At 59.1% G+C, this 213,356-nt stretch overlaps 3 protein-coding genes, 2 long non-coding RNA genes and 1 other non-coding gene across 10 annotated transcripts; 2 read left to right on the forward strand and 4 right to left on the reverse strand.

The window, feature by feature from the left end:
* Positions 1 to 2,111: 2,111 nt before the first annotated feature.
* SSTR5 (somatostatin receptor 5) lies at positions 2,112 to 3,274 on the reverse strand. Its single transcript, XM_047779177.1, has one exon. The coding sequence runs from the start codon at positions 3,238 to 3,240 to the stop codon at positions 2,113 to 2,115; it is 1,128 nt and encodes a 375-aa protein (XP_047635133.1). The 5' UTR covers positions 3,241 to 3,274; the 3' UTR covers position 2,112.
* Positions 3,275 to 71,365: 68,091 nt separating this feature from the next.
* SOX8 (SRY-box transcription factor 8) lies at positions 71,366 to 75,627 on the reverse strand. The gene is made up of 3 exons (XM_047779178.1): positions 74,950 to 75,627; positions 73,477 to 73,706; positions 71,366 to 72,825 (listed from the first exon to the last, which is right to left on the reverse strand). Exons 1-3 carry the CDS (start codon positions 75,369 to 75,371, stop codon positions 72,086 to 72,088), a joined length of 1,392 nt encoding a protein of 463 aa, XP_047635134.1. The 5' UTR covers positions 75,372 to 75,627; the 3' UTR covers positions 71,366 to 72,085.
* Positions 75,628 to 86,735: 11,108 nt separating this feature from the next.
* LMF1 (lipase maturation factor 1) lies at positions 86,736 to 175,538 on the forward strand. Of its 4 annotated transcripts, none has more exons than XM_047781029.1 (12): positions 86,737 to 86,923; positions 102,927 to 103,233; positions 119,161 to 119,171; positions 127,539 to 127,619; positions 146,671 to 146,819; positions 158,326 to 158,391; positions 162,802 to 162,969; positions 173,547 to 173,730; positions 174,121 to 174,274; positions 174,389 to 174,572; positions 174,942 to 175,054; positions 175,315 to 175,538. In XM_047781029.1, the coding sequence occupies exons 1-12, from the start codon at positions 86,737 to 86,739 to the stop codon at positions 175,487 to 175,489; spliced, it is 1,779 nt and encodes a 592-aa protein (XP_047636985.1). In that variant the 3' UTR covers positions 175,490 to 175,538. The 4 variants fall into 4 exon arrangements, with proteins under 4 accessions (XP_047636986.1, XP_047636985.1, XP_047636987.1 ...); XM_047781031.1 differs by lacking the exon at positions 86,737 to 86,923 and adding an exon at positions 100,503 to 100,517; XM_047781030.1 differs by lacking the exon at positions 127,539 to 127,619 and having other exon boundaries at positions 86,736 to 86,923.
* Positions 174,794 to 194,451, reverse strand: LOC125127657 (uncharacterized). 2 transcript variants are annotated; one of them, XR_007135018.1, is made up of 5 exons: positions 194,275 to 194,451; positions 192,933 to 193,060; positions 178,443 to 178,504; positions 177,102 to 177,258; positions 174,794 to 174,943 (listed from the first exon to the last, which is right to left on the reverse strand). It is a non-coding gene; the product is annotated as an uncharacterized LOC125127657 (long non-coding RNA). The 2 variants fall into 2 exon arrangements; XR_007135017.1 differs by lacking the exon at positions 194,275 to 194,451 and having other exon boundaries at positions 192,933 to 194,105.
* Positions 194,452 to 196,677: 2,226 nt separating this feature from the next.
* Positions 196,678 to 196,784, forward strand: LOC125128600 (U6 spliceosomal RNA). The gene has a single exon (XR_007135295.1). It is a non-coding gene; the product is annotated as a U6 spliceosomal RNA (small nuclear RNA).
* A 369-nt stretch (positions 196,785 to 197,153) lies between these two features.
* On the reverse strand, positions 197,154 to 200,594 carry LOC125127659 (uncharacterized). The gene is made up of 3 exons (XR_007135019.1): positions 200,396 to 200,594; positions 198,116 to 198,209; positions 197,154 to 197,580 (listed from the first exon to the last, which is right to left on the reverse strand). It is a non-coding gene; the product is annotated as an uncharacterized LOC125127659 (long non-coding RNA).
* Between the last annotated feature and the right edge of the window lie 12,762 nt (positions 200,595 to 213,356).

The raw sequence follows: 213,356 nt of genomic DNA on the forward strand, positions 1-213,356 counted from the left end.
CCAATCAGTTTCCTGATACCCCAACAGGCGTCCCAGCTCTCAGCCCCCGGTTCTCGTGCAGCTCTTCTGGGGTCTGCCCTTGCTTTATCCCCCTCCCACCCCAGGACACCCTAGGACACCCGCGACAGTGGCCTTTCCTGACCCCTCCTGGGGCCCCACCCAGAGCACCCCTCGCTGGCTCAGGCCCCACGTGCGCCAGCCTCAGTTTCCCTCAGGAGGCTGCGACACCTGCTGCCCTTCCCCCCTGCACCCCACCCAGCCCGACAGACCACCCCTCATCCCCACCCATCCCAGAGGTGGCCTCACCCTGCCCAGCAGGCCGGATTTCCTGAGCAAGGTCACTCTGGGAGCCGCTGGAGCCCAGAGGCCAATAAAACCCATCCATGCGGAGAGACAGCCAATAAAACAGGTCAGCCCCGAGGGTGAGTGCTCTGTGCCCCCCCCCCCACTATTCAGGGCCTGCAGAATGTGGTTTCTCTGTGGCCCCCGCAGCTGTCGCCAGCCTGTGCTGGGTGCAGAGGGCAGTGGCCAGGCCAGGCTACGCCCCGGGTCCACCGTCCCGCGCCCACGGCTCCCAGACACTCCTGACCCTGCTTCCCAGCAGGACCCTCGCTTCCTCCCACTTTGTGTCCCACCCCCGCCCAGGGCTTTGGGGACCGTCTACACGGGTCCCCGGTTCCCACCCAGACCAGGGTCCAGGGGCTGCCTGGAACCTCCGGAAACATCCACCAGCCCCTCCGCCCACTGGGTGCACCCAGCCCCAGACGCGCACGCTCACACAGGTACACCCACACGTTCCCACGCACGTGCACCCAGGCTCACACACACACACACACGCTCTCACACCCTCGCAGGCAGGCCCGGTCAGGGTGCTGCTGGCGCCTGCCATCCGCACACGGGCGCTTTCAGCTGGCACCACCCGGGGAGAGAGCTCGCCATTTCAAATCAATTGGGAGAAATTGACCTGGGCAGATATTTCCGAGCCATCTGCTCGCTCCCCAAAGTCACTCTGAGCGGATGCACTTTGCATCCGAACCCAGGGGTGGCCTGACCGTGTGGTGGGAGTGGCTGGTTGGACGGGCTTCAGCTTTTCCCAGGGTGCCCACTGCTCCCTGGGATGCTGGTCCCCAGGGCCAGGAAGGGGTAGGCTTGGTCACCAGCCCCCGGGGACTCCGACATCAGGCTTGGTGGCCCCCACCCCCCAGACTGGAGCCCAGGAGTGGTGGAGACTCAGCTGGGGGCATCAGGGTTCCTACGTGCCCAGGAGGGGGGCACGGACCCCAAAGAGTCGCCCACTCCCTGCACCCACTGACCAGGGAAGGACCAGACGCCCCTGTGTCCTCCAAGGCCCAACCAGGTCCCACCTCCTGGGCAGCCCCAGCAGCGCGGCTCCCTTCAGCCAGGCTGTGCTCACTCCCCCGCGCTGCCATCCTCCATCCCGCCGCGCCTTTGCCTGCTTCCATGCCGGCGTTTGCGACCCACACGCCCTGATTTGCACCGGCTTCGATCCGCTCCGGGGACAATATTTGCTCTGGGAGAGAGTCAGACATTTATTCTCTCGTTTATTCAGGGAGCGGCTGTCAAACACAAGCGCCCTCATTACGCGACCTCGTTTCCAGGCTCGGGCTCTGTCCAGGGTCGGGGCCGGGGCCCAGGCGGGGGGAGCAGCCTTCCCCCTGCCTGCGCCCCGCCCCCTCGTGGGGTCGGCACCCCGGAAGCCCAAGTGGGGGCGGCCCCGGGGGCAGGGCCCTCTCGGATGGGGGGGGCCCTGCGGGCGAGCGACCCCCACGCCCTGGTCCTTCTCCTCCCAGCCTCGCAGAGGGGCCCGGGCACCTGGGACCCCACAGGCTTCTCCCAGCAAGGCTGGCAGGAGCCTCGCCAGGGCCGGTCCAGGCCTGGGGCGGGGGCGGGAGGAGCCGGCGATGGGTGTGGGGGGGGGGCTGGATAGGCCGCTCCAGCTGCAGCCGGGAGGCAGCATAATGCCTCGGGGGCCTGGCATTTGCATACATCCCCGAGCGCCAGCCCTAGGCTGGGGCTGTCTGGCCGCTTCTCCGCGGCGGCTCCAGGCCCCCCTCCCCCGGGGCTGCGCGCGGCCCCTCGCGGGCCGCGGCCTCACAGCCTGCTGGTCTGCATGAGACCGTTGGCCTCGCGGCCGCGCGGGGCCACCGGCGCCTCCGGCGGCCGGCCGCTCTGGCCCGCTCGCAGCTCCGTGGCGTCGGCATCCTCCGCGCCGGAGCTCTTGCGGAGGCACAGAACCTTCCGGAAGCTCTGGCGGAAGTTGTCGGAGAGGAAGCCGTAGAGCAGCGGGTTGGCGCAGCTGTTGGCGTAGGACAGCACGACCACGAAGAAGTAGGCGCCGGTGGAGGCGGGCTCCTCGGGCAGCACGAAGGCCAGGTTGACGAGGTTGGCGATGAAGAAGGGCAGCCAGCAGCCCACGAACACCAGCACCACCACCACCACCATGCGGGTCACCTTGCGCTCCGAGCGGCGCCGCGTGGAGCCCACGCGCACGCCCGACGCCTTCAGCTTGACCACGATGAGCAGGTAGCAGAGGCAGATGACCAGCAGCGGCCCAAAGAAGCCCAGCACTGACGTGTAGATGATGAACACGGCGCCCCACAGCCCCACGGGCTCGGGCCAGCTGAGGTTGCAGGTGTTCCAGCCCTCCTGGACGTCGGCGAACACCACCAGCGGCAGCGACATGACCAACGAGAAGGCCCAGACGGCGGCGCTGGCCAGCCTGGCCACCCGGGGCCGGCGCCAGCGGGCGGAGCGAAGGGGGTGCACCACGGCCAGGTAGCGGTCCACGCTCATGACCGTGAGGCAGAAGATGCTGGTGAACTGGTTGATGCCGTCCAGCGTCATGACTAGCCGGCACAGCACGGGGCCGAAGGGCCAGTAGGAGAGGGCGTTCTGCGTGGCCACGAAGGGCAGGCCCAGCATGAGCAGCACGTCGGCCACGGCCAGGTTGAGGATGTAGATGTTGGTGACCGTCTTCATCTTGGCGTGGCGCAGCACCACGTAGATGACCAGCGCGTTGCCGCCCAGCCCCAGCGCGCACACCAGCAGGTAGAGCACGGGCACCGCCACCGCCCGAGCGCCCGGCGAGGGCACCGGCTCCGCCAGCGTCCCGTTCTCCCTGCTGCCGCCGCCACCGCCACCACGGCTGGTGGCTGCCCAGGAGGCGTTCCAGCTGTTCGGCGGGGCGGCTGGGAACAGAGGCTCCATCGCGGCTGCCATGGGCAGGGCAGGGCAGGGCAGGGCGAGCGGGCGCACCGGGCGCGGCCACTGCAAGAGAGTGAAGGACACGGAGCGACTGACCGGGAGGGCGTCTCCCCTGCGCCTGCCCCCCTGCCCGGAGGCACAGGGTTACCCCGCGGCGGCAGGGAAACACATTACTCATGTTCAGCTGGGCCGGGAGTCACATTAAGCAAATTGTTTGGAAAACAAGCCCGGAGAGGAAGGAGCAGCGGGACAGCAGCCGTCCGAGCAGCGGGCAGGTGGCCCCGGGAGCCCAGGTGATGTCTGCGGTAACCTCCGTGGCTCCCAGAGACCCGCCGGCCCCACACCCCCTCCCCCTGCGACGCCCCTCCCGGCTCAGCCCCGGCACCCTCCAGTCTCGCTAAGCCTTCTGGTCCTGGAGGGGGACACCGATGCCCCCAACTTGCAGGTAAGGGACAAGGACAGTGGGAGTCCCCTCTCCGGGGGCCACGGGACGGGTGGGGAGGGACGGAGACGTAATAAGGGGACCCAGACCTTGGCCAGGCACCATGCCAGCCAGAAAGAAGTGCGGCGACACCTCCTGGGCCCACTCTTCTGTGGGACCCCAAGGCCAGATTCTGGGGGGCATCCTGGAACCCTCAGGAGGGGGCCGGGCCTTCCACATGGCTGAAAAGCCAGACTCAGGCTGCGGGAGCCCTACCAGCGTCCACCTGGCTCTCAGGAACACAGGCCTGGTGAGCGGTGCCCATGTCAGCCCAGCAGGGTCCTGGCTGTGGCCAAGAGGAGCTAGTTTTCCTGCCCCCCCACAGTGCCTCCCCCAGCACAGGTGTCGTGGGCCAAGGAGGTGACTGGGGATGTGGTTGATGAGGGCACGGGTTCTGGGGGACCAGCAGGGGGGGACAGCATGTCGGACGCCCCAGGCAGAGGGCATGGAGTGGGCCCGGCAGGGGAGGACCCCAACACACTGTGAACACACTGCAGGTACAGACGGAGGACAGCCTGAGCCACAGGCGGGCGGCGGGGGGGGGGGGTGCACGTGGGGGACAATGGGCCAGGGGGTGTGAAAGGTCCATCTGGGGAAGGGGGGGCGGAGGGACAGACCCCGGGGCGAGGGGGTTTTGTAGAGGAAGAGCCCCGCAAAGGTGGGGAAGCCGTGTCTGCCAGTGCAAGGTGATGGGCACACGCGTCTCCATGAGTGTTTCAGGTTTCTTTGTACTTTTCTGTAGGTTGAAATATTCACAAGAGTGAAGATGCTGCAGAGGAAACCAAGGCCTCGATGGCTGAGAAGGAGAGAGGAAGGACGGCGGGGCTGACACCCGGTGGGGCTGGGGGCCAGACAAGAGCCAGGGCCGGCTGGAAAAGGCTATGACGACCAGCCAGGGCCAGCTGATCCCCAGCGCCCCAGTCACCTCAGCTCAGAGGGATCCCCAGCAGCTACCAGGCCCGAATGGGGGGGACCCCAGAGTTGGGGGGGGCAACTGAAATCTGGTAGGCGGGGGAGGGGCCAGGGTAAAGCACACAATGATGACAACAGCGAGGAAGCGTCTGCTCCCGCTGGGCGGCCTGCCTGGGCAGGGACTGATGCTGGGGAACAGGACCCAGAGAATCAGGCAGAAGGGGGGGTCGGTGGACCCATTTCAGGTGAAGTAAAAGTCAGGGACTGAACGGGTGGGCTTGAGATAGGCTTGCAAATGTTTAGGATTCTCAGTAGGTACGGGCAAAGATACTATGAAAGGAATTTGGCTTCTAAGAAATAAAGCGAACAGGCATCTCATTTTGAAAATTACAACTCTTGGGTGTGAAAAAATCATCATTTGGACAAAAAAAAGAAAACACCCCACCTCCACAAAAGTCAGGATCAATTCCTGTCTGGATACGGCTGAAGAGAGAATCGGGGAATTGGAAGAGGGGCTGAGAGACTCCTTCGGAGCAGGTGCAGAGGTGGGTGCCCACGGCACCCACAGACCTGACCCCAGAAGGGAACCCTTGTCTGGAGAAGGATCAGAAAAAAAACAAAAAACAAAACGACACCCCCCCCCAAAAAAAAAACCCAACAAAACCAGCATCAGAGTTGATGTACAGAGCATGGGGGATGGGAAAGCCCTAAAAGAGTGAGGGCGCTGAGGCCGGATGGGAACCTGGAGCACAGTGGGTTAGGGCAACAGGCCCTGTCAGATGGGCCCCTTCAGCTGCACCCTGGGTGCTCAGGAAGCGGGGTGTTGGGGGGGCAGGGGCGGGGGGGGGGCTGGCTCCCAGCAAGGAGGAGCACCTCCCCAGACCCCGGGATAGGAAGCCTGCAGCCTTGCTCTGATGGGCGGAGTCGGCCTGCTGATCTCTGTTCCCCAGGGCTGGCACCAGGGCCCCCAGCTCACGTTTTAAAACAGAAATTAAATGCAAGATGACGTGTAAAGCTCCCTGGAGTTGCTAAGAAGGAACAAAGTTTAGAAGGATGGCGGTCTGGAGAAGCTGGGTGGGTTGTCAGCATGGAGCTGGAGAGTCCTGGGGGCTCCGCCCTCCCCCCAAATACCCAAGGAGGGCTTTTCGGGGGCAGGGTGCAGAAGGGGCACGGACGGGCCTGAGGGAGAGGTTGAATCAGACGAGCACCTTGTCTCCCGCAAGCTGCTGGGTGCCCCCACCACCCAGACCCCAGAGGGGGCCAAGCAGACTGCCAGCCCCCGTCCCCCCCAAACACGCAACTCCTGAGCTCAACCTCAAAGCAGCAAAGAACAAAATCAGGTGGACACTGCCACGCTTGCCTCTTGGACCATAATTCTGCACAAGACTTTGCCCAGAGGACACAGAAATCACACCTTCAGGGACATTCGCCTCTCAGGCCCTTTCCTCTGCGGGTACGGGGGCGGGGGCGGGGGGGTCCTGGAGAATGACCACAGGCCAGCGTTGGGGCTTTCTGACCCAGAGGCCCCCACTGGGAACGGACCACTGCTGGGGCGCAGAGAACGGAACCCAGTTCCCCTCCTCCCCAGACACACACAGCCAAGCGGACTTGGGTAAGTCATGCCACTTCTCTGAGCCCTGGTTCCTGCTAAGAGGCACCTCCTACAGTCACCAAGTAGAGAAATGGCTCGCAAGACACTGCTGCAACACCCAATACCCAGTGGGCACTGAATAGCTGCTCCTACCCACCAGCCCCAAACAGCCCAGCATCTCCTCCTGGGCTCTGCCGGGAGGGGCCTCAGAGTTCAGGCACTCCCTGCCCCAGGGTGGCGGGGGAGGACCAGCACTGTGCCACCCCTTCCAGTCTAGCCCTCTGTGAGGTCTGTAGGAGGGAGCCTGCCCCTCCACCCAGGGGCAGCTGTGGAAGCCACTATCCTGGTGCTCCTGAGACCCATGCCTCCCTGGGCAGGGCAGGGGACGCTGATGGCATGGCTAAAAGGACAGGCCCCATCACCATCTGAGAGCCCCCATGCAGGCCTGCCGCCCATCCTGGCTCATGGTGCATCCAACGGCAAGCCCCCCAAACCCGCTCCATCTGTCCATAAGGCAGCCTCCGTCTGGGTGTGTCCCTTCCCTAGGAGGGGGAGACCGAGCTGGGTGTGGGGCTCAGTGCGGCAACAGGGAGACAGGTCAGCAGAGCCCCCTCCGCAGGGTCTCAGTGGGTCTGCCCGCCCTGTAGGACGTGTCCGGGGCCACGCTCTGCCCAGCACACTTTCTCAGATCTCCAGTCACTAGTTGCGTGGGAACCAATGGAGAGCTACTGTCACTGGTGCCATCAACCGTCTCTGCCTGGGAGCCTCCCTTCCCCGCCTCCCCCAGAGGAGTGGCCGCTGTCCCCAGGAACCTGTCCTCTTCAGAAGAGGCTCCGTAGCAGGACTGCCTCAAACTTTGAGCAGCAGGGGCTCCCCATCCCCGCCCTCTCCCTGACCCCAGGCTTGTGGGAGGATGGGGCAGTGGGCCAGGCGGGTGGCCAGGTGAGTGCCCCGCTTGAGCCCTGGGTGGGGCAATGGCATGGAGGTGAACTCCCAGGCTGTGTGCTCCCTTCTAGGGAGGGGGCAGGTGGGCTCCAGAGCACAGGAGCCAAGCTGTGAGAAAGTGGGGTTCGGTTCCCAGCTGTCAGGGCAGCACCCTCTCTCCTCAGTCCAGGGTGAAGCACCCCGGATCCCCAGGACCAGGCACCCTGTGGCGGTAGGCAGGGCCCTGCAGGGGCCGCTCTGCTGGCAGTCTTCCCACAGCTCCCCCACCACCACCTCCCTCCCGCCCAAGGGCAGACCCACCCGCCCAGCGCGCCCACGAGACTCAGCGCCCTCGCGATCTGCTTTTTCCGCACCCACCCCAGCCACAGCCTCCCAGCAAACCCTCCAGACTGCGCCACCCTGCCCTGCCACCCCCGGGTGAGCCTCGCAGCAGCGCCCATCGCGGGGAGGTCCACCCGGAGAGGTGCGGTGGGCCGAGCGGGTCGACCCCATCTCCCTGAGGCTCTGCCCCGACTCTGGCGCACCGGGTTCAGAGAGGGCGGAGGATGGCGAGGCTGGGGGAACGTGGGAGTGGGAGGGAATGGTGCGGGTGAGACTGGGAGGCAGGTGGAAAGGGAAGGGAGAGACCCAGGGCAGCGGCAGGCGAACTTCAAGGGTGCCCTGGGGGCGTGCGGGGGACAGGGCGGCTGCAGGTGGGGGACGCGCGCGGCTGGACCCAAGGCCAAGGCGGCGCAGGGCTGCGTTGCAGCGTGGTGAGACCCGCAGAGAGGATAACAGAGATGCGCGCGGGACCCAGGTGAGAGCAGAGGGAAGGGGCGCGGGAGGGGAGGCAGGGAACAGGGGTGCGCGGCACTCACCGGGGCGGGGCAGCGCCCTCAGGCCCTGGGGAGCCGAGTGCCCTCGTGGTGCTAGCTGGGGACTCAGGGCTCCGATCTGGGGCTCCGGGCGCCGGCGGGGAGGCGGGGCCGGGCAGGCTTCAGAGGGAGGGAGGGCGCGGGGCGGGGCGCAGGCGGGGCGGGCACTCGGCTCCCACGGGCCCCACTCCGGTTCTGCCTGTGGCTGGTTTTTCCCTGGCGTCCGGGCACAGTCTCCTGCAGCCCTTGGCAGCATGACAGCGCCCCCACTTCACTCTCTTGTGTCAGCTCTGGCTGCAGACCTGAGCTTGGGGGACCCTGCCCGGAAAAGGGGCTGGAGGGGACCCAAGTCTGAGGCCGGGTCTTCACAGGGGTGAGGGCTGGAGGCTGATGTCTCCAATGAAGTGGGGTGGTGGGGAGGCGTGGGAGGCAGGACAACGCAGAGGGGCAGCAGGTGGTCATGGCTGGCTGGGGGGTTCGCTCTGTGGGGTCTCCCCTTAGCAAGCATCAGAGTCACCGGAACGGAGGTATCTAACACAGGTATAGGGCTCCCAGGCCCAGGGACCCATCTCCACAGGTGGGCAGGCCTGAGAATATGCATTTCTGCCAAGTTTCCAGGGGCTGCTGCTGCTTCAGGGGCCCCACCCGGACAGCCGCTGATTTGAACCCGTGGTGTTGAGTGCCCATGTGCCATCAGGCAGGGAGAGCTGGGTGGGTGGGTGGACATCCCTCGCCAGGACGCAGCCCAGGTGCCCCGCCCCTGCCCCCATCTGGGGGAGCGCGGCCACTGGCTGAACGAAATGAGGGGCCCCATGTGATGGCTTGACCTCCCAGATGCCAGGACCTTCGCCTCAGGGGATGTGGGCGCCCACAGGCTGCATGTGGACAGGTCCCACTGACCCTGCACATGGACGTACGGGCAGGTCCCTCAGTGGGGCCGGGTGCCTGGCAGCTGCCAGCCTAGCCTGCAGACAGAGGCCGGCCGCACACAAGGAGGCCGCCGTCTCTCTCAATGTCCTGCCAGGAAGAGGGGCCACCGCCAGGCAGCCGGCGCTGAGGCCCAGATGTCCCAGGGGGCTGGTGCAGGAGGCCTTCTGGGCTCGGTGGACGGGACAAGGTGGCGAGCCAGGGCGAGGCTGTGTGTCCCACTGGGCTGGCCAGCTGGGACATGTGGCCCGTCACACACTCAGCAGATTCACATACCCCTCTGGGTGCCTTTGGGGGGACATGCAGTATTCCCAATGTCCCCGGGGGCCACAGCTGCCCTGGGAGACACAGCTGCCGCTGCAGACCAAACTGGCAAGGCCACATTCTGTGAGCTCCGAGACTGGCAGGGAGAGGGTGACAGACCACAGACCAGCTAGCAGAGCCCCTCCGAGGAGGGGCCTGACCCCAGCATGAGGCCCCAGCGGAGGCGGCAGCTGGGGCAGAAGGAACGGCAGAGACCCAGGTTCTGTGGTGGGAATGAACTTGGTGTGACCTGACCCTGAGGCTGACCTGGGGAGGGCACAGTGGGGACACTGGGTTTGTATCCTGGGAGTGCACGCAGATCACGGTGGCCTGGATGGTCAGCTCTGTTCTCCATGTGCGGAGCTCAGGGTGTCTCTGGTCAGAGCCTGGGGAGGGCTACGGCAGTGCCCCGGGTCAGGTCGCATCCCCGTGGTGCCCCCCCCGCCAACCCCGTGAGTGGGGTCTGTGATCTCTGGCCCCTCATGGAGGTCAACTGGCCCCAGGCGGGGGTCTGTCCCTGGAATGTTTTCCCCGGGGGAGCCTCGGCAGGGGAAGCTCCTTTGCCCCAGGAGGCTGATCCCCCAGGGGGTCCTGGCCACCAGGGGACAGCAGCCAGGATCAACGTCCCAGCCGTGTTATCCTGGGGAGCAGTTCCAGGAGGCAGCCTGCCCTGGCGGGCTGAATCCACTCTGTATACACACACTGTCTGGTATCCTGTGCCCTGTTTCCTGGGGTCAGCCCTGGATCTGCCCCTGGGGCACCCTCAGGGGGGAGGGGAGCAGTAAGCCAGCAGCCTGGCATGCGCACCTGAGCCAGGTGGCTCTCACCCAGGTGGGTGGCCCATCTACCACTCATCCCCTCAGGTCTCAGGCTCCTCCCAGCAGCTGGTCCCCTCCGTCCACCTGCTCGTACTCCCCTCAGTACAGCCTTGCCCCTGCTTGCAGCCTGATCTCTGGCCTGGATCAGGTTTCTGTGCTCAGAGCCTGAGGGTGGCCAGCCTGTGTCTGGGACACCCACGGCCTGGCCGGGCATGTGCTGCTGGCTGCAATTTGGAGCGCCACCTGGCCCGCGCCCTGGGCCCCCAGGGCTGCAGGCGCAGAGCAGCCTGGAGCCTCCTACCCACCTCAGCTGCGCCCGCCCACCCCTCACACCTGGGTCCCTCGGAACCTCCCAGACGAGAGCCAGGTGCTGGGGGGCCAGGATGCTGGGCCCCCCACGTGGGCCTTTTGCCTCTCTCCCTTCCGGAGAGACCTGGGCCCCATCCAGCCCACACGCAGCAGCTTCTCCAGGCAGATCCTCCGAGAACCCCGTGTAGCCTCCAAACTGCTCCCTGTCCACCCAGCTGCTGGGCCCCTTGCCCCCCTTCTCCGCTGTCCTCGGGGTTCACGCTTAGGGGTGGGCTCTGCTGGCCCAGCTCCTGCCAGTCAGACCCAGAGGCCCCATCATGCTCCTCGATCCCACCATCCTGGGTGCAGGGTCGCATGTGGAGGTTGGTGCCCCGCGTACAGCAAGGATGTGACCCTCTGAGTGGGCAGGTGCTTGATCAGTTACAGCCCAGCATCAGGCTGGGATGCCCCCGATACCTTAACACCTGGGGGGGCTCGCCGAGACTGCCTTCCCCTCCCCTTTGCCCCTGGCTCCTGGCAGATGTCCCCCAGCCTCTGAGACCCAGTCCTGAATGCCAGGAGGATTAAGTGGGGTGAAGCCTGGGGATGTTCTGCAGAGGTCACGCCAGCACCAGCAAGGAGGGCGAGGATTAGCGGCAGTCGGGAGCCATGGCAACGGGTCAGTGCCCAAGGGGGGCCTCCCCAAGGGTGACCCCCGGACCCTCCCATGGGGACCCACCCTGGATGTAGCCTTGGCCTGCGATCCCCTTTCCAGAGGCTGAGGCCAGGGGCTGTGGGACACAACGTCCCCCCCTCCCCCATCACTCTGCCCCACCCGGGCTCAGGCACCAGGACTGCGGCTCCATGATTATTGCAAAGCAGCAGTGGCTGACTCCAGTTCACCCAGAGTCACCCCGCGCCGGGGCGGGCCCCAGGGCTGTGAGGCACCCTCTGTCCTCTGGCCGAGCTGGCCCTCCCCCTGCTCCACGGATGGCCCATGCCGCCTCCTGCATCCCCTGGCCTCCCTTTCCCACCTACCAGCTCCGATCCCCCCTCCTCCTGGAAGCCCCCTGGCTGCCTCACCCTGGTTGTTTGTCCCTCAGCCACAAGCAATGCCCACCACATCCCCTTGGCAACATCCGCCCTGGTTGCAGAAGGTGTGAACATTGGTGAGTGAGTGTCTGCCACCCACCAGCCTGCAGACGCCACTATGGTCTCGGGAAGGCACGAGGCCTCGGGGCGGGGGCACAGAGCCCCTGGGAGCCTGGGGGCGGCTGGGCTGAACCCTCTGGCTGTGGTCTCAGGCTTCAGTGGCTGCCCATCCCTCAGGATGGGAGGTGGGGTGTGGGGGGGTGTTACCCCAGGGCTTAGAGGCCTCATGCCGTGCTGGGCACCGTGGAGGCGCAGGGAACATGGGGACCAGGGACCCAGCCCCTGGTAAAGGGGAGGCAGGAGGAGGAACGGGGGTGGACTGCATGCCAGGAGACTGGGCATCCACACTAGTGAGAAAACCCGCACCCCAGGATAGCGGGCACCCCCGGCTCCACCCCGTCCAAGGCTCTTGGCTCACCTATGGGCTGCAGCCCCTGGTGAGGCCGTAGGCCCGCCCTCAGCACTCTGGCTGGCCCAGCTGAGTGAAGGACAGAAACTTGGCAGGGGGCTGGCCCTACCCAGGCCTAGCGAAAGGGGTGGCTCCCCCAGGGCAGTAAGTCCAGCGGGTCAAGGTGGCTGAGCACCATGGCTGGTCCCCCTGGAGGGGACCTGCCGCCAGATGAGGAGGAGCTGCCCTGTGGCCAAGGCGCTGCGGTCCCGGCTCCGCATCTGAGAGCGAGAGCAAGGCTGGGCTTGGAGCCCAGTGGCTGGACACGCACCTGGGGCCTGCTCAGGACACCCTGCTGTCCCTCCAACAGAGGGGCTCTGGCAAGGAGAGGCCACCTTGCCAAAGACCCCCCCCCCGCAAATGAGACGGTCCTCCCTGCCCCCCCACCTCCCAGGGGCCGTGGGCAGGGGCAGGGAAAGCAGCCCAGGCCGGTCCACACAGGCTGCCTGCCCATCTCCAGGGCCACCCTGCCCCTGAGGCAAAGGGTCCCGCTGTGGGCTCTGACTCAGCGGCGGGTGTCAAGGGAGAGAGGAGGGAGGCGCCAGCCTCCAAAACGAGCCATGTGAAGTGGGGGCTGCTGGTCCCCATGTACACACAGTGCCGCTGATCAGCAGGGACCCTGAGCACTGGTCCTGAACCCAGTGCTATTTTGGGGGCTGGGACTTTGCGAGCAAATGAGCAAGCACTGAGCTCCTGGACGCAGGGAACAGAGGGCGTCGCTTTTCCTGAGGTCACCAGAGAAGTTGGCAGATGGGCATTCGACCCTGCCCACTGCCACTGCGTCCCCTGCTGCCTGGCCAAGGGGGTGGATGGCGGTGCCAGGGGTGACCTGAGGTGTGGAGCCCAGGGAGGCGAGGGCAGTGCTGGGACGCGAGAGGGATGACACCCCCGGGGCGGGGGATCTGTGCCCCAGGGGCCCAGAGCAGTGAGATGACCAGGCACAGCCCCAGTGCCCCTGCCTCTGTTGGAACCAGGACGTGAGCAGAACACAGGATGAAGACAGTGGTGGCCTCGTGACAGCACAGGACCCTAGGGGGCCTTCCCAGAAAAGACCCCTCCATGTGTTTGTTTGGGTTTTTTTTTCTGCCTTTTCTAGGGCCCATCCTGCAGCATATGGAGGTTCCCAGGCTAGGGGTCGAATCAGAGCCGTAGCTACTGGCCTGCGCCACAGCCACCCCAGATTTGAGGCGCATCTGCGACCTACACCTCAGCTCACAGCAACGTTGGATCCTAAACCCATGGAGTGAGGCCAGGGATCGAACCTGCGTCCTCATGGATGCCAGTCAGGTTCATTAACCACTGAGCCATGATGGGAACTCCACAACTGTCCTATCTTAATATATCTCTTTCTTGGCCATCACTTTGTCTCTGAGTTCCCTCTGCACAGAGGCATGAAGAAGCTGAACCTCAGCGGGTCCAGACCCCCGGGAGGAGGAGGACCCCGGGAAGGAGGACCCCAGGAAGGAGGAGGAGCCCGGGAAGAAGGAGCACCACCAGAACCAGTCCTGGGGCCGGTCCACGCCAGCTCTGAGAACAATGCAAGCTTGCTTCCACCCCAATCCTTGTTCCACTCCCCAAACTAAAAAACCACCTCCTAACCCCTTCCAAAGAGGGCGCAGGCTTTAAGGCATTAGCCTGCTGAGACCCCCCCGTTGCCTGGCAAAGCAATAAATCTATCTTTTCTCCTTTAGCCAAAACCAAAACCAACCAACAAAAAATCAGAAAACTATCCGTGAGCTGATCACGTGCCCCACAGCCCCTCCCTCACCCCGCCTTTAAAAATCTTTCCCTGAAAGCCTTGGGCAGGGCGGGGGCTCAGGCCTTTGAGCGCCAGCCGCCTGGACTCCTGGGCTGGCGCCTGCCATAAACGCTGCCCTCTCCTTCCTCACCACCCCGGGTCAGATGAGTGGCTTTGCTGCTGGCGGCAGGGCAGACCCAGGATTGGTCTGATGACATCCTGAGAACACACGCAGGCAGGGACCCTCTCCTGTCCTTGCTCTTGGTGGCGCAGGGCCGGGGGTGGGGGCACCACTGCCCCTCCTTCTGCCCACCCTCCAAGGGGCCGGGCCAGGAGTAGAACCAGAAGCGCTGCGGGCACTTTGGGCGGCGTTTCTGCAGATCAGGTGACAACAGAACGCAGGCGTGCAGACTCCCCGTGAAGTGGGGCTTGGGCAGCAGGGGGGGCTCCCTGCAGACGGAACCGTCTCAGCTGCATCAACACCGACACCACCCAACACAGAGACAAACGGAAAACTCACGTTAAACAATTTAAATTTGAAATCTTTCCTCACTTAGAACATCAGACAACCAAACAAAAACACGAGGATAGGCGTTCCCTTCGTGGCGCGGTGGAGACACATCCAAAGTAACCACGAGGACACAGGTTCGATCCCTGGCCTCGCTCAGTGGGCTAAGGATCCAGCATTGCCGTGAGCCGTGGTGCAGGTCGCAGACGCGGCTCGGATCCCGCTTTGCTGTGGCTGTGGTGCAGGCTGGCGGCTACAGCTCCGATTCCACCCCTAGCCTGGGAACCTCCATATGCAGCAGGTATGGCCCTAAAAAGACACCAAACAAAAAAAAACCCCCAGGACAAATTTGCAGAAGCTGCAAAAGGAAACCCTGTCCTGCGGTCCCGGATTTGTGCACACCGGCTCTGTGTTCCCATCCCAAACCCGCCCCACAGACCCTGCAGCCAGTTCAGCTCCTCCAGGGGACACAGTAGGGATGGACCAGGATGGCTCGGATGTGGCCCCCATGGCCACTGCCCGGGGCCACACAGGCCCTCAGCACACAGAGGGGTGTTTAGCGAGAGTGAGCCTGCAAACCCGCCCCAGCAGACGGGCCAAGGCTGCAGCCCCGGAGCAGGCTGGACCCCACCCCGTCCACACGTTCCCTGCATCTGCCCTGAAACCCAGCTGGCAGACCCCATCCAGGGTGGGCCTGCGCCAGGGGACGCCCGCCCCTGCTCTCAACACCCAGTGACTCTCTGTGAGGTCATGGCCTTGCCCGGAGCCTGGGTTTGGCTGGAAGGAGACGCCAGGCCAGGAGTGACCACCCCTCCAGGGCAAGACAGCAGCCTCGGACCCTGGAGCTGAGGGGAGGCAGGTCCAGCACATATGATAACCGGAATGGGCGGAGCTGAAGCGACCCCCCAGCGCCCCCCATGCCCCATCCTACCTGCCTGTGCTACTGGCCCGGAGGTGCTGCAATCGAGTGTGACTGAATTCCGATGGCTACGATGCAGTCCAACAGCAGATGCCACGGTGACGTGGGGATTGGGGCATCCATGGGCTGCGGGTTCTGGGTCCAATAAACAAGCAGGATGGACACGCAGCCTGGCCCTTAGGAGGGGTCTCAGGGAAGCTGGGGTCTGGGTGGCTGGAGGGCCAGACAGAGCCGCGGGGACCAGCTCCCATCAACACCTCCATAGCCAGCCCGCCCATGGCCTGGCCACAGCCTGAAACGCAGGAGCAGCCTCTGCGTCTTTGTTCACGGCCACACCCGCAGCCTATGGAAGTTCCCCGCCAGCAATTACATCCGAGCAGCAGCTGTGGAAACCCTGGATCCTTTTTTTGTTTGTTTTTTGTGGGTTTTTTTTTTTTTTTTGGCTTTTTAGGGCCGCACCTGAGGCATATGGAGGTTCCCAGGTTCCCAGCGAATCAGAGCTACAGCTGCCACAGCCACAGCCACAGCCACGCCGGATCCTTCACCCACTAAGCGAGGCCAGGGATCAAACCCGCAGCCTCATGGTTCCTAGTCGGGTTCGTTAACCACTGTGCCACAATGAGAACTCCTGGCTTTTCTCTCTTAATACGCTTTTGCGGTTCCTCGGTGTCTTTTTGTGGCTCTGGAGCTCATTTCTTTTTGGCGCTGAATCGTAATCCACTGTGTGGATGGTCTGGCTTATTCATCCACCCACCTGCTGGAGGACCTCCTGGTTGGGCTAAGCCCCCTGCCCTTTTAGAGACAAAATGGGTAGCATTTAAATTCCCTGGAAGTTCCCATTGTGGCTCAGTGGTAAAGACCCAACTAATATCCATGAGGATGAGGGTTCAATCCCGGGCCTTGCTCAGTGGGTTAAAGATCTGGCGTCGCCATGAACTGTGGTATAGGTCACAGATGCGGCTCGGATCCTGAATTGCTGTGGTGCAGGCCGGCAGCTGCAGCTGATTTGACGCTAGCCTGGGAAATTCTATAAGCTGCAGGTGTGGCCCTAAAAACTAAAAAAATAAATTCATTCCCGGAGTTCCCCTTGTGGTACAGTGAAAATGAATCTGGCTAGGAACCACAAGGTTGCCAGTTTGATCCCTGGCCTCGCTCAGTAGGTTAAGGATCTGGCGTGGCCATGAGCTGTGGTATAGACTGCAGACGTGGCTGGATCCCACATGGCTATGGCTGTGGTGTAGGCCAGTGGCTACAGCTCCGATTTGACCCCTAGCCTCGGAACTTCTATATGCCGCAGGTGCAGCCTTAAAAAGCAAAACAAAACAAAGCAAGCAAACAAACAAAAATCCCAAACGGTGCCCACCGAGCCCAGGTGGTCTGCCCCATCTCCTGGCACAGGCCTGGCAGGGGGCTGTTTAGTAGCGTCCCCATGGCAACACTGCTGTCTGGAAGTTGTCCTGGGCCCATCCTACCCTGGCACCTGGCCTGGTATGGAGCCGGGCAGACACCAAGGTCCTAGCTAGTGTCAGATGGTTCTCCCCAAATAATGCTGGTCCCCGAACCCAAGAAAGATGTCCATCAGCTGCCTTAAAAAAAGAACAAAAAACAAGGAGTTCCCATCATAGCTCAGAGGAAACAAGTCTGACTAGCATTCATGAGGAGGCGGGTTCGATCCCTGGCCTCACTCAATGGGCTAAGGATCCAGCGTTGCCGTGAGCTCTGGTGTAGGTCATAGACGTGGCTCAGATCCTGCGTTGCTGACCCTGTGGTGGAGGCCAGCAGCTACAGCTCTGATTCAACCCCTGGCCTGGGAACCTCCATTTGCCACAGGTGCAGCCCTAAAAAATACAAAGGAAAATTAAAAACCCACACAAATCAATGCACATTATATTTATAGTCGCACAGACACCATCACAGCCTAATTGTACGCCATGTCCCTCCCAACCCCCACGTCAGCCATCTTGGCAGCAGAGCCCTGCCACCTCCTCCCGGAAGCCCCACTCCTCGGAGCTCTGGGGTCACGGTGGGGGTCTCTCCAAAATTCACATCCACCCAGAACCCCAGAATGTGACCTTATTTGAAATATGATCTCTGCAGATGGAATTAAGCGACGGGTCTTGAGAGGACGTCATTCTGGAAGAAAGTGGCCCTAATTCCAATGAGGGTGTCCTTACAAAAGACAGAAGGAGAAACACAAAGGAGAAGCCACGTGAAGACGGAGGCAGAGATGGGAGTGACGTGGCCGAAGTCCAGGGCCGCCCGGAGCCCCTGGAGCCGGAAGAGGCAGGAACGACCCTCCTTGGAGCCTCAGAGGGGAGCGTGGCCCTGGCCTTGGACTTGTGGCCCCAGACTGGGGAGAACGGACTCCTGTTGCTCTAAGTCACCACGTTTGGGGTCACCTGTCCTGGTGGCCCCAGGTCGCTGGACAAGCTCCACTCTTGCAGGTTCTCTGTCCCTTTCTCCCTCATGACCCCCCACCTGGGGCGCCCCTGGTCCTGGGGTAACCCCTGTACCTCCTTGGCCTCTGGTCCCCCGCAGAGACCCTAGCTCCCCCCCGGGGGGAGGAAGGGCTGCGACCCCAGATCAGGGAGAGGGGCGCCTTCCCCACTCCCCCCACCCGAGCCCTGCAGGACGTCACCTTTGTGCTGCCGCGTGCGCGGTGGGTGCCGGGGTCGGTGCCTTCCGAGTTCGCTGGAGTCAATTTCCCACTGGGAGGCGCAGCATCCACCGACTTTCACCTCAATTAAAAAGCCCATTTCGCTCACCGGGTGTTCGAATGCAGTGATTCACCAGCTTATTTCGTTCCATTTCCACCTGAGGGTCTAACGGCATTTGGAGGCAGAAACCTCCGTTAGAGAAAAAGCCATTAATAGGTCGGCAGGAAAACGCACAGCGGGCGCCATCTTAGTGGGATCGCGGGGGGAGGGGAGGGGTGCCCCGCCGAGGGGTGCCCCGCCCACCTCATCACAGCATCCAGCCCCCTCCTCAAACGCCTCCCGCCGCCCAGTCTAAGCCAGGGGAGGGGGTCTCGCTGCTTTCCGAGAACACCTGCCCCGCATCATCAGAACTTGTGGGTGTTTTTCAAGAGAAAAGTCCTCCTGTGCGTTGCCCCAACTCACAGGTGCCGTCAGCAAACCCCACCATCCCCACCCATCCCCGCCAGGCCTCCCAGTGTGTCCCCCAACACCGGATCCCGAAGCCTGAGTGGGGGTACGGCAGGGCCCTGGCTCTGCCCCCACTAGCGGTGGATCCAGGCCACTGGTCACCTTGGCGGCCTGCTTCCTCGTCTGTGGAAGGGAACAGGAAGGACAATGAAAATGAACCCTACTGGGACGACATGGGTGAGACGCAGGCATAAGATGCCCGACCCAGCAAGGCCCCCTGATGGGGACCCCCTCCCAGGACCATGCGACCCCGGCCTCAGTAGGAAATGTTCAATGGGCGGAGGCCCTCCCTGTGCTTCCACGTGGATCCGGGGAGCATCAAAAATGGACCCTGTGAAAATTGGATGAAAAGACCAATTAAGGCATTAGGCGAGGACAAATTAGGGGCTCTCAACACAGCCAGGAGGAAATGGGGTGGGGGAGGGGCCTGGTCGGAGCTGAAGTGGCGCAGAGAAGGGGGAGGGGAGGGGGTTGAACAGAGGGGTCGAAGACCCCCGCATCCCCTCCCTCGCAGCCCTCAACTGTTCCCAGGACCGCCGCAGTGCCTTCTCCTCCGCCACTGCTCCCCCAGAGGGGACCTTCCTGGGACCTCCAGGTCTCCTGCTGTGTCCCCTCCATCTGTGCTGGACCCCGCCCCACTCTCCCCTTCCTCCCCCCTTCCTGGACTCCCCCCCACCCCACCACCCACCGACCCTCCGCAGGGTCAGGGGAAGGGGCAGGAAGGGGAGCGGCGGGCAGAGCGGCCAGGACGCCAGGCCCACCTCTCCTCCCGCAGCGGTTCCTGGAAAAAGGCAGTCCCGACTCGACAGTCCTAAGCCAGGACGGCGTCCCTGCGCCACGGGGTCCTCAGGCAGAGGCTGCCCCTCCCCGGCCGGGCTTGGACCCAGGAAGCGCGGCTCAGTGGGTCGAGGTCGGGCGCCGGTTTGGCGCATCGGCCGGACTCTGGCGCCATCTGGTGGGCACCTCCGTCCCTGCAGGCGGGGCGGGCTCCGTGGGGGCGTGGCCTGAGCTGCCGCGGGGGGGGGGCGGAGAGGGAGGGGCGGCTGCGACGTTTCCCGAGGCTGGGGGGCAGGGGGCGCGGTGACCAGAGCCGGAATTCCCGAAGTCCTTTCCTCCACCCCACACCCTGCCCGTGCCCAATCGTCCCCACCTTCGGGTCCCCCAAGGCCCCTGCCCCCCCAGCACCTCCCCCGACCATGCCCTAGTGCCATCCAGGCCCGGCCTGGTTCCTCGCAGGTCAGCTGTGTGGCCTCAGCTGGTCACTCAACCTCTCTGAGCCTCAACATCTTCAACAACACGGGGGTCATAATTGCTGTCCTTCTTGTCCGCGTCACCAGAAGTTTCCAGGAGAGCCCTGCCCTGAGCCTCTCCGGGGTCTGCTCCCCACCGCCAGCAGCCTGTGCTGGGTCCCTGGCCCTGGGTTGGTTACTCCCTCCCCGTGCTTCCCTGCCAGACAGCCTGCAGGCGGAGCCCTCCTCCCAGGGATCAGTGCCCCAGGCCTCAGGGTGCTGTGGGTGACACGGACAGAACAGGACAGGGAGCAGGGACTCCTCCAGCAGGTCACACCTCTGCCCAGTCCTGAGGCACCTGCCTGGGGGCTGTGCCCCCCGGGTCCATGGCCAGGCTGCGGCCCCTCATGCAGGTGCTGGCCATTTCTGTTTGCGGCAGGCTGGTGCCCAGTCACCCGGCACAGCTGCCCCAAGGCCCAAGGGTGCCCCTGGGACTCACTCCTAAGCCCCCACCCTTCTCAGGCTTCCTGCTGGCACGGAGGCCCTTGTCTGATTTGAGGATCGCAACCCGAGGCAGCCCTTGCTCGGTCCCCTCCTCTACCCCAGCCCCCTAAAGTTGCAGACCAAGAGATCCTGTGCCGTCGGTGAACCACAACACAGCGCCACCCGGTGGCTCCCGATCAGCTTCTGTGCATCACCCAGAACAAAGCTGGCACCCGCCACTGGGGGGCGCGAGCAGCTCGCGAACACTGCAGACAAAAAGCCATGGGGGCCATCCTGCCGAGGCTGAGACAGGACTGGGGGTGTCCTTGCTGAGCCTCTGCCCTGATTGATGGCGAGGATTTCCCACGTTGGACCGAGAACTCGGGGTTTCAGGCCAAGACCCGGGGCTGGCCAACCGCCGTGGCTGGCCGTAGGGCCCAGAGGAGCTGGGCTGTGGTCTCCCCTCTGGCGGGGGCAGTGGTGAAGCACGTGGGGTGCAGGGTCCCCCTGCCACCGCCAGCCCCGGCCACCCTCTGCTGGCTTTGCTGTTCAGGCAAGGGGCCAGCCCGGCCGCCCCACACCCTCCAGCAGCTGGCTGGCAACCCTCCCGGCGGCTGGTGGACTCGGCTCAGCCTGGCCGGCCACACCTGCCACAGCAGCTGGTTCAAAATCCCCAAATCCCAAAACCGGTCCCACTTGGCCAGGCCAGGGAGTCCTTGGCCCCGCTGGTTGGCCTGTCCTTTGCTGAACTGGCTGTCAGGGACCTCGGCCAGGCGGGCCGGCAGACAGCCCCAACGTCCCCGAGATGCCCAGAGCTCCCGGCAGGCCAGGCCATGCAGACCCTGGGCCTTGCAGGGGGTGGACGTGTCCCCCCTGGAGTGAACCTCGAGGGGTCTGCAGACTTAGGTGTCAGCAGAAAGAGTAACGGAGACTTCGCAGCAAGAGCCTGAGCACAGCCACTGCCTCCGACCAGAAGGAGGGGGCCGGAGGGGGCCTGGCTCATGGGACCTCAGGGCCCGTGTGGCCAGCAAAGGAGGGGCCAGCCCAGTGGAGCCCCTTGGCCAGTGTGTGAAGTCTGGAGTGACACCAGGCCTGGGGTGAGGCTGCTGCTCCCTGCTCTGGGCGCAGTGCTGTCCTGACCCCCAAACCTCAGGGGTGAGAAGTGAGACAGGCACCCCAGGGAGTGACTCGCGGTCACTGCTTCACAGCATTGGCACCCCTGACGCCCAGGGCACTGACGAGCCCCCACTGTGTGTGGGGGGTGAGGGGGAGCCCCCTCGGCCCCTAGCCCCGGCCCCCACCATGTCCCTCAGCCAGGCTGCACAGTCTCCATCTTGCCCCCAGGATGCTAGCTGGTGGCCGTTAGCTTTGGGAAGGGGTGGGGGCAGCTCCTGGGGGTGCTCTGTGCTGGCCAGAGGGTCAATGGGAGGGGTTGTCCTGCATCTGGCTGGGGGGGACGGCCACTGGGCAGAGGTTCAGGCCCAGACCAGAGGAGGCCAAGGGACAGTTTCCAGTGAGTGGCAGGACCCCTGGGCTTGGGGCGGGGGGGACAGCCCTGTCCCTGTGGCCTCCTACCCAGGAGTGGGGGGGATGGGCAGGCTCAGCCCCGGGCTCTCTCCGCCCCTCCTGTCGGCCCTGGGCACTGTCAGCCTCTGTAACCGATCCCCAGGCGGGGGCAGCCTGGGCTCGGCTCTCCTGGCTCTCGAGCCCCCGGCCCAGCTGTTGCTGGGGAGGCCGTGCCTGTCCAGGGGATGAACAGCTGCAGGCCCGGAAGCCCCCCAGCCTCCCCAGAGCAGGTGTGCCCCCCGGAGCCCAGCCTCGCCTGCCAAGGCTGGTCCCAGTGGTACAGGGGGCCTCACCCTCATTTGCTTGGCCTTGCGGGGGCTCTGGGCCGAGACTGGCATTGAGGGTGCTCAGCCCTGTGGCAGCAGAAGCGAGGCTCCCTGTGGCCAGCCTGCGGGCTGTGGCCGGTGCCAAGAATGGGCCCTGGTGGTCATGCTCACCAGCGTGGCAGGGCCGCCGTGTGAACCCACAGGGTTGCTTGGTCCGACGAGGTCCCCAGGGAGGAGGGCAGGTCAGCTTCCCCAAGGAGCACAGGCAGTCCTCACCCCTGGCCCCCCCAGCAGGCAGCCCCCACCCCTGCCCAAGTCGTGTTGCTCCCTCCCCTCAGGAGCCCTGTACCCACGGTGTCCTCGCTGATCTGTGAGCCTGTCACCACTGTCCACCCCAATCCCAGGAGAGGGGCCCCAAGCCACAGAGGCCACTTGTCAACTTTGTCCACAGCTCCCCCGCCAGGGTGCCTCAGGCACGTGCCTGCCCTGCTCGTCGGCGTGGCTGCCTCGTTCCTGGGCCGTCCTCGGCCACAGCGGGAGCCTAAAGCTTCCAACCGGGGGCCAGCCTGGGCCCTGTCCCCCACCCCCTGCCTGGCATCAGCTCTGGGCCCTGCCCCCACCCAGCACCCCGCCTCTGCCCAGCGCTGTCTCTGCCCTTGGAACCCATCCCCCATGCACTGTCCCAGGGTGCAGGATGTGGGAGGCCAAGGCAGGAAGCCCCACCTTACAAGGAGAGGCTGGGGCCCCAAGAGGGGTCTGCCCCCGCGGATGGGCGCAAGCCACGCCGGGCCGCCCCGTCGTGCACTTGCTGCCTGTCCTGGGTTGGACAGGGGCCCCCAAGTTCACGTCCACCGCGACCCTCAGCCACGGTCCTCTTTGCAGGTCTGATCAGGTCACGATGAGGTCTGGCTGGGCAGGGTAAGCATCAATGTCGTGGCTGGGGTCCTTGGAGAGGGCAGAGGAAAAGGCCGAGTGACAACCAGGTGGAGGCTGGAGGGACGTGGCCTCAAGCCAAGGGACACCTGGGGCCGGAGAGGCAGGAAGGAGCCTCCCCTGGAGCCTCGGGGTGGGGCCTGCCCATACCCCGACTTCCACCTCTGGGCTGCCGCCTGAGAGGGCACCTTGCCGCTGTTTTATCCCCCCCTCTGGGGACAGCGGCCCTGGGACCCCGGCTAGCACAGGCCTCAGCATTGGACGCTACAGGGGCCTGCGAGGTGGGAACTTGCTCATGGCTTCCTGGCCGGGCTGCACTTTGGGGCCCAGTGTGCAGGGCACCCAGCAGCCCTCCTGCCTCTGCCAGCAGCCACCCCTGCTCCAGGGCACGGTCCGCGCTGTGGCTCCCAACGCCGGGGCCGGGCCCACAGCCCTTGTTCATGGGGAGCGTCCCTGGGCTTGTGCACTGGGTTTAAAACTTCATCGTCAACTAAACCGCTCATGGGAGCGGGGGGCAGAGACCTGGCTCAGGGGCGCCTGCCGTAGAAGGTGGCCCACGGCACGGCTCCGAGGTCAGATGCTCACCTGTGCGGCCTCCATCCCGACCGGTGGGGCTGCCACCTGCGCCGGGAGGGACGTGCTCCTGCGCAGCCCGCCTCCCCAGAGGCCTCTGTGGCACGTGGGTAAGTGTTGGTCTCCACCAAACCCCAGGGTGGTGGCCCTTGGGGACATGGGGGGGACAGCATGAGGTGCACACAGGGGACCTGAGGACGATGAACAGGCCAGGGAACCAGGGCGATGGCTCTCTGGGCGGCCTGGCCCCAGGTGCCAAGCCCTGGTCGTGTTCCCTCACCCTCACCCCACAGTGGGAGAGGCTGTGGCTGCCCTGATATCACCTCCACGGGACGGTCCCTCCCCAAGACAGACCCCAGGGCACAGAGCAGGAGCCTCCCCTGCCTGGGAGGGGTCACACAGTGGGCTCAGGGGTACCAGGCCTTCCAGGGTCCAGGAGGGCCGTGTCAGCCCTGAGACGGAGGCAAGACGAGGGCTGGGACCTCTGGGCAGGAGGGAGAAGCCTTGCTCCTCCTGTTGTGGGGGCTGCCTGAAGGCCAGAGCTACCAGATCCCCCTCAACTGCCTGGATGGATGTGCTGCAAAGGCCAGGAAGCCGATCTTTAAACAATTTTTTTTTTTTAGGCGCACAAGTGCAGCATCTGGGGGTTCCCAGGCTAGGGGTCAAATTGGAGCTGCAGCCGCCAGCCTACGCCACAGCCACAGCAACGCGGGATCCTTTAGCCGCTGGGTGAGGCCAGGGATCGAACCCACATCCTCATGGATACTGGTTGGATGCGTTACCACTGAGCCACCGCGGGAACTCCCAGGAAGCCATTTCTGCAGGCGTGCCTGCTGAGGGGCTTGGTTAGTGACGTCTGCCCTGGCACCGCACTGGGCAGCGGGGCTATGCATGCCAGTGTTTGCCACCTGGCCGGGAGGGAGTGGGAGGAACCAGGCAATCTCAAAGATCCTCCCCAGCAGCCCCCAGCCTAGGGTTGCTCGGGGCCCTGGGACAGCTCCAGGCCGCTCCTGGGAGCAGCCTCTTCCAGGCTGGCTTCCGACATCCAGACTGGGGTGGGCTGTCCAGGGCCTCGGGTCTCCAGGCGACTCCCTGGGCTGCCCGACCATATGGAGAGGGAGTGGGCACCCCAGCTGCCCTGGGCCAGACCTCTCCTGACCCCCCAGGAAAGGAGGCCTGGGCCCGACATGATGAGTCAGGCAGACACGGTCCCTGTGCCCCTCCCAAGCCCCCACATCTCCAGCGTCGATTCCCTTGGCCTCTGCTTCTCGGCACCCCATCCATCAGCGCCCCGCCAGGCACAGCCCCCCGCCCCGAGCCGGCCCCGCGGCGAGGCAGCTAGTGGGCTTGACGCAGGTGGTGTATCAGGCTCACTCCCCTGGCACCTCCAGACCAACAGCTGATGGCTTTATTTCGATGGAGCGGCTCTCGGCCTGGTGTGGATAACCCATCTCCGGCAATCCTTCCCTTCTGACAGAGACCGCAGCGGTGGATGCTTATTTCATCGCTTCTCCCCACGCAGGAGTTTAATAATTTAGCAGCAGGTCCGAGGCCCATCCATGTAGATCGCTCTTCTTTTCCAGACCCCCACATGCAGGTGCCGGCTGGCCACGTATCACGTTTGCTCTCAAAAGGGGTGGTTTTGCTATTAACGTCTTTATTTCGGCGAGACTCTTCTTCCAGCCCTCATCCTGGGCTCAGCTTCCCAGGCCGGTGGTGGCTCCACAGAGCCTGAGCGGCAGCCCCGGCAGATCAGCCCCCAAACGCCTGCCTGGGCCTCAGCCCCGACACTTGGTGGTCGCTCTGGACCCCTCCCTTGGGTATTCAGCGCCCCAGAGGGCAGACCCCAGGGCCGCAGCCACCTCTCAGGGACTCTTGGCTCTGGCCTGGGCCAGCGTCCACCAGGGAGACTCCAAAGAAGAACGAGCACTCATGAAGCACCTACTGTGTGCCACTGGCCTGACTCGCCCTATCTCTAAACTTGGCGTGGGCAGCCTTTCCCTTGCGGAGAGGGTGAGGCTCTGAGAGGCAGTGGTTATTCGCACACTCTTGGGGTGTTGCTGGGCACCGGGCCCCGTCAGAAGGGACAAACTCATGCTTGGGTCTCTGTACCACAGCCCAACACATGTACACCTATCAGCCCATTCCCCAGGTGGGAAAGTAGAGGCCCAGAGGGGCCGAGCCCGAGTCCGTTGGGCCAGGGCTGGAGGGTGGGGGTGGGCACCGATGCATGCTGGCTGCCCTGCTCCGTGGCTGGGCTGCTGTGTGCAGGAGGGTTCGGGGTCGCTTGCAGAAGGCCTGTCAACTGAGGAGGGCGGGCCTGGCCTGTGCAGCCTCGGTGGGACAGAGGGACTGAGGGGACTGTCCCCCTTGGGGGTCCCCCACCTGCAAGCCCCTCTCCCTATGTGACCGACTTGGCTAATAGCCATCAAGATCCGCTCCTAAACTCAGAGCGGCCAGCTCTGTGCTCCCGGGAGAACAGGGGGCTCCTCAACCAAAACGACCTGCTCCCCGACTGCCACAGACAGACCAGTGACCCTGGGACCAGACCTGGCCTCCCTCCCACCCAAGTCCTGAGACCGGCAGGGTGACCGGCTGGCCTGGTAGGATCCAGTTCTTCCTGAGGGCCCACCCTGGACGCACGGGCCAGGTAAGGGCCCTAAGCCGCCGGGGTGACCCACGTGCTGCCATGGGGATGCCCCCCCCCCAGCCCCATTGAGACAGCAGCTGCTGCCACCTGACTTGGCGCCAGTGGCACTGCCGCAGCATGAGGGTCCCAGGGAGGAGGCTGGGGGCAGTGTGGCCACACCAGGACCCTGTGCCAGCAGTGAGAGCACCTTGTGCGCCTGCCCCCCCATATCCAGATGGAACGCAGATCTGGGGAGCCCAGTGCAAACTGAAACGTGCACAGATGCTGAGGAACCTCAGGGGCGGTGGGGGAGTGGCACCAGCACAGGGCCCTCTGCTGGCGGGGTCCCCAGGTGGCGCGGGCCAGGCTTCAGCCTCAGAGGCAGGTGCGGCAGTCCCCCAGCCCACGGATGCAGGCCCTCAGGCTGCAGGGCTCTGGGACCCGTGTCCCCCCAGCCTGCCTCCCCCCAGCCCAGGCCCCACTGCAGCCCGGCTCGTCCTCAGCTCCTCCCACACGTGTGAGCACAGCTGCGGGCCGGGGCGGGGGGAGGAAACCGTCAGCTTTGCCCAGGCCCCGGGAAGCGCGCGTCTGGAACAGCTGGGTGGGGGCTGGGCTGCTCTCGCACTGCTGGGGGGCTGGGCTGGGGGGCACCGTTTCTGAAGAGGGGGGCAGGGCGGGGGCTGCCCTCGGAGGACCTGCTGCTGGGGACCCACCCCCACCCACGGAGGAGACCTGGTCCCCTGCTCTGAGTTGGCATCCCCGGCTGGGGGCCGCCTGCGTGGGGTCCCGCAGGTGAGAAGTCGGAGCCGCAGGCCACCCTTGCTCCTGGGCACGGACCATCCCCCGCCTCGGAATGGCTCTGACTGTCCCTGGAGTAGCACCCAGCCCCCCAACCTTCCCTTGCTAGGAAATAACCCTAGAAATTCTTGTCACTGAGTTACTTCTGAGACCCCCAGGTTCGCGGGCATAGCCTGAGGGAGGAACGGTGGGACCTGAGGGGCATCTGTGGGATCCCCTCTCAGCCGCCCTTGCAGAAGTTCCGGAGGCAACGAGGCTGTGGCTGAAGTCACCAGGAGACACAGGATGAGTCCCCAGGGTCAGATGGCCTTGGGTCAGGTACAGGAGTCAGTGACTGTGAGGGGCTGGCGGCAGAGCTCACCACTGCTCAGAGACCCCCAAAAGGCCTGGCGGAGTGGAAGCACCATCACAGAGCCCCTTCCAGATGTGGCACCCCTGCCCCCACCTAGCATTGCGGCCCTAAGAGGCAGGCACCTTGTCCCCAAACTCCAAGAAGAAGGGGGCTGCTTGGTGGCCCCATGGTGGAGTGGGCAGGCCGTGTCCGCCAGTCCAGAGAGGGATAGCGATGCTCCTCAGGGCTGCACAGGGGTGTGGGCACAGGCAGCTGGGGCTAGACATGGACCACTGAAGCCTTGATCCCCAAGAGAAGGGAAGCAAGTGGAGCTCACTTGTCACAGGTCCTGAGCTCGTCCTAGTGTCCCTCCCCTGACCCAGGATTCATCCAATACACTGATGGCCTCTGAAGCAAATCATGGAAACATCAGTCTCCCTGACTTAAGTGAAAAGTGCAAGTTTCTGAATCACGAAGTTAGAGGTACAGCTTCAGGCATGGCTGGATCCAGGTGCTCAGCTCTCCTTCCTGTTCCCCTGCTCAGCTCAGCTTCTCTTTGCCTTCACTCGCCCTAGGAAGACAGCCTTCTCCATGTATTGAGCTCCTGGGTATGAGAGGCCCTCTATCCTTTGTCCAGCTCAAGGGCAGCTCAGGTTGGCCCCGTGGCCACACGTTACACCCATGGTGGGGCAGGGGGCTCTGTAATCAAGCCCTTTGCCAATCCACAGAGTCTGGATGGCCAGGGGAAGAGGAGCCCCTGTCCTTGTCTGGCCTGGGGACTGGGCATCTCTGTGACCAGCAGAGACACCTGGCCATTTGGGTGTTTAACAGGACCCCAGGACAAGCTCCCTACAGCCCTAGCAGCTGCAACAAAAAACAACTCAGCTCTGAACCCCTGTGCCCAGAGCTCCCAACGGCCCCAGGCAGCCCTCCCCTGTCTGGTGGCCACCCCCAACAGGCTTTTGGGGGGCCCCTCCCCCCCAGGACATGTCCATGGGCCACCCCAGGCCCCTGGGAGCAGCAAGACCACATCTGGGGCAGCTTTACCATCTCTTTTCTTGCCACCTCCAGGAAGCCGCCTCCTGCCCTGCCCAAGCCTTGAGGAGGTGCGGTCTGGGGGCCGAGGGGCAGCCAGGACTGGACGGCGGCACATAGTCGGTGCTCAGCTCCAGGCCACCCAGACACCTGGGAATGGGCCTGGCTCGGAGTCTGGACAAGCCCACCTCCAGCCAGCAGCCCACCTCTCCCCAGCAGGGCTGCTGCCGGCATCTCTGCAGCCCAGGGTGGGTGGGGCTCACCCGCCCGACTCCGTGCTGCCCAGCCGGGCAGCCGCCCCACACAACAGGGTTCTGAGTCTGGGGTGGGCCGGGAGGCACTGCCCGCCAGCCGCCGGCCACAGGCTCACAAGGGCCCCATTGTGCGGCTGCGGCTGTGGGCAGCAGGTGGCTGCCCGGTCCCACACGGGGAGGCCCCTGTCGCCAGCAGCGCGAGCGGAGGAGGGCACCGCGGGCACCAGCGGGGTGGGGGGCACGGGCGGGCCTGGCTGGGCCAGGGCACAGCACACACAGGGCCGGCCTGCAGCATGAAGGCGCCCATTCTCCCAGCCCTGGCCCTGCCCGCTCAGCCTGGACCACATGTGGTGTGGCGGTCCCCACCCCACACAGGCCCCGGGCCAGTGCCCGGCCGCCCCCAGGACGTGGATGCCGGCTCCGTGGCCTGGGCGGTTGCCGAGGCTGGGAACTCAGGACCAGTTCTGAGCAGAGCAATCCAGGCGGCTTCTTGGAGGTGGCAAGAAAAGAGAGGGGAAGGAAGTGGGCAGCGGGAGGGCCCAGCCTGAGAGGGAGGCCCCCAGGGGTCAGGGCAGCCCCCTCAGAGAGAGCTGAGCACAGACACGCCCCTCCTGGTCACCCATGACTTCTCTGAGCCCCCGCACACGATGCCAGGCTGCTGGACCGAGTCCAGCGCTTGGGGAAGCCAGTCCTGGAAGGCAGGGCACCCAGAACCACCCTGGAGGTGGCAGAGAGGGTGACGTGACCAACCTGCAGACAGGCCAGGCACGGAGAAGCACCACGCCGGGGCTGGTCACCCCCCTCTCAGAGCCAACACACCAGCCAAAAGACCTCCCCTCCGTAGCCTCCCTGGGAGCCCCCTCCCCACCTCTCTGGGCTGCCTTCCGGCCATGGGCAGGGAGACCACGAGGAGGGCGTGGCCTGCCAACCGCCCGCCCTTGGCCCCCCGATCCCTCCCAGCCCTGCCCCCTGGGGCAGGCCGCTCCAGCGAAGGCGGGAGGCTGGGGCTTGGCTCCCACCCGGCCCCCGGCCCCGCACCGCCGGGAACACATGTGGGGGCAGCCGGCCGCCTCCCACCCCGCAGCGCCCTTAGGAAAGGCCAGCCGGAACCAGGCGGGGAGGTTCACGCACGTGGGTCGGGCAGGCCTCTGGCGACTGGACACTGGACGGTTCAGCGCAGCCCCAGCCGGCCCGCGGCTCTGGTTCCGGCCGCCCGCGCCCCCCGCTGCCCCGGTGGCCAGAGGGGGCTGCCGGGGGCCCAGAAGAGCCAGCCGGTGGTGCTCCCCCGGTGCCACCAGGGGCCTCGCGGCTGCTGTTGGCGCAGTGGTTTCTCAAAGCAGGAAGGTCAAGCGAAGGCGGTTGTCAGGGACAGGACCTGACAGAAATGAGAGCCGGTAATAGCTGGCCCCAGCGGCAGGATCGGAGTACGAATCACATGGGCCCTGGGCCTGGCTTCCCCGCTGACCGGCGCCTCGGGGCAGCCCAGCCCCCGCCCTGGACACAGAGTCCGAGGGAGACCTTGGAAGGGCCGCTGGGACTTGTGGGCTCCACGCAGCGGCCTGGGTAGCTGAGCGAACCCGCCAGGCCCCAGTTCCCCCATAGGAAACCAATGCCCAGAGCCCACGGACGGCTCAGGGCTGGCGTGGGCAGGGTCCGCGTAGGACAGCCCGCCCCAGACCAGCTCTGCTTGGGCCTCCTTCCGAGGAGAAACTGTCCCTTCAGAGGCTCCTCTGCTTGCCACCTGCCTCTGCTCGCCTCCTGCCTCTGCTCGGATCCGCAGAGCCCCCGCCCCAACGCCCCCATCCACTCCTCCAGCCCCTTGGCTCTGAAGGTCAGACCCTCCCGCCACCTCCCCGCCGGCGGCCCCCTGCCTGACTCTTCCGGCCCCTGGCCGGCTGGCAGAGGAGGCCCCGGGGCTGGCCGTCCGGAAGGGGCTCCGCACACAGTGCCAGGCTGCTGGGCCGAGTCCAGCGCTCGGGGAAGCCAGGGTGTCGGGGAGAGGCGTTCCAGGCGATTGAGAGCCCTCAGCCGGGCGTGGGACGGTGTGGTCACCCCAGGGCCCGTGGCAGGAGCACGTTTGCGCCGCCCAAGGCAGAGCCGGGCAGACACACAGCCTGGCCAGGGCCACGGGGCTCACCTCCTGTTGCTGCCCAGCCAGGCCCTGCCTGTGCCCCTCCCCCTGCGCCAGCTCAGGGCTGCCTCCTCTAGGAAGCCTGCCCAGGGCCGCCCTCTCCTCCCTGCAGCACATAGTGGGTGGTAAAAGCGCCAGAGAAAGAGAACCAGCCTACCTCCACACCCCCATTTGTCCCCCACTTTGGCTGCCCATGCCTGGGAGCCACAGCCCCGCCCCCGCCCCAAACCTTTGAAAATCCCCATCGGCAAGGCCCAGTCCTTGGAGGACTCAGGCCAGGGCGTGCCCATGGCCCCCAGGGTCCTGTGCCTGGCCCGGTGCTGGCTGGCAGAGCAAGCCCCCAGCACAGCCTGCTGGGCTCCTGCCTCTGCAGGGTACAGCCCCCCGCCCCAGCCCACACCATGAGCAGGCCTGGCCCACTGTTCCTGGCTCCGCCTTTCCCGGTGGCGCCAGCAGGCTGGCCAGGGGTGTTGGGGGGGGGCAGGGGGCTCGCTGCCCATGGTTGCTGGATGTGGCACAAATCAATTCTCCCCCAATTTCTTCCTGGGCCAATCTGGAGCTGGATCAGACGAGGAATTCCACAGCCGGCGGAGCGGAGCCAGGCTTAATGCTGAACAAACTGGCCCCCCTGCCCCCCAGCCCGAACCGCAGCCAGAGCCCAGTTGCCGGCTCCTCCCTGCTGCTCCGGGCAGGGGGCAGCCTGGCGTCCCCAGAGGCCCCCCGGGTGCCCCTCCCCGCCAGACTGCATCTCGGTTTGCCCCCTGCCCCCCGCCCCCCTACCAGGGCCAAGGGAGGCCGGAGCCAGACCCCAGGTGGGGCCCTCGCTGTCCCCTGAGGACGGGCCCGGCCCCCTCTTCCTGCTGCCCAGCCCATCAGCTCTGGGTGGACCGTGCGTCTGTCCAGACACTGTAAGTGTCCCCAGACCGTGGGCTTCGTGGCTGCAGAGTGATACCACGTGTCCTGTCCCCGTTCTTCTCAAGTTTTAAAATACTCTCTGGGGTTTGGCTTTCCAACAAGTGGGCCGGGCGGACGTCCCTGGTTGGGGGGGGTAGCCTCGGAAAACCATCAGCTGGTGGTGGGCAGAGTGCAATGGCTGGCCTGGGGTCTGACCCAGGGGCCCGAGGAGCTGGCTCAGGTGTTTGGGCTTCACAGGGCCACTGAGGGATGGCGCTGGAGGCTCTGTGCTAGGGAGTGGTCCCCAGATGTGGCCTGCTCAGCCTCGTGCCACCTGGGCACTGGCAGTGAGTCACCGCGGACACACAGGAAGGACCTGGTGGACAGGGTAGCTCAGAGCCCCGCAGTTCTCCCATGGCCCATGGGTCTCCTGCCTCCTGCATCAACCCCTCGTGCTCCTCTGACAGCCTCTCCCTTCTCTCTCCCTGCCTGGGGCACTGGCCACAGGGTGTGAGGCCCCGGGGCCTTTGCACTTGCTTTTCCTGAAATGTCTCGGCCCCAGAGCCTTGTACACAGGCTCCGGCTTGTCCATCAGAACCAGGCAGAGGGGCCGCATCCTGTGTCTTAATCCACCCAGTCTGGACCCCCTGCCCCAGACTGGGCACCTTAAACAGCAAACCTGGTATTGCACCGTCCCGGAGGCTGGAAGTCCCACATCGAGGTGCTGGCAGATTCCCTGTCTGGTGAGGACCTGCTCCCTTGTTCACAGACAGCTGACCTTGTGCTGCGTGGTCCTCGAAGGAGGGGCAGGGAGTCCTTGGGGTCGCTTTCAGAAGGGCACTAGTGGAGTTCCTGTTGTGGCTCAGTGGTTAACAAACCCAACTAGTGTCCATGAGGACGTGGGTTTGATGCCTGGCCTCGCTCAGTGGGTCAGGGATCCAGCGTTGCTGTGAGGGGTGGTGTAGGTTGCAGACGAAGCTTGGATCCTGCGTGACTGTTTCTGCGGCGCAGGCCGGCAGCTACAGCCCCGATTCGACCCCTAGCCTGGGAACCTCAATATGCTGCAGGTGTGGCCCTAAAAAAAAAGAGCACTCGTCCCATTTAAGAGGCTCACAGCCTACTCACCACCTGGGCCGCACCTCCAGACCTTGCGGTCAGGATTCAACAGCAGTTTTGGGGGACACAAATATGTGGTCTAAGTGTCCCCTGAGAAGCCCTTCCTGACCAGCCCCTGTGCCCACGCCGTGCCCATGCCGTGCCCATGCCTCCCTCAGCACTGATACCCTGTGACCCCGTGTGTGTGGCTCTCCCAGTCATCCGTCTCCACCCTCTAAGATTGCCTGAATCTGAGCTCCACTCTCCGCTGTGGCCCCACCGCCCAGCCCACCTGGCCTCGGGCGCGTTCAGCACGTAATGCCGCAGGAATCGTGAACGGGCAGCCATCCTCCCCGGCTAAACTGAAAATAGCGACCCAGCCATTTGGCTACACGATCCGCCTACACCTGGCATGTGATTCTCTTCTCCGAATTAACCAGCTGTTTCCGAGTCACGCGTAACCAGGCTGGTCTAATTCATTTTTGCAGGTTGATTTGAGCTGATGGATTGGAACAGAGACTTTGGCCATGGAGCTTGCATGCGGGGAACTGAGCGGGTCAGGATCCGGGAGGAAAGTAGGCTTTACAGCGACTGGTGTGGGGACCTCCCCCCCCAACCCGCCCCCATAAGTCCGTAGAGAACCGGCCAGATCCCTACCTCACGCCGCAAGGAGTGAGGACAAGACAGCTAACACCCAGTAAAGGGCTGGCCGGAACTCATGTGAGCCTGACACCAAGGCCAGAACTCAGCGAGGAGAGCCACCTGGGTTCTTCATGGATGCATTAAACACCTTGGGAGTGATGCTGCACCCTGCACAAGACAAGGCTGAAAACCAGCGGCAGGTGGAGGCAGGGCGCCACTGGGAGAGAGGATGGGTCTGGCCCGCCAGGCACGAGGGCGGGGTCCTCGGAGGCAGCCCCAGTGGGACATGAGAGGGTGAGGGTCTCTTATCCTTGGGCACACAGGCTCAGGAAGCCCCTCTGGCCGCACGTGGCAGCTGCTGGCAGTCACAGGCTCAGGACCCCACAGAGCACGCGTGACCTCGCCGTGGCCAGGCGGCCGTGTGCGGCAGAGCCCGGCCCATGTCCGGCCAAGGCCTGTGAGCTTCACACCATGTCCAGCTCAGGGACCATCTAGGCACGGGGCGCCCACACGAGGCCGAGCGACTTCGTGGGAAGGAATCGGAAGCTTTGGGTAGGAAGACAGCAGCCACACACTGTGAAGAGGAGGGGAGGCACTTCAGGGCTGCCAACCTGGGTGGGGTGACAGGTCCTGTCTGATTACGGGCGGGGCCCCCATCCGGCGCTGTGACGGCGGGGCAGTGAGCTCGCCGCCAGCCCCTCAGTTCCCACGACTTACAGAGAGAAGGGGGGATGGAGACAGAGGTGGGGGATGGGTCCTCAGGGGAAGGCAGGGGAGGGGGTCCTCAGGGGGAGGTGGGGTGGGGTCCCCAGGACTGAGAAGGCTGCCCGGCCGAGCTCAGGCAGGAGGCTCTGGCTGTCACAGGCTGTGGCCGTCGGGAGCCTGGTCCTCAGGCCCCCTGGCTCATGTGCAGCCCGCACACCCCCTCGCAGCCCAGGGTGTCGGGTGGAAACACCCTCTGGGCTTGGCAGGGGCTGCTGACTCGGCTGGGGCTTCTGGGCGGCTGGTCTAAGCAGGACTCTGCGCTCCCGCGGGAAGCCCACTTCCCTAATTACACACTGGGGCCGCGGTAGGCCAACCCGGCGACAGGCAGTCCCCGATGGACGTCTCAGCCTCTGGGCCCCAGGGGAACCTGGACCTGGCACGCTCCCGGCAGCCCCTGTGCCCGGCTCGTCCTCGGCCCTAGGGAGTGGGGCCCAGCGGAACCCCATGGTCCCGCCCGGCCTCCCGCGGCCAGGCTGGGCCTCCTCTCCTGAGAACCGCTTCCTTCCAGCCCAGAGTCAGGCTCCGTCTGGGGTCGAGGTCCAGGGTAGCCACCAGCTGTGTGCCTTTAGCCAGGTCACTTCACCTCTCTGAGCCCCATCGCTGCCTGTGAGTCAAGAATTATCACGCTGGCATTTCCTGGGGACTGAGGGCGAGTCAGACCCCCTTCCCAGGGCTCAGCCACCTGAGAAGGCAAGAGACCGCCGAGCCCACGCGCAGAGGCTCTGCTCCCGGCTGGCCGTCGCTGAGGTTGGCATGAGTCTACTTCCCACGTCTTTGAAGGAAGCCGGCTGTGTTTCTCCCGGGGCTTCTGCTGTCGCCTGGGCTGGGTCTGCACACAGAGCCCCCACAGCACTGGAAGGGGTCTGGAGCTAGATGCTCACCCAGGGAACGCCCACCGCCACCCTGCAGCCCAGAGCAACCTGGGGCTACAGCGGAGTCCCACTGAGAGCGTCCAGGCAGGGTCACAGGGGCTGGTGACCATGACAGCAGCCCCCGAAAGAGGGCTGGGCACGGGGTACAGTGGGCGCCCAGGGCTCATTTCCAAGGGATTAGTGCCCACGCTCCCAGGTACCCTGAACCCCAACACGGGGCCGTGGTATGACACATGTCACTACTGCAGCTGTCCCGGCAGCTCCCAGGACCTCCTCCGGCCGCTGGCTGTGCGTGGAGGACATGGGACCCAGGGGGGGTGGAGGGGCACGTGGGGTCTCCCCGCCCGCCACCGAGACAGAGGACGCCCTGGGCCCAGCCCCCCTCTCGAAGCAGAAACCTCCCGCGGGGGCTGGGGGCTGGGGCTGCACTGGGACGCTCCTGGCACCACCGGCCAGGTGCCTCGGTCCCTTTTAGTCACGGTCGAGGGCCGTAACCAGCAATTACAGAAGAAAACCACAAACAACGGTGCGTAATTGTCCTGAATCCCCAGAGCAGCGAGTGCTCCCACCCCCTGGGGACAAGAGGGCGTCTCCAGGCAGATCCCGTCTCAGCCCCTCGCGGGCCCCCCAAGATGGGCCACAGCAGCCCCTCCCGAGGCGGCCTCCGGTCAGCGCCCCCCTCCTCTCGGCGCCTCCAGGATTCCGGGCTCTCCCGCAGGAAGCCGCATTCCCGCAGACGGGCGGGCTTCCTTCGGAAGTAGCTTGGCTGGAGCCTGAGGTTGGCTCCGGAGGGGAACGAGCCCTCCTAATTATAAGTGTGCAGCAATCCCCAGCCGTTGGAAACGGGACGATGACATGCTCGGGGCCGACAGCACTGCAGACGGCGATCTGAAATGAATTACAGCCGCTGGGTGATCCACCGGGGGTTCCCTCTGCGGGGGCGGCTGCTGGACACAGAGCCCCCCCCCCCCCCCCCCGCTGCCAGGACCGCTTCCCTCGGCTTTGAGGTTCCTGGGGTGGGGGGACACCCTGGAGGAGCCCTGGGTCCAAGCCCATCTGACCACCGGCTTGCTCGGGGCTGCCTCTCATGTCTTCCCTGACCTCGTGGATGGACCCACGGGCAGGAGAGGAAGAAAGCGAAGCTCCCCAGCCCCCTTCCACTCTGGAACCCTGTGCAAAGCAGCCCCGTGTGGGGCAGTGGGGAGTCCAGATCAGCCTGTGAGCCCCCGGCGATGCGGCCCCGAGGGAGGCCATCACGCACTGGAGTCAGACCCCAGCACCGGAGCTTGTTTGCAGGCGGTGAGGAGAGGGCACGACCACCAGCGAGGGGGCTTTTGGCTCCAACCCAGGCAGGACCCCGCCGGTTACGTGCCACCTCCTGGGGCCTTGTCCAGAGGGTGCCTGGGCTGGCTGGCTGCAGCAGGAATGGAGGGAAATCACTGCTGGGCCTGGCTGTGTGCCCTCTGGGGTCCCTGGGCAGGGCAGAGAACAGGACTACTAGACAATTCCTGAGCTTCCAGGCGTACAGTTGGTGCTTAATAAATGCAGGTGTCCTCCCGGGAGGAGATGCAGGTGAATGTGGGGGCCTTGCACGGCATCCACTGCACGCAGTAGGTGCTGAGCTAAGATCTGCCTCCTGGGAACTGCCATGCACCTAACAGCTAGCCCACCCTTCTTGCATCCCAGCCAGGCCTTAAGAGGTTAATTCCCCCTCAGGCTGCCCCTCCCCCTACCGGCTCTTTGGGCTCATCCCTCCCCCCTGTGCCCACTCTTCCAGCTCCAAACAGGGCTCCATTGTCCACCACGGCCCACGCCAGGAGGTGGGGGGGACGTCAGGCCACTGCCCCGAGTGCACGTGGGCTTGGCAGGACCACAGGAGCGGCCGCTGCCTGGCTCGCTTGAACCCCCAGAGCTGGTGGCCGGCTTGAGGGCCTCCAGGGTGGGGCTCTGGACAACCCGAGAGCTCCTGGCCTTTGCTGGCTCTGTCCACAGCAGCAGCACAGGCCGACCTAGAGCGCTGACCCCACCCCTTGCCCTTTCGTGGAAATAAGCCTCAGTTTCCCCGCTGAGCATCCCAGGGAGGTCGGGCGCATGAGGAGGTGATGTGGGCGGCAACCGTCCTCTCCTCTTCCTGTCCCTCCGGAAACCGGGGTCTTGTCAGGGGTCCGGGGCCCCTGACCCTTTGATGCTGCCTGCGGCCAGCCCTTCCCCCACAGTTCCAGACTGGCCCCATTGGCTACCCCCAAGTTCACCTCCAAGGCCGGCAGCCTCGGGCCACTGCTGCTGGCTTCGGGAGCCTGGCGGAGACACCAAGTCAGCGTCAGAGAGTGTCGGTCGCTGCACCCCAGGCGGCAGCCACAGCCTCTGTTCAGATGCCCTGGTGATGCCCCACACCACGAGGCCAGCCCTGCACTGGGCCCAGCACCCCCCACTGCACGGGGCTCCCAGGGCCCTGGCAGCCCGGCCAGCAGCACCCCCTCTTCAGCCAAGCCCACTCCTCCAGGCTGGCCCTGTGCCCTCAGGCCCCAGCACAGTCTGGACTGATGGACGCAGGGAGCCCACGGGAGTCCCTCCTGCTGGGAACCCCCTGCCCTTCCACGGCCACCTCCTCAAGCCCTTCCTCTCCCACCCGAACCACCCTCGGCCAGCCCCCCGTCCTCTCCCTGCTCTGAATCAGCCTAGACCAGTAGACAGCCTCCCTTCCTGAGTTTTCCCCCGTCCAAAGGAGGGTGAGTAATTATGCTGCCAGAAACTGGAAACACTTCTCGGCTGCAGTGACAGGAGCCAGCAGGTCCAGACTCCCACCCGGAGCCCACAGCTGCGGGCTGGGCTGCCTGCCTGGCGGCGGCGGGAAGACCAAGGCCCTGGGGAGGAGGGTGGACTCCGAGGCCTGTCTGGGGCTCCCTTCCATGCATCAGTCATCCAAGGTCAGACACACAGAGGGATGGACAGATAGATGGACAGACGGAAAAACAGATGATTGGATGGATTTAGAGATGGGCGGATGGGTGGATGGATGGGTGGACGAATGAACAGAATGAGCAGGATCCAGGGAGTTCCCGTCATGGCTCAGGAGGTTAAGAACCCAAATAGTATCTATGACGATGCAGGTTTGATCCCTGCCCTTGCTCAGTGGGTTAAGGATCCGGCATTGCTGTGAGCTGTGGTGTGGGTCGCAGATGTGACTCAGATCTGGCGTTGCTGTGGCTCTGGTGTAGGCCAGCAGCTGCAGCTCCCATTCGACCCTTAGCCTGGGAACCTCCATAGGCCTCGGGTGTGGCCCTAAAAAGCGGGGCGGGGGGGGGGGCTTAACAGGATCTGGGAGGCAGTGGGCTGGGGGGGAAACAGATTTAGCCCCTTTCTCAGGGGCTCACGGGGGCAGAACCACCAGTCTGGGGGCTGAGCTCAGCCTTGGCCCTCACCCAAGGGCCTCACACAAACCCCAACCCCTGCCCCGGCACCTTCAAATCTGGCAGATGGCTGGGTGGATTTGAATCCCCATCACCTATCAACTCGAGGTGTCTTGGGCTGGAGGGTGCCCCCGAATTGATGTCCACCTGAACCTGTGAGGGTGACTATATGTATATATACACATATATATTTGTCTTTTTAGGGCCGCACTCTTGACCCATGGAGGTTCCCAGGCTAGGGGTTGAATCGGAGCTGTAGCCGCCAACCTACGCCACAGCCACAGCCACGTCAGATCCAAGCTGTGTCTGTGACACCACAGCTCACAGCAACACTGGATCCTTAACCCACTGAGCGAGGCCTGGGGTTGAACCTGCGTCCTCATGGATACGAGTCAGATTCATTTTCTACGGAGCCACGACAGGAACTCCCCAAATGTGACCGTATCTGAAGAGGTCTTTGCAGGTGCAGTGAGGCTAAGGGTCTCTAGACAAGGCACCCTGGTGACCCAGGCTGGCCCCAAACCCAGGGCTGAGTCTTTATAAGTCACCAAAGAGACATACAGAGAAAGAGCACAGCCTGGAGGGATGTGGCCACTGGCCAAGGACACTGAGGACTGCCAGACACCACCCCAGGGAGCCACCATCCTCCACCTGGGTAGGCTGTCAACCCCTGCCCCCCAAACCGGGCACCTGTGGTCACCTGCCTTGGGCATCCCCCTGGACCCCCTGAGCCCCAGGCCCACAGTGTGAAGCTCCCCTCCCTGCCCCAGCTTGGCCCCCAGCCTCTGGGGAGGTGGGCCTGGAGTGACACTGTGGGCCCCTCCCCACCCTCTCTGCCCACGGGGTTTCAGCAGCATCACGCCCAGGCCTGGGCTTCCCCAGCACCCCCATGCCTCGGCCCTTCTCCACCCAACCCCCCATCGAGAGTCTCTCAGCTCCCTCTGCTATAAACGCCTGGGAGGGAGGTCTCTTTCCTGGGGGCCCCCAAACGAGGGCCCCTCTTATCAACATCAGCCCCCTGCCATGGCGCCCCAAGCTCCCACCCACGGCCCAGAGCTGCAGCTTCTGACCCCTCTCCACTTAAGGGGCCACAAACAGCCCTGCTGAGGCTGTGGACACGGACGTGTGCTCATGCACAGCCGGCTGGGTCCCCCTGCTCCGCGTGTCTTGTGTCAAGGTCGTGGGAGGGCCACCTCCCAGAAGCCCCCCATCAGCCAGGCCCAGGGTCCAGGGTCACGGGAGCTGGGCTGAGCAGCAGGGGGTTGTCTCTGGGGCAGCAAATGCGAGGGCCCCACTTCACTGCAGAGCCCCGGGGCTGGGGCTCGGTGTTGGGGGCAGGGCTCCTGCCTCGGACCCCCGGCCAGCCCGCGGGGTGCCCACTCAGCCCACACCCGCTGGAAAAAGAGATCAGGACATCTCATTGCCAAGCCAGGGGGGCCATGGGGGGGCGGGGGGGAGCAGCGAGAACCCGACCAGGCGGCAATTTAAACCAGGAGGCGCAGCCTGCCAGCTGCCCGGGGAGGGGCTGTCGGGGCCAGGCGGGGCGCCCCAGAGGAGAGGCCTCAGACAGCACCGATGCGGGGCGACCCCGCGCCCTCACCCCCAGCCCCACCCCGGCTCAGAGATGCTCACGGAGCCTGCGCAGCGTGGCCACCCTCAAACCCCGTGGCCCAGATCTGGGCTGGGTCTGGGAGCCCTGCCAGCTGTGTGGACAGAACAGAGTAGACAGGGCAGCTGCTTAGTCCCAGGGCCACAGGCCAGACGGCCTTACACGGCGGGGGACTCTCTCCATGTCTGGGGCCACGGGTCCGAGTCAGGGCGTGGCAGGCGGCCTCCCTCTGAGGCTCCAGGGGAGGCTCCTTCCCCGATTGTCTAGCTTCCGTGGCGCCGGATGCCCTGGGATTGTGGCCACCTCCCCCCCCTCGTCGTCACACGGCCGTCTTCCACCTCGTCTGTGTCTCGGGGTCCTCTTCTCACAAGGACACCCATCTCTCGATGAGCCCCCAACCCCAGTCTGACCTCATCATGGCACAATGCGATTATTCTGCAAAGACGCTGCCTCCAGACGAGGTCGCTTTCTGAGGTTCCGGGTGGACATGAATTTTGAGGGAACCTGTACAGCATCCCAGGGTGTGAGCAGAGGCCTCCCCTCACAAAATGAGTCCGACGCATGAGGAGCCGCCTACACAGCTTGAGCGCCTGCAGCCCCAGGGGAGTGGCGCTGGGGTCCCATGGCCGGGCGGCAGAGGAGCCGCTGGAGCCTTGCGGGCAAGGCTGGCTGGGGCAGGCCAGGGGGACGGGATGGGAGACGGGTGGGACCCCTGGGCTGGGGCCCACGGTGCAGGCCAGCACGTACAGTGGCCCATTGACGCACATGGAGTGATCCGGAGGGGGGCGGCCTCACGTCGGAAAAAATGGGCAGCAGGACCCGGGCAGGCTGGGGGGCGTGTGCAGCCCTGGGGGAGAGGGTACAGAGACTGGGGTCAGACAGCCCTCCTCGGGGGGCAGATGCACGTCCAGGGGACTCGGTGACCAGCTGACCTTCCCTGGTGACAAATGTCCACAGTGCTGAGTGGAGACAGGGCCCGTCCACCTCCCGGCAGCCAGCAGGGCTGGGTGAGGGGCCGAGGCCTCTGGGGACCTTCAGGAAGGGGGTCCAGAGAGGTTCAGCTGAGAAGGCAGCTGTGGTCAGGGTAGGGTGGCTGCCCACGTGGCGGGAAGGCGGGAAGTGTGAAGGGGGGCACAACACACAGACTTCCTTCCTGGGGCCGAGTTGTGGCCTTGGCCCTGATGAGGAGCAGTTGTGCGTCTCTGAACACAGAGCGAGGGTCCCGGCCTCCCCCGCTGAGCCTTCCCTGGACTCCCCGTCTGAGGGCTCCGGGGGAAGAAGGGTCATCTGTTTTGTGTCTGATTGACAGTCTGGGGCTGCTCCTCTTTAGCCTGGGGTTCGCCCTCCCCTGAGTCGGCTCGTCCTAGGTTGGGGTCCAGCACTTGTGGCCTGGGGTCTCTCAGGGAGAGGAGGCCCCACAGGGCCTGAGAGGCTAGGCTCTGTGCTGCACACAGGGGCCCCGGCCCCCACGACAGGGAGCCCCTGGCCACGGCCCGTGGAAGGGCAGGACCCCTCAGCACCTGCGTGTGAACCGGGAAAGGAGGGTGGCGTGGCTGGATTTTCTCTCTTTCTTTTCTTTTTTCTTTCTTTTTTTTTGTCTTTTTTTTTTTTTTGGTCTTTTTTAGGGCCACACCCATGGCATCTGGAGGTCCCCAGGCTAGGGGTCTAATCAGAGCTACAACTGCTGGCCTACACCTCAGCCACAGCAACGCCAGATACTTAACCCACTGCGCGAGGCCAGGGATGGAACCCACGACCTTATGGTTCCGAGTGGAATTTGTTTCCACTGTGCCACGGCCGGAACTCCTGTTTTCCTTTTTTAAAGATTTTTATTTTTTCCACTGTAGCTGGTTTACAGTGTTCCGTCAGTTTTCTGCTGGACAGCAGGTGACCCAGGCACATGCACACATACACCTTTTTCCCGCGTTATCCCGCGTCGTGCTCAGCATCCTATTCTCAAGGCTCCCCTGTGTTGAGCTTCATGTGTGTTCAGCGTGCGAGTCTGTGCTTCGCTCCCTTTTGCGGCTGTGTAAAATCCCATTACATGGATCTGCACATTACATGCTTATTTCGGGTCTTGGAAATCTGGCGGCCGTTTTACACCCATGGTCCATCTCGACCTGGACCGGCCACATTTAGGTCAGCAGCCCCAAGTGGCCCATTCCAGCCCCGGGCTTCCCGCGGCAGACCCCCCAGGAAGCAGGGACCAGCACTCGGGCCTGGCATATCCTGACACCCTTGCCACCGGCTCTGCGTCCCCGCTGCCCGCCCCGGGGAGGGCGAGCTGCTCCACCGCGTTGGGAGCCAGGTACCCCTGAGTCACCCCAGGGAATTCCGCCCACATGTCCAGCAGGGTGGGGCCTCCGGGCCCAGTTGCTCTCACTGGAAGCGGAAGAAACACCACGCAGAGGTGCCCGGGCCGCTGGCCAAGTGGACATCCAGGGTGTTTCCCAGGCAGATCAGGAAGTGAAATCGCTGCTCATCCAGCCCCTGCTGGGGGCACTGCTGGCCCCAGAGGGGGAGAGCAGGCTCCTCTTGGTTGGTGTGGCTTCACCGGGGCCCTGCTGGCTGCGTCCCAGGACTCCATCCCCGGCGTCCCACTGCCAGGCAGCTGGTACCAGGCAGTCAGGAAGCCTGAACGCCAGCTCCAAGGGGGGGAGAAAGGACGCCTTCAAGGGCCTGGCCAGTCCCCAGGGAGCCGAGCGTAGGCTGGAGCCACGTGGGGCAGGGGCGGGGCAGGGGCGGGGCCACTCCCAGATCACATGCACAGACCCCACTGGGGGACAGGAATCAGAGCAAGCATGTGCTGGCAGGGAGGACCACGCTGCGGTTTGAGCCCCCAGCCGGACTCCTGGGCTGGATGCAGCTGACTCAACGCCCACTGCCCCTTCCCCTTGGCAGCTGGTCTGCCACTCCGGGTGGCCTCTGCCAGCAGCACAGCATTCGGCCACCAGATTCCCCACCCTGCTCTGACCCATGCATTCCAGCCAGGAAAACCCCCGCTTCCCTCACTCTGTAGGGGATTTGCCCAGAAGCAGAAGTATATTCAAATCACCTGAAACCCGGTGAGGGTCACGGTGGGGTGAGGGTCACGCAGCCTCCATGCCACACCCCTCGACGCCCCTGGGTGCCGAAGCCCACATCACCCCAGCTCAGAAGCAAAACATGGGGCTCTCGATGGCATAGCCCAGTTTTCCTCCTGGGTGGGGGGACACCAAGTCACAGAGGGCCTGTCCAGCCGGTGATCTGTGATTGAGCCCCGCCCCGAACCCCCCGTGCCCCGGTTTGCATATCCGACTGGCTGCAAACCCCAGCTAACTGGGTCCCTCTCACAACTGGGGGCAGCGTCTGCTGGGCCCCCCTCCCCCTCCTGGCGCCGGGACGCTGGGGAGGGGCGGCCGCAGCGTTAATCTATCAGTTCCTGGTGTGCCCTGGCTCCAAACAGCAGAGGGACCAGTGCACGCTGGCTGGGATCCCCCGGGTGAGCTGATAATGCAACCCCTCCCAGGACGACCCCTCCTGCAGGCTGAGTCGGGGCCAGAGTTCAGACTCATTAGCACCCGTAAAACGCAAAGCGGACTCTGAGGATGTCCTCCCACCATGACCCCCCGACCTCCCCGCTCTCAGAGCCGGGCTGCGGTGACATCGCCAGGCCCTGGTCCCCTGACCCTGCGAGCAGCATCCCGCTGTGGCCCCTGGAGGTGAGGCAAGAGCCCGGCACCGCGGGGCTCCCCTCGCAGCCCCCACCCCCCAGGCCGCTGAGACGGAAGGGAGACTCTGTGTGCAAATCCTCAGCCCGCTGGCCTCTGACACGGCTGCTCCCGCATTCACGAGCTCACACATGCACGCACGCACCCTGCTCTAACGTGGGGCGAGCGCGGGGCTACACATCCCTCAGGAGCCTGCCTGTGCTCTCCGCTTCACCCATCCTCGTGCAAAGGCCCTTTTCCTGGCCTGCTCGGTTCCCAGGACAGGGAAGAGCCTGAGGGAACAGAGACGCATGGGCAGGCAGGCAATTTCCTGGGAAGAGGGCTGCACATTCTAAGGGTCTCTGCCCCAGATGGGACCCCCTCGGCAGGGCGGGCTCACAGTTGCCCGGGGCTCTCACACACAAAGAGAGACGAGCCCCACACCCCCAGCCCAGACCCGTGATCAACCAACCACAGTGTAGAGCATGTGCTGGCCACACGCTGGAGATGCCGCTGCCCTCAGACTTTCAGGGCGGGGTAGCAGCGGCCACCACCCCCAGAGGCCGCCAGGAGGGCTCGTTCAGGACAGCTGCTCTGTGTGGCCGGCCCGACCTCACACACCTGGACGGCAGGTGATCTGAGGACCCGTGCCCACGCCCACGGGGGTCGCTGGGCTCGGCTGTGTCTCAGACAGACCCTGGCCCCTCCAGACACCCACCAAACAACCCTGAGCTTTTCAGTGGCCCAACAAAGAATGACAGGGTCCCCCCAAGTCCTAAAAACGCAGTTAAAGAGAAAGCAAGAGGCCAGCCTATGCACCATGTGCTCCGGCAAAGCACGGCTGTGGGAACGAGACCCAGCGCCAGGCGGGCTGCAGTGACCTCAGCCCCTCCTGCGCCTTCCGCTGGGACTCGGACGGCTCTGCCGTCCGTTCACACGGGTGCAAATGGCCAAGGGTTGTGGGCTGGATGCGGGAGGAATGAGGGGCCAGGCAGTGCTGGTGGGCGCAGCGTCCCCGTGGCCAGGGGCCGGAGACGCCAGGCTGGCCGGGCCGTTGCTGTGTCTGTCGCTGGCCCTGCTCGGCGTGCTTCACTGGGGTTCAGCTGCCCCCCGAGAGCCGTCCCCTGCTTGCTGGTTTGTGGCCGACTTAATCCTGCACTAATTAGATTTCTGCGTTGGTGGTGAAAGGGGCCCGTGCGTGCCAGCCCCCTGACAGCCCCAGCCTGTGGCTTGTTTTGCACAGAATTTTAATTGTTTCCAAATTAATCCTCGGACAGGAGTGAGCTCAGTGCAGATAAGCCGGTCGCAGGGAGGGGAGCAGCCGTGTTCCCAAATCCCTGGCCCCGGGCTGGCCGCCCCTCTGGTGGGGTGGCCTGGGGAGGCCGGGCCTTGGACATGACGCTATCGCTCAGAAATGTCCAGGCCGCCTCCGGCCTCCGGCCTCCCGCCTCCAGCCTCCCGCCTCGAGAGCGAACACTGCGGAGCTGCCCGGCCCGAAGTTTTCCTTCTGTTTGCTCTTGGCTCAGCTTCTCTCCTAATCCTATTTTCGCCAGTTTCTATCCAATTTAATACAGCTTCTGTAAGTCAAAATTAATTACCCCGTGTGCTTCCAGCCCCGCATCTCCCACTCACAGTTCCGGGCTGGGCTCAGGAAGGTGGGGCTGGGAGGGCAGGCAGGTGGAAGAGAGGACGACAGCCCCCCCATGTGGAGGAGGTTTTGGGGTCCCACCTGCGCACCCTGGAGCCCCACAAGTCTGAAGGGACAAGGTCTCAAGCCTGCAGCGTGAAGGAGCAGCCTCCTCCACCAGGAAGTCTTCCCTGATTGCCTTGGCCTCCCCGAGCTCCGCCGCGTACAGCGCGCGCCCACCGCTGAGCCCGCCCTCCGGGAAGGACCCAGGAAGGACTCAGGCACCTTGCAAAATGTGTCCACAGAGTTGGATAAAGAATGAATAAAGACACCAAGAGCATAGGTGACAGAAGAAAAAGCAAATGACTTCTCCCCGCTCAAAACTCGCGTGCTTGAGAGACATCATCAGGAAAGTGAACAAGACAAACTGCAGATCAGAAGCAAATCATGTATCTGATAAAGGAGTGGTGTCTAGACCATGCAGAAAACTGGCAACTCGACAAGAAGAAGACAGACCACCCACTTGAAAAAAAAAACAAAAAACGGAGTTCCTGCTGTGACGCAGCGGGATCAGTGGTGTCTTTGCAGCGCCGGGATGCAGGTTGCATCCCCGGCTCGGCACAGTGGGTTACGGATCCAGTGTTGCCACAGCTGCAGCGTAGGTTGCAACGGCAGGTCAGGTCTGATCCCTGGAACGCCGTGTGTCGCAGGGCAACCGAAAAAGGGGGGGAAAAATGAGTGGAAGAATTCAGACGTTTCTCCAAAGGAGACACACAAATGGCCAGTTAGCACACAACGTCATCACTCATCAGGGAAACGCAAACGAAAACCACCGTGAGACACCCCCTCACACCCACTAGGACAGCTAGAATCAAAAAACAAAGCAAACACACAAACGCCAGAAAATGACGCGCGACGTGGAGGATGTGGTCGTGGCAGCTTTGGCTCGGCTGGTGGGAATGGAAACAGCTTGGCCACCAGGGAAGACAGGACGGCAGTGAGTCCAGAGGTTAAGCGCAGACTTACTGTGAGATCCAGCAATTCCAGTCCCGGGGGGACACCCCACACATCTGAAAACACACATCCATGCAAACACCTGATTCACAGCAACCAAAAGTGCAAACTCGGAGCTCCCTGGTGGCTCAGCCGTTAAGGATCAGGTGTGGGTCTCTGCTGTGATGCCACTTCAATCCCTGGCCCAGGAATTTCCACATGCCTTGGGTGCAGCCAAAAATAAAAAACGGGGGGAGTTCCCGTTCACAAATCCGACCAGGATCCATGAGGACGTGGGTTTGATCCCTGGCCTCACTCAGTGAGTTAAGGATCTGGCGTTGCCTCGAGCTGGGGTGCAGGTCACAGGCGCGGCTCAGATCTTGCGTGGCTGTGGCTGTGGTGTAGGCTGGAAGCTATAGCTCCAATTCGACTCCTAGCTGGGGAACTTCCATATGCCGTGGGTGCAGCCCTAGAAAGCAAACAAAAAAAAATTTTTTTAAGTGGAAACAACCTGCACGTCCATCAGAGGAGGAATGGATGAACGCACTGTGGGCCCTACCCAATGGAATATTGTTCGGCCATAAAAAGGGAGCAGAGCCATGTTACAACACGGATGAAGCTCAGAAACAACACGCTTAAGGAAGCCAGGTACCAAAAGACACACACTGTATGGTGACCCCATTAAGAAAGGCCCAGAACAGGCAAATCCACTGGATCGGAAAGTGGATTTGTGCTTGTCTAGGGCTGGGAGGTTCAGGAGCCGTGGCCAAGGGGTATGGGTTTCTTTCAGAGGATGAAAAATGTTCAACCCTGATTGTGACTGAGACACACACTTAAAAATGGAAATTTTACTGTAGGCGAAATAGATAGAAGAAACGTGATTATTAAAAAATGAATAACAAATGAAGAAAGAAAGAAACACCAAAAGTCATCAAGAAGTTCAGAGAGTGCCCAAAGCCCCCGAGGAGGGTCAGCTGTCAAGCCCTGCTTGGAGTTTCCCAGTAGGCAGAGCAAAGAAGGAAACACACCACAGTGGTCATTGCTTCTGTGATCACATGCCAGGCACTGCTCATGTGTCAGCCAAGCTCATCCACAGCAGATGTGGGCAGGAGGCTGGCTGTGCAGAAAACACCGAGGAGTTCCCCCCCCCCTGTGGCACGGCGGGTTAAGAATCAGCCTGCAGTAGCTTGGGTCACCGCAGAGATGCAAGTTCAATCCCCAGCCAGGTGCAGTGGGTTAAAGGATCTGGGGTAGCCGCAGCTGTGGCTCAGATTTAACCTCTGGCCAGGGAACTTCCATCTGCTACAGGTGTGGCCATAAAAAGAGAGAGAGAGAGACCGAGGGAAACCAAGGTGGCCAGCTAGCAAGTGGCCGAACATGGGCCCCCGGGGTTCCTCGCACTCCGCCACCTCTCCTCTGCCCGTCTGTGTCCGCAGAGATGTGAGCAGCCCCCGCCAGCAGGAGCGGCCACGCGTGGCCCTTCCAAAGGAGGTTCTGTGACCTGTTCTTGGAGCCGGGGGCAGGGGATGCCCCCACAGGGTGGCTCACACCAGGACCAGCCAGGTGTCCCCTGCAGACAGGGGGCAGGACTGGGGCATGTCCAGGGCTCACGCCAGAAGCGTGCTGGCCAGAGAGGCTGCTTCTGGCCGGCTCCACGACTGACATTTAATGGATGTTTGAAGCAGTGAGGATTTAATGGAAGAAGGGCCCATTGGGAGGGGACCCTGGCTGCTAAGGTCATTGGCCTGGGGCTCTCAGACCCGTGCTCGGAGGTCGGCACGCCGTGGATTGCAGCAACTGTCCCTTGGAGGCCCCGGCCCTGGGGTTCTGGGCTTGTGGCCTCCGCGGTGTTCTCTTTACCACTTCTCCCCGGGGGGGGAGGCCGGGGGGAGGCGGGCGCCATGAGACCACAGTTCCCACGGCTGCGGCCCCTTGGAGGCCGGCTCAGAAGCCCTGGCTGGGGCCCCCTCAGAGGGGCAGCGTGGGGGGGGGGGGTCCCTCCAGTGTGCACCTGGCTTGCTCCCTCTCCTGGGAACCTCTGCATTGGGCTCTGCCTGGTTCCCAAATGCTGCGTCGCGGTCTTGCCCGCGAAGTGCCCGCCTCAGGTCCCCTGTGGAGCTCAGCTGGGGGACTCGGCATCTCAACCCCACACACCCTGGGATTCCCTTTGCAAACAGAACTGCCTGCGCCTCACTTCCGTCTATGGGTCAGGCGAAGGGGGCGCCCGGCCCCGCAGGGACCTGGCTTGGAATTGAGACCAGTGCTCAGGCCCTGGCTCCTGTGCCAGAGCTCCCGATGGGCCTGCCCTGGAAAGGGGCCCCCATGGGGCTCCACAGAGGCCTCCCTCGGGCTGCTGGCTCCTGGGCTCCCAGCAGCAAGTTGTCAGGCTTCCCAGGTGCTCTCCCGTCGTTCCACGGGCACAACCATATCCTAACTTCCCTAATTACAGCTGCAATGACCCCATTTCTGAATGAGGTTCCATTTGCAGGGGGTGAGCACCTCAACCCCAGGGGTTTAGGGGGACTCAGTTCAGCCCTTAACGCCCTTAGCCAGAGTCCCACCCTCAACCCACTCTGGGTAAGGCTGAAATATCCGCTGGGGCGTGGACGGCACCCGACGCCACTGTTGGCCCGGGGGCAGGTTCTGGGCATGAGGGCGGCTCTCCAGGGCACGGCTGGGGCGGGGGGGCGGTGGTTTCTAGGGTGCCGAGGCCTGGTGGGCTGTCCCAGGAAAAAAGAGCCCAGAGGATGGCGTCTCTGGAGTCCTGCCACATGGGACCTGGGCTGTAGCCGGCTACACAGCAAAGGGGATTAAGTTGTGGGTGGAACAGGGTCTGCCAATCAGCGGACCTCAGATGGGGCTCCCTGGGTTACCAGGTGGCCCAGAGTCATCTCAGAGGTGGAAGAGGGGGCCAGGGAGGCGGGATGACGTGACAAGGACCCCACTGGTGGTTTCTGGAAGAGAACATTGAGGAGGGGCCGAGGGCCAAGGGTATGGCACCTCCGGAAGCTGGAAACAGGAGGAAACGGACCCACCCCCAAAGCCGCTGAAGGAGCCAGCCCCTGACCTTGGTTGGCCCTGGGAGGCCTGTGTGGGACCCCTGCTGGCCAGACCGCGAGGGATAAAGTGTCGCTGGCACTGAGTTCGTGGCGCTTTGTTGCAGCAGCCACAGGGCATTGATACCCCCCCTGCCCCCATCCCAGGGACAGGGGGCCTGGGAACGGGGCCCAGGACCCCGTGCCACCGCGCGGATCAGCAAACCAGCCACAGAGGCTTTTGCCCACAAGCTGGTCTAGCGCCGTCAAGGGCTCCACGGAGGACGTGAACGAGCAGACGGCCACAGCCGCCAGCCGCTGCACACCCGGTGCCACGAAAGGCCATGGCCCGTGTCTCTGGCTCTGCGAAGAACAGCTCCCTTTGGTGGGTGGCCAGAGCCCGAATGTGCCTGTTCTCGTGGCCCAGGGCCTGGGCCAACCTTGGGGTGTCTGGAGATCGTGGGAGCCGTGGGACTTCCACACACCTGCTGGCCCTACCCGGGGCCCTGGAGGCCTCTGTCCTCCGCCGACCCGGGCCCGAGAGGCCGGCCTGCCCAGCTGCTCCAAGCAGACGCAGCCACAGAGAGTGGGCTCGGCCCCAACACACGTAGCCCAAAGCTCTGGCCAAGAGCAGTGTCCCAGAGGGAGCGGCCACCAGCCGTCCAGGGTGCCAGCGCTGTCCCTGAGACTGGTAGGGTCATGCCACCCCCACACCCTGCCCTACCCTTGGACAGCGAATGCTGTGCTCCATGCCACCCCACTGCTCAGACAGGGAGACGGCTCAGAGGGCCAGCAACCATCAGCTCTAAAACCTCTGCCAGGGCCCCCGACCCCGCAGGTACAGCTAACACATCCTATTCTGAAGACAGAGGCGGTGGGGGGCGGGGAGGCAGCCAGGAGGGACTAGACACCCGCCAGGCTCAGGTTGCCCCTGGGATGGGGTGTGGGACCTTGACCCCCAGGCCCCAGAGCTGGGAACAGCTGCCTGTGAAAACCACCAGGCCTGGAGGAACCCCAGTTCCAGGCCTTTCTCCACCTTCAGGCTGCTGCATCCCCCTCCAGGGAGCCTGCACTTCACCAAGGGGGAACCAGGTCCCCCCGTCTCATCCGCCTCAGAGTCCGCCCGGGTCTTGGCACCCAGGGCCCCACAGCTGCTCAGAGAGAGAGCCTGACCCCGGACCAGGGCCCCGCCTCCTGGCACAGCGGCCTCAGAGCCCAGCACACAGTCGGGTCTCCCCAAACACCTGCCCCATGCAGGTGGAGTGAGGGGCTCCTGGCTGGCTGCGCTCCCCGACCCACCAGCCACAAGGACCCCAGTTAGAGCTGAACCCAAGGATGGGCTGGGCTTGGCCCCATCAGCCTCCACCCCCCAAGTACCTGGCCGGCTCCTCCTGAAACTCCGTGTTTCCAGCTGTGCTGGAGCCGCTGGGGGTCGGAACAGCTCAGGAGGAGCCACGAGGTCGAGACGCTGAGTGGGTCCAGGGGAGCTGGGGCATTCAGGCCGGAAGAGCCTGGTACCTGCTTCACAGGCAGAGAGCACACGTGTGAACCGGGCAGGCTGGGCTCGCAACCCACAGGCTCGTGTGAGCTCCACGTGTGTCCGCATGCACACACAAAGCTATGTGTGTATGTGCGTGCAAGCGTGGCAGCGTACACACGCGTGTGTGTGTGTGTGTGTGTGTGTGTGTGTGTGTGTTTGCATCTAACTGGGGGGTGCTGCGAGCTTCAGGAGCCCTGTCTGCCCCAGCGTCCCCATGGGCCGCAGCCACCTGTCCTCCCTGGGACACTGCTGGCACCTGGCTCTGGGCCCCGGGTGGGGGGTATGAGCAGACCCCTCAGCACCCCCCACCTCATATGCCCCCCACCCCCAGGTCTGTGACTGTAGGGAGGGCCCGTCAGGCAGGGCAACAGCAGGGAGGTGCCAGCATAGCCTGTCCCCAGGACGGGGCGTCATTGGCCGGATGACCCAAGGCCAAACAGCCGTAACCAGGATGGCGCCCTGAGCTCCTGCATCCCAGGACCCAGGGCAGCCCCCTCCCAGTCCTATGCGGCAACCCCGGGCTGCCTTCGCCAGAGTGTGGATTCCAGAGCAGCTGGTCGACTATTGAATCACCTTGGGAAACGCATGCAGACGCTGCCTGGCAGTGCAGGGTAATCCACGCCTTCCTGGGAACACGGTGGCCACTGGGGAGTTCCAAAGACTGATTTTCCACCCGATTTAACCAGCTCCCCCACCTGTCTGGCGGGGCTCCCGCTGTGCTCCGGGCAGGCATCACTCTGGGCCTCCCCCTCCCCCAGCCTCGGCCCCCCTGCTTGCGGGGCTCCTGGGTGTCAGTAAGCGAGGGGCAAAGTGCAGCTCCCACCTACCCCATGGTGTGCCCCCATCCTGAGGACGCAGGTACCTGGGGTGAGAGCCCTTCTGGCTGGCGGGTCTGTGCTGCTTCCACTGAGTGCGGACTGGGAGAGAACTCCGCCAGCACTGCAAACCCGCCTCCGATGTCTCCTTTCAAACAGGCGTGCGGCTCTGAGTGGGTTTATTTTGAAGGAAAGTGGGTCCCTAGCGGCACAGGTGGCCAAGGGGCCCCCAAGGCAAACTGTTGACGGGTTCACCTTGAGTGCAGGCACCGCCAAACAGGTGTCGGGGAGGTAAATTAGGTTAATAGGCATTTTTCAGCACCTACTATGGGCCCAGCTCTACGCTGCCAGCTGGGCAGCTCCAAGCAAAGAGAAGCACGCCATCCCTGTGGCCCAGGAGCTGTGACCCCCTCTGAGAGGGGCCCTGGATGCGGGACAAGCTCCAGTTTCCTGACTCAAGAGGAGAGGGGGGCTAGGTCACCAGCTGAGCAGGAAGGAGCTGTGTCTCCTGGACGCCCAGCCTTAGGGCCTGGAGAACATTTCCTTGGCTCCCTTGGACCTATGCCGAGCTCCCGCTTGAGAGTCAGGCCCCAGGCGGCCACCTGGGACGGGCAGGGAGCCAGCAATGGACAGGGAAGCCGGAGGGATGCGGCCACTAGCCGGGAGAACCATGGATTGCCAGCAACCAGGCCGCTGCAGGAAACCAGTGGAGGACAGGGCTTGGGAACCCAGGACCGCAAACGGGGCTGAAACCACAGGAGCGTCACCTCGTGGTTCCCGAGGCCAGAAGTCAGGACTCAACGCGTCAACAGGGCTGAATTCATCCCAAGGCCCCAGGAAGGGTCCTTCCCGCCCTGTCCTGCTCCTGCTGGCCCTGACGGTCCCAGGCTTGTGCCTCGCGGCACCAGCCTCTGCCCCCGTCCTGACATGGTTGTCCTCTTCCTGTGTCATCTCATCACCTCCCTGGGGCCAGGCGGCTCCAGGCTGTGCCCACTCCTGCCCGAGGCACAGAGCCCAGCGCCCATGGCTCCATCTGGTTTGCCATGTCCCGCCTGGGCACTGCTGCCAAAGGCCGTCCGGTTTCAGTGCCACAGCTCAGGTGGGTTCCACGGGCTGCCCTGCTTGTTATCCGGCAGTGTTTTGTCTCTTTTTTTTTTCTTTTTAGAGCTGCCCCTGCAGCATATGGAGGTTCCCAGGCCAGGGGTCGAATCGGAGCTGTAGCCACTGGCCTACACCAGAGCCACAGCAACGCCAGATCCAAGCCTCATCTGCAACCTACACCTACCTCAACTCATGGCAACGCCAGATCCTTAACCCACTGAGCGAGGCCAGGGATCGAACCTGCATCCTCATGGATGCTAGTCAGACTTGTTTGCACTGAGCCGCGATGGGAACTCCCCGGCAGCATTTCAGGGTTAATGCCATGGTCTGGCACCCAGCACCTCGAATTTACGGCAGGAGGTTCTCCAACGTCCCTCTGAGACACCTTTTAACAGCCTCACACTAGAGATGCTGGACGCCCCAGGGAGGCTCGGGGGAGAACATGCTGGACCTGGGGCGGTGCCCGGCGGAAGCGTGATGGCAGCCAGGCCTTGCTGGCCAGCAGCTGTGCCTGAAGCAGCTGCTGGCAAAGGCAGCCCAGCCCCGACAGGCCTGGAACAGACAGGCCAGCCCGGTGCAGGCAGCCAGGCTGGGCCCCACCTGCCCAGTCCCGCCCTCCTCCCCCATAGCTGCCCACCTTCACAGCAGGTGGCGTCTCCTGATGCACCAGGAGACTGGCCTGGGGGACGCTGTGCCTGCCCGCCCCTGCAAGGGGTCCCACAGGCCTGCCCTCGTGTCCCCATAGTGGGCACGTGACCTGCGGGGCATTCTAAGGGGACTGGGGCCTCGTGTCACCCTCTGCCAACGTCGAGATGGCACTTCTCTCCTGTTCCGCAAAGCCCTCCTGGTGGACATGCCCGAACACCTATGGTGCGTTCAGCCAGCAGACAGACATGCGCATACCACCCGCCCGCCGCCCCTCCCCAGGAGGACTTTGACCTCCCGCCCTCGACCCCAGAGACTCTGCCCGCACCCATCCCTTCTTCAATAAAACCACAGTCCAGGAGTTCCCGCTGTGGCACAACTGGATTGGCGGAACCAGGCTCGATGCCCGGGCTGGAGCAGCGGGTTGGGGATCCTGTGTTGCCGCAGCTGCAGCTCGGCTCAGCTCTGATCTCTGGCCCAGGAACTCCACATGCTGCAGGGCATCCACGGGGACCCCCCTCCACCCCGCTTCCCAGACCCCCTGCCCCCCAGCGCAGCACCTGCCCTGGGAGTCAGCCTGGGTCTGGGGTCTCCCCACCCTTCCAGGCCTCAACTGGCCTGAGTGGGCACTGCCCTGGCTGGGACGTCCCCAGATTCATGGCCATCAGAACCTCAGAATGAGATCTTACTTGGAAATGGGGTCTTCAAAGATGTAATTCAGTCAGAAGAGGGCGTCCTGGATGAGGGGGGACCTTAACAGAGACGAGCAGGGGGAGGGGGGCGGGCGGGGGAGGGGCCTCTGGAACCAGGAGCCAGGAGATGGCTGCTCTTCTTGGTTGGTTTTGGTTTTCGCTTTTGTTTTTTTTTTCTTTTTGGATTTTTAGGGCCATACCTGCGGCATGTGGAGGTTTCCAGGGGTTGAATCAGAGCTGTAGCCGCCGGCCTCCACCACAGCCACAGCAACACAGGATCCAAGCCCCATCTGTGACCTACCCCACAGCTCACAGCAACACCGGATCCCTAACCCACTGAGTGAGGCCAGGGATCGAACTCACGTCCTCATGGATATTAGCGGGGTTTGTAACCCGCTGAGACACAACAGGATCTCTCTACGGCTGCTCTTCTAAGCTGCCCCCCCAGTGTATAGGGGTGGTGCCCGCGCCCAGGACCCTGACACGGGCACCTCATCCCTGCCCTGTGCCCTGCGTGGATCAGGAGTCCACTGGCACCGCAGTCCCTGAGGGATGGTCCATGAGCAATGGCTGGCCAGGGATGGGGGCAGGGGACACCAGCCAGGATGTCCCAGCCGTGGATAGACGAGGGAGCCCTGGGTGACACGTTCCGGGGAGGCCCGGCGGGAGGTCCCTGCCAAGAGTCTGCAGGCCCAGGTGGAGGGCTCAGACGACTCGGGGCTTTGGGGACCGGCAGAGCCTCATGGATCCCAGGAGACCCTCCCCCCAGGGCCCCAGGGAAGGAGGCAGTAGGGAGTCCCTGGCGGTACGGCCGAGGCTGGCCCGGGTCCCTGTCGGGCCTGGCAGAGCCCGCAGGGGTGGGGAAGACATAGCGTCAAGGGGTGGAGAGGGACAGCCAGCTGTGCCAGAGGAGTGTCCCCAGGCCAGGCTCTGGTTACCTGGCCTGGCAGAGCTGCCCGAGGCTCTGGGCTGGCCCGTCCTCCTGGGTATCCACACACTCCTCCCTGCTCTGGACGCCTCTGGAGCTATTTCGGGCGCCTGGTGGAGACACGACCTGTCTGGCCAGATGGGAGCATGGCCCCCACCACCGAGCCCTTCCTTCCCCGGGCGCCCTGGCCCTGCGTGCCCTGTTGACTCACACCTGCCGTTTCAGGGCAGGGTGGCCCCCAAGGATTCTGCTCCCTAGTCCCCATGGCGGGGAGGGTCCCTGCATCAGGGACCACCGTTCCAGGGCACCTGGGCCTCTCCTTCCAGGGCCCCAAGCCTAGGCTTTTGCCCCCGGGCACCAAGCCGCATCCCTACCCAGAAGAGAGAATACAGACAAGCACTTCAACCCTCTGCCCCTGGCGGGCCCACACCCCCTCCCCCCAGCCTGCCACCTGCTCTGGGCCAGGTCTCAAAGCCCTCGTGTTGCCAGGCACTTAAACCAATACCCCACAGCCAAGGTCTGTGACATTGGGACAACTGCGGGGCATGGGTGAGCAGGAGCGACCGGCTCCAGAGCCAGGGCCGCGGGGGGAGGGTCAAACACGGATGGTGCCCCCAGCGGGCCACCGTGCCGCAGGGGACGAGACCGAGGACTGTCCAAGGGAGCGACTTCACCTGAGTGGCCTGGGACCCCAGCCTCCACAGGCACCCGCTGAGTGGTGGGCGCAGGGAGGGGGACTCAGCTCTTGAATCCCACACGCTACCTGCGTGCCAAGCCCCTCCACCCCACGTGTCTGCTCTCCTCAGGGACCCAAGCCCAGTGGAAGTCGCATCTGTCACAGGGGCCGCAAGCACCAGCTCTCTGGTTCCCAATAATGGGCATCCGCCCACGGGGCAGAGCTGAGCACAGACCCCCTAGGGCCGCGCCCCCTCCTCACCCCTTTTTCCAAAAACTCGAATCCCCAGCAAATGGAGACAATGAAATTGCTCTTGCCCATTTCAAGCCACCATTCCCGTTCCACGCCCGATGTGCCGGTTACTGGAAAGCAAGTTTCACAAACGGCTTTCTGTAAAGGACTTGTTTTTGGCGAGTTTATACAGCTACCTTTGTTCGTATAAAAATCTGGAAGCCGCGGTCTGCAAGCTGCCCCCGGCCCCCCCCGCCTTGGACACCTCGGGAGGTATTTCTGCATGAAATACGTTCCCTGCTCGCAGGCAAAAAGGAGCGGGCGCAGTAAATTCTGAGGTGGAATTTGTTTAACCTATCACCCCACGGCCTGGCGCACTGATGTATTTTTATAACACTTGGCAAGACCGCTTGGGAGACTGGAGCAAACCCGCCAACTGGAGCTGTTGCAGGGGTGGGAGCGGCTGCAGGGGTGGGAGCGGCTGCAGGGGTGGGTGCCCCCCCCAACCCCCCCCCGGCCACCTCCTCTCAGAAAAAGTTCTGAGGCCTCACGATCCCTGCAGCAGGGCTGGTCCTAATTCACCCCCCCACTTCCAGCAGACTTCCCGCTCTAGCCGAGCCGGCCACCTCGACGTGGGGGGACACATGGGGTGAGTGGCGAGCTTTGCAGTATGTCCAGGAGGAGCAGAATCCGAAAAGCTTTGCTGGCCTTCAAGCCATCCTCCCAAAGGCAGGGTGCCTTCACAGAGTGAGCCCCCATCTCTGGTCGTAAGCAGGGAGAAGCTGGGGAGGTGAACCTGGGGTCTCTCCTGGAACACCCCGATTCCTGCTTGGAGCACGGATGCCAGGGTGTGGGTCTGGGGGAGGGCCAGGGCAAGGCCAGGCTCCACGCGTCCCCACTGTGTTCCTCCCAAGGTGGGGGGTGGTCTCTGCACAGGTAGCGTGAAACCCTGACAGGTAGACGTTAAGATCACGGAAACTCTGGAGCTTCTCCCAGCCGGTGGACACGGCTGCCTGTCATGGCGCCCTGGGCCCCCACGTATTTCAGCAGATGCTCTCCGCTCAGAAAAACACCCAACCGGGCGGCTCCACCGCAGAAATTGTCTCCTTGTCGCAAGGCTGGACGTCGAGGTCAGGGTGTGAGCAGGACTCTTTTCTCCCGAGGCCTCCATCCTGGGCGAGCAGATGGCTGCCTTCTCCCCGTGTCCTCCATCCTCTCCCCGTGCGTGTCCCCATCTGATCTCCTAGGGACCCCGGGGGTGCTGACTAGGGCCCATCCCAAAGTCCACCAGTCACCTCTCTAAAGACCCCCGTTCCGAGCACAGTCATACCCAGGGGAGCCTGGGCTGGGGCTTCCGTCTGGAATCCGGGGGCCCACCCTGCGGGTGACAAGGGCCCCAGAGTGGTGAAAAGAAGAGTCACCAGCCGGACGACTGGAGCTTTGCAGGTGCACCATTGCCCTTCGGTCCCACAGACAAGGGCACCGACAATTCCCCATCCCCAGGTCCGGGGACATGGCATGGAAATGGGGACATTCTCACGGTCCAGGGGTCCTGGGCCTCTTCCACGGGGACCCAGGGGCGTGCGGGACTGCAGGGTGGGGAAGAGGCTGGAGATGACTTTTAGCTCACTCTGCACCCAGAGGAGTCCTGGGGCCACATCTGTACCAGGTGCATCACTTCCCTGAGCCTCCGTATCCCCATCTGGAAAGGGGGTGCAAGCAGAACCCCCATCCAGAGGTCACATGTGTAAGCGCTTTGGCCATTGCTGGAGGGGGTCTCCTCCCCAAGCGGCTATCTTTTCTGCCAGTGCCGTCAAGGACTGAGACGTGCATCCGAGCACAGAGGCAGGCAGAGGGTGCCCGGTTCCTGCCAAAGGCCGCGCCCTGGACCCGGAAAGCTTCTTCCCCTTCCCCCCTCGCCCCCCTCCCCCCAGGAAGGCCGCTCCTTCTGCCCACCCGGGCAGAGCTGGGACCCCGCCATGGGGGATCACTGCTGCCTGAGACGCCACGGCCTCTGGGGCACAGATGCCGCTGCCCAGAGCCAGCGCTCCTGGGGGACAAAGGCCCTCCCACTGCCCATGGAGATGCCCCAGTCTTCCGCCTGACGTTAATGGGGCCTGACAGCCAACAGTGGTGAGAGGGGTCATGACGCAGGGATTTCAAGGGGGTGGTTGCCTCGTGCTACTGTCTGGGGAGCAGGGTGAGTGGGACAGTGACCAGCAGCCACTCCAGCCCCTCCTGGGGCTGCGTCTGGGCTTCCAGCCCAGCTGGGCTGTGTGAGGGGCCCACCCTGGGCTCCAGGCATGGGTCGCACTTTCCATGAAGCCTGGAAAATCCTTGGGGCCTGCCCCTTCCTCTGAGAGTGGTGTGTGACTTGGGGAGGGGGACGGCCCCCTAGGTCCCCTGGGACTGCAGGGATGTGTGGGGTGTGTGCCTGCAGCCTGTGACCCTGGCTATGGAGAAATGAGCAGGGGGCTCTGGACCCAGCAGCAGCTCCTCAATCTAGGCTGCAGTCCTTCTAACTGGGCAGGGTCCCCAGGGCACTCTCCAGGCTCTGTCCATGCCCCCAGGGGTGCCACGTGCCCTCCTGCACCCCTGCAGCATTTCTCCATGCCAGCCTCTCCCAGGAGGGCCACAGGCTATCCCGGCTCCTGGGACCGCACCCCCCGCCTGGCTCAGGCCCCTGGCCCCTCCAACTGGTCCCAGCCCTAACGGGCAGTTTCATCTCTGCAAATTCAACACCAATCCCTGACCTGGGTGGGCTAAGCCTGTGTCCTCTGCTTGTGGGACAGGACGCCAAAGCTTCGGTTGCCTCCTGCCTTAGAGGGACTGTAGCCGCAGCCACTGGGCTGGGCCCTGTGCCCCAGGGCACCTCCCCTGCCCCAGAGACCTCACTTGGGTCTTTCAGTTTTACTTTTTTTTTTTTTTTTTTTTTTTTTTTGCTTTTTAGGGCCGCCCCCATGGTGTATGGAGGTTCCCAGGCTAGGGGCTGAATCGGAGCTGCAGCCACTGGCCTACACCACCGTCACAGCAATGCAGGATTCTTAACACACTGAGCGAGGCCAGGGATCAAGCCCGCATCCTCATGGATGCTAGTCGGGTTCATTAACCGCTGCTCCACAACGGGAACTCCCGGTCTTTCAGTTTTTGGAAAAGGCCAGATTTTTCTTTAAGTGACCACAATGCAAATGGTGCGGACGCATCACCCCCAAACCTCAGTCATCCCGGCTGCTGTGAGTCTTTCAGGTTTAATGCACTGAGGCGAGGGTCACAGAACCCAGAACGAACCATGATAAACGCACATTCACAATTTGCAACTTGGTGCCACCACTACTTCTATCGAGGTCCGGAATTTTCCGACACCTCCCTGCCCCCCGCCAAGGAGACCCAGTGTCATGCCTCTCCCCCCGCTCCAGTGACCCCTGCTCCCCTCTCTGTCTCTGTGGAGTTGCCCGTTCTGACTGTTTCACCTGCATGGAATCACACGCGTGGCCTTCCGTGTGGCTTCTCCCACCAAGCGTCACGTTTTTGAGGCGTCTATGTTGTCGCCGTGTCAGTGCTTCATTCCCATTCGGGGCCGAGTGACACTGTGGGTGTGAATGGACCACTCCTGGCCTGACCCTTGTCACCTGCGAGTGAGCTCTGAGCCTCTGTGCTTGGTCCTGGCCCACAGTCCAGCCGCCACACCCCTGGTGTCAGCTTTGCTTTATTCTGGGGACAGTATGCATTTCACTCCTTTTAAGCAGCCCTGGTGTGTCCTGCCAGGGTGTAGAGGCGGTGCCCGCTGCCCCCAGTGGAGACACTTATTCCCTGTTCACAAGGCCACGCCATGGCTCCTGTCCCCACTGAGGGGCAGCCCCCATCCTTCCAGAAGCAGGCTCGGAGCCGGTAGAGGGGCCCCTGTGTCCGTCTCCTGATCCCCAAGGAGACCCGTGGGCAGGTGAGCAGCAGAGCCCAGACAGGCTGCAAGGCCAGGTGAGTCCGAGGCTGCAGGCAGAGCCGGGGATCAGAGCCTCCAGCCCACCCAGGGCCCGGACCGTCCCTCCGCGCTACCCTGAGCGCAGCTCCTGCGGGCTGATGGTCCTGCTGGCGAGCCGAGGAAAAGCACTTCCTCCCGGGAGAAACATGTCTGTCCAGATGAGTTTTCCGAGTCTGGTTTAAAACGCTCAGGGAGAGAAAAATGTGGTTTTGATTTTCTGGGGCAGCCAGACCCCCGAACTCAGCCCACGTGGCCTGAGAGCCAGCCTCCCCGGTTCTCGGCCAGACACAGTGCGACCCCGAGTGGGAGCTCACTGACAGGTGGCCTCTCTCCAGGGCCTGAGGCTCCTGGTGTGTGTGGGGGGGACCTAATCGTCCAGCCTCACCCCAGATGGAGCCTGCGTCTGAGCTCGGACCATACCCTTATCAAGCTCACTAAGCAACGTAGGCAGGGAAATAATTGACCCACGGGGCTTTCAGGAGTCTCAGCCCAGTTTGGGGTCACAGCTGTCCCCCCTCCCTCGCCTGCCTGGCTGGGTAGTGACCTCTGCTGCACAGGAAGGATTCGGGGGCAGTGGGCGTGTGCACAGAGGTGAGGCCCTCTCGGGCACCTGTCTCCGAGTCTTGTCTGAGGTCAGAGGTGTCGGCCACGCCCACCTCTGGCTGTGGGGCCCCAAATCTCATAGGCAGCATGGAAGCCCCAGCCACACAGAGTCCATGGCCAGGGTCCCTGGCGCGGGGGGTAGGGGGCAGGCTCTCCTGCTCCCGGGGTCCCTGGAGAGCTATGCACTCATTTGCAGCTCACATCCACGGGAGACCCACCCAGGAGTCTCTGACACCTCGTAACCCGGAGACCCCAGGTCCCCGCCGGTAGAGTGGGGAGACCCCCACCTGGGCAGGGGCGGACATGTGCTGGAGCTCTGCCTGGGGTGGGGGTGGGGGGCTTGGGCTCCTCCCCCCACCCAGACTCTGCCCTGGGGCCCCTGTCCATCCATCACAGGCAGTTCATGTTCCCCCGGCATGAGGTGCAGGGGTCGGCAGCGACCATAGCTGGCCGCTGCTGCCCTCTCGGGGCTCACGGTGTGTGGGCAGGGGTCCCACCTGTTGGGAGGACTGCGGACGGTGACCTGGGCTGCAGGGGGAGGGGTCAGACTGGCTCGTTGTTTGTGCAGCGCCCGGAGTCTTCTCGGAGGAGGAGGCACGTGAGCCTCAGGAGAGAGGGGCGGGCAGGTCTGGGGCTGGGGATGCCGCTCCTGCTTCTCCCCCAAGGGGAGGGGTCCTGCTGTGGCAGCATCTGTAGGACAGTGTGGCTGATGAGCCTTTCTTCCTCCCCGACACAAAAAAAACAGGTGACTTTCCACTTAGTCTCTGTCGGTCTCCTGAGAAACAGCAGTGCTTCTTCCCAGCTGGCTTCCTTCTTCCTCGTCTGTCCGTCCGCCCTGGGGACAGGCCATCCTGGGTAGGGTTCTCCTCCTTAGAGTCTCCCTTCCTGCCCATCCCCTCCGCCGCCCCCACCGGCCCCACCAACCCCACCCAAGGGCAGCTCCGTGGAGACCCCACCAAGCAAGCCCCCTGGATGGAACAGGAGCCAGTCCCCAGGCCTAGCGAATCGTTTCCGGCCACATGAGGAGCCCCCTGGGCACCCCCCAGCTGGCTCCAGGGTTCCTCCAGGGAGCCACTGGGCTCACGTGTCTGTGTTTCCAGGGCATCCTCCCCTGGGGGCCACCCAGCCCCAGCACCCTGGCCCTGGCTTCTCCACCCCGTGGCTGCATAGGAATCTCCCGTTTGAGTGCCGTTGCCCAGGCTCCCCGGAGCCCAAGCCTCTGCCCACTCGAGCTGACTGCCTGGCGTGTCTCTCCTTCCCCGTGGCTTCCTTGAGCTATGAAGTGCCCAGGCGGCCCCGGGCACCCATCTCCCACAGAGGGAGACCGCGTCGGAGCCCTCCCTGATGTGCCCACCCAGGGACCGTGGAGGCAGGGGCCGGGGTCCGAGCGCCCAGCCACGTTGGGGGCTCAACATCAAGGGCCTGGGTGGGGGCTCTCTGGGGCTTCGTGCACAGGAGTCTCCCCTGGGGCTGCTTTGTAACAGCAGCAGGGAGCTGCCGCGCCCACACTCCGGATCTGCTGCGCCCGCCGCCGCCCACGGAGCCTGCGGAATTAGCTCGCAAATGGGAGGAACAGGTGACAGAGTGAGTGAGGGGAGACAGCCCCGCCGAGCTCACACCGGGTGTGTGTGTGCGCGCGGAGCGGCGGGCGGGGGCGGGGGTGGCGCCCCCCCCCCCACAACCCCATCAAGTCACAGGCAGTTCGTCTCCCTTCACAAGGCACCGAGCTGGCTATGTCCCTGCTTTGCAAGAAAACGACGGTGCTGCCAGATGGGGCGGGACGCCCACCTCCCCAGGGCTCTGCTCCGCTCTCCTCCTCCTCCGCGACAGCGCCTGCCCAGTCCACGCTCAGGCATTCCCCATGCCGTGAAACCCCCCTGCTCAGCCCGGCCTGGGACAGCCATCTGCCCGGGGCGGGAGGGGCCTGGCTGGTGTTTCATGGAAGGAAGTCCTCCAGCCAGCGCTTCCTGCTCAGGTTGCCTGGCGTCCCCTCAGCTCCCCCGCTCTCCCCCCCACTTGCCCGCTCCCCAGGGCCTGGCAGTCCCGGTGGCAGGGCGGGGCCAGGGGCTGGGTCCAGCAGCCCCCAGTGTTACCCCCGACACCACCAGGGCCAGCTCCCCAGGGTCCCTGCGGGGCCTCCCTAGCCTCAGGGCCAGCCCAAGCATCCACGTGTGCCCACTGCCTTCCCTGGGGCATCCAGAGGGGCCAGAAATGCCTCAGCCTCAGGGTTGCCCTCTGTGGGGACACCAGTGCATTCGGGTGTCCCAGCCAGCCAGCTAGGGACGGCTAACGAGGGGTGACCAGGAGAGGCAGAGCTTGGGAGGAGCGACTGGGTCCCAAAGTCCCTTCTGTACAGGGACGTGGCAAAGGCCCCTTCCCTGCAGTGGACAGACAGGCATGGGTCCCTTTTTAAAGCAGCAGATGTGGCCTGTCCTGCCAAGGTGGCCCTACCCCACTTTGCTGCTCTGCCCGGGGCTTGACCTGGGGTCCTGGCCAGCACACCCTGCATTGTGGTCATTGTCCTGCAGCGCCCCACCTTCTGCACCCCTGCCCCTTATTGAATGGACATCTCCCCAGGTCCTGAACCTCGCTTCCAGGAGACTGGGCAGCTGTGAGGGAGCCCCCACCATCCCTACCCCGCCCCCGGAGGAAAGATGCTCCAGACGACAAAGAGCTGACAAAAGGCTCTCTTACGCTCTCTTGCCATCTCACTCCATCACCAGTGCTTGCTGACCTGTTCTGGGATATTTTCTTTCCATTTGCTGAATAGAGAGGAAGATTCCAGAATGAGGAGACTTGGGGAGAGGGGCTGCAGAGTCTGCGGAGATCCCGCCACCCATGCAGGCACCAGCAGAACTTGGACAGACCTAGTGGATTTTGTTTTGTTTTTAGAGCTGCACCTGTGGCATATGGAGGTTCCCAGGCTAGGGGTCAAATCAGAGCTGCAGCCGCCAGCCTCATCCACAGCCACAGCAGCACGGGATCTGAGCTGCATCTGCAACCTACACCACAGCTCACGGCAACGCCAGATCCTTGACCCACTGAGTGAGGCCAGGGATCGAATCTGCATCCTCATGGTTCCTAGTTGGATGAAGCCACGAAGGGAACTCCTGGACTGACTTTGGAAGAAATCCCCGACGTGTTTTTCTCACTGCTTTGCCTTCAAAACCAAAACCAACACCCCAAATCCCTTACCCTGGATTTGAGCAGGATCTTGCGGCGACCTTGGCCTCTCGGAGGCACCGCATGGCCCGGCTCCATCTCCAGGCTTTTGGACTCTGTGCCAAGATCGTTATTCATTGACTTACTCCGAGGGCAGTGGGGAGGCTCCCAGTGTGCGGCCTGCAGAGAACCTTCTGGTCTTGTGAACACGAGTGCATTTCAGCTGGGCATGCATACCTGGAGCAGGACTGCAGGGGGCCAGGGCACCTGCATGCCAACTGCAGGTGGGACCCTACCATTCCGAAGGGTGAGGCCCTTGATCCCCGGCACTTGATGTTTGCCTCCTTTTAATTTTGGCCTTTCTGGCAGCGGCCACCCCTTGAGCACGCAGTTCAGCTGTTTCTTGGTAACTAAGGTTGCAACCATCAGTGGTACTCGCCATCCCATGTTAAATAGCTCGGAGCAGGCCGGCCCTCCCCATGTAATGCACCCCCCCAACTCACCATACGAGGACCACCAGTCTGCCCAGCAGAGATGCCCAGGCTCCTGAGGCCTCTTCTGTGCCTCCAGCCCTGCGCACCACCCCTCTCCACTCCCTGCTGCTCCTGTGCAAACTGCTCTCCAGATCTGAGAAATTTAGAGAGAGAAAGCAGTGAAGACCCTGGGCCCCCGACTTTGCAGCTGCCTGGACCTTCTGTGACCACAGGGCCTTGTTCCAGCTTCACACTTAGGAAGAGCTGAGACCCGCCTCCCCTCCCTCCTTCGTTCATTCATGGATTCACACTCAGAAAATACTCCCCGGGCATCTGGTCTGTGTCCAGGACAGTTTAGGTCATGGGTGAAGTTCAAGCACAGCCACGGCCCTGACCCTGTTGAGCTCGTAAGGCCACCCAGGGGCACAAGGCCCATGTTGTCCCCATCCACACCCCAAAGTGTGTGTTTTCCAGACAGCCAATGGCAGGGTGGGACCTCCCACACCTGTGGATTTGGGGACCACTGTCCTGGTTCTCCAGGGACAGAGGGCCTCCCAGGACACATGAATGTCAGAGAAACTGGGGTGAGTTGGGCACCTTCCTGCTCACCTAGCCTAGGACCCAGAGTTGTGGAGGGCTGCACCTGGGGCCCATCCCCTGCCTCCTACATGGCTCAGGTAGGTGCCCCTCTGTCTCCTCAGGGCTGCCACCCACTCACGTCCAAGAGAAAAGAGCCCACCAGAGCTGCCCAGACAGGCTCCAGGTTGGAGTCAACGACCAGCCCTGGATGAGGACTGAGCTCGCGGATCCCTGATCAGAAGCAAGACTTGGGGAGGAGGCTCCCTGACAACCCTCAGAGCAGGCTAGTCCTTGTACGGGTTCCTGCAGTCCCCTGTGACACTTTCCTGCCGGACTGAGAGAGGGCAGGGCCAAGTCAGCCTCCTTCTCCTTTAAAGCCCAGTGCCTGGTGTATGATGCTCGCTGGATGGACAGAAAGACGGATGATGGATGGATGGGTGAATGGACATATGGATGGATGGAGGATGGATGGACAGATAATGGATGGATGGATGGGGTATGGATGGACAGATAATGGATGGATGGATGGAGGATGGATGGACAGATAATGGATGGATGGATGGAGGATGGATGGACAGATAATGGATGGATGGGTGGAGGATGGATGGACAGATAATGGATGGATGGATGGAGGATGGATGGATGGGTGGAACGACGGATGGAGAGCACATTGGCCTCGTCTAGCAGGCCCGCTTCTTGCTGAGGTGTGAGTCCTGACTTGGGTTCAATGGAAACTTTAGGTGATGTGTATTTAGTGGCTGTTTCTGACCAAACCCTGGGCTGAGCACACCCACTTGCGTCTCCTCAACACCGCTCCTGGGGAGGTGAACCGTTTTCTTCCCATTTCATGGAGGGACCATGGAGGCCCTTGTCCAAGGCCCTGGACCCTGGGGGCACAAGCACAGATGCCAGGGCCCATGACCCCACGTGACCCGCTCTCTGATGGGAAAATGTAGATAGAAGACGGGTTTCTAGAGCTGGGGTCGCCCAGCCTTTGGCCATGGTCATCTCCTCCCGCCTCCCTCCAGTGAGCGAGCTCCTCAGAGGACCTGAGTGACCCCAGGACGTGTAAAGGGAAGGGAGGCTCCCCTTCCTCGGGGGTGATGCCCGGAGTGCCCAGGCTGCCCTTAGTGCCACATCGTGCGTGAGAAGGGACACACGCACACACATACACACACACAACCATCAGAGGGGGAGTCGCACCATGGTGACAGTGCTTCCCGAGGTCCCTGCCCCCCACGGGACCCTTGTTATCCTGAAACTGGTACATCGTCTGCTCCGTGCAGCCCCAGCACCCAGAGGCCCCCAGCTCTTGCCCTCTGCCTACAGGAGGAGCAGCCCCTGTCCTGTGAGGGTCTCAGGAGCCCAGGAGCGGTACCCGGGACGTGGCCCTGCCACCCATCGGGGCTCAAGTCCTCAGACAAGGGGCACAGCCTCGCACTCTCACCCTTGGCCAGCCAGGGCTGCCAGCACCTCGCCCCAGGATGGCCAGATGGTCAGAGGGTCCCAGGGGTGGTGTCGCCTGTCCCTTGACGATGCCAGGAGGGAGCATGGACTGACTGGCTGACACAGCTTGTTCACCCTCCAGTCTTCCCACCACACGCCCTCCCCCCCATCCCAGACGTGGGGGCCTGGCACTGGAAGGAAACAGGAAGGAGCAGGAAAGCAGGGAAGGGCTGGGCCCGCTTCCAAAGCCGGCCCCCAGGGGTCACAGGGAAGGGTGGGCGGTGGGCAGGCTATGGTTCCTGCTCTCCCCGAGGAGCTCAGTTCATCTGGGTGGGAGAGCCGGATCTGTGGGTGGCACTTTTTCCCTGGTGACGTCTAAATAACCATGACAGCAGCGCGGCGAGGGATGGTGGAGCCTGGTTCTTGACGCACTTCTTCTGGGTCTTGGAGGCTCCCCTCCCTCCCCTCCCCCCTCCTTACCTGTTTCCCCCCCTTCCCTCTCAGTCTGCCTCCTCCTCTCCCACCCTGGCTTGGCTTCTGCTCTCACACAGTGGGGGGCACCCCCACGGCTGGTCTCTGTCCCCTGAGCCAGGGGGACGTCAGGTTTGGGGGGGGCCAGACGGCCCACCCCAAGGTCGCCGCCGCCTCCAAATATTTACGCTGTGTCTGCACACAGAAATTCATACATCTATTTTGTCAGCGGAGCCCGCTCGGCCTTCGGAGAGCCAGGCCGGCGCTGGCCCGCTCTGCCAGGCACAATGGCAGTGCCCACAATGCGCGGAGGCCGGCTGGTCGCGCATACAAAGCACCCGCCCGGCCATTATCATTCCGGAGCCGCAATCCACCCGGCGCGCATCTCCTCGGTCATTCAGCAGCCCCTTAATGACGTGTCAGTTCCTTGCCCTGCCATTTTCTGTCTAATTAATTCTTTTATTGTGCACCGGATAAAGCAAGACAAAGGCCTCCCCGGCAATAACGATTCATTAAAATGCAGCGCCTTCTTCGCGCTCCTGGCCCTGCCCCAGCCTGGCTGCTCTGCCCGCGAGGAGAAGCTAGGCGAGGCGAGGCGAGGCAAGGCTGGCCGCCCGCACTCTGCCCCGGCCTCCACACCTTAACCCTTTGCGGGGCCCTGCGGGTGGCCCGGCAAGAGGCTTTCCCGAGGCAGCCTCAGCAGACCAAGCCCCACACTCCAGTCCCAGCCCCCGGGGACGGCTGTGCGGAGCTGGGGAGGGAGGGGCCCGAGAGGGGCGTCCCACTGCCCACGGAACCCCACTGGCGACAGCCGCGCAGGGGAGGCGGGAAGGTGGCCCAGGCCTCCACCTGGGGCTTCTGAGGTTCTGAGGCTGGGGTGGGGGTGGGGGGCAAGACCCCAGGCATCCCCAGAAAAGTCTACCAGCAGGATGGGGCGGGAAGGTTCCCAGCGTGTGTGTCCCTGCGCTGGCCTCAGCCACTCCGAACCAATCCTTAGGACGTCTGGGTGAGGCCACCACCCTCCCACATCCTGGGGGCCCTGACGCCCAGAGAGGTCGGCAGGCGAGCGGCAGAGCTCCCAGCCACGGGCCTGGCCTGCTTTCCTGCACGGAAGCCTGGAGGATGCGGTGCAGCAGGCGGGGTCCCAGAGGTGGGGGCTGGGAGCATGGGGCAGCCCCGGCCCCCTCTCTGCCCCATTCGCCTTTTCTAACTTCCTTGTCAGCAAATCCGCCCTATTCTGCTGCTCGAGGAGCAGCGCCCATGACTGGAGCTGGTGGTGACGGCGGAGCTGCTGTCAGGCACCTGTGTTCCATCTCAGCCGGTGCTGATCTCATGGAGCGCCCCCCCCCCCCCCCCAAGGATGTCAGGAACTTGTTTCCATCTTCCAGGCGGAGAAACCGTGGCTCCTGGGGGAGGCCAGGTGCCCCAAAGCCAGCCAGAAGCAGGAGGCAGGACGCCCCTCAGAGCCTGGATGCCAGGCGTGGGCAGCGCCAGCGCCTCAAGGCCAGATCTCAGCCCCACTTTCTGCTCCAGCACATTCCTCACTTGAACGAGCCCCCGGCATACGTCGCTGGCTTTGCCACTCAGAAGCCTCCTGCAGCCCCGTCCTTGCAAGTCCTGGGAGGGTGTCTGTAGACCTGCCTGTCCTGGAGGGGCAGTGCCGCCCCAGGGGGCCTATGTGAGGGGCAGAGAGCCGCCACACGTCTCCTTCCTGGAGAACGGCTCTTTGCCCCGCGGCCTCCCGTCTCAGTGTCTACACTGACCTCGGGCTGAGAGTGGGGGATTGGGGCCGAGCCCGCAAGAGTGTCCATGAAGCCTGTCGGGCTGGGTCCAAGGAGGCGTCCACATGGGTGCGAGGGTTGCCTAGTGTCTGGTGGCCGTCAAGTCACATCTGGAAACATCCCCCAGCGCTGCCGAGGCCATGGACAGCAGTCCCCGTCCTGAACGCACGGGAGGCCCTGCCAGACACTGCGGAGGAGGAAAGTGTGGGTTCCACACCAGGCCGGGACCCCAAGTCTCTGATGCCCATGCTCCATGCTGTCCCCCAAAGTGGCCCAAAGTCACAGCAGGCTGGGTGGGTCCCATTGTGACGTGGGAGGCAGTCTGGGGAAGCGGGGCTGTGGGCCTGTCCCAGGCAGCTGCTCAGAGGACACGGCCAACGGCCACACCGGCCGTGAACCCCCATCCAGACCAAAGGCTGATGCGGTCCCAGGAGGGGCGATTGCGAACCGGGCGGGGCGGGGGCCTTCCCCACTTTGAGGCGAGGGCTGGGCCGTCAGCACCACTTCCCCTTCTGCAGGCACAGGGCACTCTGTTCAGCTGAGACGAGAGGCCTTTCACTCTGTTCTGGGCGAGGGAATGAAAACTGCGGAACGTGCCCTGCCAGCCCATCCCTGGGACGGGCCGGGCCGATGGAATGGTCTCGGTGAGAACGGGGCTCCGCACAGTCTCAAGCAGATGCTCCCTTGGCCTCGGGCCGAGGCGGGGCGAGGCCGCCCTGGGGAGTGACATGGTCAGCCGGGCTCTGGTCACGAGACCCTCAACAGCCTGAGGACCAGGGCAGCCCAGGACCCTAACCAGGGGCCCCGACCCTGGGGTGTCCCCCCAGCTGCCTTCTCAGACCGTCACTGGGGCACCCGGCCTTTGGGGAGAGAGAGCCTAGGCCCAGGGCCCGTGGCTCGGCCTGTGCTGCCTGAGAATGGCCCCGCAGGGCACCGATCTGGCCGAGAGGGGTGGGGCCTGGGGGGCAGGGACAGAGTGCAGGGCGCGGCCGCTCTGGGGCCTCCGCCAGGCAGGGCGTGGGCTCACCAGGACAGGCTGGCCCTCCTTCCTCTTCTTGGCACTTCAGCTGTAGGAGACCCTTGGGAGAGTCGCCCAGGACCCAGTGCTGCTGGGCTCCCACACAGGGTGGATCAGTGGAAAGAAGACTGGGCCCCCAGGAGTTAAAACCCAGGAGCCCCTCCAAGTCCAAACAAAACTGGCAGAACCTCCAGCCCTTGGGAACCTGGCAAGGCCTGGGCGATCCCAGAGCGGCAAAGCGGAGGCCTCGCTCCCGCTGGCAGCGAGCTGGACGCTGGGGGCCTTCCTATGTTTGGGGTGTCGACGCGAGGGCTTGGAGGGCCATATGGCCCTGGACAGCCCTTGGCTGGATGCAGGACAGGCTGGGCTGGTTCCAAGCAGGCGGCCAGCTGTGAAGGCCGCAGGCGTCGGTGAGCCTGGCTTTCTGCAGCCCACTCCCAGCCCGCCTCACCCGGGAAGCTTGGCACACACTGGCCTCACGAACCCTCATAAATCCGGGCAGCTCTTCCCAAACACTGCTCTTGGCAGGCCCTGGACGTGGCTCCCCAGCGCGAGGTGAGGAACGCGCCCTGGACGGCAGCCACACAGGCGGCTGGGCAGACGCGGGAATGGGGTGCATGCCCCCTACCCAGGCAGCCCCGCTGCAATCGCAGAGGCAGCTGCCCTGCGTCTCTGAGTTCTCGTGAGAATCGTAAGCTCCCTCTCGCTCCCAGTCGCATCTGCACAGCTCCGAGATGGGCCCGTGAAGCCCCCGAACCAGCCACGTGGGCTGAGGAGGCCTGGCCGGGGAGTGAGGTCCCACAGACCCTTCTCCCTAGAAACCCTCTCCGCCAACCAGACAGCCCTGCTCGGTGCCTGCAGGGCGGCTTTTATCCAGCTCTCAGCCTGGCTCCAAGCCAGTGCCCCAAAAATGCCGTCAACCACCCAGAAACCAGCACTGGGATTCGCCTGGGAGGAAACCATCTCTCCGAGTCTGGCCCGTCTGGACCCGGTTCGCCTATCGAGGAGGCCCCGAGAAGGAAACGCATCACCCAGAGGCTTCTGAGATCTGTGGTGTTCAAATTCAGATGCCACACCCAAGGTGGGGGGTGGTCTGGCCCCCGTCCCCTGCCCCAGGGAGCCTGGGGTTCACCCTTGCAGAGCCAACTTCCGCCTTGGCCAGGCCCCTTCAAAACGGGACCCCGTGGAGTTCCCGTGAGGCTCTGCAGTTAAGGATCCCGCAAAAACAAACAAACAAAAGGGGACCCGGTGGCCTCGGAGGCCGGCATCCTCCAAGCTTCTGGAAAGCAACACGAAAGGCAGCCCACGTAGATAAAAAGCATTTTTTTTTAATTTTATCAAATCGATCTGTACAAAAGTTAGCATTGCTTGGTCAGAAAGTAGCGAAACACAGCAGGTAAGTGACAGCAAAAGTCCAAACTTGACACCGAAAAATAGATTGCATAAAAATGAGTTTGCTGTAGTTCCCTGCCCCACCCCCAGGAAGAGATAAGCCACCCCCCCCCCCCCCCCCCCCGCCAAAAAAAAAGAAAAAAATTTTTTTTTAGAAAAAGTTAAGAAAAAGTAGAAAAAGTAAAAAGAAGCAACATCTCAGATGTACTTATTTAAATGTACAAAGTTTGAAAGGCACACATTTCCATCAAGTAGGCAGCTACCATCGCTCAGGAGACAGGAGAAGCGGCACAAGTAAATCAGACACTGTTCTCTCAAAACTAAGAATCTAAAAACGCTTAGTGGAGAAGGTTTTAGTTTCACAGCTTGGAGGTGGCGCCTGGTTCCTAAGAGCCGAGATTAATGCATTTCTGGAGCCACCACATCCCAGGAAATTCCCGCCTCCACCACCTGGCACAGTCGTGGGCAGAGGTGAAATTCAGCGACGTGCCCTGCCTCCTAAACCTGGACTTGACATGGGTGCCGGGGGCCCCACCTGTCAGAGACACCAGGAGGCAAATCCCCTCTCTTGCCTCGGGGGTCCAACCACCCTGGGGGGGGGTGGAGGGGGCCTGGGGCCAGGGCCCAGCCAGCCAGCTGCCCAAGCCAGGGCCCCAGCCCCCCCCCCCCCCCCCCCCCCCCCCCCCCCCCCGCCCCCCGGCTCTCCAGCTTCCGTTTTGTCTGAAAGTCTACTGCTCTCCGCACGGATTACTTCATTAATTAAAGATAAAATAATACAGAACATAAATACATTTTTTAACAGCTCTCAAAACAAATCAAACACTGTGAAGCTTCAAAAATAAAAATTAAAAAAATAAAATAAGAAGAGAGAAGTGTTAATCGCAGCCAAACCTTGCTCGGAAGAACCCTCACTACAAGGAACACCCAGGTCCTAGGTCCCAGGGCCGGTCCCAAGAGGGGCTCGGGCCAACAGACGCAACCCTGCCGGGCCGTGGGGGCCCACTCGCTGGGGAGACTCCTCCGTTGGTCCTGGGGGGGTTCTCGGCGCCAAGGCCGGCCGGGGCCTGGAGCTCGGCGGCCCGGAGCCCGCCGGCCTCTTCCCTCCTTTTGTCCTTTGTGCTGAGGCTGCCGCTTTGCAGCCACCGAGAGGCAAAGCCCAGATGCTGGCGTCTGCTGGGAAGCGGGGCAGCCGAGGGGCAAGACAGAGAGGAGGACGGAGGGCTTTGTCCGGGCCGAGGTGGGAAATCTGGCCGCGGAGGGGGGTCCTGCACAAAGCGCGGCGCAGGCACTGGTCGCAGCCGGCACTGGTCGCAGCCGCGGGCTGCACCCCTCTCGCCCCGCGTGCGCGCGCGCGCCCCTCCTGGAAGCCCTCGGAGGCTCCGGCTTGGCCCGTGGCCGCGTCGCCCCCCGCGGCCGCGCCCTCAGGGTCTGGTCAGCGTGGTGTACACGGGCTGGTCCCAGTTGCTGGGGGGGCTGTGGGCGGGCGGCACGGAAAGGCCGCCGAGCAGGGGGGAGGCGTAGGGCCGGCGGGGCGAGTGGAAGTAGGGGTACTGGTAGAGGCCGGACGGGTAGCCGGGGTACGGGCTGTAGTAGTTGGGGGTCTGCAGGTCGGTGTAGTCGCACTGCGAGCTGGTGAAGGAGGCGGCGGCCGCGGCGGGGGCGGCCGTGGTCACGCTGGCCTGAGCGCTGTAGGAGGCGTAGTCGGCACGCCCCGGGGAGCCGTGCGCCTGGTCGCCGTAGTGGCTGGGGCTCAGCTGCTCCGTCTTGATGTGCGGCCGCGGGGGGCCAGCCTCGGTGGGCGACGCCGAGGCCGACTGGGCGCCCTTGGGGGCCCACACGGGCGACGCCCCGAGGCCGGCCGCCCCGGCGTGCGCGTAGGAGGTGCCCCCGTAGGAGCCGGCGGCCGCGGGCTGGCCCGGCTCTGCGGGCAGGGCCAAGTGGCCGTTGAGGGGCAGGTACTGGTCGAACTCGTGCACGTCGAAGGTGTCCATGTTCCCGATGACCTCGCTGCTCAGCTCCGAGATGTCCACGTTGCTGAAGTCGATGTTCTGGCGGCCGCTGTCCACCAGGCGGCGGCCTTCCAGCTTCAGCTCCTGCTTGCTCCCGTGGTGCAGGTCCGTCTTGGGGGTGGTGGGCGGGGTGGGGGGCCCGTGGGTCTGCCCTGGGGACAGAGCACATTTCCCGGATGAATGCCCCTTCTGTAGGGGGTGGCCCAGAGGGGGCGGGCGCCGTGTACTCCGGAGGAAAACCAGCCCCGCGAACAGGTAGGAATCAACGGCTTTTTGTTCCTGTGTGTTTCCCAGGAATTCCAGCAAAGCCAGACCCAGACCTCACGCCCCAGCCAAGGCAAGGCAATTCCACTCTTGAAGGGGACGACCTGGGGTGAAGGAGGCCCCGTGGTGAAGGCCAAGGTGGGAAAACGACAGCAAGTGCCCAGCCCCTTGCCCATGGCAGCAGCGCAGTCTGCACAAAACCTGCTTGGCTGGCCAGGGTTCCACCCGGGTCAGTCCGATCCTGACACTGCACTGCTGACCGCCAGGCCAGGGCAGGACTGAGTCCTAGGTCAGAATGGGCGACAAGGCCAGGGGAGCAAAAACGCCCTCGGGAAGGACAAACACCACCCAGCTCGCGGGGCGCTGGACCAGGGCAAGCTCCCAGGCCCTGGGTCTCAGAGGGGGCTAAGCAGGCCCCCGTGGCCATCAAAACAGCTGCCTCTCAGGGCTGGGCCTTTCTCAGGCACGGGGAAGCTCAGGCTCTGTCGAGGGCGCCTGCCCTGGGAGTGAGCCCCTGCCCCCCTGCCCGGGGAGCCCACCTGTGTGGTCACCGTGGTGGTGCACGTCCCCGAGGCCGGCGTCCGTCTTGTACACTGCACTGCCTGGGTGGTGGCCCAGCTCGGCGCCCGAGTCCGAGTCGCTCTGGCCAGCCTTCACGCTCTTCCTCCGGCGTGGCTGGTACTTGTAGTCTGGGTGGTCCTTCTTGTGCTGGACTCGAAGCCGCTCTGCCTCCTCCACGAAGGGGCGCTTCTCACTCTCGCTCAGCAAGCTGCTCGGTGAAGGGTGGGGGCAGGATGTCAAGGGGTCGGGCGCGCCCCGAGAGAGAGGCCCGAGCCTCGGGTGAGGCGCTGGGAGGACCAGGGCAGCCCGCACGCATGCCCTCACCCTGGCGGGCACCAGGCAGGGGCTCCCCCTTCCTGAGGCCCAGAGGGCTCGAGCTGCGGGCTTTTAGGCGAGGGCAGAGGAAGCAGCCAGAACAAGACCCAAACCTTCCCACTTCTGTCTTCCTCCTCCTACTTCCCCCCTCCCTGAGCCTGTGTTTGTTCCTTCCCTTTGGGACTTTCTAAGGCCGTCAGGGGACGAGACCAGGACCCAGGTGAGCATACACTGTGACATAGTGAGGCTTCCCAGGAACCATGCTGGGGCTCTGGGGAGCTGGGCTTCCCAGACCTCCAGAAACGCTGGCAAAGCCCAGGGGTCCTCCCTGGGGCTCGGAACACACACCAGCCCCTCGTACCCTCCCAGAAGCTCACCTCGAACTGCCTGCAGGCCAGCGCCTGGGAGTACGGGGGTCCGGGCCCCCACTCGTGAGGTGAGGAGCAGGAGACAGTGACCAGTGCCCTGAACCCAGAGCCCGTCCATTTTAAACCCAAGTAGCGAGCGTTTGGTGGGGAGGGACCATCCCAAGGAGCAACGCCCATCACTGCTGCTGCCCTACTTTCTGCAGAAGAGCAGCCTCATCTCAGCAAACTGTGCACACGCTCTGAACACTCCCTCGCTCCCCCGCCTCCCCTGCTGAGGGTGCAGAGGTGGCAGAGCAGAGGGAGGAGCTGTGGGGAAGGTGCCGGCTGGGCAAACACGCGCCCCTCCATCTGCCTACTGAACTCCCTCCTCAGGGTGGTCTGGGAGCCCTTTCCGAGGAGGGGACACCGCCAGAGAGCTGAGTCCTGCCTCTGGACAGAGCCTGCGTTCCTCCGTGAGGAACAGCCTGCAGGTTCTGGGACTGCTCACAGCTGGGGTCCCCAACACAGCCTGCCAGTCACCGCCGAGAGTAGGCTGTTTCTGGACTTGGGGAACGTGCCAGGGGCCACACGCTGCTCGCACTACCCTCTGCCGTGCCCAGACGCCCAGTACCCCGCGCCCAATCCGGCTGGCCAGATCGGGTTTTTCCACTAGGACTCGCCCTGGGAACAGCCACTGGGAGCAGGGCCCAGGCCGGGCGCGGCGCCACCTCCCAGCCCCGCGCACCCCGGGACGCGCTGCCCGCCCCGGCTTGGGGACAGTGCACTCACCGCCACAGCTTTCCCAGTGTCTTGCTGAGCTCAGCGTTGTGCAGGTGCGGGTACTGATCGGCCAGCTTGCGGCGCGCCGCCTGCGCCCACACCATGAAGGCGTTCATGGGCCGCTTCACGTGCGGCTTGGCCTTGAGCGCGCCGCCGCCGCCACCGCGCACGGGCATGGGCACCAGGCTCCAGTCGTAGCCCTTGAGCACCTGCGACACGGCGTCGCGGATACAAGCGGGGAAACGCTCGTCCGCCGCCTCCGTCGCGTCGCTCCGGCCGCCGCCCCCCGCGCCCGCCGCACGGCCCAGACTCTCAGAGCCGGCGGGCGACGGCGGCGCGTCCGAGTCCGAGTCCTCCACGTGCGACATGGAGCTGGCAGTGCCAGACGGGCTGCAGGGCGGCTGGGCGCGGGCCTCGCTCATGTCCAGCATCAGGGCCGAGCTCGGAGAAGCGCGCACCGGGGACGCGCACCGGGTCCGATGCCCGGCTGCGCTGCAGCCGCTCCGGGACCCGAGGTCGCTGCACAGAGGCCCGACCTGTGTCCCGCCGCCGCCGGACCCCGGCCCTCCTGTCGCCGCCGCCGCCGCCGCCGCCGCCGCAGCTGAAGCTCAGTCCCCGCGGGGCGACCCGCAACAAGTTTCTTTAAGCGGCGGCCACGAGGCTCCGCCCCCATCCCAGCTCCCAATTGGCCGGCGCGCACCCCGCTTCCACCGGGGGCGGAGTTTGACCGCCCCTCGCCCCCTCCCCCCACCTTAAAGAAAGCACAGCGGTTCCCGCTGCGCCCCCGCCCGCCCCGCCCGGCACCGCACCACGTGGGGCTCGCGAGCCCGGCAGCCGAGGACCCGAGCCCAGGCTGTGCATCGCGCCACGGGCCCCCCTTCCAGGAGGGGCGGGAAGGAAAGAGGGGGCAGAGAGTCCGGGAGCCGTGGGCGCTTCAGGCTGCCCTGCGCCCGCCGAGGTCCTCCGCTGTGCTCCCTCTGCGGGCGCGTCGCGGCTCCTGTGCGTACGGGCCCCGGTCCCATCACCCCGCCTCGGCAGCTCACTGCTTGCCTTGAGCCCCGACGCCCTGCCCACAGTCCAGAGGCGCCGGGGTCAACTGCTGCCAGCCCACGGCTTAGCGAGGGATATGCTCCCTGCCCGCAGGGCCGGCGCGACGGGCAGGAGCCTCCCGCGCGCCAGTCTGCACGCAGCGCATGTCCAGGTAACGCGCGCCCTGGGGCCGCGTCTCGGAGATGGGCGATCCCAGGACCCCGGTCCGGTCCCGGCACAAGCTCGGGAAGCGCTGCAGGGGCGCCGCCCCAGAAGCAGAGGCTGCTGAAGGGGGCGGGAGCATTGGGCGGGGCCTGGGCTGACCCTAGCTGCTCAGTCCTTGGGGCAGCCCAGCGGATGGCGTGGCCGGACGCGGGGGCCCAGGGCCTTCCGGGCGTGACCCGGGGGGTGGGGGCACCGAGGCCGTCCGGCAGGGCGGTCCTGGGTGGTCTGGCGGAGGCGGAGGCCACTCAGGGCGCCTGGAGTGGAGGAGGTGGGCGCGCCCCGCCGAGGAGAGAAGGGGGCGGGGTGTGCCGCCCTGGTGGGGGCGGCGGGGTCGGAGAGGGGACATTTCCCCAGAGGCAAGCTCCGGGCCGTGGCTCTGAGTCCCCGCCCGAGACCGCCTCCACGAGTTGGCCGTAGGCCCGGCGGTCCCCGAGGGCGGCTCGGATTCTTTAGCCAAACCAGCCAGGAGGCGACCTACCGACCGCGCAGAGCTTTGCCAGACTCCCCCTCTCAGACAGCCAGTTGGGAACACACCCATCTCCAAGCCCGTGGCCCGCACCACCGCGCGGCCTCTAGGCAAGGGTGGCCACGTACCCACTCGCGAGCCTCCTGCAGAGTCACGAATTCCCAGGCTGGTTGTGGCTGCAGCCTAAGGAGTTGAAGATCTGGCCTGTTAGCAGAAAACAGCAAATCTAAATCAGTAGTGCCCAAACATCGCTTTGTCCCACTTGTACCTGCCCAGGGGCTGCCATCAAGCCCGTGAGCTCACCGCCTACCCTTCACTTGAGACTTGAGACCCCTTAGAAATAAGGAGTCTGCACACTTGCAGCTGCTTTGGACCAGAGCTAAGGCGGCTGCCTGGGACACCGCAGCCTTGCATCTGAACAGCTGGCTGCCCAAGTCCCCACCATCTTCAGGTGACAGAAGGGCTCTCTTTGGCACAGGACCAACCTGCCTGCCTCTCTTGTGCGGTCAGTGAACCTGACCTCCAGCCTAAGAAAGCGCAAGGAGCCTTGCTCGTTAAGGTGAAACGGTGCACTAGGAGGGCCCCCTGAGGTCAGAGGGAGAGGTGGCCTCCAGGGGGGTCTGTCCCCTTGAGGGAGGCCCAAGTGGTGTCTTCCTGGGGGCGCCTACCGAACGTATTGATTGGCCCGAAGGGACCCATGCAAATAAAAGCCAGGTTGAAGTCGGGGAAGGAGGTGAGGAGGTCCTGCCCCCACCCCGCCCCAGGTCCGTCCGCGTGTGTAGGAGGAGCTCTGCTTTGCCGAGGGAAACGGAGCACAGGCCGCGCCGGGTACCCTGCGCAGGGCAGCCTCTCCCCGCTTGCCACCAACACAGCTGTGTCCCCAGTCCCGGGGACACAGACACCTGGGACCCTTGGAGGAAAAGAGGCCCAGTGGAGGGAGTCCAGTGCCAGACCCAGGTCCCAGCGTGTGGCACGTCCATTCCCAGGCCCCACCTTTGCCTCCACTGGGCTGCAATGACCGACGCTGGGACCAATGGGGGTGCTGGCAGGCAGCCCCTGTCCTATAGTGCAGGCCACCCCTCCCACAGGGTGGGGCAGGGAGGCCCCTGGCAGAGCCTGGCTCAGACGCCTGCTGACATGAGGGGTGGCACCCAGAAGTGCCTCAGAGCCCCCTCGTGCTCTTGAAGGCCTGTAAAATTGGCCACTGGGCTCTCCGGCCCGTTCACTAGTGCTGCCCTCGATTTGTATGCTCAGCCACCAGGCAGCCCCTGAGTGGACCCCGGGATGTGGCCTCCGGAGGGGACGGTGGCCACAGTGGGGTCGTGTGTTCGTCAGGGTCACTGAGGCCCCTGCTGTGCGCTGGGGCTTTTCTGGGTGACACAGCACAGAAGACGCTGGAGTTTGAGGAAGGGGCCAACAGTGATGGCACCACAGGGCTGAGACACTCGATATGGGGCGGGGTCGGGTGGGGTGGTCGGTAAGGTGGCTTTGAGGAAGTGACAAGCTGAGGCCTGTAACTTGGGACCAATGGAAGGGAGAAGAGCGGGTGAGGGAGGGGGCGTGGGGGGCAGTGTGTTCAAAGGCCCTGTGGTAGCTAAGAGCACAGGGTATCTGAGCACAGCGAGGCCACAGTGGGTTTTAAGTCCTGAAGCCATGGGGGGCTCTGCCCCAGGCTCAGTCCCCCTCCTGGTTCTCCTCCTTTCTTAGCGCTTCCTTCCTGGCCCCACCCACCCCAGCCCACATGTTCCCACCTTCCTCTAGTGGGTGCTGCAGTTTCAGGGAGATGATCTGATTGGCTGAGTTTCCACCAGGTACCCGCCCCCAGCCCAGCCGCCTGGGCACTGGGAAAGCTGGTATAAGCAAGGTTTCTAGACCCGCAGCCCTGGCAGCGACTCCAAGGGCACCTGCAGAGAAGGGGGTGTGGGCTGGCAGGAACCCCCTCCCCATGCCTGTGAGACCAAGCCCTTCAAGGGCTGGAGAGCTTGGGAGAGACCTCTTCTGGGGGGAAAAGACCCCCAGCCCACCCACCTGCTGGCTGCTGGGCTGGTCAGGAAGTCTGTGAAGGGGCTGCTGAGAGCTAGATGCCATCACCGGGAAGGGCACCCTGTCCATCCGCCTGTCCCCTGCTTGACTCTCCTTTTTTTTTGTCTTTTGTCTTTTGCTTTTTGTCTTTTTAGGGCCGCACCTGCGGCATATGGAGGTTTCCAGGCTAAGGGTCAAATCCGAGCTACAGTTGCCAGCTTCCGCCACGACCACAGCAACCCCATATCTGAGCTGCATCTGTGACCTACATCACAACTCACAGCAATGTTGGATCCTTAACCCACTGATCGAGGCCAAGGATTGAACCTGCAACCTCATGGATCCTAGTCGGATTCATGTCCTCTGCACCACAATGGGAACTCTGCCTGGCTCTCCTCTCGGAGAGTCAGGGAGGCCATGTCTGTGGTTGGTACAGTCTTTAAGGAAGGACCCTGGGGGCAGGCCACATGGGCCCACGAGCTCCTGGGCCGGTGTCCCCTGTGTGTCCGCAGCCCTGGCCTGGGCCTCTTGGCAAGGCAGCCTGCGGCAGTTGGCATCACATCCTGGGAACCCCGGCTCAACCTTGGGGATTAATTGGCGCTTTTAATTACTGCCCGGTCTGCAGATACCAAGCGTCTGGGCTAGAGATGAGGCCTGCTCGGAGCAGCGGCCCGGGAAAGGCAGCCTCATCCTGGCCTTGCAGGTCTCCCAGGGAGGCAGCGAGCTGCTGGGGGCTCCAGCATCCCCCGGCAACAGACTCTCGGGGCTCGGGCCAGGCCTTTTGCTGCAACTCCCCTTCCCGACAGGGCAGCCAGCTGGCGTGGAAGTTCTGGTTTGGGTTGAAGCTGCCCCTTGTTGGGCTGCTGTCCCTTGGGAGCCTGCTGCATCTGTTCCTCGTCCTCCTCAGAGACACTGGGAGATCATGCCCGATTTCTCCCCTCTCTGCCCGCAGGGCCAGGGCATTTGGGGCACACACTGGTCTGGTCTGTGCAGAGCCCCATCTTTGTTTCCAGAGGCTGGGCCTCAGGATGCCTCCAGGCGCTTCCTCTGCACCTTCTCACCAGCTCCAAGGCCTCGTGAGGCGCATGAACCCATACCACCTGGGGGACAGCTGACTGCTGGGACCCCTCCCTCTTTGGGGAGGAGGCGGTGCTTAACCCGAGGAGATGGGCCCCAAAGCACGTGGTCTGCCCAGGGAGATGTGTGCACACAGATGTGTGGGGACAGCTGTGTCCCCGCCCGGCCTCCGCTCGCCCCCTCCTGGTGGTGGTCCCCGAGCCTCCGGCTGTGCCCGTCCGTCTCGCTCCAGCCAGGGCACTGGGAGCTGACTCTGAGAGAAGAGGGTGATTCTGGAGTCCCAAATCGTCGTCAGGCGGGGTCCCGGGATAGAGGGAAGCCCAGAGGGACCAGGCCAGGCACCCGGCAGCCAGGAAATTGCTCTCCTTGTCCCTGGAAGGGCTCCGTGTGATAACAGACTCCTGGCTCCCTGGACCCCAGCCCCATTCTGGGCCCTCAGCCTCCTGGATCCCAGCCGTCCGAGAAGCGACGGGGCCAGGAGGGGCTTTCTTGGCCCACCTGCTGGAGGAGGCCCAGAAGGATGACGTGGACTCTCTCTTCAGAAACATCAGCTTTCTGAGCCCAAATGGGCCACCGAGAGCTGTACTCGTCCTTCTAAGCTTGACTTTCGGATTTAATGAGGCTTCTTGTCCAAATCGAACCCCAGGCACCAGCCCTGTGTCCAGTGTGACTGGGACAGGCCCATGTGGCTGGAAGGCAACGTGTCCCAGAAAAAAAAATCCCCTTTCCGAGTAAGAGGCTCTGGCCAGCTGGGCCTTGGCCATGGTGGAAGTTTCCAGAGACCCCTTTAGTGTCAAAGGCAAATTAAAACACGGCCTGTGAAAAGGTTCCCCTTCTCCCAGGTATTCGTTTTTCTGAACAGGTGAAGGACGATTTAGTCAAGACACTTTCCGGCCAGCACGTTGGGATGGTGAAAGGACTGAGCGGTTCTGGGCTGAGGTGGGAGCTGGCAGGCGGGGGCTCGGACTTGGCCGTGGCAGATCTTTGCCTCCAGAGGCCCTAGGCTGGGGCACAGGTGCAGGAAATCCTGGGTCTTCTCTTTGGTGGGGCGGCCCCTCCAGGTCTGGCATGAGGAGCTGCAGGGACTGCCTTTGGCGAGCGTAGAGCCGTCATCCTTGGCTGCAAACCCTAACGTCCCCTTCCTTGTGGAACAGGACCACCAGCCCCTGCTCCCCTGCCCCGGGACCTGAGGATTGCAAGATGTGGGTCAGCTTTGCCGCTCAGACTGGCGGTCCCCACCCAGTCACCAGGAGTCGTTAGAGAAGGAATCAGCTCCCTGGCCAGGTGGGGACAGGGACACCCGTGGTCCGAGCTGCATGCCCCGGCCGGCCGTCAGAGGAGTGAGTGGGGACCTCGGCGGCAGGTGGATCGGGGCCTCTTAATGGCTGGGGGTGGGTGCAGAAGTGGCCTGGATGAGCTCGCATGACCCCGGGCCTTGGCTGGAAGTAGCGATTCAAGCTGAGGGGTTCTGAGCAATCTCTGGCAGCTTTTCACGTTACCGTCGACCACCGTGAGAGGGAGAGCCCCCCCATGGCCCTGTGCACGGCCGTGAGGGGAGGGGGGCAGGAGGGGTTTGTGGGGCTCCCAGAGAAGGCCCTGGGGTTCTGCAGTGAGGGCGTTTCCAGGTCACAGGCCTGATGCCATCTTCTGTGGTCTTCAGCTTTGGGTGAGTTTCAGGTGCTTCTGGGCAGCAGAGGCTCTGGAGCACCCATCTGTTCCCAGGGCTCCACCAGACCTGCACAAGCTGATGTACGTGGGATCCTGGGTGTGAGGCAGCCAACACCTGATGTGTCCTGTACCTGCTCTGTGAACTCACTGTCACTTGAAGCTGGCAGCTTTCACAGCGGTCTCCCATCAGTCAGCCCCCCAGGGGAGCCCACGATAGCGATGCCACCCACTCACCCTTCCTGGAAACTAGTCGTCTGCTTTAATTACTGGGCGAGAGTCAGAGGGAGGTGGGACTTGGTGACGGAGGGCGTTGGGCATGAACTCCCCCGGCCCGGCCCAGCCCTCAGCCCTCTCCAGGTTCGGGCCTAGTCAGTGGTCTTGGATGCAGGTGCCTTTATGAGCCAGGCAGGGAGGGGAATATGGGACCTGCTGCGGGCGAGGTGGTAAGGGGTGGGGGGGATTGTGGGTGGCTGGAGAGAGGCCCTCGTCCTCCAAATGGCCAGCCAAGGCCCTGCTGCTCCCCAGACCTCAGAGGCGTGACAGCAGATGCATGCCTGACCCCAGCAGGTGGGGGAAGTCCTGCCCGCTGCCATAACGGCTTGTGGCTTGGAGGCTGTTTGTTCCATAGCCTTACTGTGATTGCGAACTGGTATAGCCTGTGGCCGAATTCACCTGCAGGCCTCCTGTTTGGGAGCCCGGGCCTCGGCAGTTCCCATGTGACTCTGCGAGAAAAACTCAATGCACGTTCTGTTCCCCCATAGGCTCTACAACCAGCGTGGAACTGCACTGGAATTGTTGGCTTTCCGCTCTGCTCAGCAGTCGTGGCTCCCCAGCCTGCAGGGCCACCCCGGGCCATGTCTCCTTCTGGGGTGCGGGCGTAGGCGTGTCCACCACCCAGAGCCGAGGTGCTGGGACAGGAGACGGCCGAGCCAAGCAGAACAGCCGTCCGTGAGTCACGGTTCCAGAACAACCAGCAAATGGCCAGCACCTGCTTGCCCACCCCTGCCCGCACCTGCCAGCCTCACCAGGGGGTTTTGGCCACTGGACAGTCAGGGTGGGGCCCGCCCAAAGTGACCACCCCTCCAGCAGAAAGTGACAGATGTTAGCGCCAGCAGGTTCTGCCCCCCAACCCCGGCAACAGATGTCAAGATATGAAAAATTGGGGTAAATGAAGGGTGCATGATTAGATGCGGGCCCGAGCTGGGTTCTCATGGGTGCCAGAGACAGCTGCAAAGGCATGTCAGGGGCCCTTGCCCTGATGCGGCGGGGACTGCCAGGCCCGGGTGCCCGGGGACAGCTGGATGAGGTGCTGACACGGGGCTCTTTCCTCCGTGAGGCCGGCCCGCAGCTGCTGGGCTTGCCGCCAGCCCCAGCCGAGAGCTTTTGCGCCTCAGCTGGTCGGGGGGGGGGGCGGGCACTGCACTGGGGGAGCTGCAGGGGGGCCATCTAGGGGTTCCCAGGACACCAGCGTGTCTTGAGCTGATGGCTCCTCTCAGAAGAGCCCCCTTCTCCCCTCCCCTCCTGTTCTCCACCCTTTCTGGCTCTGTCCAGGTGGAGCTCAGCTCCGGTCCTCCTGCAGCCACGCCGGGGGCCGGCCAGGCCTCCTCTCAGCACCTGGGGCCTCTCCTGTGTCTTCTTGGCTTGCTCCCATATAGTTTTTTGCTTGAAAATGTAGGTTCAAGAGTTTCTCCCAAGCCCCTGAAGCTGATGAAGGGCTGCTTTGTAGAGACCCCAGTGGGCCTGTGGCTTTTGCAGGTGCTGAGCTGTGGGGCCCGAGGAAAGCATTTCAGTGCCCCGCACACACCAGGCCCCAAGCCCTACAGCGCGGGGTTTGCAGGAAAGGTTTGGTTTTGAGTAGGATAGCTTTGTGGGGCATACAATGTACCCATAGCTAAACATTATTTAAAAGTGTCAGATGCTCCTTAATACAGATGAAAATATGTTTGGCATAAATGACATGAGCTATCCTGACAGCTAAAAGCAGTGCCGTCTTAAGTAATTCTGAAACAATGACCAGGGCAGAATTTAAAAATACAATTTTTGGTGAAATTCACATAGCATAAAATTAACTGGGTTTCCTTTTTTTTTTGCTTTTGTCTTTTTAGGGCCACACCCAAGGCATATCTCCCAGGCTAGGGGTCGAATCAGAGGTGTAGCTGCTGGCCTACCCCACAGCCACAGCAACATGGGATCCCAGCCGTATCTGTGACCTACCCCACAGCTCACAGCAACGCTGGATCCTTAACCCACGGGAGTGAGGCCAGGGATCGAGCCTGCGTCCTCATGGACGCTTGTCAGATTCGTTTCTCCTGAGCCATGATGGGAACTCCGTGGGGGAGTTTTTGTTTTTTTTTGTTTTTGTCTTTGTTTTGTTGCCATGCCTGTGGCATATGGAAGTTCTCCAGCCAGGGATTGAATCTGGGCTGCAGCTGCAACCTATGCCACAGCTGTATCAATGCCGGCTCTTAACCCACTGCACCATAGGGGGTGGTCCCAAATAAGTCTTTTTAGGCGTACAGTTCAGTAGCATTTCATACATTCAGCACGTGTGAGCATCGCTGCTATTCAATTCAACAGTATTTTGGTCTCTCCACACAGAAATCCTCTCCCTGTCAGCAGTCGCTCCTTGTCTCCCTCCCCCAGCTCCTGGGAACCACTGATCGAAGCTCTGCCACTGTGGATTTGCTTATTCTGGACGTTCCATGTAAATGGAAGCGTACAGTATGTGGCTTTGTGTGCCCGGCTTCTCCCCGAGCACGGTATTTTCAAGGCTCGTCTCTGCTGCAGGCGTATCAATGCTTTACTCCTTTTTATGGCTGTGATACACCTGTGGACACTTGATTAAATTCAGGCCGAAACAGGCAAGAACTGGGCCCCGGGCCAGCCTTTCCTCAGCCAAGCCCTGCTCCATGGGGTTCACTCCCTGGAAGGTTCTAGACCCTGAGATAGACTGGACCTCTGCGGTCAGCTCCCAGGAAGAGACATGAGAATATGAGCTCCCGGCAGACCTCTCCGATGGCCTTGCCCACCCTGGGCAAACCTGGGGAGGGAGCCCAAAGCCCAGTGAGCTGGAGGCTGGACAAGGGGCCCCTTTCTGCTCTGAACAATGTCCCATTGTACACATCTCAGGGGGAACAATGCAGCCCCGGCCAGGGGAAGCTGAGGACAAAGGGCCCTTTGTGAGAACTGTCCCCACCTGAAAAGCAGCATCCAGGGTCACACCTGACAGTGGAGCCGTCCCTCCTCGCCTCTGTCCCCTGCTCCGCTCTCACATCCGGGCAGGGACCCAGGGGAGCTCGGGCAGGCTTGGCCGGATTCTCCGTGCTCCCCCCAGACGGCTGTGCGGGCTCATCCGAGACTCGGCACCTGGACAACCAGCCGGGGTGGGGGAGGGGAGGGGCAGGTTGCGGGTTCGTGTGGAAGGACCTGGAAGCAGGACTCCGGCCGGGGCTAGGTGTTCCTCCACTCCCCCTCAGGCTCACGCTTCCCTGCGGGGGGCTCTTCAGGATGCAAAAGACGTTTGTACCCTCCATGGAAAATCTGTCTTCCAGGTCCCACTTCTCAGGTGGGGTCCCAAGGAAGGGTTTTTCATGGACAAGAAAAGGAAGGTTTTAAAAAAAAATCACATTGTAGGAGTTCCCTGGTGGCCTAGTGGGTTGAGGACCTGGCATGATCACTGCTGTGGCTTGGGAACTTATGCATGCTGTGGGCTTGGCAAAACAAACAAACAAACAAAACAAAAAAACCACTAAATTGCACGTAGATGCTATTACGCCAACACGGGGCGGGGAGCAGCAGCTGGAGGCTGCAGAGAGGTTCCAGAAGTGTCTGGTTTGGACTAATTTGGGAGATCCCTTGTCCAGAGCCAGTTCTTGCCCTCATGGAGCTCACAATACAGACGGTGAAGAGATAATTAAACAACTGAGAAAGCCTGATTGACTATGTAAATATCAATCATTTATACATCAAACACTAGGAACAAGATGTGAAAACAAAAAACCCAGGACAAACATTCACAGTAGACACACAAGAAAAGGATCTTTAACACGTTAAGAGTTTTTACAAATGAATAAGGAAAAACCCACACCTACTGCAATCATTTCCTTGCAAGTACTCCACAGTTTACCCCAAACCCTGAAGGCGCTAATGCCTACTCACACACGTTTCTTTCTTTTTTTTTTTTTTGCTTTTTAGGGCCACACTAGCAGCATATGGAGATTCCCAGGCTAGGGGTTGAATCGGAGCTACAGCTGCTGGCCTCCACCACAGCCACCACAGCCATGCCAGATCCTTAACCCACTGGGCGAGGCCCGGGATCAAACCCGCAACCTCATGGTTCCTAGTCAGATTCTTTCCACTGCGCCACGACAGGAACTCCCCACACCTCTTCTTTCCTCTGAAGACTGCCTAGCACTCCACCTGCTGAATGACACCTGTCCCGTATCCTCAGAATGTAGAGCTGCTGGAGGCTTCCTGGGGTTCTGTTGGGTGATTCACTGGTCAGTGCTTCCCTCCTCTGAATCCTCAGCTGGCCACTTCCCCCCCTCGGCTAGAGGTCCAGTCTCGAGAGCCAGGAGAAGCGCTAAGGGGACTTGGTTGCCCTGTGCAGAAACTTCAGGGGGTGGGCGTGGGGAAGAGAGCTGAAGGGTCTGAATATTAGGACCCAGGTGCTGCCTGAACTGTCACTAGCTGTGGAGCCACCACCCCAGCATCCTCCTCAGATAGCAGAAGTGGGGAGCTGGGAAGGAACCCCTTCGAGGCAATTGCCCACCCACTCCTCCTTCTCAATGCAGGCAGAGGCAGCCTGGAATCCTGGGGTGGTGAATCCTGCTCTGCCTTTCCTCTGCGCGAATGTGAGTTCCACACACAGCCAGGGCATGCAGAGGGAGCACGGTAGCCTCCAGGGTTCTTGGCTGCCCTCATCTCAGCCTCTCTGGATGCAGATCACATCGTCAGACACATGCTTTCCAAGAGCCTCCTTCACATTGCGTTTCTGCCTCTGAATTCAGTGCCTCCCGCCCTCCCTAGAGTGAGAGTCCAGGAGGGCGAGCTCCTGGGTAGGGGCGTGCACTGGGGACCTCTGCAACCTCGGCTTATTCAATGAACGAGTGAGTGAAGGAGTGACGCGGTCAACCCGGCTCCCGCAGCGGCGCCGCGCAGTCTTCCAGGCGCGAAGCCCCCGACCCCCGCAGCAGCAGCGCCCCCGAGCGTGCGCGCGGCTGGCCGGGGCGCGCGGGACCTCCAGTTGTGGGCGGGGCCTCTAGGCGGGGGCGGGGCTATCGGCGCGCGGCAACCCCCCCACCCCGCGCATGCGCTCTGAGGGCCCGGCGATGGCGGCGTCCGAGGATCCCCTGAGGCGGCGGAAGGCCGTGGCCGCGGGCCCCGAGCCCGCGTCTCCGCCGGGGCGCGACCCCACGAGCTGCCCGGCCCGCCTTCGCGCGGGCACCTTCTGGCTGACCAGGGTCGTGCTCCTGAAGGCCCTCGCTTTCGTTTACTGTGAGTCCGCGCGCCCCGCCCCCACAGGCCGTCCCCCCGCGGGCTCCCCGCCGAGCTCCGGCCGCGCCCCCCTCCGCCCTGCCGGGACCGGGGGCGCCCACGCCGACCCCGCGCTGACCGGGCGTCCGTGGGGCGGCGGCTCCACTCTGCCGCCCGCAGTCCCACGGGCTGCGGCGCCTGCGGCCTCCTCGCGGCTCGGCAGCTTTGAGGCACGAGCAGCAGGTGCGGCCTCACCTGCGGGGTGGGCGCGAGCCGGGTTTGACCGGGCAGAGCCTCGCGGCCAGCCCCGGCCCCCCTGCCTCCCGGGTCTCCTCGACCACAAGGCTGGACCCCCGGGTGCCCCCCAGCGCGAAATACACACGCCCGCCGTGGTCCCCACGCCCGGAGGGGCGCAAACGCCCGGAGCCGAGCAGGGCGTCTGAAGTCCAGCCGGGCTTCTCAGAGGAACGTGGCCTTGCGGGGGCCGTGGGGGTGGGGGACAGTCCCCGGCAGGAGTGGCCTGGGGCCAGCGGGCAGTCCCCCTTCCGGAGGGTCCAGAGGGCGCTGGTCCCCGGCGCGGCGAGCCGGCTTCGTTTCCGACGCGTTGGAAGGGGTGGACATGCAGCTCTTCGAGCCGGCGTTAGAAGGGGTGGACATGCAGCTCTTTGCACAGCGGCCTTCAGCAAACACTGAGAGGGCTCCGCGGGGCCAGGTCCCGGGGTGGGGCCGGGGGGTCCTGCGAGCCCTTCGAGGGCCGCCGCGTGCGGCGCCGGGCGGGGATGGGGGGATTCAGCCCCGCCTCCCGTGCGCTCTAAGTTACCATAAAAAATAGTTCTTGCCGGTATTGCTTTAGTCTCCACGGGATTGAATAATCACTCCAAACGTTTGAGCTGTCATTTTGCGAAAGATGGAGTCAAGGCAAAGTTAATCTGCAAGACTTTAATAGTCCCTTAAACCGTCGCCGTAACAGTGGAAAAACCCTGGTGGGTGGCTCCGCTCGCAGAGAGCGCCGCTTAAAACACTGCTCGGCTTTCCAGGGAGTGGGGCTGCCTTTGATCTCCACAGGGATTCGCTCTTCAATTCAGAAGGGAACCGTTTCCAACCACTGGGGCGAGCAGATATTTTAAGCCTGGTGCTGAGTACAGAATGATTTGCCCTGGCAGATGGGTTTTTTCCCCCTGGCTTCTCTCTATTGGGGGCGGCGGGGCGGTGGGGTGGGGTTCAGCCGCTGGAAGAAACCAGTTTCGCATCTTCCGGGGCGGAGGGTCTCTGGCTGAGATGTCCGGGGCAAGGAGGCAGTCATCCTGCCTTGATCTCTTTCTGGAGAGTTCTGGGTCTCACCGCAGACTCCCTGTGAGCCCCTTAACTCCCGGGGAAATCCCACAATGCCATGGGCTCTGGGCACTTTTCCCCGACGTTGGTACACTTGTTCTCTGGGGCTGCCAGGCTGGACAACAGGCGTCTGCACAGCTAACAGTTCCTAAGCCGGGAGCCTGTCTGGTGTCGCCCTGGGAACTCCTTGTGGCCAGGGACAGTTTTCATACATCCATCCTTTGTCACCTGGGAGCAGCTCCCCTTCCATAAATTTCCTTGCCTTTCTGAGGCCTTTATCAATACTCCGTGTCACCACGGGATACTTTTCCAACCGTGCCCCCCCCCCCATCGGCACCCTGGCCGTGACACTGAGGGCGCAGACGGCCCACCCGAGAGGCCTCTGGTCCTCTGTCATTGAAGTCCGAATTCCTTGGATCTCCTTTCTTATTTGGGGGTTGTTCTCTCTTTAAAGCGTGCGCGCCCAGTCCGCTTTCTAGCAAAGAGCGCGGAGAAGGTGAACTGTCTGTGTCCTTCTCGGATGCACAGAAGTCACCTGGGCCTGTGCTTCTTCGGAGCTCGGTGGCGTCCAGGAGTCTTACACGGCCTGACTCCTTCCTGCTCCCTGGCGGGTGACCGAAGGGAAACACTCTGATTTCTCCTGCTCACATGCCTCTGACCTCGCGCGCGTGGGTTTTTTCGCACACCGACGAATCCTCTGACGGTCCAGACACTGCTCGAGGGGACGCGCTCCTTCTGACGCCAAGTGCCCGGCGTCCGCGCAGACCCCCCCCCCTCGGTCCCGGCATCCCCTGTGCTTCCGAGCGACCAGCCGTCCATCAGGGCTCCCCCGGGCCCCCTCTGGTTCCGCACCTTTGCCGGAGCGCTCGGAGGGCTCCGAGAGGCTTGGCCTGTTTTCACGGTTCATCGTGAAGGCCGCCCCTCGGAGCCGAGGCTCTGCAGCCTCGGGCGGGTGATCCTGCTGCTGGTGGAGCGGATCCGCCCTCCGCCCACTGCTGGTCACAGCGGCAGAGGCGAAGCTCCCACAGCTGCAGCTCGTCCCGCTCCCCCGTCACAAGGCTCACCTGGGTCTGGCGGCCCAGCCTGGCGGCCCATCCGCACTCCCACACCCGCATTTGCTGAACTCTTAGCTTTTCTTTGGAAAATGTGAGGACAAATGGAGCCACAAGAGCGCCGGACTCCCGCTTCCTCTTTTGTTGTTCTGAGCTTTCAGCACTTCTGAGAGTTCACGTGGAGTTAGTTTTCCGTCTTTCCTCCAGGCCCCTCCAGGGCTGCTTAGATTTGCGGGCGTCTCTAAAGTGCTCCCTGTTTGTTGAAGACGCAAGCACTGCTCTCTCTGCGCTCCCTGCAGGGAGGACGCACTGGGGCTTATTGTGCCCAGGTCCAGAATTTCACCACATTCAATGGAACCGCCCGGTGGACAGGGACATCGCAGAGGTGATTCTGGTTTAGTTTATGGCCTTTTATCCGAAGGGGAGAGAAAACCCCATTTTTTTTTTTTTTAAGGAAATCTTTGCAGACCTCCTTGATGATGCAGGTTGGGTGGCCTTGGTCGCCTCTCCTAGGTCAGGGAGCAGCTAGAGTCTCATGCCTGGGCCTGTCTCCTTCCTCCCTAGAGCTGGTGGGGTGGGGGGCTTTGGGGGGGGGGTGACTCTCTCTTTCCTCCAATGGGGCAGGGGCTGACTGAGCCTTTCTGAGGTTGGTGGTTTGGTTTAGCTCTGAGATCCTGTGATATTTTGGAAATTTTTTTCTACTTTCTACTTGGCCATTTTTTTTTTCTTTTTTTCTTTTTAGGGCTGCACCCTAGGCATATGGCAGTTCCCAGGCTAGGGGTCAAATCAGAGCTGCAGCTGCGGCTGCTGGCCTGTGTCACAGGCACAGCCACACGGGATCCAAGCCTCATCTGCAGCCTACACCCCAGCTCATGGCAACGCCAGATCCTTAACCCACTGAGTGGGGCCAGGGATCAAACCCTTGTCCTCACGGATACTAGTTGGGTTCGTTACCGCTGAACCACAACGGGAACTCCTCTATTGGCCATTTCTGTAACAGAAGTGAAAACTGAATAGGTTTTTCTCTTCCGAAATTTAAATCCGCCCTCTTTTCATTTTTCCCTGTAAGTAAGGTGGGACGTTTCCTGCACTGCTTGCCTTAGATTCACTTTTTTTTTTAACGATTTAACAGGGGGAGACCGGATCTCATTTTTCCTTCGGGGAACCAGACTCTGGGCTGTGGTTGCAGGGAATGAGGGTGTCCAGCTGCTTAGCCCTTGCTACCTCGGCCCCTGTGTGTGGAAGAGCCTGAAGTGGTTTCTGGAGTGTGCAGGAGCCGTCTGAGTCGGGAGAGTTGGGGCACCCACATGCACGCGCGCGCGGCCAGGACTGGGTGGGCACCACTGTGAGGGTGGCCTCCACGTTGCCAGGCAAGTCAGTGGCATGTGACTTGGGCAGCTTCGGCCCAGCAGTAGAGGCAGCAGGAGGAGGGTCATGGGGAGAAGAGCAGGCGAGTCCTCCCTCCTGACATCCCGGATGGCCACTGTCATGGAGGTGGCAGGGTCAGGTCCCAGTTTTCTTCCTGTAGTGCAGTGAGCCATGTGTTTGAAGGAACATTCACCTTAAAACAAACAAAAAACCCATTAACCAAACTCCAGATTTTTTCGGATTTCCACTTCCGGGCCAGGGTCCCCACACTGTACCAGCCATCAGGGCTCCTTGGCCCCCGCTGGTCTGCTGCAGTCTCTTCACGGCCTTGACGTTTTGAGCAGGTGCGGTCATGTGGTTGGTAGAATGGCCCTCACCCTGAGCGTGTCTGGTCGCTGGACAGGTTGTGGGTTTGGGGAGACTCCCACAGAGGAGAGGGGCCCTGCTCCTTGCTGCTCTCCGTCCTCTGGGAGCCAAGTGGGGTCCAGTTCGTGCTCCAGGGCCCGGGGGTGGGGTGGGGGCATCCCCGTGTTGTCTGCATCTCCTCTGTAGAGAATCTGCTTAGCGATTGTCCTGTGTTTTACACTGGGTTATGGGGCAGCACTGTTGCTCATTGTGATATCGGATTGTCCGGCTCCCGTCTTTGGTGGCTCTGCCCGAGTCTCCTGTGTCTCTGTAACGGGCCTCATCCTTTATTCTTCGAGTGCTTCCTTACTCTGTGGTAAGGATGCTGGCTGCAGGCTCCTCCCATTTCCCAGTCCCAACACCTGCCGTTTCTCCCGGAGCCCTGGGTCCTTTCATTGGAGAATGGGGTTAGGAGCCCAGATCTGGGTGTCGAAAGTGCCCCTTGCTCCTGGGGTGTCCCTGCCTCCACACCGTCTTAGCAGACAGAGCTAGGCTACATATGTGTGTGCACACTTGCATACGATCAGGCTCTGCGTGTCCGTGTGAGTTTGTGTTAGGGTAGACGTGAGTTCACGTTGGCATCTCTGATTCTGATAGTGCGTGGGGCGGGCGAGTGTTGGTCCTCCCTTCTCGCTTATCTGGAACTTCCATGCCTGCTAGTGAGAAATCCTGCTTAACCCCAGTGCACATGCAGAGTGGTTTCAGAGCAGCTCACACCCCCCCAGTTAGACTCCAGTGTTTCTATATGGTCCCTTGTCTTCGTCCTTACTGTTCTCACTCAAAACAGTTTCCAGAGGGACTTAGGCCATGCCCCTCCTGCCTCGTGCCCACTGTGGTCGTGCTCTCGTCTGCAGTGGGTTTCATTCACTTGTCCCCGTCTGCATTCTGTCCTGGCATCCCTCGACCTGCCGCCTAGGCCGCTGTGCTAGTTTACATACGTTAAGGTTCATTACTTCTGCGATGTACAGTCTTAAGGGTTTTGACAAACACATGGTCACCATCACTCAGAGCGGCTTCACCCCCTGAAAAATCCCCCTGTACACAGTCAGCTGCCTCCCGCGCCAGCCCTGGCATGTGGAGATCTGCGTTTTACCTGGGGCTCCTCCTTTGCCAGTGTGTCGGACGGATGGACTCTTACCGTGTATAGCTTTCGGGTCTGAGTTCCTTTGCTCCATAAGAGGAAGTTGAGATCCTTTCCTGCCGTTTCGTGAACCAGCGCGCCACTGCTGTCTTCTCTGACTATCATTCCGTTGTGTGAGTGCCTGACGGTTGCGTTATCCATCCAGCGCCAAGGGACATCTATGTCGTTTGCAGTTTTAGCAGTTAGGAACCCAGCTCCTGTAAACATTTGCATGCACGGTTTTGTGTAAATGCAAGTTTCCAGTTCACTTGGGTGAATCCCTAAGGGGATAGTTGCTGGGTCGTACGGTAAATCTCTGTTTATAGGAAACGGTCGAACTGTCCTCCAGGGTGACTGCACCAGTGTGCATCCCACCAACAGTGAATGAGTTCCTGTTGTTCTCAACTCTCTGGAGCATTTGGTATTTTCAGTTTTTTGGATTTTGGCTGTTATGATAGGTGCGCAGTGGTATTTCGTTGTGGTTTTAATTGGCATTTCCCCAGTAAGGAATGATATTAAGCATCTTTTCATGTGTTTATTTGCCATCTGTGTATCTTCTTTGTGTGAAGCGGATGACTTTCAGTGTCCAGATCTTTTGCCCTTTTAAAAACTGGATGGCTTGTTTTCTTATTGTTGGGTTTTAACAGTACTTTAAGTATTCCGAATGTGAGTCTTTCATCAGATAGGCGATTTGCATACATTTTCCCCAGTCTGTGGCTTGTGTTTTCATTCTCCTAAAAATGCCTTTTACAGAGCAAAAGGTTTGCATTTAATAAAGTAGAATTTATCAGTATTTTCTGTCATGGATTGTGCTTTTGGTGTTGTATCTAAAAACGTATTGGCAAACCCTCAACACACAGATTTTCTTCTTTATTTTCTTCTAGAAGTTCCATACTCTCATGTTTTGCACTTAGGGCTCTGGTCCTTTTCGAGTAAGTTTGGTGTGAGGTGGGAGGTGTGTGTCCAGGTTCACCTTTTGGGTATGATGCCCAGTCTTTCTCCATTAACTTGTCTTTGCACCTTTGCCAAAAGTCAGTTGACGGTCTGTGTAAGTCTGTTTCTGGGCCCTCTAGTCTTGTCCATTGGTTTATGAGTCTGCTCTTCTGCCGATACTGTGTGGTCTTGATTCCTGTAGCTTTGTGTTGTAGTGAGTCTTGGTATTGGGTGAAAGAAACTTTGTTCTTTATGAGAATTACTTTGGCTGTTCTCATTCCTTTGCTTTTACACGTACGTTTTAAAATCAGCTTGTCAGTATCTGCAGAAAAGCTTACTGGATGTTTTGATTGAGATTGCACCGAAGCTGTGGATTAGACTGGGGAGAAGTCACGTCTTATTAATGCTGACTCTTACCGTTAATGAACACAGTGAACCTTTCCATGTATTTAAATCTTCTTTGATTTCTTTCATCATGTTTTGTAGCTCTTCACATACAGACTCTACATATATTTATTTAAAAGTTTAAAATTATAGTTGATTTACAGTGTCGTGCTGATTTCTGCTGTACAGCAAAGTGACCCAGTCATACATGTATATGCACATCCCTGTTCTTATGTGATCTTCCGTCATGGTCTGTCCCAAAAGACTGGGTGGAGTTCCCAGAGCTGTACAGCAGTACCTCATTGCTTATCCATTCTAAATGGAATAGTTTGCGTCTACTAACCCCAAACTCCCCATCCATCCCACTCCCTCTCCATTCCCCACTGGCAGCCACAGGTCTGTTCTCTATGTCTGCACACCTGTTCTGTAGACAGGTTCATTTGTGCCATATTTTAGATTCCACAGAGAAGTGATATCATACGGTATTTGTCTTTCTTTTGCTGACTTGACTTTTTATGAGAATCTCTTAATTGCATCCATGTTGCTGCAAATGGTATCATTTTGTTCTTTTTAATGGCCGAGTAGTATTCCATTGTGTGTATGTACCACAGCTTGATCCATTCAGCTGTCCATGGACATTTAGATTGTTTCCATGTCTTGGCTGTTGTGAATAGTGCTGCTGTGAACATATGGGTGCATGTATCTTTTTGAATTGTAATTTTGCCTGATAGATGCCCAGGAGTGGAGTCGCTGGATCTTACAGTAGTTCTGTATTTAGTTTCCTGAGGAGCCTCCATAGTGTTCTCCATAGTGGTTGCATCAATTTTCATTCCCACCAACAGTGAAGGAGGGTTCGTTCTCCTTTCTCCACACCCTCTCCAGCATTTCTTTGATTACGTCCTATTTTTATTTATTTAATTTTTTATTTTTTATTGTATTTCCCCAACACACTTTTTTCCCACTATACAGCATGGGGACCCAGTTACACATACATGTGTACATAATTTTTTCTCTCATTGTCGTGCTCCATTGTATCTAGACATAGTTCTCAGTGCTACACAGCAGGATCTCATTGTTAATCCATTCCAAAAGCAATAGTTTGCATCTGTTAACCCCAAGCTCCCGATCCCTCCGACTTCCTCCCCCCCCCCCCCCCCCCCCCCCCCCCCGCCCCGCGGCATTTCTTGTTTGTAGGCTTATTAAGGATGGCCATTCTGATTGGTGCGAAGTGGCACCTCATTGTGGTCTTGTAGGTTGTAGTTTTGATTTGCATTTCTGTAACAATTAGTGATGTTGAGCATTTTGGAGATTAAGCCCTTGTCAGTTGTATCGTTGGCAACTCTTTTCTCCTATTCTGTAGGTTGTCTTTTCATTTTGTTTTATGGTTTCCTTTGCTGCACAGAACCCTGTAAGATTGATTAGGTGCTATTTGTTTCTTTTTATTTCTACTGCCTTGGGAGACTGGCCTGAGAAAACGTTTGCCCCGTTGGTATCAGAGAGTGTTTTGCCTGTGTTCTCTTCTAGGAGCTTTCTGGTGTCTTTAAGTCATTTTGAGTTACGTTTAAGTCTTTATGCCATCTTCCGAAATTCACGGTCTGATATTTCATTGGTAGTATGCAGAAATGCAACCAATTTCTGAATGTTTGTATCCTCTTACTTTGCTGAATTCCTTTATCAGAGCTGGTGGGTTTTGTGTGGAGTCCTGAGGGTGTTCTATGTATAGTGTCATGTCATTTGCATGTAATGATCATTTTACCTCTTCTCTTCCCATCTGGATACCTTTTATTTCTTTTTCTTGTCTGACTGTTGTGTCAAGGACTTCCAATACTACCTGAATAGAAGTGATAAGAGTGGATATCCTTGTCTCGGTCCACATTTTCGCGGGAAGGCTTTCAGCTTCTCTCCGTTGAGTATTATGTTGGCTGTGGGCTTGTCACAAACAGCTTCTATAATGTTGAGGTATGTTCTCTCTATACCCACTTTAGTAAGAGTTTTTTTCATGAGTGGATGTTAGATATTGTCATACTTTTTCTGCATCTGTTGAGATGATCATGTGGTTTTTGAGTTTTCTTTGGTTAATGTGGTGGATGACGTTGATTGATTTGCATAAGTTGAACCATCCTTGTGAACTTGGGGTGAATTCCACTTGCTCGTGGTGTGAGGTGTTTTTTATGTGTTGTTGGATTCAATTGGCTAAAAGTTTGTTGAGAATTTTTGCGTCTATATTCGTCAAAGGTATTGGCCTATAATTTTCTTTTTTGGTAGTACCTTTGTCTCGGTTTGGTATTTGGGTGATGATGGTGGCTTCCTTCATAGCATGTCTTTGGGAGTGTTCCTTCTTTTCCAGTTTTTGGAAAAGTTTAAGAAGGATTTGTGTGTTTGATAGAATTCGCCTGTGAAGCCATCTGGTCCTGGACTTTTGTTTGTAGGGAGTGTTTTTGTTTCTGTTTTGCTTTTATTTTTAGGGCCGCACCTGCGGCATATGGAGGTTCCCAGGCTAGGAGTTTACTTGGAGATACAGCCGCTGGCCTATGCCACAGCCACAGCAAAATCAGATCCAAGCCGCGTCTGCGACCTACAGCACCGCTCACGGCAACGCCAGATCCTTAACCCACTGAGCAAGGCCAGGGATTGAACCTGAAACTTAATGGTTCCTAGTCGGGTTCGTTTCCGCCGTGCCATGACTCCTGTAGGGAGTGTTTTTGTTATGTAGTCCATTTCATTTCTAGTGATTGGGTCTGTTGAAATGAGCTGTTTTTTCTTGATTCGGTTTTGGTAGGCTGTATGTTTGTAGAAAGTTGTCCGTTTCTTCTAGGTTGTCTAGTTGGTTGGTGTGCAGTTGTTCAAGGTATTCTCTTAGGGTTTTCTGTGTTTCTGCAGTACATTTGAGGTTACTCCTTTTTCATTTCTTATTATATTTGGGTTTTCTCTCTTCTTGGTGAGTCTGGCCAGAGGCTTGTCAATTTTGTTTACCCTTTCAAAGAACCAGCTCTTGGTTTTACCAATTTTTTTCTATCTTTTTTTTAATCTCTATTTTATTGATTTCTTCTCTTTATGATTTCCTTCCTTCTGCTGGCTTGAGTTTTATTTGTTCCTCTTTTTCTAGCTCTTGCAGTTGGTGGGCTGGGTTGTTGATTTGATGTTTTTCTTCTTTTGTGAGGAAGGCCTGTGTTGTGTCTCTAGGAACTTCCCTTTAAGAACTGCTTCTGCAGGATCCCATGGAGTTTGAATGGTTGTGTTTTCATTATTGTTTGTCTCGAGGTATTTTTTTAATTTCCGTTTTGATTTGCTCATTGACCCATTGGGTTTTAGTAGCATGTTGTTTAGTCTCCATGCAGTTTTTTCTCTCTCTTTTTAACCTGTGGTTGATTTCTATTTGGATGCCTTTGTGGTCAGAGACGATGCTGGGGATAATTTCTATGCTCTTAAATTTGTCGAGGTTGGTTTCAACCCTAGAGTGTGGGCAATCCTAAAGAATGTTCATGTTCACTTGGAAAGAATGTATGTTCTGATTTTGTTTTGTTTTGTCTGTCTTTTGTCTTTTTAGTGTCGCACCTGCTGCATATGGAGATTCCCAGGCTAGGGGTCCAATTGGAGCTGTAGCTGCCGGCCTGCATCACAACCACAGCCACGCCAGATCCGAGCCGCATCTGTGACCTGCACCACAGCTCACGGCAACACTGGATCCTTAACTCACTGAGCGAGGCCAGGGATCGAACCTGCAACCCCATGGTTCCTAGTTGGATTTGTTTCTGCCGTGCCACAGTGGGAACTCCTTTGTATTCTGATTTTCTTCGATGTCATGCCCTGAAAACACCCGTTAAGTCTGAGGGTTCTTTTGTGTCATTCAGGATCTCTGCTGTCTTACTGATTCTCTGTGTAGAGGGCCTGGCCATTGAGTGGTTGGGGTGTTGAAGTCTCCTGCTGTTACTGTTCCATCATGTTCTCTGTTTTATGTCTGTTAGCATTTGTTTTATGTATGTGGGTGCTCCTGTATAGGGGCATATATATTGACGGATGTCGTAGCCTTTTCTTGAACTGATCCTTCTATCATTAAATAGTGTCCTTCTTTATCTTTCTTTACGGCCTTTGTTTTGTCTGGTAGGAGTATTGGGACTCCCACTTTCCCATCATTTCCTTTTGCACGAAATATCTTTTTCTGTCCCTTCACTTTCGATTTGTATGTGTCCTTTGCCCTAAGATGGGTCTCTTACAGGCAGCATATTGTAGGTTCTTGTTTTTTTTAATCCGGTCTGCCACTCTGTGTCTTTTGATTTGAGCATTTAGTCCATTAACATTTAAGGTAATTATTTATTTATTTATTAAAAAAATTTTTTTTAATTTTTATTTTTGCTTGTTAGGGCTGAACCTGCAGCATGTAGAGGTTCCCAGGCAAGGGGTCGAATCAGAGCTGCAGCCACTGGCCTACACCACAGCCACAGCAACTCGGGATCTGAGCCGCCTCTACGACCTGCACCATAGCTCATGGCAATGCTGGATCCTTAGCCCACTGAGCAAGGCCAGGGATCGAACCCACAACCTCATGGTTCCTAATTGGGTTCGTTTCTGCTGCGCCACACGGGAACTCCAACATTTAAGGTAATTATTGATAAAAATGTATTTATTTTCATTTTAAACCTTGTTTCCCAGTTGTTTCTATGTTTCTCCTTTGTTCCTTTTTCTTTCTTTTTTTTTTTTGGCTGGATGATTTCCTTTTATTTTATGCTCGTGTCCTCTGCTTTTTGGTTTTTGTGAATTATTGTTTGTTTTTGATTTGTGGTGGCCCTGTTTTTCAAGTTTGTTCACCCCTTCCTATATCTGCTTGCTGGAGACCGACCGTCATAAAGGCTCAAACACGTTCTAAAAAAGGAAGGAGTCTGGGCGTTGCTGCCGTGGCTCAGTGGTTAGCAAACCCGGCTAGTCTCCATCAGGATGTGGTTTTGGTCCCTGGCCCCGCTCAGTGGGGTAAGGATCTGGCGTTGCCGGGGCTGTGGTGGTGGAGGTGGAGGATTTGGCCCGGATCTTGTGCTGCTGTGGCTGTGGCATAAGCCGGCGGCTACAGCTTCAATTCCACCCCTAGCCTGGGAACCTCCGTGTGCCATGGGTGTGGCTCTAAAAAGACCCCCAAAAATAAACAAACGAAAGAGTCTAGATTTTCTTACTCTCCCACATTTTAGGATATTGGTGTCTTTTTACATCTGTACGTTTATCTTTTGGCTGCTCCTTGTGTTTATCATCACTTTCCCGAATAGGTTTTTCCTTTGGATCGTTATACTGGCCTAAGTGATTGCTTTCCAATCATGGTTTCCTCCAACCTCTATCTTCTTTCCTATTTAGAGACCTTTCAGGAGTTCTTTTAGAATGTATTTAGTGTTGCTGCATTCTTCTGGTTTTTTGTTTGGCTGAGAAGTTTTCTTTCGCCGTCTGTTTAAAATGATAGTCTTCCCGGGTAGAGTGTCCGAGGGTGCAGATGGCTTCCCCCTACAACTTTGAATGGACCTGCCCCGCTCTTCTGGCCTGGAGTGTTTCTCTAGAGAAATCAGCTAAAAACCTGACGGGTTTTAATTAACTCTTTGTTTTTCTCTTGCTGCCTTTAGAATCCTCTCCTTATCTTTTGTGATTTTATTGTAGTATGTCTTGGGTTGGTTTGGGTTCATCTCGTTTGGGACCCTGTGTGCTCTCTGCGTATCTATTTCCTTCTTTAGATTTGGAAAACTTTCAGCCGTAATTTTTTCAAATATATTTTCAATCCTGTTTTCTTTTTCTTCTCCTTCTGGGGTCCCTATTATGCATAGATTGGCAGGCTTTATATTACCTCATAGATCTCTTATATTATTGCTTTCCTTTTTTTTTTTTTTAAAGTTTGGTCTCCCTTCCTTGCTTGCTTCCTTTCTTCTTTGTTTCTTTCTTTTTCATTTTTGGCTGTCCTGCAGCATATGGTGCTCCCAGGCCAGGAATCAGATCCAAGCCGCAGTTGAGACCTAAGCTGCAGCTACAGCAATGCCAGCTCTCTAACCCACTGTACCGGGCTGGGGATCGAACCCACGTCCTAGTGCTTCCAAGACACGGCTGACCCTGTTGCGCTGCAGTGGCAGCTCCTTCCTTTGGTTTCCTGCCTGCTGTCCTGATCGGGTGGTTTCCATTAGTCTATCTTCCAGGTCACGCATTCATTCCTCTTCGTTATTCATTTTGCTGTTCAGTGTGTTTAACTCAACTTTTGTCTCTGCAGACAAATTTTCTAATTTTATTGGCCCCTCCTTATAGATTCTAGTTCCTTTTTAAAGTGATCTGTGTTACTGTTGATATCCATTCTTTTTTTTCTTTCTTTCTAGGGCCATACCTACAGCATATGGAGGTTCCCAGGCTAGGGGTTGAATTGGAGCTGCACCTGTCGGCCTTTGCCTCAGCAGCATGGGATCCATGCTGCGTCTGTGACCTATGCCACAGCTGCAGCAATGCCAGATCCTTAACTCTGAGCAAGGCCAGGGATGGAACCTGCATCCTCTTGGATACTAGCCGGATGCATTACTGCCGAGTCACGACGGAAACTCCGTTGATATCCATTGTGGATTTCTTCAGTATTTTCATTACCTTCTTTTTGAGCTCGGTGACTTTTAGACCGAAGAGGTCTGTGTCATGTTTGCTCCTTCAGGGGAGTTCTATTCTTTCAGCTGGAAGGGTTCCTGCGCTGCTTTGGTCATGCTGAACACACAGGCTCTCTCTCTGTCTGGCTGCCATGCTTTTTTCCGAGGCTTCGAGGTTGCCCCCCATCCAGCTGATCGCCCCGTCAGCGAGGTGGCCTTTCCTCCTTCACTGCTCCCTCTCAGGAGTGCTGGTCCTGTCCTGATTCCTTTTTTGCTCTTCTCCCCCGTCTCTTTTTTTGGTTCCCTTTAGTTCTGTCCAGTATCTGGCGGGTTTCTTGCACTTTTGGAGGTCCGAGGTCTTCAGCCAGCGTTGGGAAGGTGTTCTGTGCAGATCCTTCTGCATGGGGACGTGTTTGGTAATGTGTTTGCGGGAGAAGGTAAGTGCTGAGTCTCACTCCTCCACATCCCGATCCTGCCCCTTCACTTAGGTGATGTTAGACTAGGCACGTTTTTGGTTGCTGTTGTGATGGGGGGGGGGTGCTGCCCGTGGTTTGTAGACGTGCCTGGGCCAGGGGTCGAATCTGCACCAGAGCAGTGACCCAACCGCTGCGGTGACAAAGCCAGATCCTTAACCCAGAGTGCCACAGGAGAACTCCTGTTGTAATTTTGTAAAATTCACATTGCGTTTGTGCAGTGTGGCTGTGTAGGCGCATGATTGACTTTCGTGCCTTGATCCAGTATTCTGTGACCTTCACCACGTTGTGTCAGTGCCACGAGGGCTTTCGTTGGTGGTGCCGATTCTTTGGGATGCGCTGTATCTGCCGTAATGACATCCGTTAATAGAGAGAGCTCTATCTCTTCCTTTCTAAACCAGTACCTTTTTTCTCATTCTTTCCTCACTGTGCTGGCGAGGATGCCCGTGCCACGTGGGGTAGGAGCAGCGAGAGAGATGCTCTTGTTTTGTTCCAGGTCTTTGGGGAAGAGCGTCCAATCACTCATCTTCGTTTACTTCTTTGTCTCTTTAGGGCCACGGCATATGGAGGTGCCAGGCCTAGGGTTCTAATCGGAGCCACAGCTGCCGGCCCACGCCACAGCCACACCAAATCCGAGCTGCGTCTGTAACCTACACCAGGGCTCACGGCAATGCTGGATCCGTAACCCACTGAGCGAGGCCAGGGATCGAACCTGTGTCCTCATGGCTGCGAGTCAGGTTTGTTTCCGCCGAGCCGCAGCGGGAGCTCCCACTGATCTTGAGGTGTGATCTTGTCTAAGGTTTTTCATAGCTGCCTTGTGGACATTGATGGCATTCCCTTCTCTTCCTCATTTGCTGAAAGTTTCTTTTTATAGTGAATGTATTCTTTAATGTCCTTTGTGTGTGTGTGTGTGTGTCTGTTGATATTATCTTATGCTTTTTTTAATTTAGTTTGTTAGTGTCATGAATTACATTTTTTTTTTTTGGTCTTTTATTTTTAAGGCCACACCTGCAGCATATGGAGGTTCCCAGGCTAGGGGTTGAATCGGAGCTACAGCTGCCAGCCTACAGCTCAGCCACAGCAACGCCGGATTTGAGCCACGTCTGCGACCTACAGCACACCTCACAGCAATGCCAGACCCTTAACCACTGAGCGAGGCCAGGGGTCGAACCCACAACCTCATGGTCACTAGTTGGATTTGTTTCCACTGTGCCACAATGGGAACTCCTACATTGATTGTTTTTTTTTTTAAGAATGAAACAGCCTTGCATTTCTGAGATGAAACAGGTTGTGATGTATTATCTTTGTTTCTTCTGTTGTAAGTCTTGATAGTTTGTCTTTCAAGAAATTGGCGTATTTCATCTAAGTTGTGGAATTTCTGGTCTTAAGGAGACTTGTAGTCTTCCTGTACTATCTTCATGTCTGGGGTCCTTGGCCTGTTTCCTTTCCCATCCCTCATGCTGGCGTGTTCCCTTCTTTTCTCATCTGGTCCAGCTAGAGTCCTGTCAATTATATGGCTCTTACTGAAGGAACAAGTTTTGGTTGTATTGATTTTCTGGGTTTTTTCCCCCTAGTTTTAAGTTTGATTGATTTCACCTTTTTTTAAAAGTTACTTTTCTGCTGCTTGTTTTGTATGTAATTTTTTTTTTATTTCTTAAAGTATAAGTTTAGATTTGAGGCCTTTCTATTTTTCTAACATAAGTGTTTTATTGTTTTATTGTTCATTTTCTTTAAGCAAAGTTCTTTCTGGGGTAGTTAACTAACCATTTTATGTAACGAGGCACATATTTTATATAAATCCTGTGGTGGGAGTTCCCATTGTGGCTCAGTGGTAATGAACCTGACTAGCATCCACGAGGAGGCAGGTTCATTCCCTGGCCTCCTTCAGTGGGTTAAGGATCTGGCGTTGGTGTGAGCTGCGGTGTAGGTGGCAGACGCAGGTCAGAACCCATGTGGCTGTGGCTGTGGCGTAGGCCAGCTGCTGCAGCTCATATTCACTCCCTGGGAACTTCCATCTGCTGCCTGAGCAGCCCTAAAAAGCAAAAAACAGAAAAAGCAAAACCACGTGGTGTGTCTCTCGTGTCCAAAAAAAGCAAAACCACGTGGTGTGTCTCTCGTGTCCACGTGTACCCTGTGGGAGGAGATGCAGTGCACATAGGTTGGGCACGTGGTTCAGAGACTACGTGGTGACGTCTCAGGTTGGGTCCTCAAATACCGGGATTCTGTGAAGCGCTCAGACCCCCGGAGGCCATGCTTTGGTTCCAAACCGTGGGCCACACTGCCTGGTCCCGCCCAGCCAAGCCCCCTAGACCGGACGGGTGTCCGCAGAGGGCTTCTTGCCCTCACGCGCCTCTTGTCTCCTTTTCCTTCCAGTCGTGGCCTTCCTGGTGGCCTTCCAGCAGAACAAGCAGCTGATTGGCGACAGGGGGCTGCTGCCCTGCAGGGCCTACCTGAGGCGCGTGCAGCAGCACTTCCGAGGGCGCACCTGGGACGCCGTCAGCTCCACCCCCACTGTCCTCTGGCTGCTGGACTGGACTCACATGGACTCCAACCTGGACGCCCTGGCGCTCCTCGGGCTGGGCATCTCCTCTTTCGTCCTGGTCTCCGGCTGTGCCAACATGGCCCTCATGGCTGCTCTCTGGCTCCTCTACATGTCCCTGGTCAACGTGGGGCAGATCTGGTAAGAGGGGCGGGTGCGGTAAGCCGAGGCCCTGGGAATGGCACCCCCACAGAGGGCCCTGAGACCTCTCGGCAGCAGGAGCCCCCGGGCGAGCTTCCTTCTTGCCTTAGTTCAGACAGCGCCACCGTTTGCGTTAGACCACAGTAGGCACGGCTGGCCCCCAGGAGCCTTCCTCCTTTGGGAGTCATCGGGATTCTGGGGGGTGCCATGGCCGTGCCTGAGATTATGGCGCCAGCCTCCCAGAGCCAGCAGGCACCGTGGGATGGAGGTGCCGTCGCTGGGCGGGCTGCTGGGCGCACTCTGGTGGCGGGGCCTGGCTTGGGCTCTTACGGCCCCGCGCCTGCCCCCAGCTGCCCCTTCCTTGGTGGAGAGGAGCTGCCTGCCGTAGGGGGCACGGGGCAGGCCAGCCCCGCTGCAGCACCAAGAGATCAGAAGAGGGGGGCAGCTCCCTGGCAGGGGGGCATCCCGAGGGCATGCAGATGGGGGCGTCCGTGCAGCCAGCAGCTTGAGCCAGGCCCAGGTGACAGTCCAGGGGCTGTGAAGCCCAGGCCAGGTTTGAACCCACAGCGGAGGGGGGACCCCTGGTTCAGGTTCTGGGCTCCAGCCCTTGGGCAGAGTCACCTACCAGAGGAAGCACAGACGATGCTCTAAGAAAAGGCGAAGCCTCGACAAAAAGCTCTGGGGTCAGGTCCCTGTCCTGTAGGAAAGTAGGGTGTGGGAGAGGGTGGCATCTCCCTGGACGTGGAAGGAGTCGGATTGGGGTGGTGCGTGTGTAGACAAGGAGGCAGTGGAGGAGGCTGTGGTGTGTGAGGAGGAGCAGGAGGCAGAGGCGGAGGTGCTGTCTGTGTGAATGAGGAGGATGGGGAGGAGGGGGTGCTGTCCGTGGAGACGAGCAGGAAGTGGGGGGGTGCTGTCTGAGAGGACGAGCAGGAAGTGGGGGGGTGCGAGCAGGAAGTGGGGGGGTGCTATCTGAGAAGACGAGCAGGAAGTGGAGGGGCACTGTCTGTAGAGACCAGCAGGAGGTGGGGGGGGCACTGTCTGTGGAGACAAGCAGGAAGTGGGGGGGTGCTGTCTGAGAAGACGAGCAGGAAGTGGGGGGTGCGAGCAGGAAGTGGGGGGGTGCTGTCTGAGAAGACGAGCAGGAAGTGGGGGGGTGCTGTCCTTGGAGACGAGCAGGAAGTGGGGGGTGCTGTCTGTGGAGACGAGCAGGAAGTGGGGGGTGCGAGCAGGAAGTGGGGGGGTGCTGTCCGTGGAGACCAGCAGGAAGTGGGGGGGGTGCTGTCCGTGTAGACGAGCAGGAGGTAGGGCAGCTCTGGGCTCCTGCTTAGATGTTCACAGCTGGGGCCTCTGTCTCGGGGGGGAGGTTCATCGGGAGGCCTGAAGCTCTGGGGTGCTGGCCCACATCAGGGGCGCTGCCGAGGTTGTGGTCCACAACAGTGAGTGAGTTTTAACCCAGACGCCCGAGTCCTCAGTGCCACTTGCCAGTTTATCTTGTCCCAAGGTTGTCCCGTGTGCCAGCTACCGTCATGGGCCCCATCCTGTCTCCTGTGGTCTGGGCCCTGGTCCTTGAGCAAGTGCGAGTGACACCAGTGTCACAGCAGAAGACACCTGCCCACAGTGCAGTGTGCAGAGGAGGCCCAGCTCTCACCCCACCTGCTGTCCGTGCTCCTGGGAGCCTGGTGTGGACGCGTTGTGTTGACCACAGCACGCTGGTTGTCAGGGGAGGAGTTTCGGCCGAGGCTCGGGGACTTAGCTGCCTGGCGTGAGCCTGTGAATCAGAGGCAGCAGCCACGGGCGCCGCTCAGCTGCAGCGTCCCCAGTGGCTGGCGGCCAGGATGTGCTGACGCCGGCGGTGGTTCAGTTCCATACGGAAGGCTTGTCGGCTTCCAGGAGAAAGGCATTTACATCTGACTTACGGCCTTTGCTTCCTCAAGCCCAGGCGGCACGGGTGGAAGCAGGGCTGGTGCCCACTCGGCGCCGGGCCCTGGGGCCCATCAGGCAGCTGTGAGGTGAACAGAGCTCCTTCCCTCCCACCTGCTCCTCCCCACCTGCGTTCCCGGGGTGCTCTCACCTCGGCGTCCGGCCTTCTCGGTGGCCGCAGGCCATCGCTGCCCACCTCCAGGCTCTCTGGTTAGTGGCTCCTTTTCCTTAGGACATGTGATTTGGTTTGGTTTTGGCTATAAGCGTGGCATGTGGAAGTTCCTGGGCCAGCGGTTGAACCCACGCCACAGCAGTGACCTGAGCTGCTGCACTGACAATGCCTGACCCTCAGCCCTTGGGCCTCCAGGGAACTCAGGGACATGTGACTTCAGCGTGGGTCGGAGGAGAGAGCGCTCTAGGTTCCCTCGTCCCATTCTAACAGCCGGCTGATGGAGGGATACACGGGGCCCTCTGCAGTGTCCTCGAGGCTGGTGCACAGGACCACACGTGACGCCTGGGAAAACGGCACCACGGGCGGGTTTACCTCACACACTGTTCCCTCCAGTCACGTCGTGCGTGAGCGGGTCAGAGCGGCGTTTGAAAACAGGTCGACGTACGTGTGACCAGTTGGAGTCTTGTACTTTTTCACGGGAGGAGACGCTCTGTCCTCCACCCGGTGTGTAAAGAAATGTGGCTCGAATTCACTTCAGCCCTCGGAGTGACACCTTGCGGGTCGTAGATGAAAAATCTAAAAGGAAACAGCGACCTGTCAGTGGAGACCAGTGGGTTATTGACCAGACCCTGATGCCACACATCCGTCTTCCTGGCTGGACTGCAGGCCGCTTGCTGGGGCCCAGGCGTGGGACCCCAGGGGAGGCTGTTGGGGGCAGGCCCCTCGGTCTGGAAGAGGTCTCAGGCATCCTTGACGGATGCTGGTTTCGGGTGTTCAGAGTGAGGCCGAAAAGGGACTGGGTGACGGAGGCCGCAGATGTGGAAACCGGGCTTTCCTCACCTTGGTGCCCGGCGTGAGGGAGACGCTCTTCTTTCATGTCCTGTTTATTGTAACTTGAGAGGAAAGGATATCTGTTGGGGTGAGATGCTCAGATAATGGACACTGTTGACGGGACGACTTTCAAGTGTTGTCCAGCTGGCGGCCTGGGGGGGACAGGAAGTGACCGTGGAGCGAGGAGGCGCCAGGCAGGTGCATGCGGCACATCTCTGCCGGCACGGCAGCCCCTGTGTCTGGGTCTCATGGCAGGGCACCTGCCCGGCCTTGCTCGCGTGTGCCGTGGCTGCTGCTCCGCGAGGAGCCCCTCTCTCTTCTCTTAAGTGGGCGCCCCCTCTGCTCCTGCTGGCCCCGGCCAGCATCTGCGACGAAGCCCCAGCGCAGGAGGGGAGTGTTCTCAGCAGATGTGTGGTCCCCATTGCTGCCGAGCAAGGCATCGTGGCAAGTCACCCTCCCCGACGGCCTGCTTGTGCTGACACCCTGACCGCCCTCCACCGCCCTCCCGACGTGGTCCAGCGTGTGCGCAGCTCGGCCGGCAGGAGCCCCATGAATCCACTTCGCGGTGGCGACGGCCAGGTCCTCCGGTGGGGGGAGCAGCGTCGGTGGCGCGGGCAGCGCCCTGTAGGGGATGACCTGAGTCCTCAGACTTGGGAAGCGACACTTTCAACAGAGCCAGAAAAGCCTCCTTATGACCTTGTCTCGGCAGTGGCAGGGAGGAGGGGAATCACAGCCATCCCACCTCGTGGTGGGAACAAGGGCGCCGAGGCGGAGGGCAGGCTGGGGTCGTGTGCCCCGCGGGTTCCGGCTCTCAGGGTCCTGTCCCAGAGCTGCACCCTGGAGGCAGCGGGTAGCCCGGGGCCAGGCTGTGGCTGCGGGAGCAGGCACGCGGCTCTCTCAGCCCGCCCTGAGCGCGCTGAGACCTGGCCGGGCCCCGTAAACGCCCCGCCCGTGTTGTCGCTGTGGCTGTGCCCCCCAGCTCCACAAGTCAGTGCGTCCACACTCGGCCTGCCCCCCCAGGTGGCCCCCTGGGGCTACCTGGGACTTCTTCGTGACTCTCCCCTCCTCACCTGTCTCTCACCAGGCTTTATCCTCCTCACCTGACCCAGTGTTTCTGGAACCTTCCATAGCTGCCAGCACCGGTTGGCCTGAGTCTGGAGGGGCCGTCGGCTCTCCTGCTCCCAGGCCCCCGAGGTTGGTCAGGAACAGGTGTGCCAGCTTCCTTTGCGTTTCCGCCATCCAAGGCCAGCAGTTAAAGGGTGGCGTTTTCACTCGTGGGCAGATCCGCGAGGATGAACTGCGCCGTCATCATGGGCCTCAGCCCCACCCGGGGTTGAAGGCCAGGCAGACTCAGGCTCGGTCTTCCAGGTCCTGGCAGCTGGCCCTGTAGCCTCTAGACCAGGGCTGCTGTCAGGCGCCTTGTGGGGGTGGGAGCGACCCCGGCCCCGGGGCCCCCTGTTCCACAGACTCACAAGCTGGCCGGCGGTGGAGCTGCGGGCTGGGTGGGGAAGGCCTTGGACCTGGGCGGCCAGAGGCAGGGGAGGGAGCGGTGCCCTTCCCTCGCGGCCTTTGCTTAGGCGGCGGCTCTGCTGCCCGGCTCGCTGGAGAAGCCCTCCGCCTCCTGCCCGAGGACACAGCAGGCAGCCAGGCGCAGCGGCTGACGCCTGTGACTCCTGCGCCTGGGGAAGGAGGTGACGCGGGCGGTTCTGCCAGAAGGGAAGCGAGGGCGAGGCCGGCCTCCTGTGGCTGGACACCCCGTGAGGTGGCACCGTCGGGCCTGGTGGGACGAGGCTTTGGTTTAATGGTGCCTGGGAACCAGGCGACAGCAGGCGTCACGGTCGTCAGTGGCAGGCAGCAGGACAGCTCTGTGACACGCTTGGTCCCGTCTGGGTTTTAGAGAGGAGGCCTTGTCAGCAGAGGACACAGTGCTGGCGGGTGTGACGGGGCGGGAGGTGACCGGGCATCGGGTTGACCGCAAGGTGCCTCGGGCTGGCCCGCTGGGTGTCCCAGTGCTCGGCTGGCAGGTCCCTCCTGGACCGGCCTTCAGGTGATGGCTGTGCTTCCTGTGTTTCCTTTGCGGGGTTGGCGGTGCCTCTCCTGAGGCTCGGGTCTCCTGCTGCCCAGCTGCCTGGGCTTTTAAATTCCGCCAGCTTTGTTTCTGGAACAGTTTGAGGTTGACTGCATGACCGCAGAAGCGTGCCGAGGTCCTGGGTCCCCATGCCGGTGCCCGCGGTCATGCTCTGGACTGGACGGTGCATTTGTCCCACTTACTGAGCCGGTGTTGACCCCATCGCTTACCCACGTGTCCTCAGTCCTTCCCGTCCTGGACCCTGTCCAGGCCTGCTGACGTGGTCGCTGCTGCCCCCTGGGCTCCTCTGGGCTGGGACAGCGTCTCAGATGCTCTCATCTCGGTGCCTGGCCAGTGGCGAGGGGACCGTCAGGCAGGTTGTGGACGGTCCCTCCGGCTGGCTGTGTCTGATGTTTTCTCGTTGCTGATGGGGGTGGGTTCGGGAGGAGAAGCACTGCTGTCAACGTGTCGGGTCAGCACCGGGCCTCGCCCCCTACGTGCCCGTCTGCCAGCGTGGCCGGGCGCCGTGGTGTAGGCTGCAGACGCGGCTCGGATCCTGCGTGGCTGTGGTGTAGGCCGGCAGCTACAATTCCGGTCCGACTCCTGGGCTGGGAGCTTCCGTATGTCTCAGGTGCGGCCCTAAAAAAAATCCCGCTCCCTGGACGAGCCGGTGCTGACTGAAGACACAGCCGTGGAAGGGACAGCTGGGCTCCAGCCGCCCCTGCAGCAGAACAGCACCGTCCAGTCCAGTGCGAGGCCACTGGGGCTTCCACCATGACACGTTCTGAGCTCTGGCTGCCGCTTTTCAGTGTCCCTGGTCCCCAGGAAGTTTAAACGCCTAGAGCAAAAGGACAGGCCTCGCGGCACCGAAAACCACACGCGTCCACAGCGACACAACCAACAACTAAGTGAACACGTGGACACAGGACAGACCGTGCTGCGTGGACGCCCGCCCCACCCCCTCCAACGAGGACACAGCATGGATGCATGGGCCGAGGAGACGCCTGACAGCACGATCCCGGCCAGCAGACGGGGCCCGTGGACGGGCGAGGCCAGGGGTTGGACCTGCGTCCTCTTGGATCCTCGTCAGGACCGGAACTCCGTGAGCTGGGTTTCTGACTCTTATCTGCGTTCTGCTGTGGCGGGACGCCCGCAGCGCTCCTTTGTTGCCCCTCAGGGGGGCTGTGGAGCCCACTTTCCTCTTCCCACCTTCCCGGCCCCCCCACAAGGAAGAAAGGATTATCTCCAGGAGCTTGGCTCCAGGGCCCTTCCTGTGGCGGGAGCCGCCAGGGCGCTCACCTCTGGGGGGAGGGACGAGGATGGACCTCAGCGGCGCAGGGAGGGGCTCTGCGCGGTGCCGCGCTCAGACCCTTAAGCACCAGAACTGTACTTTGGCCTTAAACACGGCGACATCCACGGATGCTCATGGCCCTGTCGCTTTTATAGGTGTAGACAGATTTGAGGTGTAGAAGTGAGTTCCTGCACAGTTTTATGAGGTCCAGGGCAGCCTCTGCCCTTGTGTGGAGGCCCTGTGCCCTTGGCAGAGGCGTGGCTCACCAGGCCGGGTGCCCGCCGGGCAGGAGCAGGGACGCGGCCTCGGCGGGTCGGGGGCGCTGCTCCAGCTTGTCCGGCCTTCCATGCCACCAGCCTCCGTGCAGCATCACCGCACAGTACTGCCAGGCCTGGCTTGAAAGAGCACGCTTCCAGCGAGTCCCTGGCCACCCACCTCCTGAGTGGGCCTCTGGGATGCTCTCTGCGCTGGGCAGGACAGCGGGGGTTCTGCAGAGTCACAGCTGGCCCGTCCGCAGTCAGGGGAGAGCAGGCTGAAGTGCTCGTCCCTGATGCCTTCTCCCCAGGCGAAAAGTGGCTGGAAACCTGCGGTGGTTGCCCAGTCAGAGGCACTTGTGACGGAGGAGCCAGCCGACGGAGGAGCCAGCCTGTCACTGGGGCAGGACGAGGCCGCGGGGCTGCAGACAGGCACATGGAGGCTGGCTCGGCTCCTGCCCGCTTCTCCCGCTTCCCACCTGGGGAGATGCGTTACCCAGACTCCTTGGAGCAAACTCCGGGTCTCTTAGAAGAAGGCCAACTTGAGTTTCTCTAAAGAATGAACAACAGACCACTCCCCAAAGTGGTTCCAGGGTTGGCCACCTCGTCTAAAGCAGTCCCAGCTGTTACGAGTAGGGTAAAGCTGTAGACGTCTGAGGATGCGTCTTTAGCTTTTCGCATAGTGAGATGTAACCACCTGTACTTTAAAATCTTACGTCGGGCAGCCTTGAAATTTCATAGTCCAGACAGGTGACCTTACAAAAGAACGCTTTTCCTCCAAATGCCCTCAGCAGATGTGATGGCAGTGAGGCTGCAAGCCCAGCTGCCACAGGGCCACTGTGTTGTGGTGCCAGGCGGCAGGCAGGTGGTGGGGGTTGGGTGAGGCTGGCTCTGGCCTCTCAGCTTTCAGTCTCCAGTTGGTTCTGATAAAAATGTAAAAGGTCGTGAGTTCCCTTGTGGTGCAGTTGGGTTAAGGATCTGATGTGGCCGCAGCTGTGGCTCTGGATGGATCCCTGGCTGGGAACTTCCACATGCCATGGGTGTGGCCAAGAAAAAGGTAAAACATCCATTCTTGGAGAGGTTTTAAAAGTCGGCCCCTTCCCCGTCTCTGCTCAGCAAGGTTGTGTATTGAGAGAACTCACCCAGTGGGCTTCCTTGTTGGAGTAGCCTGTGTATAAAGGTTTTATGACGGGAGCTCAGCAGCCTGTTTGGAGGAAGAGGCGCACGTGCTGTCCCCACCTCCTTGCAGACTCAGCCTGCTTAGGGCCGGGATTGGTAAGCGCCCCGACGCAGTGAGAAGGACCCTGGCCTCACCCTGCTGGCAGGGTCTGCGTCCTACCCTCTCAGGTGGGCAGGCCCACCCTCATGGGAGGCAGGTGGGTGGTGAGCCCTCCTCGCACCCCCACGCCCTGCACTCCCCTCCCTGGCAGCGTTGAGGCCAGTCTCAGGCTCTTGCCCTTTCATCGACACGTGTTTCACCCAGCAGCTTTTTACTAACGTCGTTACTGACACACCGTAAAATGCGACGCTTTCCCATGCACGGGAACCACCACCATCCACGTCTAGACATGTCATCATCTTCACTCCCGCATGCCGTCTCAGGCCCTGGCACCTGCTCTCTGCCTCTGTCTCTGCAGACGCGCCTGCTCTGGCTGTTTCCCGCAGATGGAGTCACACCACGTGGCCTCCGTGTCCCCCTTCCGTCACTGAGCAGAGACTTCACGGTTCACCCACGGAGTGCCAAGTGCAGTCGCCTCGCTCCTTTTCATTCCTCACGGGATCCGTTGGCGATGGTTGTGGCACTTGTGATAAGTGGGCTTTGTCTTTCTCTGTCTGATTAGTTTCACTTAGTATGCTGCTCTCTAGGTCTGTCCACGCTGCTGCAGATGGCATCAGTTGGTTCTCGTTATCGGCTGAATGATGTTCTGTTGATGATGTGACCACAGCTTCTTTATCCTTTCCTATTGATGGACGTGTAGGTTGCTTCCATGTCTTGGCTATTGTGTATGATGCTGCAGCGAACACTGGGGTGCGTGTGCCTTTTTCAATTTTTCTCTGGTTGCTAGATCACATGGTAGTTATATTTTTAGTTTTTTGAGGAACCTCTATACCATTTTCCTTAGTGGTTGTACCAGTTTACATTCCCACTAACAGTGTAAGAGGGTTCCCTTTTTGCCAGACCTTCTCCAGCATTTATTGTTTGCAGATTTTTTTTTTGTCTTTTTTGCTATTTCTTGGGCCGCTCCTGCGGCATATGGAGGTTCTCAGGCTAGGAGTCGAATCGGAGCTGTGGCCACCAGCCTATGCCAGAGCCACAGCAACGTGGGATCCGAGCTGCGTCTGCAACCCACACCACAGCTCACGGCAACACCGGATCGTTAACCCACTGAGCAAGGGCAGGGACCGAACCCGCAACCTCATGGTTCCTAGTCAGTTTCGTTAACCACTGCACCACAACGGGAACTCCTGTTGGCAGATTTTTTGATGACAGCTATTCTGACTGGTGTAAGTTGGTACCTCATAGGTTTGATTTTCATTCTCTAATAATTAGTGATGTTGAGCATCTGTTCATGTGTTGTTGTGGGTTTTTTTGGCCATAAGTATGTCTTCTTTGGCGAAATGTCTATTTAGACCTTCTGCCCATTTTTCGATGGGGTCGTTTGGGGGTTTTTTTTTGGTATTGAGCTGCAGGAGGTGTTTATTTTGGAGATTAATCCCTTGTCAGTCGCTTCATTTGCAAATATCTTCTCCCATTCTGTGAGCTGTCTTTTCATTTTGTTTAGGGTTTCCTTTGCTGTCCAGAAACTTTGCAGTTTAATTAGGTCTCATCCGTTGATTTGTGTTTTTATGTTCATTACTCAAGGAGGTGGACCTGAGAAGATATTGCTGTGGTTTATATCAGAGAGTGTTTGGCCTATGTTTTCCTCTAAGAGTTCTGCAGTGTCTGGTTTATATTTAGGTCTTTCATCCAGTTTGAGTTTTGTGTGTGTGTGGTGTTAGAGAATGTTCCAATTTCATTCTTTTACACGCAGCTGTCCTGTTTTTCCAGTACCACCTATTGAAGAGACTGTCTTTTCTCCATTGTGTGTTCTTGCCTCCCTTGTTGTAGATTAGTTGACCATAGGTGCATGGGTTTATTTCTGGGCTTTCTATCCTATTGCATTGGTCTATATTTCTCTTTTTGTGCCAGTACCATACTGTTTTGATAACAGTCGTGTTGTAGTCTAAAGTCAGGGATCCTGATTCTTCCAGCTCCATTTTTCTTTTTAGGATTGGTTTGGCTATTTGGGATCTCTTATGTTTCCATACAAATTTTTAAAATATTTTGTTCCAGTTCTGTGAAAAACTCCACTGGTGCTTTGAATCTGTAGGTTGCCTTGGGCAGTATAGTTGTTTTGACAATGCTGATTCTTCCAGTCCAAGGGCATGGTATATCTTTCCATCTGTTTTTTTTTTTTCATCTTTGATTTCTTTCATCAGTGTCTTATAGTTTTTAGAGTAAGGTCTTTTGTCCCTTTAGGTAGGTTTATTTTATTCTTTTTTATGTGATGGTAAATGGTATTATTTCTCTGATTTCTCTTTCTGATTGTTCATTGTTAGTACATAGACATGCAGTAGTTTTCTGTGTGTTAGTTTTGTATCCTGCAACTTTACCAAATTCACTGATGAGCCCTAACGGTTTTCTGGTGGCATCTTTAGGATTTTCTATGTGTAGTTTTATGTCATCTGCAAACGGTGATAGCTTCACTTCCTCCTTTTCAGTTGGATTCCTTTTACTTCTTTTTTTTTCTCAGATTGCTGTGGCTAGGCTTCCAAAACTGTGTTGAATAAAAGTGGTGAGAGTGGACATCCTTATCTTTGCTCCTGATTGTAGCAGGAATTCTTTCAGCTTTTCACCATTGAGAACGATGTTCGCTGTGGGTTTGTCGTATATGGCCTTTATTATGTTGAGGTAGGTTCCTTCTGTGCCCACTTTCTGGAGGGTTTTTATCAGAAATGGTTGTTGGATTTTGTCAGAAGCTTTTTCTGTATCTGTTGTTCCGCATCATATGTTTTTTTTTTTTCTTCTTCTTCTTCTTCTTTTTTTTTTTTTTTTGTCTTTTTGCCATTTCTTGGGCTGCTCCCACGGCACATGGAGGGTCCCAGGCTAAGGGTCTCATTGGAGCCTACACCACAGCCACAGCAACACGGGATCCGAGCCGCGTCTGCCACCTACACCACAGCTCACGGCAATGCCGGATCCTTAACCCACTGAGTGAGGCCAAGGATCGAACCCACAACCTCACGGTTCCTAGTCGGATTCGTTAACCACTGCGCCACGACGGGAACTCCGTTGCTGAGAATTTTTGCATTTATGTTCATCAGTGATGTTGGCCTGTAATTTTCTTTTTTGTGTGTGTTATCTTTGTCAAGTTTGGGTACCAGGGTGATGGTGGGCTCATGGAATGACTTTGGAAGTGTTCTCTCCTCTGCAGTTTTTGGGAATGGTTTCAGAAGGATAGGTGTTAACTGTTCTCTAAATGTTTGATAGGATTTAGTGAAGCCGTCTGGTCCTGGACTTTTGTTGGTTGGAGGTTTTAAATCACCGTTTCAGTTTCCGTGTTGTGATTGGTCCATTCCGCTTTTCTGTTTCTTCCCGGTGTAATCTTGGAAGATTGTGCTGTTCTAAGAATTTGTCCATTTCTCCTAGGTTCTCCAGTTCATTGGCATGTAATTGCTTGTAGTAAACTTTTATGATCCTTTGTATTTCTGTTATGTCCATTGTAACTTGTCCTTTTTCATTTCTAATTTTATTAATTTGAGTCCTCTCTTTTTTCTTGATAGTCCAGCTAAGGGTTTATCAATTTTGTTGATCTTTTCAAAGAACCGGCTTTTAGTTTCATTGATTTTTTTGTTGTTTTCTTTGTTTCTATTTCATTTATTTCCTCTCTGATCTGTGTGATTTCTTTTACTAGCTGTGAGGGGCTTTTTTGGTTATACTTTCTCTAGTTGCTTTAGGTGTAAGGATAAGTTGTTTATATGCGATTTTTCTTGTTTCCCAAGGTAAGCTCGTATTGCTATAAACGTCCCTCTTAGCACTACTTTTGCTGCATCCCGTAGGTTTGGGATTGTTGTGTCTTTATCATCATCTGTCTCTAGGTATTTTTTTTATTTCTTTGGCGATCCATTGGTTGTTTAGTAGCATATTGTTTAGTCTCCGAATGTTTGTTTTTCACAATTTTTTCCTTGTTGATTTCTAGTCTTAAAGCGTTATGGTCAAAAAAGATGCCTGGTATGATTTCAGTTTTTTAAAATGTACCAAGGCTTGATTTGTGGCCCAGAGTGTGATCTATCCTAGAGAATGTTCCGTGTGCACTTGAGAAGAACGTGTTTTCTGCTGCTTTGGGATGGAATGTCCTGCAAATGTCTGCTCAATCCGTCTGGTCTAATGATCATTTAAGACCTTCGTTTCTTCATTGATCTTCTGTCTGGATGCTCTGTCCATTGCTGTAAGGGGGCTTTAGAGCCCTCTGCTATTACTGTGTCATTACTGATTTCTCCTTTTGTGGCTGTTGGTAGTTGCCTCACACGTTGAGGTGCTTTTATGTTGGGTGTGTAGATATTTACAGTTTTTGTATTTTCCTCTTCTTGGATTGGTCCTTCGCTCATGGTGTACGACCTTCTTTGTCTTTTGAAACTGTCTTTTAGAGTCTGTTTTGTCTGCTATGAGTATTGCAACTCCAACTCCAGCTTTCTCTTCATTTCCCTTTGCCTGGAAAGTCTTCTTCCATCGTCTCATTCTGGATTTGTGTGTGTCCCTAGAACTGAAGAGGGTCTCTTGAAGACAGCATGTATGTGGGTCTTGGTCTTGAGTCCGTTCAGCCAGTCTGTATCTTTGGGTTGGAATGTTTAGTCCTTTGACATTTAAGGATGTTGTTGATATGTATGTTTTATTGCCATTTTAGTCATTGTTTTGCATTTGGGTTTGTGTCCTTCTCTTGCAATTTGATGATTGTCTTTACTGTTGTGTTTGGAATGCTTTTGCTTCTTTGTGTGCATGTTGTAGATTTTTGGTTTGCAATTACCATGAGGTAGGTGTGTGTGTGTGTGTGTCCTTCTTTCTTTCTTTTTTTTTTAGGGCTGCACCCACAGCATGTGGAGGTTCCCAGGCCAGGGGTCGCATTGGAGCTATAGCTGCTAGCCTGTGCCACAGCCACAGCAGATCCAAGTGGCATCTGCGACCTACACCAGAACTTGTGGCAACGCCAGATCCTTAACCCACTCAGAGATGCCAGGGATCGAACCTGTGTCCTCATGGACCATAGTTAGAGTCGTTTCTGCTGAGTCACGATGGGAACGCCCCCAGCCTGAGGTTTTGAGGTCGGAGTCTGTATATATACACAGTGCTTTTCAGTGCTGGTCTCTCAGTTGCAGACGCGTGTCCAGTGTCCTGCCTTTGTGATCTCCCCTGCTCACGGTTTCTGGGTTGGTGGCGACTTGAGTGTGGGTGATTTCCTGCCACCAGTGAGCCTTGTCATTTCTCCTGTTTTCTTTCTCGTTGGGGCCTTTTCTTTTCCCCCTAGAGACGCTCCTTTAGAATCTGTTGTAGGGCTGGCTTGGGGGGGCTGGATTCTCTCCGTTTTGGCTGGTGTGTGACACTTCTGACCTCGCCTTCAGAGCTGAATGAGGGCCTTGCTGGGCAGCGTGTTCTGGGTCGGAGGCTTTTTCCTCTCGTCACGTTGCGTGTGTCGGGCTGCTCCCTTCTGGCCTGCAGAGGCCTGCTGAGCAGTCAGCCCGTGGCCTCACCGGGGTCCCCCTGTGCGTTGTTTCTTTTCTCCGGCTGCTTCCAGTATTTTCTCTCTGTCTTTAATTTTGATTGATGTGTGTCTCAGGGTGTTCCTCCTTGGGTTCACCTGACGTGGCCCTCGCTGTGGTTCCTGGAGCCGAGTGAGCCATTCCTTCCCCACGTTAGGGAAGTGTTCGCTGCTCCCTCCTCGGGGCTTTTCTCCGGGCCTCTCCCTCCCCTCGTCCCGGCAGCCCCATCTCACGCGTGTTGGTGCCTTAACGTCCCAGAGGTCCCTGGGGCTGTCCTCACCTCCTCTCATCCTGTTGTCTGTATTCTGTCCTGTGTCAGGGGTTTCCGCTGCGGGCGTCCGCCTCGTGGGCTCTGCTGTGGGCTCCTCCCAGTGAATTTTTCATTTGGTGATTGTGGTGTTTATCTCTGCTTTTTTTGGGGGGGGCACTCCCATCTCTGCTTTTCTGTTTTTTAAATCTTCTTTTTCTTTGTTCGTTGTTTCTTGTAATTTATCGGCTTTGCCTCCAGTTTATTTTCGAGATCTTGAGTCGTCTTTACTGTCATCGGTCTAGAGTCTTTTTCATGGAGGTTCGTAATCTCCACCTCATTTAGCTGTTTTTTTTGGTTCTCCTTGTTCCCTTAGCTCAGGCACAATTCTCTGCCTTTTCACCGTGTATAGATTTTGGGTGCGCTCTCCTTTCTGCCGACAGTGGGGTTGTCGCCTCTCTTGCTTCTGGTGTCGGCCCCCTGCCGTGTGGCTGACGTGGGTGGGGGGGCTTGCTGTAGGCTTCCTGAAGGGAGGGACTGCCGCCTGCCCCCTGGTGGGTGGCGCCGATTCCTGTCCCTCTGGTGGGTGGGGCTCTGGCTCCGGCTGGGATTAGAGGTGGCTGTGGGATGGCGGGATTGCAGCGGGTCCTTAGGCAGCCCGTTTGCTGATGGGTGGGGCCCAGTTTTTCCAAAACGGCCCCCTCTAGAGGAGGTCATGCTGATGACTGTGCCCGCGACCTTAGACCTTCCCCCACGGTAAGCCACGGTCACCCCGTTTCCCAGGAGATCCTCCAGGGACCTCAGGCAGGTCTGACCCGGATTCCTGGGGCGTCTCTGCTTGGCCCTGGGACCCAGTGCCCAGGAAGGCCTGTGTGAGCGTGGAGTCTCCCGGGGAAGCTCCTGTGCACACGCCTTGCTGCCCCTCTACACCCAATGCCCTGGGGGCTCCTCCTCCCGATGCCAGGTCCCTGGGAGTGGGAACCTGGTGTGGGGCTCAGAACGCTTGCTCCTGTGTGAGCCTCAGCGATATGGTTCCTTTCCAGTCTGCGTCACCCAGTGGGTACGGGATTGCTTATATTGTGCTAGCGGCCCTCCTACCATCTCGATGTACCTTCTTCTTTGCCTTTGGGTATGGGGTAACTGTTTTTGTGGGAGTTTCCAGTCTAGTTTGTGTATGGGTGTTCAGCGTTTGGCTGTAATGTTGGTGTTTTCAGGCGTAAGGCGAGCTCCAGTTCTTCTGCTTGGCCTTCTTGCCTGTTGTCTCCTCTGTCCTTTGAAATTTAGGATGCCAGAGTCTGACATTTTTGTGGTGTTTGATGGACATTATTTGTTGCAGGACAGCTAAGCTCAGGTGACCTTTGATCGCATGGGTTAGAAGCGCACAAGTCCCTCTCCCATGGGTGTTTCACTGAAGCCCACTGAGCAGCTGCATTCCTGCAGCAGGTTGAGTCTCGTGCAGAACTGCAGACAGTGTAGACTCACACTCAGCTGGGCAAGGAATCGGCCCCTAGAACTGCCCGATGTCCGGGGGTCTGGAGTATGCCCTTTACTTGTGGATTGGCTGCTGGGCGTGGCCTGTACTGAGTGTGGCCCTGGGTGGGGGCGGGAGGAGGAGATGCTCCTCACCTTCCGGCTGCCCGGGGGGCCTCGGGCGGGTCTCCCACCTCCGCCTGCCCTGAGTCCTCTGGGGGCAGCTCTAGGCAGCTGGAAGCAGGTCTCCTGTCTTGACTTCCACGTAGAGCCCGAGGGCAGGCATCCCCTCACCCTGCCCTTCCCTCCCAAAGCCACGAGGCCGCCTTCTCCTTCGGGTCCACTTGACCCTCGGGTAGCCCTCCCTGCACTTGGTCTCCACGCGGAGCCCCGAGGGCGGGTCTCTTCTCAGCATTGACTCTGCTGAGACACCTGAGGGAGAGACTCCCTCCCCTTCACCTCCGTCAGACACGCAGCATCACCTCCCCCGAGACCCCGAGGGCGGGTCTGCTCTCACCTCTGCCTTTACTCAGACTCCACCTCCACGCCGATCCTCCAGGAAAGGCCACCCCCACCTGCACCTCCACGCGCCCGACGGCCGGGGTCCCCCATTTTTACTGCCACTGAGACTCCTGAAAGCTGGTCTCCCCTCACCTGCACCTGAACTCATGACCTTAGGGCAGGGGTCCCCTCCCCTCTCCTCCGTCCAGACCCCTGAGGTCGTGCCCCCTCAGCAGGGCAGGGTCCTCTGTGTTCCGCGCCTGCTCAGGCTGGTGGACGCTGGTCTGCTCTTTCTTGTGCGCAGTAACATGAAACCTGCGTTGGAAGGGTTTTGGGTAGAAGCCTAATTGAGGGCGCTTTTCTCCTTTTGTCTTTCAGGTACTCATTTGGTAAGTGACAGTCATAGGACAGTATGCCTGCGTTGGCATTTTCTAGGGTACGTACCTCCGCGCGTGCTGCCTGCTGTCCTGGCGCCTCTCATCAGCCCTGTGGCTGCCCCATCCTGTTCGCTGACGTTTGCCCTTGGCCTGCACCCCTGACGGCTGCCCAGGGGCCTCGAGCAGGCCCAGCGTGCAGCCCTTAGTCCTGTGCTGGACAGGGGCCCCCAGCGGGCGTTCCCATGACACTGTCATGGGTCGTCCCCCTTTGCTGGCGGAGGGCCTCTGTGCCTAGGCCGCCCTGTCCCCAGTGGACACGCTGTGTAGAGCAGGGTACCGTGGGCACCCGCAGGCCTGGGATTTTGCTGTTCCCTGCGGGGACACCGCAGGTCCTCCCCTGTGCTGGTGGGAAGCACCGCCCCGGCATGGCTCCCAGAGCCGGCAGAGCACCAGGGCGGGCCTGGCTGAGGGCGCAGCTGTCCTGGGTCCCGAGGCCTCCAGGCGGCCCTGGGGACACAGCAGGTTCGTCAGTTGATGCACTTCCAGGGTCCTCCCAGGTCTTGGGGAGCAGGAAAGAGCGGTTCCCTGGCGGGTCCTTGCAGCTCAGGTTCCCAGGGGGGCTCCGAGGTCCACTTCGGGGTGGGGGCCTCCCACCACCCTCTCGTCCCTGCGGCTGCGGGACAGATGGGGTCCAGGGCTGGTCCCCTTACGGGCTCCGCCCTGCCTCACTGGCGCCTTCTCCCTGCATCAGGGCTCCTGTTCTGCCCGCGTCAGTCTTCAGAGCTCGTTTCAGCCCTTCTGGGTCGAGCCAGATGGACAACCTGGAGCTGGTGGTCCAGCCGAGGGTGGAGACGGATTCCTTTACTGTCGCGCAGCTGATGCAGCGGCAGGAGGCGAACCGGTGTGTGGCCTTTCTCTTCCCTGTGTTGAGAGTTCCCTTTTGGTGTGTGGGGGCTGCAGGTGCCAGAGTGGAGGCCGCTCCCTGCCTGGGAGCCGGGCGGAGGCCACCCCCTCAGCGCTCTGAGGTGCACCCGTCCGTCTCACCCGGAAGGTCGGCCGAGGGGCCCCGTCGGCCAAGGGGCCTGGGCAGCCGGGCCGCGCACAGGAGCCGAGCCGAAGGAGATGCTGAGAGCTCCTCAAGGGGGCGTAGCCCGTCCTGGTGACCCCAGGGCTGCGCTTGTGCAGGGCAGACGTGGCCCTGGCTCGGGAGGCGGGAGACGGGGTGGCAGACCCCTCTGGCTGGAGTGGCAGTCGAGGGAGGCTGTGCACGAGGCAAGCGGATGCCAGCCTTCGAAGCAAGGCATGCGCTGCCCTGTGGGAGGGAGGGCAGGCTCGGGACGCGGGAAGAATGGGAGGAGTCACGGTTTCAGACCTGGAGATACCTTGTCTGGGCTGAGGGGCAGGGTGAAGGCGGATGGAGGAGTCGCCAGGCGGGTGAGCCAGGCCCAGGGAGGAGCGGCCAGGCCGGAGCGGGAAGGGCTAAAGGGGCCTGTGTGCTGAGCACCACGGGAGGGCGGGCTCTCCGGGCCCCCGTGTGTCACCAGCTCCTGCACCCGGTGGCCTCCAGGGCTGAGGCCAGAGGGTGCCCCGCCAAGGAGGCGCGGTGCAGGCGCAGGGCTGTAGGAGGACAGCCGTACAGGCGGCTCTCCTCCCGCTTCCTCCTGATGTGTGTTTCTGAAGCGTGTAAAGCAGAATGAGCCACGGCTCCTGAAGTAGCCGGCATGTGCCGAGGGGGCGCCCGTGACAGGCAGGGCCAACGCACAGACGCAGGTTCCTGTGCCCGGCAACGTGGCACAGGGTCAACTCCAGTGGATCTGAGATGCGAAGGATGGACCTTGTAACCCGCCCCAGGAAGACTGACGGACGCGGCTCAGGAGGCGCTCAGGCACTCTCCAAAGGGCCAGGCTGAGGTCTCTAGCAAGTCGGAAATGGAGTGGGCGCTGGCCACCAGCAGACGGGTGATGACGGTGAGTGCTCACTGAATCCTCTGGACGGAAGACAGAAGTCAGCCCAAGCAGTTCCCAGGAGCCACGTCAGAGGCAGCGTGTCCTTGCGCTCCGTCGGTGCAGACGGGACGGCCTGGAGCCCGTGCTGCAAGGGCTGGGCGGCCGGGCTGGCGTCGGCCAGCGTCCAGGGACATGGAGCAGCATCATCCTCTACGGGGAGGTGGAGGGTCCCGGGACAGGTCGGGGACTCGGCCCCTCCCCTCCGCACACGGACCCCCGGGTGGACGGGCGGCCGCCGGGCTCCAGCAGGGCTCCAGCAGGTCCCCGCGCTCCGCGCACACAGCACTCCAAGGAGGGAGGGAGGAGATCCTGCTGCCCTGAGTGGCCGGCTCCCTCCCGCCTGAACCGCGGGGAGAGCCACGTCGGCTCCCAGAGCCGCGGCTTCTGGCGCCACCAGCCAGGGGGTGTGCCGTGCTGCCAGGGGTCCCAGTGCCCCATGCCCACTGGGGTTCACTTTGGACCGGGAGCGGAGGACGAGGAGGGGCTGTTGTCCCCAGACACAGGGGCCCTCCCCTGAGGCTTTCGGGAACGGCTCGGGCAGGCGGGAGCCCACAGAGGTCTTCTTGGGGTGTGAGGGCGTGATGGCCACAGACCACTCCCACCGCCGCGCATTCCCCCTTACAGGAAGCAGAAGCCTTGAACCCCTGGCGAAGGGCCGCCACCCCACACACCCCAGGGAGTGCCTGAAGCAGAACCCTCTGCCTCTGGGGGGGCTGTGTCCCGCCGGCAGACCCAGGCCAGGCGCCCCTGTCCCTGGGGATGGGAGGTGGCGCGCGCTCCACTCCTGCTGAGGCCGGGCCAGCCAAGCCCTTTCCCCACCACCCGCCCGGCGCTGTTGGACACGGGGCTGCGCCGGAGAGAGGGACCGCGAGCCCAAGAAAGTCCGGCCCCAGAGCCCGCACCCAGCCGGCGGGTAGCAGCAGCCCTGCTGAGGGTGGTCGCAGCCTGTGGGCCCTGAGGCCACGGTGCAGACCCAGACCCGGTCCTGTGGCTACACCCCGGATTTGGCATCATGAGAAATCACTAGAGACACACACCCAGAACAGACCTGCTGCAGAGTGGACGCAGCTGAGGAACCGAATCAGCCGACTTGAAGACACGCGACCGAAACGCCGATGGGGAACAGACCGGGAGCCGGAGCAGGCCGCTCACCAGGGAGGACCCGGAGCAGGAGAGAGAGGAGCAGGGCAGGGAAGTGTTCGAAGAGGTAAAGACAAGACTGTCGCCAAAGGAGGAAAAAGCAAAATGCCGCAGGTTCAGGAACTTGGGAGCTCACGAATAAACGGCGTAGTCAGAACAGCCACAACTGGAGAGGGCAGGGCTTCAGCGCAGCCAGAGGTGGGACAGTCATTCCCGCAGTGCCCCTTGGAGACTCAGCCGGCCGAGGACGGGAGCCACTGTCACCGGGGCCCTGGCCTGGCCGAGCTGTTGTCCCGCGACGCGGACGGAGCCTGGCGGGTGTTACGGGGATTCGGGCGACTCTGGGGAAGGAAGAGCGTTAGGATTTAAGATGACAGTGAATACAGAATGTTTCCTGATTTTAAATTCCCTTAAAAGGGTAGATAGCAAAGCAAAAATTCTCATTTAAAATACAAAGCAAAGAAGTCAGCATGTCATGGGCTGGAGTCACTGATGGGCCAGGGGAGCATCCATCGAAGTGTCCCCCCCCCATGTTGGGAACTGTGGGATCCCTGTCTCTAAATGCAGGCTCTGTGCGGTGGTGGTTTTATTCTGAAGGAAGAAATGAGCCTTGAACTAGTAGAAAGACCTTCTCGCCCGGTGTGCACACCCAGCCTGGCCCCGTCGTCACCGCATCCTTGTGACCCGTCTGACTTCGCGTAACCCATCAGTCCCGCTCCGCAGAGGGCAGGTTCCCACGCAGCTGCGCTCCTCTGCGGCCAGAGTCCCTTCGAGGAGCCAGCGTGGCCGCATCTGGGGGGGCCCCCGATGAGAGGTCTCTTGATTTATATGACGTGGTACAGGGCTTCCCAGTTGGCAAGGGGAGAGCGTCCGGCCCTGCCTGCATGTTTGGGGGCCTGCGGGTGGACGGGGCCTGTGGTGGAGTCCTGGGGAGGGGCTGGCGCTCCAGTAAGTGTCTCGCTGCCTGACAGGCGTGCCCCCCGGTCCCGGGCCGGGCCCTTCTGTCTCAGAGGACTTGGTGGTCACCGAGGCCAGCAGGGACCAGAGCCTCTGCGAACACGCTCCATCTACAGAGCTTCCCGGCCCCGCGTGGATGCAGTATGAGTCTGTGTGGGCGCGGGCAGGGGTGTCGCTGGCGGGCGCTGCTTTAAGCGGGTCTTGGCTTTGTGCTTCTGGCGGCTTTGTTGGCTGCTCTGCACAAGCCTTTGCTGCCTCCCCGGCCACAGGGGTAACTGGGGTTAACACCATTCCCTTGGGGGGCCCCGCGGAACGCTGGGTTCCTGTGCTGTCTGCTCTCTGCAGCTGATGCTTGAGCTTTGACCCCAGGGCCAGGGCAGCCAGACGAAAGGGACCTCAGGCCTTTGGGATTTTCCTCCCTCGGCCACTTCTGGGGTGACCACCGAGAACTGGCTTTTCCCAGTGCACTTGTCATCCTGTCGCGTTTGTGCTTATGTCCACTTCTCTTCTGTTCAGTCTTTGCTCACGAGGCCCCTCTCTGGGTTGCCTACTGAGATGCAGAAAATGCTGGGCTCCAACTTAACTACTGCAGCACAGCGAGGGCTCCGCTGCCCCTTGGGCTCAGGCGCCCGGTGGCCGCAGAGATCGCAGACTGTCCGTGGCTATGAAGAGGTCCGTGGGTGGCACTGCTCATTTCATCTCTCCTGGGGGCTCCACCGGCCTGACTTTCCTCCGACCTTCCCAGGGCGCAGGGTCTAAGCTCAACCCCTCCTCCAGATGTGGCACTGGCTCTGCCTGGTGCACCGGTCTCCTGCCTGGAGGGCACACATTGCTAGCCCTCCTCCTGGCCACTCCCTTCCTTCAGACCCAGCGCTTCGGGAGGCTGAGCCTCTGAATGTCCCACTGCCTCCAGTCTGGGGCCCCCGCCACTGTCCCTCCTCGTGCTGCCACTTGCAGGTGGCCACGCACTTGCGGGAGAGGCCATGTGAACACAGGAAATCAGTGTCCACCAGCACTCACTTGGCGGCTGCACCGCTGCCACGCACTCTGAAGCCCCCTGGCTTGGCAGCCTTTACTTCGGGGGATGGGTCTGCCGTTCTGTGTGCTCCGAGGGAGGCCTCTCCCGCTCCCCTGCAGTAAGTGTGCTCTTTGACCTCTGTGAGCTGGGGGCTGGGAACCTTCTGCAGACCTCCGCTGGTCTCATGCATTGGAAAACCATGCGGGGACCCAACAGGTCCGGCTCAGCTGGGGCTTCCAGGAAGGGCTTTCGGGGGCTTTCTGCCAGGACAAAGCTGCTCTCGGCCTGTGGCTGAGCCCTGTGGTGGCAAGGCTCCAGGGAGGGGACCCCGCTCTGCCGTGTGTGCCGAGGGCAGGATGAGTGAAGGGCCACCGCAGTCCATGTCTCAGGGCCATCCCCTGAGCCCCTCGGAGCGCTCAGACCCAAGCCCCTTCCAGGTCTGGGCGGCAGGCCGCGGACAGGGAAGGCTGTGCCGCCCACTGCGGGGGCTGGGGATCCACACTGGCCAGGCTGGGGGAGGGTCTCTCCCAGCTCTCTCTCTCGGCCGCCTTGCACTGTCCTAGACAGACAGACAGACAGACACGAGGAAGCCCCTGCTCTCCTGAGGTCTCACTCCTACTTTGGCAGTTTTGAGGCCTCGAGAGTGTTTTGTGACTTCTTTGATTTGATTTTGGGGCACCTCGGTGTATGTAGGTGGCACCTCCAGCCAGGTGACCTCCAGCCAGGTGACCTCCAGGCACCTTCCTCACCATCTGCACCCCCGACACCAGTGCCCCTGTCGGAAGCCCCGGAGCCTGAGTGCATCCGATTTACTTCTTAGGGGTGTTCTCTCCAGGGACCCACTCCCATGTCCCATTTCTGCGGGGGCAGGAGGGTATGGAAAGACCTCGGGGGAGGATTCCCAAGGGCTCCGGGCCTGGGAAGGTCTTTTTTAGGAACGGAGCATTCCTTGCTTCACCACAGGCCTGCGAGGCTGAGCGTTGGACATTGTGGGGTCCTTGGTTTCATTGAGACACTCAGTGGAGAGGTTCTTGCTTTATCCTAGTGTGAAAACCGTCAGCTAGTGCAGAGGCTTCCTGGGGTCTGGGCTCGTGGTGGGCGTCCCGCTGCGAACTGCAGGTCAGGGAGCAGGGCCGTGACCGAGACGTCAGGGGCTGCCTGACCTGGGTCGAGCTGTCCGGGTGAGCTGTCCTCTCGCAGGCACATGGAGCGAATCACAGCATTGAAGACAAGCCTGCTGGGCGTTCGCGTGGTGGCTCAGCAGGTGAAGAACCTGACTAGTGTCCATGAGGATGCGGGTTCGATCCCCAGCCTCGCTCAGTGGCTTAAGGACCTGTCATTGCCAAGAGCAGGAGCAGGGCGGGCTCTGGCATGGGGCAGGTGTGAGGGGCTGGGGAGCCACAGTGTGGCGGGGTAGTGTGTCGTGTGCGGGCATGGAGGGCCTGGCTAGCGGGTGGGGACATGAGCTGACTGGCCATTTTTCCGCTGTGTCACCTGCCACTGTCCCTCTGGAGCCATGCTCTGCTCTTGCCGAGCAGGCCGCCCGCCCTCCTGCATGTGAAGTCTGCTTCCAGGCAGGTCAAGGGTGGGTCCTTGGCTGCTTACGTGGCCTGACACCGGGACCCCACATTCCCTGTTACAGCAGCCCCTCCCGCCAGCAGTTGCAGATTAAATGCTCCCTTTGACCCTTACTGCTCTTAAATTCATGCTTTAAAAACAACGTAATGAGGGGTTTACTGGCCCAATTGGAAGTTTTTATTAAAACCCGCTGGTGCTGGAGTGGAATCTGCCTGCCGGAAGCCATTAGCCAGCCTCGCTGCCTCAGCCCGAGCAAGTCCACCGAACCGTTTCCAGACCCTTGCTGGCCAGGGCTCCGGGCTTCGCCTGGTTCTCATATCCTCCACTTTAATTCATGCTTCATCTAATCTCCCCACAGCCCCGTGTCCAAGAAAGCGGTTTCTCGTGATTAAATTATTCCTATAACCAGAGGCAGCCGCGCCCTGTCTTGGGAGCTCACCAGCTTGCGGACTGTTGCAGAGAGCCTGTCCTGCTGTTCGCGGACCGGGATGGATTTGATCCCTTCCCGCCCGCCAGCTACTGCCGCTACTCCCGGGGCCGTGGGCTCTGCTGGGCAGTGTCGGTTTGGGTCTCAAGTCTGGTCGGGTCCTTGGGAAGGACAGGTGGCGTGGGCCGGGTGACTCTCGGGGCTGCACGAGACCCAGCAGAAGCGGTCAGCTCCAGGGGGAGGGAGACAGCTCCGTCCGTGTTCTCGCTGTGAGTGGCCCTGGATGGCCGCCCCTCTAGGCCACGTCTCCTCGGTGCTTGCGGCCAGCAGGCCGTGCCCTTGCTCTTTTCTCTTTGGCCCCTCTCCAGGGTCACTGGGAGCGCCCGCGCAGACGGAGCAGCAGGTGAGGGGCTAGGCGCGGAGGGAGACCAGCGGTGTCCTTGCCTGCCTCCACTGCCTGCCTGCTCACACCTTCCTGCCTCTGGTGCCCACTCGGATCGCCCACAAACACGCACAGGTCGGTTTGGGCTGGAGCTGCCCAGGTGGCACGTCATGTGCATCTCTTTCGCGTTGGGTGATACCTGGTGCACATCACCTAGTGGCACCTGGAGGGAATTGCGTCTTAAAGTCTTCTCTCTTGTCCACACTTGGCTCCATCTTCCTCCTGTCACACCTGGTTCTCCTTCTGAGCCTTGCTCACCTCTGTGATGTGCCGAATTCTAGAATCCTGAAGAGGCATCTTGTTGCTGTCATTCTTAGGTCCAGTGCTGAATCCCTTTGGGCGGGTTTTGTCGGGAATGTTCAAAATGACTCTTTATTTTTATTAAGTGGTGTGGATGTTTGCCTGGCATTTCCTTTTCACAGTGTCACTGGTAACGGTAGCATCGTGGTCAGCGGAAGTTTCCTGGGGGCGGTGCCCTAGCCGTCCAGGGCGGTTTCACCACCCCCCTTTTTCTGGGTCTTACTGCTAGTCCTGCAGCCCAGGGCCGCTGGCTGCACCCCTCCAAACCTCTCTGGCCCCCCCCCCCCCCGCCCCCGCCGCTTGTGGTCCTGCCTCAGTGCTCCTCATGTGTCACAACAGCCACATGAGTCCTTTCAAAACACGCATTTTATGGGATTTTTAAAATGGATTTTTGCGCATTAACTTTTACTTTTTACAGGTAGCTTCCTCCCGGGAGGAAGGGGCTTCATATTTTCTAAGATCCTGAGTTGGATTGTTTAACTCATTAATCTTCTCTTCCTCTTACCTGCAGGCGGAGGCATGGAGACCCGGGCTCATGCCCCTCTGCCTGTGTCCCTGTCACCTAAGGGCCCCGTGTCTCTGACAGTGGCAGGTAGTGCCATTTTTTAAATTTATCTTTTAATTATTTTTTAAATTTTTTCTACTGTACAGCATGGGGACCCAGTTACACATACATGTATACACACTTTTTCCTCCCATTGTCGTGTTGTGATGTAAGTATCTAGACATAGTTCTCATGCTACACAGCAGGATCTCAGTGTAAATCCATTCCAAGAGCAACAGTTTGCATCCATTAATCCTAAGCTCCTGATCCCTCCCTCTCCCCCGGGCAACCACAAGTCTATTCTCCAAGTCCATGATTTTCTTTTCTGTGGAAAGGTTCATTTGTGCCGTATATTAGATTCCCGATAGAAGTGATATCAAATGGTATTTGTCTTTCTCTTTCTGACTTACTTCACTCCGTATGAGAGTCTCTAGTCGCATCCATGTTTCTGCAAATGGCATTATTTTCTTCTTTTTCATGGCTGAGTAGTATTCCATTGTGTATATATATCACATCTTCTTAATCCATTCATCTGTCGATGGACATTTGGGTTGTTTCCATGTCCTGGCTATTGTGAACAGAGCTGCAATGAACATGCGGGTGCATGTGTCTTTTTTAAGGAAAGCTTTGTCCGGATATATGCCCAAGAGTGGGATTGCTGGGTCATATGGTAGTTCTATGTATAATTTTCTTTTTTTTTGTCTTTTTTTGTTGTTTTTGTTGTTGTTGTTGTTGTTGCTATTTCTTGGGCCGCTCCCGCGGCATGTGGAGGTTCCCAGGCTAGGGGTCTAATCGGAGCTGTAGCCACCGGCCTACGCCAGAGCCACAGCAACGTGGGATCCGAGCTGTGTCTGCAACCTACACCACAGCTCACGGCAACGCCAGATCGTTAACCCGCTGAGCAAGGCCAGGGACCGAACCCGCAACCTCATGGTTCCTAGTCGGATTCGTTAACCACTGCGCCACGACGGGAACTCCTCTATGTATAATTTTCTAAGGTGCCTCCGTACTGTTCTCCATAGTGGCTGTACCAGCTTACACTCCTACCAGCAGTGCAGGAGGCTTCCCTTTTCTCCACAGTCCCTCCAGCACTTGTTATTTGGACTTATCAATGGTGGCCATTCTGACCGGCATGAGGTGGTGTCTCGTGGTAGTTTTGATTTGCATTTCTCTAATAATCAGGGATGTTGAGCATTTTTTCCTGTGCTTGTTGGCCATCTGTACATCTTCCTTGGAGAAATGTCTATTCAGGTCCTTTGCCCATTTTCCCATTGGGTGGTTGGCTTTTGTGCTGTGGAGTTGTGCAAGTTGCTTGTATATCCTGGAGATTAAGCCCTCGTCCATTGCATTGTTTGAAACTATCTTCTCCCCATCCGTAAGTTGTCTTTTTGTTCTCGTTTGGGTTTCCTTTGCTGTGCAGAAGCTGGTGGTGCCATTTTATAACGTCCGGTACTGCTGCCCCTTTGGCCTGAGTGCTGCTTAGAGCAGAACTTCCAAACCAAACGGCTAAGGCTTTAAGGTTACCATTCGTTGGCCAGTCTCTGATGTTATTACACTGTGGCCACGTGAGACGCTCCGAAGGGTGTCCTTTTGATTATTTTTCGTTAAGGTAGACTTGCGAGTGGACTCGAAACTCCAGCTGGAGTCCACAGCTTCTGCCAGGAGGAGGGTGCCTTCCTGTGCCTGTGCCCTCGCCCTGGTCTCGGGCAGCGCCTTCACCTCCATGAGCACTTTGCCCACACGTTTATGTAGGTGACGCCTTTTCCTTTGCGCAGGCGTCACATGGAAGTAGAGTTGAGTCACGGTGTTGTGTTGGTCTCTGCTGTACAGCAAAGTGATCCCATTGCGTGTATGTTCTTTTTCATCTTTTTTTTCTTCTTTGGCCACCCCACAGCGTGTGGAATTCCCAGGCCAGATCTGCACCTCATCTGTGGCAACACCAGATTCTTGAACCCCCTGTTCCAGGCTGGGGATCAGACCGGCGTCCTGGCACTGCAGGGTCCCTGCTGACCCCACTGGGCCGCAGCGGGCGTTCCATTCGGGTTTGTCACCGGGATGGCGAATGGGTTCCCGGGTTGCACAGCAGCCTGGTCGTCTCTGTCCGTGTGTGCGGGTTTGCGTCTGCAGACCCAGCCTCCCGCCCCCACCGCCTCGCCCTCGGCCACCGCTCGTGCCTTCTCTGTCGGAGCCTGTTTCTCTTTTGTAGATACGGTCTTTTCTGTTGCATTTTAGCTTCCACGTGTGAGTGATGCCGTGTGGTATTTGTCTGTCTCCTTCTGACCGACCTCACGGAGGGCGAGCATCGCTGGTCCTGGAGTTGCTGCGGTGGCTCTGGGGTGACGAGCAGACACGTGGCCATGGACGCGGGTGTGGCCCTGGCGGCGTCCAGTGGGTCAAGGATCCGGGCTGTCTCGAGGCCGGGAGGAGTCCGTTGTGTACACGCACCACTTCTCCTTTATCCGTTAAGCGGTCGGTGGGCAGACGTCTCGTTGTCTCTGTGTCTCGTTCGTGTGGGTAGTGCCGCTGCCAACATAGGGGTTCGCACGTGTCTTTTCAAATTGGAGTCTTGTCCAGACGCACACCCAGGCCTGCAATGGCTGGACCGTACAGCAGCTCTCTCGGGTTCTCCGGGCAAGCTCTGCCCTGCCCTCCACAGCGGCTGCCCCAGCTGACCCCACCCACGGGGGCAGGCCCTTCCCTTTGCTGCACAGCCTCTCTGCCCGAGCTATTTGTAGGCTCTGTGAGGCTGGCCGTTCTGCCCGGGGCGAGGTGGTACCTGCTTGTAGCTTTGAGTTGCGCGTCTCTAACAGTGTGCGGCCTTGCCCATCTCGTCACGTGCCCGTGGGCCGTCTGTGGAGCAGTGTCTGTTTCAGTCTCCTGTCCGTTTTCTGTTGCGCTGTTGGTTGCTGCCGTTGAGGGGTGTGAGCTGTTGGTATCTTTTGGAAAGTAAGTCTTTGTCAGTCGCAAGGTTTGCAGTTACTTTCTCCTGGTCTGGAGTTTCTTGTCATTGGGTCGATGGTTTCCTCTGCTGAGTTTAATCAGGTCCCGTTCACTTCTTTTTGCTTTTTTTTTTTTTTTTTTTGTCTTTTTGCCATTTCTTGGGTCACTCCCGCGGCATATGGAGCTTCCCAGGCTAGGGGTCGAATCGGAGCTGTAGCCACCAGCCTACGCCAGAGCCACAGCAACGGGGGGTCCGAGCCGCGTCTGCAACCTACACCACAGCTCACGGCAACGCCGGATCCTTAACCCACTGAGCAAGGGCAGGGACCGAACCCGCAACCTCCTGGTTCCTAGTCAGTTTCGTTAACCACTGCGCCACGACGGGAACTCCCTTTTTGCTTTTCTATCTGTTGCCTTGGGAGATGAACCTAAGGAAGCATCGGTATGGTTTGTGTCAGACAGTGGTTTGCCTGTGCTCTCTTCTAGGAATGTCAGGGCGTCCAGTCTCATGTTTAAGTCTGAGCCATCGTGAGTATTTCTGTGTGCGGCGAGAGTGCGTTCTGATTCCATGGATTTACGGGCTGCCCTCCCACTTTATGTGAAGTGTTCTTGATCCATCCCTCTGGACTCCTTGGGCTGCCTGCTCTCACTCCCGTGCTTCGAGCGCTCTTCCCTCAGCAGCTCAGGTCCGCCACACCACCCACGTGATTTTTCTTTCATGACTGTGCTGTCTTTACATCATCGTGGCTGCAACTGTGGCTGACACTGAGCTGTTGACGGAGTGTAATTCTTTTCTAGTAACTCCTTTTCCTCGAGTCCCCAATTGCCGCCTCATTTGTGATTAGCTTTGGTTTTCATCTCTGCTCCTGTCTCTTCAGCCTGCTGCACATTCACCAGCACAGCTGCTGGCCCCTCCTAGTGCTGTTTTTTACTGCATCGGACACCCTGCAGGGCCATCTCTTAGCGCCTTCTCCCCTTCATAAGGATGTCTCCTGGGGCCCAGCTACTGCCCGGAGACCTGTTTTTGAGGCCTTGGGTTTGGCGATGGCGGGCACCTAACCCTCTGCCAGGTTCGGTACCACTGACTGGCGCGTCCCCCACCCCATCCTTGGGACCTCGTGGTTCACGGCAGTGCCTCGTCGTGCTGGGTGAGGCCAGAGACGCAGCCACGGTTCCACGGCCCTGCTCCCGTTGGTGTCCTGGGGCAGTGTTCTCAGGGAGGACCCCTTCAAGCCCTTTTCTGGATCGCATTTGTGTAAAGCAGCTGAAAGTGCCTGGCAAGATGGCCCTTCTCGTACCTCGCCCGCAGTAACCGTCGCCCGTCCGAGGCAAGATGAGCAGGCTGGTTATATTCCTGTCGCCCCAGCCCCACGTCCCTGCAGGTAAGCACCTGTGCGCCTGGGTGGCTGTGAGCGCTGAGCAGCCAGAGGGCGGCCCCCAGTCTCACTGGACAGCAGCGCAGCCCCGGGCTGGCCTGGAGCCTCCAGCGTCTGGAGCGTGTCCCTGGAGCTTCCTGGCTCCAGTGCCCCATTGTCAGGCAGGAGGAACACAGTGTGGCAAGCCTGCCCTCTGCCAACACAGTAACAGGGAGAGGCATTGTCAGGTTAGCTCTGCAGCAGCAGCTGCGTGCCAGTTTCTTTTGTAAATGCTTTGATATTTTAAAACAGAAATCTTAAACGAGGAAGCCATGCTTTGTTGCTCTTACAATAGCAGCTCTTGTCTGTATGGATTCATTGAATGGAGACAGACACCGATGCGGCTTTAGTACTGGCCATGGTTCCCAAGTGGCTAAAACACATCTCTTCCTGATGGCTGTGTCCTCCCTTCCAAGAACGGCGTATCTCTTTCACGCAGGATCCTGTACTTACTGCGGGCATGTTAGCTGCTCTCCTGCAGACGGGGTTCGGGGTAAGATCTGTGACATCCATTGGCCTTTATGAGGCCTCCCTACAGGCTGCTCCTGCCGTGAGACGCGGCCCCCTCCTGCACTTGCAAGGCCAGCCCTGGCCCTGCTCTGCTCCAGCCACGGGTGTGCCGGGCGCCGCGACCCCACAGCGAGCGGCCCCATGGAGCAGGCCCTGCCTGGGAACCGTGGTGCCCGGCCAGCGGGAGCCTGTGCACACAGGACTCGGCCCACCAGGGTGTCCCAGGAAGGCAGGTGTCCTCGCCTGAAAGGCAGCTCACGCCTGCCCCCGGCTGCCCGCAGCCTGAAGGCCCCGCAGCAGTGCCCGCACGCACATCCAGAGGTCCGAGTCCTGGGTTCCTTTGGTTTGCATGGAAGTGCGCGTGCATTTGGGAGTGTCTGGGCGATGGTGTGTGGGGAAGTTCGAGAAGCCCTCCGCAGCATCCACCCACGGGCTGGGAAGGAGGCATCTCTTCCTCCTGGCATCCTGAACCCAGCCGGGAGCGCTGAGCCCAGCATCACCACCAGTTCCTGGAGCCACGGCCTTGCCCGCGGGCCCCAAGCCCCGCCCTCTTCAGGCAGCCTGTCCTGGTGAAATGTGTCAACGGCACCTTGCAAAGATCTCAGCGTAGCTTCCAGGTTTCAGAGACAGCTGAGAGTCCCCCGGGCACCTTGCCCAGCCCCCCAGGGGACATCCCTGACGCAGCACTGGCCACTGACTGCAGACACTGTCACATGCCACCGGTGCCCCTTCAGCTCTGGGGTCCCCCTACTGCTTTAGCTCTCAAGCTTCTTTGTCCCCTCTGGTTTCCAGATGTCCCTGGTTCTTCATGACCTTGACACTTTTGAGCAGATCTGGTCGTGTACTTGGCAGAATGTCCCTCAAATTGGGCTTCTTGTGTTTTCTCGTGACCTGACAGGTTAGGGGTTGGGGACTGGGTGCCACAGGGGCAGGTGTGTTGGTGGGACCTCCCTGGAAGGCGGGTGGCTGCAGGGTCCCCCACCTCAGTGCCTGTGCTTGCTGGCCGCTTGCTCCCTGCCTTGCGGCAGCACCAGGGACATGCAGAAAGGCTTGGCGGAGCCCTTGCAGCCAGTGGGGCAGGAGGTGGGCCGCTGGCCCCCGGAGTGTGTCTCCCTCCTCCTCCTCCTCCGGGGCTTTAGCGACCGCAGCCCCGGGTGAGGCAGGGAGACCTGGACATGTTTAGCAGCATGGACTGTCTGCCGTCTGCCTCTGCGAAAATCAGCTCGGTTTTGAAATCCACGACCCAGGGCTTAACCAGACAGAGTCGCCTCTTGGTGATCAGGTCACTGCGTTTTGTCTACTTTGGGTTTGTCTTCACTGCACGTTTCTGCTTTCAACTGACGATGAGTGTATTCGTTTTAATAAATCAATTTTAATGAAAAATGAAGTCAAAGATGAACAGACGTGAGCTGGGCCAGGGCGCGTGGGGCTCGAGTTCACGACAGGCCCCTCAAACCGGGGCGGGGGGCGCGGTGGCCAGATGCCCAGGCTGGAGGCACGCCTTCCCTGGTTTGGGACCTCAGCGAGCTGTAGGCGGAGGCGGGGTGCAGGCGAGGTTCAGGTCCCGTCTAGGCGGGGGATGCAGAGACCCCGCGTGCTGGGACTTGTCAGGATGGAGGTCTTCGGAGGCAGAGGTTCAGGCTACCAAGTAGGGACCAGTCTGGCCAGTCCCAAGGCTGACCTGCTCTCTGCACCTCTGCCCAGCAGGAGGGGCTGCCAGGGCTGTCTGGACCCCACAGACGTCACGAGGAGAGAGAGTCTTTAGCGGAGGTCCGTCTGGAGCAGGCAGGGCGGGGCCGTGAGGGTCCCGGGGCCGCTCCCCTGCAGGCGTCAAGGCTGCGGGGCAGAGTCAGGGGAGTGCGGGTGAAAAGAGCGTCGCGCCCTGCCACGTGCTCCGCTGGGCCTGCAGGACCCGGGTGGACATCCCTGGGACCTCGCCAGGCTCTTGGCGCGTCATCAGGGCCTGGCGAGTTCGGCCTCGCCTACTCATTGCATTTGTGCTGTGTCTTGGGTTTTGTAGTTTTTGATGGCAGGACGTCGCCTTTCATCTGAGGAAGAGCTGTTTGATCCACCTCAGGAGAGGCCGCAGGGCTTGGGATGAACGCCCTGACTCGGGAAACAGCCTCAGTGCTCGTCATGCGGGGCCTTCCCGGGCCGTGGCGTCTGGAACCTCCGCGCCGGGGCCCCTTGCTGCGCGCCCGGCGCACGCGAGTGGCTTGTCAGCGGCTTACGTGAAGGTCTTAGCGCATCATGCGTCTCGGGACTTGATCTGGTGAAAGTGCTGTTTCGGGTGGAGGGGCGAGGTACGTCCAGAGGTCCAGCCTGACTGAACTCGCTGCTGAGATCCGCCTCCCCCGCCCCCCACTTGGTTCGGGACCCGGACGGCAGTCGACGCCGTCCAGCATCTGGCCCTTCCTCAGTAAGGGGACAGCTCTCTGCCTCTCCCCTGTGACTGCGCCTAAGTCGGTCACTTTGTCACGGTCCCCAGGGGGAGAACAGCAGGGCTGCGGCCGCTCTCTGGTTTGGCAGCAGGAGGCCCCGGGTGGGTGGGTGCCCCTCCTTCTGAAGCGGACGCTGCGCTGGAGCAAAGCCCCGCAGGACTCAGAGAGCACGTGGCCGTGGGCGCAGTCCCGGGCCCCGTGTCTTCCCTCAGGCCCTGCGTCAGGCCCCGCTCAGTGCCGGGAGGGCCCACCCTCAGAGCACGTGGCTCTGCTCACATCGCCTTCCCTCAGGCTGCAATTGCTGCACCTCCAAGTCGGAACACAAAGAAGTTTCTATCAGCCCCATCTCAGCCTCCAACCCCAGGAAATCAGTCGCTCGGAAAAACACATCTCCTGTTTTATTCTGGAAAAAAAGCTTTCATTGTTCTGGGAGTTGTACCTGAGTGGTGTAGTCAGACACCACTGCAGCTCCCAGGGTGATGGCTTGCAGCCGCTCAAAGGGCGTCCGTCACCTTCCGTGAAAGGCATGCCCATTCTGTTGGGTTTTTTAATCTTCTGTGTCCCTCTGAAACGTTTAATGATTTTCCCGTGAAACTTAAAAAAGTCTCTGTTGGGAGTTCCTGTCGTGGCTCAGTGGAAACAGATCTGACTGGCAACCATGAGGATGCAGGTTTGATGCCTGGTCTTGTGCAGTGGGTCAGGGATCTGGCGTGGCTGTGTTGTGGGTCACAGACAGGGCTTGGGTCTGGCGTTGCTGTGGCTGTGGTGCAGGCCGGCAGCTGCAGCTCTCATTGGACCCCTAGCCTGGGAACCTCCATATGCCGCGGGTGTGGCCCTAGAAAAAGACAAAAAGTCTTTGTTAAGGGCTTATTCCTGTACTCCCTGTATGTCTGGCTTCTACAGCAAATGACAGTGTAAAAAATAGCATTTCACAGTTTGCTTCTGTTTTGTGGGGAGTTTTAAACATCCAAGCAGAAGATGAGGGAATTTTCTGTAACTTTTGTTCCTTTATTTTTTTGGCTGCCCCTGAGGCGTATGAAGGTTCCTGGGCTAGGGATCGAATCCACACCGCACTTGCCCGACACCAGATCTTTAATCCCCTGTGCCACCAGAGCCGGAGGGTTCGCCCGTACTCGAAGCCCTCTGTAGCTTTTGATTTTAAAGAAACTTCAGACATGTTTGAAAGCAAAGAGTAACCTTGGGAGCCCACAAGGCTGGCCGTTGCCGCCACCACCGCAGCTCCCGAGAGGGGCCGTCTTTGAGTGCGGGCGAACCCTCCCGCTCTGCTGTGTGACGTGAGCGCCAGGCAGTGTGTTATTTCGCTTGGAAATACTTCGTTGTGCGCCTCTGAAAGATGGGGTCTTCCCAAGCCGTGGGGTCTCAGCACCATCCCCACTCCTGAAGGCGTAGGCCGAGTTCTCTCACGGATGCCGGCGGCCCCAGCACAGCCGGTCGTCTCACAAACGTCCAGATCAGGATCAGACGTGTTTCCCCAACGTGCCCTCCTCGGCACTGCTGGGACATGGGCGTGTGGCAGCCGGGAGCGCTGGGCTGGCTGCCCTGGGCCACGCGCTAGTGGGAGAGCCGCAGGCCCCGCATCAGCTTTGCTCTGGGCCAGGGTGCTGCTGGGCTGCCGCCACTCCCTGTGGCCACTGGTCAGGAGGCATGGCCTGCCTTCCCCTCTCTCTGCCACCCGATGGGTCGTTAGAAGGTTCTCCAGCAGCTGCATGGTGGGGCCCCTGGCTCGGCCGCCGTGCTGGTCATGGCCTGGACTCGTCCGTCCGCCCGGCCCACGCAGGCCAGTGCTCTGGTTCTGTTTGCGCCTGTTAGCAGGGGGTTAAGTCAAAGGAACTTTCCCCGTTAACTCTTCGGTTGCTCTAAATGCAGCTTCTCTGGGGAAGTCAGAACACGCCCCTCACTTAGTTCTCAGAAGGACTTGGGTCCCAAGCGCCCCAGAGGATTCTGGGCATCTGTTCCCGCCACTCAATGGCTAAACTCGTTTTCCGTAGATTCTCTTGGGTTTTTTTAATTTCTCTATGTAGACAGTCATATTTCGTCCACTTTAACACTTCTATACCTTTTCCACTCTCGCAGTGACTAAGACTTCCACCACCGTGCTGAACAGACATTTAAAATCATTTGTGAAAAACTTCCAGCACACAAAAACTTGAAAGCACGGTGTGGTAAAAACCTGTCTGTGGACTATGCAGCTTCTGCAGTGTGTTTTACTGTCTGTTGTTGTCGCCGTGCACCTGATCTCGTCGTTTCCCTGCCGCCGCCAGCACGTCCTGTGTGTTGTCGTCAGTACCCTGTCCCTAAATACTGACCACTCTGCATACAAGGTCATTCACCAGGGCTCAGTGCGTGTTCAGGGTTATGCCCAGATGAAGAATCCACAGTGAAATGGGCGGGTCTTGAGTGGACCTCGTTAGTTTTTTGTTTGTTTTTTTCTCTTTTGGCCACCCTGCGGCATATGGCATTCCCAGGCTGGGATCAGGTCTGAGCTGCCGTGGCAGCCTCTGCCTCAGCTTCGACAGCACCAGATCCTTTAGCCCACTTGCCAGGCCAGGGATCAAACCTGTGTCCTGGCGCTGCAGAGACGCCACCGATCCCATTGTGCCACAGCAGGAGCTCCTGGACCGTGTTAGCTTTGGCAGCGGCGCAGAGCTGTACGGGAATCCAGACTCCTGTCAAGGTGCCAGAGGCCGCCCTCGCCCAGAACCTCCCCCGTGCCCAGCCAGTCGCCACCCCCTGTACGCAGAGGAGAGGGGTCTGCCGTACGGCTGAGTCCAGGCAGGAGCTTCAGCGCTTTGGTCTGTTGGCACCTGCTGCTCCCATCGGGAGGGACGGGCGGCTTCGCGCCGGGCTCCCTGCTGCCTTTCCAGAGGGCCCGCTCTGTCGACACCCTCCTGGGGACCTTCGTGCCCTGTCCTCACACACAGGAGGTGCTGGCTCTCCGAGGCGCGGGTTAGGCCGTAGTTCGCTGTGTGCGTGACAGCCAGGGGACCCAGCCTCTCTGGAAAATGGAAGTAAAGTGGCCCAGCTGAAAGCAGATCTTAGGAAAGGTTCACCTGCTTCTCTCTCCGTAACGATGGGCAGTGTTCTGTCTGTTTGTCATCACGAACATGAGGCCTTGAAGTCACAGTCCTACCTCTTCGATTGCTGTCGGAGAGAAGTGGTGTGTTTCTTGTGGGTGCCTCCTGAGCGCGGTCAGGGACGCAGGTCTTCTGCCCTCCCGCCCTTGGACGGGCCGTCCGCGTGGTCCTGCCGAGGGCGCGGGAGGTGCCTCCCTCACGCTGGGATCGCCCGAGGCTTGCTTTCCTCCCAAAGCCTCGGATTGTGCCCCAGCCCCTCCCATGCACGCTGTTGGGGTCTCTGGCAGTTTGAAAAGCTTCTGGATGCTTGGCTCTCGTCTCAGAACAGACAGTTCCATCAGGTGCAAGACTCTGCCTCGCTTCACTGTCTCTCGCCTCCATTTTTCTGATGAGAAGTCACTGCTGCTCCTGTTGGCTGTCCTCTGACCACCCGTGCCTTTCTTCTCTCTGGGCGCCCCGAAGGTTTGTCTCTGCTTCGCGGCATTTTGACGGTGATGTGCCTGCACTTGGCGTTTTGAGCAGGATGTTGTCCCGCTTGCGATTCCCTGAGGCTTTTGAATCTATCATTTGGGTCTTTTACCAAGTTTGGGTAATTACTGCCAGTATTTTTTCAAATTTTTTTCCGCCTCGTTTCTCTCCTTTCCTAATATTCCAATTGCATGTACGTTGGAGCTTCTGATGTTGTTTCACCAGTTCCTGAAAGTCTGTTTTGTTGTTACTCACTTTTTAAGTCCCTGTTCGCAGGTCAAATGGTCTTGCTTGAGCTGCCATCACGCTTGCCGCCTTTGCGTTCTTGGCCTCCAGTCTGCTCTGTTTCAGTGCCAGACATTTTCTTTCTCAGTTCTGGATTTTGTTCTTTCTTTGTAGCTCTCTTTCTCTTCCGAGTTCTCTCATTTTATGTCTTAGGGGCGTATTTTCATTTCATTGTTGTAGCCTTGAACATGCTCGCTGTGGGTGCTTGGTCTGCTGGGAGCTCGCGTTCCGGGTCCGGGGCGGGGTGTGGGGTGAAGCGGGCGAGATAAGCAGTATGCGGTGAGTGCTGCCGGGCAGGCAGTGCCAGGGTGGATGGAGCCCAGCTGCAGTGTTAGGTCCAAGGAAGGCCCTGAGAAGGTGGCATCTGAGCGGATACCTGAGCAAAAGGTGGTAGGGACGGGCCCTGGGAGCAGAGGCCTAAGGGGCCTGGGTCTCCAGCACGGGAGGCCCCCCCCCCGGGCAGAGCGAGGGGTGGGTCAGGCGGTCGCTGGGCCCTGGTCAGCATCACCCTCTGCCTGTGGGTCTCTCTGTGGGTCACTCGTGGCGTGTCCCCAAGATGGCTTGCATCAGCTGGAACCTCATCTCCCACTGTACACTGAGCCTTCCAGAAGAAAATGCTTCTGGAAGTTTCTTCTGAGGGCATCAGGGACATGATGCCCGAAGCTGTCACTGCCTTGCCCTGTGTCACTAAAGCACCACGCAGTCTCCTTTGCACATGACCTCTGAGCAAGATTGTGCCCGCCAGCGGTGCTGAGATGCCCGCTTCTCCCCTCGTCATCCCAGGGGCTGCATGCTGCCTGGGGCGGGTCTGTGGGGCACTCTGCCCCTCAGCAGCCGTCCTGGCCTCTGACCTCCGGGGAGCTGCCGGTCACATTGACCTCCTTGGAGGGCCAGAGACAACCAGCCTCCAGAGGTGGCGGGGGAGAGGGGGACACGGCATGTCCCCGGCAGTGACCCCCAGCAGACACGGAGTCCGTGGGGGGTGGAGGCCTGAGGGCAGTCCTGACCTCTGACCTGGGTGCCTGCCGGCTGCGGGTGAGTGATGCCCTCCTTTCCAGATGCGCCGACCCTCCCTGGCGCTGCTGACCAGGGTGGGTGTTTCTGTCCTAACTGGCCACGCGAGCCTGTCCCAAGGCTTGCCCGGGCAGCCTGAGGACGCCAGCCCCGGGTTCATGAGCATGGGGGAGGCCCTGGGGGGCTGTGGGATTAGCGGGTCGTCTGCAGGCAGCAGGTCAGCGTGGGGTGAGGGCGGCCTCCACGTGCGTGGCACGGGTGTGCGGGGGCAGGAGCTCACCCGCCGTGGTGCTGGGTGTCGAGCTGCCCCGTGCAGGGCCTGTGGACACACGAACCTCCCGGGCTGCCCGGGGAGCAGGCAGGTGAGACAGCCCAGCAGACAGGTCGCCCGGGATGGCTATGCCGGGCACCTCGCATCGCCTCCCGTCCGCCAAGGCACTTGGAGACGTGCTTCGGCTGATTTTCCTGCGCGGGAAACAAAAGACAAAGACATGTAAGGCCTGGTGTGCCCTTCAGCCTGATACATGTTAAAGATTTGGAATCTATTCATCTGAAAAGCCTCCGGGGCCGGGTCTCATTTCCGTCGACAGGAAGCCTTCCCGTGTTTGCCCCACGCCAGCCAAGCCAGCTGAGGTCCTCACCGTGGATTTTATTTCCGGGCTAGTTGGTGACACCTGCGGGGGTCTGAGCGGCGGGCACGCCTGGGCGCAGAGGGCCGGTTGCCATGGCAGCCGAATATTACCCAGCACCGTGAGGCACTGCGAGGGGCGGGCGGCCGCCTCGGGGGTCACCCAGGTCAGTTCCTGCCCCGCGGCGGCCAGGACACCCCTAAACACAGATCGGCAGTTTGCCAAGCGCTGCCTGATTGGGAGCAGGCCACTTAAATGACGTTTTTTCTTAGAGCAGGAAGCCTTCAGCCAGCTCTTTGCAAAACACCTCCTTGAGAGAAAACGTGTGTTGTCTGCCGCCTGACCTCTGGCGTAAACTGTCACATGCACGAGACGTGACCAGGAGGCTGGACGGATGGGGCTCCTGTCCCGAGAGGCCTGCCCGGGTCCCGCCGATTCTCGAGGACTCCTGGGCAGACATGGCTCCAGGCGAGGGCGGGGGCACAGGAGGCCCAGCAGGCCCATCACCCACCGAGTGAGGGGCCGAGGTAGGGGAGGTGCTCAGGAGCCTGGCTGCGTCCCAGGGCGTCAGGCTTCAGTTCCTCCTGGGCCCTGAGGACGGGCCCCAGTCTGTCCCTTCGGGCAGGGGCAGCGAGGCCAGGTGGTTTGAGGTCAGAAGAGGCTGAGGGTCCCGTGCCTGTGTGGCCCCTGTCTAGGCGAAGAGCAGACAGGAGTGCCTGTTCCCCGGGCCATGCTGGACAGCGGGGCTCCTTCTGAACCCGGCGAGAGAAGTTTCCGTTCTGCTCTTGTGACCTCCCTTTTGTTTGTTCTCTGCTCTCGTGTTGTGTTTCGTCCGAGTGAAAGAGGAAACCGTCTTAACGAGTCATTTGGTAGTCGTGCCCTCTGGACCGCAGTGTTTGCAGGGTCACTGTTGCTCACGGCTCCCCCAGGGCCTGCCTGTCTGGGTGGCAGGGGGGCTGTCGGTTCAGGGGCAGTGTCAGTGGGGCCTCCCTTGCTCCCCTCCGGCTGCCATGCCCTCTTCACCACCCGAGCCCCTACTGGGGCGGGTCACCTCCACGCCAGGCTGCAGGGGGCTGGCACACTGGCCGTCCCTCTGTCCTCAAAACGCAGTCTCTCTCACATGGGATCGCCCACACACAGGCGCGGCAAGTGGCGCGACGCCTGCTCTCGAGCACAGCTTGTGGACAGGAAAGTGAGGGGGACGTGGTAGCACAGCCGTCCCTTATCGGGGACAGAGCAGGGTTAGATTAGAAACAGCTCGGGGCCCTAGTTAGGGACAGATCAGGGCTCTAGTTAGAGACAGTGCAAGACCCTAGATAGGGGCAGTGCAGGGCCACTGTCGGGGACTGCACAGGGCTCTCATTAGGGACAGGACAGGGGTGTCATTCGGGACAAGGCAGAGCTCTAGTTTAGGGACAGGGCAGAAATCTAGTCAGGGACAGTGCGTGGCCGTAGTTAGAGACAGTCCAGGGCCTTCGTTGGGCAGGACTCGAGAGAGAGAGCAGGGCGCTTGTTGGTAACAGCCAAGGGCTTTGGTTTCAGACAGTGCAGGGCCTTATGAGGGACAGATCAGGGCCCTAGTTTGGGACACTTAGGTCTCTGATCGAGGAAGTGCAGGGCTCCCTAGTCGGGGACAGCCCAGGGCCGTGGGCGACACTGTGCTGCATGCTTGTTGGAGGAAGGGCGGGGCTCCAGATCGACAGTCCAGGGCTCTGTAGGGCCCAGGGCAGGGCTCTGGTTAGGGACAGGGCTGGATTTTAGGTAGGGTCATGGAGCTGGGTTAGGGGCTTAGGGTTGGAGGGTCGGGGGTCTGGTCAGGGTCAGGGTTGGGGTAGGGTTAGACTTCGGTCCCGAGGGCTCTCCTTCTGAGGACACGCTGTACCAGCCTCGAGTACTGGGACGGGGCACGTGCTGAGGAGCCGGCCACAGGCGGTGCTCCTGGACCAGGCGGGCCGGTTGTGCTCAGGGCCTCAGGTCCTGAGGCTCCCGGCCCTGTGTTGGGGGCTCGCAGAGTCTGGGTTCCTCTCCCGCTGCTTGAGTTTGGCAAGGGGTCAGGGACCGGAGTGCGTGGTGAATGGAGTCAGGACTGCCCACCTTGTCCTCCACCTCCCCACCCGCCGTCTCCCCGGGAGCCACGCTGGACCCGGGCGTGTGCCCGTCATGAGGCCCAGGGGCTGTTGCAGGGCCTAGCATGTCCCGCCGCTGCCACAGTGAGCCATCATCCCAGCAGACGGTGTCAGGGACACTGGGCCAGGCCAGGCGCTCCCGAAGCAGGCCTGTCACCCCTCATCTCATGCTTCGGCCTCTGAACCCTGCCCTCCTGTCACAGGGGCTCTGACCCTTGTCGGGGCCTGGGGCTCTTTGAGAGACCGGGTGTTGGCACCTGTGGGGACAGGGGGCCTGAGAACCGGGTCCGTAAGGTATAAGAAGGTCCCTTCTTTGCCATCCGCGATGCAGCGCTGGCTGCTGTGCCCGGAGGGCCGAGGCGCTGTGACTTAGGCTGTGCTCCCAGGTGGGGCGGGGGGCACAGGCAGGAGTGACAGCCGTCAGCCGTGATGCGCCTTCTCCCCTCCCGCTTGTAACCATGAAGCTAATGGGTTCCTGCTCACAGCGTGAATGGTGCTGTCATCTCTGAGGAGCCGTGCCTGCGCAGCTTAATTACTCTTCCTCAGGAATGGTGACAGTTTCCAGGCGGTGTCAGCGCCATCAGGCAGCCCCAGCCCTGAAAGCTTGCTTAGGGTCCCATTTCCTTCTTGGTCAGCGGCGAGGCCTCTGGCATCCAGGCCTTGACGCTGGGTGACCACAGCACCTGCCGAGCCCCCCAGGTCCCCTTGTTGGCTGGAGCCGGTCCGCGGGCGTCCACATCCAGAGCAGTCAGCGAGAGTCTCCCGGGAGGAGCAACCGGCCCTCTGCATCCGCCCTGGAGCCCTGCTCGCTGTGCTTGGCGTTGCCAGGCCACCCCATAGCAGGGTTTCTCATCTTCTATAGAAGAGTCCTCACCCTTCCTAGAATCCGGGGGAAGAGCCACACCAGCACCACGTCCGCGTCCTGCTGCCGAGCAGCAGGGGCAGCCTCAGGTCACAGGTCGGGCCCGAGACCAAGGACCTGAGTGCAGCGCGTCGGGCATTCCTCAGACTCGATGTGTGCTCCTGCTCACACGGCGGGCACCCCGGGCCGGGGACTCGGAGGGTGGTTTGGAAGCCCGGGCTGGGAGGAGGCAAGCCCACAGAGCAGCCCCCTGCTCGGAGCGCCTGAGCGAGCCAGGCTGCGGCCAAGCCAGCCCTCGGGTGCGCGGACGGCAAGGCAGGGGCTCCGCCTGCTCTGGGACCTGGAGGCCGCCGCCGATGGCCAGTCCTGGGCTCGGTCAGGACAGGAGTGGACCACCCCGCGTGTCCCCTGCTGCTTACCACGCCCACACCTCCACCCCGCGGCCACCACCTCTGTCCATGTGCAGGGCGGAGCCCCAACCCCGGTCTCACAAGGACGCATCCCAAACGCGCTGTCCTGTGTGGGCTGCCTTATGGGAAACGAGCCAGCAGTGGGTGGGGGCAGCCGCGTGGAAGCTCCCCCGGGCACTTGCTCACCACCCTCCCAAAGCCACTGGCGGGACGTCCCCCCGTGGGTGGAACCTTCCGGGCTCCCTGTCCCTCTGGAGGGGCCTGCACATCTTGGAGGAGGGCTTGTTTTCCTGGGGCCGCGGCGGACAATGTGCTCCTTGTGCGGCCACACAGCTGCTGCCCCTGCGGGGCCCGAGCAGAGGAAGCAGGGCGGGTGGGTGCAGGCCACTCTCTCCTCCCCAAGCGGGCCAGCGGGCGCTGGTGCCCGGAGGGACGCCCAGTGAGGAGGCAGCTCCAGCCTCAGCCTGGAAAGCAGCTCTGATGAGGTGGAGGGGGGGCCCACGCACCCATCAGAGCGAGGAGAATGCCGGTGGTTCAGAAGGGCCAGGTGACACATGCGTCCCTAGGGTGGCAGCAGGTCCCCATTGCCTGCTTCCTGGCACTTAGGGGGAGTCTCTGGTCTCTGCCACTTGCACATCGCCGTGATTGATGTCACTCAGACTGCACATTCCCATTCTGTTCGCGCGGCTGTGCAGAGTGAGGTGACAGAGAAGGAGGGCTCTGGGGACCTCGCCACACACCCGTGCGGGCTCTGCCAGCTGCCGGGCGGTTTTCAGCCAGCGCGAGCGAGGCACGGGCCCGACTCCCAGGCGGGCAGGCGGGCTGCCCCGGCCTTGCCTCCTCCGGGGCCTGCCCTGCTCTCGGAGCCGGCGGGGGCCTCAGGCACTGGCCTCGCGGCCCCCAAGGTTTCCCACCGCCAGCAGAGGAAGGCTGGCACCGAGGGCCCGGGGCCGTCCGGGTAAGTCCGCTCAGCCCACGTCGTCTGCACGTGTGTTCGCCGTCATAGACCACGTGAGAAGGGAGCTGTGTGATGAAAGTGGCCTCAAGATAAAGCCGGAAGGGTTGTCCCCTGAGGAGCAGAGTCCGCTTCTTCCCATCGAGACGCGAGGCCGGCGTTGGAAGCAGGTTGTGACGCACAGGCTGGCCGGCCCCGCTGGTGGGATGAGACCTGGACCTCATGGGCGACGGGCGGTGCCTGAGATTTCCCCGCACAGACGCGTCCTGCTTCCTCTCTGTGGAGTCTGTGGGAAGCTGGCGGGGTGCAGGGCCTGGAGGCTGGCTGGGCCTGTGTGGGCGTCCCACGCCGGGTCCCTGTGGGAGGGCGGCCTGGCGGCTCTGCTTTCCTCTCCGACCCCGACCCCACAGCCGGCCGGGGCCTGGCCACAGCCTGGAGTCCTGTGGGCTCCCCCGCCCACCTCGCTTAGCTCCCTCCCCAGGGCACCCCTCCCTGATGTCCGGGCTTCTTTCTGCTTCTGGAATCATCTCTGGGTGGTGCAGGGTGCAGGCCGGCGGCTTGGCAAAGGCCTCAAGCCGAGGGAGCCCCCCTCAGCGTCACCCCTGCTGTCACCCTGCTGCTGTTGGGTGCTGCTTTGCCACAGTCTCACCGGCTCCTCTCCAGAACTGCTCAGGGATTGAGTTTCGGAAATTTATGGAACCCAAGAGTAGCTCCACATTTTATTGTGAAAATGTTTCAGGGAGTTCCTGTCGTGACTCAGTGGTTAACGAACCCCACTAGGATCCATGAGGCCTTGGGTTCGATCCCTGGCCTCACTCAGTGGATTAAGGATCCAGCGTCGCCGTGAGCTGTGGTGTAGGTGGCAGACACGGCTCGGATCTGGTCTGGCTGTGGCTGTGGTGTAGGCCATAGATGCGGCTCAGATCCCACGATGCTGGGGTGGAGGCCGGCGGCTACAGCTCTGATCAACCCCTAGCCGGGGAACCTCCACATGCCACAGATGCAGCCCTAAAAAGACAAAAAAAAAAAAAAAAAAGTTCCAACTGTGGAAAACGTCAGCCAGTGCATGGTGTAAACCCTCACGCCCTCCTGCGCTCGGCGGCGCTGGCCCTTGGCCCTGCTGACGTCATCACCTGTGTCTTCCTGATCTTAATGTTGGACGCGTCTCAGAGCACTTTGCCCACGTCAGCGTCTACACAACTGGTCTGAAAACAGGTTCAGAGTTCGTTTAGGTCTTTCTGGGTTTTCGAGGACGAGCTTTACAAAACACTGAAACGCACAGGCCCGAAGGTGCTCTGTGTGCGTCTTGGCCCGTGGGGCACCCCCACAATCCCCCCAGGGGGCCAGATCTGATTTCCTTTCCTCACGTCAGTGTAGTCGTTCTGGAACCGATTTGGGACTGTGGAGCGTGTGCCCTTGTGTCATGCGTCAGCCGCGGCCCATTGTGTCTGAGCTTTGTCGGCATGGGCTCCAAGGGCGAGGGGCAGGCCCCACTGAGAGCCAGCCTGACCCAGCCTGCAAGCAGCTCCCTGTTCCGGGCGACACAGCGTGAGGGCTGTCTCCACTGTCGGAAGCAGAACTCGGGTCTGCTGCGCACACCTGCCTGTGTCTTGTGGGCTCCCCAGCGGGAGGAGTGACTGGTGCCCCTCGGCCGGGGCCAGGCGGGCGTTGCGCGGTGACCTCGGGCGGACGGGACCGCCGTCTGCTCAGCACCTCACTCACGTCTGGCTTCCTTGGTCTCCTCTGTGCCCGTGTCCACCCCGGCGAATGCTCCAGGGTTGTGCCATGGTTGGGGGTGCCTGGCAAAGGGCGGGAGCCGTGGTCTGAGCCGCGGGGGCTCCCAGGGCTGTGTCCCGGCGCCGTCCGTCCCTGCGAAGGCAGGTCGGGGTGTGGCCAAGATTGCCGTGGCTGCTGCTCACACGTCCTCTGTTCTGCTGCCCTCGTTTCAGGATGGGAGTCCCAGCTCCTGGAGACAGGCTTCCTGGGGATTTTCCTGTGCCCTCTCTGGACGCTGTCCCCGTTGCCCAGGGGCACCCCCACGTCCCGAATTGTCCTGTGGGGCTTTCGGTGGCTGATTTTCAGAATCATGCTCGGAGCGGTAAGTTGAGCTTTTTTATTCATCGTATTTGGAGGGAAATGCTCTAAAAAGAAGCCACTGCCTCGCTGCCTCGCTGTCGTGCTCTCCGTCACTTTCCGCGATGCCCGAGGCCCGTCTCTGAGTGCCCGACGCCCTGCTGGCCCCTCGGCCCGGCAGGCTGCTGGGGGAAACAGCCGGGGCATGAGTCCTTTCTCGGGGAAACTCGGGAGCCCCAGCCCCCAGCGCACGAGGAACATCTCGGACATCGGGAAGCAGGCTGGCGGGTCAGGACGTGGCGGTGGCAGCCTCCCGCCCCAGCGAGGCCTGGTGCTCCCCGCTCCCCGTCTGTCTCTCCTGGACGAACACCGCGGGGTCTGGGGTCAGGGTGCGGCTCAGCCCCGGGCGTCCTCTTCCCCTCCCCTGGCGCCCGCCTTCCACCTTCTGCGCCGCCGAGGACCCTGCATGTCTCGGGTTTAAGTGCACCTTCGAGTTTGTCAGAAACGAAATCAGGAGGGAGGTGGGCCTTGGGCAAACGGCTTGACGGCTTCACACGCTCTTCCTCTGCCTCTGCCCTGCTTGTTGCGCTGGAGTCGTCATAAAACCCTCGTGTCTGTTCATCGTCTGAACAAGCTGAGCACCTCTCTGCCTTCATTTGTTCCTCGCGGGGAGACCCGCATGCCCGCAGAGCAGGGGGCCGTGTGACGCGTGCCCCTGCTGCCCGAGGGGCCTCCCAATCCACCGGGGCCCTTCTGGCTCAGGCGGGCGCGGCTGGTCCTCCCGTGCTGTCCTTTTCCCTCCGCGTCGTTAGCACCACGGGCCGCCCCGGCCCTCATCAGCCGTGCGGTTGGACCTGCGCTGCGGGGCGCTGCCCTGCCTGACGACACCCCCCCCCCGCCGCACCTGAGCAGTGGGAGCCCGTCTTGCTGCCCCACCGCCCTACACCTTGGCCAGTGCCACTCTCAGCTGGTGCGCGGCAGCGTCTGCTCTGTGGAGGGGACATGCTGGCCCCTGAGCGGGACGGGCGTCCTCGGGTTCCTTTCAGGGCCCTTGGCGCCCCCTCAGGGGCTTCCCTCCCGGGCACCTGGGCCGTGGCCGTGGTTGGGTTAACTGCCCATCCGTGCTGTGTGGCCGGGGCCCCAGGGGCAGCCCCGAGAGCGCCCATCTGGGACGGGAGAGTGGACGGGTGTGTGGTTGGCGAGCGAGCGGCTCCAGGGCCTGGAAGCCCCGTGCGGGTGGTCGTGCGTCCAGGGTCCGCCATGGAGTACGCTGCATTCCATGAGCCCACATCTCCATGAGGAGGACAGGAGTGGCTCTCTGAGCTCCTTTTGCTGAAACCTGAGCCTGGGAGACGTCTGCTCACCGTACAAATGTTCTCAGCATCAAGGCTGTAGGTCCCTGTCTGTCTAGGACCCAGTTTCAGACGCCCTCTCCGCTGGCTTTGAAGAGCACACATGTGCACACAGAGTCTCTAAGGACTTCCTTGGGGACCCTCCTGGGATGGCAGCTTCCCTGGGTGGGACCCGTAAACGAAGGGCCTGGGTGGAGCGCTGGCCCAACCGGGGGCAGAGGCCTGGCTGGCAGAGCTGACAGGCCGTTCTGAGCATAGTTCAGAACAAACTCCCACGACACCTCCCAGAGGCGGCGAGTCATTCGCGTGTCCAAGGCACCGTTCAGGGCGCTTCGACGGACTCTTGGCCCAGCCGCACCCACGTGTCAGGTGCGCTCAGAGGTGCAGTTAGTCGGCTTGGCCTGGACGTTAGGTGCCCTCAGGCTTCCTCTGGGAGCAGAAGCGTGGAGCTGGCCGGCCAGGGAGGGTGATGAGGTGGCCCTGTTCTCTCGTGGCCTCTGGCAGTGCCTCACATCTGGGGACGGATGGGTCCTTTCAGATGGGACCCAGGCCAGGTGGGGTTGGAGCCTGAGCAGAAGGAAGGGACGCGGCTGTGCCCTTGGACGGCCTTGGCCCCCAGGCACCTGGGGTGCTGTCAGCTCTTCTAGAGGTGGCACCAGGCTGCCCTGCTCTGGGAGCAGCTGGAAACTGGACACACGGTGACACAGCTGTCTTCGTCCCAGACGGCAGACAGGGCATGGGGGGTACAAGGGGGACACTGGAGCCCAGCTCTCAACTGCCTGGCCCTGCGGGGAGCAGAAGGCTGGTGCACAGAGGCGGGGTCTGTGCAGAGAAGGAGCTGTGAGACACGGCGTCACTTCTGTCCCCAGGGCATCCTCTGATCTGAGAAAACGTCAGACGAGCCCTAGCACTGGGACGCTCCTCAGACTCCCTGACCAGCGGGTCAAGTCTCAGCCTTACTTTCAGCCAAAGCCTGAGGGGCCGCTGCACGTTGTCAGCGAGTGGAAGTTGGTGGCATTTGAATAGGGTCGAAATAGTAGTGACACACGTACAGGGTCTCCATGCTGTTTTTACAGCTTTTCTGAAGTCTTAAGTTCTTTTCAAAATAAAAAGTGAAGAGAAAGAGCATGAGCCACTTTGTGCACGTGGAGGAGGGAGACGAGGTTGCTGGCACGGGCACAGGCGGCAGGGGGGTGGGGGGAGGCCCAATTGTTTGAGAAACTGAGTCCTTCAAACAAACAGAAAGCAGCTGCCCCTGAGAAAGGTCCACGCCCAGACGACCTCACCGCTGGGCTTCACTCAACATGTGAAGAAGCAGCGATGCAGACCCTACACACACGCATTCAGAGACGGGGAGGGAGCCCTTTCGAGCTCAGCCTTTGAGGCCGGCGAAGACAGAGGCCTCTCAAGAGAGGGAAGTGACCGGGTCCTTCCAGAGCGCACACCAAGAATTAAGGGATTCGTAGCAAATGATTGCGGAGTCCGTGCGAGGCAGAGGTGGCCGCCGAGGGTGCTCCCCAGAACGCAAGGTCTGGCGGCTGTAGTTCACCGCGGCGCCAGAGGCAACGGAGAGAGAAAAGATGCAGCCGCCCCTGCGAGCCTGGGACAGAATCTCGCAGTTAGTCACAGGAGCAGGAAACCGTCTCAGCCGACTGGCTACGGAAGGAAGCCTCCTCAGCCTGATGAGAGCTCACCACACGGCCCCTACGGCTGGCGCCACACTGGACGGGCAGGAAGGAAGGGTTTTCTGTTGACTGGGAGCAAGGCGCTGGCCGCCGCCACATCCAGGCGACAGCGAGAGGGAGACCGTGGCTCACGCGGTAAAGCAGGCAAAGGGGACGAAAACCCTCGGACCGAGCAGAAGGGGCGACAGCATCTGTGTCCACGGGGGCGACGGTCTCGCATGCAGAGGTCCCGATGGCCCGCAGAGCCAGCGAGCGTGCTTAGCAGAGTTCAGGCCTCCGGGCCCGAGACAGAGTCAGGGCGTTTCCACAGGCCAGCAAAAGCTGTTGGAAAAAGCAAGGTTTAAAACACAGCGCGGAGTTCCCGTCGCGGCTCAGTGAAGACGAATCAGACGAGGATCCTCAAGGACGCACGCTCAGTCCCTGGCCTCGTTCTGTGGGTTAAGGATCCGTGTTGCCGTGAGCCGTGGTGTGGGTCACAGACGCGGCTCGGATCTCCGTTGCTGTGGGGCTGTGGTGTAGACCAGTGCCTACAGCTCTGCTTCGATCTCCAGCCTGGGACCTTCCATCTGCTGCGAGTGCGGCCCCGAAAAGACTATGTATACGTGTGTGTGTGTGTGTGTGTGTGTGTGTGTGTGTGTACACGTACATACAGACCCACGACCCTACATACGGCGGCACCACAGGAACATCCAAAGCCTGAAGATCCTTAGGGAGTTTTCACAGAAGTGCGATTCTGGACCCAGCAGAGCCAGCATGTGGCCATGGACCCAGAGGAGCTGCCGTGCCTGGGCTGTGGCGTAGGGGTGACTCAGGCTAATGCACCCACAGCAGCCCCCCGGCTGCACCTTCAGAATAGGACAGAGGTTGTTTCCTAAAACCTAACAAGAGGCCACCTCAGCGGCTCTCGGGAGGTGGCGCACTAGCCCACAGAGCGCAGAGATGCCCACCTGCCCGCCCTCCCAGCAGCTGTAGGTCTGGCCTGTGCCGTGGACATGCTCATCTAGTTTCTCCTTCCTGCTGACACGGCAGTGACGTCCAGCCCCCGAACTGTCCCACGCAGGCCTCGGGGTGCAGGGCGGTCACGGCATGGGCATGATTGGAACCAGGATTCAGGTCATCCCGCTGCACCACACGTGGGTCTAGCCAACAGAAGTGAGGAGTCAGCGATTCTTGTGGCCGAGGGCGGACCAGGCCCGCTTCCGTCCTTGGAGCAAAGGCCCAGCCACGTGGGGTCCTCTGGGCCTGCCCGCGGGACTAGGAGGTGTCCTGGACGCTGGGATTTCAGACCCACCTTGTCACCTGCAGAAAATGGTAGGCAGTGTGGGCGTCCCTGTCACTGTGCTTAAGCCCTTTAGTGAGGCTTGAGAGATAAAGTTCACTTTCCTCTCAATCTTGACTTTCGTAGCTGTGTTTAAACTGGCCAGACTTTTCACCCAGAGCGTGTTAAATGCCTCTCTGCGCCCCGGAGCCCTCGGCCCTGGTCCCTAGGCTTCTCCCCTGCTTCACAGGCGGTCCTGCACGGCCTGCCCTCGGCGGCTGAGGTTCTGGGGGCTGAGCCAGTGTCCTGCCTGCTGAGAGTTCTCAGACCTGGACGATGCCAGGGGGCGCCCCCTTGGGGGTCAGGCTGAGCCCTGGGGGGTTGAAGACCCGACACCTGTCTCTTTTCTGCACGTCCCTCCAGCCTGGCTCCAGGGGCGCAGGCACATGGCTGTCAGGTGGCCACGCGGGCGTCTCTCCCTCCTTGTAAGAGCCCACCCTGGTGTAAGTGCTGCCCCGGAGAAGAGACGGGCGGTGAAGGCCTCCTGAGTCACCTCAGAGCCAGGAAGCGGGGCTGCCCTGCGGCTGGACGTTGAGGGACGGGCCCTCCCCTCTGGGGCGGCTTCCACGCGCGTGCCCTGTGTGTTCCCGCTGGTCTCACTACAGCTCTTCCGGTGTCTCTGTCCGCATCTCTCCTGGTACTCGGTTATTGCTGCGCCGCACTTGAGGCGTCAAGCACTTAACAGCCTAAATTCTCATTGAGCAAAACTGCAGCCGGGTCAGCGTGTCTCCTGATGAGTGCATCTTCGCTGCGGCTGGTGCGGGTCGTGTCTGTGTGGCGGAACGGAGGGGTTGTGCCATCAGAGGGGGCACTGAGCCTCGGGGCACAAAAGTGTGTTTCCTCTCATACCTGGGCAGGCTGCAGGCGGTGGCCTCGGGTCCCTTCTCGGCCAGCAGCAGGGGCCCGGCTGCTCAGCGCTGCGTGCAGACTGTCCCGTCCTGTGAGCACACCAGGGAAGCCTGTGCGAGACTCGGGGCCGGCTCAGGCCCATGGCACCACCGTCTTCAGGCCAGGAGCCACGGCTGGGCCGTGACTGAAGGGCACCCACGAGAACACTCCCTCCATGGGGTGGCGGGCGCCCTGGAGAGCCTGCCGAAACGACCCCTGGATGCCGTGAGGGTCTGGGACCCATTAGTTTGGCAGCGTCGATGAAAGGGACAAGTTCCTTGACGAATGCAGCTTCGTGAAACCCAGAGAGAGAAGGAAACAGGACGGTGAAGCAGCTCCGCATCTGCTGAGTCAAGTCAATGAGAGAATTTTGTCAGCCCCGCTGCTGGGAAGAAAGCGCAGGCCCAGAATCCAGGGAATTCAGACGTGAAAGAGGAAGTGCTAGCGTCCCGCACGAGCCCTTGGCGCTCGGCGGAGGCAGGATCGCCTCCCAAACTGTCTGCCGTGACGGTGTGAGAGCGACACCAGAATCTGCTGAGGAGGGGACCACGGGGAAGAGATGCTGCATTCCTCGTAAGCAAAGACACAGACCCAGCAAGATCCTGGCGCGTCCGACCTGGCGGTAAGAGGGGCGCGGTTTGTGTCCGGAAGTCAGGGTGGTTTAATAGTTAAAGCTCGATCAATGCGATTCCCTGTGGCGACAGAACAAGGTTGAAGGACTCTTTCAGTCTCAGCAGGTGCGGAGAGCACATGGTACAGCGCAGCGCCCCCTGAGGCCACGTTAGACTGGGCTTCCTGGGCGGCCAGAGGTGAAAGCCATGAAAGCAGTCGCGTGCGGGTAGAAAGCAGTCGCGTGTGGCCGAGGCTCCTGACACCAAATTGGACGTCCCGGCACCACGAGACGAGAGAGAGAGACAGGCATAAAGACTGCCCAGAAAACGAACTGCATCTGTTCACAGACACGACGTGTGCATGTGGACCTTAACCTCCGAGCTCCCGCCATAGCGCAGTGGGTTAAGAACCCGGCCGCAGCAGCTCGGGTCTCTCTGGAGGCGCAGGTTCAATCCCCAGTCCCGAGCAGCCGTGGCATAGGTTGTGACTGTGGCTTAGATTGAGTCCCTGGCCCAGCAACTTCCTGTGGGTGTGACCAGTAAAAAAAAAAAAAAAAAAAGCAGCTGCTAAAGTGAATACATGAATTTAGCAAAGGTTGTAGGAGACAAAGTCAGCATGAGAGACAGACTGTGCTTCACACGCTGCTGACATGTTCGAAAGTAAAATTTGGAAAGCACTCCTGCCATCGCATCGGAGCCCTCAGATACCTCTTAACAGATGATGGGCGTGTGTGAGCCACGCGGTAGAGCTGTAAACACTGCTGGTGTGAGTCTGCGACCCACACAGATGAGGAGACGGGCCGCATTCACGGGGTATCCACGGGGCGCAGACTGCCCTGGCCTGGGGGTGTCGTGTGACCCAGACGTATGTGTGGATTTGAGGCGATGCCTGTCAAACTCCCAACAGGCTTTTTTGGAAACCTGACATGCTGATTGTAAAATTTACGTAGAAATAAAGAGGATCTTGAAAAACAAAGTCGGAGGACGGATCCCTCCTGACTTTTCAGCTTTATTCGAAGCCGAAGTGTGCAACTGCCCTAAACCTGCCCTAAACTGGGAGCCGCACAGCGGGGCCACCGCCCACGCCCGCCGCGGTGCCACGTCGGCTCGGCGGGAGCGAGATGCACGGCTCTCGGACCGTGCTGGCGGGATGTCTACACGGAAGAAGCCAGTGGGCTCCGACCGTGGCTTTGTCTGTCCCGACCTCTCGTCTGAGATGGTTCATCACTTCAACCTAAAAGCAAAAGCAAGAACTTCTTGGAAGACGTAAAAGAAGCCTCTCAGAAGCAGACCTCTCAGGCAGACGCAGAGGCTGCGTTTCCGCCGAGGCGCCAAGCCAGAGCCCGAGGGCAGCCCGGAGTCTCTTTTATTTACAAACATGACGTCCAGAGCCACCAAGTTTGGGGAGTGACAGGCATATAGCTCCCTTGAGGTGGACAGAGATGTCTGGGACAGAGCACAAAAAGCGCTAACCACTGAAGACAACGTTCAGCACATTCGACCTCGTTGACAGTAGATTTTTCCATCATCACATGTGCCGTTACGAAAACCAACAGGCGACCCCCAGACCGCGAAGACTTTCGGGGTGCAGGTTCAGCCGGAACCTCACCTTTAGAACCTGCAGCTGCTCCGCGTCACCGGGGGAGGACCGGCCCCGGCGCGAGTCCGCGAGCTGCAGCTGCATGTGCCCGACAGGCACCTGGTGGGGAGGGTCTGCTGGCCACGGGACTCCTGGCGGTGCAGGTGGTACAGACACGCTCTGGCCAGTTTCCTGCACGGAAACCCATGTCCACGCAGAGGCCAGTCTGCACATGCGACGGCAGCCCTGGGCCCTGTGCACGGATGTGAAGCCTCCAGGGCGTTCGCGGGCCGGGCCGGGCTGGGCGCCAGCCTCCGAGGCAGCCTCGGATGGCCTGGAGGCTGCAGGCACTGGCCGTCGGGGTGAAAACCCCGGGCACCCAGGCAGAGCCAACTGGGGCGGGGGGGCAAGACGGCCTAGCCAGCGGCAGGGGCGCTGCCCGGAACGCGGTCACAGAGCACGGGGCGGGGGGTGGGGGGGGGGGAGGTTTGGGATGGACCGGAATCCTGCGTCCTGTTCTGGGCGGACGCCTGACCGTGCGCAGTCGCGAGCACGCCTGGAACTGGGCATTGCGGGTGTGCATTCGCCTTCCGTGAATCAACCCTCTGCCGGAAGAGGGCGGTGTTTTCCCGCGTGGCCCCTGTGAGTGGCAGCCCTACTAAACCTGCACGCCCCGGCCCTGGCCTGGAGGGCGGGGTGGCTGTGCAGGCCACTGACCCCTCCTCACAGAGGCTCTGGCGGGGTCCACCCTCAGGGTCCAGCGCTGCACCGCGCCCGGGTCCGCTGGTGCTCCGCGAGGCTCCACCTCACTGCCCTCGCCGCCTGGGAGCATCTGGGAGGGATGCTGGCTGCACGGGGCTGCGACAGTGCTGCCAGGTGAGTGTGAGGCCTCCCCCGTGATGTGTCAAGCAGGCGTCCTCATGGCCACCTCCTGGTGAGCCTGTCAGGTCCTGGGATCCCCACTCACTAAGGGGAGCCCGGGTTCTGGTTTGCTCTATCGCATGAGCACCAGCCCTGCCCCAGCCCGGTGCCCTGTGTGGCTCTCGGTGCCTGGCTCAGAGCAGCCAGGGCGAGGGCCATGCCTGGGGCCTGAAACCTGCCAGCCCCTCTCCCTGGCTCCCCGCGGCCCTGGCCCTTTTCACAGGCGCGCTCTCCAGGATTCGGGGAGTGGGCTCAGCGCAACTCCACACACAGCATGAGCGGTTTTTCTCTCTCACCGCGTGTTTCAGCCCCAAGGACCCCCCATCGCCAACGCGGTACCTGCCCCCTGCGTGTGCCCACGTCCCTGATGGATTCTGGTGCTAGATTTCCACCTATTCACACCCTGGAGTCAGGAGGTGTGGGCCCTGCCCCGACCTGGAGAGAAGGGGTTGGCCGGGCCGGGAGGATATGGGGACGGCTGGTCCTGGGAGCCCTCAGGCCAGTCTGCGCTCAGGTGAGACGCGGGTGGGAGCCGAGAGCCGCTGCACTTAAGGCGTCACATGCCTGGGGACGGGGTCCCCTCCACCTGCTTGCAGAGCCTGGGGCCGCAGTGGAATGGGAGGGTCACAGCTCAGGGAGAACGGAGGCGCCTGCGCCCACCTGCGAATGGGGCAGCTCCCCGACTGGCACACCAGCCACACCTGCAGACCCTTTCTCCGTGCCCACGGCTCCCGGGCAGGCCCAGGAAGCGTGTCCTTTGAGGAAAAGGCCTCGTGGCCTGTGTTCACGGGGAGGGATTTCCAGAGCAGACCGAGATTCCAACACTCAGAGACCGGGGGCCGTGTGTGTGCAAAGTGGGGGCACTGCCAGGGCCACTCTGGCTCAAGACCCCGAGGCCCCCCCTCACCACCACAGGCCCAGGAGCCCCCGCCCCTGTGAGTGTGATGGCATTTGTGCAGCGTTACAGAAACCGAGGCTATTTCTGTGACACAAGGCCTGGCCTTTCCCCATCTGCAAGTGGGAGAGTTTAAGAAGCGTGTTCTCGGAGTGTGAGCTTCAGAGAAAAGCCGCTCCGTGCCCCCTGGGCGCCAGCCCCCACCCGCTGCCTGCACGGCCCCCTGGGTCGCCCGGAATGTTCCTGAGTCCTGGCACCTTCCCTTTCCCCGGGCGATGGGGTGGTGTGCACGGCCATGGGTCACTCGGTGCCTTACTGGCCTGTCTGTGCCATTTTTCTTTGATTAATTTTGGGCTGAAAAAGGCTCAAAGGAGGCTTTGTTCCTTTGACACTTACTCTGGAAGAAAAAAAAATCCGTGGAAAATCTGACATCTGCATTGTGGAGAGAAGTCAGTAGATGGAGGAATGTAATTATTCTCTGCTCCCAGAAGAATGTTTCAGACTTTTAAGTGGCTCATATCAGCTTAGAATTTGAATGACATTTTAATTATTTTGTTTTTTTTCTTCTTTGCCTGGTTTGAGTCTCCAAAGAGAACCCCTCCCGGGTTCCGAAGGCGGTAGGGAGCCCGCGCTCACGGGGAGTGTCGTGTGACAAGGGCTGCGTTTCCTGCCCAGCGAGCAGGCACGTTTTCACCCGAAGCTGCGCTTCATCCGCGCCAGGCACACGCCTGGCTCCCGGAAGGGCTGTCTTCCACGCGTTCGCGACTGCGCCCAGCGGGTCCCCAGCGGAAGTGGGCTCCTTGCACTTCAGTGACCCAAGCAAACCCAATCCCCCAGAGCCGAGACCGCCCGTGTCTCAGAGTGACCCACCCAGCGCCGCCAGGCTCCCGTGACACGAGGGTTCCAGCCCCCAGAGGGGTGGACACGGAAGCGGGTAGTGGCTCCCTCCACGACCAGCTGCACAGCAAGCACTGGCATTGACCGCGGTCCCCCGGGGTCACAGTGTGGCTGCCACGCAGTTCCCCAACTTCCCTGTGGTTTCTCGGCCCTGCTCCTTGGGGTGTCGCTGCGTCTGTGCCACTCCCACCCTCCCCGGGGCCAGGCCGGGTGTTGGTTGCTCTCTCAGCCCATCCTTGGCTCCGCATCCAGACAAGTCCCGAGTGGGACGCGTCTCACATCCTGGACGGTCATCCGCCCTGCTGGCCGTGCGGCTACAGAGGCCCCGTCCACCGCCGCCCTCCCATCCTGGCCCAGAGCTTCAGCTGCTTTCAAACCCAGCACCAGCGTCGCACTGTGGCTGCGAGGGTGTTTGGGGGCCATGACTCGACTCCTGGGAGGAAGGCACCCTGGATGCCCCGTGGGTGCAGGGGCGAAGCTGAGGGCACTTGCCTGGAGCCACTGCGGCTGCAGAGACCACGACCACGAGTTTTGTTTCTTTGTGACGCGGTTTGTTTCCCACCTTCCAGCCCAGCTGCCCCGGGACGGGCCTTGGGGCCACATCTCTGCACCTCGAGCAGCAGTTTTACTCCTGTTGGGGACGGCTTACTTCTGACTGAGGGACTAAGTGGGCAGGTGGGAGGCAGACATGTGAGCTGACCGTCCCCCCTGCGCCCACAGGTGGCCTGACGGCCACTGCACGGCGAGGGACGCTCAGAGTTGCCAAGACGCTTGTGCGCAGGCTGCTCCCGGGGTCTGTCACCTTGGCAGCCAGGACGCTGTCCCTTCCCGCATCTTCCTTGTTGTCTGCAGACGTCGCTAGTGGCGGTCACGTGCTCTGCAGTGTCTGAAGCCTCGCGACCGTGCTGGGTGGTGATGCTCAGTCTAAAAGGCGGGTTTTAAAGAGAGCGGGGGCCTGACCTTGGGGAGAGGAAGCAGTGTTCTTTTCACCTGCATTTGCTGGGGTTTTGGGGTTTTTCTTTTGTCTTTTTAGGGCCGCGCCCACAGCATGTGGAGGTTCCCAGGCTAGGGGTCAAATCGGAGTTGCAGCCATCGGCCTGCACCAGAGCCGCAGGCACAGCCACACCCGAGCCAAGTCGCATCTGCGACCTATGACACAGCTCGTGGCAACGCCGGATCCTTTACCTGCTGAGCGAGGCCAGGGGTCGAACCCACGTCCTCATGGTTCCTAGTCAGATCCGTCAACTACTGCGCCACGACGGGAACGTCTGCATTTGCTGTCTGTCCTCAGAAGCCGCGCACGCCTCTCCTGACCCTTTGTCTGGGTTTTCTTTGGCCTCACTCCTCCGGTGACGCTCTGGTTTCTGTTCTCCGTCTCTTCACAGGGCCTGATCAAGATCCGGGGGGACCGGTGCTGGCGGGACCTCACCTGCATGGATTTCCACTATGAGGTGAGTGGTGCGGCCGGGCAGCAGTGTCGGGTGTGGGCGCCGGCCAAGTGCACCATCCACGTCCAGGGACCCGGCCCCCTGCGCACACGCAGCCTTGAGGGCCGCAGCTCGCTCATCCCCACATCCTCCTGCATCCCGTGCTCTGGGGCCAGGCAGGGACCAGCGACCAGGTGGCTTCTAGAGGGTCCCGCCTGCTCGGCTGGCGGGACGGGGTCCCTCTACTGTATCCTCGAGGCCAGAGCTTTCTGGGCCCAGGGCTGCCTGTCAGGCAGGCGTGGTCTTCCTTGCTCCGAACCCACCTGCTCTCCTCCCTTCTGCCACCACTGGTCCCAGGTCCCCCCGGCCCTTGTTCCCTTCTCTCCTGCCCAAGGACCCACGTCCCTGCCTGGGTCCCAGAGCCAGTGTTTCCCCCTGGAAGCGTCGGAGGGGAGATGTCTGCAGCTCGGCGGGTGGGGCGGGGCCCCGTGAGCTGGGCGAGGGCCTTCCGTGCTGCCCTGGGCCCACCCATGAGCCCCCAGGGCCATCCACTCAACCTGACAGCTTGTGAGGACCGCGCCCCCCAAAGGGCAGCCGTCCAGCTCCTGGGCCCAAGTCCTGCTTCAGGTCAGAGCAGGGGTCTTGGCGAGCAGAGCGGCCTGAAGAGCTCTCGCCCACGTGCGTCTTGGCCGGGACGTGGACTTAGCTGCACTCCGGGCGGCCCTACAAGCCCTGGCCCCTCAGCTCTGGAGGATCTGGGCAGTGGTGGGCAGAGCCAGGTCCTGGGGACAAGGCCCACGGGCTGTGATGTCCACGGAGTGGGAGGTCAGGGCCACTGGGAGCCAACGTTCTAGAATGGTCTCGGCCCACTGAGGACCAGGGACTGCGGTCTGACGCTCAGAGATGAGAGCGGCCATGGAGGCCATGGTGTCACAGCCCTGCTGTCCCAGAGCGTGGGGGGCGGCTCAGGGCACAGCCCTTTGGAGGGACGGAAGCCCCAACCCCTTCCTGCAGCAGAAGCCTTTCCTCCACGGGGTCCTGTTTCAGCACCGCTTTGCAAACGGAATCGGCATGAGGATCCCCGGTGATGTCGGGAGGAACCCCTCGTGCGGCTGGCAGACGCAGAGCCGCCGTCACCCCTTTGAAGTGGCTCGTCCTGGGTGACCTGGATGCTCAGCTGTGGCCGCAGCAACAGTGGGGCCTGTGGGAGGGAGCCGAGCAGCAGGGGAGGGGCCCTCAGCTGAGACGAGGGCTCAGGCCCGTCGCCCCTCCTGCTGCTTCCACTCCACCGCAAACTCTGCCTGTAGCTCTGCTGACAGCCCCGGGCTGCCCCGTCCCCGCGTCCCCCCTTCCCCAAGGAGCCGAATCTGCCCTTTGGGGCCCAGAGAAGGTCCTGGCGGCTGAAGCCTGTTCCCGACAAGCGAGAAGCAGGGACACAAGGGCTTCGATTTCTGCGCAGGCGGCCTGTGCTGCCTCTGTCCTCAGCGGCCAGACTGGAGCGCCCGGCAGATGTCCCTCAGCTGCAGGGAGTGTCTGGTCCCATCGTGAGGGCTGCTCCCCGGGGCGCGAGGGCCTCGCTGCAGGTGGTTCAGCCCTCGGCTCAGAGGCGCACTGGTCAGGTGCCACGAACCAGACAGACGCGGCTGAGCAGGTTGGAGTGGCCTCGTTGGATGGCTTTTCACAGCTGGTGGCCGTCAGACGGCGGGAGGTGGGGGAGCACAGCGGCCACTCACATCTTGTCCAGGCGGCTTCAAGAGCCCGTGCCCTCAGCGGCCACCTCACGCTCCCAAGGCCTCTGCTCCGAGCAGGTGGATCAGGGTCCGACCTTCTTCCCTCCGGGGTCCTGCGTGCCTCGGGAACCTCCAGGCTCTGCACTGGCCGTGTCGCTGAGCCTGCAGCCCACGCCTCAACTGCTTGCTTGTAAGGGAGTGTCCACGCAGCCTAGGCGCCTCCAGGGCGACCTGTCTGCAAGCGGCCTCTTTCTCCCTCTGTCGGTGCCCAAACAAGGTGAGCAAGTCACGCTCTCGTTTTGCTCCGAAGTCCCACGTGCAGAGCTGACCTTGAACCCAGGACGTAAATCACTTTCCACTCCCTTTACTTGTCACATCCCACAGCCTCGCGCCCACAGAGGCAGCCTTTGCATCCAGTGGCGTGGGGCTGCCAGCCTGCAGGGCACCCAGAGCCCGACCTTGGAGCAGAAGCTGGGCGTGCGGCTGTGGTGGGCGCTGCCCTGCACCCTTGCCCCAAGCCGCCGCGTGGTGCTCGCCAAGGCCCCCCCGGGCGCCGGGCGTTCCCACGCGCTCTGTTTCTCTCTCTCTGGGAACCTGACGAAGGTGCAGGCAGCCTCTGCTGGCATTTCTAGTTGCTCGCTTGGGGTCCGGAAGGTCTGACTGCCCGTCACGGGGCAGGGCGACAAGCGGGAAGGTCACTGGGGCATTTCGTCTCAGAGTCTGCGTTGTGCTGCTGGCACCCCGGGTCTGCGAGCGGGCGGGAGCTTGCCCTCCGCGCTGTCTCTGGCCATCGGCAGAGGCGAGGCCCTCAGCCCCGGGGAGTCACTGGTCCCTCTGCCAGAACCAGGGCGGGGCCTGAACTGGGCCTGACGTGGGGGAAGCCAGGCTGGCCGCCCGGGCACCATTCCAGGGGCAGCCAGGAAAGAGTGTGGCCCGTCTGCTGTGCAGTCCTGTCCAGGGGCCACTCACCGCGTCCAGAAACTTTCTGCTGTTGGAAAAAGCTGGACCATTTGGAACGGCTTTGCTGCAGCCGTGTTGTGTCGTTGAGGGAGGCGGATGTGAACCACCAGCACGGCTTCCCTCCGCTCAGGCACCCCTCGCTGCGTGGTCGGTCTGGCGTTGGGAAGTACAGGCCTTTGAGCAGGAGCAGCCAACCACCCTGCCCCCCACACCCCACCGAGCTGCCCCCAGCCCTGCGCCCCCTTCCCTAGAGGGGCTGCCTCTCCGTGTCAGACCCGCGCTCCACGTTCACAAGCTGGAGCCTGTGCAGCCAAGACAGGGCGAGGACATGCACGAAGGCAGGTGGACAAGCCAGGCTGGCGGGGGCTCCCAAGACAGTGACACCCGGGGGGGGTTTCTAACGGGGGCGCCGCTGGGGACCTGTGGGTGCAGACGGTGGATTCATCTGGGCGCCCCTGTGCTGTGCTCCTGGGAGACGTGGAGCGAGGTCTTCAGAGCTCACCTCAGAAGGCGCGGGGACACCACGGCGAGAGGAGGGCACTGGAGGGACGGGGACGCGGGGTGGCTGGGGTGCCTCACTGGGCTTGTAACTTCGAGTCGGAAATGGTGTCCAAGTGGTGAGTCATCAGGGAAGTTCTCCCCAGGCTGCCACCCCTGCCGCTGGGCCCGACTCGGGGACCCCTCCCATTGGAGGGTCAGGCGGGGGAACAGTCTCCAGGGCACCCAGGCCTGACCGGTGGGTCCCCGCACCCAGCGCACCCCGGGTTCCTTGGTGCCCACAGCTCATTGGAGGGAGTCAGGCCCAGCAGGCAGAGGGAGACGCTCCACAGTTGCCGAGGCTAGGGGCGCGTGGTTGGGGCGGTCGGTGTTCCGGCAGCAGCTGCAGGGGGCACTTGCTTCTGCTGGGCTCTAAATCGCGTCTGCTGCAAGTCCGTCAATGTCAGCAGAACAGTCTGTTTCCAAACTGGCACCCTTGTGGCCCCACCTGGTTCACTGTCCGTCTCCCTGGCCCAGCCTTTCCCGCTGACGGTGGATGGCAGCTGCGGTGTGTGTGCGGGTGTGTGCGCTGTGTTTGTGCAGAGGGCACAAAGCCCTGGAGGCAGCAGCCGGCTCTGCACGGAGGGCTGCCCACACACACCCTTCACCAGCGGCTGGACGCCCACACCAGGCCGCCCCAACCCCCACGGTGTCAGCACTGTGGCCCCTCTGAGTGTGGCTGGCCACGTGTATTGGGGAGGGCGGAGGTGCTGGGCCCTGGCAGCCGGCAGCACGGCTGAGTCAACACGCGGACCTCGGGGACCTGTGTGGCCCGTGCACACGTGGAGACTATAGCCAGGAACACACACGTGGGGCCAGGACCCCGAGCACCCCGCGGTCCCACCTCCTTGCCCCTGCCCTGTCCCTTCTCAGGGGCTCTCCAGCACCTGTGCAGCCCAGAGCTCTGACCATAGATACCCCCAGCATCTGAGCTGCCACATCTGTGGGGATCCCTGAAGGGGTGGGTGTCAGAATTACAGGACGCCAGGTGGGTGGAGAAGGGCAGGACATGTGGCCTGGTGCTCCCGTCCAGTGACACGTCTTGGCTGCGTGTGAGCTGCTGGAGGGCGGGCAGCAGTGCCCAGACATCCCCCTCACCACCCGAGCCCGCCTCGCCTCCAGGCGGCCGGCAGGGAGAGGGCCGGGGCCAGGGTGCCTTTGGGCGGGTGCTCTGGGCGCAGCTCACGGGCCCCCTTTGGACCCACAGACGCAGCCGGTGCCCAACCCCATGGCCTACGTCCTGCACCACTCCCCGTGGTGGTTCCACCGCTTCGAGACCCTCAGCAACCACTTCCTGGAACTCGTGGTCCCCTTCTTCGTCTTCCTGGGACGCCGCATGTGCATCCTCCACGGAGCCTTGCAGATCCTGTTCCAGGTGAGCGTCTGCCTGTCGGCTCCCAGCGGACACGGGCTGGGATTGTCGCTCCTGCGTCCCGTGTGCCGTGTTTATTGTTGCGAGACCTGCTGGCCCCTGTGGCCACCGCCTCTCTGTTCCTGGTGCTGCTGCCCCGGACGGGTGGCACGTGCAGGGGCGGCGGGAGTGGGAGTCCCGCTGGTAGCGTGGCTGCCGGCCTGTCTGTTGTGCCCGCCTCGACCTAAGGTTCTCTCCGGCTTCTGTCTCCCGGGGAGCGGTGGCGTATGGCGTTGATCTTCGTTTGCGGTGTGTCTCACGTCATGCATGGGTGTTAGGCTTTAGCAAATGGCTTGTCCACCATTGGCTGCGAGCTCGCTTCTCTCGCCATGCTCGTTCGGGTGAATGACGCCAGAGCTAACGTGGAACAGTTCCGCCCTCCAAGGGAGGGCCACCCTGCCTGTGCCACGCGTGTGTTAATGTTAGTGGGTGGAACCTGCCACCTCTTTGCTGCTCGTGGTTGTGAGTTTTCCATCGCATGGGCCTTGCTGGCCGCGCCCCAGGCCTCACCCTTGCCGGCAGGACGGAGCCAGTGCCCGGTGTCAGGCCTGGGAGGACTCTCTGTGGCCACTGACCTTTCTGTGGCAGCTATGTGCAGGGTCGGCGTTTCTTCGGGAGGCAATTTGAGTGGCAAACCGGAACGTGGCCATTGCGTCCGTTTTCCGCTGAACTGCTCAGGGCACCAGGCCTAGACGTCTGCAGAGTCTGGTTTGAGTCCTTTCCGTTGCTCTTGTGACAGCACAGACAGGATTCCTTCTCCAAGGAGGCTGACAAAATTTTTTTTTTTTTTTTTTTTGCCTCAACCATGGCATGTGGAAGTTCCTGGCCAAGGATCAAACGTGTGCCACAGCAGCAACCTAAGCCACTGCAGCGATGCTGGGTCCTTAACCCGCCGCACCACAAGGGAACTCCAGAGGCTGATTTTCTCTAAGTAAGAGGTTCACATATCTTGGTTGGTGCATTTGCATTTTATTTCTACATCTTCATATTTTCTTTTTGCTCTTTTTAGCTTTCTTTTGAGGTTTTTCTCATCCCAGTCTTCCCCTCTCCTAATTAGCAAGTTACACGCTCTGTTTCTTTCAGGCAGTACACACTTCCTAACTGAAGGTCTAAACCAAATCGCATTCTTGCTTGTGCCGTGAATGGGAGTCTCCCCGTGGCCACGAGATGATTTCATCCTCACCCCTACTTGCCCACCTATCTTTGCTGCCGATATTTAAGCTCTATTTTTCTGTTGTTTTTAAGTAATAATTTTTTTTCTGTCTTTTTAGGGCTGCACTGGCAGCATATGGAGGTTCCCAGGCTAGGGGTCAAATTGGAGCTACAGCTGCCGGTCTACACCACAGCAACTCAGGATCCAAGCCACATCTGCAACCTACACCACAGCTCACAGCAACGCCAGATCCTTAACCTACTGAGCGAGGCCAGGGATCGAACCCACGTCCTCACAGATGCTCGTTGGGTTTGTTAACCACTGAGCCATGACGGGAACTCCTAACTAACAATTTCTTTAAGAACAATTTTAGATTTACAGAAACGTGAGCAGAGTTCCCACACCTCCCTACACACACACATGCACACGCACACGCCCGCAGCTTCCCCGTGAACGTCTTGCATTCCTCATACAGTTGCTGCACCTAAGCAGCCGGTGTTGGTCCCTTGGTGTTAACTAACGTCATACGGACTCATTTCACTGCCCTGGAAGATCCTCTGGGCTCCTCCCTCCTCCCCCCAGCCCCCGGCAACCGCTGGTGTCTTTGTGTCCTCAGAGGTCTGCTGCTCCCAGAATGTGCTGTGGTCGGAGTCACCCAGATGCGGCCTCTCCAGACCAGCTTCACTCGGTAACACGTATTTGAGGTTCCTGGCGTCTTTCTGTGGGTTTAGAGCTCTCTCTTTTTATTGCTAAAGAGTCCATTGTCTGGACGCACCACAGTTTATCCATAAAATCCAGACTTGGCTGGAGGGCAAAACCCTTGCTGCCAACAACAGCCTCAAGGGACCCCTCAGGAGGCCAGGCCCCGTGCGCACCTCAGCCTCGTGGTCCCGTCATCCCAAGCAGAGAGGCTCGGGCATCCGTGGCAGTGCCTGCCAGCCTGGGCCCTGCCTCACACTGGACCTCCCCCCTCATCTGAGGGCCCCCGCTGGCAGCTCCCCCCTCCCTCTACCTGCACAGTCCGTGGTCTAGGCCCCCAGGCACCTCAGGGACCCACCTGGCACAGCCCCAGCGGGAATCGGGTCTGCTCAGACGTGGCAGTCGCCACGGTGCCCACGGGTCATTCTCAAGGCCACGGGACGTTGCTCAGCTGCTGATGGAGCTGCTTTTACAACAAGCCTTGGACCGCCCAGGGCCTGCACTGACCTGTCCCCACCCGCTGCCCTCTCCCCAGATAAGCCGAGGTCCAGTTTTGAAAATAACCGAGTGAGCCCCCCATGGTGCAGCAGGTTAAGGGCCCAGCAGCTTCGCTCCAGGTTTGACCCCTGGCCTGGGACCTTCCACGAGCTGTGGGTGCAGCCCACATGCTGGCTTTAATGGAACCGAAGGGACCTGGAGCTGGTGGTGCAGGTGGAGGGGCTCCGCTACTTGAGCAGAGGACGGGGAGATGGTGTGTTGGCCTTCCCCCAAAGTGCCCTTCCTTGTTCCCGATGCCGTGCTTCAGGATAAGAAGCGGCTACCCAGCCCCGGCTTAGGGCACTAGGGCACCTGCGCCTCCGTTGCGGGTCTACGCAGACACGGGGGCTCGGGCGTAGGCGGCCCCCGGCAGCTCAGGCCACGTGGTCGGGTCTTGATGCAGTCCTGGGTCTTCTTCCTGGGTGGACAGTGCTGGATGGCGGGGGCGCAGGGGGCACAGCGGCACCTCAGGAGGCCTTGCTACCAACGCCTGGCTCTGGATGTTGCTCCTCAAGGCCAGCAGTGCACTTGCCTTCTGTTCCCAAGGCCCCAGGGGACACACGCCAGGTGTGTGCCCCACGCCCACCACCCCGCCTGCAGCGCACCTGGAACAAGGTGGGGCCCAGCCCAGGCTTCGGCCCTTCTCAGAGGCCTGGACTCAAGCCCCCGGGGGCCGGGCCCCCGCAGTGCAGGGCAGAGAGGGCCGGCGGCACGTGTCCAGCCCCCACGGGCAGTGTGGGGGCGCAGGCTCCCGTGGGCTTGCGCGTCGCTCCCGTCTCTGCGCCCGTGACCTCACGGTCCCTGGTTCTGTTTGTTTCTTTTGGTTTCTCAGGAGAGGGTTGGGGGTGTGAGCATGCTCACATCCTCCTACACTTGGTTTGCACAGCTGTACCGGAAGGTTCTGCAGAGCCTCCAGCGGCAAGCGTTGTCTTCTCGGACAGGCACCCCACCCCCACCCCGGACCCTTCCTCTGATGCCAAGAGACCTTGGAGGGGCCGTGGGCCGTGCAGAGAGGCACCTCACCCTGCAGCTTCCCCCCCAAGCCCGTCCTGCTCTTTCTGATCCATGATGTCACCTCAGTCCGGGGGAGAAGACCATGGCTGCAGGCACGGAGAGCTGCCTCCACCAGCCCCGTGACCTGCCTGGAGCTGGGGTCACAGTGTAACTGGCCTCAGAAAGTCGCTTGTAAGCAGGCATGTCCTCTGCAAGGCTGTGGGAGCCCAGCAGGGTGGTGGGGTCCCCACATACCTGTCCCCTCCCTTCAGGGGCGTCTCCTGCAGCGTCTCATGGGCGCGGGGCCCCACCCACACCGTCTTCCCACCCACCCCCGATGCAGGGGGACAGCCGGCACGTGCACACCTGAATCCCGGAGCGAGGACTGTGAATCCTTGGGGCTCCTGCTGCTTTATCAGAAGTGGGGTTCTGTCCCCAAAACTGCCCAGTAAACCCTAGTTCTCCATCAGGGGCCCCCAGGCTGGGCTTGGGGTGGAGTGACTGGGGGGATATATTTGGGAAATGCTTGTTTCAGGGCCCCAGTGACTCTCCCCCCCCCCCCAAGGCAGGACCAGGGCAGGGGAGTCGGGTGGGGGAAGCCAGGTGTCGCTCAGGGGTCCTCAGGGCCCTTACCCCAGTAGAAGTGCTGGGTCTCAGGGGTCCTGCTGCACAGGAACATTCCAGGTCCCAGCTTGGGTGCCAGCGGCCTTAGCCCCCACCTCCTGCTGGGACACCGGGGCTGAGGGTGACAGCCTCTCGCCTGTGCTCACGCTTGGGAGTGGCTGCTTTCCCAATTCCCCTTTTCAAAGGTGGACGAACTCCCCTGGGGCTCTTCCTTGGCCTCCAAGGACCCTGATCAAGTCTGCCACCCCGTGGTGGCCATGAGTGGGTGCGACTCTGGCCCCCAGTGGGGTGGCCTCCCTCCAGAAGGGCTCAGGTGCCAGCCAGGCCAGCAAGACAGCAGTGTAGCCCCACACTGAAGCCAGGGGAAGCCTGTGCAGCATCACTGCTGTGGAAGCTCGCTGGCCGAGGCCCCATGCCCCTGCCCCCGGGGTGTGGCCCTCACGGGTCCACAGGCACCAAGGGTCTCCGCCCCGCCTCAGTGGCACTTCTCGTTTTGAATGGAAAACAGCTACGGTTTGGGACAGACACAGGGAAGGGAAGGACCCCCACGGCCCCTGATGGTCACGGGTGGGGCCTCCCCACCCCAAGAGCGTGTGCTCAGCCACAATGTGCTCCCTCACCGGTGAGGCTCTCGGCCGTGCTCCCGGTGACTGCAACAGCATGCGGGACTCTACGTGAAGTGAACAGACACCGGTGAGTTTGCTACTTGCCCGCGTTCGTGGTTTCCAGCCCCTGCCCCTCTGTGTGCAGCCTGCTCAGTTCCTCGTTTCCCAGCATTTCTTAGCAGCAGCAGCCATTGGAGGTCAGTCCCCCGTTTGTGCGTCTCTGCCGGCCAGGGATCGAACCTGCGTCCTGGATCCTGGTTGGGTTCATTACTGCTCAGCCACGATGGGAACTCCCTTTTTGTGATTTCTTGGGCTTTGGTGACCCATGCCTTTCTAGAGAACTTTCTTCATGTTGTGTCTGTCCCCTTTCCTTCCAGGGGCTTAAATCCCACGTCTCTCCCCCGAGGCCGGAGGGGCTGCTTGGGCTCTGCTCAGCGTTGCTTCTCCCTGTGCTTCACTTTAGAAAGTTCCTGTTGTGCTGGTCTCACCTGTTCCTTTACGGTGTCGGTTTTGTCAGAAGTCTTCCCAGTAACATCTCGTGTGTTACCTTTAAATGCTCGAATCACCACCTGGTTCTCGGGAGGTTTCCCGTTTCTCTCACCACGTTTTCCTTTAAATCCCTTCATTTTGGACAGCGGCTCTTATGCACTAGCTTCAGACTCTGGTTTCCAATGCTGCCACCAGCCTAGCTTGTCTCTGCCTGGGCCTCGCATGCTTCCTGCTCCAACTTGCGTCCGTCCGGTTGGGTGCTGGGCGCGAGGTGGTGCTGCTAGGTCTCTCCCGACAGCACCTAATTGATCTGCGGGTCCGTTGCACAGGACGGCCACACAGGCTCTGCCACGGGCCTGGCTCTGGGTGCAGGTGTGCAGAACGCAGCTTCCAGACCTGCGTCAACTCAGTGTCGGCCCCAGGGCCCCCAGCTCGTGTGCCGCCTTCTGCGCCCGTGTGGCACGCCAGCCCCTCCGCTTCCCCAGCTTCAGGGTTCTGCCCCGGCTCCCCCCTCCGGGGTCCCCGGACCCGGGCAGGAGTCCTGCAGCACCCAGGCCCGGGTCGTAGCTGCTTCGTCTTGGTCCAAAACACAGTTGTTTGGGTGGAGGGTCCAGTTCCACTTCCTCCCTCTTGGCCTGAACCCAGAGTCGCTGGCGGAGTTCTAACCTGGAAGTGGGAACAGCACGGGGCCACCGAACCATAAGGCAGGATGACGGCCGCGACCTGGGCCCCGAGGGTAAAGGAGGACGGGGTGGGGAACAAGCCAGCATCGTCTGCTCCCAGGCCTTGGGAAACCCAGCTCCGTGCAGCGGGAGGAAGTTTACACCTCGAGGGCGAGATGCAGGAGGCGCGCACAGGTTGCCCCAGGCCTCCCTCTCCAATGTCCTCCTGGCGGCTGGGGGGGGGGGGGGCTGGGGCGATGCAGAGCCTCAGGCTCAGCTCGGCGCTTGGCTGGGAGCCAGGCCCAGTGGCCGCATCCTCATCCTTTTCGACGTCCTCACTGCTGCCCACCTGCTGGAGGAGGGTGAGTGGCGAGCCCACCAGGAACTCAGCTCAGCAGACAGGCATCTGTGAGCCACCTTCCCACACTTCCTTTTTTTCTCATTTTTTTGCATTTTTTAGTCTAAATGCTTACACTGTTTTTACTCCCCCCCCCCTTTTTTTCTTTTTGGCCTTGCTCACAACATGCAAAGTTTTCCAGGCCAGGGATCAAACCTGTGCCACAGCTGTAACCTGAGCTGCTGCAGGGACAACACGAGATCCTTAACCTGCTGGCCACATTGGGAACTCCTCTACTATTTTACATCTTTTTTCTTAACATCTTTTTTTTTTCATTTTACAATGATTTTTTTTTTTTTCATTAAAGCTAGTTTAAAGGGTTCTGTCAATTTTCTGTTGCACAGCACGGTGACCCGGTCACACATACATGTATACATTTCTCACATTATCACGCTCCATTGTAAGTGACTAGATATAGTTCCACCCAGTGCCAAACAGCAGGATCCCACTGCTTATCCGTTCCAAAGGCTATAGTTTGCATCTCTTAACCCCCAAATTCCCACCCACTCCCCCTCCCTCTTGGCAACCACAGGTCTGTTCTCCAAGTCCATGACTTTCTTTTCTGTGGAAAGGTTCATTTGTGCCGTATATTAGATTCCAGGTATAAGTGGTATCATATGGTATTTGTCTTTTTCACTTCACTTAGCAGGAGAGTCTCTAGTTCTATCCATGTTGCTGCAAATGGCATTATTTTTGTTCTTTTTTTATGGCTGAGTAGTATTCCATTGTATAGATATACCATATCTTCTTAATCCAATCATCTGTCAATGGACATTTAGGTTGTTTCCATGTCTTGGCTATTGTGAATAGTGCTAGAACTTACAGGTGCATGTGTCTTTTTCAAAGAAAGTTTTGTCCAGATACATGCTCAGGAGTGGCATTGCTGGGTCATATGGTAGCTCTATATTTAGTTTTCTGAACAACCTCTGTACTGTTCTCCAGAGTGGTTGTACCAGTTTACATTCCCCCAACAGTGCAGGAGGGTTCCCTTTTCTCCACACCCTCTCCAGCACTTATTTGTGGATTTCCTGATGATGGCTATTCTGCCTGGTGTGAGGTGGTATCTCACGGTAGTTTTGTTTGTTTGTTTGTTTGTTTTTGTTTTTTGCTTTTTTTTTTTTTGCTTAGGACCCAACCCACAGAATATGGAGGTTCCCAGGCTGGGTGTCAAATTGGAGCTACAGCTGCCAGCCTCTACCACAGCCACAGCAAGGAAGGATCCAAGCCAAGCCATGCCTGTAACTTACGCCACACCAACGCCAGATCCTTAACCCACTGAGCAAGGCCAAGGGTTGAACCCATGACCTCATAGTTGCTAGTTGGATTCTTTTCCACTGTGCCACAATGGGAACTCCTCTCACGGTAGTTTTGATTTGCATTTCTCTAATAATCAGTGACGTTGAGCATTTTTTCATGTGCTTGTTGGCCATCCATATATCTTCTTCGGAGAAATATCAATTCAGGTCTTTTGCCCATTTTTTAATTGGGCTATTGTTTTGGCTCTTGAGTTGTATAAGTTGTTTGTATATTTTAGAGATTAAGCTCTTGTCAGCTGCATCGTTTGAAACTATTTTCTCCCACTCTGTAAGTTGTCTTTTTGGGTTTTTTGTTGTTTTTTTTTTTTTAATGGTTTCCTTAGCTGTGCAAAAGCTTGTCAGTTTGATTAGGTCCCATTGGTTTATTTTTGGTTTCATTTCTGTTGCTTTGGGAGACTGGCCTGAGAAAACATTGTAAGGTTGGTATCAGAGAATGTTCCGCCTGTGTTCTCTTCCAGGAGTTTGATGGTGTCTTGTCTTACGTTTAAGTCTTTAAGCCATTTTGAGTTTATTTTTGTGCATGGTGTGAGGGTGTGTTCCAGTTTCATTGATTTATATGCAGCTGTCCAGTTTTCCCAGCACCCCTTGCTATAAAGACTGTCTTTTTATATTCTTGCCTCTTTTGTTGAAGATTAATTGACTGTAGGTGTCTGGGTTTATTTCTGGGTTCTCTATTCTGTTCCATTTGTCTATGTGTCTGTTTTGGTACCAGTACCACACTGTCTTGATGACCGTGGCTTTGTAATATTGTCTGAAGTTTGGAAGAGTTATGCCTCCTGCTTGCTTTTTTGTTTTGTTTTGTTTTTTTTCCCCTCAGGATTGCTTTGGCAATTCTGGGTCTTCTATGGTTCCATAAAAATTTTCGGATTGTTTGTTTAGTTCTGTGAAAAATGTCATGGGTGATTTGATAGGGATTGCATTGAATATAGTAGATGCTTTGGGTAGGATGGCTGTTTTTGAAATATTAATTTTTCCAACCCAGGAGTATGGAATATATTTCCATTTCTTTGAATCCTCTTTAATTTCCTTGATTAATGTTTTATAGTTCTCAGCATAGACATCTCCTCCTTGATCAGGCTTATTCCCAGGTATTTGATTTGGCTGGGGAGGATTTTAAAAGACACTGTATTTTTGTATTTCTTTTCTAATATTTCATTGTTCATGTACAGAAATGCGACCGATTTCTGAATGTTAATCTTCTGCCACTTGCTGAATGTGTTGATCAGTTAAGAGTAGTTTTGGGGTGGAGTCTGTAGGGTTTTCCATGTAGGGTATCATGTCATCTGCATGTGGTGACAGTTTTACCTCTTCTCTTCCAATTTGGCCCTTTCACTTCTTCTGTCTGTCCTACGGCTGCGGCCAGGACGCCCGTACTCTGTTGAGTAGCAGTGCTGAGAGTGAGCATCCTCGTTTTGCTCCACATTTGAGCGGAAGGGCTTCCAGCTTTTCTCCATTGAGCATGACATTGGCTTGGGTCTGTTTTACTTCTGATTCATCCTTGGAAACAAGAAAGAGCCAAATGTGCACAGGCCTGGGTCTCACCCTGGTGGCCTGCCCTGCAGCCCTTTGTCCCCTGAGGCCGCGGTATCTTTCTGCCTCAAGTGTGTCCATTCTCTTTACCTCATTCTTGTCCTGGCAGGTCCATGGACTCTGCTGAATCATTTTCCCGTTTGCACCACACTCTGGAGGGTTTCTCAAGTCCATCTTGCAAATCACTAGTTCAGACTCGAGCACCATCCATTCTACTTTTCACCTGTCAAGGTTTTAATGTTGGGTGTGTTACACACGTGCGTGTAGGTGAACAGGTGCCGCTTACTGACCGGGCCCTTCAAATTGGCAGCCCCTTACCTGGGTTTCTCGGGCGTCTCCAGGGCTCTGTCCTCCCGCCGTGGTCCCCAGGAAGCTCACCTGGGTTTATCGCTCCTGCCGGGCCCAGGGCCTATGGGAAACTGTGCACAGCTGGCCCTGGCGTCCCCGGGGCTCCATGATGAGGGGCGCCCGGAGCAGGGAGGGGGTTATGAGCCCAGCAGCCTCTCTTCTTCTCAGGTGGAGACAACCCACAGCCCATTCCTGCCCACGCCCTTGACCACAGGGTCAAAGTAAGGAGAAAGTGCTGTTTCCACGTCACTAAAACAAGTCCAGGGGTTGCCAGAAGGAACTTTCCAGAAGTTCTGGAAGGAACTTTCCAGAAGTTGGCTTCAGGATGCAGTCTGGTGACACGCTGGGCAGACAGGCTGGGTGAGCAGAACCCCCTGCTGTTACCTGCATCATGGCCTCAGTTCTTACCAGTCATCTGGTTGGCGCCAACTCTAGACAGACGAGCCCATTGGGACCAGGCACGTTTGGGCTTCCTGGACCCTGAGTCGTCCAGGCTCCCCCAGACCCTCAGCGCATCCAGCTGGGCCCCTCGAGGCCTCTGAGGAGGGGCAGTGACCCACCTCTTAGGCAGCCGCCCAGCAGATGCCCAGGGCTGGTCCCACCCTCACACCACCACGGCGGGAAACGGCTCTGTCAGAGCCGCAGCCGAGCCAAGGTCGCCCGTGTAGGCTGCCGGGGAGCCCTCCCTGCTGGTCCCAGAGGACGGGCTCGTGTGAGGTCATCGGGTGTGGAGGACAGGGCAGCAGACAGGCCCCCTGGCCACCTCCCGGGGACCTGGCCGGGGCCGCGGAGTCGGGCAAGGGCAGCACCAGATGCCCTCCCTCGCCTGGCTTGTCCCGAGCCCTCGCCAGGTGAGGGACGCACTGCAGGGTCCGGGGACTGGTCCTGGCCCGGACACTTGGGGGGCGGTCGAGCCAGCCAGCTGGAGTCCTGGAGCTTGTTGCTGGCAGTCACCCGAACAGCGACCACACACAAACCTGTCATCCTCCGGTCGTGTAGCTCAGAGCCCCCGCGGCCGCCACTGCAGCTCCAGGCAGCCTCAGAGGCCTGAGTCCAGTGTCGGCGGGCGGGGTCCTTACCAGCAGCTCTGGGGGAGGAGTCTGGGCGTCGCCGTGGAGCATGGGAAATACAGCAGCAGGAGGGGTCCCCCTCCACCCCGCCTGGGCTCAGGCACCGCGTGTCCCCCAGGTGGTTCTCATCATCAGCGGGAACCTGAGCTTCCTCAACTGGCTGACCATCGTGCCCAGCCTCGCCTGCTTCGACGACGCCACCCTGGCATTCCTGTTTCCCTCGGGGCCCGGGGGCCTGAAGGACCGAGTCCTGAAGATGCAGGAGGAGGAGGCCCGGGGGCCCAGGGCCGTGTGGACATACGGTGGGTGACACCTGAAGGTGGACGTGGCTGGGCAGCAGGCTGGCCTCCATGTCTGGTGCTGGTCAACCCTCGAGCGGATGGCGGCCAGCCGTCTTCTCTCCCCGACAGCCCAGGAGACGGCCTGGGCCATGACTCCCATCTGCTTGACAGGGACCGCGTGTCCTGGTCCCCAGGGAGGGATGCACAGTGACTTCAGACACGGCTGCTCTTGGCCAGGACGCGGGGGAGCTGTGGTGACAGCGTCCACCTCGGCTGGGACGTGTCCTTGGAGAGAAGGGGGCTATGGGGCATCTCCCCCACCTCCCACCAGGGCCAGGGGCACCTCCCTCGGGGCCATGTGGAGGCCAGCCTGGGGACAGGAGCCCACCCAGCACCCATCCCTCTTGGCAGGCTGCATGGCACGGCGCCTGGTCAACCTGGCGATGGGCGTGCTGATCGCTGGGCTCAGCGTCCCCGTGGTCCTCAACTTGCTGAGCCCCCGGCAGGTCATGAACAGCTCCTTCCACCCGCTCCGCATCGTCAACACGTACGGGGCCTTTGGCAGGTACCTGGGGCTGGCGGAGAGGGGATGTGGCGGTGGGGCAGCCCCAGCCTCCCCTGCTGGGAGGGGGGTGGCGGGGGAGGCACAGCACTAACTACGTGCCCACCGCCCCCCCAGCATCACCAAGGAGCGCACAGAGATCATCCTGCAGGGCACGGCCAGCCCCAACACCAGCGCGCCTGATGCCGAGTGGAAGGACTATGAGTTCAAGTGCAAGCCCGGCGACCTGAGGCGGCGGCCATGCCTCATCTCCCCGTACCACTACCGCCTGGACTGGCTCATGTGGTTCGCCGCCTTCCAGGTAAGGCCCTCAGTGGGGACGCGGGCTGGTGGGGATGGGACAATGCCCAGGATTCCTGCTAGGAATCTTCCAGGCTCGTTCAAGGAGCTGCAGGTGCCAAGGCCTCACGGATGGGGGCCGAGGCAGGCGTGGCTACCACCAGGGCAGCCAGCGTCCCCAGCACTTGCTCGGGCTGGAGCGCCTGCAGGACGGTCACCCTCCCATTCTGCCCAGGAGGACAGCCTCCCAGCGGCTTGGCCTCTCACCTGAGATCCTGCTGGACTGAAGAGCGGTGGGAGCCATTGGGCACGTGTCCAGGGGGCCGAGTTGGCAGCAGTGGCAGGCGGCCAGCTGTCTCCACAGCCACTGCCCTGTCCTCTTCTCCCACAGACCTATGAGCACAACGAATGGATCATCCACCTGGCGGGCAAGCTCCTGGCCAACGACGCCCAGGCCCTGTCCCTGCTGGGCATCAACCCCTTCGAGGGCACGGCCCCTCCCAGGTCAGACGCCCTCACAAACAGGACCCTTCCCCACCTGCCGGCTGAGCCTCCACCCCCGACCCTGGAGATGTGCAGGACAGCAGGGGCCACAGGCCCTGCTCCCCGCCCCTGCCATCATCTGCTCAGGGCCCCAGCTCCCCCAGGGCCTCCCTCTGAGGGGTCCTAGTGCAGGGCCACAGCCCCCCTGGAGTGAAGACCCGGGTCCCTGAGCCCAGGGCCGTCTGGGGGGCTCGGGCTGACCGGCTGCCATCGCCCTGCAGGTTGGTCCGGGGAGAGCACTACAGGTACAAGTTCAGCCGCCCGGGGGGCCAGCACGCCGCCGAGGGCAAGTGGTGGATCCGGAAGAGGCTGGGACCCTACTTCCCGCCGCTCCGCCTCCAGGACCTGAAGGGCTACTTCAAGTCACGGGAGTGGCCGGAGCCGGAACCGAAGTGAGAGGCGGCCCAGGGCTTGTGCACCGAGCAATAAAGTGGGAAAGACGGTGGGCTGCCTGCTCTGAGTGGTGAGTGGGGTCTCCGCCCAGACGTCCAGAGAAGCAGACCCGGAGAGGAGGGTGGCTGCTGGCCGCCCAGGGGGCCTGGGGGCTTTCCTGTCTCCCCAGAGTGGGTCCCTGCAGTTCCCGGCACCAGGCCCTCCAGACACCAGCACCCCAGTGTTGCTCCCAGCCCTGGTCTGTCCCAGAAAGAGCTGCCCGGGGCGGGAACTGTCCACAGCCCAGCCCACTGTGTACCCGATGTGGCCGCAGGGAAGCCCTGGCCCCTCCTCAGAACCCTCTGCCCCCACGCACGCGGCTCCACAGTGACCGGTGCACGGACGGCCGCCGTCCCACGGGCCCTGCGCAAGGCACGGCCTCTCCTCTGTGACCTTCTCCCCCAGTCTCATGCCTGGAGCCTCCTGCTCCCGAACCTGGGGCCGGGGGGTCCCTAGGGCAGCAGTGCTGAGGCCCGGTCACCACAGGCTGAACTGGATTAATGGTGTGCTGCTTGGTGACCCTCCCGAGTGCTGCAGTGACAACTAGGGTGCAGCCCAGGACTGCAAAGGCCTGACATTGGCTGTGAGGGACGGATTCCCACCACCCTCACCTTCCAGAGCACCAGCTGCACTGTGGGGGGTCCCAGCGGGAACGGTGGTTCGGGCCAGGAGGCCAGGTTGAGGTGGGCACAAGGGTGGGTCTGTGTGGAGCCCCACCACCACCCGTCTGGGGGGCCAGCCGGCCCAGGAGGCAACAGAGAGGCCGTGTTCCTGCTCACGGGCAAACAGACGCCCTGTGTCTGGCGGGACAGCCGGGGCCTCAGACTCAGAGCCTGGAGCCAGCAAGTCTGCCCACCACAGCCGTGTGGGGCTCCTGCCAGCTTGCCGTGTCTGGGCAGCCCTTCCCAGGGGTGGGGGGGTGGCCCTAAGGGCCCTGCCCATGGGTGGGGGTACCAGAGGCGCCCCTGTGGGGCCCAGGACGGACAGGGGCCTGAGGAAACGTTGCATCCTGGCTTGGGGCAGCCCCCCCAGCCTGGAACCACAGGTGGACTCCCTGCCAGGAGCCAGGGTGGGTCCACACCCGCCCTTCCCACCACCCCCCACCTTCTGGTCTCCCTGCCACCCAGGGCTCAGGCAGGGGCGGTTCCTGAAACTCAGCACCCCCTGGGGTGGGCTCCTTCCCAGAGCCCTAGTCTAGTCACGGCCCCCAAGGCTCCTGGAACCCCCAGACATGTCCAGAAGGCAGTGCTTAGACCAATGAGCTCAGCAGGGGTCGGGGGAGCCTGTGGCAGGAATGACACGGGAGGCCCTGAGCCCATCACGGGGACCCCAGGAACAAGGCGGCCTCTACACCTCCTGGGATAGGACAGTGTCCTCTCACCCTGGGGGATGTCCTAGGTGACCCCAGGTCCACCCCTCTGCCAGAACAGCCCCAGCCCTACTCCTAGAGTCTGTCCTGAGACCCCCAGCCTCCTCCACTCGGCTCTCCCACGGCCCCACCTCACTGGGCGTGAACCGAGTGTCCCCACCTATCACCCAGCCCCTTCCCCGCATCCCCTCCATCCCACACACTCACCAGCCATGTTGGGCCGCAGGGCTTTGCGTGGCCGCTCCGGTGCCCACGGCCCTCAGGGCCGCCTTTCTTGCCTCTGCTGGACCCCAGGCTGCTCCTGGTCACACCCAGGCTGGCAGGGAGATGAGCCTGGCCCCTCATCGCCAGATGCGCGCTTGACCTGATGGACGAGAAAGGCCCAGATGCCTGCGCAGCTCCGCCCACGCTGCCTGCGTCAGGATGGTTGGCTGTTCCTTGTGGGGAGGGGGTGGCAGGGACACCTGGTGGGGCCTTGGCTCACCCCTCCCAGCAGCTGTGTCTGGACACATCGTCCAGCTGGCAGTGCAGACACGTGTTGGAAAAGGAACATCCCTCAGGCTCAGGCCGCCACCTTCTAAAACCAGAAGTCACACTGACGCACCCGGGGAAGAGACCACAGGGTCTCAGACCACAGGACGGCGCCCACTCGCAGGGGACCTGGCCTTGGGGCGGCGCTCCCTGCCCTGCCCAAGGGGTTGGGGATCTCAGGTCTGTTCTTCCCACCAGCTCTCCCTTGAGCCAACGACAGACACCCTGGAAACCAGCGCCTGGCAAGCTGGCCACTGCTGAGACCCCCACCGTCTGGTAGCTTCTCCCCTGCAGCGCACTCTGCCCGCGGCTGTCACACGTCCGACGGGGGTCGGCCTAACAGTGACAGCAACGGGCGAGACCCTCTAAGCTGCAGAGGTGCCCCCTCTCTGCCGCTCCTCCTCGAAGGCCCCCCACTCAGCCCTCTTGCTCTAGAAAGGGGCTCAGGCCGTCCGGAGCTGCAGGCTCAGCCGGAGGCTGGCTCGGAGAAGACCCAGCACCTCCTTCTTGCTCCAGGATGGGGCGAGGGGCTTGGGCACAGGGCTTGTCCCTGTGAGGAGGGCACAAGCCTCTGGGCATCTTCCCTTCACCAAACGGTCCCCACTCAGCTGATGTACTGCATCTTCGGCACCTGCCGAGGCCGAGCCCCCCCTCCTCACCACCTCGGCCTCATCAGCCCCCCTGTGGGGCGTCCTTGGTCCCGGGCCCTCCTCTCCCTGGGCTCCTCACCGCACAGCTTTCACCAGAGGTTTCACACCCTTTGGTCACCACCTCTGGTGCAACAGGGTCAGGGCACCCCTGGCCTGGGGGCCTTGCAGCAGCATGAAGCTCTCCAGACCCGTGCTGCTGGGTGCAGGCATGTTCCGGTTATTAGAACTGGTCCCAAAGATGCAGAAAACCTGAGAGGCTGTTGAAGACTCTGCTGCCCTCGTGGTTGTGCACAGCGTCCCCCACAACGTCTGGCGCCCCCGCTCCCGCCCCCATGGGGCGAGGGCCCTTCTCCCTCCCTGTGTTCACCTGGGCTTTCTCTCGTCTTCTCATCAGCCTGCTGAGCGCCCCAGCTTCACTGCTTCAGACAACTGCTGGGGAGACAGGATGGGATGAGGATGGCGGGGGAAGGACTGGAGCTCAGCTTCTCAGAAAAGCAACAAAATTACAACCAACTGCTGAAGAGCCTTCAACAAAACAGACTGGAAACTGAAAGACATCTCACTCTAGGACACACAGGCCTCGCGGAGATGGTAGGAGGCAGGATTACGCAATATAAGCAACACCGCACTTGTCAGGTGGGCAGCCCAGACTGGAAAGTAACTGAGCCCCATGCCCAGGGACCTGGCGTCAGGAGGAGGAGCCCCCGGGGCATTGGGTGTGGAGGGGCAGCAGGGCGTGTGCACAGGAGCGCCCCCGGGACTGGGGGACACGGAGACTCCACGCTGGAAAGGCCCACACAGGCCTTCCTGGGCACTGGGTCCCAGGGCCAAGCAGAGACGCCCCAGGAATCCGGGTCAGACCTGCCTGAGGTCCCTGGAGGATCTCCTGGGAAACGGGGTGACCGTGGCTTACCGTGGGGGAAGGTCTAAGGTCGCGGGCACAGTCATCAGCATGACCTCCTCTAGAGGGGGCCGTTTTGGAAAAACTGGGCCCCACCCATCAGCAAACGGGCTGCCTAAGGACCCGCTGCAATCCCGCCATCCCACAGCCACCTCTAATCCCAGCCGGAGCCAGAGCCCCACCCACCAGAGGGACAGGAATCGGCGCCACCCACCAGGGGGCAGGCGGCAGTCCCTCCCTTCAGGAAGCCTACAGCAAGCCCCCCCACCCACGTCAGCCACACGGCAGGGGGCCGACACCAGAAGCAAGAGAGGCGACAACCCCACTGTCGGCAGAAAGGAGAGCGCACCCAAAATCTATACACGGTGAAAAGGCAGAGAATTGTGCCTGAGCTAAGGGAACAAGGAGAACCAAAAAAAACAGCTAAATGAGGTGGAGATTACGAACCTCCATGAAAAAGACTCTAGACCGATGACAGTAAAGACGACTCAAGATCTCGAAAATAAACTGGAGGCAAAGCCGATAAATTACAAGAAACAACGAACAAAGAAAAAGAAGATTTAAAAAACAGAAAAGCAGAGATGGGAGTGCCCCCCCTCCCAAAAAAGCAGAGATAAACACCACAATCACCAAATGAAAAATTCACTGGGAGGAGCCCACAGCAGAGCCCACGAGGCGGACGCCCGCAGCGGAAACCCCTGACACAGGACAGAATACAGACAACAGGATGAGAGGAGGTGAGGACAGCCCCAGGGACCTCTGGGACGTTAAGGCACCAACACGCGTGAGATGGGGCTGCCGGGACGAGGGGAGGGAGAGGCCCGGAGAAAAGCCCCGAGGAGGGAGCAGCGAACACTTCCCTAACGTGGGGAAGGAATGGCTCACTCGGCTCCAGGAACCACAGCGAGGGCCACGTCAGGTGAACCCAAGGAGGAACACCCTGAGACACACATCAATCAAAATTAAAGACAGAGAGAAAATACTGGAAGCAGCCGGAGAAAAGAAACAACGCACAGGGGGACCCCGGTGAGGCCACGGGCTGACTGCTCAGCAGGCCTCTGCAGGCCAGAAGGGAGCAGCCCGACACACGCAACGTGACGAGAGGAAAAAGCCTCCGACCCAGAACACGCTGCCCAGCAAGGCCCTCATTCAGCTCTGAAGGCGAGGTCAGAAGTGTCACACACCAGCCAAAACGGAGAGAATCCAGCCCCCCCAAGCCAGCCCTACAACAGATTCTAAAGGAGCGTCTCTAGGGGGAAAAGAAAAGGCCCCAACGAGAAAGAAAACAGGAGAAATGACAAGGCTCACTGGTGGCAGGAAATCACCCACACTCAAGTCGCCACCAACCCAGAAACCGTGAGCAGGGGAGATCACAAAGGCAGGACACTGGACACGCGTCTGCAACTGAGAGACCAATAGTTTAAAACCACATACACACACACTGTCTCTTCCAATATCAAAACCTTATGGTAACTGCAAACCAAAAATCTACAACAGATACACAAATAAGAAAAGGCAATCCAAACAGAACACCTTAAGATAAACCACAAGAGAAGGAAAGAAAAAAGACCAACAAAAGCAAATCCAAAACAATAAAATGCCAATAAGAACATACATATCAAACATTATTTTAAATGTAAATGCACAAAACGCTGCAACCAAAAGATACAAACTGGCTGTATGGATACAAAAACAAGACCCACGTACACGCCGTCTTCACGAGACCCACGTCACTTCTAGGGACACACACAAATTGAAAGTGAGAGGATGGAAGAAAACATTCCCTGCAAACGGAAATCAAAAGCAAGCTGGAGCTGCAATTCTCCTATCAGACAAAGTGGATCTTAAAGAATATTCTGAGAGACAGAGGAGGACATTACACAGTGATCAAAGGATCAACCCAAGAAGAGGACGTAACACCTGCAAATCTCCACGCACCCAACACAGGATCAGCTCAGTGCATAAGGCAACTGCTGACAACCTTAAAAGGAGCAACTGACGATGACAGCATGATAGCGGGGACTTGAACACCCCCTTACAGCAACGCACAGCTCATCCAGACGGGAGACGAACAAGGAAACACAGGCCTTAAACAATGCCTTACACCAGATGGACTTGACAGATGTTTAGAGAACATTCCATCCCAAAGCAGCAGAAAACACGTTCTTCTCAAGTGCACGTGGAACATTCTCTAGGATAGATCACACTCTGGGCCACAAATCAAGCCTCAGTAAATTTAAGAAAAGTAAAATGCCAAGCGTCTTTCCTGACCACAATGCCACATGACCGGAAAGGAACAAGAAAAAAACAGCACAAGACAAACGTGGAGACTAAACAATACCCTGCTAAACAGCCAGTGGATCACTGAAGCAATCAAAGAGGAAATCCAAAAAATACCTGGAGGAGTTCCTGTTGTGGTGCAGTGGTTCCAAGCTTGGCTAGTGTCCATGAGGTTGCAGGTTCGATCCCTGGCCTCACTCAGTGGGTTAAGGATCCAGCGTTGCTGTGAGCTGTGCTGTAGGTCGCAGACTCAGCATGAATCCTGTGTGGCTGTGGCTGTGGCATCGGCAGACAGCTAAAGCTCCGATTCGACCCCTAGCCCAGGCACGTCTATATGCTGTGGGTGCAGCCCTAAAAAGACCAAAAAATAAAAATAAAAACTTCAAACCCAAGTCCAGGACCAGATGGCTTCACAGGCGAATTCTATCAAACATTTAGACAAGCGTTAACACCTATCCTTCTGAAATTATTCCAAAAAATTGCAGAGGAAGGGACACTCCCAAACCCATTCTATGAGGCCACCATCTCCCTGATACCAAAACCAGACAAAGGTACCACAAAAAATAAAATTACAGGCCAGTATCACTGATGAACATAGCTGCAAAATCTTCAACAAAATACTGGAAAACTGAATCCAACAGTACATCAAAAGGATTTTACACCATGATCAAGTTGGATGCATCCCAGGGATGCAAGGATTTTCAGTATGCCTAAATCAGTGTGATACACCACATTAACACACTGAAGAATAAAACCCCTATGATCCTCTCAATAGATGCAGAAAAAGCTTTTGACAAAATCCAACAACCATTTCTGATAAAAACCTTCCAGAAAGTGGGCAGAGAGGGAACCTACCTCAACATGATAAAGGCCATATACGACAAACCCACAGCGAACATCGTTCTCAATGGTGAAAAGCTGAAAGAATTCCCGCTATGATCAGGAGCAAAGACAAGGATGTCCACTCTCACCACTTTTATTCAACATAGTTTTGAAAGTCCTGGTCACGGCAGTCAGATATGAGACAAGGCATCCACACGGGAAAGGAAGAAATGACACTATCACTGTTTGCTTGCAGATGATATGATACTGTATCTAGAAAATCCTAAAGACACTACCAGAAAACTGTCAGAGCTCATGGCTGAATGTGCAAAATTAATACACAGAAACTGACTGCATTTCTATATGCTAATGATGAAAAATCAGAAAGAGAAATTAGGAAAACAATCCCATGTATCATAGCATCAAAAAGAATTTAAAAGGAGTTCCCGTCATGGCTCAGTGTCTAACAAATCCCACTAGGAACCATGAGGTTGCGGGTTCGATCCCTGGCCTTGCTCAGTGGGTTAAGGATCCGGCGTTGCCGTGAGCTGTGGCGTAGGTTGCAGACGCGGCTCGATCCCGCGTGGCTGTGGCTCCGGTGTAGGCAGTGACTACAGCTCCGATTAGACCCCTAGCCTGGGAACCTCCATATGCCGCAGGAGCGGCCCAAGAGATGGCAAAACAACAACAACAACAACAAAAAGAATTAAAAACCTAGGAATAGACCTACCTAAAGAGACAAAAGATCTATACTCTGAAAACTGTAAGATGCTGATGAAAGAAATCAAAGATGACACAGATGGAAAGATACACCATGTTCTTGGATTGGGAGAACCAACATTGTCAAAATGACTGTGCTATACAAGGCAATCTACAGATTCAGTGCAATCCCTATCAAATTACCAATAGCATTTTCCACAGAACTCGAACAAAATATTTTAAAGTTTGGGAGCACAAAAGAAACCAGAAAATAGCCAAAGCCATCCTGAGAAAGAAAAATGGAGCTAGAGGAACCAGGATCCCTGGCTTCAAACTATAGCTCAAAGCTACAGTCATCAAAACTGTGTGGCACCAGCACAAAGACAGAAATATAGATCAGTGGAACAGGATAGAAAGCCCAGAATTAAACCCATGCACCTACGGTCAACTCATCTGTGATGAAGGAGAAATATACAATGGAGAAAAGAGTCCCTTCAACAAGTGGTGCTGGGCAAACTGGACAACTGCATATAAAAGAATGAAATCAGATCACTTCCTAACACCATACACATCATTAAACTCCAAATGGATTAAAGACTTAAATATAAGACTGGATACTAAAAAACTTAGAGGAAAACATAGGCCAAACACTCTCTGACATAAACCACAGCAATATCTTCTCAGGTCCACCACTTAGAGCAATGACAGTAAAAACAAAAACAAATGGGACCTAATTAAACTTAAAAGGTTTTGCAGAGCAAAGGAAACCGTAAACAAAACAAAGAGACAACCCACAGAAAGGGAGAAAATATTTGCAAATGAAGAACTGACAAGGGATATCTCCAAAACAGATAAACACCTCCTTATAGCTCAATGCCAAAAGATGCACAACCCCGTCAAAAAAATGGGCAAAAGGTATAAACAGACAATTATCCAAAGAAGACATACTGATGGCCAAAACACACATGAAAAGATGTTCCACATCAGTAATTATTAGAAAAATATCAAAACTATTACGTGGTACCACCTTCCCACCAGCCAGAATGGCCATCATCAAAGTCTACAAACAATAAATGCTGCGAGGGTGTGGAGAAAAGGGAACCCTCTCACACTGTTGGTGGGAATGTAAATTGGTGCAGCCACAATGGAAAACACTATGGAGATTCCTCAAAAAACTAAAAATAAAATTACCATTGGACCCAGCAGTCCCACTCCTGGGCACCTATCCAGAGGAAGCCATGACTCAAAAAGACACATGTACCTCAGTGTTCACTGCAGCACTACATACAAAAGCCAAGACATGAAACAACCTAAATGTCCATCGACAGAGGAGTGGATCAAGAAGATGTGGTACAAACACACAATAGAATATTACTCAGCCATGACAAGGAATGAAATAATGGCATTTGCAGCAGCAAAGATGGACCTAGAAATTATGCTCAGTGAAGTTAGACAGTAACACAAACGTCACGTGCTATCACTTATATGTGGAATCTTAAAAAAGGACACAATGAACTTATGTGCAGAACAGAAACTGACCCACAGAGTTTGAAAAGCTTATGGTTGGTGACTAACGGAGACAGGCTGGGGGTGAGGGATGGGCTGGGGTTTGGGATGGAAACGCTGTAAGACTGGGTTGTGATGACACGTACAACGATAATAAAATTAACTGCGTTTCTTTAAAGAAACTGCCCCCTTCCACATCCTGCTACACACACATACGTGCTGTCATTCCTCCTCCCGCCCTTTCCAGGTGTCCCCTTTCTTCTCAGCCTGCAGACTGACTCTGTTTCTTCCTATCCCTTCTCCTAATCCCTAGAAAATGCAGTTAAGGACCCCACACAACCGAGCGGCTGCCCCTGAGGCCATGCTGGCCACTGTGGGCTTTGTCTGTGACTTCTAGGGATTTCCTCCTAACATGTGGAACAACAGAGGTGGGGGGTTGAATGTCCAGATGGGGCTTCTCCTGTGGCACAGTGCGTTAAGGGCCTGGGTCATTGCCTATGGTGCAGGTTCCATCCCCTGACCTGGAACTCCCCCACGTTGCAGGTGTGGGGAAAAAACATGAAAAGAAAAAAAAAAAAAACCATTTGAGAAAAATATTGAACCAGATGGCCTTGTTCCTGAATTCTCCCAAGAATTTAAAGACAAATTAACAATGCTTTCCAAATTCTTCCCAAAAAATCAGAAGAAGGACACTTCCTGACTCATCCTATAAAGCCAGTGTTATCTTGGTAACAAAGCCAGACAAAGGCACCAGTATCCTTTATGAGTAGAGACACAAAAATCCCCAACAAAATACTAGCGAAACAAATCTATCAGCATAGATTATATGCCATGATGGAGGAGAATTTATCCCAGAACGCCAGAGGCATCCAACACAAGAAAATCAGTGCAATGCACATTAACAGAATGCAGGGCCAGGGGAAAAAAACGATCATCCCAACTGATGCAGAAGAATCATCTGAGGACTATCCAACAGAGTTCCCATCGTGGCTCAGCAGAAACGAATCTGACTAGCATCTATGAGGTTGCAGGTTCGATTCCTGGCCTCGCTCAGTGGTTAAGGATCCTGCGTTACCATGAGCTGTAGCGTAGGTCACAGATGCTGCTCGGATCCCGCACTGCTGTGGCTGTGGTGGAGGCCGGCAGCTACAGCTCCGATTCCGCCCCTAGCCTGGGACCCTCCATGTGCCATGGGTGCAGCCCTAAAAAAGATGAAAGAAAAAAAAATCCAACACCTTCTTACTAAGCATCAAAGGGAACTTCCTCAACATAATAAGAGGCATTGAGGAAAAACCCACAGCTCGCATCATACTTAGCGGTGAAAGACTTACGACTTTCTCCCTGTGACCAGAACCAGGCTGTTCATGTTCAGCACTGCTGTTCAACACTGTACTGCAGGCCCAGCCAAAAAAAGTAATTCAAAGGCTTTGAAGTTATCAGGGAATAAGTAAAACTATAATGAGCCACAAAAAACTACTGGAGCGAATAAACTCATCCAGCAAAGGTGCAGGTACAGGATTGACATACAAAAGTCATATTTGTTTCTATACCAGCAATGAATCTGAAAAAGAAACTAAGGAAACAAATACCATTTATAATAGCATCCAAAAGAATAAAATACCCCAGAGTAAATTTTATCGAGGAAGTGAGCAACTTGTACACTAAAAAGTATAAAAACATCACTGAGAGAAATCAAAGACCTAAATAAGGTGCCCAGGCGTCTGTCTGTGTCCGTGGATTTGCTGGCTTAACACTGTTAAGATGACAATACTTAACAAGTATCTAGAGTCTACAGAATCTCTATCAAGGAGTTCCCATCATGGGGCAGTGGAAACGAATCCAACTAAGAACCATGAGGTTGCAGGTTCGATTCCTGGCCTCACTCAGCAGATTAGGGATACGGCGTTGCCATGAGCTGTGGTACAGGTTACAGAATCAGCTTGGATCCCACGTTGCTGTGGCACAGCCAGCAGCTACAGCTCCGATTCGAACCCTAGCCTGGAACCTCCATATGCCACGGGTGAGGCCCTAAAAAAAAGGCCTCATGAGTTCCCATCATGGCTCGGTGGTTCAACTAGGGACCATGAGGTTACGGGTTCGATCTCTGGCCTTGCTCAGTGGGTTAAGGATCAGCGTTGCTGTGAGCTGTGGTGTAGGTTGCAGACGTGGCTCGGATCCCGCGTTACTGTGGCTGTGGTGTAGGCCAGCAGCAACAGCTCTGATTGGACCCCTACCTGGGAACCTCCATATGCCGTGGGAGTGGCCCTAGAAAATGCAAAAAGACAAAAATGCAAAAAAAAAAAGAGAGATCTCTATCAAAATTCTAAAATTCCAGTGGCCTTGGGAGTTCCTATTGTGACTCAGCAGGTTAAGAACCTGACTAGGATCCATGAGGATGTGGGTTCGATCCCTGGCCTCACTCAGTGGGTTAAGGATCTTGCGTTGACACATAGGTTGCACGTGCAGGTCAGATGTGGTGTTGCTATGGCTGTGGTGTAGGCCAGCAGATGGCAGCACCAATTCAATCCCTAGCCTGGGACCTTCCATATGCCACAGGTGCAGCCTAAAAAAAGAAAAACCAATGGTGCTTTTTGTAGAAATATAAAGGCCACTTCTCAAATCCATATAGAATTGCAGGGAGCCCCACATAATGAAAACAAGCTTGAAAAGGAAGGTTGAAGGACTCACACTTCCAGTTTTGACTCCTACAGTAATCAAAACTGGTAGTGGCGGAGTTCCCGTCATGGCTCAGTGATTAACAAATCTGACTGGGAACCATGAGGTTGCGGGTTTGATCCCAGGCCTTGCTCAGTGGGTTAAGGATCCAGCGTTGCCATGAGCTGGATCCTACAGCAGGTTGCAGAGGAGGCTCGGATCCTGCGTTGCTGTGGCCGTGATGTAGGCTTGGTAGCTATAGCTCCAATTCGACGCCTAGCCTATGAACCTCCATATGCTGCGGGTGCGGCCCTAGAAAAAGCAAAAAGACAAAACAAAACAAAAGAAACTGGTAGTGGCACAGGATGGACATATAGGCCAATACAAGAGAACAGAGCCTAGAGAGAAACCCTCCCATGCATGGTCAAATGGCCATAGACCAATCAATGGAAAAAGGAGAGTCCTTTCAGATGGTGCTGAGAAAATGGATGTGAGTCTAAAGAAGGAGATTGGCTAACTAAAGAGATGAAAGACATGCTAAGAACTATAAAATATGAATAAAGAAGTTGAAGATGACTCAAAGAAATGGAAAGATATCCCATACTCTTGGACTGGAAGAACTAATATTAAAATGGCCATACTACTCGAGCAATCTACAGATTTAATTTGATCCCTATCAAATTATCCATGACATTTTTCACAAAACTGGAAAAAATAATCCTAAAATTTATATAGACCTACAAAAGACCCAGAATTGCCAGAGCAACACTAAGGAAAAAGAACGAAGTATAAGGCATAATCCTCCCTGACTTCAGACAATACTACAAAGCTATGGTAACCAAAACAGCATGGTAACGGCAAAAAACAGACATATGGATCAATGGAAAAAACAGAATCCAGAAGTAAACCCACATATCAATCTTCAAGGAAGGAGGCAAGAATATACAGTGGGAAAAAGACAGTCTCTTCAGCAAGTGGTGGTGGGAAACGTGTACAGCTGCTGTAAACCACACCCTCACACCATACACAAAAATAAACTCAAAATGGTTTAAAGACTTAACAATAAGATACGACACCATAAAACTCTCAGAAGAGGACACAGGCAAAACATTCTCTGACACAAATCATACCTGTGTTTTCTTAGATCAGTTTCCCAAGGCAATAGAAATAAAAGCAAAAATAAACAAATGGGACCTAATCAAACTTACAAGCTTCTGTACAGCAAAGAAAACCATTAACAAAATGAAGAGACAAACTAGTCTGGGAGAAAATGATGCGACTGACAAGGGCTTTATGTCCAACATACATAAACAGCTCATAGCAATCGAAAAACGGGCAGACCTAAGTAGATACTTCTCCGAATAAGACAGGCACATGGAAACATTGCTAATTATTAAAGAAATGGAAATCAAAATTACAACGAGGTGCCACCTCACACCAGTCAGAATGGCCATCATTAAAACGTCTACAAATAAAAAATGCTGGAGAGGGTGTGGAGAAAAGGGACCCGCCTGCACTGCTGCTGGGAATGTAAGCTGGTGCAGTCACTACAGAAAACAGTATGGAGATGCCTCAAAAACCCAAAAATAGGAGTTTCCACTGTGAGGCAACCAGATCAGTGGCAACTTGGGAGTGCTGGGATGCAGGTTCGATCCCCAGCCCAGCACAGCAGGTTAAGGATCTGGCATTGCCATAGCTGCGGCTTAGGTCATAACTGAAACTCGGATCTGATCCCTGGCCCGAGGAGCTCCACATGCCAGGCGACAGCCCAAAAAAAAAGGAAAAAAATAAAAATAGAATTGCCTTACGACTTAGCAATCCCACTCCTGGGCATATATCTGGACAAAGCTATAAATCAAAAAGATACATTTACTTCTATATTCATAGCATCATTATTCACAATAGTCAAGACATGGAAACAACCTAAATGTCCTTTGACAGATGAATGGATAAAGACATGGTATGCGCGCGCGCGCACACACACACACACACACACACACACACACACACACACATACTGGAGTACTATTTGGCCATAGGGAATGAAATGATGCAATCTGCAACAACATGGATAGACGCAGAGATTACATACTAAGTCACGTCAGAAGGAGACAAATGCCATATGATAGCACTTACCTGTGGAATCTCTTGGTTGCACACATCTATGAAACAGAAACAGATTCACAGACATGGAGAACAGACTTGGGGCTGCCATAAGTGAGAGGGGTCAGGGGAAGGATGGATTGGGAGTCTGGGATTAGTGGATACAAACTAGTACATATAGGATGGAAAAACAACAAGATTACATATCATTTTTGAAAAATATATATCACTTTACTGTAAAGCTGAATCATTTTGCTGTACAGCAGAACACTGTAAATCAACTATACCTCAATAAAATAATCAAATTTGTAAAACAAATTCTTTTTTTTTTTTTGTCTTTTTGCCATTTCTTGGGCCGCTCTCACGGCATATGGAGGTTCCCAGGCTAGAGGTCAAATTGGAGCTATAGCTGCCAGCCTACACCAGAGCCACAGCAACGCAGGATCTAAGCCGCGTCTGCAATCTATACCACAGCTCACGGCAATGCCAGATCCTTAACCCACAGAGCAAGGCCAGGGATCGAACCCACAACCTCATGGTTCCTAGTCGGATTGGTTACCCACTGCACCATGACGGGAACTCCGTAAAACAAATTCTTAATGAGGTTAGGCCCTCATCTCACACCATATTCAAAAACTTGCTCAAGGAGTTCCAGTTGTGGCACAGCTGAAACAAATCTGACTAGGAACCATGAGGCTGTGGGTTCAATCCCCGGCCTCACTCCATGGGTTAAGGATCCGGCATTGCCTTGAGGTGTGATGTAGGCTGCAGATGTGGCTCAGATCCTGCGTGGCTGTGGTGTAGGCCAGAAGCTGTAGCTCCGATTCACCCTTTAGCCTGGGAACCTCCATATGCTGCAGGTGTGGCCCTAAAAAGCAAAGAAAAAAACAAAACTTATTCAAAACGGATGAAAGACCTAAACACAACTCTTGAAAGAAACAGGTTGTTCTTCAGAACCGTGGATTTGGCAGTGGATTCTCTGGTGTGACATCAACAGTAAGAGCAACAACAACAAAAGCCCCACATAAACCAGACTTCATCAAATTCAAAACTTTTGTCCATCTAAGTAAGGACACCATCAAGGATCTGGCATTGCCACAGCTGTGGCACAGGCCACAACTGTGGCATGGGTTTGATCCCTGGTCCAGGAACTTCCACATGCTGAGGGTGCAGCCAAAAATAAAGACACTACCAACGTGGAGAAATGACCAGAAGAAAATTCTTACAAGTCATGTATCTCCTAAGACTCTAGTATCTAGAATACATAAAGAACTCTTAAAACTAAGCAACAAAAAGACAAACACCCCAGTTCGAAATGATCTGAGTGGACATTTCTCCAAGGAAGACATACAAATGGCCAACAAGCAAGCATATAAAAAGATGCTCAAAATTCTTAATCATGGAAATGCCCACAAAAACCACAGTGAGATGCCACTTCATAGCCACCAGGAAAGCTACTAATTTTTTTAACAGAAAAAAAGTGTTGGCAAGCACGTAGAGAAATCAGAATCTTTGTACACTGTAATGGGTAATGCAGAATGGTGTGGCTGCTATGGTGAAATCTAGCAGCAACTCACAGAGTTCAATGTCGTATCAATTACCATGTGATCTGGCATTCTGTTTCTGGGAATCCATCTAAAAGAACTAAAATCAGAGACTCCACAGACACCGGCACACCACGGTCACAGCGTTACAGACACTTGTATGCCACCGTCACAGCATTATTCCTCACATTAGCCAAAAGGTGGAAAACCACAGATGCCTACCAAAGATAAATGGACAAACAAAACATACAAGGGAATATTATTCAGCCACAAAAAAAAAGAATAGAGTAACAGCACACACTACACTGTGGATAAATCTCGAAAACATTAAGCCCAGTAAAATCAGTCAGATACAAAAAGCCTCCTAGAGGAGTTCCCGTCGTGGCGCAGTGGTTAACAAATCCGACTGGGAACCATGAGGTTGCAGGTTTGATCCCTGGACTTGCTCAGTGGGTTAAGGATCCAGCGTTGCCGTGAACTGTGGTGTAGGTCGCAGACTCGGCTTGGATCCTGCATTGCTGTGGCTATGGTGTAGGCCAATGACTCGGCTTGGATCCTGCATTGCTGTGGCTGTGGTGTAGGCCAGTGGCTACAGCTCCAATTCGACCCCTGGCCTAGGAACCTCCATATGCTGTGGGTGCGGCCCTAGAAAAGGCAAAAAGACAGAAAAAAGAAGCCTCCTAGAACGGGTCAATGGAACAATACAGAACGCTCACTAGTGGCTGCCGGAGGCGGAGGGGAGAGGAGAATGGGGCTGATCACTAACAATGGAGTGTTCTCTTTTGAGGTAATAAAATGTTTTGGAACCAGACAGAGGTGACGATGGTACAACACTAATATGCCAAATGGCAGTTTGCTCACTGTAAAAAAATGGTTTTTCATGTTAATTTCATCTCAATGCAAAAAAAATACCCCCCACCCCCAAAAAGTCTAAGTGTCCTGAGACCTGGACCTCCCGCCCCAGGGGCTGGGAGACACCTGCGGCCCAGATCTGCACAAGCAGTCAGGTGACACAGATCAAGGCTTGGTCGAGGCCTCAGGCTGGGTTCACTTAAGGCAGAAGGAAACAGGAGGCAGAGATTAGCCACAGGGTGGAGGCGTCACCGAGCACGAGTCCTGCGTCCTACGTCCCGCCCGACCACCTCGGGCCCATCCCACACCATAAACTGAGGCTCCTTGTTGGTCCTAACGCAGGCGACCCTGCCATGCTGCCTTCACACATACTTTGTTCTTTACAAATGACGCAGCCCTGCATCCAGCAAGTGCGTCGGCACGACCGGGCAGCACCCTCTGCTCACTTTAGGTCTCCAGGCCACATGGCATTCATTAAAAACTGAAAAAAATGGAAACACTGCATTTTTATGGTATTGGGTGATCAGTGATTTTTGATATCACTACTGTAATTGTTCTGGGCACCAGGAACTACACCCATAAGACTACGAACTTGGGCCTTCCCCTGGTGGCTCAGCGGTAATGAACCTGATTAGTATCCATGAGGACATGGGTTCAATCCCTGGCCTTGCTGAGTGAGTTAAGGATCTGGCGTGGCCATGACCTTTGGTGTAGGTCACAGATGCAGCTCAGATCTGGCGTGGCTGTGGCTGTGGTGTGGGCCGGCAGGTGTAGTTCCAATTCGACCCCTAGCTGGGAACCTCCATGTGCCGCAGGCGCAGCTATAAAAAAGCACAAACTTAATGGAAAATCGTGTGAGTTCTAACTGCTCCAGAGACCAGCCATGCCCCCGCTTCTCTTCAGGGCTCCCTATTCCCTGAGACAAAACAATACTGGTGTTGGGCCAATTAAGAATGCTGCACTGGCCTCTTAAGTGTTCACGTAAAAGGAAGAATTGCACATCTCTCTCTTTAAATCAAAAGCTAAATAAAAATGATTAAATTTCATGTTGAAAGTCAGGACAGGCCAAAAGCTAGTTATCTTGCACCAAACAGCTAAGCTGTGAGGGAAATTAAAAGCTTCCCCTGTGGCACAACCGGATCTGCGGCGGCCCTGGAGCACAGGACGCGGGGTGGACCCCGGCCCAGCACATTGGCTTAAAGGATCCAGGGTTGCCACACATTCAGCGTAGGTCTCAACTGTGGCTCAGATCTGATCCCTGACCCAGGAACTCCACAGGCCTCTGGGCAGCCAAAAAATAATAATAATAAATTAAAAATGAAAGTGCTGCTCCAATGAACGCACAAATGATAAGAATGTGAAACAGCCTCACTGCTGACATGCAGAACGTTTTAGTGGCCTGGGCTGAAGGTTGTCCGCTCCGGTTCTGACACTCGCCACCTACCTCTACAGCGATGAAGTCATGTGCTACTGAAGCAGCTAAGCTTCAACTCACCTAAAAGGAGGTGGGGGTGAGGTCAGGAGTGAGGCCTCTGCGCCAGGGAAAACCGGCCGAAGGGGTCTTCAGAGCGTCGGATGCTTCCACGAGAAGACTTCGTGGCCCCAGTGCTTGCATCTCCTTGTCTGGAAAAGCAGTGAAATGCCCAGTGGTAGCATCTGCTCCCTGTGACAAACAGTGACTTTCCCGAGACCAGCAGCAAGCCCCTGCCAAAATGGGTGCCTGACCGCACGCACCCTCACCAGAATCCTCCGTGTATTCACCCCACCCCTGAACTCTCTGGGGCATTTTCTCAGAGCCATCGGAACGGCTGTCTCTCGGGCTTTAGTCCTCATTTTGCCCCAAATAAAACTTAACTCACGACTCTCACGCTGCACCTTTTTCAGGTGGCAGTTTTGACGACCTCGAAGGGCCCATGGCAGACGTCTCTCCTTCGCCTGAACTTTACAAGGAATCAGAGCCTGGGTACCGGCAGGAGCCCCTTGCACCTGCCCACCTCACTGGGGGTCGAAACAAATTTGGGTGTGTCCTTCTTGTTTCTCAGATTTCCTGTGTTGGTTTATGATCCCGGGTTTACCAGGCACCTGGTGTCCCAGTTAAAAGGTACCGGGCAGGGGGCCTAGTTGAAAGACACCAGGAAAATACCCACAGAGATGACAGACATTGGGGCGGGGGAAGCTGGCTGGAAGATGCTGATGGGTAATGCCCACGCAGTCAAAAGGCGCTGGGGTGGCGGCTGGCTGAGGGGGACCAGGGTTTGGTCAGTTGAAGGAGGCTGATTGGCCTGGGCTGAGGGGTCAGGTAAGAGACTGATCTGATGCTTTGCCTCAATTTGGCTGCCTGAATAGAATCTGTTGGGATAAAAGTGAAGACAGCACATGAGAGCTTCTGCTCCCAAGAAGAGGAACAAGACCCTCCTGGTCAGTTACAGCTTTCGCAGGCAACCGCGAAATTACAGGAGTGGTGGAGGCAGAGGACTCATACCCTGCAGCGTCTCCGAGGGAAACCCACTCATCAGAGAAGGACTTGCTCATCCAGGGGATCACTCCTAAGAACTGATCCATCAGTAATCTGAGTACCCACAGTGATCTAAGATCACCCAAGGGAGAAACCGAGCCACGTGAGAGGGCAGACGATGAGGCTGACACCCAGAGTCGAGCCCACAAGCAACACACTGCTCACCACAGTTTCATTAGCAAATGTTTACCCCCAGTAGAGTCAGCTTAAAACGGGAAACAGTCTCTCAAACACAGAGGAGGATCACAAAACTAACCTCCAACATACACCCCAGCCAGATTCATGTACGCTACTTCAGGCGCGCCTATTTCCAAGCACCTACCTAATTATATGAAGAGATCTCCACTTAAAATGGCCAAATTGGGGTTCTCTGGATATCCCAAAATTGGTATTTCTGCACAAACAGAAAAGGCTGGCCAAAAGATCAAACAGACCAAATGCAATTCTTACTTTAATTGGGATTTAGATGCCTCTAAAAGAGGAAATGATAGAGCACCTTCTTTGCAGGAAACAACAAGCAACTGCTGAAACTCTGTCAGAACGTGAAAGAGCCGCTGGCACTGGCACTGCCCTCCCTCGGCACCTCGTCTGCCGTCTCAGCTGCCTGGCGCGGACACTACCTCTTTTTCTCTTCTGACTCTTACACCTCCTCCTGCTCCCTCTTCCCCAGTAAAGAAGGATAAAAAAATCAGAAGTGATTACAGCTCCCTCCAAGGAGAAACCTATTGCAGACAGGGCTGAACTCTGCCCAAGCAGAACTCAGGGCCTTAGATAAGGAGTTTCCTGATCAAAGTCTGGATCCACTGGGATCTGCTAAGGAATCTGAGTTAACCATCTGTTTGTACAAGCCCAGGTTTTCAGATCTGTGTCAGTTAATACAGCTATTAGTGGCATTCCTGCTATATATATATATATATATAGCACCATGGATTAAGGATCTGGCATTGCCACAGCTAGTTGACGAATCCTAGTCAGGTTCGTTAACCACTGAGCCACAAAGAAAATTCCTCCTGAATCATTCTCTAACCACCAAGACGGTCCTTTCCTGAACTCTGACTGTTTAGAAGGCTCAGATGAGGGTTTCGCTACTCCAGTCAAAAGACAATCTAGGTTGGTCCATGTTACACACAGACCCCTGTTACACTGGCTGACCAACTTTTCAAAACCATTAAAAAGAACGAAAAAGGGACATCTACAAAACTTACGAAACTTCAGGAGTTCCTGCTGTGGTGCAGCAGAAATGAATCTGACTAGTATCCATGAGGATGAGGGTTCGACCCCTGGCCTCGCTCGGTGGATCGGGGATCCGGTGTTGCTCTGAGCTGTGGTGCAGGTCGCAGAAGTGGCTCGGATCCTGCGTTGCTGTGGCTGTGGCTGTGGCTGTGGCGCAGGCCAGCAGCCGGAGCTCCGATTCACCTCCTAGCCTGGGAATCTCCACATGCCGAGGGTGCGGCCCTTAAAAGCAAAAAAGAAAAAAATATTATGAACCTTCAACTGCACCAATTAAGTACTCAGTGCCAGTCCAAGATTAACTGCCACCCTACCCGGTTCACTCCACAACGGGTAGAGAAACCTAAAGTTTGCTTTTTACTGCAGAAAACCAGGGTATCAGAAACCGAACTGTAAGTTATGAAGGAGAAACCTAAAAGGAAAACTGGATTTTAGGCCGGAATTTCGAGTTAAATAAGAACAGGGCTGCTCTGAGGGAACATGGGGAGTCTCTCCCCTTCTCCTCTCTGACACCCTGGGAGAGGCAGAAATGATTACACAAGAAGAAACAATCAGAAGTCAAATCGGGAGTTGCCATGATGGCACAGCAGAAACGAGTCTGACTAGGAACCACGAGGTTGTGGGTTCGAGCCCTGGCCTCACTCAGTGGTTAAGGATCTGGCCCTGCTGTGAGCTGTGGTGTAGGCCAGTAGCTGTAGCTCCGATTCAACCCCTTGCCTGGGAACCAGCATATGCCGCGGGTGCAGCCCTAAAAGGACAAAAGACAAAAAAAAAAAAAAAACCCAAGTCAATAGAGGGGCCACCTTTAAAGGCTCCCTCCCTCGGAGTGACACCTCAGTGCAGGTGGTAGGGACTTCTGACGTGCCTGGTAAGGCTCTTAAATTGGTCCCTTTAGGATTCGACTGAGGGGAACTTAAAAGGAAGATGCTACTTTTCCCCTTCACCTGACAGGCAGAGACTGATGAGAAGCTGATGAAGTCCATATTTCCTTTATTCCTAAAGGAGAAACATTCCTATATTTAAAGGATCAATCAGGCTTTCTCCATCATATACTCTTTTTTGCTTTTTAGGGCCGCATGTGTGGCATATGGAAGTTCCCAGGCCAGGGGTCTAATTGGAGCTCCAGCTGCAGCCGCAGCCACACAGGATCCGAGTCTCGTCTGACCGACAGCGCAGCTCATGGCAACGCCAGATCCTTCACCCACTACGCAAGGCCAGGATCAAACCCGCGTCCTCACGGATTCTAGTCAGATTCGTTTCTGCGGCACCACAATGGGAACTCCCTCCATCACATACTCTGACGAGAAAGACACTGAACAAGACGAATTGCTAGGCTTCGTACCTAAAGAATTATGGGCACGTGATTCTACTGACACTGGAAGCTACACTCTGCCCCCGTTAAAGCCACTGCAGATGGGAATGAGCCCCTGCCCCAGCAGTCGCCAATACCCTTAGGGCAGGAGGCCACAGAAGGAGTTTGTATCAAGAGGCCACAGTGCTCGCTTCAGCAGCACATACACTAAAACCAGAACGATGCAGAGAAGATTAGCTTGGCCCCTGCGCACGGATGACACGCAAATCCGTGAAGTGCTCCCTATTTTTAATGTCCATCGACAGAGGAGTGGATCCAGAAGATGTGGTCCATATACACGATGGAATATGACTCAGCCATTAAAAGGAACGAAATACCCACATTTTTAGCAACACAGATGGACCCAGAAATTACCATGCTAAGTGAAGTCAGCCAGACAGTGAGACACGAACATCCAATGCTTTCACTGACCTGTGGGATCTGAAAACAGGACAGACGGAACTTCTTTGCAGAACAGATGCTGACTCACAGACATTGAAAAGCTTATGGTCTCCGGAGGAGACAGTTTGGGGGGTAGGGGGATGTGCTTGGGCCATGGGATGGAAATCCTGTGAAATCAGATTGTTATGATCATTATACAACTACAGAGGTGATAAATTCATTTGAGTAATTAAAGAAAATTTTTAAAAAGAGGCCACAGAAGGAGTTTCTGTCGAGAAAGGGCTTATCGCACCTTGTACCGGCTGTGCAGCGCTGCCATGTCCGACCACACAAGACACAGTCAGCAAGCGCCTTCTCACTGTCTTGTTTCCCCCTCTGTGGAGGCCGTACTAGACACTCGGCACAGCGGTCTTCGACTGGATGAAGCGCCCTTGAAACGACCTGGCTCTCGCCGGATGCAGCCCTTCCCAGATGCGACAGGCTTCATCCAGTCCCCTTGCAACCAGAGGGCTCAGACGTCCATGACGAAAAACAGGACTGGACTGGAGTTCCCGCTGTGGCGCAGCGGAAACGAATCTGACCAGTGTCTATGAAGATGCGGGTTCGATCCCTGGCCTCGCTCGGTGGGTTGGGGATCCGGTGTTGCTGTGAGATAGACATAGATCACAGATGCGGCTCAAATCTGGTGTGGCTGTGGCTGTGGCATAGGGGAGCTGCTGTGGCTCCGATTCGACCCCTAGCCTGCAAACCTCCGAATGCCGCCAGTGTGGCCCTAAAAAGAAGAAGAAAAGAAAAAAAAAAAAAAAAGACTGTCTTGTTTTAACGGACAATCTTTTATCTCCCAGGACTGATCTCCAAGAAAGCGCTACAGCAAATTCTGATTTAATATCATTCACTGACGGTTCGTATCTGCAAGGACCCAGGGAATGACCTGGCTGATGGTGCTGTTGTTTCTCCAGCGTCAGTGCTCGAGGGCAGTCCTCACCCAAAGTCTCTCCTGCCCAACAGGCTGAACTACGAGCACGAACAGGAGTCTGCCAGGCTGAGAGCTGCTGTGGGTAAACAGTAGTGTGGGAGCCTTCCCGCACTGCCACGCCAAGGTTTAATCCTAGATGCACCACGTGTCTGAAACAGAACCCAGGAAAGCCCTTCAGCAGTTATCAGGAAGGCGTTCCTTTACCTGCACGCCCTTTGAAACGTGGCAGATTGATTTTATCCAGACGCCCCCTCTCGGGGGTCCCAGCAGGCACTCGCCACGATGTCCACGTCTCCACCTGGGAGGCAGAAGAGCCACGGCACAGTCAGCAGGCGAGCTGCTTTTAGGAAAGGCCGTTCCCCTTTGGGGAGTCCCTGCAGAGAGACCTGGTGAAGGGGAAATCTATTTTACAGGACAAGTTATCAAGGAAACTTGTAAAATTGGGCCACTTAGGCAGCGCTTTCATTGTGCGTGTCACCCACACCCCCACAGTGCTCTGGGTCACGGAACCACAGAAACCCAACTTCTAAACCCGTGGCACCTGTGGCCCCCCCGGCCTGAGGCGCTTCCGCTGGTCTTCCTCAGCCTGACGTCCACCCTTTGGGGAGACATCGTTTGTCTCCCTTGAAGTTATCACAGGGAGGCCGGTGAGACGGGATGAAGCATTTATGAACCTATCTTATAGGCACATACGCTTCTTCCAGCTGCACCCTCGGCATGTGCACGTTCCCAAGCCAGGGACAGAATCTGAGCTGCAGCTGAGACCTAAGCCACAGCTGTGACAAAGCTGGACCCTTAACCACTGCTCCACAGTGGGTCGTTTTGTTTTTTGTTTTGTTTTGCTTTGTTTTTTCTATAGTATCTTATTTGTTTATTTTAGGGCCATGCTTGTGGCAAATGGAAGTTCCCTGGCAAGGGGTTGAATCGGAGCTGCAGTTGCCGACCCGCACCACAGCCACAGCATGCTGGATTCTTAACCCCACAGTGGGTTATTATATATTATTATTAAAAGGGGACGTGTTACACTGTTGTACATAACGAGCTTCCAAAAGGACATTCTAGGAGTTCCCTGACGGCCTGGTGGTTAAGGACGCAGCATCGTCACTGCTGTGGTTCGGTTTACCGCTGCGGCTCAAGTTTGCTCCCTGGCTCAGGGAACTTCCACATGCCATAGGTGGGACCAAAAAATATACTACGTCTTAAAAATAAATGAACGAAAGGACACGCTAAGCTTGCTTCTGCAGCTCCCCACAGTAAGCTGATCATGGGCAGGTGTCCCAGGCCCTGAGCTGGCTCGTGCGCAGCAGAAGGAGGGGCTGGCGTTTGGCTTTGCATTTCCCACCTGGGCCAGACTGGTCTATGGAGGAGACGACGGGCCTCAAACTCGTCTCAAAACAACACGCCAACAGAAGAGAAATGCACTCAAACCAGGACGAGAGGACGACATCGGACACAGACAGCTGGCCCAAGACGCCGGGCCTGGCCTGCACCACCAGGTACGGTGGGTCCTTGGCTCCTCGGGCCTTTGCGTGTGATCAGATGTTGTTCCATTGTGGACGTGATTCTGTGCCCGTTTTAAAGATCAATCCAACTGCAGGCTTTGTGGCCAACTACCTATGTCTCATACTTCTAGATTATACCTTGGCAGATTTCGCCTCTCCAAGGCTCTGACTGGACAGCCCCTAGGATTTGTTTTGGTCTCTTTAGGGCCACACCCACAGCATATGCAAGTTCCCAGGCTAGGGGCTGAATCAGAGCTGTAGACACTGGCCTACACCACAGCCGCAGGAAGACCAGATCCAAGCTGCGTGCGTGACCTACACCAAAGCTCACAGCAAAACCGGATCCTTAGCCCACTGAGCAAGGCCAGGGAGAGAACCCTCGGCCTCTTGGTCATAGTGGGGTTCGTTACCCCTGAGCCACGACAGGAACTCCAGGAAATTTATTTTAGAAGATGTTTCAGTCCTGTTCAGGCCACTCTTGATCTTACCGGGGGGGCCCCCCTCACGTGGCCGATTAGTACCAGCTGCTCTGACCCTGGCCATGGCCAGCAATGTTCCTACACACTTGCGCAAGCTCGACCCCAACAATGCGCTAAGTCTCAGTCAAAATTACTCGCTCCCATTTATTAGACAGAACCTGAACAATTATGGGACAGATCTGTGGTTAACACCAGGCTATGGACTTTAAAATTTAAAGGCTCCCTTATGGTGGGAACAATGAAATGATGCGAAGGATAATCAGCCGAGTAGGGTTGGAACGAGGCTGGCCGCCTACATATTATTACCCTCAGGGAACAGAGATTGGCCTGGGACAGACGGGGTCAGGTGACCAGAGGGTCACCGTGTCGCGCCCCACAGACATCCGCAGATCTGTGGTCCTGACGAACAGCCTTGGCTCCCACTGGGAGTGACAGGAGGATGCACCCAAGAACCCCCTTGGACTCGAGGTCCCGGACGTAGCCGTTCAGAGGCGCATACTCACCGCTGCGATGAGCCTGACGGTCGAGAGATCCGTATTCTGCTGCTCTGACCACTTGGCAGCTACTTCTGTCCCTTCAGGAGGAGGAGAGGATATAATCAGCCCTATCTAAGCCTTAAAAATATACCCAAGAGGCGCTTTTCTTTTTCCTTTTCTTTTTGGCCGCCCCGCAGCATACAGAGTTCCGGGGCCAGGGATCAGATCTGAGCCGCCACGTGTGACCTAAGCCATAGCTATGGCCACACCAGACTCTGAGCCCACTGTGCTGGGCCAGGGATTGAACCTGAGTCCCAGGGCTCCCAAGACGTCAGCCGTCCCGTTGCACCATAGCGGGAACTCAACAGGCTTTAAATAGGAGTCACCAGTCGATGAGCCTACAGAATTCTGAGGCCTCTGTGATGAGCAGCGTGGTGCCCAAAGCCACGTGGGGGTCTCAGTGAGGCACCTGTGCCGGTTCACACCTGAGTCGTCCGACACGACAGCTGCGATGAAGCACAGGGAGAAGCAGCTTTCTGCCCTAAGTGCCCCACTCCCTGGTCTGGACAACTCGTCAAAAAATAGCTGGGCTTAAATACTTGCCTCTAATTCTACGAATGCCATGAGCTGCGCTATTTGTACTTTGCCGGCCTGACAATTGTACTGTTTCTTGTATGACCAAATGTGGGACTGGGCCTCTGACAAAAATAACGGTGACTAGGTGACCCGAAGCGGCTGACCAGACGGACGGTTCCACACGCGATCGACAGCTCCAACAGGGCAGCTCTAGACCGGGAGAGGAAACAAGAGGGAATTCTGCTTCCGGGTCGGTGGCAGGTGAGGAAGGCAGGGGGCCCAGTGCAATGAGGGCAAATGGAGCGGCCTGTCCCTGACATCCTCACCCGACCCAGGCAGGAGCCCTCCTGGCACCATGGGCCGAAACGGCCATGCAATACCTCCCAAACCATGGTCGAGTTTATGGCCAAGAGGGGCCGTGACAACTCAGATTGAAGTGTGAGCTGCTCTGGCAGCCCTCCTCCAACGCCCCTGAGAGCAGTTCAGGGTGCAGATCAGGAGCGAGGCACTCTGCGCTCTGGGGAAAACTGGCAGATCAGGCCTTCAGAGAATTAGATAATTTCTGCATAAGACTTTATGAGCCTAATTCCTGCATCTCCTCCTATCTAAAAAACACTAAAATCTGTAATCTGGAGTTCCCATGGTGACTCAGTGGAAACGAATCTGACCGGCATCCATGAGGACGCAGGTTCCATCCCTGGCCCTGCTGACTGGACTGAGGATCTAGCGTTGCGGTGGCTCTGGGGGAGGCCGGCAGCTGTAGCTCCAAGTCAGCCCCCAGCCTGGGACCCTCCATATGCCGCAGGAGCTGCCCAAGAAATAGCAAAAAGACAAAAAAAAAAAAAAGAGAGAATCATGTTCCATCTACTCTCCTGTGCTCTATGCATGGAACCATAACGCCAGGATTACAGCACATCTGTTTACAACACGGTTTACTGAATACATTCTAAGCCTGCTGTTGACACCTGCTGCTCAGAAAAAAAAAAAAAAAAAAAAGATTCCTTGCAAAATATCACTGCTCACTGATAATGCACCTGGTCACCCAGGAGCTTTGATGGTGATGAATGCTGGTTGCACGCCCACCAACACAACACCCATGCTGCAGTCCACAGATCAAAAAGTCACTTTTTTTTTTTTTTGGCCATGGCATGCAGTGGCTTGATGTGGGATCTGTCTCCTGACCACAGGGGTTTAATCCCTGGTGAAAGTACTGAGTCCTAACCACTAGACCACCAGGGAACGTCCAAAAAGAGCTACTTTTGACTTGGAAGTCTTATTATTTAAAAGACGCCTGTCAGGAGTTCCCACTGCAGCACAAGAGGATCAGCAGCATCTCTGGAGCATGCGGATGCAAGTTCAGTCCCCAGCCTGGAACAGTGGGTTAAGTGTCCAGCACTGCTGCAACTGTGGCGTAGGTCGCAACGGGCTCACATCTGATCCTTGGCCCAGGAACTTCCATATGCCATGGGGCAGCCAAAAAAGGAAAAAAGAGAAAGAAAGAAATGTATTTCATAAAACTGTAGCTGCCACAAACAATGATTCCCCCGATTGATCTGGGCAGAGTCCGTTGAAAACCTTCTGAACCTGAATCACCACCTTGATGTCAGGACGGACATTCATGGCTCATGGGTCAAAATTATCAGCATTCACAGGAGTTTGGCCACTTACATCTGGAAGCGAATATACGGCACAAGTGAACCTTTCCACAGAAAAGAAACTCATGGACTTGGAGAAGAGACTTGTGGCTGCCGAGGGGGACGGGGAGGGACCGGGAATCTGGGGTTAACGGATGCACACCATGGCCTCTGGAGTGGATACGCCGTGAGATGCTGCAGTGCAGCCCAGGGAACTCTATCCAGTCTCTCGGGATGGAGCATGACGGAGGGTAATGCGGAAAAAGAATGTACTCGTGTGTGTGTGACTGGGTCACCCTGCTGTACAGCAGAAAATTGACACAACACTGTAAACCAGGTGTGATGGAAAAAGTAAAAATCATTTTTAAAAGACAGGTGTGGAGTTCCCGTCGTGGCGCAGTGGTTAACGAATCCGACTAGGAACCATGAGGTTGCGGGTTCGGTCCCTGGCCTTGCTCAGTGGGTTAACGATCTGGCGTTGCCGTGAGCTGTGGTGTAGGTTGCAGACGCAGCTCGGATCCCACGTTGCTGTGGCTCTGGCGTAGGCCGGTGGCTACAGCTCCAATTAGACCCCTAGCCTGGGAACCTCCATATGCCGCGGGAGCAGCCCAAGAAATAGCAACAACAACAACAACAACAAAAAAGACAAAAGACAAAAAAAAAAAAAAAAAAGACAGGTGTTCCCATTATGGCCCAGCAGAAACGAATCTGACTAGGAATGATGAGGTTGCGGGTTTGAACCCTGGCCTGGCTCAGTGGGTTAAGGATCTGGTGCTGCTGTGGCTGTGCTGTAGGCTGCAGCTGTAGCTCCCGTTCCACCCGTGGCCTGGGAATGTCCATACACCACAGGAGTGGCTGTAAACAAATTTTTTAAAAAAAGAAGTGTAGCCTGAGGATGTAACTGAATTGCAGCAATGCCATGACAAAACTTTTCACAAACGAGGAGCTGCTTCCCATGGATGAGCAAAGAAAAAGGATTCCTGGAGTTCCTGTCCCGGCGCATCAGAAACGAATCCGACGAGGAACCATGAGGTTGCGGGTTTGATCCCTGGCCTGGCTCAGTGGGTTAAGGATCTGGTGTTGCTGTGGCTGTGATGGAGGCCGGCAGCTACAGCTCCGATTCGACCCCTAGCCTGGGAATCCCCATATGCCGAAGGTGCGGCCCTAAAAAGACAAAAAGAAATTGGTTTCCTGAGATGGAGTCGACTCGGGTGAAGACGCAGTGAAGACTGCTGAAATGGCAACAAAGGATTTAGGATATCACATGAACTTAGCTGATAAAGCAGCAGCAGTGCCGACTCCAGTTTTGAAAGATGTTCCCTGTGGGTACAGTGTCGTCCAGCAGCACTGCATCCTACGGAGGACCCCTCGTGAAAGGAGGAGTCGACTGATGCGACAAACTTCATTGTCTTAGGAAACGCCGCCGCCACCCCAACCTCCAGCAACCACCACGCCGCTCAGTCAGCAGCTGTCGGCATCAAGGCAGGACGCTCCCCAGGAAGACAGTGACGACTCTCTGAAAGCTCAGACGACAGTCAGTCTTGTTTTGCTTTGCTTTCTAGGGCCACGCTCATGGCACATGCAAGTTCCCAGGCCAGGGGTCGAATCAGAGCTGCATCTGCGGGCCTTCACCACAGCCCCAGCAACACGAGATCCAGGCCGCGTCTACAACCCACACCACAGCTCTGCCAACACCAGATCCTTAACCCACTAAGCAAGGCTAGGGATCAAACCTGAACCCTCACCGATACCAGTCGGGTCTGTTTCTGCTCCACCAAAACAGGGACTCCCTAGTTAGCATCTTTTTTTTTCTTGTCTTTTCTAGGGCCGCACCCGCAGCATATAGAGGTTCCCAGGCTAGGGGTCCAATCGGAGCTACAGCTGCCGGCCTCCACCAGAGCCACAGCAACGCAGGATCCGAGCCACATCTGCAACCTACACCACAACTCACGACAACATGGGATCCTTAACCCACTGAGTGAGGCCAGGGATCGAACCAGCAACCTCACGGTTCCTCGTCGGATTCGTTAACCACTGTGCCAAGAAGGGAACTCCTAGCATTTTTTTTAATTAAGGTATATACATTGCTCTTTCCAGCAATGGTACTGCAACTTAGACAATAGTATGGTGTCAATCTAACTTTTACTGCACTGGGAAACCAAGACGGTTTGTGAGACTCGCTTTGCTGTGACGGTCTTCTTACCTGGGTGGTCTGGAACCAACCCACAGGGGATCCAAGCCACGCCTGCAGTTTACATGCAAACGGTGGACAGCGTTGCTTCTCTTCTTCCTGCCTGCACTCCTGCCTGTCTTCTTGTTCTGGCTTCCAGGTTGAGGGCAACCACCTGTCTTATAACCTCCTGCTCTTTTTTTCTAACCTAGAAGTTATCCCTTTGAAAGTTTCACCGCAGGGAGTTCCCGTGGTGACTCAGTGGTTAACGAATCCGACGAGGAACCATGAGGCTGCAGGCTCGATCCCTGGCCTCACTCAGTGGGTTAAGGATCCGGCGTTGCTGTGAGCTATGGTGTAGACTGCAGACATGGCTTGGATCCCGCGTTGCTGTGGCTGTGGTGTAGGCCAGTGGCTACAGCTCCAATTAGACCCCTAGCCTGGGAACCTCCATATGCTGTGGATGTGGCCCTAAAAAGACAAAAGAAAAAAATAAATAAATAAATGATAATAAAAAGTTTCACCACAGTGAGCTAGTCTACTGCAAAAATCTTTACCTAAAACCATGCAGAAATGCTGGGACAAAAATAGACAAACTTTGCATCTGAACTCACAAAAAAAGACATCTCCATGCAAGGAAAAAAGGCTGAAAGCCAGAACAGTGCACCCCACGCTGCAGGGAAGAGGCACCCTGTCCTCAAGACCTTTGCATGAAGCTAGAACCCGTTCAGGGGCCAAAACATCCGAGAACAAAACCCATGAAACCCTGTCTGCTTCTTTGAAAATATCAGCAAACGGGACAGAGCTCTGGCTGCAGTGATCTGGCCACAGGCAGAGAAAGTATCAGTCACAACATCTCACTGCAGATCCCACAGACACTAAACAGATGACGAGAGAACACTGTGTGCGGCGCTCACAGACCTGACATCCTCGCTGGAGTGACAGAGAACTCCACGAGGAGCTCCCGTCAAGGCGCAGTGGTTAACGGATCCAACGAGGAACCATGAAGTTGTGGGTTCGGTCCCTGGCCTTGCTCAGTGGATTAAGGATCCAGCGTTGCCGTGAGCTGTGGTGTGGGTCGAAGACGCGGCTCGGATCCCGCGTGGCTGTGGCTCTGGTGCAGGCCGGTGGCCACAGCTCGGATTCCACCCCTAGCCTGGGAACCTCCATATGCCGCAGGAGCAGCCCAAGAAAAAGACCAAAAAAATAATAATAACAATTCCATGAAAAGTACAAATTACTAAAACGCATTCACAAAGAAAAAGAAAACTCAAGTAGCTTCATCACAATTAAAGAAATTAAATTACAATTTAAAATCTTCTCACAAAGAAAACGTCCGACTGATGGCCTGATTGCTAAGTTCTAGGCCACATTTAATGAAGAAATATCATCCTCTACAAACTTTCAGAACATAGAAGAGGAGGAAGCACGCACTGCTTGTCAGAACACAAAGGTGTGGCCGCTCCGAAAGCATGAAACATGTGCCACTAGGACCCAGCCGTTTCCTCCCCTGGACAGGAAAACACACAGACCCTGAAGCGATGGGCTTAGCAGACTCACCTGTAATGAGCAGGAGCAAAGCGCAGCCCAGGAGTCTCTCAGCAGGTAAGTGGATCAACTCACCGCGCTGCAGTCACACCAATGATTCTTAGCAATAAATGGGTCAAATCACTGATACGCATCTGAACCTCAAAAACATCACGCTGAGCTAGTGAATCCAGACACAAAAGAACACACCCGCAGTGATTCCACTTCCACCCACTCTAGGGAAGAAAACGGTCTCCACTACCGGAGCTGAGAACAGGCCAGGGGATGCCCGCAGCCAGGCTGCGGCGGGACTGACGGGAAAGGGAAACGAGGGCACGTTTAGGGGATGGGAAGTGTGCTGTCTCTACACCGCGTGGCAGGTACCTCCGTGTACACGTTTGCAAAAACCGGCAAGCTGTACACCTAGAACAGGTTCATTTCAATGTGTGCAAAGAGTTGCAGTATTTTTAAATTCTCCATGATCTAAATATTCCCACCGCATAGCTCAAGACAGAGCTGGAAGGGGTGTGCGTGGTGGGTCTGGTGCAGTGGTACAAGCCGGCTCTGGCACGCCGCTACCTATACCTCAGTTGAGACGGTCTTGGAAACAAAGGAACCCTGAAGCAACACTCCGGCAGGCAAAGTAACACTTTTGATGCCCAGTGAGGACAAAGCCACAGAGGAGCGGGAATGCTGGTACAAAGCATAGTTTGATGGCATCTACTAAAAGCCACGCTGTACCCGCTCAGGACTGGGCAGTGCCACCCCTGGGGCGTCCACAACAGAAATGTGGACAGACCTCCCCAGGAGGCGTGCACGTCAGGTCACAGCCACGCTGCTCCTTAAGACCCAAACACCCATCGGGAGCCAAGAGACAGACGGGGCCTCCGCCGCGCGCCGACGGGCGCCGAACCACGGCACTGCCAACACCACGGCCACAGCGAGCAGGCCAGCAGGACGACGCTGCAGGGCTAAGGGAAGGGGTGTGGTCGCTGGGGGGGCCACGGGGGGCAGCGACACTGACGTCCCACTTGTGAACAGTTTCTGAGCGCATAGTTCGTGGATTTTGTATTTCCCTCCACGACTGAACGGTTTTAGACAGAACACTCTGTTTCATCGTCAGTGTCGGACCCCCTACCCCGTGCTGACTCTCAGCCAGGGCTGGCTGTCTTCTCAGAGTGGGAAGGGGCGCCCACTGGGCTCCAGGTGGGTTTCCTCCGCATCTCGCCTCATGAGGTGCCGGACACACCTCCCTCCCCTCCTTCTGCTCCCTGCGTTTGGAAAGCCTGCCCTCTGCGGGGGGCAGTCTGCTGAAACCCTGAGAGATGGGAGGACTTGACGAAGAAGGCTCCGGAGAGAGAGCTGGCGGCCACCCACTGGCCCGGCAACCTGCAGGCACACCTTGTTCTGGGGCTGGAAGCCAGGAGAGCGGTGACGCAGAGCTGGCAGCACCAGATGACGCCTCTCACCTGCCTTTCCTCCTGCACGGGGTTCACAGTTCCGTTCGTCCTGGAGGGTCGTCTGCGACGCCACCCCTGCTGGCTCGGCAGGGCTGCACCTGGGGCGAGGGCCTCGGAGCCAGCCGGCAGCTGCGCTCCCGGGCACGCATTTGCATGTCAATAACCCGGGCTGGAGCCGGAGGAGCCAGCTGTCCAGCCTTAGGAGAAACGGGCCTTGTTCCTTTAAGGGGTGGGCTCCAGGCTCTTCATCAAGTGGCCTCCATCTCCCCGCTGGTCCGCACACTCACACAATTCTTCTAGACGAAAAAAATACGAAGCGCCATTAGCGAGTTATCAGGGGCCAACTGTGTCCCCATCAATGCCCCTCAGTCCATTGTGGCGGCCGCGCAGCTGCAGGACTGGCGCCGAGCAAGCCGCCGGCTGGGCTGTCCCTCTGCCCCGTCTGCCCCCACTGGGCACCGCAGCCACCAAGCCCTCTCATCGTCCCGTCCAGTGGAAGTGGATGGCACATTCAGATCTCATGTGCTGTCCCAGGGGACCAGCCCCAGCCAACACCCCCAGATGGCTGCTCGGCCCCCGAGGTCTTGCTCCCCTCCCCAGACCTGCCCGTGGCTCCTGTCGGCCTGAGCTCCGAGCCCCACTGCCCTCCCGCGGGGCTGACCACCACCGTCCCTGGGACTCGGCCTCAAAGTCTGCCCGGGACCTTCCCGGGTCCACCCCAGTGCATCCCTCGCTGGGAGTCTCAGTAAAGGTGTCCCTGGGCCTGGGGTCCCCTGCTCCTCCATCGCGGGAGGGTTGAATGGTGTCCCCAAGACACACATTCGCTCAGAACCTTAGAACATGACCTTAGAAACAGGGTCTCTGCAGACGCAATCGGTTCGGAGGAGGAGGGCCTAGACCAGTGCCACGAGGAGACAAGAGGCAGAGACAGGCGACGTGGCCACACCCCGGAAGCTGGACGGGGTAGACAGGTCCTCCACTGGAGCCACGGCCCTCCGGCTCAGACCACGAGATGAGACATTCCTTTTCTGCCCAACCCCCCAGGCCCTGTGCTTCAGGGACCCCGGGAGATGCACACACCCGACAGGAGCAGAGGCAGTAGCTCCTCTGGACCCAGGAGAGCCTCGCATACCCACACCTGACCACGCAGAGTGTGTCGCCCGGGGTGGCCCCACCGCTGCCCTCCCCACCGACCTGGGGTCAGGTGGGCAGGCGCCTCCCGGAACAGCAGCCCGACCCAAGAGCTCAGGGGTGAGGGGCAATGAGACTTCCAGCTCTGCTCTGGGGACATGCCCCCCAGGCAACATCTGGGCCCTGGGCACTCTCTGAGCCCTTAAAACCCAGCCGGGAGCCAGAGCCCCCAGGACCCTGGCCCCTGCCCAGTGGCACATTGCCCTGGCTACAGTCCCCAGCAGAGGCAAGGCCTCAGGCATTCATGGGGACCCCTGCGGAGGGCAGGGGCCCCAGGCCCCCAGCACCTTGCTGCCCCACCCCCACCGCCCAAGGACGAAGACCTCTCCCCTCAGACTCGTCCCCCAATTCCTGCTGAGACGGTTGGCAGGTCCCCAGACGGCCATGTGGGAGGTACCAGAAAGCCCGCAGCCCAGGGCCCGGCTCTTGGAGCTCCTGCCGCCCAGCACAGAGACAGGGCTGGGAGCGGCACCCTCGTCCCGTCACTGACAGGTCCAGGCAGGAGGACGGAGGGAGCTGACATGACAGGCACCACAGGCCCCACCGGGAGGAAGGGAAGCGAGGCCCGGCGAGGGGAGAACACGGAGAGGCTGGCCTCGGAAGGAGGAGAGCCCCCGCCTGGGAGGCACTCACCCCACTCCTGGCCCTTCCCTTCCTGTAAGGGCAACAACCTTGTCTGTCACCCTCCCCTGGGGCGCTGGACCCTCGGGGACAGGTGAGCTCGGGGGTTCAGAGGGAACCAGGTGGAGCCACAGGGTCTGAGCAGCTCCAGCATCAACATCAACACTCCGGGAGTTCCCATCGCGGCTCAGGGGAAATGAACCCGACGGGCATCCATGAGGATGAGGGTTCGGTCCCTGGCCTCGCTCAGTGGGGTAAAGATCCGGTGTTGCCGTCAGCTGTGGGGTAGGTCGCAGACTTGGCTCGGATCCCGTGTGGCTGTGGCTCTGGTGGAGACCAGCGGCTGCAGCTCCGATGAGACCCCTAGCCTGGGAGCCTCCATACGCCGAAGGTGCAGCCCTAGAAAATACAAAAAAAAAAAAAGAAAATGAAAAATAAACATCAAAGCTCAGGGTTTCCAAAGGGGCCTAAAGGACCACAGGGACACAGGGCAGGTTCTCACTAAACATCCGAAAACCGGGTTCTGGCCGTTTGGGGTTCAGACCCTCAGACCCAGGCTGCAGCAGCATCCTGATCCATGGGCTTTCTCGGGGAGGAGACACTCCCCCCAAGAGAGAACGAGGGACCAGTGGAGTCAGTAAGCCTGCTGCAAAGGCTGATGGAGCCCCTGTGCGCACACACGTGCACACACGTCCACAGGGCACAACCACATACATTCACGCGTGCATGCACACAAGCACACACATGCCTGAGCACTCAGGCGTGCGTGGGACATTTCATATCAATGTCACAGTTCCACACACTGTGTGAAGAGCTAGATATTTTGGAAGTGGGAGTGACGGCCTGACCTGAACCTCCACCCCGTGGGCCGCATGGAGGCAGCCACACCCGACCTGTCCTGAGCACCCGGCCAAGGGGGGTTGCCCTGCCGGATTTGCTCCCAAGTGGGAGCAGCAAGCACCCGGCGAGCGCAGGACACCCGGGATCAGAGCCTCTTCCAAGGCAAGGCCCAGCGTCCCGGGGATGGGGCACCCTTGGCTGTCGGGCGCCCACACGTATAGTCTCGCTGCCCTGTCCCCAAGGATGCCCAGCAGCACGGTGCCCACAGCCCCTCTCAGGAGCCAGGTGGCAGCAGAAGGACCCCGTCTGGCTGCAGGACCCCTGCGCCCTGCCCCAGCTGTGGCAGGTGCTGCAGAAGCCGCAGCCCGGTCTGGGGCTGCACTGACCGGCCCACCCAGGGCAGCTGTGGCAGCAGTGAGCCCACACGCACAAGCCCCCACTCCTGCCACGTGTACTCGTGTCAGAGAGTTGTGGTGGGACACAGGTACCAAGGGGGTCCCCCTTATCACCCCTGATAAAGGGGAGAAGGAAAGGCCTCAGTGCCGGTGGGGATGGGGCCTAGGTGGAGGTGGAAGCTCTGCAGGCCTCACCGGCTCTGCCCTCTGACCCCACAGACACAGCACCTCATCACTCCCTCCCCTGTTCCCCGGCTGGCAGAGGATGCCCAGAGGGGCTCCGTGCCTTCCTGGATCAGCTCCCCTCAAGCCTGGCCGTGCCCTAAGGACCGGGGGGCAGAGCTGCCCAGATCTGGGAGGAGGGGACAGCTTCTGAGACCACAGGCACCTCCCCTGCCTTGAAAAGGAAGACCTGGGATCCCTGGACGCCCAAGGAATCTGTCTTTCCCAGGGCAGGTTGGCGGGGGTGGAAGAGCAAAGACACCGGCTTGCAGCCGCGCCCTCCACACAGGTAAGAGCAACAGTGTCTCACCCCGGGGCGGGTGACAGCTGGCCTGTCACTGTCAGGGCTCAGGTTGCACAGCTACACGGCCCCCACTCAGATCCAGGAAGCACAGTACACTCCGTGCCCAGAATGCCCACCTGTGCCGTGCCACTGGCAGGGCTGGAGGTGGGCCTAGGGCGGGCCGACTGCTGGCGTCCACCCTTGGCTGCGGCACCCACAGACCCCTAAATAAGGCAGGGGCGCTGAGCCCAGTCCCTGTGGGCAGACAGGATGCAGCAGCCCCGCACCTTCCCAGAGCGGCGCCTGGGCCAGAGCCCAGCTGTCCTCACCAGCCCGGAGGAGGGCACCCACGCCCACCTCACACAGCAGGGCCAGAAGCCGCGGGGCCTGGTGGAAAGACCCGCAGTCCCCGCCTCCGAGCTGAAACCAGCAGGTCTCAGCGCTGCTCCTGGGGCTGAGCAGAACCCTGACGTCTACATAGGCTCACGCGATGGGGCTCCCAGACCTCCCCCCCCCCGAGTCACAAGAGAGCAGCTCAAGCAGCAGTGACGCACGTTTCCTGAGCTGCCTCACAGATGCCCTAACTGTGACCAAGGGAAAAGTAACCGTGTGATGAACAGACTGCAACCACGACAGAAGCCGCTCCATCCGGATACTGAGTCTACAACAGCACAGACCCAAGAACCGGTCCCGGAAGAAGGGGATGAACGTGTGGCTTGCACCGACCCATAGCTCGGTGGCATCAAAATACCACGGTGCCTCAACCGCCAGCGTTTCCGTAGCTCAAAGAGGTAGAACAAGGAAAAAGGGACAGACAGGTGACCATCTCTGTCCCCCGTGTTCCCTTCACTCGTCTCCCAAACTGCCACCAAACTGTGTCAATGAGAAAACACCTGGAGGAAGAAGACAACAAGCAAGGGCCCGCCCGCCACGGGACAGCATCGACACTGGGCCCGTCTCCATGCCCAGCTGAGGTCACGTTCCTTTTTCCCTTTAAAACCTTCACGGCCGAGCTGAATCTTCAGAGGTGGCTCCTGGGGGACGCTGAGTCCACCATCTCCCCAGATGTCAGCACTCTGATTAAAAGCAACTTCCCAGAGTTCCCGTCGTGGCAAAGTGGTTAACGAATCCGACTAGGAACCATGAGGTTGCGGGTTCGGTCCCTGCCCTTGCTCAGTGGGTTAAGGATCAGGCGTTGCCGTGAACTGTGGTGTAGGTTGCAGACGCGGCTCGGATCCCGCGTTGCTGTGGCCCTGGCATAGGCCAGAGGCTACAGCTCCGATTCAACCCCTAGCCTGGGAACCTCCATATGCCGCGGGAGCGGCCCAAGAAATGGCAAAAAGACAAAAAAAAAAAGCAACTTTCCTTTCTACCAACATTTGCCATTCTCTTTTTTTTTCTTTTTTTTGGGGGGGTCTTTTTAGGGCCGCACCCACAGCAGACAGAGGTTCCCAGGCTAGGGGTCGAATTGGAGCTGCAGCTGCCAGTCTACACCACAGCCACAGCCATGTCGGATCCGAGCCGCGTCTGCGACCTACACCACAGCTCATGGCAACGACGGATCCTTAACCCACTGATCAAGGGCAGGGATCGAACCCGCAGCCTCATGGTTCCTAGTGGGATTTGTTTTCACTGCGCCACGACGGGAGCTCCCTCTCTGGGATCTGTCTTCTCATTTGCCTGCACATGGTTTTCACTGAGTCCCTTGAAACCAGTGTTGACTCCCCCAAGTCAGCGGTGAGGCGGGCGGCCGGGTCAAGGCCGGTCGGGCAGAGAGCGCCAGGGACCAGAGCTGCGACCGTGTTGTCGGAGAGTCAGAGACCCCGTCTCTAATCAGGGTGCATGCAGCACCGGGGCCGTCGTGCCAAGGAAGCCAGCGACATGCTTTACACCTGCAAACTCTCTGGGTGTATTTCATTCCCTTATTTTCTAGTGTTTTCCTAATTTGTTTTTCTTTTTTTTTTTTTTTAACTATCGGGCATACCTGTGTGCATGCTCGTGTGGAGAAGAAGCTGGGAAGCCCAGGAAACAGAGGGACAGCGTTCAGCTGCAGCACAGCAGCACAGGGC

This window comes from Phacochoerus africanus, chromosome 5 (assembly GCF_016906955.1).
Source record: "Phacochoerus africanus isolate WHEZ1 chromosome 5, ROS_Pafr_v1, whole genome shotgun sequence".
In the NCBI taxonomy this organism is placed as follows: domain Eukaryota; kingdom Metazoa; phylum Chordata; class Mammalia; order Artiodactyla; family Suidae; genus Phacochoerus; species Phacochoerus africanus.

Coding starts and splice junctions, on each gene's coding strand:
- LMF1 (XM_047781029.1), top strand. CDS start 86,737: ATGCGCTCTGAGGGCCCGGCGATGGCGGCGTCCGAGGATCCCCTGAGG. Junction 174,275..174,388: donor ACGTACGGGGCCTTTGGCAG/GTACCTGGGGCT, acceptor CCGCCCCCCCAG/CATCACCAAGGAGCGCACAG. Junction 174,573..174,941: donor TGTGGTTCGCCGCCTTCCAG/GTAAGGCCCTCA, acceptor CTTCTCCCACAG/ACCTATGAGCACAACGAATG.
- SSTR5 (XM_047779177.1), bottom strand. CDS start 3,240: ATGGCAGCCGCGATGGAGCCTCTGTTCCCAGCCGCCCCGCCGAACAGC.
- SOX8 (XM_047779178.1), bottom strand. CDS start 75,371: ATGCTGGACATGAGCGAGGCCCGCGCCCAGCCGCCCTGCAGCCCGTCT. Junction 73,707..74,949: donor ACACTGGGAAAGCTGTGGCG/GTGAGTGCACTG, acceptor TTCACCGAGCAG/CTTGCTGAGCGAGAGTGAGA. Junction 72,826..73,476: donor CCACCACGGTGACCACACAG/GTGGGCTCCCCG, acceptor CTCTGTCCCCAG/GGCAGACCCACGGGCCCCCC.